The 288,358-nt window shown below is 43.4% G+C and overlaps 1 protein-coding gene across 1 annotated transcript; it reads right to left on the bottom strand.

Moving 5' to 3' along the window:
• Nucleotides 1-49,864: 49,864 nt before the first annotated feature.
• LOC143960661 (pyroglutamylated RF-amide peptide receptor-like) lies at nucleotides 49,865-268,439 on the bottom strand. The gene is made up of 6 exons (XM_077469454.1): nucleotides 267,415-268,439; nucleotides 83,687-83,845; nucleotides 77,201-77,262; nucleotides 65,670-65,905; nucleotides 51,793-51,890; nucleotides 49,865-50,742 (listed from the first exon to the last, which is right to left on the bottom strand). The coding sequence occupies exons 1-6, from the start codon at nucleotides 267,755-267,757 to the stop codon at nucleotides 50,354-50,356; spliced, it is 1,287 nt and encodes a 428-aa protein (XP_077325580.1). The 5' UTR covers nucleotides 267,758-268,439; the 3' UTR covers nucleotides 49,865-50,353.
• Nucleotides 268,440-288,358: the final 19,919 nt, after the last annotated feature.

Below are 288,358 nucleotides of genomic sequence, written 5' to 3'. Positions count from 1 at the left end.
GTGCCTCATCAGTCTAGTCTCTTATCTGTTTCCCCCAACATGAATGCCAGTAAAATGCATTTTCTATTAAAATGAAAAATGCACAACAATAGTTACAACAAACAAGGAATGCAACACAGAGATCATGATACTACAATGGTTCTTGTTATTTTTATGCACTGATATCATCATACAAAAAAATATTGGATTAAAAAAATTCCCAGATGTATTGTATATCAGGGTACAAGCTGTTTACAGCACAAGTTTGATGCACTCTATAGAAAAAGCAAGATGCAGTCTAGTTATAGAGTAAGTTGAATGCAATCTATTTATAGAACCAGCTGGGTCCAATCTATTTACAGAACAAGCTGGGTGCTATCTATTTATAGAACAAGCTGGGCACAATCTATTTATGGAACAGGCAGATGCAATATATTTAATGAACAAGCTGGGTGCAATCTATTTAAAGAACATACAGGGGCAAACTAGTGTAACAACCCTGCTCTAAGCAGGAGTGTCTAATTTGAGTAATGCTAAATTGCAGTCAGTTTAGCTGGATTTATGCTTTAGCTTCTCTGGGGTTCTCCTGGGCCCTGGTTACTGTGTGTGTGTTCTTCTGTTGTCAATGCCACTGCTGCCCCTGGTAATAGCATGAAAGGTGCATTAATCAGAGTTATGAATATTTATTTATTCCTGCCACCGATGCACTCATTTTGAATTAGAAAAATACATTTAAATTGTATTGGAATGCGATAAAGTGCTATTTAGATACAATAGCATACACTTCCAGGTGAATTTGCATGGCTTTCTTTTAGAGAAAACTGCAGACTTTGAAACCCAGATTATAGCCAGGTACACACGATCAGATTATTGGACGAATTTTCATCAGTTTTTTTGTTGCATGCTAGTCTCATATCGAAGGAGAAGAGGTTACTGAACATACGGAAATTCTTGTACGACCAAATTCAACTTCAGAACTGATGCAATGTGTTAAATTGTTTTGTATGTGCTCTTTCATTACTGAGCATACGTAGTCTTGCTCTTACGATTTTTTTCAGATGAAAACTGTACTATTTACAGAAAAATCAGATGTTGTGTTCATATACGACAACAATTTTATAGCTGGCACATTTAGTTTTTGTCATTTGAAAATTCAGAATCAGCTGTCGAAAGCACTGTATTAACGATCTGAAAATCTGCAGATCGCTCATCGAACGAAATTTTACTTCTGATTTTCTGATCGGGTGTATGGGCCTTATCTTATCTTATGAATGTGCTGGCTTCAGCCAACAGTCTACAATGCCTCACTTTTTCTTGTTCAACAGCTTTTATTGAAGTTTTAACTAGTGCATAAAGAGTAATGCAGATAAGTACATACACCCACACACCACAGTACATTTTCAATTGAAGGTCCACAGGATAATTATAAAAAGATACAAATAACAAAAGGCTCTTGACAATATACCATATAATTGAAGAGATTACAGTGGGTCATAGAATCTAGCCCCTTCCTAACCATGAGAGCTATAGCATAATCTAGTACAAAGCAAGATAGTTTTGTATGTGTTTATTAATATATAGTAAGTAATGAACTGTAGAGGGCCAAAGCTAATTTTAAAGCACAGGCTATGAAAGCAGGAGAAGACAAAGGAAGAAAGAGCAAAATAGGAGAGGGAGACAAGGTATGAGGGCAGAAACGTACACTCCTCACATTTTTGTAAATATTTTATTATATCTTTTGATGTGACAACACTGAAGAAATTACACTTTGCTACAATGTAAAGTAGTGAGTGTACAGCTTGTATGACCAATGTCCAATTAGCAATTTTCCCTCCCCAGTGTCATGTTACTCATTAGTGTTATGCCGCGTACGCACAACCGGACTTTCCAGCGAACTAGGTCTGACGGTCTTCCCGACTGACTTTTCAGCGGAGTTTTGACAGACTTACGAATGAACGGACTTGGCCACACAAGTCTGTTTTGAACGTTCGTTTTGAATGTGATGACGTAAGACGGGACTAAAAAAGAAAGTTCAATAGCCAGTAGCCAATAGCTTCCCTTGTGTCGTATTTGGTCCGTCGGACCAGCATACAGACGAAAGGTTTTCCCGATAGGAATTGAGTCCATTGGACAGATTTGAAACATGTTTTATTTCTAGATCCATCTGATTTTTATACCGAAAAACATTCGGATTAGCCCACACATGATTGGATTGTCCGGCGGACTGATCCCGTCGAACCTAGTCTGCCGGAAAGTCTGGTCGTGTGTACGCGGCATTACAAGGTCTCAGGCGTGAATGGGAAGCAGGTGTGTTAAATTGGGTGTTATCGCTCTCACTCTCCCATACTGGTCACTGGAAGTTTAACATGGCACCTCATGGCAAAGAACTCTGAGGGTCTGAAAAAAAAATTGTTGCTCTACATAAAGATGGCCTAGGCTATAAGAAGATTGCCAAGATCCTGAAACTGAGCTGAAGCATGGTGGCCAAGACCATACAGCAGTTTAACAGGACGGGTTCCACTCAGAACAGGCCTTGCCATGGTCGACCAAAGAAGTTGTGTGGACATGCTCAGCGTCATATACAGTGGTGTGAAAAAGTGTTTGCCCCCTTCCTCATTTCCTGTTCCTTTGCATGTTTGTCACACTTAAGTGTTTCGGAACATCAAACCAATTTAAACAATAGTCAAGGACAACACAAGTAAACACAAAATACAATTAGTAAATGAAGGTGTTTATTATTAAAGGTGAAAAAAAATCCAAACCATCATGGCCCTGTGTGAAAAAGTGATTGCCCCCTAAACCTAATAACTGGTTGGGCCACCCTTAGCAGCAACAACTGCAACCAAGCGTTTGCGATAACGTGCAATGAGGCTTTTACAGCGTCCTGGAGGAATTTTGGCCCACTCATCTTTGCAGAATTGTCCTAATTCAGTTACATTAGAGGGTTTTCGAGCATGAACGGCCTTTTTAAGGTCATACCACAACATCTCAATAGGATTCAGGTCAGGACTTTGGCTAGGCCACTCCAAAGTCTTCATTTTGTTTTTCTTCAGCCATTCGGTGGTGGACTTGCTGGTGTGTTTAGGATCATTGTCCTGCTGCAGAACCCAAGTTCGTTTCAGCTTGCGTACACGAACAGATGATCGGACATTCTCCTTCAGGATCTCTTGGTAGACAGCAGAATTCATAGTTCCTTTTATCACGGCAAGTCTTCCAGGTCCTGAAGCAGCAAAACAGCCCCAGACCATCACACTACCACCACCATATTTTACTGTTGGTATAATGTTCTTTTTATGAAATGCAGTGTTCCTTCTACGCCAGATATACTTGGACACACACCTTCCAAAGAGTTCCACTTTTGTCTCATCGGTCCACAGAATGTTGTCCCAAAAGTCTTGGTGATCATCAAGATGTGTTGTGGAGAAATTGAGACGAGCTTTGATGTTCTTTTTGCTCAGCAGTGGTTTTCTCCTTGGAACTCTGCCATGCAGGCCATTTTTGCCCAGTCTTTTCCTGATGGTGGAGGCATGAACGCTGACCTTAACTGAGGCAAGGGAGGCCTGCAGTTCCTTGGACGTTGTTGTGGGGTCTTTTGTGACCTCTTGGATGAGTCGTCGCTGCGCTCTTGGGGTAATTTTGGGCGGCCGGCCACTCCTGGGAAGGTTCCCCACTGTTCCATGTCTTCGCCATTTGTGGATAATGGCTCTCACTGTGGTTTCGCTGGATTCCCAAAGCTTTGGAAATGGCTTTATAACCCTTTCCAGACTGACAGATCTCAATTACTTTCTTTCTCAATTGTTCCTGAATTTCTTTGGGTCTCAGCATGATGTGTAGCTTTTAAGGATCTTCTGGTGGACCTTACTGTGTCAAGCAGCTCCTATTTAAGTGATGCCTTGATTGTGAACAGGTGTGGCAATAATCAGGCCTGGGTGTGGCTAGAGAAATTGAACTCAGGTGTGGACAACCACAGTTATAGTATGTTTTAACAAGGGGGGCAATCACTTTTTCACACAGGGCCATGATGGTTTGGATTTTTTTTCACCTTTAATAATAAACACCTTCATTTACAAATTGCATTTTGTGTTTACTTGTGTTGCCCTTGACTATTGTTTAAATTGGTTTGATGTTCCCGAAACACTTAAGTGTGACAAACATGCAAAGGAACAGGAAATGAGGAAGGGGCAAACACTTTTTCACACCACTGTACAAATGTTGTCTTTGGGAAATAGATGTATGACTGCTGCCAGCATTGCTGCAGAGGTTGAAGGAGTAGCGGGTCCGCCTGTCAGTTCTCAGACCATACACTGTACAATGCATCAAATTGGTCTGCATGGCTGTCATCCCAGAAGATGATGCACAAGAAAGTCCACAAACGGTTTTCTGAAGACAAGCAGACTAAGGACATGGATTATTTTAACCATGTCCTGTGGTCTGATGAGACCAAGATATACTTATTTGGTTCAGATTATGTCAAGTGTGTGGCGGCAACCAGGTGAGGTTTACAAAGACAAGTTTGTCTTGTCTACAGTCAAGCATGGTGATGGGAGTGCCATGGTCTGGGGCTGCATGAGTGCTGCTGGCACTGGGGAGCTACAGTTCATTGAGGGAACCATGAATGCCAACATGTACTATGACATACTGAAGCATGTCCCCCTCAGTTCGAAGATTGGGCTGCAGGGCAGTATTCCAACATGATAATGGACTCAAACACACCTCCAAGACGACCACTGCCTTACTAAAGAAGCTGAGGGTAAAGGTAATGGCCAAGCATTTCTCCAGACCTAAATGCTATTGAGCATCTGCGGGGCATCCTCAAATGGAAGGTGGAGGAGCGCAAGGTCTCTAACATCCACCAACTCCGTGATGTCGTCATGGAGGAGTGGACGAGGATTTTAGTGGCAACCTGTGAAGCTCTGATGAACGCCAGGCCCAAGAGGGTTAAAGCAAAAGCAAACCTATTCATTTAACAGTTTCAAAAAACAGTTACATTTCCGGCACGTGCCGAACGAAACCCTCCCATTGGTTATGCTCTCAACCAGACTGTGAAACCATCCAATGGCTAGTGTCATAACTGATCGCACGTGCAGCATCATGGCAGTAGTAGATTAAACAGAGGCCAAAATGACCGCTTTCCTGGCTAAAAACAATTGGAGGGATTACTTCAACTTTAAGGCAGTGCTGGAAAATAATGGTGGCCACACAAAATATTGATACTTTGGGCCCAATTTGGTCATTTTCACTTAGAGGTATACGATTTAGACATTAATGTGTGTTGAGTTATTTTGAGGGAACAACAAATTTACATTGTTCTACAAGCTGTACACTCACTACTTTACATTGTAGCAAAGTGTAATTTCTTCAGTGTTGTCACATGAAAAGACATAATAAAATATTTACAAAAATATGAAGGGTGTACTCACTTTTGTGAGATACTGTACATCCCGGTAAGATAGTGGGTATACCAGGATTAGGGCTGCTTCTTCAGCCAACCAATTTTGCCACAGCATGTGGAACATTTGATTTGGTCAATTCAATAAAGTTATTTGTGATCTTTTTAATGCCTTACTATTTCACTGGCCAATAGTGAGAAGTAGATGATGGAAAGTACAAGCCAAAGATCTGCCACCAATCTCCTTGATATTGGTTTCAGCAGCTAAAAGAAACTTGTCATGAAAGGAACATAGAGGGTGCTATTTCCTACCCCCTTAGTTGCTAATCCTCTGGCTTCAACATTCTGAGCAAGTGACTTTGAAGAGAATAAAAAAAGAAGGTCATCGTAACAGCCATACAGGTAAAGTTTTCAGAAAGATGTTGGCAATCGCAGTCCAGATGTTTCTCTTGTGATAGGTTTCCTTTAAAAGCAGAATGTAGACGAGACAATCTTACTGAGATCTAATCAGACCATATACCCGACTAATCAGGAGCCTATAAATAAAGAACTTAGGGCTGCAAATTAACCCTTACATGCCAACCTAATACAAATATGTGGCCCCACTGAACTGGTCTTTTTTCCATGGGGCTGCATATTTATGTATCTCCCTTCGTGCTGGAAGCACCGCACGGCACTCTCCCAGCACTGAGACTGGTGTCTAATTAAGAGCCCTTGCCCACATAATAAGGCACAGGCCCCGGCTGACCTGACCGCTGTGATAGCCTCTGTTTGGCTATCACAGTAATCAGTCACTGTGAAGCCCGCCCCTATATTTTTTCTCTGTGAATGAAGGAGAGATACATCATATCTCTTTGCAGAGTAAAAAAAAAAGCGCATGTAAAAAAAGAAAAAAAAACCAAGGTTTGATCCAGGTCAGTGCCAGGAGTGTTTGGGTCAAGGTCAGGGTCAGTATTTTTTTTTTTTAAATCTTTATCGATGTCAGTGTGTTTTAGACAGGATTATGGTGGTAGCAAGAAATATACAGCTAAATTACAATTTTTTTTTTACTATTTTGGGACAATTTTTTTGATAATAATAATAACAGGAGATATCTATTACCATTTACAACCACATGGAAGCCCAATTTGTCCTGAAAAAATGCAGTATAATCCACCTGGATACACAAAGTAGTTGTGATTATATGTACAGTTTTACTAACACACGTCAGAAGTTGCAAAATTGTGCTTAGGCATTAAGATTTGTTTTACCCTTAGGCGCAAAGGGGTTAACTAATGTAGGAAGTCTTGTGACAGCTCTCAGTAGCCCCCTGAATTCTTCCACAATTCACATGCTGCTAAATTTACATACAAAGACCTATAGATGACAAACCAAACATGGCAAACATAGATGGAAAATATAAGAACAAATTGCATGTTTTGTGCAGTAGTGTTGCCCCTCTCAGCCTTTTGCCGTAGGCAGCAAAGTGCAAAAGTGACCCTAGTCACCTGTCTACTTATTTGGTAATGTTGACATTTCCATTTAATTTATTCCAAGTCTAAGGGGTAACATGAATCTATGTGTACTTACACAAGGGGATAATTTTGTGCATCACTTGTAGGATGAATGTTCTTCTGTTCTGGTCAATGTATTTCTAAAGTAGTTTAATATACATTTGCTAGCAAGCCAACCAGAAACTCATTAATATTAATCAGTATTATTAATGCTAATTTAATCTCCACATCATTTCAGATCTTGTTCTGGAATGTAATAATAAAATGGGAAACAATGTTCTAGCATTGCCTGTGTTCTGCTTGTTTTAACTCTTACAGATGCACTATTAGGTTTAATTCTAGTCACTATAGTCTTTAGACTTTAAAGTGATTTTAAAGTCTTGTTTTAAAAAAAAACAAAAAACAAAACAAACATGTTATATTTACCTGGGCAGCCTGGATCCTCCTCTTCTTGGGTCCCTCTTTGCTGCTCCTGACACCTTCCTCCTATCGAGTGCCCCCACAGCAAGCAGCTTGCTGGGGGGGGGGGGGGACCCGAGCCAAGCTGCAGCTCCGTGTGTTTATTCAGACACAGAGCTGCCATTTGGCCCCGTCCCCCCTCTCTCCTGATTGGTAGACTTTGATTGAAAGCCACGGGAGCCAATGGTGCTGCTGCTGTGTCTCAAGCACAAGGGATGGCTTAGGGAGCTGTGCACATCACTGGATAGAGATGGGGCTCAGGTAAGTATTTGGGGGGGGGGGGGGCTGGGGGGGCTGCTACACACAGAAGGATTTTTATCTTAATGGATTAAGATAAAAAAAACTTCTGCCTTTACAACTCATTTTAAGTCCCCAGCCAGCAGCTGTGTTGGCTCCAGGATGTCAAGTCTGCTTCTGAAAAGTGATATTATATATAGATAGAATGAAGTGGTAGCTGTAATAGTTATATTTTGGTAAGAACTTTATACTCTGATAGCCCCCTTTTAGAGGGGGTGGGGGTGTTATGAAAAATGGCCCTCCTCCCAGGATATTGCACTAAACCTGTAGGTAAATAGGAGAACCAGAACCAGAAGTGGAAGAGTGGGTTTGATAATAAAATTGGCAGTGACAGGCTGGGAAATTAATTAGTAATCTAATCAAAGTAATTGGAAACAGAAGTACTACTGCCACCTACATATAACATTAATTCAGGGGCGGATTCAGGGGGGGGCAGCGGGGCAATTTCCCCCTCCGAGAATTGTGGATGTCAATACGGCGTGTCCGGTTCTGCGGGTGACAGCGTGGCCGGTTCCACGGCCAGTTCCGCGGGTGACAGCACAGCCGGTTCCGCGGGTGACAGTGCACTGAGTGCGGGCAGCTCGGTTGGTGAGTGGACGGGTGAGAGGGGGAGCAGCTTTGCGGCTCAGTGTCTGAGGGCTGCTGGCCAATCAAGAAGCCAGCGGGCAGGGGAGCAGGGAGATTACATCATCTCTCACTGCCCTGCATCCCTGCAGGTCCGCCTTCACTGTGCGGTAAGCTGTGTGCAGCAGAGAGTTTACATCATCTCTCTGCTGTCTAACTTCACTCTGGGAAACAGCAAAAGACCACCTTAGCAAAAAAGTGACACAGTAGGTGACAATATGCAATGTGTGGCAGGCGACGTGGCAAGAAACAATCCGCAATGTGTGGCAGGTGACGTGGCAAGTGACATTTTGTAATGTGTGGCAGGCGACGTGGCAAGTGACAATCCGCAATGTGTGGCAGGTGATTTGGCAAGTGACAATCCGCAATGTGTGAAGGTAATGTGGCAAGTGACAATCCATAATATGTGGCAGGCGACGTGGCAAGTGACAATCCACAATGTGTGACAGGTGACGTGGCAAGTGGCAATCCACAATGTGTGGCAGGTGACGTGGCAAGTGACAATCCACAATGTGTGGCAGGCGACGTGGCAAGTGACAATCCCCAATGTGTGGCAGGTGACGTGGCAAGTGACAATCCCCAATGTGTGGCAGGTGACGTGGCAAGTGACAATCTGCAATGTGTGGCAGGTGACATGGCAAGTGACAATCCACAATGTGTGACAGGTGATGTGGCAAGTGACAATCCGTAATATGTGGCAGGTGACGTGGCAAGTGACAATCCACAATGTGGGGCAGGTGACGTGGCAAGTGACAATCCACAATGTGTGACAGGTGACGTGGCAAGTGACAATCCGTAATATGTGGCAGGTGACGTGGCAAGTGACAATCCACAATGTGGGGCAGGTGACGTGGCAAGTGACAATCCACAATGTGTGACAGGTGACGTGGCAAGTGATAATCCGCATTTGGTGACAAGTGACACGGCAAGTGACAATCCGCATTTGGTGGCAGGTGACATGGCAAGTGACACCCTCAGGGCTCCCATTGATTCTGCATTATGGTGAGTTGAACCATTTAATTTGATATTACAATGTAATAATAGAAATGATGCGCTTCAACCATCCTGACACCATAACAATCATTGTGCCGTAATGATTGAAGCGCCAATACCAGCCATTTCCCATATAAATTGCCCCCAAAAAAACATATTTTATAGCAGTGCCCATCCCGAGACTAAACTCTGGATCCGCCCCTGCATTAATTATGAGCATATAAATATCACAAGTTTAAAATATTACAAACATAAAATATTACAAGCTTTATATATGTAGCAGTACCCCCGTGAGGGCTGCTAATAGACTCTGTACCTCACTGATTACCTCGGCTCTGCAAATCCTCCATTACCTCTGACACCCTGGGTTCAGTCCTCTTTCAAACTGTCGTAGGGAAACAGAGACTCACACAGTATTAAAGAAACAGTTAAAGTGATTGTAAGGCTTTGTTTTTTGTTTTTGTTTTTTTAATATCAAACTTGTCATACTTACCTCCAGTGCGCAGTTCTTTTTGCACAGGGTAGCCCCATCCTCGATTTCTGGGGTCCCCCGGCGGCGACTCAGGTGAGTAAAATGGGAGGGCCGGGGGGGTCAGTCAGTGACAGAAGTTGGTCAGTGACAGAAGTTTTTTCACCTTAATGCACAAGTGCCAATATATTTTAGCAGACAGTCAAATGCGATGATTTTTGTAATATTCATGATAATCCGGGAATCTCCTATCTCTACAGCATCCATTGCTCATCTTTGGTGCGTGGAAGTCCTATGTACGTCTGCCCCCCTTATTTAACTTAAGGCCCTGGGGCATTATTTCTCCCAATGGGCAGTATTCTTCTCAATGATACCAATGATGGGGCACTCTTCCTGACGTTCTACATTGGAACGACAGTGCAAACTCTGTAACCACCTATTTGCTATATTTTCAGTAAAAGTATTCCTGTTTAAGGCCCTTTTCACACTACCGTTCCGTTCAGGTTGGGGACGAGTGGGCGCCCCCCCTGAGCCATACCAGGCCGTGTGCCCTCAACATGGGGGGTGCTTTTGGGAAAGGGGGGCCGCGTGGTCCCCCCACTCCAAAGCACCTTGTCCCCATGTTGTAGAGGATAAGGGCCTCTTCCCGACAACCCTGGCCGTTGGTTGTCGGGGTCTGCGGGCGGGGGGCTTATCGGAATCTGGGAGCCCCCTTTAATAAGGGGGCCCCCAGATACCGGCCCCCCACCCTATGTGAATAAGTATGGGGTACAATGTACCACTACCCATTGACCTGTGAACATTTTTTAAATAAAACACAACACACAAGGGTTAAAAATAATTTATTGCACAGCTCCGGGGGTCTTCTTCCGTCTTTGGGGGTCTTCTCGCCAGACTCCTCCGCTATCTTCTGCTAGCTCTTTTACTAGCGGAGGAGCCCAGCTTTCCTCTTCGTCGCTGCCCGGGGGTCTTTTTCTGACTTCGGGGTTCTTGTCCCCCTCTTCGGGGTCTTGTCCCCCTCTTCGGTTCTTCTTACCGGGCCTCCGCTTTCTTCCATTAGTTCTTTTACTAGTGGTGGCCTGGTCTTCTGTCGCCGCCGCTGCCTCTTCTACCGACTTCGGGGGTCTTGTCCCCCTCTTTGGTTTTTCTTGCCGGGCCTCCGCGCCTTCTTCCAGCTCTTTTACAAGCGGTGGCCCAGTCTTCTATCGCCGCCACCTTCTCTTCTTCTTCTTCTTCTTCTTCTTGTTCTTGTTCTTCTTCTTCTTCCTTGAGATGTTGACTCATCGCTCTCTCTGGCTGCAATGACAGGGACGCGGTGTGCCGCGACTTATATAGGGACATCGCCGGGTGATGTCCCCGCCCATTATGATGTCACAGTCCCAGCAAAAGTTCACACTATTGGGTGGGGTCAGGGTGCACTCTCTGCACCCCAAGCCCACCCTTTTTCATAGCCCATTAGAGCCCCTGGTATTCTTTCATTTCTGAGCATGCGTAGTCTTGCTCTTACGTTTTTTTTCTTACAAAATGAACTAATGAAACGAAAATCGGATAATTGAGTTCATATCTGACAAAAATTTTATAGTCTGCACATTCAGCTTTTGTCTGACGAAAAAGTGAAATTGGCTGTCAAAAGCACCGTACTAATGATTTTTCCATCAGATTTTCATTTTGTGTGTATGGGCCTTAAGGCAGGACATGGCAATTATGCAAATGTTTTTCCTTCCACCTTGATTCCCACATGAAAACAGTCAGTGTCGATGGAGGAATTCCTCTTGCAGTGCTATGGTGCTAGAAGGGAGCATGGGGAGCCTTCCCTGTCAGCAAAACACAATGATTAGTGTTTCTGGCTATAGCTGGTGGCACTAAGCATTCTGGGAAAAATCTGACCAGGCTGGTTGTAAACAAGATGATCGATAGATCGACATCTGTACAACCAGGGTGCCCATATATTGATTAAACCAGCCAAGCTTCAATTCATGTATTGCCTTCTTAAGTCACTCGTAATTTAAAAAAGGGCGCTGGCTTTGGTGGGAAGCTGTGCCAGTTGAAGTCTGATGCGTGGGTAGTGGATTTTTACCTTTCCAACTAGCAATGGTATCTGCTTACTCACCTCAGTGGGCTGTGTTCAGATGATAACTGTCCTCAACTGATAATTAGGATAGGCCTTAAACTTGAAGCCTTGAAGTTGAGTGTTTTTGTCATATCAATTGAGTTTATATATGCTGAAAACTTTTTTTTTTAAAAGCTGTGGCCTTGCTCTTCCCTCTAAGTGCCGGTTCACACTACCGCGACTTGTCAGGCGACTTAGCCGCCTGACAAGTCGCGCTCCGTTCTGTACTACGGAACCGTTCTAATAGGAGCGACTCAAGTCGCTCCGACTTAGAAAAAGGTTCCTGTAGTATTTTCGGGGCGACTTCAGGCGACTTGCATTGACTTCTATACAGAAGTCATTTTGCAAGTCGCCGCTGAAATCGTGTGCAGGTCGCGTCTGTGAGACGCGCTGCAAGTCACGTCGCCCCTGTGTGAACGGGGGCTAATAGTTGTAGTGTTTTTTTTTATTAAACCATGGAGGGGAATGCTTTTTAACGTATGTATTTTGTATGGGTGTCAAGATCTGGTACCCTAACCAGTGTACCTGACTACCTGTATTCCTGGACCTTTGTACCTTTGTTTTGTATCAATTTTTTTTGCTGAACTATAGCCATCTAGAAAATGGCATGTAATGCAATTGGAAAATTCCTAATTTAATTAAGTCAGTTTCTGCTTAAAAAATGTCTTCTACCATGTTGGCTAGCTGTAGAATTTTAATACCCTAGTGTTAGGGAGGGATTCACGAAAACATATTGCGCCTGCTTAGTAATGCCTACTACATGGTCTTTGGATTAGTGATGGGGGCATGTGGGTGTCTGGGGTGGTTACAGATTAGCTTTATAAATATATTACTTTAATGAATATATTTTCCTTGGAGTAATAAACTGTGCTTTGACATATGATGTAAGCATTAGAGAAACAAAATTGGCTCCAGTTTCAGTGCTCTGAGTGTGCTGTAGGTAGAACGAATTGCACTTCCATTATTAATATATAATAGCTGACATTTGCCTGGCTTAAAAATAATTACTTTATAGCAAAAAGAATCTTGATGTCAGAACTTAGTGTTTCAAATAAGAAAATGTGTGGTAGTGGAGAAGAAGCTGTATGAGACCTTGAGAGGCAAAGTGTAGCCATAAACATTTATGCTTGTCCTCCAAATGAGTCTCAATGCCTGAATTATCCCCGTAAAGTCATGCAATAATGTTGATCGATATTTCATTAGCATCTCAGGTTTGAGTCTAAGCTTCACAGTAGCAATAAATATGCAACATCTTCCTGAAACATAACAGGAACAAGAAACTCTCTGTACTATAATGAGACATAGCCTTTGTATTTTAAGGTTAGTCTTAAAAGTGTTGATGATACAATTTATTTCCACTGATTTGCAAACAAAAAATGGCCATCGTTATTTTTTCTTTCAGGTTAAGGATTGTGCTGCTCCATCTCATGGGCTTTTAGATATAGCCAGGTTGTTTACTCATTCATCTGTATATAATTCCTAAGGGAAGGGGAAACGTATAGTCAAAAGAAATATAAATATTTTTAAAGTCTATGTATAGCCAACATTTTTATTTATAGGTTTCAATAGTACATTGATCTAGCTTTGTATAAGTGTACTATAGACTGGCATTCAGAGTGTTATAGGAAGGGGCAGCCCTGTTAGCTGATCAAGCTTTTATGCCCCGTACACACGAGCGGACTTTTCGACATCCAAACTCCGACGGACTGAGTCCGGCGGACTATCCGATCGTGTGTGGGCTGCAACGGACTTTAGCGAAGCTAAAGTCTGACGGACTTTAGAAATGAAGCATGCTTTAAATTTTCCCGACGGAACTCCGCCGGACCCGGTCCCCTTTGAAAAATCCGCTCGTGTGTGTGCTACTCCGACGGACTAAAACCGACGCTAGGGCAGCTATTGGCTACTGTCTATGAACTTCCTACGTCGAATCCAGTCGTACGTCATCACGTTCGACTCCGTCTGAGTTTGGTGTGATGGTGTGTGGTCAAGTCCGTTCGGTCGAAAAGTCCGCCAGAACTCCGTCGGAACTCCGTCGGAACTCCTTTGGAGGTCTGTCAGACTTAATCCCTCTCGTGTGTACGGGGCATAAGGCTCCATTCACACTTGTATGACCCCAAAATTGCACAGAATTTGGAGTGTAACTTTGCTGCAACTTTGGATAGATGCAACTTGGATACAACTTTGGCTTTAACCAGGGATAATGGACAACTGTTGCATTGTATTACATTCAGGTATGACTTCATGCAACTTCTGAGGGTTAACATTGAAGCCTATGGCCCTCAAGTGGCATGAAATTGGACCAAAGTAGTGCATGAACTACTTTGAAGTTACTGAAACTTTAAAGTGGATGTAAACCCTCTCCTATACCTAGTGACATGAACAGCCTCTGATGATACACAGATTAATCAAATTTCCCTACATAAGTTTTACATCTATATCTCTTCCCCTTTCTATATTGTTTAGAATTTTTACCTTGTGTTAGAGATTTTCTCTTCCCGTTCAGCACTGGGAGTGGAATCTTGGCATACAGCCAAGACAGCTGGTTGGAGGAAAGGCCCATACCCCCCACTCCACATAGGCAGAGACTCTCAGAGCTCTGCTGTGAGATGAGCAGCAGGCTGATAACAGAGCTACGGAACAGAAGACACACGCGGGACTCAGTGCTTTGGAGAGAGATAATAAAACACTACAGCTCAAATTTCATGAATCAGGGAAGGACTTGTCATGCAACTTTGATGTCCAAAGTGTGTATGGTGCCTAATTTAATGTAAAAAAGTGATGATTGCAGTACAGATTAGAGAAGCCTTTCTCAACCTTTTTACCATGGTGGAAGCCCTGAAATGGTTTTCAGGTCTTGGGGGAACCCCCACTAAATATTTTAGACTCACAGCTCATGATACATTAGCATGATTGGCAGGTTGTAGAGACTTTTAAATAAAAGAGCAAAGGATGGAATTCACTTGATACACATGCAATTAAAAAAAAATAATAATAATTAGAAAAGATACATAGGCATTGAGAATTGTAGTCACACCTTACATTAATGGTCAGAATAGAAGTGGCTTGTGTAGAAGTGACCCCTTACATTCATGGCCAGTGTAGAAGTCACCCCTTACATTGATAGTCAGTGTAGAAGTGAACCATTACATTGGTGGTCAGGATAGAAATGACCCCTTATACTGATGGTCAGTGTACAAGATACCCCTTACATTGGCGGTCAGTGTAGAAGAGATTGCTTACATTAATGGTCAGTATAGAAGTGACCCCTTACATTGGTGATCTGTGTAGAAATGACCCCTTGCATTGGTGATCAGTGTAGAAGTGACCCTTTACATTGATGGTCAGTGTACAAGTAACCCCTTACTTTGGAAGTCAGTGTAGAGAAGATCCCTTTCATTAATGGTTAGTGTAGTAGTGACCCCTTACATAGGTGATCAGCGTAGAAGTGACCTCTTACATTGGTGGTCAGTGTAGAAATGATCCCTTAGATTGGTGATCAGTGTAGAAGTGACCCCTTACATTGGTGGTTAGTGTAGAATTGACCCCTTACATTGGTAGTCAGTGTACAAGTGACCCCTTATTCTGTTGGTCAGTTTAGAAGTGAACTCTTACATTGGTGGTTAGAGTAGAAGCGAGCCCTTACATTATGTTTATGGACATTGTACTGAGGCTGCCAGCAAACCACCCACAGACTTTAAGTCAGACATGCACCAAGTTGCTTTGGGAAGCCACAACTCTGCAGTGTACCAAGGCACATAGCGTGTTATTGCAATACTTTGGTGTTAATGGGCCTTCACAGGCCAACACTGTCTAGAAAGAGGGAGAGTGGGCATAATCACCATTGCCTGGGAAGGGTGGAGGGAATCTTCCTGGCATTGTTGTATTTGCTGGGAGAGGAGATCCTTCTCACTAACATTGACTATGCAGAGTTCTTTCACCCGCTGTCTAGTTATGTTTTTCTTTCACTGACCATCAAGACCTTTGAGTATTATCCACCCACTGCATACCAATGACATTTTGCCTCCAAATGACCAATAGGCTGGACTGTGCTACACATTCCTGATCCTTGTACCCTGTATGTTGGTCTTTGCTTTCCACTCCTTAACTCTGCATTCTCTAAATTATGGTATGTTGTACATTACATATTCATTTTCTTTCCTGCATTTTCCAAAAATGGCAAAAAACAAACAAAAAATACATTTTCTAAAGCCTCACTACGTCTTTCAGAAAATAACTTGGAATGTTTACTTTCAGGAAATTAGACAATCTATTCTCCCTGAAAGCCCCAAGGTGCTCCTTGGATTTTGGTCCCCTCTGTACACCTAGGCTCTGAAAAAAATCTCATACATATCGGGGGTTATTTACGAAAAGGTAAATCCACTTTGCACTGAAAGTGCACTTGGAAGTGCAGTCACTGTAAATCTAAGGGGTAGGTCTGAAATGAGTGAAAGTTCTGCTGATTTTATCATCCAATCACGTGCAAGCTAAAATGCTGTTTTTTATTTTCCTTGCATGTCCCTCTCAGATCTACAGCGACTTTACTTCCAAGTGCACTTTTTAGTGCACTTTCAAGTGCATTTGCAGTGTAACGTGGATTTTCCTTTAGTAAATAACCCCCAAAGTATCCCCTTACTCGGGAGACATGTTTTAGGGTGGAATAGTAAATATGCCTATGTTGGGTGTGAGACATCAGTTGTTAAAATGATAACTTTGTGTGGAAAAAAAACGTTAAAAAACTCACCATGCCTCTTGCCTCTTGCTAAATACCTTCATCTTCGTCTACATCCAAAAAGGAGTCACTTGGGGGGGTACTTGTACTGTCTTGGCATTTTAAGACTTCAGAAAATGAAATAGGCACTCAATTTTCAAATATATATTTCATAATTTGTGGACTCTGTTTCACACCAACTAAACAATATACACTGCTTTGGATTATTTTTTTACCAAAGAAATGTAGCAAGAAAGGGTTATTTTTTTATTATAGAAATGTAGCATTCGGACTTACATTTATGAAGAAAGATTATTTATTTGCAAAATTTTAGAACAAAAACTATGTTTTTTTTTACTTTTCCTTTATATAGCAAAAAAAAAAACATTGGTGGTTAACCACTTCAATACAAGGCCCCCTTCCTTCCCAGCCCAATTTTCAGCTTTCATCGCTCTAGCGCTTTCAGTGATAATTGTGCGGTCATGCTACACTGTACCCAAATGAAATTGTTATCATTTTGTTCGCATAAATAGAGCTTTATTTTGGTGGTATTTATTCACGACTCCGTTTTTTATTTTTTGCGATATAAGCGCAAAAAAAGCGGAAATTTGGAAAAAAAACAATATTTTGTCATAAATTTAAGCCAAAATGTATTCTGCTACATGTTTTTGGTAAAAAAAAATCCGTTAAGTGTATAATAATTGGTTTGTGTGATCACGGACATATGTACGCAAATGATCATGTACATATGTGTGCAAGTGATCACGGACATATGTGTGCAGATAATCATTGGGACATGTGATTTTAGTGGGACATATGTGGGGGACATGTTTTTATTATTAGGGACATGTGTTTTTATTATTTGGGGACATGTATGTTTTGGGGACATGTGTGTTTTGGGGACATGTGTGGGGACATTGTGTTTACACTGTGTGGTGTGTTGTGTATTACACTAGACTGGTGATCAGTGAGTAAAAAGCTGTAAAAAACAGCTCATACTCACTGATCATCAGCCGGCTGCAGCAATCTGCTCTCCTCTCCTCAGCGATGACTTCTGTGTGAGGAGAGGAGAGCCGATTGCCTAGCAACCGGCTTGTTTGTTTACATCACATGACATGTCATGTGATCAGGAGGGCCAATCACAGAGCCCTCCTGCCGATCTGAGATGTGCCGTGTCCGGGTGACACGAGCACATCGGGATCGCGCCGCTGCACGGGCACGCGCGCGCGCGATCCCGCTACTTCTGCAGGACGTTCCCGAACGTCCTGTCAGAAGTAGACGGCTCCCACCCGGCCGTATATATGCATTGGCCGGGTGGGAAGTGGTTAAATACCACCAAAGAAAGCTCTATGTGTCTCAAAAAGCTGATGTAAAATTCAGAGTTGCATGACTGAGAAATTGTCATTCAACGCATGACAGTGCTGAAAACAGAAAGATGGCTTGGGATTGAAGGGAGTAAAACAGTCTGGTGTTGAAGTAGTTAAGGTAAAAACAACTCCTGTACCTGTACACCCCCCCCCCCCCCCCCCCCGCACAGTCCCTCTTACCACACAGCTTGATTAGGAGGGCACCTGGAGGAAGGAGCATACAGTGCTGGCAGGGGGCTCTAGACGAGGAGGCAAGAGACCGCTCTATGCAATATGATTGCACAGAGCAGGTAAGTATAAGACCTTTTTTATTTTAACCGCTTTAAGATTGGCCAGCGTCACACGGCGGCACAATGGCTCTCCTGCGTGAATCGCTGTAGGTGTACGGTGGCTCGCGCAGGCTCAGTTGCAAGCAGGCAATCGCGGGTCGGGACCCCCAGTGGCCCATGATTGCCTTGTACACAGCCAGAACGGAGCAATGCCTATGTAAACAAGGCATTTCCTTGTTCTGACAGGTTACATGGCAGGGATCTACTGTTCCCAGTGGTTGGGAACCCTGTTCTCTGTCATGTCCCAGTAAGCCCCCCCCCCACAGTTAGAAACACTCATAGGGTACACAGTTAACCCTTTGATTGCCCCCTTGTGTTAACCCCTTCCCTGCCAGTGACATTTACACAGTAAACAGTGGCTATTTTTAACTCTGATCGCTGTGTAAATGTCAATGGTCCTTAAAAAGTGTCCGATCTGTCCGCCACAATGTCGCAGTCTCGATTTGCAGATCATCAAGTAAAAAAAAAAAAAATGCCATAAATCTATTCCCTATTCTGTAGACGCTATAATTTTTGCGCAAAAACGAATCAACATATGCTTATTGCGATTTTTTTTTTTTTTTTCCCAAAAATATGTAGAAGAAAAAACATCGGCCTAAACTGGTGAAGAAATTTGTTTTAAAAAAATTCATGTGGGATAATTATTATAGCAAAAAGTAAAAGATTTTTTTTTCAAAATTATAGCGCAAAAAACTACAGAGTTGAACAAATACCACCAAAAGAAAGCTCTATTTGTGGGGAAAAAAAGGACGTCAATTTTGTTTGGGTACAGCGTCGCAATTGTCAGTTAAAGCGACTCAGTGCTGAATCTCAAATAATGCTCTGATCATTAAGGGGGGTAAAACCTTCCGAGGCTGAAGTGGTTAAAGCAAAAACAAAAAAAAAACCTTATGTATCACTTTGAGATAGGATTAATCTTTGCTACAATGTAAAGTAGTGAGTGTACAGCTTCTATAACATTGTAAATTTGCTGTTACCTCAAAATAACTCAACACACAGCCATTAATGTCTAAACCGCTGGAAACAAAAGTGAGTACACTCCTAAGTTAAAATGTCCAAATTGGGCCCAATTAGCCATTTTTCCTTCCCGGTGTCATGTGACTCATTAGTGTTACAAGGTCTCAGGTGTGATTGGGGAGTGGGTGTGTTAAATTTGGTGTTATCGCTCTCGCTCTCTCATACTGGTCACTGGAAGTTCAACATGGCACCTCATGGCAAAGAACTCTCTGAGGAGCTGAAAAAAATAATTGTTGCTCTACATAAAGATGGCCTAGACTATAAGAAGATTGCCAAGACCCTGAAACTGAGCTGCAGCACGGTGGTCAAGACCATACAGTGGCTTAACAGGTCAGGTTCCACTCAGAGGAGGCCTCGCCATGGTCGACCAAAGAAGTTGAATGCACGTTTTTAGAGTCATATCCAGAGGTTGTCTTTGGGGAATAGACATTTGAGTGCTGCCAGCATTGCTTCAGGGGTTGAAGGGGTGGGGGATCGGCCTGTCGTTGCTCAGACAATACACCGCACACTGCATCAAATTGGTCTGCATGGCTGTCGTCCCAGAAGGAAGCCTCTTCTAAAGATGATGCAAAAAAAGCCCGCAAACAGTTTGCTAAATAGACATGCAGACTAAGGACATGACATGGATTACTGGAACCATGTCCTGTGGTCTGATGAGACCAAGATAAACTTATTTGGTTCAGATGGTGTCAAGCATGTATGGCAGCAACCAAATAAGGAGTACAAAGGCATGTGTGTCTTGCCTGCAGTCAAGCGTGGGGGGAGTGTCATGGTCTGGGGCTTCATGAGTGCTGCCCACACTGGGGAGCTACAGTTCATTGAGGGAAGCATTAATGCCAACATGTACTGTGACATACTGAAGCAGAGCTTGATCCCCTCCCTTCGGAGACTGGGCAGTATTCCAACATGATAACGACCCCAAACACACCTCCAAGATGACCACTGCCTTGCTAAAGAAGCTGAGGGCAAAGGTGATGGACTGGCCAAGCATGTCTCCAGACCTAAACATGGAGGAGTGGAGGTCTCCAGTGGCAACCTGTGAAGCTCTGGTGAACTCCTTTCCCAGGAGGGTTAAGGCAATGCTGGAAAATAATGGTGGCCACACAAAATATTGACAATTTTGGCCTAATTTGGACACTTTCACTTAGGGGTGTACTCACTTGTGTTGCCAGCGGTTTAGACATTAATGGCTGCGTGTCGAGTTATTTTGAGAGGACAGCAAATTTACACTGTTATACAAGCTGTACACTCTCTACTTTACATTGTAGCAAAGTGCCATTTCTTCAGTGTTGCCACATGAAAAGGTATATTAAAATATTTACAACAATGTGAGGGGTGTACTCACTTTTGTGAGATACTGTATGTCTGTAAAGCTCTCTTTTGTGCCACTGTATATGTTGTACATGAGTAGGTTTAGGCTATATGAAGCCGCACTTAATATTCAGAGTCATTTCAACTACACCCACTTTTAACCACAGTTTGTGCTGTAGATCCTTACCTCTCTGAGGTGTCCCTCTTTTTCAAGTTCCAAAATTAGGGGGTAATTGGATTGGTAAACTGGCTAAATCAAAAATACATATTTTGTCAGAAAATACCGTTCACACATTTTTTGCACAGCTGCATAGAATTATAGCTAGACTAAATAAATAATAATGCATGTCAGAATACTACAGCAATACATGCCATCTGTCCCTATATTTGCCTCCCCGTACAGTCCTCCATAGTTCCCACAGTGGATCATCTTCTTGTTATCATATATGACCTTTTCTCCAGGACAAGAGATAATCACCACAGGCACTAAAAAGCCAGGCAATTCTGAACCCATGATACTAGGATTTTAAGATTATCTATGAAATCTGTTGACTAATATAGAGGGTTACCTGAGAGCCAGACGGATAGAAATAAAACATGATTCTCCCAAGTTATTCTGCCTTTCCTAATAATCCTTCTTGAAGAAGATGGAAGGAAGAAAGTGTCTAAATCCTGAAAAGATAATAATTCATCTTATAATAATATCGAACTTATGTTTGATATACGTTGTCTTTAAACATGTAAATTAAGGTTTTCTTTTATCATTTTCCATTCATATAATTTTTGCCCTACACACTGTAGATGACACTCAAGTTTGGTTCTTGGCTTATCAACGGATCAAGGGCCATACAAACTGTAAGAAAAGATATAATGTATTTAAATACTAACTATCAACTTCTTACCACGGTTCCTCTTTACTCTGTTTAACCACTTGCTTACTGGGCACTTAAACCCCCCTCCTGTCCAGACCAATTTTCAGCTTTCATCGCTGTTGCACTTTGAATGACAATTGCACGGTCATACAACATTGTACCCAAATGACATTTTCTAATTTTTCCCCACAAATAGAGCTTTCTTTTGGTGGTATTTGATCACCTCTGCAGTTTTTATTTTTTGTTAAAAAAAATTAAAAAGACCGAATTTAAAAAATATATATAATTTTTTTTATATTTTGTTATAAAATTTTGCAAACAGGTAATTTTTCTCCTTCATTGATGTACGCTGATGAGGTGGCACTAATGGGCACCGATAGGCTGTACTGATGAGCACTGATGGGCTGCACTGATGGAAACCGATAAGGTGGCACCGATAGGCGGCACTGGTGGGCACTGATAGGCTGTCAGCGCGAGGAGAAAAAAAAGTAATAGGTGGTGACAGATACTCTTTATGGGGGGGGGGGATTCCTCCTTTGCACCTAAAGTATTCAGATTGCCAAAAATGACGATTCTGAATACTGTAGTTTTTTTTAAATCAGTGCCATTGGCAGCAGAGTAAACCGGAAGTGACATTGTGATGTCTCTTCCGTGTTTTTACATAGGAGACTGTAACAAAGCCATTTTTTTGATTTTATCCAAAAAATCGATATTATATTATCGGCTTATCCTTATGCTCTCTGCCCCACTACATGTCACACCCCAACTGGCTGCCCCCCCCCCTCCCACACACACTGCAATCACCTGCCACCCTAGCTCTACTCTCACTTCTCGTCTCCTACCCCAGCATGTCTTCACCTCCCAGACAAAGCTCCCCAACTTCTATTAAACCAACCTTAGGCTTGCACCCCTTTATTACTTCATTTACTCCCAATCACATGCCTGGCAGAAAACCAAAACCAAGTCAGGGCGTCAGCTCGTAGGCAGGTCAGGTCATCACAATGCAACCCCAGAGAGGATAGATGATCTAATAACAATCCGCACCAATCTGGAAGACAATGATTGTATGGTAAGTGGTGTGTGAAATTGATCAATAGTGAAAAAGTGGAAAAAAGGTAAAACAAAATGAAAAAAATATGCATATGTATACATTTAAAAAAGGTTATTGTAAGGATGTGTGCTGTGCAAGTGAAATAAAAAAAAAAAAAAAAAAAAAAAAAAAAAAAAAATATATATATATATATATATATATATATATATATATATATATATATAATAAGATTATATATGTAAAAACCCTAAACAGGAAATGAGAAAAAAGTGGAGTCACCTTGCATGTGTAAAGAACAATGTGAAACCAGTGATGTGGTGTCTCTCTCATGGTGAAGGATTGAAGAGTGATTTCCTGGCCAAACCCCAGCTGATATACCCGAGATCCAGGGCGGGTCCCCATCTGCATCATACTACACTCTGTGAGCTGGATTGGGCAAAGATACGGATCACACGTCCAGCAGGATTGCCGGACACCGACCTGCACCCGCCCGCCCTAAAGCGTAAGGTGGATACAAAGCGTCCATTCCTCCCAGCACCACTAGGACATGGCTGGTGCTGATGCGCAGAAGGACTACCCCCGCCACCACCCAAAAGGGGCAGGGAGGGGAGGCACTGCTGCACATTGCAGCTTCGGACCAGACAAACAAAAAGGAACACCTGTCCCACCGCCCCCCCAAAACACACACATTCGGGTCAGGCTCTAGACTGGATTAAACCTGATGATGTAGGTTATTTGTGTGTGTATATGTAGACTAATGCAATATATTAAAAATAGGATATGGACAGACAGCTTAGACTCTGGATGTATAACCTCTTATGGTAATACTGACATGGCAGGTCACACAGGAAAAGTGGATGTCTTCCACCCTATATATAGTACAAGAAAAAAAAAAAAAAAAGTGTGACCTGACCTGTCCACAGTAAAAAGCCTCCATCCCGGGGGCGTGGCCTGCAGCGGAACCGAATGGACATCTGATTCCAGAGCTCCTGCTTCACCGTAGATACAACGGCGACAAGCGGCTAACAGGACCCATTTTATCCTCCATATACCTGGCGTTTTGAGAGGGGCACACCCGGAGAGCATGATGGGCAAGCGAAAAGGCTCGTCGAGGCCACAACGGCTAATAGATTTCTTCCTACAACCGCGCCATAACGGTAGGCAAGATGGCGCTGACCATCCATCCTCATTGACTGCCAAACACAAGCTGAAACTGCCCACTAATACCTCATCCCCTAAAAATCTGGACTCTTATAGCGACCAGGCCTCCCCATCAGCATCCTCTCCCTCGGGGAGCCCAGCTAAAGCAAAGTTAAAGCTGGATGGCTCTGAAAGCAGCCCCGCGCTGAGCCCGGCGGCAGACTCTGAGGATGACACCAGGGAGCTCCATGACTCTATTTCCAACTATCCTACTACCAATCAGCCAGTGCTGGATACAGTACTGAAGGACATGCTAGTCTCACTGAGAAGCACGCTCCAGGCTGACATGATGGGCTGCATGAACAGGCTTAGTGGAGCTGTGAGGAAAGTGGAAGACAGAGTAGATCACCTGGAAGGCAAGATGGGGGAATTTGCCTCCACCATAAATGACTTGGTGGATGCTCACGAAATGCCGGAAGGGGAATCAACCTGGGTAAGAGACAAGCTGCCCGACATAGAAGACAGGTCTAGGAGGAACAACCTCAAAATTAGAGGTATTCCTGAATCCATCCAAACCTCAGAATTACGCTCCTATGCTGCTGACCTGTTTGCCTCTCTTCTACCCAATCTTTCCGCCATTGAATTGTCTATTGATAGGATACACCGGCTGCCAAAACCGGCCTACCTCCCAGACAAAATCCCCAGGGATGTGATCCTTCGTATGCAATTTTACTACTCAAAAGAACAACTGATGCAATACGTTCGCAAACAGGAGCAGCTTCCACCTCAATACCAACACCTGCAGTTCTATGCTGACCTGTCCCAGCATACATTGCAAAAGCGAAGAAACCTGAACACGATCACAAAAGTGCTGCGGAACCACCAAATCCCCTATCGTTGGGGTTATCCCACCAAAATCACGATTACTTACCAGGAACGTTCGTTTGTCATAGACTCTTTGGATAAAGGTCTTGCCTTGCTAAGGGACTGGAAGATCCTTCCTGACGCTAAATATAATAATGCGGATGCCTCCACTCGCCGGCTGCCCAGCCCAGACTGGAAGACAGTGACACCACAAAATGCCAGCTCACATGCTTGACTATATGTTAACGGGGTCATCTCTCCTATCGACGGGGAGGCAGGACGACCGTTAGGCCTGAACTTTTACCCCGATTCACCTGAGCAACATTTGGTTGCATACGACCCACCCCTTCCCTCTTGAAGGGTGTCTTGGACCTATGTTTGAACTTACCATGCATAATGGTTTTCGTTTTCTCAGTTATGTTTGTAAAAGTTGGTTTTTCTTTGTTTTTTTTCTTTCACTTAATCTGCCTTTATTTTTTCTACTTCCGGAGTTTTGCCAGCACTTGATGTACTGGCAGCTCACCTCAAGAATGCTTGTTCATCGCACGGATAGCAGCTTCCACGAACAGCTTCAAACACAGCCCACAGAAAGATCTCGACCTCGGCTTAACTGTGAGTACACATTCCACGGAACGGCCACCTCACCCCTGCTGACACTTCTAGGGGGAAATTTCTGCCTTCTCTTTATGTATACAGAGCCTACACTGATCTCAACCTCCGTCCATCCCCATGGCCATTAACTTTTTATCTATCAATACCAAGGGACTCAACCACCCTATGAAAAGGAAGTCCATGTGGAGGGAAGCATTATCCAATGGGTCAGATATCCTCTGCGCCCAAGAAACGCACTTTTGTCAACATGCGGCACCGGTCTGCAAGCATAAAAACTTCCCACACACCTTTTTTGCGAATGCCACCTCTAAAACGAAAGGAGTCATGATAGCAATCAGGGACTCTGTTACTTTCAATCTACATACGGTAATTGCAGATCCACAGGGTCGCTATTTGATTTTGGTATGCGATATTAATCAAACGACTTACACCATTGTAAATGTCTACGCTCCTAACACCCGGCAAATCAATTTCTTTCACAAAATTATGAAGAAGGCACGAAAATGCAGCAGAGGCTCGATGGTGCTATGTGGTGACTTTAATGTCGTACCCGATACATCCATTGACACGACATCCAACTCTAAACGCTTACCCACATCTCTGGGCAGTACATTGCACAGTGAGGATGTTTATGACGTATGGAGATGCCTACACGCGACTGAACGAGACTTTACTTTTTTTTCTGCCCCTCATCATACGTACTCACGAATAGACTTGTTCTTGGTCGACCAACACACATTGTCCAAAGTGATATCGGCATCTATCAACACCATCACGTGGTCAGACCACGCGTCTATCACGCTATCGTTGAAAAACTCTTCTACATTTGAATCCATTCCTCTTTGGAGGGCGAACTCTTACCTTATGCAATTGCCTGAGTATAGGTCACAAATCGAGGACCATTTGGGGGAATTTTTCTCCCTCAACGGGCCCTCGATGCCTAACAAGTTTGTGCTCTGGAATGCCCATAAGGCATATATTTGGGGAATTTTCATAAAATTGGGAGCTGGGGAGAGGAGGCGGCGGCAGCAGAGGATACGTGAAGTTACTGACAGGATCCACGACTTAGAATCTCAAAATAAACGAGATACATCCCAATCTCTGACTGAACAGCTCAATAGATTGAGACATGACCTGAGACTCCTTCTACTGGACTCTTTTGAAAAACAGACAAAAAGGCTAAAGATGACGTACTACACACAGGGCAATAGGGCAGGGAAATTACTTGCACACCAACTTAAAGGTCATAGATTAAAATCAAAAATCCCTTACATCATTCATCCCACTAACAAACAAAAGCTGTTGCATCCACAAGACATTGCCAACGCATTTAGTAACTATTATGGTTCCCTTTATAACTTAAAGGACGATACTGCCACTGTCCAGCCCACGCCCTCCCTGATCAATGACTTTCTACAACAGCTATCCTTGCCTACTATCTCCTCACATCATCTGGACCGACTCAATACGCCTTTTACGTTAGAAGAAATTCTCAAAACAATTGACTCACTCCCCAGCTCAAAATCTCCTGGTCCTGACGGATTCTCCGGAGAATACTATAAGGTGTTTAAATCATTTCTACTACCTTGTCTGACAGAAGTGTTTAATGCTGCCGCCGCTTCCTCTTCCTTCCCACATGAAATGTTGAGCGCTATCGTAGTGACTTTGCCGAAGCCAGGAAAAACTCCAGACACACCGGCCAATTTCCGTCCCATATCCTTACTAAACACGGACGTGAAAGTCTATGCTAAACTTATAGCAAACCGGCTGATAACTATTCTTCCCTGTTTAATACACCCCGACCAAACTGGGTTTACAAAGGGGCGTCAGACCTCAGATGCCACGAGGAGGTTGACAAATATCATCCATCTGGCTGGCGCTGGACGGGGGCCTTCTCTACTCCTTGCATTGGACGCGGAGAAGGCCTTCGACAGGGTCCACTGGGGGTATATGAATGCAGTCCTAACCAAATTTGGATTCTCCGGTATGATCCTATCGGCTATAATGGCTTTATACTCAAACCCTTCAGCTAAGGTATATACTTCGGGTGTACTCTCTACTCCCTTCCCAATATCGAATGGGACGCGCCAGGGGTGTCCACTCTCCCCACTAATTTTTAATCTAATATTAGAACCCCTGGCGGAATATATACAATCCCACCCCGATATTGCTGGGTTTAAGACTCAGACATCGGAACACACGATCAGCCTGTTCGCAGATGACATTATTCTGATGCTTACAGATCCTGAAAATTCCTTGGCTTCGGTTCATGACACTCTGAGACTATTTGGTACGCTGTCTTATTATAAAATTAATGAGAACAAATCTTATATCTTGGGATTGGGTGTGGACGGGGACATGCAGTCGAGAATTAGTGCACGGTTTCCCTATACATGGAGTGAGAAGGGCATAGAATACCTGGGAATCACCTTGACCCCCACCACTGGTGACTTATACACCAACAACTACATTCCCTTTCTTAAATCCCTACCTTCCAAGCTGCAAGCCCTTGACAAAACAGAACTTATCTGGTCCGGTAGGTTAGCAGCGATAAAGATGATAATTTTACCCCAACTACTCTACTTATTCAGGTCCCTTCCTATCCCCATCCCCACTAAATACTTTACTGAGGTACAAGCTGCGATAAACAAATTTTTGTGGAAAGGGAAAAAAGCTAGGTGGGCCTTTAAAAGCTCGCTGACAGCGAGAACGGCCGGGGGAGTGGGAAATGTACTGATCTATGACTATTACATTGCCTCCATACTAGCGCAGCTGAGGACGTGGTTCCCAGATTCGCCCCAAACGAGATGGCAGGAACTTGAAGAATGCCAAATCCCCAACACTAGCTTATACAATTATTTACTGACACACGTAGCCAATGCATCCCGCGTCACAGCCTTGGCCCCCTCTATCGTAGCATCTCTACGAGCTTGGAGGATACTCCTTACACAAACTTTTACCACCCCTACTTCCACTTTAAAAATTCCTCTCAGCAGTCTCAGTGGACTCATCCCCAATCTGCAAATATCTCCTTGGCAAGAAAAGGGTATCACATTTATTGAGGATCTTATGATAGGACCAGCAATGAAAACATTTCGCACATTACAAATTGAATATGGACTGACAGATTCTGATACCTATAGATACATCCAAATTAGGCATCTTCTCCAATCACACAATCTCTCCGACATACAACTCCCCTGGAAGATTGTTTTATATCTCACCAAACCCTCTACTAACTTGAAGGGAATATCTCTATTCTATAATGCCCTCAATGACAAACTGACATTCCGCAAGACATCTAATATTAGTGCTTGGGAGAAGGATTTAGGGGAGACATTCACAGAAGCCCAATGGCAAACAGCGCTGCGAACAGCTTACGCATCCACTAAATGTATCAACCTTTGGGAATTGACGCAAAAAATACTGCGACGCTGGTACATTACTCCATATAGGATTTCCAAATTTGATCCCAATGCCTCTCCACTTTGTTGGAGGAAATGTAACCACCCCGGCACCCTGTACCATATCCTCTGGGAATGTCCTAAAATACAAACACTTTGGAACAAAGTATTCCACTTATGCTCACAAATAGCGCAGATTCACATCCCCACTGACCCGGCACTGGCCATCTTATTTCTAAACATAGATCAAATACCCAAACCCGCCAGAATGATTGTTTCCCATATTATGTTGAGTACTAAACTGGCTCTAACGCGCCACTGGAAAGATCATAACGCACCAACGTTAGGAGAAATCATCAGGATTACTGACACGCATGCCATGTATGAAACCCTGTTTGCGTCAACCCAGGGCAGGCTTGTTGCGGCCAGGGACAGTTGGAAAAGGTGGACTGACTGGTTTACTAATACTAAACTGATATGATTATTGCTTTATAATAACCTAGACCTGTGAAAGGACATATAGCAAAATGTGTTGAAACTCCGAACCTCTAGCTTTTCTTTTTCTTTATTTTTATTTTACCACTTTATTATTTCCTTTGTTCTATTTATCCTTTATCAATTCTATCTTTGTTTTATTCTTTACTCTCTAAAACTCTCTTATGTTAATCATACATCATTCTCTCTCAATTGCCTACATGACGTAATATTCATATGCTTAGGCAGCGCAACTGGCTTCACCAGATTTGATTACCGAACCAGGGGAAGGTGGAGGTTTTCCCTCTCTAGGCACAGTGAGTACCCACTAGGGGTGCCAAAGGGAGGGTCTCCTCTTCATAATGGGGAACCTACTGGACACACAGGTAATCCATGTTACCCCCTGACTACTGTACTGGTGACCCAGGTGTGATGCGGTTTTGTTCTTTTTGTATCTTTCTTTACGTTCTATATCCCACGTTAGTCATCATATGCTTCTACTCTATACTGTAAACCGGAATGTTGCCATACTATGTATGTAGGTATATCTTTGTTAACTCACAAAAATTTTAATAAAAACTTATTGCAATGAAAAAAGCCTCCATCCCTGGCTATATGAAATCGAAACAAAGCAGAAGAATGGAACTTTAAATGAGGCTTATTGTTGCAAAAATTAGTGTATGGGGTAAATATATGATAAAACCTTTATTGTATCAAAAGCAATTCCATGGTCTAGAAATGCATGATAATGTTTTCAAAACATACACAACCATATACAAAGGCTGAAATTTTGGTAAAAATATACCACTGTATACAATGATGAAACGTAATTATACATATTCATAGCTGAGTACATGCTGTATTAAAGTCAAGCTGTCATCACATGAATAGAAAAACTCTATGTGTTTCTTAAAATAAGGTTCAAGTCTGAGAAGCCTCATTTCACACTTTTATACATTCTACTTAACTATAAATCTATTGTATGACTCTTTTTATTGCATTATATTCAATAAAATATTTGAAAAGAAGAAAAATAAGGTTCAAGTTGAATCACGTTTACCCATCCGGAGTATGGATGCAAAAATTCATTCATTGTAAGTACAGAAAAATCTGATGTATAAATATAATAAACCCTTCATAAAATGAGGGAGGGAAAACTATCTGAACGATACAAAAAAGTTCCCTTAGGGGAAAATCTGTACAGGCCTTTCGGGATTGATTTACCAAGACTTGAGTTGGTTACTGGACTCCAGAAAGTGAGGACATGACCAAGACTCAACTATCACTTAATCCCATATCTTGGATTGTTTGTAGACCACTCAATCTTTACTGCAGTGAACAGAGGATTCAATCCTTAAAATCCTTATCCCATGGTTGAACACATGGTTTGAGTGATTGGTCCCAACCACTCCATTTTTGTATCTTGATCCTTCCTTCTGCTTCATACCTAATTTTGCTTTCTGACCAAGAACAATGGATAATATAATCCTCAACATCTTCTTTGAACAGATGTCTCACTGTAGAAGCAAGCTTTGGTAACATTTGCTTAAAGCTTGATTGCTTATAAGGAACCATGGTGGGAATGAAATAATTTGGAGGAGAGGAAAGAAAATTCCAATTACATTCTTATTGCCTCGGATCCATGGATCCTGAAGCTACCATGCCCCCATTTGCAAAAGTTCTGCAATCCAACACCTACCGGGCAAGTTTGAGTGAAGAGGAACTTTGCTGTTCCTAGGGAGGAGCAAACTTGGAATTAGAAAAACAAAGAAAATTATGGATTATTTCATTCTCTACTATAGCTCTTCTCAGGTTTACGCTGTCACCAACTCTTCACCCTGGTCATTGGTAAGGGATTAATCCCCTTTCTAGATATCACTGAATCCAACTTTCACCATAGTCAATTTGACTTTGAAAGGTATATGCAGTCTGTGGGTTAAGCGATAGGGCTTGACTGACCACAACAGAATCCTAGAGGAACAGCATATTGTATTTACAGTGGCTGTACTTCATCATTGACCATTTTAGTTTTACTTAGGAATCAAACCAGAGACTTCATGAATGGTCAAGTTTTGCTTTCAACTCATCTGAAATAGCCTTGGCTACTGAAGTGAGCTCCAACGCAGGCCACAAATTAATAAAACGTTCTTCATTTACAAATCTATATTGCGGTTCACAGGCCTCTGCTTCCATCGCTGGCAGAAAGACACATCTGGCTAGTGTGATGAAGATTCCTTAGTCAACTGCCTCTGAAGTAAAGATGGCTTTACAGAGAGGATATTGCACCCCCTGTTAGCAGAAAGACACATTTGGCCAGACTGATAAAGAGTCCTTGGCCAGCTGCTTCTGTGGCATAAACATAGCCATTAGATTAGCCTAGTGCCTGAGTGACTTGAGAGTCATCCAGTCAATTTCAGTTAAAGCATCTGCTTTTCTTGCCTCCTTGTCCACTGCTGCCTCTGCAAACCTGGTATAGCAACTTCCCGGGAAAGCCAGCTACCAATAGCTGAGGATGACACATCTGGCCAGTCTGATAAAGACACTTTGACCAATTGCTTCTGAAGCAGAGTTGGCCTTTAAACAAACAGTTGTTTGATTTGGCTTAGTGTTTGACATATAGTGACTGTAGATCTTTGCAGTCAATCTAATCAAAGTCAAAACATCTCTCTTCTTTGCCTCCTTATTTACTGCTGCCTTTGATACGTAACTTGACATAGCATCTTGGCAGGTAAGTCAGCTAACCACAAGCCCAATACCGCCCAGGATGATCATGTAGTGAGATTTCCTTAAGGCTACTTTCACACTGAGCTGCCTGTCCGTTCTCGCTAAAGCGCTGCTTGTTTTAGCGCTGTTTAAGCGCCGCTTTTGCACAACTTTTCGGCCGCTAACGGTGTCCTTTTAAATACAGCGCTCCCAAACTGCCACAAAGATGCTGCTTGCAGGACTTTTCAGAACCTCCTGCAAGCGCATTGCCTCATTGTGAAAAGACACACTGAAATGAACGGGAGATGGTGCTTTGCAGAGGCTATTTCTAGCGCAAAATTGCCTGAAAAACGCCCCAGTGTAAAAGGGTTCTAAGCCTGCCTCTCCTGGTAGAGCCTTGAAATTCATAGCGATTCTTTAGGGCTAAAGAGGATCTGTCACTGTTAAAGTAAACAAGTTTCCTTGAAGAAGTGGTGCTGGTGTTGAGGGCTGGAGAGATTTGCAATCCATTATGCCCATGCACTCTTTTTAAGGCTACAATCTTCTTACCTGACCCTCACCTTAATAATTATGACTGGTCTCTAGGTAAGCTCATGGATCATAGCTGAGATGAAGGACTGTAGTCACAAGAAATACCTGGAAGCACTGACCAGGATATTAGCATTATTACCACATCAGTGACAACCCACACAACCAACCGCAGGATATTGAAGGGTAAAAGCCCTACTCACAACTATGAAGGGAGCTGTCTGTAGCCAGTCACAGCGTCCCAAGAGTCTCGGCCGACTAGCTATCTGCCACCAGTCACAGCGGCGAAAGCCACCAATGCAAACAGACCCCCGCGCAAGCGCTGGCAACATCTGAGGCACATTAGACATAAGCAATCACAGATTGGTTAAGCAGAGCACTGAAATTTACTCAGGCAGTAGAATTAACGTTAATGCATAGCAGTCATTAAACACCTAGCAGCAATTAGTACTGAAGAGTTAATATATAACAGGCAAAGCAATAAGGGGTTAAGAGACAACTAGCACTGGCCGGATAACCTACACTAGGCAAATGTACTGCAAAAGGTTGTTACAATAACCAAGCATTTAAAACATTAATACCTGCTAAGTCAAGCCTGCGGAGCTAGGCATTGCTGAGTTAATAGAGAAGACTCAACTGTGCAACAGCAAACACCTGAAATCAGCCCATGCATTAGCAGTCCTGCAGACACACATTACAACCTGTGAGATATTAACAAAACAGAACTATGGACAAGCCAGCAAAGATTCTTGTTCAAGTATTTTATTATTTCATTATATGAAAATGGCACCAAAAACATTCAGGTAAACTGGAAATTATGTCATGTCATTGAGAGCCACGGGAGGGCTAGTTAGCCGCTCAATTACTATTACAACAGAGCTGACCATCAGCTCTAAATAAAATGTGCATGGGGGATTAGGGTGATCCTAGGCACATCTAGCACACCCTGTGCGCACACCTATGGTAGGGAAGTGCATTGGAGTGGGTCGTGTACTTGTTTTTATGGACACTTTCCAATAGATTATTTTCTATACTGTTTTTGGAAGAAAGAATTTATTAGTAAGGAACATAGGGATGTGTGAGAATCATTTGCTTCTTTATAAAAGTACAATTATCATTTAACCAGGTTTATGCAGTTTTATACATTCTTCAACCCATTCTGTGCTAAATGGATGAGTGAATATTTAATCTTTAAGTTCTTTCAGCCAACTATGAGTTAATTTTATTTCCTTTGCACATTGTGCTCCTGCATATTAAGATACCTCATTTCTATTTTTTGTATTTGGTGTACTTCAATCTGTATGCATGTCATATCAATATGTTCAGATCTCTCTTTTAAGTAATCTCCTCTCACAGATTCTGTCCATATCTGATTCTTTGTTATCAGGAGATGGAGATTTCCCTCTCCCCCTCCCTCCAGACAGTGGATTATCATTGCAGGTACTAAAATATAATTCCTGGCAGATGACCTTTGGATTTTGAAACATGTAATAGCAGAATTTTTGGGCTCCACCACCCGTATATTTTCCTTATGTAATCATATTAACCCCACAAAAAAAGAAAAAGCTGATACCAATGTAGAAAAGCCCAGGGACATATACTAATCAATCAGAATTGACTTTTTAACTACTTCAGGACCACCTACCCACAATGTAGTGCAGAAGGTTGGCCCGTACAGACACAGCAATGTATTGGAACGTTGCTGCCTGTTTTCTAGGCTTAAGGCGTGCGTATGTGCACCCACCCCACCAACTCCCACTGTGATGGCACACAGCAGGAGTCAGTCAGCAGGTCCCTGCCAATGATTCATGGTGATCGGTCCCAGTCAGACCAGAGAATGATCTCTGGTTTCTTATCCCTGCAAAGCAGTAAAAAGCAGCACACATTACACAAATAAACACTTGTTTGGCACACATTTAACCCTTTGATTGCCCTAGATGTTAACCCCCTTACCAGCCAGTGCCATTAGTACAGTGACACTGGGGGTTATTTACAAAAGACAAATCCACTTTGCACTATGAGTGCAAACTACAAATGCAAAGTATAAAAAAAATATATATATAAACCGCGCTCGAGTGAAAACAAAACACAAAAAATAATCTAAAAGGCCGCAGCTCTAAGTGGGATACACACACTCAAATACACTAGAAAAATTTCAAAAGCTGCGCCAAAGACTCATATATACTGCCTGCACATACAATAAAAGTAGTATAATAAATAAATGTAAATGGATTATTATAGATCACATTACATTCAAAATAAATAAGTGAAATAACATAGTTCATCAATTTAAGATTAAGGAGCAAACAAAGTTTATAAAAAAGTCCTCTGTCGCAATCCTTTCCAGGACACCACGGTGAATCCACTCAAAAAGACAGCAAACAAGTGCCCATCACCGAGAAGTGAGTATGTTTATCAGATGGAAGCTTAATCAAAGCCTTGTATACAAATCATCTGTGTCCTTCTCCTTATATTTACACCAATCACGGTGAATTCATTTATTTAATTTTTATTAATTTAATTATTAAATAATAATATTAATTATACACTAGGTACTGTGGGTTGACATTTAGTATTTGTTCTGGGATATTAGATTAAAAAACACATTCACTTTACTAAGCACAGATATTCGATTAGGTGCATAATATAATAATATTAGTAAGGATATGAGCTATGCATATGTTCAGCGTTAGATATTTATCAATTTAAAATATTAATTTAATTTAAATATTTATTTATTTTATTTATATATATAGAGATTTTTTTTTTAATCTATACATATATTCCTTGTTTTTTTCATTAAAAGGGAGGTAGTCATTATAGATTAGAATTAATGAAATCTTCTTTGACCCTCTGACCCCCGTTACCTGTAGGGATATACCGTTATCTACATTTGCATATGAAACACGATGGTTTCCTCCTGACTGGTTTCTTATCCAATCGGGTAATGGTAGGGGTTTTTGCCATTAATCAAAATGGCGGTGTTCGGCCGTATCTCGCATCTCAAAACGAGGTTTGGCTATAAATGGTGGTGCGTCGCTGCGCTGCCCGTTCCCCATCGACAACGTCATTTGTGACGAAACGCGCCTGGACGCCACCACGTTGCACGAGGGGAGGATGGGCTTCCGAATGCTGGCCGGCTTTCTATATTTTTTTTATGCTGTATTCGAATGGATGTCAATGTAAGTGTAATATTCTCGTTTTAAAATAAATTTTCCAAACGGTGTTATACTATGTGGGTTTCCTCTTCTCTTTGGAGCCACTGTTAGCATTATTTGGGACCGCTGAACGTGGGATATGTTTATGTGAACGCTGCCATTCATTAGGGTTAGCTGACCTATGAGCGCAAGCTATAAGGAGAAGGACACAGATGATTTGTACACAAGGCTTTGATTAAGCTTCCATCTGGTAAGCATACTCACTTCTCGGTGACGGGCACTTGTTTGCTGTCTTTTTGAGTGGATTCACCATGGTGTCCTGGAAAGGATTGTGACAGAGGACTTTTTTATGAACTTTGTTTGCCCCTTCCTCTTAAGTTGATGAACTATATTATTTCACTTATTTATTTTGTATGTAATGTGATCTATAATAATCCATTTACATTTTTTTATTATACTACTTTTATTGTATGTGCAGGCAGTATATATGAGTCTTTGGCGCAGCTTTTGAATTTTTACAAATGCACTTGAAATTGAACTGAAAGTGCAGTCACTGTAAATCTGGGGGGGTAGATCTGAAATGAGGGAAGCTCTGCTGATTTTATTATCCAATCATGTGCAAACTAAAATTATGTTTTTTATTCTCCTTGCATGTCCCCCTCGGATCTACAGCAAATGCATTTCCAACGTGGATTTGCCTTTCGTAAATAACCCCCACTGTATTAGTATCACTGGTGATGTCAGTGGCAGTTAGTCAGTTGTCAGTGTCAGATTGACCGCCGCACTATTGCAATCCTATTATTTTTGGCCAAAATGTATAAGGAAATTAAATTAAAGAAAAAAACTACATGTATGTATATATATATATATATATATATATATATATATATATATATATATATATATATATTATATGTTTTATTTTCAAAAATAGTTTACTATGAGGGGAAAGCCATAGCCTGGTAAGGTCCCGTGCCTCCATCCCTGTAAATATGAAAGAAGGAGCAAGGAGGTGGAACTTTAAATGAAGCACGTGGTTACAAATAAGTAAATTTGTGAATATTAAAGATGTTTATTCTTTCATATACAGTGGATATAAAAACTCTACACACCCCTGTTAAAATGTCAGGTTTCTGTGAAGTTAAAAAATTAGACAAAGATAAATCATTTCAAAACTTTTTCCACCTTTAATGTGACCTATAAACTGTACAACTCAGTTGAACAACAAACTGAAATCTTTTAGGTATAGAGAAGTAAAAATAAAAAAATAAAATAATATGGTTACATAAGTGTGTCAACTAATACTTTGTTGAAGCACCTTTTGATTTTATTACAGCACTCAGTGTTTTTGTGTATGAGTCTATCAGCATAGCACATCTTGACTTGGCAATATTTGTCCACTCTTTGCAAAAACACTCCCAAATCCATCAGATTGTGAGGCCATCTCCTGTGCACAGCCTTCTTCAGATCACCCCACAGATTTTCAAACAGATTCAGGTCTGGGCTATGGCTGAGTCATTCCAAAAATGTAATCTTCTTCTGGTGAAGCCATTCTTTTGTTGATTGGGATGTATGATTTGGGTCATTGTCATGCGGAAAGATGAGGTTCCTCTTCATGTATTCAGTTCAGCTTTCTAGCAGAAGTGGAAGGTTTTGTGCCAATATTGACTGGTATTTGGAACTGTTCATAATTCCCTCTACCTTGACGAAGGGCCCCTGTTCCAGCTGAAGAAAAACAGCCCCAAAGCATGATGCTGCCACCACCATGCTTCACTGTGGGTATGGTGTTCTTTTGGTGATGTGCAGTGTTGTTTTTGCGCCAAACAGATCTTTTTGAATTATGGCCAAAAAGTTCAACTTTGGTTTGCTCAGACCATAACACATTTTCCCACAGGCTTTTGGGAGACTTCAAGTGTGTTCTTGCAATGTTTAGCTTTTCTTTGTTTTTGTTTGTAAGAAAATGCTCCCATCTTGTCACTCTACCCCATAGCCCAGACATATGAATAATATGGGAGATTGTTGTCACATGTACCACACAGTCAGTACCTGCCAGATATTCCTGCAGCTTCTTTGATGTTGCTGTAGGCCCCTTGACAGCCTCCCTGACCAGTTTTAATCTTGTCTTTTGCAACAATTTTGAAGGAACGTCCAGTTCTTGGTAATGTCACTATTGTGCCATATTTTCTCCACCTGATGATGGCTGTCTTCACTATGTTACATGGTATATCTAATGGAAAATGAATAGTAAATTATTTTGTACCCTTCTCCCGACTGACACCTTTTAACAATGAGATCCCTCTGATGCTTTGGAAGCTCTCTGCGGACCATGACATTTGCTGTAGGATGCGACTAAGAAAATGTCACAAATGACCTACTAGAACAGCCGAACTTTGTTTGGGGTTAATCAAAGGCACTTTAAATGATGGCAGGTGTGTACTGACTCCTATTTTACATGAGTTTGAATTTGATTGCTTTATTCTGAACACAGCTACATCCCCAGTTATAAGGCGGTGTGCACACTTATGCAACTAAATTTTTTTATTTTTTTTTATTTTTACTTCCCCTAAAAGATTTCAGTTTATTTTTCAATTGAGTTAAAGGTGGGAAATTAAATGATTTACCTCATGATATGTCTAATTTTTTTACATCACAGAAACCTGACCTTTTAACAGGGGTGTGTAGACCTTTTATATCCACTGTTCATATATATATATATATATATATATATATATATATATATATATATATATATATACACACACACACACACACACTTAATCTTGTCAAATACTGAAACATGATAATAACATAACATAATAACATAACATGATAACATTTCACAATGCATCGATATATATATATATATATATATATATATATATATATATATATATATATATATATTGTGGTGAATCTCCAATCCTGGGACCGGGTTTTGGGAACAGCCAGCAGTCTGGCTGGATGATTGCACAGGTGGGTCTTGGGCTTAAAACAAAGCCAACACCATGGTTCTGGGCTCCACCCTCCCGAGGAGTCCAGGCGTGTAAGGGAGAAGAAGTGTGCATGTCTGCACAGGTCGGTCTGTCAGAGCAGACAGAGGGTCCAAGCTTGTGGGCTGAAAGAGAAGCTGTTAAAGAGTGCTGAGGTACTGGGTGTACAGGAACTCTGTTAAAGAGCCAAGAGGGCTGCAGCAGAAGTCTGAGCAGCAGTGCTGCTAAAGAGAGCCAGGTGGCTTGGTATTTTTGGTTCTACATACATTACTGCTGTGGAAAGCTGAAACCCCTGTGTGGGCAACTATTTTGTTATCTGACTTTTCTTTCTTTAATAAAAGTGGGCCTACGAGCCCTTAAACGACATCTGGTGTGGATCCAGCTCACTGGTAAGCTCTACCTTGAAGCTAAAATAACCCCCAAATATTACAATATATACATATATATATATATATATATACATACATGTTACAGAGTAAAACCTGCATAGCCTATGGCCTCACTGAAACACGGCATCTGATATCCCTACACATTTCCTGGCTTTGAGACACTCTTCATGAGATAGCATGTGATGTATCTGTAATTGGAAAATTAATTATCTAAATGATCTAACATGTATCAACATAGAAGAAGGTGGGGTGAAAACACCCCCCTAAATGTGACTTACAAAACCTTCTGGAGCTGAGGTGGTTAAACAAATGAGATCTGATTGTTTGCCTTAGATTACAATATTTTGCACATCTTGCCCCCTATACTGTCGAAGAGCAGATCTAGCATCAGATCATTTGTTATAGAAAGCAGACCCGGACCTGGGGGGGGGGGGGGGGGGGGGGGTGTAGAGCCAAGATCATCGTCCAACATAAAATATAAGTAAACACTACTAAAAAAAACTTTGAGCCTGCCTAGAATGGTCAAGGCGCTGAACCACTAGTAAGTGGGTGGAAAAGGGTATTAGAAGGAGAACCTAGCTTTCCTAGCTTGTAGGCTTAAAGAAAAGTAGAAGGGGGGGGGGGGGGCAAAAACTAGGGTAGTAGAATTCTAATGCAGGAGTTTGCCAGTTAAGGCTTTGTAAAAGTAATAGTAAATAATGTAGCATATCTTGCTTGCTGAATAGTTAGGAGTTAATTTATCAGACGGAGATGATGACCCATTATTCAAACGAGAGATAGTTCCAACTTCATCGTAGGCATAGGGAGATCGTAAGGTCGATTTTTCGAGTCGACAGGGTGACGTCTAAGAAAGCCTGCAAATGGTGAGCACATCGTTTCTCTGGACCAGAATTGTGGATAGGAAGGTCCAGTTGTTCCATATAAAGCAGGAGTTTATGTTCCCTTTTTATTTCCAAATAGTTGGAGCATGCATTAAGATCCAATGCTTAAGAATAAATCTCTGAGCCACTAATAAGCAAATGTAAATCCACTGTGGAAAGTGCTGTGGTCGAGTGAATAATGGACCCTCTGGACCAGAGATACGATTGGCACAGCTGAATAGAAGATTACGGTAAGTGGGTCCTTAGGTGTCCTGCCTTGAGTCACTCTTTGTATATAGGATAGAATATGGTCCCTAGATATAGATATAATAGGTCAGGACCACAGACAGTGAAAAAGTGTTGGTCGAGCTTCTTTACATGGTGGACAAGATTTCAATCTTTCAATGTTTGTTGGATGGTGAGCATGTCTGCAAAGGGGCTAGCAGTAAAGATTAGATGTCATCAGCCAAACGTGCCACCTGGAGATCCTCTTCGCCTAATTGAAGACCATGTAAAGGTGCCACAGAGCTAAGGTAGCAGGAGAGTGGTTCATGGGCCAAATTTAAAAGTAACGGTGAGAGGGGGCAATCCTGACGTGTTCATTTATGAAGTTCTGTAGGGTCTGAGATATGTTCTGCTGCAACAATTCTAGCTTCTGGGGAGAAGTACAGACTATGAACAAAGTGTAAGGCTTCATGCACGGTTTATTGTAAAGGCTGTTTCTCCTGATGAACAAAACAGTGTTAAAAACTCACCTAAGCTGCATTTTTTCAAACCACTAAAGGTGAATTTAGCAGCATTTGGTGTTTTTTTTGTGTCATTGGCCAGAATTTTAATTTATTGTGGCCATTGAAATGAATAAATGCTGAAATGCTAAACGCGCCTAGTTTTTAGGTAGGTTTAGGAACGTTTAGATGCAGTAAACATTTGTCCTGAACGTTTTTTTAGTGCTTTCAGAGATATACCAGTGAACTCAGCTGCTTTCTGGAGGAGAGTTCAGGGGCTTCAGAAAAAAATCCAACAGCTCCTAACAGTCACTTTAGCAGCTGCAGTGTACATGAGGCCTAAGAAGGGACCCAGAAAACCAAAACTTGCAAGGACAAGAGACAACCAATGGAAACTCACATTATCGAAGTCCTTTTCAGCATCTAGGGTAATTATGTCCTCAGTCGGGTGGGCTTTTGCATGTCCTAACACTGTGAGAACCTTTCTAATGTTCGGCAAAGCTGAGCGCACTTTGATGCAGTCAGCTTGAGCCAGGTGTATCAGGGATGGTAAGATGTTTGCTAGGTGGGAAGCTATAATTTTGGACAATTTCTTTAACCACTTCAGCCCCGGAGGATTTTAACCCCCTTCCCGACCAGAGCACTTTTTGCGATTCTGCATTGCGTCGCTATAACTGACAATTGCACGGTCGTGTGACGTGGCTCCCAAACAAAATTGACGTCCTTTTTTCCCACAAAATAGAGCTTTCTTTTGGTGGTATTTAATCGCCTCTGCGATTTTTATTTTTTGCACTATAAACAAAAAAAGAGCGCCAATTTTGCAAAAAAATCAATATTTTTTACTTTTTGCTATAATAAATATCCCCAAAAATATATAAAAAAATTTTTTTTCCACAGTTTAGGCCGATATGTATTCTTCTACATATTTTTGGTAAACAAAAATCGCAATAAACGTATATTGATTGGTTTGTGCAAAATTTATAGCATCTACAAAATAGGGGATAGTTTTGTGGCATTTTTATTTTACAATTTTTTTTATGAGTAATGGCGGCGATCTGCGATTTTTTCAGGACTGCGACATTATGGCGGACACATTGGACATTTTTTACACTATTTTGGGACCATTGTCATTTATACAGCGATCAATGCTATAAAAATGCATTGATTACTGTGTAAATGACACTGGCAGTGAAGGGGTTAACCACTAGGGGGCAATGAAGGGGTTAAGTGTGTTCTAGGGAATGATTCTAACTGTTAGGGGGCTGGACTTCAACACACAGGACAGTGATCACTGCTCTCGATGAGAGAGAGCTGTGATCCCTATCCTGTCACTAGGCAGAACGGAGAAATGCTTTGTTTACAAAAGCATCTCCCCGTTCTTCCTCTTTGTGACACGATTGCGGGCACCCAGTGTTCATTGAGTCAGCGGGACTCACGGTCATGGAGACCGCGGCAGGCCACTCGACAACGCTTCTTAAAGGGGATGTACCTGTACGCCCTTTTGCCTACCAGTGCCATTTTGCCGACGTACATCGGCGTGCGCTGGTCGGCAAGCGGTTAAATGCACATTTACAAGGAGATGAGGCGATAGGAGCCCAGCTCCGTCAGGGTCTTTTCCTTTTTTAGCAATCAGTTTTATGTAGGCTTGGTGGCCCAACTGGAGCTACGCACCCCCTCCCAAATCACATTTTATACCTTTAGGAGGGTTTATGTTTTTTTTTAACATATTAGCTCAGGGATGAACTTGTGTTTTGCTGCATCTAATGAACAACTGTCTAATAAAAACCTGAATATTGTTTTAAACTATATGATTACCAATATATGCAACTAGTCTTTTCTTTCATTCAAAAGCCTGATATACTAAAAATGTGACTATGACCACCTCATGATGTTGAGTAAGTAGAGAAAAATAAGGAAATCTGCTACCGTATACTGATTGTCCTACATTTCCTTTGGGCCAGATCTGTCAGCTAAGATATGCTGCAAATTGGCTCATATTTGTGCAGGGGAACCCCAAACTGATGGGTTTTGGTGACATTTTGATTGCTGAAGTTGAATTGAAAAGTATAAATGAAACAAACATGCAGGGGTAGCAGCATACAGGGAGAGCAACACCATACAATTGGATTCAAAAGGTGACTAGCTGGGCAATCTAATATAATTTATAGTATATGTCCTAAGATGGGTGGAATCTGGCTATCTAATGCCACATACACGCGATCAAACAATCCGGTGGAAAAGTACGATACGCCCGTGTGTAGGCTCCGGCGGACCTTTTTTACCCAAAAGTCCGGCGGACTAATGCCGCGTACACACGATCAAATTGTCCGGACCGCATTTCACCGGACAATCCGATCGTGTGTGGGTTTCAGCGGACTTTTTCAGCGTAAAGTAGTTTTGCAGCCCAATCTTTCCGTCGGACTTGGGTTTCAGCGGACAATACGTTCGTGAGTATGCTAGTCCTCTGGGACTGTGACATCATAGGTGCCAGTGGCCAATGCTGAAAAACACTGGGGGTTTGGGATTACAGATCACTGCAATGACCACTAATATGTTGGGAAGTGGAGTCATGTGTATTAGAAAACAATGCCACTAACCACTAATGGGGAATAGGGGGTAAATAGCATAAGGGGGGGGGGGGGGTAATACCACTGCCACCAGTACTGTGAGTTATTATTGTGGTCACTGACGCCAATGGCTCCAACTTTCTCTTTAATGTGTATTGTGGTATATTGCCAAGATGCAGCAGATTCACTTTGAATGGGCTGATCAACTTGATGCAAGATACCTCAATGCACCACTATTGTGCAGCCCTTGGGAAGTGTCAGGGGCTGCAGTTGAAACCCCTATTATTTTCATGTAGGCCATTACTCTTCTTATTGCTATCTGTGATGGCTACATCTCTCAACTCCCTATATAACCTTTTATATAGCTGCCAAGGGTGGAGTGGAGATGTATACTATAGAGCAGGGTTTCTCAACTTAGGTTCTGCCTCTTTTTAAGCTTATTTATATCTGCCCAATAGTGACTTAAATTTTACCCCATGGCAACTACAACTTGATGTCAAAAGAGCAGGACTTATAAGCATAGGCTTATAGTTCTGGCTCCCTCATGATGTAACACTTAACTTAGATCACCCTGACAACGACACGCTACCTAGAGTCCCTGCACTTTTCCCAGCAACCTATATGGTCCCGGGCACATGTGGAGAGGGAACCCCTCTCTTGGAACTGGTCAAAGAGGAAAATAATGCAGCAAGTGAGAAAGTACAGGCAAAGCAAAGCCAGGTAGTTCAGGGCTGGTGGATACATTTCCTATGACACCAGAGGGGTCCTGGGTAAATAATGCTGGGAGAATGGAGGATGGCAGAAGCCAATAGGCAGCCTGCAGGTAGCCTGCCTTTGACCTGTGGTGTTAAACTGCAGGTCATTTTTAAACAAAAAAAACTTTTTATGTTGGTTTAGCGCCGACTCCTGGCGAGCACGGGCTATATGTTTTTGAAAACTAATATTCCTAAAACCACAGTTGGGTTTTAGGGCTAATTTTGCCAAATTGTGGTTTCAGTACCAGTCTAGCTGGATTGCACTGAGTTCTCCTTGGCTGCAGGTGTCGCTGTCACCGCCAGTAAGTGGTAGAATGCAGCCTAGTTGGGTGTATTGAGTACCATCATTGTTTTGGAACCAGCCTAGTGAGAGTATTTTCCTTCTGTGCATTCTGGGAGGTGGTATTTAAGGTACTGTGCTCACGTGCTTCTGGGTTCCGGTCCAGAAGAGATTTTCTGTCTGTTCGGTCCTGGTCTTCCTGACCAGCCACCATGGCCCTCCTGGCATGGGGTGCGGATCCATGCAATTCCAAGCCTCGGGGCTGGATAGCCCGGGCCGAAGCAACTGCAGGGACAGGCCTGAATGGGTATGAGGCCATAATGATTCAAAGGTGGTCCGGTGCCGTCTCATCTAGGGAGAGGCCCAGCTACTGGAGGAGCATCCAGGGGAGGACTCTTCGGGAGAAGGCCATGCGTAAGGCTGGTTTCTCAGAAGGAACCTGGAGGCTCAGTTGAAGGACACTTGGTGGATCGAACAGTATCTTACGGTATCGCCGGACCGGCTGAGAGATACTGGTACAGTATCAGAGTTCTCTAAATTTATCTACGTCCCTTGGTTACATCCAAGTCTGTGGCAGAGACTTTTATTTCTCAAGTGTTCTACATCCAAGTCTGTGGCAGAGACTTTGCTTTACTTAACACCCTGCTGGCTGCTAGGCCTAGTGAGAGGAGGTCTATCCGGAGGTTGTGAGAATCCAGCTGTGAAATGTTTATTCTCTGGATTTTGCAGTTCCAAAAGTACTTGAACTTTCTTTCTAACTCTCTACCTTTATTAAGAAACTGTGTTATCTTCTAAAATAAACCCTAGACGGAGGCGAGGTCAAGAAGGTAATGATAAGCGCAACAAAACCAGCAGCTCCTTCGGGGGTCAGTGCTACATTGGTATTCAGAGAAAAATGTTTTTTGGTAGGAGAGATCCTATCTTTGCTTCATCACCAATAGGGATTAGTGCAGTGATTTCAGCTAAACTGATTTTCATGTTGGTGACATTTCCCTAAAACCCTAACTTTTGTTCATTCAACTGCTTAGTTGCTGGTTGCTAAGCAGTCCCTGACTGTTATCTAATAAAGTTCTTCTGTAAGGTTTCACACTATGTAGAGCATATGATTCTCTTGTTTTGGGTACTTACCTGTACGCACTGACCTTTTGTGGCTGATGGTACTAAGGAATCATCTGGCTAAGAGAGGCTTTCCAGGGAGTGGCTTTCCAGGGATTTGTTTTCCAGGGTATTGATGAGATGATCAGTATGCAAATTATTCCTTGATGCAGGTAAGACTCTTGAGAGTCTTTAACATCTGGTAAGCAGATTTGGATCTCTCTAGTGGATCACGGTGGGGGAAGCCCTTTTTTTGGAAGCTTATTGGATTTATTTCACAAGAGACTTTGTGTTATTTATCATTTATTGCGTTGTGCAGCGACTTATATAGGGATAAGTGGCGGGGTCACCGGTGATGTCATATGGTGACCCCACCCCTTATGATGTCACAGACCCAGAGGATGCTGGGACTGTGACGGGACTGTGGCCGCAGGGCCCCCCTTCCCCAAAGCACCCCCCCATGTTGAGGGCACGCAGCCTGGTACGGCTCAGGAGGGGGGGGGGGGCGCTTGCTCATCCCCACCCCCTTTTCTGACTGGCCGGGATAAGGGTCTGCTATGGACATTGGGGGGACCCTCACGCCGTTTTTTCGGCGTAGGGGTTCCCCTTTAATTCCATAACAGGTGACGGGGCTAGTGAGGTGTCAATCTCGGTGATGGAGGCGGCGACATTCACTTCCTTCGCTAGTCCCGGCTACCTGGAGCCACGTTCAAAATGAACAGTCTTTACTCCGTGTGTGGGCAAGTCCGTTCATTTCAAAAGTCCGACAGACTAGCACACAGATGGGCGGATTGTCTGCCGGACTGCTGAGTCCGGCGGACAATTTTGAGTCAAGACTTCTTTCTAAGTCCGCCGGACTTTTGGGAAGAAAAAGTCCGGCAGAGCTCTGGCGGACTTTGGATAATCCAATCATGTGTACGCAGCATTAGAAGATCTTTGTATTATCCAGCATGTTCATAATACGTTAATGGTACAATTCCTTATACAGAATCTGTCCATAAAACATTGAAAAAGAAACCATAGGGGTATATGGGTAGCTTTGGATTACGAGAACTGTAGCTTGGTCAGATACAATTATATAAAATGTGGAAATAGATCTGCTTGCCAGAGTCCCTGACAACAGTCATTATCAACAACAATGCAAAAGTCTGTATCAAGTGGAGATGCAATGTAATTCCTGCTTTAATTAACGCCAATGATGGGGCTTTACCAACTCAATGACTTTGAATGATAACAGGGACAATATGCTCAACACATATTCATGAATCTATATTCTATATTTCGCACCACCTTTGTAAGGTAGCCTAATGCACATTCATGAAGTGGTCTTTCAAGTGGTGTTTCACTTGAATTAAGAATTATCTTTATGTTTTATTGTTGCCATGTCTGTCCTCTATAAATTATAGGAGAGTGAATGTGGAGCCAAGTACACTTGTGCAATGCAGATCAGGTTCAAGTCATGCAAAAAAAATGATCAAAGCCGCTACTTGACATGGGGTATTTGCATTTTATATATTCAAGGTCAACTTATGAAGCCACCAAAGCAAACTCGGTTAGTGTATTGATGCAAGTATGTTTGAAAGCCAGATAAAAAATTGATGCAAGCTGAAAAAACTATATACTACTCCCTGGTGTATATAGAGCACACTTTGGCCTAAAGGGAAATGGAATGTGTTGGATCTCAACAAAGCAGGTCTGTCAGCAGTATTTTACGTGAAGTTCATTTGCTGCACTTCACTAATTATTTCAGTGAAGCAGTGTAAAAATGTGGTCATTCATGAACTGGAATCAATCGCAAACCCATCAACACTGAGCAGTAATAAAAAATAAAAAAAGTCTTTAATCACTTCATCCCCGGAAGGTTTTACCTCTTTAATAACTAGGCCATTTTTTGCGATATGGCACTGTGTTACTTTAACTGACAATTGCGTGGTCGTGCGAGGCTATTCCCAAATAAAAATGGTTTACATTTGTTCCACACAAATAGAGATTTCTATTATTGGTATTTTATCACCTCACAATATGTATATATTGATTGGTTTGTGCAAAAGTTATATCGTCTACAGCCGATGGGATATTTTTATGGAATTATTATTTATTTATTTCTTTTACTTGTAATGGCAGTAATCAGCGACTTATAGCGGGACTGTGACATTGTCGCAGACAAATCGGACACCTAACTGACCCTTTTTTGGGGACCAGTGACACCAATACAGTGACCATTGTTAAAAAATATGCACTATTACTGTACTAATTACAATGGCAGGTAAGGGGTTAACATTAGGGGCAAGCAAAGGGTTAAATGTGTTCCTTGGAAGGGCTTTCTAACTGTGAGGGGTTGCTCTGACTGGGGGAAGACAGAGATCCATGTTCCTGCTTAGCAGAAAAACAAAATCTCCATCTTCTCCCCTGTCAGACCGGCGATCTGCTTTGTTTACATAGGAAGACAGCTGTTTTGCCTCTCTCGGAAATGATCGCAGGTGGCCTGGCGGACCCGTTGATTGGCTCCCCTCTGTCCAATCAGCACATAATCTGGTCCCCGGCAGCACGCGCGCACCCCCCTAGAGTCACTTTTATCTCTCTGATACTTATCTCTAGCCATAATATTATATTTGACCATATAAAATACAATTTCACGTTTGTTAAAAAAAAACATTGTTCCCCACTCCTCCTACATGTACTGTACATCAACTACAATGACCATGGATGCAGTGAATGTTATGAACCAATCCTATGAGTATAATTATTATGTTTCTTAATAAAGTATGTTTATTATGTTTCTTAAACAACTCTTCATTTGTAGAATATTACACCTGTGAAAACTGACTCTATGTTCCTATGATGTAAAAAAAAAGTCAGTATACATCTTATGTATTGAGCAGCACAAATAATGCATTTCATTTGGCAAGGTCACAGACCGCGACTGTCGGCCCCAGTCCTTTACCATCATAGGCTACAAGGCAGCTTTGCAGTACCACATTCAAAACACTACTATAATGTGGCTCAGATCGCTCCCATGGTTTCTCTTCATACTTCTTCTGAAAGACCAATCTGGGTTAATTTTCCAGTAGCAGAATACTCCCTTTTTCCGGTCTATAATCTTCTCTGGACCCCTCCCACCTATAGACCCAGGATTCATGGCCCAAGTCCACTGCATTCCTTACATGTATGGGACTGTGAAATATTCCTGCAGACTAATCTCCTCTCATCTACCTCTTTCAGGTGTCCTAAACACTCCGTAGTTCCACCCTGCATATGAAAACCAGTTGACCTTCAGATAGTGGCATAGGAAAGGACTCAGATATGTCTACTAACTTCTTGCTCTTGATGGGGTTAAATCTCTCCAATACTTAGAAGAACACTGGCAACTGCCAGCAAACGGTATTATATCCAACTTAATTCCCATGTCCATAGCCTGCTTTGTTGCTATGAGGGACCTCCCAACCAATTAACTCCCTTTTCGAAAATCATTATGGAAAGAATCCCCACTTGAAAGGCATTGTTTCCAATCTCTACACTGCTTTGATCAACTCAATAAGCACTGGCCTTTCCTCTTATACGCTGAAGTGGGCAGCTGATCTAGCCAAGACCCCTGACCATCCTACATGGACAAAGATTTGGCTAGCCTCTTTGAAATCCTCCTAGAATATCTTTGCTCAGGAAAATGCCTAAAAGCTGCTTTCTCGATGGTACATTACCCTGGACCACATGTCTAAATATACCCATCAGTATCCCATATGTGCTTCGGCTGCTATAGAGATGAGGCACTTTATTTCATATTTAGTAGTCCTGCCCCAAGGCAATTAGGTTTTGAACATGGGTATATAACATGATCAGATCTGTCCACTTCACTTTAACCCGAAAACTCCTGTGAGGCACTTTTGCATGAACCAAACCCATCATTGACTAGGAACCAGAGGAAGCTGGTGGGGTTCGTTTTCCTAGCTGCCCAGCAAACCCTGACTAGAAAAAACGTTTCTAATTTTTGATGAAGTGCGACAGAGGCTTAAGAGCACGATAGTACATGATAAGCTCAGCTCCACCTTCTAGAGGACACCCACACCAATTGCCTATAATACCCAGGTGATCTTGCTCTAAATTTGAACCTGTATAGCAACTCAATGGTGCAATGTTCTGGCTGAACCCAGTGATAGAGACCCATCCAACCCACCCCTCCTCATTTTCCCCTCTTTCTTGCTTTCTCCCAGGCAAGTCTACCCTGTAACGTTTCTTACTCTCACCCCTTATTTCTCCCCCCCTTATACTTTTTTCTTTTTTCTTTGTTCTTTTTCCTGCCTTCTTTGCACATTGTATTTTGGGCAATTGCCAGCAGAGAGCAACCCTTATCACCTGAGGTATTGTACTGACTTTCTCATCTAAGATTCTCATGTATACTGTTGGGTACCGTTTTACCTCTAACCTCGCTGATATGGGCCATTGTGCTCTTACAACCATTGATACAGTGTGCCTTTCTTGTCCCATTTTTTGTGCTATTTTCCTGCACTGTTGGTTACATTTAATGCCTTTTTCTATTGTAAAACTTGGAAACCTAATACATTTTTATACAACAAAAAAGTCAGTTTACATCTGTTGTACTTAGTGTACTCTTTTCTAGTATAGAAAATAGTGTATAAAGATGATATTGGTACTGTATGTTCTGAGAGTTTCTTTCATTCTCTCAGCATACATTGATGGCAGTAGGCATCAACACAAGAAAAGGTTTTTTTAAGCAATTTAGTTCCTGATTGTGTTTGTGTGGATTGGAATAGTAGTTATACTTTTCTATACTTATGACACATTTGGTAACCACTAGAGTACCATACAAATAACATTTTCTCATAGGATAATAAAATAATGTTTTTTTTTTTTAAATCAATTTTATTAAGTCTTTAAAGAACAAGAAAGGCAATAAATTGGTTGAAACTAGATACAAAAAAACACACATATAACTCCTGACTGGACTGTACACAATATATACAGCTAATGTGTCAAACTGTTCTTCTTCTCTTTTTCCCTGAGAGCTTGATCTGCAGAACTTCAGAATGCATGCTCTGGAGCCATATGACTACCAAAAGGATAAGAGGACTAAGTAGTGCATGAGGGGTTGTCTCCTGTTTCCAGACTTGTATAGCTATTTAACTTATTTGACTTGCAGCCTTTAATTAGCAGAAATATTGCCTGAAATCGCATGTTCTGGTTGGGGCAATTAGGAAAGAAATATGCCCTTTAAGTATAAAGTGAACAAAAGTTTTGTAAATGTCACGGTTCTTATTTCCTATTATTTTTTTGTCATGGTAAAAAGCTTCCTTTGACTGAAAGCCCATCCCTGGTTTAGCAGTGATTATGCAGACTGTCCATTGGGTAGGAGGTCTTTGTGAGAGTTCACAAGAGGGTAGGTGACAGACTCCAGTTTGGCAGCTGAAAATTGCTCGCATAGACGTAGCTCCAAGTTCTCTGCACTGAGTTGACTGTGAGGGCTCCTTCCCTCTCTCCTATGGGGAAAGTTGGATGTACCAACCTTGGGCTTCTCCAGATTATTAGAGTCCCGTTTGTCAGCTTGTTCTTGAACTCTAAAGTGACAGAACAGCACAGCCACCAGGCTTTTCTTAAAGTTTTCATTCATGAAAGTGTAAACCACTGGGTTGTTGAATGAGTTGAAAAACCCAACAGCTTGTACAATGGCCACAATCATTTTTACTGTGACATCATCGTATTCTTCTTCCAAGTCATCTGTGGACAGTAAGTAAGGTGAAAAATAGGACGGAGGTCATTATTTATTTATTAAAACATTCTCTAATTCTAATACGGTTGTACTAGAAGTGAAATTATTCACAACACATTAACACTGCGCATTGAAGCCATAATTGCAAGAGGTGGAAAATGTCATATATTTTATTCTGTTCTATTCTAAATAGAGATAAGCTGAAACCTGGCACAGCCAGTTAGGTGTCACATGTAGTTCCTAATTAAGCAAGTCATCTTCCTGGTTGAGCAATTCAGCTTCCTTTGTCACCTGTCTGCTTCCAGCCTCCTAATTAAACTATGAATATGCATCATCACTTCAGTCCAGTGAACAGGAAGTGACAAAAATAGACGAAGATCAACCAGAAAGTTTTGACCAACAGAGGTGTGTGTATCACAGAAATTGGAGGCCATGATTATAAGTCCTGGGGCAGGTGTTTTGTCAGATTAGACGACCCGTCAGATTTTGTAACGGAAGTGACGTTCCGTTGCCGCCATCTTGCTACACCCCGGACTCACCCACAGTAAGGAAACAGTGGGAAGGCAGCAAGCGGACATCTTGTTACACATTGCATTTCACACTTATTTTTAAGAGTAAACGCTTATATAAAGAAATTCAGTATTTTGAAATCCGTCAAATGATTTTTATGTTTTATCAAATATGTTCTGTCATATTAACCTTATAGGAAGTCTGTAACGTATGATATGTTTGTATCCACCAGCAATGATTTTAGTATATTTTTTGTGAAAATACTGTTCTGAAAGGTTTGAGGGGGGGGGGGGGGGTGACCTGTCAGGTAGGCTGTATGGGGCCCTGGGATTCCTAATAGCAGCCCTGCTTCTATCTGTGACTAGATCCATATTTTTTTTCTAGTCTAGTCAAGGGGCAGGTGATTCACCAAAATGCCTTTTGGATTTATTATTTACATACTGTAATGTAACATTATTCTATTTCATGGAATGACCAAATTCACACATACTGCTTAACTCTATACCCTTCTTCCTACGCTTAATGTGCGGTCCATGCACACAACTTACTGTATTCAAATAATATGTGAACCACGTGGAAGGGTGCCCAGCAGGCTGTGAAGAAAAGGACTACAATGACCATCATCATTACAGCTCGTTTTTTCTTCCTGATAAAGAAGCAAACAACACGTTTCATAAATCAGTAAATTGCATGATGACATTCGAATATTGTCAAAAGTTACTTTTTTATAAACATCATATATCATCATTTTACAAAAAGGACCAACTGTGTTGGTCCTTTTTAAATTCTGTAACGTCTATCAAAAAAATAAATTAATAAAAAGGAAGAATAGAATTGTACATTTAATACATCTTTCTATATTTAGGTTATACAAATGTATTTGCACCAAAACCATAAGATTGTACATATATATTTTCTATATGTCAGTTATATACAATTTGTGATATTGTAAGACCCTTTTTCATTATTTTTTAAATTTCTCTTTGTACCACAATTTTACTCAAACAAAAAAAAGAAATAAATGGCACGAAATTGTTAATATATAGGTAGGTAATTTTCTCTATAAGGGGAACAACTTACCTTATTGGCTCTTTACTAAGAAAAATGAAAACAAGGTACATTGATGAACCTCCAATGTATGGCTACAGTTTCAGGAAGATGGCAGATTTATTTAAGAAACCACACAGTTGTCTGCCATCATTATAGTGACAGCTAAATTTTGAGGGTGATAATTGCTTTGCTGCTGCTGCCCCTGCTCCACTTATTTTTTGGTCCGATAGCTCGAGCTAGAGCATTCAACGATAAATGTCCTTTTACCTAGCAATGTACAATTGTACTTGTCACTGAAGCCTTTTAAAAATGTGATCTTACATTTACTGTAGATTATTTATGTTTGTAGCAACATAATAACGTGGGCATGTTTGTGCATTCATTTGCTGTGCTTTAGCTGTTTCTGGCCACTACTAAAATGCACTACTCAAACACAAATTACCTTTTGTGCATTGGGTTGAATGACCTGCCAGTAGCCAATGTTTCAAAGCACAACATTATCTAGGAGGCCATATTGCTGGCAATAGGGAATATCTTAAAAAAAGCTATTTTTCAGCAATTTACTGGGAACAGTGAATTTGCTTGTGTATGTTTTTGGAATTTGTAGACACAGTGGGGGTTAATTACGAAAGGCAAAATCATTTTGCACTACAAGTGTAAACTACAAGTGCAAAGTGCACTTGGAAATGCAGTCGCTGTGGATCCGAGGGGGACATGCAAGGAAAATAAAAAAACAACAGCATTTTAGCTTGCACATGGTTGGATGATAAAATCAGCAGAGCTTCCCCTCATTTCAGATCTACCCCTCAGATTTATAGCGACTGCACTTCCATGTGCACTTGCAGTACAATTTCAAGTGCACTTTGCACTTGTAGTTTGCACTTGTAGTGCAAAGTTGATTTGCCTTTCGTAAATAACCCCCATAGTGTTGTAGGAACAGTTCATCTAAAAATAATGAAAAATGTATTTTCACGATCAAGTGGAAATGAGTAAAAAATTCACTCACTTATTTATATGCAGGTAAAATCCATTTGTAAATCAAATTCTCCCCTAATTAACAGCAGTAAAATACAGCATAAAACAAATAGCATTGGCTTTTTCTAAACAGGGTTGAAATTTAAAAAAATGTGATGTAACTTCTTTTTTTTATCGCCCAAGAAACACTGCAAATTCTGTTACTGTAAGCTTGAGGCTGAGTTCACACTATTGCGAATTGGATGCGGTTTCCCCCCACATCATATTTGCATGTCAGGAGATTGTGACGGGCTCTGTATGGAGTCAGTTCATACATCTCCGGGATGGCTGCAGATTGAATTGCACAGGAGTCCTGTACGTCTTCTGGTCCATTTCAGGTCTGAATTCAGCAAAATATTCGCACCACCCCTGCTGTGAGCCGCTCCGTACTGCAGTGTGAACCCAGCCTAAAAGTTGTGTGGCCAGCACTCTGCCAGAAAAGGGTTTGTGGAAAAGGATTTCCCTGAAAAGGTAACCTGGAAGGATTAAGTGACCATAACATTTTTCTCACTTTTATCATTCTTAAACTGAATCCTTGCGTTTTTATGTATCACTTACCCACTTGCTTACTGGGCACTTATACCCCCTTCCTGCCCAGGCCAATTTTCAGCTTTCAGCGCTGTCACACTTTAACCAGTTCCCGACCAGCGCACACCGATGTACGTCGGCAGAATGGCACGGGCAGGCATATTGGCGTACAGGTACGTCCAATCTTCAATGCCGCCCTGCCATCGCGAGTGCGCCGCAGGCGGCGTGCTCAGGTGCCGGTCGGGACCCCCGTGAGTCCGGTCGCGGGTCCCGCGGACTCGATTGCCGCGGGCATACCCGCGATCGTCTCATGGGACGGCTGAATGGAGGAAATGCCGTGTAAACAGCATTTCTTCATCCGGCCTAGCAACTAGTGACGCTGATCTCTGATCCATGTGATTGGAGAAGAGATCAGTGTTCACTAAACAAAAGCCCAGCCCCCCCACAGTTAGTAACACACCCCTAGGAACACTTAACCCCTACACTGCCACCCACTGGTTAACCCCTTCACTGCCAGTGTAATTTACACAGGAATCACTGCATTTATATAGCAGTGATTATTGTATAAATGACAATGGTCCCAAAAATGTGTCAAAAATGTCCGATGTGTCCGCCACAATGTCGCAGTCACAATAAAAATCGCTGATCGCCGCCATTACTAGTAAAAAAAATAATAAAAAGTGATTAATAAAAATGCCATAAAACTATCCCTATTTTGTAAATGCTATAACTTTTGCGCAAACCAATCAATAATCGCTTATTGGGTTTTTTTTTTCCCAAAAATATGTAGAAGAATACGTATTGGCCTAAACTGAGGGAAAAAATGTTTTTTATATATTTTTGGGGGATATTTATTATAACAAAAAGTAAAAAATAATGCGTTTTTTTCAAAATTGTCGCTCTATTTTTGTTTATAGCACAAAAAATAAAAACCCCAGAGGTGATCAAATACCACCAAAAGAAAGCTCTATTTGTGGGAAAAAAAGGACATCAATTTTGTTTGGGAGCCACGTCGCACGACAGCGCAATTGTCAGTTAAAGCGACGCAGTGCCGAATCGCAAAAAGTGGTCTGGTCTTTGACCAGCAAAATGGCCCGGTCTGTAAGTGGTTAAATTACATTTACATGGTCATGCTACACTGTACCCATATGACATTTTTATCATTTGCTTCACACAAAGCTTTCTTTTGGTGGTATGTAATTACTACAGGCAGTCCCCGGTTTACAAACAAGATAAGGTCTGTCCCAGCCCAAAAAACTATTTCCAAGCTCTTTAGATAGCATAGGGAAGGGTTATCACCCCTGTAATGTTTGTTTTGCTGTCTCCACCCCTGTTCAGAAGATGTCACCTCCCTTTCTGTCCCAATGACAATTGGATTTTGAAAATTTTGGGTTGTTGTGGAAACATGGACTGGTTGGACTTGTTTTAAAGCATGAGTGGAGACACATTTTTCCCATAATAACTCTTACAGGAGTGAATTTCCCTTCCTAGGGGTAGATTTCCTGTAACTTCCTGTTGCCTCCCTCCGTTTGTAAGTAGGAGTTGTTTGTAAGTTGGATGTTTGTAACTAGGGGGTCGCCTGTACTGGGTTTTTTATTATTAGGTAAACAAACAAAAAAAGACCGAAAACTTAGAAAAAAAAACAAAAACGTTTTCATAGTTTGTTATAACATTTTGCAAACAGGTAATTTTTCTCCTTCATTGATGTGTGCTGATGTAGCTGCACTGATGGGCACTGGTAGGCTGCACTGATAGGTACTGATAGGCTGCACTATTAGGCACTGATAGGTGGCACTGGTGGCCACTGATGAGGCTGCACTGATAGGTGACACTGATGGGCACTGATAGGTGGCACTGATAGTTGGCACTAATGGGCACTGATGGGCACTGGTAGGTGGCACTAATAGACAGCACTGATAGGTGGCACTGATGGAAACTGATTGGCAGAACTGATGGGCACTGACAGGTGGCACTGGTGGACATTGGTAGGTGGCACTAGTAGGCACTATTTAGCAGTACTGATGGGCACTGGTAGGTGGCACTGGTGGGCACTGGCAGGTGGCACTGGAGAGCACTGCTTAGCAGCAATGTCCCTTTTACATGAGCCGGTAATCGCTTGTTTTTTCTCCTCACACTAATAAAAAAAAATCTGATTACCTGCTTCTGTTTACATCACGTGATCAGCTGTCATTGGCTAACAGATGATCACGTGGTACCAAGGTCCCAAGGACTCAATGATCACAGGGCAGGCTGCTCAGCGGGAGCACGGGAGGACGTCTATGTACGCCCTCCCAGCAATTTATGCCCGCGATGTAGCCGTCTTTCGCAAAGTTAAAAAGTGAAGTGGCCTGAATAAAATTGTATAAAAGAAAGGATTGTACTTAAAAAAATGAAAATAACAAACATGGCAAGTATAAAATGTTGCAATGGTTTTGCATAGGGAACCCCAATTTTCCACCTCTCAGGTCCCCAGCGTTCCTGCTGAGTTCCCTCATAGCAATCCATAGGTGTATACAGCCTATTGTATTAGGGTGCGAACCCCAGGGCTCAAATACACGTGCATGTGTATTTACAGTATATATATATATATATATATATATATATATATATATATATATATATATATATAGAAACACTCTTATAAATAAATGTGAACAAACATTTTTAAATGTGTTAAAAAATGGATGGTGTTATTAGGGCAGTGAATGGTGTCAGTAGGGCATTGGTTGGTGTTAGGCCAGTGGATGGTGTTAGTAGAGTAGTGGATATGTCAGTAGGGCAGTGGTTGGTGTCAGTCAGTACAGCAGTGGGCTTTGTCAGTAGGGCAGAGGTCAGTGTCAGTAGTTTATTTTATTATTTAATTTTTTTTTAAATGATTTTTTACACGTTTTCATTATTATTTTTATGGTAATATATATATATATATATATATATATATATATATATATATATATATATATATGTGTTTGTGTGTATAAATTTTTTTAGGAGTTGAGGGGCTTTGGTAAAATATCAGGGGTCACGTTTGAGACAGAGAAGGGGACTGAGGAAAGACTTCCCAGTCCCTTTCTTTGCAGCCTCATGCAGTTTACTATGCTTCAGTTATGAATGAACACAGGAGCCATTGGTACCAATCACTCACTGTATTCATTCAGAAGAGGAAGGGGTTGGTAAAATGACATATCTACCGACCCCTTCCCCAGTCTCCATCCAGAAACATCCCCTCAAAGCAGCAGCCAGTGGGAGAGGAGTGAAGGGAAGCCAGCAGCCCTGTGAGTTGGGGGGGGGGGGGTTGTGGGGGCAGCTTGGGGAATCATCACTGCCCCGTGTGCAAACCTATAATGGGGTACTCATGCAGGCTCACTGCCTCGCTGTGTTCTGTGTCCAATGACACACACAGGCCCCACCCCTGCTTCTTCCTCACTAGCTGTGATTGACAGCAGCCAATGGCTCCTGCTGCTGTGTCTGAGCTCTCATGCATTGTGCTGGATCACGATTAGGCTCAGGTATATATAAGGGGGGTTGGGGGGAGCTGCACACAGAAGGTTTTTTACCTTAATGCAGAGAATGCATTAAGGTAAAAAAAAAAAAACCTTCTGCCTTTAGAGCCACTTTAAGTGAACTGATCATCATTAAAATTCACACTTCAGGGAGTTCTATCAGGTATGTGACAGTATTATTTCATCCAATTAAAATTTTCTGTTATTGAAAATCTGTACCATGAATAATAAAATTACTCTTGTTAACCTTGCTTTTGTCACCGAAACCAACGCAGCTAGTAGTTATAATAGGGTGTATAGAAAAAGGCCCGTAGTAAATATTCTTTGATGCTACAGGATACGGCTTATGATTTAGTAAATCAGGCTCAGTGGATTGTATTCTTTAAGTGGAACTATGAGCAAAATCATTGCCGTATATCACCTTATTTCTGTGAACAGTCAAATTCTACAATATAGACAAACTTTAACTAGCCATGTATAGCTACTCAATTATCGGGAACTTTTTTTTTCTGACCTGCAAAAGTAAAGGCATAATGTGCTACTGTGTATCGCATACTATCACATTCTGTTATTCTTACCTGCAAACGCAGCCCGCGTTGTCCCCACTGAATGCCGCATCTATCTTCGACTGTCTTCCTTCCGGGTCCGAGGACTTCGGTTGTGTGACTGAATGGAACTGCGTGGCATCACTCCCGCCGCCAGTCAGGGCACAGGATTCTGAAGAAACGGCACGGGTGTCTGTTCCTTCGGAGAATATGCACCAATGGCGTAATCAGCTGCATATACAGTAAATATCTCTTAAATGGTGCACGTTTAAGGGATATTTAGGGTACCTATAGGTAAGCCTTATTATAATCTTACCTATAGGTACAATTAATACATGAAAGTTTACTTCCTCTTTAAGCTAACATGGCATTTAGATGTGTTGGGACAAAGTATTATCTGAAGCTGGGTCATAAAACAAAAGGCTGTGTACTCATCAGAATTATTTTTTGTTCAGCCCAACAGGCTGAACGAAAAAAAAATACCTGACAGATTGCCATACTAACACAAGCGATGTCTATTTGCTTTAAGTAAATCAGCCCCGTATCATTCCTTATTGACTGATGGCCAGTGGCGATTTTGTGCGAATGTTCTTGTGTACTCAGTCAACTTTTTTCCCTACCATAAGTCGTGAAAGTATCCAATGTGGGTACATGCAACAGCAGCAAGGTATGAAGTTAAAATCATTCACCTTGCTATGATTATGGTAATTAAATCCCATCTGCCCAATAGCCCATACACATAATCCGAATATCGTATGAAAAATTCCGCTTTCAAATTGATTGCGCGATAATCTGATAGTTGGTACACAGTTTTTGAGAGCCAATCATGACAGTTCATTCGATATTATCCGATGGGACAAGCACAAAAATGTTCTCGTACCATACCAAGTTGCACCATTTTCATTTAATCAGTATAGTTGTCATTCGAAAATACAATACAAATACACTACAACACATTACATCACTTCCAAATTTTTATTCTCTTGTACAAGAATTTTTTTCACATTAAAAACTCTTAATTTTCAATATGAGACTAGCAACCAAAAAAAATAAAAAAATTGAAGCTCTGTCGTGCGATTTTCACAGGACACGATGGGGTAAAAAAACAGAATGTGAAAGTTTAAAAAAAAAATATTTGAGATTCAGCACATCATTTTCATTCTCACCACAATATTGTGACTTCTGATGGAGTCAATAGTATATATATTGGCCTTTTGGGACCCATGGAGCCTATAGAAACAAGCACATCCAGCTCCTTATTCATGTTATAGCAGGCTTTTCAACCTTTTAACCTTAGAGAACCCCAAAAATATTCATGTCTCGAGGAACCCTTACTAAAACCAAATCATCAGGGCTCAATAGGAACAATGCTCCTTATATTAGTGGTCATATAGTGGTATATTAGAATGTCCCCCTTAAAGTGGTGTTTATAATATCACCCTTAAAGGCAGCTAAAAAGATATTTGGTGTCATGTTGCTGGCTTTGCTAAGTGGTCCTGAACCTTGAACTCTGTAGGCATCATCAAATAGGTGGTTCATCAGCCACAGCTCAAGGAACTCCTAGCAACCTCTGGAGGAACCCCAGGGTTCCATGGAACCCTGGTTGAGAATGGCTGTGTTATAGCATATTAAAATTGGCAGACCAAATAACACCAATAATGTCCATGCATGTTTTATGTAATTTAAAATTGCCACCGTTTTATTTTTTCTGGTTATGAAATCTGCCAGCAGTTTATCTCCAGGAAGTTACTGATTAGCATTTAGATTTACTATATACCAGCTGAGGACCATGTATTTCCCGTGGGACTATAACATCTCTGATAGCACATTTTCTTTAAAATAAGGAATTACTGTATCAGTGGACATGTCAAAAACCTATGATTTAAAATTGATTTCTTTTGATTATGGATGCTCAAAGGCCTAAGTGAAAGCACAATGATGGATCATATGGTTAACTTGTGTGCCTGTTACATTGAATTTAAAAAAATGAAGAACATGAGACAATATGAGTGCCTGTACTGTATGCAATAATTTGGTTTCAACTATCTCTCATGAAGATTACGGATAGCTATTGATCTATAGTGTACTGTGTCTAGAAAAAAAAGTTCACACTTCAGTTTCTGTACCTAGTAATATGTTATTTTAAACTTATTATGTAAATGTAGGCAGATAAAAAAATCTATTTAATCTAGATTTTTCTTCATGTCCAGTTAGAAAAAGGTAAAATTCACTGGCCAGAACATATAAAAAATAAAAACGCATGGGCTTTATTTTCATTTATTTTTGGAGGTGCTATACAGGATATAACAAGAACAAACATACTTTGGAGAAATTAATTAAAAATCAAGGAGGTCTGGTCAGTAAAATTTTCTTCCAGCAGAGGTCCAAATATAATGTTTTTGCAATGACTCAGATCCTAGTATATATGTAATCATCTATGCCTAGCAAAAAAAAAAGGCAACATACAATTTCCATAGTGAATCAAAGCTATTTATTGTCAATTTTCAGTGTGCCCCCTTACATCATGGATACGCATCAGACTGCCCCTTTACATCTGGCGTCTCTATCACAGTGCTCTTTTACATGCCCCTTTACATCAGGTGCCTCCATCCCAGTGCCTCCTTACATCAGGTGTTCCCATCACATTGCACCCTTATATCACAGTGTCCCTCAGGGGCGGACTGACAACTCATGGGGCCCCCGGGCAATAGGAGATTATGGAGCCCCCAGGCAATCAGAGATTATGGGGCCACACAGTGTACACAAACACACACACAGTATACAATCACACAGTATACACATACATGTACACACAGTATACACAGACATGTTTCTATTGGCTGAGAAGGTACTGAAGAGGTGGGGCAGCTATAATCTCTGGATTTTTAGACCAAAGGGATGTCAGTAAGAGACAGAGACAGATGTAAAAAAAAGACAGATTTTTACATACTGTTCCTGGTTTTACTGAGGCTGGCAACCCTGATGTGGCCCCCTAGTGGCCCGGGGCCCTCGAGCGGTACCCGAGTGGCCGAATGGTCAGTCCGCCCCTGGTGCCCCTATACCTTTAGCATCAAAAAGCCAGAGGAAAAGAGCTTGAATATTTCCATGATCCTGTGGGCTGAACACGAATGTGACATCATTAGTTGTTAGGATACCGGTGTTCCTAACAACCAATCATTGCCGCTTTAGAAAGACATAAAAATTGCAGCTATCCCTGGAATTGCTAGAAACATTTAGAGACCCAAATGTTATAAGCTATTACACAATATCTAAAATAAATGTTGTTTATAAAGGGCTTATAGTTTTAGATGAACTTTAAGACAAATTATGAATTAAAGCCTAACTCCAGGTTTAATTTCACTTTAAATAGACCGTTTGGGCTAAGCTGCCCCAATAATATTTCCTTTCCTAACACATGCGGCCACTGTCAGCGCTGTAATAACATTATGTAGCATTGTGTTCTGGCAGTGGTAATCATACCAAGAAAAAATGAAACTGTGGCAATGTAAGATTACATACAGCATAAATGGACTTTACAGTATGATGTGCTGCTTGCCCTGACAATTTTAATATACGATAATATGAATAAGGAGCTGGGTGTGCTTGTTTCTATAAGCTCCATGAGGCTCAGAATTTCAATATACATACTGGACACTGACTTAGATGTCAGAATGTTGTGGTGGGAATGAAAGGGAATTGCATGTGGCATGCACAGAGTAGGGGTGTTGTTTTTTTTCTGTGGCAGAGGGGGTAGGGGAACTCAAATGCAATGCATCTTTAGGTGCTTCCAGAGTAAAATGGCTTAATATCCATAAGAAGGTTTTTGACTGTTTTTCCTGGCATTTCCACTAACATATATGAAGGTTGCAGTTTGCATATTCCAGGTGCATTTTACATTTTCAATACACATTTTTGATCCACCAAAGTCTATGCAAACAAAAACCAGAAAAAAGTCCCTGGCCCTTTCCATGAAATGCACAGATGTGAACACGACTAATAGGAAACCATGTTAAATGGACTGTACTGTGTTTCTGCAAAATTGAAAATGTACTAAAAATTTAATAGTTGTGAACCACACCTAAGACCCCTTTCACACCACACCGCACCTTGCGTCGGCGGTAAAACGCCGCTATTTTTAGCGGCGTTTTACCGCCGGATTTGCGGCGGATTTGTGGCGCATTTCGGCCGCTAGCGGGGAGCTTTTACCCCCCGCTAGCGGCCGCGAAAGGGTTAAAACCGCCGGCAATATGCCGCAATAGCGGCGTTTTGCCGGCGGCATTACAGCGCTGCCCCATTGATTTCAATGGGCAGCAGCGGTGGTGGAGCGGTAAACACACCGCTCCTTCACCGCTCCAAAGAAGCTGCTGGCAGGACTTTTTTCTGACGTCCTGCCAGCACACCGCTGTAGTGTGAAAGCCCTCGGGGCTTTCACACTACAAACAATGGTGCAGCTTCTTTAGGGCGTTTTGCAGGCGCTATTTCTAATGCTATAGCGCCTGCAAAACGCCCTGGTGTGAAAGGGGTCTAAGTGTTGGTAAACTCTAATAATGAATCTTTCCTGTTTGCTCCCTTTCGATTTGTTAAATATATAATTGAAAGTGTTTTATTCTATCTGCTTAACAAGGGCACAAATCTGGCAATTTAGAGCTTTCCTGTGTCTTCTGTACACTTGTGTTATCTCAAAGAGCCCTCCTAGCAGAGGCGGTCCATCCATTAAGGGCGCCGCCCCCCCATCCATTACTACCTCCCCCTATCCATGCGTCTGGCTCTTTGCAGGATGCCGGATGCATGACTTACAATGGCGGGGGTGTTTTTTTTTACCACTACAATACAGGGCACTTTCACCCCCTTCCTTCCCAGCCCAATTTTCAGCTTTCATCGCTCTAGCGCTTTCAGTGACAATTGCGCGGTCATGCTACACTGTACCCAAATGAAATTGTTATCATTTTGTTTTCACAAATAGAGCTTTATTTTGGGGTTATTTATTCACGACTCTGTTTTTTATTTTTTGCGATATAAGCGCAAAAAAAGCGGAAATTTGGAAAAAAAACAATATTTTATTTTTTCTATTTGAAAAGAAATCCAATAAAATCAAATTTTGTCATAAATTTAAGCCAAAATGTATTCTGCTACATGTTTTTGGTAAAAAAAAATTCGTTAAGTGTATAATAATTGATTTGTGTGATCAGGGACATATGTACGCAAATGATCATGTACATATGTGTGCAGGTGATCACGTACATATGTGTGCAGATAATCATTGGGAAATGTGATTTTAGTGGGACATATGTGGGGGACATGTTTTTATTATTAGGGACATGTGTTTTTATTATTTGGGGACATGTATGTTTTGGGGACATGTGTGTTTTGGGGACATATGTGGGGACTGTGTTTGTACTGTGTGGTGTGTTGACACTAGACTGATGATCAGTGAGTAAAAAGCTGTAAAAAACAGATCATACTCACTGATCATCAGCCAGCTGCAGCGTTCTGCTCTCCTCTCCTCAGCGATGACTTCCGTGTGAGGAGAGGAGAGCCAATTGCCTAGCAACCGGCTGTTTGTTTACATCACATGACGGCCATGATTGGACACGGCCGTCATGTGATCAGGAGGGCCGATCACAGAGCCCTCCTGCCGATCTGAGATGTGCCGTGTCCGGGTGACACGAGCACATCGGGATCGCGCCGCTGCGCGGGCACGCACGATCCCGCTTCTTCTGAAGGACGTTCCTGAACGTCCTATCAGGAGTAGACGGCTCCCACCCGGCCGTATATATGCAGTGGCCGGGTGGGAAGTGGTTAAGCATCTGATTAGAGCCAGAGGGTGGGCTCGGGGCACAGAGAATGCAAACGGAGCCCACCCAGGTGTGTCACAATAGCAAATATTAATTCACTGTTGTAACACTGATCCTCCTACCGGCCAATTAGAAAGCAGGTTTTGAGACCCGTCACCCGATTGGGTGAAAAGACAGGTGATCCTATTGGACGCCTAGGAGGAAGGGAGGAGCCACACACTGTAAGCTGCCAATGGACGAAAGGAAACAGAGCTGCTGTCTGCCATCCACTACCTGCCTATACAGGCTCAGTGCTGGACTGGTGGGCAGACAGCGGGGGGGGAGGTGCCACTGACCACTGGGAGGGGGAGTAGTTGTTTGCCGCCCCCCCCCCCCCAAAGAAAAAGCATTTTTATTGAGAGAGTGAAATTCCCCTTTAAGATCTGAAAAATATGTTTGTGTCTGGAAAAAAAATATTTAATGTTTGGGGGTTCTAAATAATTTTCAAGTAAAAAAATATGATTTTAACTTAACAAGTCTCAAAAAAGGCTGGGTCCTTAAGTGGTTAAAATGATTTATTTATTTACCTTTTGTTGCTAACACAAGGGGTTAACAAACCCCCATGTGACAGAATGGGCAGGTGATACTTTGCAGAGTCATTGGTGGTCTAATAGATCCCAATGTCTCCCCTGTCCTCCAAAGATTCTAACCGAGCAGAAATCTGATTGGTTAGAGAGTTCCCAGGTCGTAACTGAGAAAGAATATTCCTCAAATACTGAAGCATCTTCAAAAATGCTTTACAACAGTGTGCAGGAAACCAGCAAGGCCCGTTTACATAAGCTCTTTACTTGGTTGTGGAATGTGGTGACATTACATAGAGGTGGTGCTAGGGCACTGCTATTTAGAGTTTGGAGGACACTCCATTATTGTACCATTCTATGTTTGTGAATGTACAACTATTCAAAGGGGAACTGCACCTCTTTGGCCTCTGTACACCTAAAATATTATTTTTTTTCAACATTTGAATCTACAAGTTTTAAAATTTGGTTGCTGGGATTTTAGCACTACAATAAAAGATACACGCATTTTTAACACCTATAATTTATTGTAAATAATTTTACTGTTCATTGTATCGGACACTAACATTTTTATGCTTTTCTAAAAGTGACATATCTCAGATTTAGTTATAATCTACCTCAGTTGCCAGACTGAAGAGTAAGTTTGGGTTATTATAATGTTAAGGAAAACCTGTGTCTTATTTTCTTATTATGACTAAATTACACTGTTTAACAAAAATCCTTCCCAACTGTAAACTGTAGATTAGCATCCTTAGGCATAATCCCCTGTTTTGAGAGAATGCAATCTCCTAATTTATGAGTCTGTACTGTCACTGACTACTGCTTGTGCCATACTAATGACAAGAAACCAATCAGCAGGGTTCCCAATTATGTGATCAACATAAAAGCCAATTATGATAATCACAGGAGATCCTTTCACTGATCCCTGCACAATAGCAGATGTGGTGGTCACAGTACATTACAGTGTGTACAATGAATAAAATATCTAAAGTGGTTTCAAAGGCTCTCATTCTATACATGAAGGTAAAAAACCTTCTGTGTACAGCCCCCCCCCCCTTTGTGGCCCCCTAATACTCACTTGAGCTCCCTTTCGATCCAGCCCCATGCGTGGACATGCAAGCACAATCCGTATCAGCCCAGGGTAGCAGGTATCAGAGGACCTTGTCCCAGAATTGCCTGCACCTTTAAAAACAAGTCAGCAGTGGCAGTTTCCACATCTATGTATTCAGAGGTTCCCTTCAAAAACTAAATTGCACTATACTCAAGAAATGAATATTGAGTTTTTTTTTATAGCAATGTTAATTCTTAAAGTTCCCTTTAATATGATGGTTTTCAAATAACTAAATTTTTAACAGAAGCAGTTAGAAAACCAGTATATATGCTAAATCTTTTGAAATACTTGAAAGAAAAATGTGAAGATTAATACGTTGATATACCTGGTGATCTTTGCCATCTCATTACGGCTCAAAGTATTCAGCACTGAACAGTCCCCAATACGCTTTTTAATCCACAGCTCATACCCGATACGGGTATACAGGAGCAGCATCGCAGCAAGTGGTACCAGGAACAGAGCCACCAGGATAAAGATGGCATAGGCTCTGCGCAGTGCAGCATTGCTCCAAGACTCCAGGCAGCACACGTGGTACAAGTTATACAGCAAGTCATATTTCACCTAGAAGACAATATCAAATATTATAACTGCCAACTCCAATTACATCAAACATATTAAAACAAAACTCCACTTGCAAATGTTAATAGTAATATCCAGTATATATAGTATATTTTCAGTTAATACACATTTTATTTATTTTTCCAGTAACATTTACCTATAAGGAAAGCAAAGAAATCAACCAGCTATGAGTGTCCTAGAACAATGTTTCTCAACTCCAGTCCTCAAGTAACCCCACCAGGTCATGTTTTCAGGCTTTCCATTATTTAGCACAGGTGATTTGATCAGTTTCACTGCCTTAGTAATTACCACAGCTGTTTCATCCAAGGGAAATCCTGAAAACATGACCTGTTGGGGGGTACTTGAGGACTGGAGTTGAGAAACATTGCCCTAGAACAGTGATGGTGAACCTTGGCACCCCAGATGTTTTGGAACTACATTTCCCATGATGCTCTGGTACTCTGCATTGTAGTGGAGCATCATGGGAAATATAGTTCTAAAACATCTGGGGTACCAAGGTTCGCCATCACTGCCCTAGAAAGTATACCATATACACCACAATTAAAATGTCATCAGTTTATTCAAGGTCTTCTAAAACACAGATTATTATATACATAGGATTCAGGCTATAGCAGCTAATTTAAGATTTTTTGTTTCAGAGTACACGGTTGACCTTCCCACCTTTCAGTAAAATGATTTTATCAATTGTTATTTTCAAGCCAGATGGTTTCCAAAATTTTTAATGCTGATACAGGGAGGATTTCAACAATCAATGCACAACATGTTTTGTAGGTCTCGAACATCGAACATCCCACTTTCTAAGGCTTTACATTTCATCAGATACTTGTATACCAACAATTTATGTATATATTGTGATAGGAAGCCAGGAAATCTATGGGTTGTGTCCACAATGGTAGATATATTTGTCCCAGGTTCATGCTGTACACTGATTGCTTTTGTGTTTGTACTGTGCAAATCAGGGTTAACGAGCTCAAGTGTAACAGATAAAGCACTCAGGGCTCTATAAAACTCCCAGGTTGCTTCAACAGGGGGCTTCACCCTGGAACCAGATCTCTGTGCACAGCAGACTGGGGAGCAGCAATACCTCTGAATGGTGAGATTAAGTCTGTGGGATTAAAAGCCTATGTTTATTTCTATCTGACCGCCAAGTGTCTGGGTAGCAGAATGCTGTGGCAGAACAAGTAGCTAGGTTCCTGTGTTTTTGTAGTTAGATACCCAAAATGGCAAGGCTTTATTTTCTGTTGTGTTTTATTTTATCTGTTTTGATGCGTGCACTTTATAACCACAGACGTGTAAATAAACCACAGTTTTTGCTTTCACAAAGATCCTGCTGTCTGTCCGTGCCTACTTCACTGTGCTGTGACCCCCCCCCCACTACTGAGATAATCCCTTACATATGTATTATATATGGTGGAGGTTTAGCGGGGAAGGTGAAGTAAGGCCAGCATGGAGGAGCTACTGAGACAGCTTGCTCTGGCAAATGCAAACCAACAGCAGACAAATGCAACGTTGCAAAAGAGCCTTGCATTTCAGCAGAAAGTGCTGGAACAGCAGGAACAGAAACACCAACAACAAATAGAGGCCATCATAAAACAGTTTCAGCAAAGGCAGCAGACCGAGGCTGGAAGGGATTCTGGTAACATTCTGTCTTTTTAGGTAAGCCCCTGTTGCCAAAGATAACTGCAGATGATGACCCTGAGATGTTTCTGACCACCTTTGAAAGAAAGCAGAGAAAGAAAGTTGGCCTAAAGAACAATGGGCTGGACTAGTGACCCTCCTACTATCTGGAGAATCCCAAAAGGCTTATTTTGACTTGGAGCCTGTGGATGCAAAAAAATATGATCATTTGAAACCGGAAATATTGGCACAACTGGATGTAACCCTGGCAGCCCTTGCTTAGCGTGTCCACAATTGGAGTTATTGGCTGAGAAATGTATGACCTTATCCACTTGACCAGTAAATGGCTGCAGTCAGAATCACTGTCTGCACCAAAAATTCTGGAGTGGGTGGTCATGGACAAATTTCTGAGATCTCTCTCTACCACCTTGCAGAAATGGGTGAGCCATGGAGATCCGGAAACAGCAGACAACCTGTAGACCTTGTGGAAAGGTACCTAACGGCTGAGAATCTGACGTCTTCCCTCAAAGATTAACAGACTTTCCCCCCCAAGACCACACCATGCCCAGCTACGGGTAAGACCACACCAAGGGATGGGGGTGGAGAGAGGGAAAAATGGGAAACATAAGGTATTTTTGGGACTGCTTCTAATGTCTGGTTAGAGTGGCCTGGAAGACTAATACCGCAGGAGGTGACTAGAAAGTTAATTTGTTACCACTGCCGAGAAGAGGGACATAGTGGTAGTGGTAGTTTGCCCAGCTATTGATGAACCAATGCACTGTGACTTTCTTACAGAGAGATGACAGTCCCTATTTGCAACTACATGCACTGCAGTAAAGGGAAATGAGAAACCTTTTATGCAAAATGTGTGTAGATGATAAAAATGTTGTTGTATTGTTGTATTCAGGTAGCCTTGTTACCTTGGTAAAAACTGAACTGGTGGTGGGAAAAACCTTGCACCCTAGGGAAATGGCGATCATTTGTGTACATGGGGACACTCGAGAGCATCCGTTGACTAGGGTATCCTTTGAAACCTCCCTTGATAACCTGTGTCACCAGATGAGTTTGTTTCCCCGACTACCACATGACGTCATTGTGGGAAGGGATTTCCCAAAATTCTGAGAGCTCTTCAGAGTATTAGCAGGGGAAACAACAGGGCCTAGGGAAGAGTCTGCAACCTCAGAAGAGGAACAGTGACCTCTAGTGTTTGATGATCTAGTGGTACACAGAGAAAGTTTTGCCACTGAACATTTGAAAGACCGCACATTACTAAGGGCCTGGGAGAATGTAGTGAAAATAGATGGTGAATTAGTTAACCCTGATGAGAGGATTGCCCTCCCATACTTCATCATGGAAAGGGATCTGTTATACTGGGTGTCACAGAGTGTAGAGGAAACCATTGAGCAACTGGTGGTGCCTAAACCTTACCGCAAGTTGGTCTTAGAACTGGCCTATGAGCACATTCTTGGGGGAAATTTAGGAGCTGAAAAGACCTGGGGTTGAATCACACAGAGGTTCTATTGTCCTAGGATCACTAAGGTAGTGGAAATGTACTGTTTGCCCTTTCCAGTGTGTCAGATTTCTGCACACATGCCACATTTCCATAGTCCTTTGGTACCCCATCATTGAGGCCCCTTTTGAGAAGATCGCCATGGATTTGGTTGGCCCCTTGCTGAAGTCCGCTAGAGGTCACCAGCATATATTGGTAGTAATGGACTATGCCATCCAGTGCCGATCCTTACCTCCCTGGGGCCCTAAGCAAAATTCTGCTAACGGGCCCTCTACCTGACCCATGATGCCGTGAGCTATTTAAACCATTTGCCGTTGCTACACAGTCACACCTGACACTTCAGTGCTCCCAGTACAATCCTCCCTCCTTTAACCTCCTCGCGCCCGCCCTATAGCCGAATGACGGCCGTAGAGCAGGCGCGTTCGTTCGGGCGGTCGTCCCTGGACGGCCTGATGTTTACTTCCGCAATGCGCGCCGCCGCGGGCGCGCATCGTGGAAGTTCTGTGTTCGCCGTGTCCCCCGGGGACAGGCAAACACAGATCGCTGTAAACGGCCAATCACAGCGGCCGTTTACAGCGTGATCGGCGTGTCCAATGGGAGATGATCTCATATGTAAACATATGAGATCATCTCGCAGCGCCGCTCTCCTTCCTCGCACAGACAGTGCGAGAGGGGAGAGATGAACGGCTGCAGCGGCAGCCGTTCTGATTGTGGGAAAAAAATAAATTAAAAAAATGAAATAAAAAGTGCCATCCGCCCCCAGCAGTGCCATCCGCCCCCAGCAGTGCCATCCACCCCAGTGCTACCTGCCCCCAGTGCCATCCACCCCAGTGCTACCTGCCCCCAGTGCCATCCACCCCAGTGCTACCTGCCCCTAGTGCCATCCACCCCAGTGCTACCTGCCCCTAGTGCCATCCACCCCAGTGCTACCTGCCCCCAGTGCCATCCACCCCAGTGCTACCTGCCCCCAGTGCCATCCACCCCAGTGCTACCTGCCCCCAGTGCCATCCACCCCAGTGCCATCCGCCGTCAGTGCCACCTGCCCCCAGTGCCACCTGCCCCCAGTGCCACCTGCCGTCAGTGCCACCTGCCGTCAGTGCCACGTGTCATCAGTGCCACATAGTGCCATCTGTCATCAGTGCCACGTATCAGTGCCATTTGTCATCAGTGCCACCTGTCAGTGTCACGTGCCATCTGTTGTCAGTGTCACGTGTCATCAATGCCACTTATCAGTGCCATCTGTCATCAGTGTCACGCGTCATCGGTGCCATGTATTAGTGCCATCTGTCATCGGTGGCACATATTAGTGCCACGTATTAGTGCCATCTGTCATCGGTGCCACGTTTCAGTGCCACGTGTCATCAGTGCCACGTATAAGTGCCACGCGTCATCAGTGCCACATATTAGTGCCATCTGTCATCAGTGCCACATATTAGTGCCATCTGTCATCAGTGCCACCTGTCATCATTGCCACGTATCAGTGCCATCTGTCATCAGTGTCACTTGTCATTGTCCTGGTGCTTCAAAAGTGTAATAAATAGTCAACAAGTTAGATGTGTAACTTATGTTCCTAGAACACATGATGGCGCTACCTGCATGTTGGGCCTCTCTATGTGGCCAGGCTGTGAAAAAGTCCCACACATGTGGTATTGTAATACTCAGGAGGAGTAGCAGAATTTTTTGGGGGGTGTCATTTGTGGTATACACATGCCACGTGAGAGAAATAACCTATTACAATGACAATTTTGTGGAGAAAAAAAAAATATGAAAAATCTTAATTTTGCAAAGAATTGTGGGAAAAAAATGACAACATCAAAAAGCTCACTATACCTCTTACTAAATACCTTGGAATGTCTACTTTCCAAAAAGGGGTCATTTGGGGGGTATTTGTACTTTCCTGGCTTGTTCGGGTCACAAGAAGCGAGATAGGCCACCAGTACATCAGATGTGATCAATTTTGTGCGATTCGCACCACAGCTTGTAGACTCTCTAACTTTCACAAAGACCAAATAATATCCACTAATTTGGGTTATTTTTACCAAAGACATGTAGCAGTATAAATTGTGACCAAAATTTATGAAGAAAAATTAATAATTTGCATAATTCTGTCACAGAAACAAAGAAATATGCGTTTTTTTTCAAAATTTTCGGTCTTTTTTCATTTATAGCGCAAAAAATAAAAACCCCAGAGGTGATCAAATACCACCAAAAGAAAGCTCTATTTGTGGGAAAAAAAGGACAAAAAATTCATTTGGGTACAGTGTTGCATGACTGAGTAATTGTCATTCAAATTGTGAGAGCACCGAAAGCTGAAAATTGGTCTGGGCAGGAAGGTGTTTAAGTGCCCTGTAAGCAAGTGGTTAAACAAAACAGTCATTGAATAACTACAATGATATAGCACAGAATGAGGTTCAAACAAACAATATTTATTGAATAGAGTACATCAAGGTCCCCAGAAAGCCCCTCCTTACATCAGGGTCCCCAGAAAGCCCCTCCTTACATCAGGGTCCCCAGAAAGCCCCTCCTTACATCAGGGTCCCCAGAGAGCCCCCCTTACATCAGTGTCTTCAGAGAGCCCCCCTTACATCAGTGTCTTCAGAGAGCCTCCCCTTACATCAGGGTCCCCAGAGAGCCTCCCCTTACATCAGGATCCCCAGAGAGCCTCCCCTTACATCAGGATCCCCAGAGAGCCTCCCCTTACATCAGGATCCCCAGAGAGCCTCCCCTTACATCAGGATCCCCAGAGAGCCTCCCCTTACATCAGGATCCCCAGAGAGCCTCCCCTTACATCAGGATCCCCAGAGAGCCTCTCCTTACATCAGGATCCCCAAAGAGCCTCCCCTTACATCAGGGTCCTCAGAGAATCTCCCCCTACATCAGGGTCCCCAGAGAGCCCCCCTTACATCAGGGTCCCCAGAGAGCCTCCCCTTACATCTGGGTCCCCAGAAAGCCCTTCTTTTTATCAAAGTCCACACAGAGGTCCCCCTTACATCAGAGTCTATACAGAGGTCCCCCTTACATCAGAGTCTATACAGAGGTCCCCCTTACATCAGAGTCCACACATAGGATCCCCCTTACATCAGAGTCTGCACAGAGGCCCCCCTTACATCAGAGTCTGCACAGAGCCCCCCCCCCCCCTTACATCAGAGTCTGCACAGAATTTCCACTTACACTGTAAGGAGGAGCTCTGTGGACTCTAATTTAAAGGGTAATTCTGATTTAAGGGGGGGTCTGATGTAAGGGGTGTTCTGGAAACCTTGATTTAAGGGGGAATGCTGTAACTGTTCCTTTGAATCTTACAATATTCGTGTACTATGTGCTTCTATACATACACACATTAATGTAAGCACAGTCTTAAGGGCTAGTGTGTCGGTTGCTTGGCGATCCAGTCTATCCGCTAGCTGTCAGACCCCCAGCACCTCCTAGCATTCTCAGTGATTCCCTGTCTTCCTCTGTCTTGCCAATGCCATTACCTTCATTCTTCACCCTGCTCCTGTGATCTCCACGGTTCTGCTCTCAGCCAGGGCTGGACTGGGAATAAAAACCAGCCCTGGAAAAAATTTCATACCAGCCCTACAGCATTATTATACCAGCCCAACAGCATAACGTCATTATTTTCTTGTTCATGAAACAGAAAACCATACATTTTAAAGCACATTTGATGAAGAATGTATTATATATAGATATGAAATCACATAGGGATATATATATATATATATATATATGCAAATTCCAGTTAAAAGTGGTCAATTATCAAGGGGGACCCCAGGAACTCAGAACGTGGGGGGGGGGACCACCTTCCGCAGAAAGAATACACTAAGGTAAGGGGGGGTGAGTTACTAATATAAGGGGGAAACCCTTTATATCAGTGCCCCTTACATTATTGTATTCACTCCCCCTTACATCAGTGACCCCCCCCCCCCGACTTGCCTGGTGGTGCTGTCACTGACCTCCTCTCAGGTACACTGTGCAGGGCTCAGTCAGTCGGCTCCAGCTCAGTGGCTCTGGTTTTATCCTATAGTCTCCTCTCCACAGTCCACACAAGTCTGAGTTTTCCCATGACCCCCATACCACTCCCACTTTTGACTCCTCTCCAGACTCCCTCAGAGACTGCAGACATGATGCAGGAGATGGTCAGAGACTGCAGACTTGATGCAAGAGCTCAATGCAGCCTTACCAGTGCCCATCAAGTGCAGCCTCACTGTCCCCATCAATGCAGCCTCACTGTGCCCATCAATGCAGCCTCACTATGCCCATCAATGCAGCCTCACTGTGCCCACCAAATGCAGCTTTACTCTGCCCGTGAATTCAGTCTCACTGTGCCCACCATTGCAGCCTCACTGTGCCCATCATTGCAGTCTCCCTGTGCCCATGAATGCAGCCTCCCTGTGCCCATCAAATGCAGCTTTACTGTGCCGTGAATGCAGTCTCAACGTGCCCATGAATGCAGCCTCACTGTGCTCATCATTGCAGTCCCTCCTGTGCCCCATGTCCCAGTCTGCAGTCCCTGTCTGTGGGAAGGTGTGTTGTTGATGCTCGGTACGGTACTTTGCATGCCAGCAGGATATCCATGATGGCCAGCAGCAGGCAGGGTCTGTTCTCGTTTTGGATGGGGATGGTGCTCCTTCCAGAAGATCTGTTTGCTGTGAGATAGAGTGGTCCCTGGCCACCTGCACCTTCAGCCAACCTCATTTTCCGGCCCCAGTCAGCCTGTCCTCTGGTCCTGGGGAAGTGGAGAGCACTGGGTGGGAGCTGGAGAGAAGGGGGTGCAGAGAGTACTGGTGGGGTTGGAGAACACTTGGGTGGGGGCAAAGAACAGGGGGGAGTGGAGATCACAGGGGTGGGGAGTGGAGAGCACTGGGGGGGCCAAAAAGAACAGGGGTGGAGAGCACGGTAAGCTGAGAGCACTGGGGGGCTAAGAGTGTGGGGTGGTGAAGACCACTGGGGGGCGCAGAAAAACAGGAGTGGAGAGCATGGGGGCTGGAGAGTCCTGGGGGGTACAAAGAGCAGAGGGAGAGCTTGAGAGCACCAGTGGGGGCCAGAAAGAACAGGGGTGGAAAGCACGGGGGACTGGAGAGCACTATGGGGGGTGGAGAGCACTGGCAGGGTTGGAGAGCACATGGGTGGGCGCTAAATGCAGGGGGAGTGGAGAGTACAGAGGTGGGGAGTGGAGAGTGCTGGGGGGTGCCAAATAGAACAGGAGTGGAGAGCATGAGGGGGGTAGAGAGCACTGGGGGCTGGAGAGCGATGGGTGGAGCTTGAGAGCACCAGGGGGCCAGAAAGAACAGGGGTGGGGAGAATGTGGGGCTGGAGAGAACTGAGGTGGGGGCTGGAGAGTGATGGGGAGAGCTGGAGAGCACTGGGAGGTGAGAAAGAACCTGGGGGGGGAGAGCACTGGGGGGAGATTCAGCGGCTGCATGGAGGAATATAGAAGGCTCATTTCCTCTATATGCCCCCCATCTATCCTCTTATCCAGGCACTGTGGCACACAGGGCGGGCTGTACGGGCGGCATCTCATCCTATGGATCGCAGAGCTGGCTGGCTCTGTGTTCAGCGGCCGTGCTGTAACACAGTCCCGCCCCTCCAGACTGGCTCGTGTGATAGGCGGAACGTTGATTCTATCTACTATCACACGAGCCAGTCTGGGGGAGCGGGACTGTGTTACAGCACGGCTGCCGAACACAGAGCCAGCCAGCTATGTGATCCACAGAAGGAGAGGAGAGAGCAGAGCAATGTAGCTGCTATTAAAAGCGGCCTCAGGGCAGGCGGCCTACCGGGAAATCTCTCGGTATCCCAGTAGGCCAGTCCAGCCCTGCTCTCAGCTATCCCTAGTGTGTGTTCCTGCCTGCAACCCAAATCCTGGCACCTGTATTATCCTCTGAGCACTCCAGCATACCTGTATTATCTGTGATTCCCTGTGCGTTCCGACCAGAAACTTGTTACCACTCCAAGCCAGCCCTCCTCCATCGGGGCCCGCCCGGGGAAGGGGAGGAGGAGGGTGGAGAGGCCATCTGGAAATAGGTGCTGCTGGGGGATTGTCTGAGCAGATTGGAGCTCCGGGAGCAGAGCCCAGGCCCGGACTGGGACAAAAAAATAGGCCCGGGCAATTTAGACTGAGCATCCAACTTTTCTAGGGACCGGGGGGAGTTCTCAGCTGACATTCGCGGGGGTGGCTGGTGTCATTCCTCCACACTGTAATGTGCAGGGACACTGTGATATAAAGGGGACGGCACTTTAAAGGGGCACTGCAATGATTACAGTGCCCCTTTACAGTGCAGTCCCCTTTATATTACAGTGTCACAGTCCTATTGTGACCATATAATGCTAGTACTGTCTGTCTCTTATTTTGCCCACACTTCCCAGTGACACTGTACTGCTCTCTTTCTGGTGCTGCGGTACAGCGTGGCTCTCTCTTTGGTGGTGCGGGTACAGTGTTGCTCTCTTTGGTGGTGCGGGTACAGTGTGGCTCTCTTTGATGGTGCGGGTACAGCGTGGCTCTCTCTTTGGTGATGCAGGTACAGCGTCGCTCTCTTTGGTGGTACGGGTACAGTGTGGCTCTCTTTGATGGTGCTGGTACAGCGTGGCTCTCTCTTTGGTGATGCAGGTACAGCGTCGCTCTCTTTGGTGGTACGGGTACAGTGTGGCTCTCTTTGATGGTGCTGGTACAGCATGGCTCTCTCTCTGGTGGTGCGGGTACAGCGTGGCTCTCTCCTTGTGGTGCGGGTACAGTGTGGCTCTCTCTTTGGTGGTGCAGGTACAGCATGGATCTCTCTCTGGTGGTGTTGGTACAGCTTGGCTCTGTCTGGTGGTGTGGTGCAGCGTGGCTCTCTCTGGTAGTGTGGTACAGCATGACTCTATCTGGTGGTGCTGAGGCTATTAGTTCCCCAGCACAGTCCTCTCTTTTGCTTTCCATGGGTTCTGTAGTAGCTGCTAAAAGCACTCCTCAGCTTGTTTCCAGGTTTTCTCTTTCACCCCAGCAGAGTGCATGCTGGGGACTGTAATCTGCTCCCTGCTGAGAACAAGTGGGCCAGCTATCTCTGGGACTACATTTCCCATGATTCCCCTCTAGTTGCATCTGATTGGCCCTTCACTGTAGCCAATGGAGAGGGAAGAACAACAGACGGCACACGAAGGCCATCATGAGAAGGGGAGGGGGGCAAGCGGGGGAAGCATTGTGTCAGCAGCCTGCAGCTCTCCCCACCGTGCGGACGCCCACGGCTGGAGGAGGAGAGCAGAATTGTTAGCACAGCTCTGAGGCTGAGTTGTGTGTGAGTGAGACACACAGCTCAGCCCATGCAGCCGCCAGAAATGACAAAGGCACAGCCACTTGGTGGCCGCCGCTTACCTCCCACTGGGCAGCCTGATCATTAACAGGCCACGAAGAGAGCCGATTCGCCCTTGGGCCCCCCCCCAGAGCGGCGGGGCCCTACGCAGCTTGTGTAGTGAGCGTATAGAGCGGAATGGCTCTGATGCCATCCGCTACCCAGAAGTGATTCCTCCCCAAAACACCTCTACCAAAACTATTGCCAAAGAACTATTTCAGGTTTTCACCTGTATAGGCATTCTTAAAGAAAGTATTAACTGACCAGGGCACCTCGTTTATGTTTAGAGTAATCAAAGAGCTTTGCAAACTTCTTAAAGTGAACCAATTATGTATCACCCTCAAACAGAATAATTTTTAAACCATTTGTCACCATGTAAACTCTGCAGACTTTTGTAAGTGAAAACCAGGAAATAGTTACAGAAAAATTCAAACAAGCCCTTCTGGCACCAACAATCATGCAATGGTTAAATCACTGAGACCACATTTCTTTATTTGCTCTGTCCAAAGCATGATCTCTCCCTGGTCTATGTTCTTCTTGTAGGCCATATTCACACATATGCAGGTTGCAGTTTGCATATTCCAGGTGCATTTTGAGTTTTTCAATACACATTTTTGATCCTTTCCATAAAAATGCACATATGTGAACTACACCCATAGGAAACCATGTTAAATGGACTGTAGTGTGTTTCTGCAAAACTGAAAACGCACTAAAAAATGCATAGATGTGAACGGCCTTAGTCTTAATCTTCCCAAGTGTTTTGCCTTGATGTGAATCCACATACTTTAGGTCTCTGACCACCTGCCTTATGTCTAGCCATTAACTTACCTCTAATGTCTGCACATGCAGCATTGGAGAGCCTACTACAATAGCGATTGTCCACACAAGCCCTGCAAGAAATAGAGAGATTTAGTTTTCAGTAAAGTATTGAAATCCCTGTCAAGTTTTTATTGCTACCTGGGAGCCTGTGGAGAAGAGACTGAAAATCCAACATTTTATAGTTGCCACTGGATTTAGGAGATTAGGTGAATCTTCAAATTAGTTCACCTGTCCAAGTGACTAAGTTTTTATTTCCCTTAACTTTGAAGAGATTTTCCTTCACTTTCTGTTGCGATTCTAGTTCAGTAAATGAAAAAAAAAAGTTTGGGCAGCACAGTGGCTAAGTGGTCAACTTCCACCTAGTAGCATTACAGTTGCCAGTTTGAATCCCAACCATGGTACTACCTGCACTAGGTTTGCATGTTCTCCCTGTGCCTGCATTGGTTTCACTGGGGTATTCTGGTTTCCAACAACACTCCAAGCCATGCTGGTAGGTTACTTGGTTCCTGTCTAAAATAAGCCTAGTATATGAATGTGAGTTAAGGACCATAGATTGTAAGCTCCTTGAGCGCAGGGACTGATGTTAATGTACGATGTATATGTGTAAATTGACGGTGGTATATTGGTAAGAAATTTGCTCAGCATACTGATTGACTTGAGTTCTTAACATATTTTCAAACTTTTTATGTTTATTTATTTATTTGATACAATGTGAAAAAGTTAGAAACTCTGGTAACTGTAACTGTGAGAGGAAGAGAAGTCGGGTTGACATCGGACCTGAAACTGTGAATGAGGACACACCGGACCCCTGCTGTGAGCCCATGCGGCGATAGTGTGAACCCAGCCTCAGAGTTTCATCCTCTTGTATGATGTGTTGTAAATCATGGATTATCTTTCTTATCTCTTCTAGTGCTTAATTTTGTGAATCAGTACTGCTCAAACCTTGCAGAAGGGGGCATACCCCGAAAGCTTGTCCTAAAAAATTGTATGTTAGTGCAAATAAAAAAAGTATCACGGACAGTACTCAATTGTTTCTGTTGCAAGTGCATTAATATTGCTACAATCATCTCAAAAGAAAAAAAACTGGAAGTGGAAGCTGTACCAGATATTGCACTCTCCAGTTTTAGTAAATAAACCCCACTGTGTCAATAAAACATAATAAATATACAATAAAAAAGATATGAATGCAGTACAAAGGACTTACTAAATCTATTATTTACGTACATTCTGGGGTGCTTCAGAGCTTCCAAATTCTCTGCTGCCTTATAGCAAATCAGTCACTAAATTAAAACAAAATCCAACCCCATTCCCTCACAGTGGACTAAGCATCCTCCAGAGCCATTACTTATTCTTAGTGCCACTGGCTATTGCCCTGATCCATAGCACAGCCCTGTTTAAAATGCCAATACTTGCGAGAATAGAGGTATAAGTACTGAGTATGTTTAGACTCCTAGAGGGCACATAGAGGGCACATAGTCCTTAGTGGGAGGTTGGGCTTTATTTTACTTATAGCTTTAATCAAGATCAGGAACCATCTCTGTATCTTACTGCAGAAAGTAATCAAGAGACACTTTCTATCACCCAGCGGTAGATAAATGATTTATCAGTGACTTCATTACTACTCTGCATAGTGAAGAAAGAGAGAGAATTGGTGTAAATTGCTTCTCATTTACAGTTTACAAAACGTATTTTGTCCTCAGATAGGAGTCTATTAGGATTAATCATGTGTATATATAGATCTACTGGCCGACATCCTGCCAGCCGAGCCTCCCACTTGATCTACTTCTGAACAATCTAAGAAGCCTATGGAAGGTGGTGTTTGTAATATTCCAGAACAGAAATAGTTATGAATATACAATAAAATGCCTTGCAGCATATGCAGAGATTTTTTCATTCTTTTGAAATAGCAAAAGTAGACTCCCCGCTAACATTTACCGGCACATATTTCTCAGAGCATCACGGAATTAAAAAAGATCATGGTAAACTACCTGACCACTGTGTTTTATCTATAACTTGCTCAATACTCTCTTTTTATCATAGTGGAGGACTTATATTATGAAGGGTACACTGTATTTGTAATCAAATGCGGTAAGGGGAAGTTCTTCTTAACAAACAATTTATTTAAAGTGGACCTTTATTAAATTTTACTACTGTCATGTATCTTATTCCTCCCTTCCCCTTGCAGCAAATTGCAACACAAATAAAAAAAAAACATTAAAGGGGGTTTCTTTTTCTGTGGAGTGCAAAGAGTGCTTCTGCCTTTCTTGTCTAGGTGAGAATGACACCCCCCTGCCCCAAACCTGGGATACCCATGCCATTCATCCCAGGAGGCTTCAGGGTTATGTAGAACATACTTCGCATGCAGTGTGAATTGTCATCAGGGGGCTAACTGACAAGGCCAACAAGAGTCAGGTGGCCTCATAGGGACATCTCCAAATAAAATTGCAGCCCAAGACTCACTGAATTAGCTGTGAGCGTGAGTATTTCAACCTAAACTAGCAGACAAGATAAGAGGGCATTAGAAATCAAAATTAACCCGGGGGGGGGGGCAGTTTCCTTTTTTTTTAAATATCAGGAACTAATGTCCTCTGCAATATACATTTTGTATATTCATCAATATGTGATATGTGAACTTGGATTTAAGGATCATTAAAGTGTTACTAAACCCACAACAGTAAAAATCAGTCAGTACATGCAGTAAAGCATGCTTGTTATACTCACTGTGGAACCTCCCCTGTGGAACCATCCTCTATATTGTGTAAAAATGCTGTTTGATCCTGTCGTCTCTGAATACCGCCCCCCCCCCCCTTTTTTTCACTGTCCCCAAACCATCTACTAATAGAACAGAGCCTCTGGGGTATTCTGCACATTCTCAGATTGGTGTATATTGCTAGAGAGTTTTTTTTTCTTGGGAGAGTGCATGTGATCAACACCGGGCCAATCAGGACTGTACAGACATAGAGTCAGGGGACTTGCAGCCTCATAGGACAGTCAGAGTAAATTAAAATTCCTCCTATAAGCTTTAACCAGTGCTCGACTGGACATTGATAAAAGTCAGATTACTACATACTGCTGATGATAAAAGGTATTTGGCCATTCATATTTACTAAAACTATGGAATTTCCATGTTCTGTGTACTGTGGGAGACCAGATATAGTGAATGCAGGGTTCTGGTCTCCTCCCTGTAGCTCCAGCTTCCTGCTGGAGCTACAGGGAGCTAACACACTTTAATTGTGTTAGCTCCCTGTAGCTCCATCAGGAAGCCCATCCTAATGGATGTTTGCAAGGAGCAGCAATCTTTCACCGGAATGCTGCATACTGAGATGTGGATTTTCTGGTATGACTCCTCTCTGGTAACAGCACAGTGTTTCCACCAAAGAAAAGACAGTTTATGTTAACCTAAGTAAAGCATTGAATTGTCAAGCAGGAGAACAGTCTATATCTGTGGTTAAGACGGCCTTGTGGCAAAGCCGTATCACATGCAAAATAGGATGGAAAGCAGGCAACAAACAGCAGAATCCAGAAAACAGGCTGGGTCATATCTAAAGTATCAGCAGCAACGAAAAGGGGTACTAACATGCTACAGAAGGAGGAACTTTTATGCTCATGTTTTTGCACAAGCTAATTTTGAATTGATGCCTGGAGACATCACCTCCTTGTGCTGTAATGTCTACTAGGTAGTATGGGCATGTGCCTAAGACCAGTATAAAAAAAAAAAAGGCACTGGAAATTAAGAGATGGTTTACTTCCTGCGTGATATAAGGAGGAGCTGACAGTTCCTGACACAGGCTACCATATAATATGATTGTGCTGAACATACTACATATATGCTGGCTGCATTTTGCACAGTTTCATCAGCCTTTTATATAAACAGATGCTGATATGACACTATTGACATTGCTGCACTGTTTATCAGAACACTCAAATTGATAGCTGTGATTAAAATGTTAATGTGATATCATGACCACATGTGCGTTTTCCTCTGATGAAGTAATAACATTACAGCAGCAGAATGGATGTCAGTGGAACTTTGCATACTGGATTTCAGACTGGTATATTTATGGTAGCTGAAAATACATATTGTGAGATGTTGTATTTATGTTAATATTTATTTTATGGTGTATGCTTTTCAAATAATTATGTTATGTATGCTACTATTATATACACGATCTCCACTGTGTTTAATGTGCTCTTGCTTGAGCCCAGCAACACAGGCTGTAGACCCCCTGATGTTTTATGGCTCTGGCTCTCTGTACAGAGATGGGTAAAAGATTCTGGGTCTTCCGATATCCTTTGTTGTCAAGGACCATGTCTTGCCTTTTCTTCAGTCAACAAGTAGACTGGCTGATGATCAAAAGGCATTGCATGATAGAATTTTGCTTTAACTTTTAAAAGAAATGAACCACAGGACATACTAATAAAAACTACAAAAATTGAGGCTATTTAGACTGTGTGTTTAAAGTTTGGGGTCACAATTTTAGACCATGGTCTCCCTGGCACAACAGACAATACAAGGATAGCAATACTATACTACGTGGAAAAATGACCTGTCCTAACACAAGGGACTTTTCTTTAACTTAACATCAGTATTGTTTTATATTTGTTTCATGTTGGAAATATTTACCCAATGACAATAAAATATCAGTTGAAAGCCTCTGTGGCAGAGTTGGAGCTATCTATCCCCATTAACTGTGTCAGTGGCCAACGAAAAACAGTCTGCTATAAAATCCAAAAGGCGTTCTGACTCTAAGGCCGCGTACACACGGGCGGACTATCCGTCCAACTAAGTCCGTCAGACAATCCGACAGACAGTCCGTCCTACTTTTGAATGAACGGACTTGACCACACACAACGAACAGACAGTCCGCTGAAAGCTTGCGCGATGACGTGTACAGCACGTACGACGGGACTAGAAATACGACGTCCAATACACTGCAATGCAACCTTCGGCCGTGTAAATCCTTTCTGAGCATGCGCCATACTTAGTCCGTCCAACTTCCCTAATCACGAGCGGACTGTCCGCTGAAACCAAGTTTGGACGGACAATATTACGGAAATTCCGAAAGACTTAGTCCGCCAGACTCTCCGCTGAAAAAGTCCGCTGAAGCCCACACACGAGCGGATTGTCCGCTGAAACACGTTTCAGCGGACCAAGTCCGTCAGACAGTCCGCCCGTGTGTACGCGGCCTAAGCTGTTCCAATAAAATTCTAATAAAATAATAAAATTAGCTTTCATTGTTATTTCTGTCCCTATTGGGAGATTCTGCTCATCCCTGTCCCAGTGACCAATTAGGAAGAACAAAAAAAACCTCCCAAATCAAAACAGAGCAAAACATTTATAATAATGCTATGCTTTAAGGTGGCACTTCAGTTAAAAACAGAAGTTCTGCTGTTCCTATTCCTCCCCCCTCCCCTTTGCCACAAATGCAAATCATTTTTTTTGGGGGGTACCTAGTTTTGACTTTGCCTAGGCAATCCAAGCAGAAGATTGACCCCCCCCCCCCCCACCCTCTCAGCCTCCTGGGACACTTCTCAAGTCCCAGAAGCATGTGAGACCATCCACAGGGTTCAGCATGGCTCACACATGCGCATTGGGGAGATGGCTGTGAAGCCACAAGGAGTCACACTTGGCTTCTAAATGTCAACATGGCAGTGCCAGATATCCGAAGGCCGATGGATTACCAGCCCGGGTGAGGACAGCACTTGATCACAGGACAGAAAATGACCTTTTATTAAAAGTGAGCAGCTGACTTTTCCTTATTTTTTATTTTATTTTTTTTAAATGAAAGATCTTCTTTAAGGGGGTGTATGGTCTTTACAATGTTCTGCTTTTAGAGTAACACATAAGAGAGCAGAAAATAATCTAATCAGGACATATATTATTTGAAAACCTTGTTTATATATACATTACTTGTAATAATAAATGAAAATAGGGATGGCCATATTTGCAGACCCTATTTCCTGCTTTGCAATGCCATATAGTTGTGCTTTGTTGCCTTTTCTCATTTTAAACTCAGTAAATCTGAACCTTTTACAAGTGTAGTTGGCCTGCTGGGAAGTCAACAAAAAACCTCCTGCTAGTCTCGTGGCATAGCATATAATTGCACAATTAGGATGAAGAGGAAGAGTAGAGGGTTCTCCTTTATTCATTGATTTGAAAATCTGTTCTTTGATGTCATATCAATGTTGGAATAAACTCTGTGGAGGCTCCTAGGCAATCAAAAGCCGCTAGTTGGAGATGACCATCACCACTGTACATTACACATGAGTAGATTGCACCATTTTTTTTCAAACTGACACTTGAAAGTGCTAAGTTGTTATTGGGTACATAACAATAATCTAGTATTTTCTCTATAGAGTCTTTATTGTAAAGCTTTAAATTCCTTTGGGTTAATAATTTTTTTCTATGTATGTCTTTCTTCTTATTTCAGTTCTGAAGTTTACAACCACTTTAAGGAATGTATTTAGTAAAGAAGAATATTACCATATGCTTACCAAGCATTTTGTAGGCCCTCCTGTTTGTGTACTGCCTCTTCATTTTCAGTGGATGGACTATTCCTTGGTATCTTTCCACTGCAATGCAGGTCATTGTTAATGTGCTGGCCACAACGGCTGTTGTCTGAATAAAGGGAACCATTTTACAGACAAAAGGCCCTAAAAGGAAACAAATATATAAGTAAATCATTTAGTACTAAAACTATATTTATGTTATGATATTTTCCTAAGTATGCATTCTAAAATAAAAAAGTAAATAGCAACCCTGGCATCCAAATACCAGTGCTACCAGTTCTAATAGCAACCTGAAAATATGGAGTCTATTGCAAAGTAAGTAAGAGTTACAAAGCAAGTAACGGAAGTGTGGAATACTTTTTCTAACACTGGTACACTTGCCTGCAAATCAGGCCCCATACACTTAAAATGTTTCACTACAGATCTGCTGTAAAAGTAATACTATTGTGTTCAGGTTATTTCATCTTAACACATGCTCAGACAATTGAAGGACCTCAATAATCAAAGATATTGTGTTCTTATAACAGCGTGTGATTGATGCATGTTATTGGAGTAGCCAATTTTTGTCAGATGCCTTTGTTTATATTGTTGTCACATTTACATACAGACCAAGCTTTCCACAAAAACTGACAGTGGTTGGAACAAACTGTATGGCTATCAACCAATTAGGAATTCTTTCAAGGGTTGGAAGAAAATGGCTTGGGCCATCTAAAGAAGAGCAATGTGAAACCAGTCCCTTCCGAAACAGAGAACTTGAGCTAATCACTGGGAATGTTTTTGCCCAGATATTCTTGTGCAGGAAAGGGTAGGTACATTTTGAAATAACTGGACAATTTGAAAAAACATTCTTTGAAATATAGTTCCATGTTAGTTTTTTCCCCAAAGCATATTTGTTACAAACTAGGGAAATTTAAATGCTGCACAGGATGAAAAAAGACAGGCTGATCCATAGAAAGATATAAACTTCTCCTTTAATCGGCAAAGCACAATTTTCCTGTAAAAGTAGAGCTTGCGTACTCACCTCTCCGACCTCTACTGACTTAATATAATGGGTGGCCTCATTGAAAAATAAGGAGAACGGAATATATTTGCAGGGTGTTTGACCAGTACCTGTGCACAACATTTGAACATGGGAAGAAAAATACACCAATGTAGTGGTAACATTGATACCTTTCAGACTTACCTGAACACGCTTTTACAACAACAAATCTAACCATGTAAATATGAAACATGACAATTCCAATATGATTGGCAATCCAATAATGTGTAGGCTCATAGGCATAATTGGGAATATGAAAACATTCAAACATTAACAAGCCAAGTTCAGCTTCTCAATTCTTACCAGCTTTAGTTGTAGAATGGGGTACTTTATAGTGGGACTGTTTTTCACCTGGCAGTCTTTATTTATCATTTGTTTACAATAATAGATAGAAAGAAATGTAAAGTATAAACATAAACCCACTCTCTGTTAATGCTGAAGTACAATGTTTTATTTTTTTAATGAAGTATTATTTATTTAAATGTAATCATAGACATATATTAAAGATCCTAATTGACCTTGATGCTAAAAAGGGGTCCATCCAGAAAAACAAAAGAGGAAAAGGTTTTGATAAACCAGAGCTAGAGAAAGGGATTGAAGAACAAGGTCCTGGTTGAGATTAAAGTCAGAAACAACCTTAGGCCTCCACATCGCCTTGTCACGTTCAGACACTCCTTTTGCAGAAGTGATGGTCACAAGAAAGACAACCTCATAGGTGAGAGTAGACAAACAAATTTTGTCATAAAAGGGTTCAAACTGCATTTTTAGAGCACAGAACCAGATTAAGATCTCATGGAGTCACTAGGGAATGGACAAGGTGGGAGCTACATGGAAGACCCCCTGTGCAAAGGTCTTATTCAAAGAGTGAGAGGCCAAAAACTCTGAGTTAGAATGGAAAGGGCAGACATCTGAACTTTGATGGCTGCAGGAATGTGAAAATTCACCCTAGGGAGAAGCTCCTCAAAGTGAGGAATGCCTTTGTGTATAATGATAAACCTTACAGGTCCCGCATAGACTTCATAGTCTTAGGTATCATAGGAATCATTGACATAAAGATGTCCTTGTCCCTTACAATTTGAGACTGAAAGGCCTTGCTGTTAAACTTAGTGACCAAGAAGCAGGATGGCAAATTAGCCTAGAGAGAGACGATCTAGATGATCTGGCAGTGTCAACCAAGCCTCTACCAAAGGTCTTACCAGGTCAACACATCACATTAACCCAGACCAGTTTGGAGCAATGAGGATCGCCAGAAAGCCTTCCATCTCAATCTTGCAGAACCAATGAGGTAGAAGTGCTGGGAAAGGAAATACATAGATCTGGGTATACTAATCCCATGGAGCCACCAGAGTATCCACTACTTCTTACAGGGATCACTGTACCTGTATACAAACCTGTCTAGTTTGTTGTTGAACCTAGTGGGCCACCTGTGGCACATTTCCTGATAAACTGACTGGAACAAAAGTTCTGCCCAAGCTAGAATCCGCTCTACCTCTCTAGTCGCAGAAAGACTCAGGGGTAAGCGTATCATCCAGGATTTTGAATTAGACAAACTAAGAATCAGACAAAAACAATGTCTCTGCAGCTGATGGCTCAAAAGCCACTGAGTCTGTGGGTAAATCAGAAACAGAATCTGCTAGAAAGTACACAGGAGGGTGCTTGTGATTAGCAGAGTCAGCAAATAACTCAGATGAAAGGGCAGAGGATCCAGACACAATCTACAATGCCAAGGAAGACTTAAAGCATGGAAGAAACTCTAAAAGCAAAGGACAGCAAGACTCCAGACTTCAGATATTGACACCATTAATAGGCACACTGCAAGCAGCCCCGTAACATTAGAAAAAAGTTAGCTGGGGCACCCAGTACAGCAGAACTTTCCTCCCATGTTTAGAATCAGACATGGGTCTTTGTGTTTTTTTTGTTAACCTGGCAATGAATATCATTTGCCAACAACTGTTTAATTCCTTTTTTCTTTAAAAAAAAAAAGCGAGGTACCCCAGGAAATAGATAACAGATCCTAATCTGAGCATGCAACCTTGCTTGCCAGGAAAGGGGGAGGGCAATTATTCCTGTTGTAATACCAGGCCACATGCCCTCAACATGCGGGGGTGCCTTGTCCCCATGTTGATGATTAGGACAAGCACTTCTTCCCTACAACCCTTGTCCGGTGGTTGTGGAAGTCTATGGGCAGGGGGGTTTATTGGAATGTGGAACCCCTTTAATAAATAGGGGGCCCCAGAAACCACCCCCACCCATGTTGATGAGTATGGGGTACATAGTACTCCTACTCATTTATAAAAAAAAATTGTAACCTAGAAGTAAAGACAAACATTTAACAGAACAATGAAACTTCCAAAAAAGTCCCTCAGTGTAAATCTATCATCAATAACGATGCCCACCACTGCCTTGCTGGACAAAAAAAAAATCCCTATGACCTGGTGCATGCAACCCATCCCAACCACAACACTGGCTGAATGACAGCTCCCCAAGCTTTCATGGGCTATATAAGGTGGGGAGGGGTAAGTGGTGACATCATTGACCAAAAATGCCATGGCCATATTTGGTTAATGTCGCTGTCCAAATATTGCCAGTGACCACATGTGGGCAGAGATGTTCTGTGATGTCACTGGTTTCTAAGGAAGCCTTGGGTATAAGAATCACAGCTTCTTTAGGAACCAGTGACAGCAGGAAGCTGTCATATATATATATATATATATATGGAAGCAGTAGAAATATATATGATGCACAGCTGAATGGGCTAAAGTTCAGGCATTCACATGAAAACAAGCTAACAGCCAAAGTTCAGTCTGAACCTAGGTTCGGACCGAACCACCCGCTGATTCATACTGGACAGCTAGCAGCAGGTGAAGGTCAGATGGCCTGAGGTAACCAAAGTCACTCTATGCTGGCAGCAGGAAAATTAGTTAGCAACTGTTACATGGCCCAAGTCTACTCACTGAGGGAATCTACAGAGATAGGGAAAGCACCAAGGTAACACCTGTAAAACTGGACTGGGAGTGCATCTCAAATAGCTTTTACCAGAACAAAAAAACAGTAAACCCCTTATACAGTACCTCACAAAAGTGAGTAATCCCCTCACATTTTTGTAAATATTTTATTATATCTTTTCATGTGACAACACTGAAAAAATTACAGTTTGCTATGTAAAGTAGTGTGCAGCTTGTGTAACAAGCAGTGTAAATTTGCTGTCCCCTCAAAATAACTCAACCCACAGCCGTTAATGTCTAACAGCTGGCAACAAAAGTGAGTACACCCCTAAGGGAAAATGGCCAAATTGGGCCCAATTATCCATATTCCCCCCGTGTCAAGTGACTTGTTAGTGTTACAAGGTCTCAGGTGTGAATGGGGAGCATGTGTTAAATTTGGTGTTATTGCTCTCACTCTCTCATACTGGTCACTGGAAGTTCAACATGGCAACTCATGGCAAAGAACTCTCTGAGGATCTGAAAAAAAAGAATTGTTGCTCTACATAAAGATGGCCTAGGCTATAAGAATATTGCCAAGACCCTGAAACTGAGATGCAGCATGGTGGCCAAGACCATAGAGCAGTTTAACAGGACAGGTTCCACTCAGAACAGGCCTCGCCATGGTCGACCAAAGAAGTGGAGTGCACATACTCTTATATCCAGAAGTTTTCTTTGGGAAATAGATGTATGAGTGCTGCCAGTATTGCTGCAGAGGATGAAGGGGTGGGGGATCAGCCTGTCAGTGCTCAGCACATACACCGCACACTACATCAAAATGATCTGCATGTCTGTCGTTCCAGAAGGAAGCCTCTTCTAAAGAAGCCAAGACAAGCAGAAGCTGAAGACAAGAAGACTAAGGACATGAACTACTGGAACCATGAGACCAAGATAAATTTATTTGGTTCAGATGGTGTCAAGCATGTGTGGTGGCAACCAGGTGAGGAGTACAAGGGCAAGTGTGTCTTGCCTACAGTCAAGCATGTGGTGGGAGTGTCATGGTCTGGGGCTGCATGAGTGCTGCCAACACTGGGGAGCTACAGTTCATTGAGGATACCATGAATGCCAACATGTACTGTGACATACTGAAACAGAGCATGATCCCGTCCTTTTGGAGAGTGGGCCACAAGGCAGTATTCCAACATGATAAAGACCCAAATTGGACCCAATTTGGACATTTTCACTTAGGGGTGTACTTACTTTTGTTGCCAGCGCTTTAGACATTAATGGCTGTGCGTTGAGTTATTTTGAGGGTACAGCAATATTTACATAAATGTGAGGGGTGTACTCACTTTTGTGAGATATTGTATGCATATATACAAATATATATAGTATATAGTAAAATATACTTTGGTTAAGTATCTTGTTGTGTGGAGTATTGGTTTTTCTCAGCAGGTGGAAGCAGTTGGTCCTGAGAGGACAATACAGGTATATTGTGATATATTATATTGTACTGTATTGTATTGCACCACAGCTGTGTCAAGGGGACTGAGGCAGGTTAGTGGGGTTTTGTTACTAGCCTGTAGGCCCAAATCAAATCAGCCGCTCCTTCGGGGGTCAGTGGTACACATAGGGGCATCATCCAGGATCCTGTCACTCTGAAAACAAGCCCACCCCAGCAGTGCCAATATGGACCCCCTCACAGTGGTACAGTGGTGAGAAGCGGAAGGCACGCGCTCAGAAGCGAGTGTGGCCATTGAACTCCAAGGAGAGGACTGGGAAGAAAAACAAGTTAAAGAGATTGTACAGGCATTGTCCCCAGACAGGAAGGCCTATGTGGTCGCAGTAAGACCAGACCATGGGACCAATCCCACTTACGCACTACTAGAGTGGAGGAAAGGTGTCCCTAAGAATTTCCAAGGTACCAGCGTGAAACTGTCTGACAGAACCATATTGTGCCTGACACACCTAGAGAGGCAAGGTGAAGGTCCTGTCAGCTCCAACCAGGAGAAGTCAATCAAAGCAAAAGTTCCCTCCCGGTCACACCCTACCACGATTGAGCCATACCAGAAACTCTGTGTTTTATAAGGAAGGCAACTCATACCCCCAGAGGAAAGTAACTTTGAGGAATGGTTGGAGCAGACCACACAAGCCCTGGATGAGTGGGACATCCCTGACACACACAAAAAACAAAGGATTGCAGAGAGCCTAAGAGGGCCTGCTTCAGAAGCTAACTGAAATCTCAAGCTCAGCAAGCAGAACTGCGTGGCTCAGGACTACTTAGATATCCTACAGGATGTGTTCGGATGGACAGAGAAGGTCTCCGACCTAATTTACCAATTGGAGCAGACCTATCAACAAGCGGGAGAAAAGCTGTCAGATTACATAGGACGGTTAGACAAAGTCCTGCATCAGATCTTGTTAAGAAAGCACTAGTTCCCAGGGAAGTGGATGAAACAAGGGCAAAGCAAGTCCTGAAGGGTGCCCAACCATTAGATCCCATCATGCTCCAATTAAGGGCCCGTAAAGATGATGGCATCCTAAAGTACCCGGATCTGATCCGGACTGTGCGGGAAGAGGAGGCCATTCTTGAGCGGAAAGATGAAAAAAATCAAAGGGCCAAACCTTTTTACTCGCAGCTCCCTGATCTCCCCACTTAGACCTCTAACACATGTCTTTCATAATGAGGATTTCCCCCCAGGGAGAAATATAGAAGCCTTTAATTGGTGGACAGACAAGGGTCTATACAGAATTGGACACTTCTTTTCCCTCGCTGGCCATCTCTCTTTGACACACTGCAGAGAGAAACTAGATATGCCCGACTCAGAACTTTATAGATTCACACAAATCTCTCATTAGTTACATTCTATCTGGACCACTAAACCACTTCCCCCTACTATAACGCAATATGAACAGTGGTGTATGAATGCAGCGGACCAGAGGAGGGGCATTTCCCTGATCTATACAGCTCTCATGACGAAGGACACCAAGCCCTCATATGCCCGAGCCTGGGAGGCTGACTTGGACTGCACTTGGGACTCTACACAATGGTTTCGAGCTTCGTTAAGAGCTCATAAAGGTATTCTTAATGTCTCTCTAATCGAGGCCGGTCTCAAGGTACTCTTTAGGTGGTACTATGTTCCTTCCAGGCTGGCTAGGATATTTCCAGGATCCTCGCCAATATGTTTCAGGGGATGTGGATTAGAAGGCACCATGATTCATATCTGGTGGTCCTGTCCGCGCACCCGCTCTTTTTGGCGGAAAGTCTTTCACACGGCTAGCTCCTTGACGGGGGTCACTATTTCGCCACACCCCAGTGAGGCTCTATTCAACCATATAATACCGGAACTACCCAAAGTCTCTCAGACGTTGGCGGTTTTTCTCTTTCTAGGGGCCAAAATCACAATAGCCAAGGCCTGGAAGAAACATGTTGTATCCTTTAAGATGTTTAGAACAAAGGTCACATGGATTATGGTGCAAGAACAAGTGGTGGCTAAACTAAACGACAAAACTGAGAGGTTTCGGGTGGTCTGTGAACCATGGGCCACGTTATGTAATATTTCCCTTATACTTGGGGTACAACCTGGTAGTCTGGCCTCTCGGGGCCATTAGCCCTGGACCAGCACATTTTGCTCCCTCTCTTACCCCCTCACACTTTTTCTTTCTTTCCTCTTTTGACACCTCCCTTGGTGCAGTGTGTTGCTACCCTCTTGGGTTGATATGCAAGAGAGCAGGCACATTGCAGGCAAGTTAATTGCTCTAGTTGTTCACCGGCATCTCGGTCTATGTAATCTTAGTGGGGCAGGGTATGATTTACCTGGTGAGAGTAGGCAGCACCAGCCCCTGGTCTGCAGCAGGATCCCAATTGGGGCGCCTGGGGGTCTGAGGCCCGGGTACTTCGGCCGGGTGTGTTCTCATTTTAGGAATAAATTAAATAACACGGGTATATGACTTTAAGATCGGTTTACCGAACTAGTTAAAGGTAAATGTGAATATAATGTACCGGGATGTCAACGGCTCTGTCTTTACTTGCCTCTACTGACTACATGTATGGAAATGTGGATGATTCTTTTTGTTTTATTGTATTTTCACCTTCTCTGTTATGAAGAAAAGCTTTTAATAAAAATTATTCAAACATAAAATCCAAGGGCCAAAATCAGTGGTTATAATCAGGGCGGCTGGTGCCACCAGTGGCGACCCTCAAATAGAACTTCTCCAGACACAGGTGGCACAGTTGATGGAAATGATGGCTCTGTTGCATGCCCAGCACACCACCTCCCCCGATAGGGGAGTTCAAGCACCCAAAGAACTGACAAGTCTCCCAGCGGTGGTAGAGGAACCCATGACCTGTTACAACTGTGGAGGAGTCGGACATCTCAGGCGAGTGTGTCCAAGCCCAAGAAAGGGGACAAAATCCCAAAAGTAGGCTTTAAACTTCAAAGGGCCCCAGTGAAGGAGTCAACTGGACGCCCAGTTATCAAAAGAAACAGGACTGAAGAGGTAGAGGCTGCAAAAGCCAGCTGTAAAGGTACAAGCCACTAAGCAGACCAAAAGTGCCACTTCCTGTGGACTTCCTCCCAAGTTAGTGTGGCCTTCTCCAATTGTCCCCATCCAGATAGAGGGAATATACACTAAAGCCCTGCTGAACACTGGAGCACAGGTAACATTGCTCTACAGGGACTTCTATGACCAGCATCTCAAGCACCTGTCGTTATGGAAGCTGGAGGAGCAGGAGATATGGGGTTAGGGACCCAGAACTTCCCATATGACGGTTACCTGCCGCTCAAGCTCACTTTTGACCTGAGTATAGCAGGGAAGGCAGAAACCTTTGACGCCTTGGCCATGGTGTGCCCTCGCCCTCCAGGAGCTGACAAAAGTTCTCTCATCATTGGAACAAACACTTGCTGAGAAGACTACTTACACCACTTGTACAGCAGGAAATGATTCTCCCCACAAAAATACACCCAATGCTAGCCCAGGTATACCGAGACCTTAAACATAAAGAGAAGGCCCCATATGAGGGAGTGGAAAAATCTGGCTTCTAGACAGGAAAGAGAGACTGGTTAAGCCAGGTGAAGTAGTCTGCCTGAGAGCTTTCTTCAAGTTAAACTGGAAAAGACCAGGCCCTTTCATTGTTCTTGAGACTTCAAACCAGGAAGAACACAGGGGTTAGAACTTATCCCTGAAGTATTGCCAACCAAGGCATTGAAGAGGAATCACTGCAAAATTTCAGTCAGTGTCCGCAACACAGCAGCTGTGTCAGTGAGAGTGCCAGCCAGAAGATTGTTGGGACAGGCTAGCCCAGGAACTCCAGTCTCGCCATGTGACTCCATGGGAGAACAGGCTGGAGAGACTCCCCAAGAAGAATTCTCCCTGAAGAACGCACCTCTTACCCCTGCCTGGATTGAGAGAGCTAAAGCCCAACTCCTGAGATGGAAGTCAACTTTCTCTACAAGTGAGTTTGATGTGGGGCTGGCGAAGAGTGCGACCCACCGGATTCGTCTGGAAGAAGACAAGCCCTTTCGGGAGAGAGTCAGACAAATCCCACTGGGGGATCTCGAAGACTTGAGGGTACAGCTGGCTGAACTCAAAAGGACGGGCATTATTAGAGAGTTCCGGAGTCCTTACGCCTCTCCAATAGTGGTGGTAAGGAAGAAGAACGGGTCCCTACGGCTGTACATTGATTATAGGACCCTGAACCGGGGACCATTCCTGATCAGTACACCACACCTTGGATAGAAGATGCCCTGCCGAGCCTGTCAGGGGCGAAGTGGTTCAGTGTGCTGGACCTAAAAAGTGGGTACTATCAGATCCCCATGTGTCCTGAAGATAGGGAGAAGACCGCTTTTATCACTCCAGTGGGTTTCTTTGAATTCAATAGGATGCCACAAGGCCTGTCTGGAGCTCCAGCAGCAACCTTCCAGAGACTAATGGAGAAGACAGTGGGCGACATGAACGTGATTGAAGTGCTGGTTTACCTGGAAGATATCATAGTGTTTGGGAGAACGTTAGAAGAACGCGAAAAACGCCTGGAGAAAGTCCTGAAGAGGCTTCATGACGAAGGCTTTTAGCTCTCCATGGAAAAATGACAATTTTACCAACCTTCAGTGAACTACCTAGGACACATTGTGTCTGAAGAGGAAGTAGCAACAGATCCTGAGAAATTGGAAGCCGTTACTTCTTGGCCCAGGCCTACAAATGTGACCAAACTCAGGTCATTCCTAGGGTTCTGCTCATACTACAGGAGGTTCGTGAAAGGGTTTGCCAAAATAGCCCACCCACTCACTTAGCTTCTGAAGAACCAGGAAGAAGCTGGTGCAGACTCAGATCAGTCTGGGAAGCCAAAGGAAGGGCTCAGGAAGAAGAAAGAATCCATACAGGATCAGTGGACTCCAGAATGTGAGGAAGCCTTCAGGCAGTTGAAGTGGAGCCTTATCACTGCTCCGGTCCTAGCCTATGCAGACCTGGCCAAACCATATGAGCTACATGTGGATGCCAGCCGGGACAGGCTAGGAGGAGTGCTCTATCAGGAATATGGCGGACGTCTGCGGTCCATTGCCTATGTGAGCCGAAGTCTTCTTCCTGTGGAAAGAAACTATCCTACTCACAAACTTGAATTTCTGGCTCTGAAGTGGGCAGTGGTAGACAAGTTGAAGGATTACCTTTACGGGGCAGAGTTTGTAGTCAAGACAGACAACAACCCCCTCACATACTCGCTCACCACCGCGAAGCTGGATGCCACTGGCCACAGGTGGCTGGCTGCTCTCTCGGTGTTTACCTTCAGCTTGAAGTACAGACCAGGAGTTGGTAACCGAGATGCAGACGCACTGTCAAGAAGGCTCCATGACTCCCAAAGCCCCTCAGAAGACTGGACTCAACTTACCCCTGAAGGAGTAAGAGCTCTCTGTGAAGGGACAAGCCAGCAACGGAAAGGTGGGGCCAGAGCTGAAGAAGTGGGCGTGACCTCAGTGGGGGTACCCAGGTGTTATTGCAGGGGTAGGGAACCTTGGCTCTCCAGCTGTTTTGAAACTACAAATCCCATCATGCCTCTGCCTCTAGGAGTCATGCCTGTGATTGTTAGGTTCTTGCAATGCCTCATGGGACTTGTAGTTTTAAAACAGCTGGAGAGCCGAGGTTCCCTACCTCTGTGTTATTGTAACGTCTCCCAGATTATGCAAAAGGGTCTTCCCAAGCTATCAAAAAAGGATCTCAGGAGAGATCAGGAGGAAGATTCACTCTGTGGGTTATTGCTGAAGGTAATGGAGAACAAACAGCCTGATCTGCTGCAGAAGACCCCCCAGAAAGAAGCCTGGCTACTACTGAAAGAGTGGGATCGGTTGCAATTACAACAAGGGGTGGTCTACCGAAGGGGCCCCTCTGAAGATCCCGAAGAGAAGTGGCAATTGCTTCTACCGGAAAAGCACAGAGAGAGGGTGCTGATCGCTCTGCATGACCACCATGGTCATTTAGAAGCAGAGAGGACTCTTCAACTCATAAGGGACAGATTTTACTGGACTCACATGAGGACCGAAGTGGAGAGCTATTGTCATTCCTGCCTCAGGTGCATACAATGGAAGACTTTGCCTCAGAGGGCTGCCCCAATGGGCCACTTAGAGAGCCAAAGGCTGCATAGATTTTCTGTGCCTGGAACCCGACCTGAGTGGGCAAGGGGACATCTTAGTGGTTACAGATCATTTCACTCGCTATGCCCAGACGTTCCCTACTAGAGACCAGCAAGCAGCCACAGTAGCAAAGACTCTCGTGGAAAAGTTCTTCGTCCACTATAGTCTACCTACATTCGGACCAAGGAAGAGACTTTGAGAGCAGGCTGATAAGAAGACTGTTGGATCTATTAGGCCGCGTACACACGGGCGGACTGTATGGCCTACTTAGTCCGTCATACAATCCGACGGACAGTCCGTCATACTTTCGAATGAACGGACTTGACCACACACGGATGCACAAACAGTCCGTCGAAAGCTTGCGCGATGACGTGTACAGCACTTACGACGGGACTAGAAATAGGAAGTCCAATACACAGCAATGCACCCTTCCACCGTGTAAATCCTTTCTGAGCATGCGCCATTCTTAGTTCGTCGAACTAGCCTACTCACGAGCGGATTGTCCGCTGAAACCAAAGTATGACGGACAGAATTTTGAAAAATCCGAATTACTTAGTACGCCAGACTGCACGCTGAAAAAGTCCGCTGAAGCCCACACACGAGCGGACTGTCCACTGAAATGTGTTGACGGACTAAGTAGGCCATACAGTCCGCCCGTGTGTACGCGGCATTAGGCATACAAAAGTCTAGGACTACTCCCTACCGCCCACAAGGGGACCCTCAACCGGAAAGGTTCAACAGAACCCTCCTGAACATATTGGGGACTTTGACTGCAGAGCAGAAACCCCATTGGAGTAGGCACATCACTTCATTGGTGCATGCCTATAACAGTACCAGGAATGATGCTACTGGATACTCACCTTATAGACTAATGTTCGGGCGTGAAGCCAGGCTGCCAGTGGACTTAACTTTTGGAACCTTCTTGGACCACACATCAGAGACCTCTCATCGAGGGTATGTAGACAGACTGAGGAGGAACCTGAAAATAGCTTATGAGCAAGCTCAAGCCACTTCAAATATCAGAGAAAATAGGAATAAGAGGAACTTTGATCTAAAAGTAAGAGTTCATCAATCTCCAATCAGGTGACCACGTCCTACTAAGGAATCTGGGCATCCCAGGCAAACATAAGTTGGCTGATCGCTGTCAGGGTTCCCAGTGCATGAAATCAAGCCAGAAGGAAACACTTGGCCAGTGAAAACCTGGCATTGAAATCATCTCTTACCCCTCACGGAAGCAGTCAGGATAAGTCCAGAAGAGGATCTCCCCTCCACGTCCACTGCTGTGCACAGACCAGTAACTAGATCTCAGCCTGCCCCCTCTGGAGATGAGGATGAAGGAATGGAGATGAGTTGGTTGTGGCCACCTGAGATAACAGAGACTGAAGTTGATGTTTTCCCGAAGACAGGAAAATACTTTAATGGGACTCTTAGGGCAGATGCCCCAGAATTTTGCCAATGACACAGCAAGTGGAAGATCAAAATACTCCTGCTTACCTACCACCACCAGCACCTGAAGTGAGGAATGAGGAAAATTGTTCAGGAATGGTGGATACACCAAAAAGGCAAAGAGAAAAGAGAGACATTAGCCCACCAAAGAGACTGACTAATGATACACTGGGTGAATGCTCTGAAGAAACTCAACATACTAGCAAAAGAAACTCTGAAATGCCTGGTCCCGCTACTTCTGATTCGATGAGGGACAACCCCAACTCACCCTTTTGATACATCTGTACCAGACACTATGGTGTCAGCTGTGAGTGCACAGGACAGCTCCCCATCACAAGTGAACTGGTGGGAAGCTCCTCTGTCTGTACTGTGTAACCGTATAGAGACAAGAATACAGGATAGAGTTAAGTGTTTGAACTTCTTTGGGGACCAAAGAGACAAAGTAGGGGAAATGTGTAGCGCTGATATCCTTGTCTTCTGATGTGTATAAGCATTATAATAAAAGCCTATGGACAGTTCTATAGCTTAGTGTTTGGCGCCATCTAGCGGCCAAATACTGAAAGTGAACTTAAAGGGGTTGTAAAGCTTAGTTTTTTATTTTCTAAATAGGTTCCTTTAAGCTAGTGCATTGTTGGTTCACTTACCTTTTCCTTCGATTCCCCTTCTAAATGTTTTTTTTCTTTGTCTGAATTTCTCACTTCCTGTTTCTCCTCAGTAAACTTCACACCTTCAACCGAGAGGTGTTTAGTCAGCCAGAACAGCTTACTGAACAGCTTACTGAGAAGGAACAGGAAGTGAGAAATTCAGACAAAGAAAACAAAGGAAAAACATCTAGAAGGGAAATCAAAGGAAAAAAGGTAAGTGAACCAATGCACTAGGAACCTATTTAGAAAATAAAAAACAAACCCTTACAACCCCTTTAAATGATATTTGGCTTTCAAGCATTGAACTATTTACAGGAACTGACTGTTATTTACATTTGAGAGTTGACCCCTTTACCCAGGATGCTGAGTAACCTACCCATGGACACCCTCTGGAGGAAGTGACCTATTGCCTGTGCGGAGCGAAACCCTGCTGGGTTGTGTGAGTGACCTAAAGTGCCAGCGACTCAGAGATTTGATTGAGAGGATCCAGAGAAACTTGTTTGAGCATCAGAAGGCCAGGTCTACCTGTCGGAACTGGATGGAGTGACAGAGCCGGTCTGACGCAGAAGCAAGCAGCAACTACCGAACCAAGGTTACCATACCAAGGTTCCGATCCAGTTGGTGAGTGGGTTGCTACCCACCGTTTCTAAACCATTGCACCTAGTCAGACTTATATACAGGCCTCGCTGGGATACCTAATCCCACGGAGAAAGAGTATAGCAACTGACGCTAGGCAGGCTTAAGGTCTACTTACTATCACATTTCAAGAACTTTATTATATTTGTGAAGGCAATTCTAGGATCATCCTTAATTCAATTTTAACTGCTTTAACCTTGGATTACAAATTTATATGGAGTTACCCTTGCTAGCGAAAATCCGAAGATAAAGACTGAGTACTTTAAGTGAGATCTCACGCATAGCTACAAAAAAGGGGGAGCTCCCATATATATATATATATATATATATATATATATATACACACACATATTGTCCTGTCAATCTATGTTGGATGACAGTACAATTTTTGTAATCACCCATTTGAATGATAACACAAAAACATTTCTTTCACTCATGGTTAGTGTTTGTGTCAGGGAAATAGCCGCAGTCTCATAAGATACGTCCGTGTTAACGCGCGTCGGCGCCTACGCAAGCGCAAAGTAGTTGCTAGACGTACGACCGACGCGACGCCTAACCGGGCGGGCTTACGCGGCGATGCCACGAATACGCAACGTACTAGGCGTAGACGTACGATCGCTCCGACGCGCCCGCGACGTGACCCGGTCAGGCTGCCTATTTAAACGTTCGCCTGACACTCCTGCATTGCTGGATTATCGTCAGCTCTCCTGTGAACCTGTACCTGTGCTTCCTGTTATCCGATCTTCTGTGTACCGACCCGGCCTGTTTGACCCGTTCCTGTTGTTCTCCTGGCTCCGACTCCTGGCTTGTACCTGACGCTCCAGATCTGCTTCCTGCACCCGACCTCGGCTTGTTTGACCATTCTCTGGATTTCCGCTGCCTACTCTCGGATCTCCTAAGCACAGTTGTCCATCCAGGCTTGTCCATCTGTTACCTGGTCTCTACTATTGCTACCTGGCAACCTGTGCTACTGTGGGCACTACATCCCTGTGTCAACTTCAGGGTTGTACTGCGCTCGGCCGCAAGGGGAGCCCTCTCAGCATTTCGGCCTCATCCTAGATCGTGACAGTATAATCCAGCCATGACAGAGGTCGACAGAGGTGACTCCCCATTAGAGGCCGTCCTACGAGAACTCACGGCCCTTGCTCCAGCTATTCAAGAGCTCCGAGAGAAACATCACCGGCTGGAGGAGCGCCTGCAACACCCGCCTGAACCACCCACCTGCTCTGGTCAAGTTCCGGCGTCTACAATTTCAGCGGTCCTAGAACCACGAGTCCCGGCTCCAGAACACTTCTTCGGGGACCGAAGAAAATTCAGATCCTTCAGAAACTCATGTTTCCTCTACTTCTCCCTGCAACCTCAGACCTTTGCTTCAGAGGCAACCAAGGTGGGATTCACCATTTCATTACTGAGGGACGATCCCCAGACATGGGCCCACGGCCTGCTGGAACAATGCAGCCCTTATGTGAATACTCTGGACCTATTCTTTGAAGCCATGGCCCGCCTGTATGATGACCCTTTCCGGACGGCTACAGCCGAGTCAGCGTTGCATGCTCTTCGCCAGGGTGGGCGACCTGTAGAGGACTATTCAGTGGAGTTCCGTACCTGGAGCTCTGACTCCGGCTGGAATGAGGCGGCCCTCAAATTTCAATATCGTATGGGGTTGTCCGAAGCTCTTAAGGATGAGTTGGCCAGACTAAAGATTCCCACTACGCTCGAAGAACTCATCCTACTCGCCATCCAGCTTGACAGGCGTCTACGGGAACGTCAGCTAGAACGCTCCCGAACCACTTGCTCCATCCAGGCCCCCCCTCCAGTTCACCCAGCAGTATCCCCCGTTCTGAGGGGCATTCCCCGTCCCGCTTTAACCTCTGAAGAGAGACTTCTCCGCCGTCAGGCACACCTCTGCTTCTACTGTGGGAAATCAGGACATTTTATTAGCAACTGCCCTACAAGGCCGAGTAAACCAGCCTCAAACACTCCTTCTCACCTTCAGGTAGCAATGACAGCTTCTGCCCACATCACCCTTCCAGTCACGTTGATGGTGGCGGGCAGCAGGATCCCTCTACAAGCAATCATTGATTCCGGAGCCTGTAGTTGCTTCCTGGACTTAACCTTGGCCAGGAGTCTGGCTCTCCCACTGAACCGCAAGGAACAGAGCCTGACCGTCCGTTTGGCCGATGGCTCCTTACCTAGTTCAGGTCATGTCACCCAGGAAACTAGTCCCATCCTGACAATCACCGATTCGGGTCACCAAGAATTCCTTAAATTCGACATTCTGAGCTCCCCGATGTTCCCTGTTATCCTAGGGATCCCTTGGCTACAGGCTCACAACCCCCAGATCGATTGGCTCACAAGGGCGGTTTCCTTCACATCTGCCTACTGTCAGCAGCACTGTCTGGACTTCATCCCTCACGAATTGCCCGGCTGTCTGACCATACAACCCGCATCTAGTCCGGCTTCTCGCATACCAACAATCTACCAGGATTTCAGAGACGTTTTTGATAGGAGGAAAGCCGATACTCTACCTCCTCACCGCCCCACCTAGTACAATTTTGTCCTCCCAGAATTTCTTGTTAATACAACCAGACCTGAAATCTTCTATTGAACTGGCTACTAGACAGTGCACGGAGACCGAAGCTTCTGCCCTGAGGAGTCAAGGAGGGCTTCTATGGCACCAGGACAAGGTTTTTGTTCCCCAGCAGGCCAGGTTACTAGTATTGAAGACCTTCCACGATCACCCACTTGCAGGCCACTTTGGAGTGCGGAAGACGACGGACCTTGTACGGCGGTCCCTATGGTGGCCTACCTTAAAAACGGACTGTAAGGCATACGTAGATTCCTGCACCACCTGCCAGCGCAACAAAGGACCTAACATCAGACCCTGGGGTCTACTAAGACCACTGCCAGTCCCGGAGAAACCATGGAGAGAAATTTCCATGGATTTTATTGTGGAACTACCTCCCTCTGAAGGGTTTACGGCCATCTTGGTGGTCGTGGACCGCCTGTCCAAGATGGCACATTTCTTGCCGCTTAAGGGGACTCCCTCTGCCCTAGATACAGCAAAAACTTTTATTAAAGAGATTGTCCGGCTACACGGGGTACCTGATAGTATTGTATCAGACAGAGGGGTACAATTCACCTCTAAATTTTGGAAGGAACTGTGTAAATTGCTCTCAATTAAGATTTGTTTATCATCTGCCTATCACCCACAGAGTAATGGACAAACCGAAAGAACCAATCAAACACTAGAGCAATACCTGCGATGCTTCTGCTCCTTCTCCCAGGACGATTGGGTTTCCTTGCTACCTTGTGCGGAATTCGCCTATAATAACTCTGTGCACGCCTCCACCAACCAGTCACCCTTCTGGGCAAACTACGGATTCCACCCTTCATTTCTGCCTAACACCATCCCTGAGTCATCCGTCCCGGCAGTTCAAGACCGAGTAAATTTCATTCACTCGAACTATCTAATACTTCAAGACACCATGAGAAGGGCCCAGGAGGAATACAAGAAGCAGTATGATAAAAGGAAGAGAATCAACCCCATCTTTAAGACAGGGGATAAGGTGTTGCTTTCAGCAACAAATCTTAGACTGCCTCTTCCTTCCCGGAAACTGGGACCTAAATTTCTGGGTCCTTTTGAAATCAAACGGGAGATTAACCCCGTAGCCTTTGAACTTGTTTTGCCTGATTCGTTTAAGATCCATCCTATATTTCATGTTTCCCTCCTTAAACCTGTTACCTTTAGTCCATTTTCAGGAAGAGAAGAAATGCCTCCGCCTCCAGTTCAGGTTGGTGAAGAAACCGAATACGAGGTTGAGTCCATCCTCGACTGTCGTCGGAGAGGTAGGACCATCCAGTTTTTAATTAAATGGAAGGGGTATCCTGTTGAAGAGAACTCATGGGAGCCTGCCGATCATGTACATGCTCCTGAACTTTTACGTAGGTTCCGCACCCGGTATCCTGAAAAGTGGGCTCGGTTGGGCATCCGGAGGCTGCCCCTTGGGGGGGGGCACTGTCAGGGAAATAGCCGCAGTCTCATAAGATACGTCCGTGTTAACGCGCGTCGGCGCCTACGCAAGCGCAAAGTAGTTGCTAGACGTACGACCGACGCGACGCCTAACCGGGCGGGCTTACGCGGCGATGCCACGAATACGCAACGTACTAGGCGTAGACGTACGATCGCTCCGACGCGCCCGCGACGTGACCCGGTCAGGCTGCCTATTTAAACGTTCGCCTGACACTCCTGCATTGCTGGATTATCGTCAGCTCTCCTGTGAACCTGTACCTGTGCTTCCTGTTATCCGATCTTCTGTGTACCGACCCGGCCTGTTTGACCCGTTCCTGTTGTTCTCCTGGCTCCGACTCCTGGCTTGTACCTGACGCTCCAGATCTGCTTCCTGCACCCGACCTCGGCTTGTTTGACCATTCTCTGGATTTCCGCTGCCTACTCTCGGATCTCCTAAGCACAGTTGTCCATCCAGGCTTGTCCATCTGTTACCTGGTCTCTACTATTGCTACCTGGCAACCTGTGCTACTGTGGGCACTACATCCCTGTGTCAACTTCAGGGTTGTACTGCGCTCGGCCGCAAGGGGAGCCCTCTCAGCATTTCGGCCTCATCCTAGATCGTGACAGTTTGGCTGAAGCCAATCAACTGTGCTTACTCTTTTTAAATTATAATGGCAACAGAAACTACCCAAATTACCCTGATCAAAAGTTTACATACCCTGGTGATTTTGGCCTGAAAACATGCACACAAGTTGACACAAATTTTGAATGGCTATTAAAACTAATCAACCTCATCTGTGATCTGTTTGCTTGTAATTAGTGTGAGTGTTTATAAAAGGTCAATGCATTTCTGGACTCCTGACAGACCCTTGCATCTTTCATCCAGTGCTGCACTGACGTTCTGGATTCTGAGTCATGGGGAAAGCAAAAGAATTGCCAAAGGATCTGTGGAAAAAGGTAGTTGAACTGTAATAAACAGGAAAGGGATTTAAAAAGATATCCAAGGAAATGAGAATGCCAATCCGCAGTGTTCAAACTCTAATCAAGAAGTGGAAAATGAGGGGTTCTGTTAAAACCAAACCACTGTCAGGTAGACCAACTGCTAGGAAAATTGTTGAGGATGCAAAGAAAAACCCTCAAATAACTTCAGGTGAAATACAGGACTCTCTGAAAACATGTGGTGTGGCTGTTTCAAGATGCACAATAAGGAGGCACTTGAAAAAGATGGGCTGCATGGTGAAGTCGCCAGAAGAAAGCCATTACTGGGCAAATGCCACAAAGTATCTCCCTTAGGCCGCGTACACACGGGCGGACTGTTCGCCCAACCTTGTCCGCTGAACAGTGTTTGGGCGGACAGTCCGCTCGTGTGTGGGCTTTCAGCGGACAGTTTCAGCGGACAGTTGGACGGACAAAGTCTTTCGGAAATTCCGAAAAACTGTCCGCTGAAACTGTGTTTGAGCGAACAGTCCGCCCGTGTGTGGGCCTGTCCGCTGTACTTTCGAAATGAGCGGACTGTTCCCTCTCGGAAAGTCCGCCCATTTCGAGCGCGTGTACAGGTAGGCGGGGCCCGCGAAGGAGACGTCGCGGGCTCCGCCGCCTGGAATGGGCTTAAAGGGGAACCCCAACGCCGAAAAAAATCGGCGTGGGGGTTCCCCCAAAGTCCACACCAAACCCTTGTCCGAGCACGCTACCCGGCCGGCCAGGAAAGGGGGGCGAGCGAGCGCGCCCCCCCTCCTGAGCCGTACCAGGCCGCGTGCCCTCAACATGGGGGGTGCCTTGGGGAAGGGGGGGCCGCGCGGCCCCCCCACCCCAAAGCACCTTGTCCCCATGTTGATGAGGACAAGGGCCTCTTCCCGACAACCCTGGCCGTTGGTTGTCGGGGTCTGCGGGCGGGGGGCTTATCGGAATCCGGGAGCCCCCTTTAAGAAGGGGGCCCCCGGATACCTGCCCCCCACCCTATGTGAATGAGTATGGGGTACAATGTACCCCTACCCATTCACCTGTGAAATAAAGTACAAAAAAAAACACAACACAGGGGAAAAAATATTTTATTGCACAGCTCCGGGGGTCTTCTCGCCGGACTCCTCCGCTATGTGTGTGTAGCTCTTTTACTAGCGGAGGAGTCCGGCTTTCTTCCTCCCCGCCGCCGGCCTCTTCTCCCGACTTCGGGGGTCTTGTCCCCCTCTTCGGTTCTTCTGCCGGGCCACCGCGCCTTCTTCTAGCTCTTTTACAGGCGGTGGCCCGGTCTTCTGTCGCCGCTGCCTTCCGTTCTTCTGTCGCCGCCTTCGGTTCTTCTGCCGGGCCACCGCGCCTTCTTGTAGCTCTTTTACAGGCGGTGGCCCGGTCTTCTGTCGCCGCTGTCGCTGTCGCCGCCTTCCGTTCTTGTTCTTCTTCTTCTTCTCCAGGCGATGTTGACACGTCGCTCCCTCCGGCCGGAATGCCAGAGCCGCGCTGTGCGGTCACTTATATAGTGACAATGGGGCGGGGTCACATGGTATATGTCACATGGGTTGGTCACATGGGTTGATGTCACATGGGGACTATGACATCGTAAGGGGGCGGGGTCACCATGTGACCAACCCATGTGACATATACCATGTGACACCGCCCCATTGTCACTATATAAGTGGCAGCGGAGCGTGTCCCTGGCATTCCGGCCGGAGGGAGCGACGTGTCAACATCGCCTGGAGAAGAAGAAGAAGAACAAGAACGGAAGGCGGCGACAGCGACAGCGGCGACAGAAGACCGGGCCACCGCCTGTAAAAGAGCTACAAGAAGGCGCGGTGGCCCGGCAGAAGAACCGAAGGCGGCGACAGAAGAACGGAAGGCAGCGGCGACAGAAGACCGGGCCACCGCCTGTAAAAGAGCTAGAAGAAGGCGCGGTGGCCCGGCAGAAGAACCGAAGAGGGGGACAAGACCCCCGAAGTCGGGAGAAGAGGCCGGCGGCGGGGAGGAAGAAAGCCGGACTCCTCCGCTAGTAAAAGAGCTACACACACATAGCGGAGGAGTCCGGCGAGAAGACCCCCGAAGACGGAAGACCCCCGGAGCTGTGCAATAAAATATTTTTTCTCCTGTGTTGTGTTTTTTTTTGTACTTTATTTCACAGGTGAATGGGTAGGGGTACATTGTACCCCATACTCATTCACATAGGGTGGGGGGCAGGTATCTGGGGGCCCCCTTCTTAAAGGGGGCTCCCGGATTCCGATAAGCCCCCCGCCCGCAGACCCCGACAACCAACGGCCAGGGTTGTCGGGAAGAGGCCCTTGTCCTCATCAACATGGGGACAAGGTGCTTTGGGGTGGGGGGGCCGCGCGGCCCCCCCTTCCCCAAGGCACCCCCCATGTTGAGTGCACGCGGCCTGGTACGGCTCAGGAGGGGGGGGCGCGCTCGCTCGCCCCCCTTTCCTGGCCGGCCGGGTAGCGTGCTCGGACAAGGGTCTGGTGTGGACTTTGGGGGAACCCCCACGCCGATTTTTTTCGGCGTTGGGGTTCCCCTTTAAGCCCATTCCAGGCGGCGGAGCCCGCGACGTCTCCTTCGCGGGCCCCGCCTACCTGTACACGCGCTCGAAATGGGCGGATTTGCCTCCTCCTTACGTGGGCGAGTCCGTTCATTTCAAAAGTTGAGCGAACTGTTTGCCCAACCTTGTTCGTCAAACAGTCCGCTCGTGTGTGGGCAAGTCCGCTCATGCAAATTTTGAGCGGACTGTTTGCCGAAACTGTTTGACGAACAAGGTTGGGCAAACAGTCCGCGCGTGTGTACGCGGCCTTACAATATGCCAAACAGCACAGAGGCAAGCCTCAAACCTTCTGGCACAAAGTCATTTGGAGTGATTTGAGCTACAAAGGCATAGGAAATTTGGTCAAAATTGTTGGTAAGGTGAATGCAGTATGTTATCAAAAAATACTGGAGGAACATTCACATTCATTAGCCAGGAAGCTGCTCGTGGGACGTACTTTGACATTCCAACATGACAATGATCCAAAACACAAGGCTAAGTCGACCAGTCACTGGCTACAGTAGAATAAAGTGAAGGTTCTGGAGTGGCCATCTCAGTCTCCTGACCTCAATATCATTGAGCTACTCTGGGGAGATCTCAAACGTGCAGTTCATGCAAGACAGCCCAAGAATTTACAGGAACTGGAGGCTTTTTGCCAAGAGGAATGGGCAGCTTTACCATCTAAGAAGATAAAGAGTCTCATCCACAAATACCACAAAAGACTTCAAGCTGACATTGATGTTAAAGGGGGCAATACACGGTATTAAGAACTTGGGGTATGTAAACTTTAGATCAGGGTCATCAGGGTAGTTTCTGTTGCCATTATGGTTTAAAAAGAGTAAACACAGTTGATTGATAGTAAATGGCTTCAGCCAACACTAGCCATGAGTGAAATAAAAGTTTTTGTGTTATCATTCATCTTCTCTGAAAAATGGCCAAGAAATCATAAATTCTGCCAGATTATGTAAACTTATGAGCACAACTATATATATATATATATATATATATATATATATATATATATATATATATATATATATATATATATAAAACACACTATAGACATACTGTGTAGAACAGACTTATATCAGCCTATGAAAATATCAGAAGAGTTGAGAATAGATTTTTGAGAATGTTTCCAGTTGAGCTGTTAAAGGTTAATGCAGCCATAATTCAAGTAGCTGTTAAGTTCTGAATATCAATGTGGAGCAATGTATTAAATCTTATTCTCATTCTTATAAATCCATCATTTTTCTTCTATGTGCATTTCTACACAGCCATAAAAACTAGACATTAAAGACTTTTCTGTAATACTGTTACACAATTTATTTATGATGTTTTAGGCTGTTTTAGGTTTACATGTGAATGTAACCATCTAAAAGTAAAAAAATAAAATCTCTCAGTAGGTAGTATATTTGATGGAACTTGTTTCTAAGTATAATCTGGAAATATATACTGTACCCCATTTACAGTATATATCTCCAAATTATACTTCGAAACAAGTTCCAACAAATATACTACCTACTGAGAGATTTTATTTTTTAGCCATGTTTTCTTAGAATGTAGGAAGGTGACAGAACCTTCTTACACTCCAGTGTTCTTGTTACACAGGATGAGAGAGACATGAGCAGCAGATAAGTTATGGCCATGGGTGGAGAGACATCTTTACTCAAAGAAGAGCTGTGTGGGGTCTCTAATCAGTGCCATTGCACCTGCAAGCAATCGGTGATTGGCTGCAACTTCTGAGAATTACTTCCTCTGCTCTGCCCTGTTCAGTACTGTTGTGATCCAAATAAGGACTACACAGTAATTCCTTAGTTAGAATAGCCATCTTCATAAGAACTGTGGCTAAATGGCTGCCCCCTCACCAAGACCATTACAGTATCCATGAGTGCTTGGTGATTCCTCAAGGATAATCGAGGATACTGTTTGTATGGGCTTTTGTGAATAACTTATAATTCTGCTGCAGATTAACTGAATTCTGGAAGCTGTATCCAAATAAAGCAATCAAAGGGCAACGGGTTAGCTACCATTATTGGCTATGATTACTGTATAGGAAGGGGTTAACCAATCCCACAGCTATTGGCCCTCCTCTACAGGATGTGACTCATTGTTCCTGGTGTTCTGGCAGAGCCCCAAATATAGGGTGTGTAAAGCTTAGTGGGATTGAGAGAATTGTGTACTTTGCTGAAGCGAGAGTCAAATGGAACTCTGTTTAGTTCCACCACTTGGACTTCCCTTGCTATGGGCCTCAGACACTCCAAAACGAACCTACAGGCAACAAGGACTAAAGTTTTACAAAATAATACAAGTTTCATGGATTGAAATGAGAAGTGATTTTGGCAATGTTTGGAAGTTGTATACCTTTATTGCCAAGTAAAAGAAGGTGTTCAGATAGGCTGTTGGAGCCCTAATACATGGGAGAGGCTGTAGGAGCTTTTAAACTAGGATCACAGTAGATCAAGGGTCTAAAGGGGAACTAGCAAGGGTCTACAATGAATGAAAAAGTGGGAGAAGTGTCACCAAAGTCCTATGCCAAAAGATTAGTGGAATCAAGTTATAGCTCAAAATTAGTAAATAAATAGTGATCTAAAAGTGAATTTGAGAGATATAACAAATGAGAACTGTGATGGTGCATACTCTTTATGGAGTTCCATAAAAGTGTAATAGTAAATTACTTTGGGGTGCATGTTACAAGCCCCCTAATATAAAGGATTGGAAAGAGTCTCAGTTCATTTTACAGACTGAAATGGCTGGGAAGCAAGGCTGCTATTACAATGGACAGTTCAGGGGGCGTGGCCTGGCTGAGCTGGATGATGGCCGCTTGAACTGAGAGCTCCCGTCCCCTCAGGAAAACTCTGCTCAAAAATGGAGGTACACTCGCCCCAAATTTAAGCCTATACTATGGAGACTGCTTCTAGACAATCCTTGGCATCTCAATTCCGCTCCCTCTGTGAACAAAATGGGGGATTAAGCCAGAATAACCCCGAGATGTTCAGAACGGACAGGGGAAATATGGCGTCTTCCCACCACAGATAGTCACAGGGCCGCTCTCAGGTGCACTCCTTCCCTCACACAGAGATACTCCTTTCGGAAACACCGTCCACCTCAGCCCCACCAGGCAATACAAATAATGGAGGTATAGATACCTCCTCAGCCACAGCTAAGTATGCAGGATCAGCGCACTATTGCCACAGACATTAAAGACACTCTCTCAGCGCCCATTTCGGAGCTTCGCTTGGATATACATTCCTTAGCAGATAGAGTGCAGACTGTGGAGAAGGCGACGGACAGACATGAGACGCTCATCCGCTGTGCCACCAGGAGGATAGATTCACATACCCTGCAGCTCAGGGATATGCAGCGCAACATGGAAGACCTGGATAACAGGGGCAGACGCCATAAACTAAGGGTGAGAGGCATGCCTGAATCTTTTGAAGGAGAACAAATCACCCATGCGGTTACTAGCCTCTTCAATGGCCTTCTAAACAGACCTCTGCGCACTGCAATTGATATGGATAGAATATATCGTGCCCTACGACCCAGAGGCAGAGACACTGATACCCCTAGGGATATAGTTTGCTGTCTAGTGGACTACAGGCTAAAAGAGGAAATCCTAAAACAAGCACGGGGTAGACAGCAAATAACATATGAAATGGCTCCAATCCAAATCTTCCAGGATTTCTCTGGGATTACACTGCAACATTGCAGAGATCTAACACCCTTTCTGGCTACCCTATGCTGTAAGGCTATCATATATAGGTGCAAATTTCCCTTCTGCCCATCTGCCTCAATTCACAGTGCCACCTTAGGCATCCCCCAAGCGGATGTTCTCGATTGGTACGCCACTTTCCATCACACAGTTGGCAGTAGTGATGGCCGAACGGTTCGCCCGGCGGTCGTTTCGCGTCCTGTCCCTTTCTCTAAACTGACAAAAGACACTCAGGCTGCTGCAACAATCAGTAGCACAGCAAACCTATATACACCTAACACCTATTATGGGATTGGTTAACCCCTTCCTATACAGTAACCATAGCCAATAATGGTAGCTAACCCGTTGCCCTTTGATTGCTTTATTTGGATACAGCTTCCAGAATTCAGTTAATCTGCAGCAGAATTATAAGTTATTCACAAAAGCCCATACAAACAGTATCCTCGATTAGGCAGGCTTCCGTGGGCCTAATGTTCGAGCGTAAAAAAATTATGACGCTGGATAACCCAATTGCCCAACGGTTGATGGCTGGCTTGTCAGAACTCATAGCCTGCCAACTACTGCCATATAAACTGGTGGACTCGGAGGCCTTTCGCAAATTTGTGGCCATTGGAACACCACAATGGAAGGTCCCAGGAAGGAAGTATTTCTCAGAGAAGGGCATCCCAGAGCTATATGGCCATGTTCAGCGGCAAGTGAATGTATCTCTGGCACACAGTGTCAGTGCCAAGATACATCTGACCACAGACACGTGGTGTAGCAAACACGGGCAGGGAAGGTATATCACTTTTACTGCCCACTGGGTTAACCTTCTGACGGCCGTCAAGCATGTAACCCGTGGCACCCGTGTAGATTTGGTTTTACCGCCACGGATTGCATGCAGGCCTGACTCTTCTTCTCCTCCTCCTCCTACTCCATCCTCCTCCCTCTCCTCCTCGGCTGACTCCTCCTTTTCCGCTGCTAGCTCCCCAGAACCTATTCGACATGCCAGGTGAGACGTTGCCATGCCGTGCTGCGTCTGTTATGCCTGGAAGCCAAGAGCCACACTGGCCCGGCACTCCTTTCAGCTTTGCGTTCACAGGCAGATCAGTGGCTAACACCGCTCAATTTGACAGTTGGTAAAGTTGTGTGTGACAACGGTGCCAATCTGCTTAGCGCATTGAAACAGGGCAAAATCACGCACGTGCCATGCATGGCAAACGTCTTAAACTTGGTCGTGCAGCGATTCGTTGTCAAATACCCTGGGGTCCAGGACATCTTGCGGCAGGCAAGGAAAATCTCGGCCTATTTCATAAGATCTTACACGGCCATGGCTCGCCTTGCTGACATTCAGCGGCGACACAATCTGACGGTCAGACGTCTTATTTGCGATTGCCCGACGCGATGGAACTCAACCTTCTATATGCTTGATAGGCTGCTCCAGCAGAAACGTGCAGTTAACGTCTACCTGTATGAACTCTGCGGAAGAACAGGTTCTGGGGAGCTGGGGTTTTATTCACCGCGCCAGTGGCTACTCATGCGCGACGCATGCAGACTTCTGCACCCATTTGAGGAGATCACCAAACTGGTCAGTCGCAGCCATGGCGCCATCAGTGACATGGTACCTTATGCCTTCTTTATGGAGTGTGCATTGCGTCGTGTCATTGATCAAGCTGTGGAGGAGCAGGAGCGGAAAGATGAGGAAGTCGCAATGTTGGAGGAATTCCCAGGGGGGGGCTACTCTATCTGAGACAAGTCAACAACAGGAGTCTGAAGAGGAGTCAGAGGAGGATGGTGCCGGGGCGGATGAGGAGGAGCAAGAAGAGCATGCTTTAAACCTTTCTGGGATCCCTGTTGTGCGTGGATGGGGAGAGGAGAATGAAGAGGACGACATTATCCTGGATGATGAGCAGGAGCCAGGCCACCACACCGCTTCCACTTTAGTGCAAATGGGGGCCTTCATGCTCCAGTGTTTTAATAGGGACCCCCGTATAAAAAGCATAAGGGTCAAGGACCAGTACTGGGTGGCAACGTACTTAGACCCCCGGTACAAACACAAAATGGTGGAAATGTTCCCGCCGTCACAGAGGGCTGGCAGAATGGAGCACTTCCAGGCCTTGCTTCGAGAAATGCTGCATTCTGTCTTTGCGTGCGCTGGCAGAGGAGCAACGGTTTGAAGATGTGTTGGTGACTTCGGATATGAGGTCATTCTTTCAGCCGACCCATCGACAGGTGTCATCTGGATCCAGCATCCGGGAACACCTAGACCAGGGGTGTCCAAACTTTTTTCAAAGAGGGCCAGATTTGATGAAGTGAACATGCGTGAGGGCCGGACATTTTGCCTGGCATTCTTTGAACCATTGAAAATTCGGTCTAAGTTTGTCCATCCGAGCGCCAATACACGGCCCAACAAGAATTCTCTTGCCTTTGTCGCTCTCGTTCCCAACACACAGACGAATGCTCTGCACTTTAGGGGGTACCGTTAATTCTTAATGGTACCCCACACATTGGAAAATGTAGGGTGCTTTTGGTGCAGTGCAATTAAAAAAAAAAAAAAAAAGCTTGGGGGCTTCTTTCCCTGCATTTTTGTGAGTAGGGAAGTCCCTTGAAATTAATGGGCTGCCCTGCACACAGTACGCAGCCACACAGATGTGAACCAAGGGCTTGTTCACATGTCAGGTTGGAGGGGCAGTAAAACCACATGGTTAAGCTGTTTTTACCACCCCCAACTTCTCCCCTTTAGCTGCAGAAGGAGCAGCTGGGGGTGTACACATGCTGTGGCTGCAGCTGGAGGTATACCCAGGGTGAATGGGCCTGCACTTCAAGTACACACAGTTGTGGTATAGTGATGCTGAATTTACGGGCTTAAAACAGGTGGTGAGGAGGCAACATAATGCCTCTTTACCACCATTCAAATGCCTCTGAAAAGAGATCTGTGTATGGATTGCTTTTCAGAGGAGCAGCAGTACTGGCTAATATCACACACAAGCCCTACAAAAGCATTTTTGATGGTACAAGAATGGGGGGGGGGGGGGGGGTCCGGATTAAAAGTAACATACACACAGACACATGTACACACATGCAGATAAATGCACGCCGCACACACATACATACAGACATACATGCACACACATACAGACACATGTGCACACACACAAACATACAGACACATGCATACACATACATACAGACACATGCACGCGCGCACACACACACACATACATACAGACACATGCATACAGACATACATACAGACATATGTGCACACACAGATACAGACATACATGCGCACACATACAGACACATGTGCACACACACACATACAGACACATGTGCACACACACACATACAGACACATGTGCACACACACACACACATACAGACACATGTGCACACACACACACACATACAGACACATGTACACACACACACACATACAGACACATGTGTACACACACATACAGACACATGTGTACACACACATACAGACACATGTGTACACACACAGACACATGTGTACACACACACACACACACATACATACACATGTGCACACACACACACATACAGACACATGTGCACACACACACACACACATGCAGACACATGTGTACACACACACATGCAGACATGTGTACACACACACACACACGTGCACACACACACACACACACACACGTGTACACACACACAAACAGACACATGTGCACACACACACACACACATACAGACACAAGTGTACACACACACATACAGACACAAGTGTACACACACACATACAGACACAAGTGTACACACACACCTACAGACACAAGTGTACACACACACACATACAGACACATGTGCACACACACATACAGACACAAGTGTACAGACACAAGTGTACACACACACATACAGACACAAGTGTACACACACACATACAGACACAAGTGTACACACACACATACAGACACATGTGCACACACACACACACACACAGACACATGTGCACACACACACACACACAGACACATGTGCACACACACAGACACACATACAGACACATGTGCACACATACAGACATACATTCATACACACACACACATGAATAAAGCCCTTTTAACACCAATTTAGCTTTTAGCATAGTACAGTACCTTTGTAGCTTCCTAATTCAGCCGGGTACTGCACTGTAGGGGGAAGCAGAGAGCACAGCACACTCCTCTGCACTTTACTTTCACTTTTGAAGCTCACAGAGCTTCTCCCAGTGCTGGGGATCGGGCTCATCTGACAGCCCTGATCCCACGGCACACTAAATTGAGAAAGACGAGGCGGGCCGTTCAAAACCGGACCGCGGGCCGCAATTGGCCCGCGGGCCGGACTTTGGACATGCCTGGCCTAGACCGTCAGGTGTCCGACTACATCGGGTTAACGGCCGATGTGGACGCTCTGAGGAGTGATGAACCCCTGGACTACTGGGTGGGCAGTCTTGACCTCTGGCCAGAGCTTGCCCAATTTGCAATCGAACTGTTGGCTTGCCCCTCATCCAGTGTCCTGTCCGAAAGGACGTTCAGCGCAGCAGGGGGGATCGTGACCGATAAGTGTACTCGCCTAGCTCACGACAGTGTTAACTACCTCACATTTCTAAAAGTGAATGAGGCATGGATCTCGGAGGAATTCAACACATGTGACCAGTAGACCATGTATATGTCTATAAACAATTTTTTTAATCGAGCACAGAGACCTTCTTTCTTCATTTGGCTCACTTCCTTGTCCAAAAAAAGCCCACCGTACTATATGCCCGTACCCTCCTCTTTGAAGAGGTTGAGCGGTGTCATATTTCTACTGGGGCTGCTTATTATGAGGGGCTCCCACCATCCCTGTGCTATGCTGACATCCTCCTGGGGCTGCTTATTATGAGGGGCTCCCACCATCCCTGTGCTATGCTGACATCCTCCTGGGGCTGCTTATTATGAGGGGCTCCCACCATCCCTGTGCTATGCTCATTATAAGGGGTTCCCACCATCCCTGTGCTATGCTCATTATGAGGGGCTACCACCATCCCTGTGCTATGCTGACTTCCTCCTGGGGCTGCTTACGGTGCAGGTGTCAGTGCTGTATATCACGGTGCTGATGTCAGTACTCTCTATCACGGTGCTGCTGTCAGTGCTGTATATCACGGTGCTGGTGTTAGTGCTTTATGTCACGCTGCTGATGTCAGTGCTCTCTATCACGGTGCTGTTGTCAGATGACTCTATCACAGTGCAGGTGTCACTGCTGTATGTCACGCTGCTGATGTCAGTGCTCTCTATCACGGTGCTGCTGTCAGTGCTGTATTTCACGGTGCTGGTGTTAGTGCTTTATGTCACGCTGCTGATGTCAGTGCTCTCTATCACGGTGCTGCTGTCAGTGCTGTATATCACGGTGCTGGTGTTAGTGCTTTATGTCACGCTGCTGATGTCAGTGCTCTCTATCACGGTGCTGCTGTCAGTGCTGTATATCACGGTGCTGGTGTTAGTGCTTTATGTCACGCTGCTGATGTCAGTGCTCTCTATCACGGTGCTGCTGTCAGTGCTGTATATCACGGTGCTGGTGTTAGTGCTTTATGTCACGCTGCTGATGTCAGTGCTCTCTATCACGGTGCTGTTCTCAGATGACTCTATCACGATGCAGGTGTCATTGCTGTATGTCACGCTGCTGGTGATCATCTCCTGCACCCTCTTCTTTGCCTACCCTGACCTTCCCTCTCCTCCATTGCCTTCATGCGCTCCACAGTCCTGAATTGTCACAACAATTTCCCATATAAAAAAAGAATGCTTGTAGTTGTCGATCCCAGATTCACCTCATACATGTGTTATGTCATTGGCCATGTGGTGGGACTATGTTTGCACAGCTATTAATTATTTTGTGGCTGCAAATTTGACCTGTAGGTTTGCGAAGTTCGCCTCCCATTGAAGTCAATGGGGCCCACCGCGAACGTTCCGGTTCACGAACTATCGGGCGCGTTCGCTGCCCGCGTTCGCGAAACGTCCTGTCGGAAGTTCGTCCATCACTAGTTGGCAGAACGGAAAACAACAAGAAGAACCTATGGAGGCTCAAGACACCAAGTACCACAGGAGGCAATCCCTTTTCGGGACCTAGACACCAGAATGTGTCCCACACTCCTCACCGGGATCCCAGCCAATCCGCTTCACCAAGATCCAGAAGAGCCTGTAGAGATTGTTAAATTCGTTCTTCAGCATTGATACCTCTGATATAGTTTTGATTTTGGAAACATAGTTTTTTACCCCGTTTAATATCCACAAAGTTTTATGGTTCTTGGCGGTTTATTACCTACCAGAGAAGTGTTAAGCATTTGTGCAAACTGTATCTCCTTTACCCCCATACAGCTCTGTACCCTGATAGGCACTATCCTGCTTGCCAAATTGATAACAACTTTCTCGATGGCCTATCAGTGGAAACTACAACACCTATAACACCCATGCTGCCTTGCAGTTTGCAAAGGCAGAACTGACGTCCTTAAGCATCTTGTGGCGCTTCTGGAAAAGACTCAAAGGACACATCAACAACCGGCGCCATGTGATGACGCCATCGCACGAGAAGGACGCCGCTCCTCGCAGGCACCCCTCAAATACAGGATGGAGCAGAAGATCTCGTCCATAAGTGATGTTAACGCAAGATCAAAAGCGCCAGGCCCTTTCCAGATCAAGTGAGATGATCTTCTCTTCTCACCTCGTACCGGTTTCTACAACGGACAGCTGTTCCGCACGTACTTCTGACTGTTACCTGTATACAAGGTGAGGCAACTGCATCATACGACTGCCAATCTTCTAGCTTACTGAACTCAACCTTAACATCCGTACATCACAACACTTGCCGAGTTCCCTCCTACTTGTGGATTGTTCATGTTCATACTGAATGACCTGCTATATTGCCAGTTCTTCATACAGCCAGATACCTGGAATTTTTGTTATGCCAGGTTACTTGATTTAACTTAAGCACTATCAACACTCACTAATTGGATGACTTGCAGGACAGACGGTCATGTCCAGGAACACAAGATACCTCTATTAAGAGACAACCTCTTCTCAAGTCACTCCAATCTTCCTGAGCATTTTAAGTTGCAACACTTGTCACCACAGCTACAAGAGGGGAACGTGTATAGCAGTGTAATAGAAACATATCCGTAACACGCAGAGAGACTCTCTTAAGTGTCCCATCACATAGGGGTAATTGTAATGCACAAAAAAAGGATGTGTTAGTAGTCCCCCTATAGGATCGGAGTCCTCCTTCACACCCAATAGTCCAACATTGCTGTACTCCAATCGTGGACAAACTCTGAACCACAGGCAGATTTATTAGCTGTGAGATAACGCTGACATAACATGTTAAAATCTATGGTAAGGTTCTTGAATGTTTCCTACTGCTATATTCAATTGCTCAAGATTTATTGTTTCCTATTTGCTAATAATGTTCCTGTCTTAAGGTTGTACTATTCATGTTTAAAATACTGCTACCTGTCCCTATGCTGGTGGACTCGGGGCAATTTAGTGCTGGATACTCCAGCATGGGATTGAGATCCATATTTTTGTTTGATTTTACTTTGGTCCGACCTTTCATATGTACCTCACACCCAACCAACTCAGACTTCTATATAACATACTTCTCCCTCCCCCTATAGGGTCTATACTACCTGTACACTACTTCACCCCTGTCTCCTTTTTATATTTATAAGGGAGTGTACCTCCTTACCATTCCAATAACAACACCCTGGGGTGACGAGTTACCTCAGACTTATTTGGATACTATTCAAAGCTTCGTATTGGTCAACCCCCATACGGTAGCGTATTGTGGTGCCAACACTTCGGTAAGTGTGCAATCACCCTCTACGCTCTGTACCTTTCCGATTTAAACCCCTCATCTGAGGAGGTTGGAAGAGTTCCCACCCCTCGTCGGTATAGCGTATACAATTACAATACTCTACCAAATACTGTTTTAATTAAAGTTGCCCCCCCTTGCTTCCCCAATGGAACCCTCTCCAGTTTACCCCACTCCCCTTACTATGCGGACAATGCCAACATTTCTACCACTAGCCAACAGCACCCACAACTTCTGATACAAGTTAAACTATATTCATTAAACATTTGTGGATTTAACACGCCTGAAAAAAGATCACAGTTGCTATACACTCTCCAAAAAAACCAAGGCACACATTGCTCTCATAGAAGAAACCCACTTTCGAACAGACAACCCCCAAGCTCCATATCCACCACTACCCGATGGTATACCACGCAGCTAATGAGACCATATCCACCACTACCCGATGGTATACCACGCAGCTAATGAGACAGCCAAATCTAAAGGCATCTCTACTTTGATCTTGAAACACTGCCCTATTCTAATCTCGGATATTCCAAAGGGACGTTCAGGGTAGATATCTCTTCCTTAAGGAGATTCTCCATAATAAACCCATCACCATAGCAAACATATATGCCCCGAACACGCAACAGATTTCTTTCTTCCGAAAACACCTTTCATCAACTCACCGCTTTTCAATCAGGCACTCTTATTGTAGGCGGAGACTTCAATGTTCCACTGACACCTGCCCTAGACACCTCTAATAGATCCTCTTGTCTTACGTATAGAGCGATTTACGCAATCAAATCCCAATTTCAAATATTGACTCTTCATGATACCTGGCACATGCTATACCCAAACGTAAAATATTTTATCTTCTTCTCCCCTCCACACAGTAAGTACTCCAGAATTGATTCTTTTTTTCGTCACACAAGATGACCTCACATCACTTATAGGAGCCACAATAGAATCTATGCTCCTATCATCACCCCATAACAATGACCTTAGCGCTTAATCAGATGCGCAATAGATCTATGATCTGGCGCCTGGATGACTCCCTATTGTTGGATCTGGAAAATCTGCAAAAAATGTATCTAAATGTCTCTCTCAATATTTCATAGAAAATTACACTGGGGACACCTCCCCTACTGTCACATGGGCTACTCACAAATGTGTCATCAGGGGGGTACTCATCTCCTTATAGGCCAAAAGAAACAGGCTTAGGAAGGCCTATGTTAAGGAATTATCTGCACGTATAAAATCTCTTGAAAAGGCACACAAGCTTTCCCTAGCCACTCATTGTCTCAATGACCTTATTAAAGCAAGGGAAGAACTGTTAGAGGAACTTCAAAAGACTTTGAAAAGTAAATATGCTTTATCTCACAAACTCTTCTATGAATTTGGCAATAAAGCTGGGAAATTGCTGGCGAGGGCCCTACAAAAACGAAAACGGCTCACAACATACATATTATCAAGATGCTTTCGGGGGATACTATAAACGACACCAACACCATAGCTAACCATTTTGCAACTTACTTTTCCAAACTTTACAACTTACCCCTCCCCTGACAGATCTAAACAGCTAATGGAGTTCTTGTCCAAATACTGTCCTTCTCCACTTAATTCAGACGAACTGACTGAACTAGACTCACTTATCTTGATAGAAGAAGCCACCAAGGCTTTGAAACAACTGAAAGCAGGCAAGAGCCCAAGCCCCGACGGTCTATCGACTGGCTATTATAAATCTTTCTCTGACATACTAATTCCCCAATTTGTCAAAACTTTCAATGACCTCCACTCTTTCCCCCTGCATAACAAAGACATCTTGGAGGCTCACATCACACTAATTCCCAAACCTGGAAAAGACACAATGTTAGTCTCCATCTACCGCCCCAGTTCTCTACTTAATGTAGATTTGAAACTGTATGCCAAAATATTGGCAAACCGTCTGCTCCCTCTGCTTCCCAGAATGATCTCCACTGACCAGGTTGGCTTTGTCCCTGGCAGAGAGGGCAGGGATAATACCACAAAGGCCATGAATATACACCACTGGCAGAATTATAGGGGTCGCCAAGATCGCCATGGCGACCGGGCCCCTTGATGCAGTGGGCCCTTGAGGGCCCCCTGTACTCTTCCGTAGGAGGGGGAGGCTGAGAGGAGCTCCTCACATTAGGGTAAAGTGTGTGCTCTTTGTCTCCCCCTACAGTGCAGCACCCGGCAGGAAGAGCAAAGGTAAATGTCTGCCATTTTTTTTTATAAGACTATCTACTGTATTTGTGTTTATATGTGTGTGTGTGTGAGCATGCTTGTATGTGCGTGTGTGTGTGAGCATGCTTGTATGTGCGTGTGTGTGTGAGCATGCATGTATGTGCGTGTGTGTGAGCATGCTTGTATGTGTGTGTGTGAGCATGCTTGTATGTGTGTGTGTGAGCATGCTTGTATGTGTGTGTGTGAGCATGCTTGTATGTGTGTGTGTGTTCATATATGTATGTGTATGTATGCATGTGTGTGCATGTATGTGAGTGTGCATGTATGCATATGTATGTATGTGAATGTGCATGTGAACTGCGAGCGCCATGCTTGATGCTCACAGTCTACCCAGGTGTGTTAGAAAAGTGAATTAATATTCACTTTCCTAACACTGAACCGCCTCTCCACCAATCAGGTGTGTGGGTCTGTTACCCATAACCTGATTGGCTGAAACAATAGGCACAGCTATTGGACGCCTATCAGGAGGAGAGGGCGGGAGATGAGGATGGCAGGAGATGCATGGAGGACCCCGCTCATGGCCGTTACCCACTGCCCCACCAAGACAGGGTAAGTGGCGGGCAGACAGCGAGCGGGTGGTGGGGATTCACAGTGGCAGCATTTGATGGGCACACCAACAGCATTTGATGTGCACAGTGGTGGCATTTGATGGGCACAGTGGCAGCATTTGATGGGTACACTGGCAGCATTTGATGGGCAAAGCGACAGAGTTTGATGGGCACAGCGGCAGAGTTTGATGGGCACAGTGGTAACATTTGATGGTAAAGTGGTGGCGTTTGATGGTACAGTGGTGGCGTTTGATGGGCACAGTGGCTGTAATTGATGTTTTTTAAATCAGTTCCTTTATATGCGGCCACCCACTTGGGACTGGGCCCTGGTGTTCCACCATCGGGGTCGGAGAAAAGAGCCCTGTCTGGAGGTCGGGGGGGGGGCCCTCCAAGGTTTCCTGCATTGGGGCCCTGAAGGTTCTAGTTACGCCACTGACCACTGGTTCACATCACACACAACTATAGTTTTTTTTCTGTCTCTTGACGCTGAGAAGGAGTTCAACAGGATCGCCTGGGACTACATGTCAGCAACATTACAGGCACTTGGTATCCCCACACACCTTCTACAAATGATCTTGGCCCTGTAATCGACCCCTACAGCCAGGGTAAGGGTTAATGGCTGCCTGTTGAATGCCTTCTCCATTGCCAATGGCACACGTCAGGGTTGTCCCCTTTCACCCCTCATTTTCATTCTTACCATGGAACCCTTCCTACGTAGACTGAGGGAAAATCCAAATATCAGAGGGATTGACATAAAAAATAAACAATACAAAATTGCAGCATATGCTGACAAGGTGGGGACAAGGTGCTTTGGGGGGCTACCTCAAAGCACCATCCCAATGTTGAGGGCATGTGGGCTGGTATGGTACAGGAGGGGGGGCGCTCTCTCATCCTCCCCTCTTTTCATGCAGCCTGCCAGGTTGTGTGCTCAGATAATGATCTGGTATGGATTTTTTGGGGGAACCCCACGCCATTTTAAAAAAAAAGTTGGCGTGGGGTTCCCCTTAAAAACCATAGCAGACCCAAAGGGTACGAAATTTAAAGGAATATTACCCTTTTATTGTTTCACTTCAAGCATTATTAAAATCACTACTTCCAAAATAAAATGTTAAAACTTTTTTTGCATTGATACATGTCCCCTGGGGCAGGACCCAGGGCCCCAAACACTTTTTATGACACTAACTTGCATATTAGCCTTTAAAATTAGCACTTTTGATTTTTCATGTTCGAGTCCCATAGACTTTAACGGTGTTCGCGTGTTCAAACTAATTTTTTTCCTGTTCGCATGTTCCTGATGCGAACCGAACAGGGGGTTGTTTGGCTCATCCCTAGTAAGACGCTGCAATTAGTGTTGGTGGGAAAATTTTAAGGCTGATTATAGTCCTGGTCCATGGAAAACTTATGACACAATTTGCAATGGCGGTGGAACCCTCCTAAACATAAATACTACATTTAGATATAATTTAGGGAAGGACCTGAGTCAGGAGCTATGTTTAATAGGGAGAACCAGGGAGAACAGCCAAAATATCTACATGAAGTGGCATGTTTGTAATTTGAACCAAGAACCTCAGTGCTGCTAGACAGATGTGCTAACCTGTTAGCCACTGTCATGCCACATGTGGAACCCTCCTATACATAAATACACATAAATACTTCATTTCTTTGGACATATAGGTGGTGGAATTACATTAGTTAGGAGTTATTCTTCTTGATTTATTCTGTGATGTTTGGTGGCTCTTGGTGTGTGAGTGTAGAATAGTGATGTTACCCTCTGAATTTTGGGAATGGCATTTTTTTCTGATGTTGGTACACAAATCACATTTTTTGGGCTCAAATTATAATTATTTGGAAAAATTAACAACACACAAAATTGTGACTCATTTTAAATTTGCATCAGCAATGGTATTGTTTGTGGGTTGTAAAGACACCTGTGTGAGTTTGGGTAAAGATTTTTGTGAGATGGACAGCAAAAAGTGAGAGATACAAAGAAAAATATATTTTATGAAAACATACTTTCTGAGGAAGTCAACGCCCTAACTACACGCATCTAGGGGGCTGAGCTTGAGGACTGACACCTTGTGATTTCAATGCTTTGCAGCTTGCACAAGCTTATTGTGCTATTCTTGTGAGAGTATCCATTACTTTTTACCATTAAATTTGTTTTATCAAGGGCGTGGCCTGGACATGGCCGAGTGAAGAGGTGTTTTCTCTGAGCTCCCGGCCACCTTGCACCCACCTTGGCATTATCAAACGAATTCACCTAGAATGCTATCTTCCAAGAAGCGGGCAAGCCAGCGGAACAGACACAGAACTAACCTGGCCAACAACAATCAGGCTACTGGGGATCAACAGAGACTTTTTAGCCGCTCGGTCCCAACACGGGGGGACATCCCGGCGGCCCCAGAGGGATCCCAAAGCCCAATTTTATACCCGAACTCGCCAGCAGCACCATCGACGGATCCGGGTGGATCTCCTCACCTGCCGCTACTTTACAGCACAGATCCGGAGTTGAAGGCCATTCTGCAAGCCCTCCCGACAAAAGCGGACATTGAGGCCATCGTAGGGAGAGTGGAGGCCGCCCACAGGAAGGAGATCACTGCTGTTTGCCAAGAGGTTCACTCCCTGGGCACACGCCTCACAAGTCTCCGCGCTTGAGTCCCAGCATGGTGCTCACTCCCTGGCGGAGGTTGAACTCCAGCTTCGTATGGAGGAAATGGAGGACCGGAGCCGCCGGAACAACTTGCGGCTCTGCGGCCTCCCGGAAGCTACCTGCCCTGCGGATCTCCTGGCCACGGTCACTGCAATTTTTCGGCAAGTGGCGGGTGAACAGTTGCCGGAGCAGATTGAGATAGACAGGGTGCACAGGTCCTTGGGCCCAAGATCACCCGATCCGACCTGGCCGAGAGATGTCCTTTGTCGCCTGCACCACTACACCCACAAACAGATCATTGCCCGTAGGTCGTGGGAAACGGGTGACGTGGATTTCAACGGGGCCGGTGTGAAGATCCTCCCTGATGTTTCAAGACAGAACCTGCACCGCCGAGCCCTTCTCAAGCCACTCCTGGACCTGGCCAGGCGCTGTAATGCTACCTATCGCTGGGGCTTCCCTCTCTCTGCCACCATCACCAGAAATCAGAAGATCCTTTCTGCTGAGATCCCCGGAGGCTCTTCCAGCGTTGTTCGCTTTCCTGGATGCGGATCCAAACGATGTTCCCAATTGGCTGGCCTATCTACCGCAGGCACAGGGCCGCCCGGTTACCCTGGGGATGAGCACGCCGCAGCCGCAGAGAAGGCAGAGGGAGGGCCGCCGATCGCAAACCCTCTCCCAAGAAGAAGATTGAGAAGTGTAGGTAATGTTACCTACCTGACATCCCTATGGCACCACCTTAAATTTTTTTTTTCTCTCACTAGACACTGCTCACTTGATCTTCCCCTTCCCCCCCTTTTTTTTTTGTTGTGTCCTCCCCTCCATCCCGAGGCGCCCAGCACTCGGGCTCCAAGCCTTGCCGCCTCCGGACCGCCATCAGCTGACATCTGCAGAGAGGGCCTCTCGGTATAACGGAGGAGCAGCTCCCCCATTGTAGCTCTTGATTGTTCTAGCCTTTCTCTGTGCTGAAGACGGCGGTGCAGAATGCTTATCTGGTCCCTCCTTCCCGGCTCCCCGGCTCCAGACCTTCACTACGCAGACGCGCCTTGAACCCCTCCTTCTACTCGGAGTCCTACAACACCTGGACATCATCAGTGACATCCGGGACCCCTTCAGGTCTGCCCGTTGGCACTACTACTCGTCTTCTCACTGATGCCGCTGTCTTTCTACACGAACAGGTACTTTTCTCTTGACTTTGTGGATTTACCCCCTTTCCCCGGAAGTGCTCTGTTACCTAGCGGGGAGAAGACTTTGCCATTCCTCTATGGAGCTCCTGACTATTAGGGGTCCTTGAGCAGTCCTGCCGGGGATGGGTCTCGCCGGGATGTTTTTCAGAGATTTTGGGGTTCCATGCGGGGCATCCCTACTACCTCCCCCACAGGGTTTGCAGGTGAGGGCATTGGTGGGCGGGCATGGGGGGGAGGGTCTTTGCGGAGAGAGAACTTCTGAGAGAGACATGGACTGCAAGGAATCAGCTGTTATCTTCCTTCCCTGCTCTTAGTGTTTGCCCTGTTGTCGGAGGTGTCCTGCTACATGTCATAAGGGGGGAGGGGCCGGCTCAATGGCCGATGCATTTATTCTCTCTTGCCTCCATGCCCAGCACTGAGGTATATTGTCAAGTGGGATCCTCCCTCGCCCGCTCTTGCCAATCTAACACCCCACCATGCCGTTTGCCACCCCTCTGGGGTTGTGCTCGGATGGGGATGGGGCTGTATTTTGGGCGAGGCGGGGAGGACCCCATGGCTCATCTGTGACTTTTCCCTTTTGGACGGGGGACTGCAGCTTAGAAGGATCCATTGGACCAGATGGGCAAGGCCTTCTCAGACTCAACATTGAGGTGGGGGGTTGTGTGTGTGTGTGTGTGTTTTTTTTGGGGGGGGTTTCAAGTGATTTGATTACTGCGGTGAGTGCCAGGTTTCTGCTCGATGTTCTATGCACAGTTGTGCTGCAGTTGGGTTTCTGTGCCCAGGTTTTTAGTAGATGTTCTAACAATACTACCTGTTGAATATGTTGCTATGCCTGCTTCTTTCTTGTTATATTTTATGTTCCTGATTAGCATTTGTTAATTTTTTATTTTTTTTGCACTTGCCGAGGTGGGTGGAGGGCTCGGGACCTCGTCGCTGGTCCCTTGCATACCTTCGCCCCAAATAGGCCATTGTGTACTCCCGGTGATCCGGGTTTGTGCACTCCTGAAGACTAAGCCCTTGTACACGCGGTCAGAGATTCCGACAACCAAATCCGTCGGAGTAATTCCGATGGATTAATTCCGGAAGCGGTCCGGAAGTGATGTTGCATACACACGGTCGGACTAAGTTGTCGGAAAATCCGGATGTACATAACGTGATAACGTTATTTCGTTATGACGGGACTACGTTCAGGCTAGTAGCCAATAGCTTTGGTCTAGGAATTTGATCTAAGCACGCGTGGCACCTTGTCCGTCGGAGTAGGCTACACATGATCGGAGTATGTCAGATCGGAGCATTTTGTCTGAAAATATTTCCGGCAAGTTGGAAAAGTCGGTCCGACGGATATTCCGACGGAAACAGTCCGATGCAGACCACACACAGTCGGAATATCCGACAAAACGCTCTGATAGGAAACATTCCGACGGAATCTCCGACTGTATGTACAAGGGCTAAGTCTTCACACTAACTGACTCTTACCCTCTCCCTGTGGTGTCGGGGAGGTGGGAGACTTCTGCCCCCCTGACGCCGCCCCCTCCCCTCCTCCCTCTCTTCTTCTCTTTCTTCTCCTCTACGGCTCTCTTCCTGCCTACCTCCTTTCGATACCCCTACTGCTCTCACTCACCCCCCTTCTAAGACATGGCGGTGGCCTCCATCACAGTGGTTTCATTGAATGCTAGGGGATTGAACACCCCCGAAAAGAGACGTATGCTTCTCCACGACCTTAAGAAATTGCATGCGGATATAGCCTTTATCCAAGAGACACACTTTAGAAATGACAAACTCTCCCTGCTCCAGAATAGGCACTACTCCAAGGTATATCACTCAACTAACCCCCTCTCTAAATCCAAGGGAGTGTCCATCCTGATCTCTAGCAAACTACCCTGGCAGTGCCAAGCGGTCACGACTGACCCGGCAGGGAGATTCCTATTCCTGGTGGGACTGATTGGGGAGGTGCAGTTTACTCTAGCCTCACTTTATGCCCCCAATGATCACCAGGACAGTTTCATCAGACACACTTTAGACAAATTGATGGATGTTAAGACGGGCCAGTTGATCCTAGGTGGCGACTTTAACGTTCCTTTGTCCCCCACGTCAGATAACTCTTCAGGACACTCCTCTACATCGCCAGCCTGCAGGAAACGCATAGCACAAACCTTACATGACTCCCAACTGATGGACATATGGCAGTTCCAGCACCCCGATGAGAGGCATTACACCTTCTATTCTGCCCCTCATAAGGTCTATTCCAGGATAGACCTCTTCCTAATTCCGCACGACCAACTACACTTGGTCTCCTCTACCTCTTTGGGTCAGATCACTTGGTCTCTTTGGCGGTTAAATGAAAGTCTCTTGCAAACCCCTGAGGTTCTCGCGGATGTTACCAGGGAACTTAGCCTGTATTTTCGGGACAATGATACACAGGACTGTGACCCCGGGATACTTTGGGAAGCCCACAAAACGGTTATCCGAGGGACTCTTAGGCTGCTTTCACACTGCAGCGGGAGCGGCGTCGGCGGTAAAGTGCCGCTAAAAGCGGCGCTTTACCGTTGTTTTAGCGGCGGTATGCGGGCGCTAGCGGGGTGGTTTTAACCCCCGCTAGCGGCCGAAAAGGTGTTAAACCCTCCCGCAACATTGATTTCAATGGGTAGGAGCGGTTTAGGAGCGGTGAATACACCGCTCCTTCACCGCTGCAAAGATGCGGCTAGCAGGACTTTTTTCACCGTCCTGCCAGCACATCGCTCCAGTGTGAAAGCCCTTCGGCTTTCACACTGGAGTTAAAGGGGCCGGTTTTTTTCAGGCGTTACACAGGCGCTATTTTTAGCGCTGTAACGCCTGAATACCGCCCCAGTGTGAAAGCAGCCTAATCAAACACGGAGCCGCCATCAAAAAGAAGAGAAATGCACACATTGCTCTCTTACTCACCAAGCTAGCCTCTGTAGAATCCAAACATAAACATGCCCCCATACAGCCCTTGGAGGTTGAACTGTTAACTCTTCGCACACAAATAACCAAAGCTCTTCAATACAAGGAAAAAGCGGCGGTACAATTTTCCCGTTGGCTGTCATATGAAACGGGAGATAAATGCGGAAAGACGTTGGCCAAGTCGGTCAAGGCTATTAAATTGGCATGCTATATCCCCCACGTGGTCAACACACAGGGTCAGCGGGTCTCCACCCCACAACAAATCGCCACAGCCTTCTGTGATTTTTACTCCGGCCTATACAACCTGCCGAGCTCCTCCTGCAGTCAATCGCAGATAGATAAGTATATCGCCGACTCCCAGCTCCCTTCGCTCCCATCAGAAACTCAGATTTTACTGGAGGAACCGATAACTTTAGAGGAACTACAAGTAGCAGTGACTGCTATGAAGGCAGATAGGGCCCCAGGTCCAGACGGCTTCACCGCCCAATACTATAAGGCCTCATTCCCAATCTTGGGTCCACGCCTGGTGTCTTTCTTTAATGCACTGGGAGCTGGAACCGACTTTCCGAGGGACACTTTGAGAGCCCATATTTCACTGATTCCTAAGGAAGGGAAAGACCCAAGCCAATGTGGCAGCTATAGACTGATCTCCCTGTTGAATCTAGATTTGAAACTGTTCTCTAAAATAATTGCCTCCAGACTAGAGCACCATTTTCAGGCCCTTGTACATTTCGATCAGGTGGGGTTCATACCCCATAGAGAAGCAAGAGACAACACTATAAAGGTCTTGAATTTACTCCACGTAGCAAATGCCCGCAAAATCCCATGTCTCTTAGTCAATACTGATGCCGAGAAGGCATTTGACAGGGTCAATTGGAACTACATGTTTTCTGTCCTCCGACACATCGGTTTAGGTGAAAAGATGATGAGATGGATCACCAGCATCTATTCGGCCCCCTCTGCTCAAGTCAAGGCAAATGGAGTCCTCTCGAGTCCTTTTTCTATTGGGAATGGGACGAGACAGGGCTGCCCTTTGTCCCCTTTGCTCTTCGCTCTGTCCCTCGAACCGTTCCTTTGCACTGTTTGGCAACTCACACTGTAAAATCTCTGCGTATGTGGACAACCTCCTATTCTCCTTGACGAATCCCAAAATCTCCTTACCAAATCTTCTTAAAGAGTTTAAGCACTATGGGGCGATCTCTCACCTGAAAATAAGTTTCACTAAATCAGAGGCCATGGGAATAGCAGTCCCCTCCCGAACTTTATCTGACTTGCAGGCCAGTTTTAGCTTCAAATGGACCGACACAGCCCTAACATATATAGGCAAAAAATTCCCAGCTGAGGTTTCCCGGACGTTTGAACTTAACTTCCCACCCCTACTGACCGAAACCCGATTGCTCCTTGAGAAATGGCATGGTGGTCTCCATTCTTGGTTCGGGAGGTGCAGCCTCCTTAAAATGAGCATCCTGCCCAAATGTATCTATCTCATCAAAGCCTTGCCCATACATATACCTCCACTCTTCTTTAAACAAGTACAATCTCTCTTTACCAGATTTGTCTGGGCGAATAAGAAACCTAGACTGCGCCATTCGCAACTGACGCTTCCCAAACAGTGGGGGGGGTCTCGCACTTCCTGACATGTGTTGCTTTTACCTAGCTTCCCATCTTGGACGGATACTTGACTGGAGGCGAAATAAGGCCTCCAAACTCTGGGTCCACATAGAACAGTCCCAAGTCAATATACCCTTGTGCGTCGCACTGTGGTGCTACAAGGACCTCCCGACAGCTCTGAAGACGCACCCCCTGATAGGGACGACATTGAAACATAGCCACCGCGCCGCCACTCAAAAGGCCCTTCTGTCCAATATATCCCTCTTACTTCCAATCCTGGGTCACCCGAAGTTCGAACCGGGTCTACATCATTTTGAGTACGCACCCCTTAGAGATTCTGGTCACGATCATGCGGCCAAATTTATGACTGATGGACGCTGGCCTTCAGTCTCCGAACTCTCTGAATCGTCAGGTGTGTATCAACTCCCTTTCTGGAAGGCCTTACAATTGCATAATTTCCTTCACTCTTTGCCATGACACGGGACTTTATGCAACAATTAACCCCATTTGAGACCCTATGCTCAGGCACAGACCCGTTGGCACACGTCCTCTCTCAGACTTACGCATTATTATCCACACCACGGGACCCGCCACGCTTACCCTGTTTGTCCAAATGGGAGGGTGACCTTAACTGTACGTTCTCTGTAACACAATCTCAGCGCATTATCACCCTAGCCCTTAAGTCCTCTCCCTGTACCAAAATTCAGGAAACCAACTTTAAGGTCCTTACCCGCTGGTATCTGACCCCTTCCCGGTTGAGCAGGTGCTTCCCTTCATCCTCGGACCAGTGTTGGTGCTGTGATGAGGAGGAGGATACCCTGCTCCATGTTTTCTGGTCCTGCCCGAGACTGGGGGGGTTCTGGGGCGAGGTCTGCTGCATTACCCAGAAATTTATGGAATATGATGTCCCAGAGGAGGCGGCCTTTTTTCAACTTCATCATTCTACAACCCCCGTCAAGAAATATAGGAGATCACTGGTCTGCCACCTCCTCAATGCAGCTAAAGCATGCATTCCTCTCCACTGGAAACAGCATCCTCCCCCAACCGTGGCACATTGGCTGCAGAAAGTGGAAGAAGTACGGAAGCTGGAAGATTTAATCCTCACGGCACAACATAAACAGGAGGTCTTTAAGAAGACCTGGGATATCTGGTGCATGTTCATATTTTCAGATGAAGGTCAACGCCTATTGGCGACCTGACCCTTCCACATCATCTCTGCAGGGATGGTAGCCCGGGCCGCCGCCATGTCCATGTCCACCCACCTGGCTTTCCTTAGTCCCTCTTCTCTACTCTTTCACCCCCCCTTCCTCTCTCCCGACCCCCCTTTTCTCTTCATCCCTCTTTCCTTTTGTCCTCCGTCTCCCCTTCACCCCACCTTTTTGACAGCCCTGGATGTCCCCTCTCGCACTGAGAGAGGGGGGCACAGGGGTCGACCCCCATTTCAGTATCATCTGACTGAGCTTTGATGTTGGCTGCTGTTAATCTTTACATGAGCAGTGACCGATTATATGTTCGGTTATTATCCCATGACTTGTACACTGTTCTGTTATTTTTGGTGTCATACTGATATCTGTAGTCATAGCTCTGTATGTTTTACTGCATGTATTATGGGGCTTCGCCCTCTCCGGAGTTAAATAAAGATTATATTTGAAAAAAAAAAATTGTTTTATTAAATGGAGAGCACTATACCGTATGTTGCCTTTTTTCTTGCATATAAATATATACCTGGTGAGTAAGATGATTCAGGTGTTTGGAACCCATTAAGGAGTCTTTCTGCCTGAGGAGATCTTTGTATCCAGTGTGCCGGGTGTCTTGATTATCCCCAGAGGGGACCACTGCTGATTTTACTTGTCTATGAGGTGAGTGGCTTGTGATTCTGGTGGTGGAGAGCACTTACCATTATCTGTACTTGGGGTGGAATACGGCTGGATTTTCTTCAATCAGTCACTTTATGCATGAACTTTTAAGACATATATTTATAATTTTTTTGGATAATACACATTTATTTTGAATATACACAATATTTGTTGATTATATTGTTCTGAGGATTAGTAGCGCAGCTAATTAGCGCAATTTCGCTATTTTGATCGTTTTTATTCGTGTAAACGCATATTAGCTCTATTAGCCCTATAGTAAATGACCCCCAGTATGACTTATTGCAGACTAGAAGGGTTCAGCTAAATGTTGAGCTACACACAGGGACAGAACAAGCACTAAGTTTAATTTCTGTCTGCTGCTTCATTCCTCTTCTTTCAGCATGAACCATTCTGGCACGTTTTCCTGACACCAAGAGAAAAATGGTGACAGGAGAGTGAACAACCCCACCCAACCCGTGTGTCCCCTCCCTCAAATCAGCTCTCAGAGCTCTCCTTACTAACCTCTGCAGTGTGTGACTTCAGCTCTCCATCCCCATTTTTGACAATTTAGACAAGCTTTATAAATTCTGGAATTTGAAGGGTTGTAGAGAAGACAGCAAATAAACAGGAAAAACTTATAAAGGAGGACTTGTGTAATCTCTATATATCCAGGGTCGGTGCTACCACTAGGCGGATTAGGCAACCGCCTAGGGTGCACTGTCGCCTAGGGTGCCCGGCCATTGGCTATTTTACTCCCATCCTCCACAGAGCCCTGTCAAGCAGTGCCAACGACCCCCCCCCCCCCCCCCCCCCCGCTCTCTGCTCTAATGTGTACAGTGTTTTCAGACAGTAATCCCCCCTCTCTACTAGTACATGGATGGAGGATGCATGATACCTCATGGGAATGGGATATGGCATGGCGGTGGCTCTCTGGGCTTGGGGACAGATGGAGCCTGGCCTGGCTGGAACTGGAAGAGGCATCAGGCACCACACCGACACAGAACAGAAGCAGCAGGCAGGTACACAGGCAGTACAGCAGAGTTGGTGCAACTGCAAGCGAGGAACAGGTGTTACTGATGTGCTAAGTAAAAACTGTTGAGTTTATCAGATTGTATATGTGATGACAATGAAATGACAATGAAATATAGTTTTAAAATGTGTGTGTATATGTATTATATTGACTGATGTGCTCTGGCAAATGTCCCCCCCGAGGCAGTATTTGATGGTCGCTGGTGAAGCGGCATTGATGGTCATTGGCGAGGTTGCATTTGATGGTCATTGGCGGGGCTGTATTTAATGGTCACTGGTGAGGCTGTATTTAATGGTCACTGCTGAGGCTGTATTCAATGGTCACTGGTGAGGCTGTATTTGATGGTCATTGGCGAGGCTGTATTTAATGGTCACTGGTGAGGTTGTATTTAATGGTTACTGTTGATGCTGTATTTAATGGTCACTGGTGAGGCTGTATTTAATTAGTGCTGACGAGGCTGTATTTAATGGTCGCTGGCGAGGCTGTATTTAATGGTCGCTGGTGAGGCTGTATTTGATGGTCGTTGGCGAGGCTGTATTTAATGGTTGCTGGCGAGGCTGTATTTGATGGTCGTTGGCGAGGCTGTATTTGATGGTCGTTGGCGAGGCTGTATTTGATGGTCGTTGGCGAGGCTGTATTTGATGGTCGTTGGCGAGGCTGTATTTAATGGTCACCGGTGAGGCTGTATTTGATGGGCGCTGGTGAGGCTGTATTTAATGGTCATTGGTGAGGCTGTATTTAATGGTCACTGGTGAGGCTGTATTTAATGGTCGCTGGTGAGTCTGTATTTGATGGGCGCTGGTGAGGCTGTATTTAATGGTCGCTGGTGAGTCTGTATTTGATGGGCGCTGGTGAGGCTGTATTTAAAGGTCGCTGTTGAGTCTACATTTGATGGGTGCTGGTGAGGGTGTGAGGGGGGGCTGCAAAATGAGGTTTTGCCTAGGGTTTCAAAAATCCTTGCACCAGCCCTGTATATATCATATGAGGCCAATCACTTTACTGGGTACAGTATATGTAAGCCCTTGTACACACGGTCGGAGATTCCGACAGAATGTGTCCGATCGGACCGTTTTGTCGGATATTCCGACTGTATGTGGTCTACATCGGACTATTTCCGTTGGAATATCCGACGGACCAACTTTTCCAACTTGTTGGTAAAATTTTCCAACAAAATGCTCCGATCGGACATACTCCGATCATGTGTAGAAAATTCCTACACCAAAGCTATTGGCTACTAGCGTGAACGTAGTCCCATCGTAACGAAATAACGTAGTCACGTCTGATTTTCCTACAACTTTGTCCGACCGTGTGTATGCAACAGTTTCGGACAAAATCCGTCGGACAAAATCTGACGGATTTGGTTGTCGGAATCTCCGACCGTGTGTACAAGGGCTTAGAGTTTACAGCCACTTTAAGGGAAATAACCTTTTGCCTTTATAACCACGTTAATCAGTTTACCTATATATTTTGCTACTTTCGTTTTTGATATATCTTTATTTTATTGCTATCAAAAGCTATAAACAATGGTATACACCTGTCGATCTCCAGTGCCAAAACACCACTTCTGGAGCTTCTGACTCCAGCCTCCCTCAGCCATGCTCAGCCTTCCACCACTATACTTTCAATGAATACACTCTGGAAACTAAAACTGATTGCTGCATTGATTGGGACATGATGTAATTGAAACAAGGTTGATAATATGGACGTTTTTCCTCTTTTCAGAGAAAGTAATTTTTTTATTTTGATCGGATTTCTATAGCTATCTTTAAATTTTCTTATCAAATAAACCACTTTACTTTCTAACATTAGTGACATATTTAAGATAACTTTAGTACAGCGTACTATTTAGTACATCAGTAAAGTGATAATATAACATACATACAAACACAATATAAGTGTACCAAAAAGAAAAAAGTCTATTAATAGCCAAGTATATCAATACAATTCACTTCTTCCCGGAAACGTGAAACAAACAGAAAAAAAAAACATTCAAAACTGGAAAAAATAAATAAATAAATAAATCCTTAAGCCTCATACACATGATCAGATTGTTGGCCAACAAAGTGTCAGACTTTTGTCCGAAGGGCGTGTGTGGGGAACTTGTCTTGCATACAAACAGTACACAATTGTCGGCCAACAAACACAAACGTAGTGATGTACTACGTGAAATTTCAGCTCTTGAGCACCACCCTTTGGTCACCTTCTGCTAATGTCATGTTTGGTGAGCATTGATTCAGTGCATGTGTGTTTGTACTTTGGACTTTTGTGTGACGGACTTGTGTACACATGATACGAAAATGTGACAACAGACCGTTGTCTGCTGAAAATTTTCTAGCTTGCCATCCAACATTTCTTGGCGGAAAGTTGGACAATTGTCTGAAGGAGCGTACTAATGGTTGGATTTTAGGCAAACAGCCTGTCATCACACAATTCCCTGACGAAAATCCGATCATGTGTACGAGGCTTTAGATTGAATATTCTTGCCACCTCTGTGTTCAACGATCACAATAAATCAAAAGCAGGTGATCATGCAATCCATCCTCAGTGCTTTCCAGCAGCTCACCTCCAGCTTTGACTCCTGTTTTACCAGAGAGTCAAAGCTTCCAGTTCCCCTTGAAGGATATATGATGATCTGTGCGGAGTCATGGATATCCTTATAGCTTTCACAGCCCAGCTCTCTCCATGGAATGTTCACATGTAAAACCGGCCACAGAAAACATACCATCTATTGCTCTCTTTAAAAAAACGATTTTATTGCCATAAAATCTTATAGTGGTTTACTCATATAAAAGGCAATGAAAGAGGTGCCACTGGAAAATGCACAATGTAAAATCCACCGGTTCAATGTCATCTGGTTAGGAATGGTCACGGGATAGTGTCAGCTGCTAACACCTTACTCCATAGTCTACAGCACCTGGTAATCCCAGGTGGTCTCCCACCCAGGTACTCACCAGGCCGACCCTGCTTAGCCTCCGAGGTCAGACAAGATTGGATCCGTGTGATGAGGCCATTTTCTCTCTTTTCAGCAAAAGTAATTTTTATTTTGAAATTGGATTTCTATAGCTAGCTTTAAATTCTCTTATCTAATAAATCCACCCAGCAACCACTTTACTTTCTAACATTAGTGACATATAACCTTTTCTGACATACAGTGCCACCAAAGTTCATGCAGCACAACAATTTATTATACCCTACCTTGGCTATTTTAACAGACTGTTGATTGGCCTTTAAGTCGGGGGTTCACACTAGTGCGAATTGGATGCAGATTTCTCCGCATCCAATTTGCATGACAGGAGATTGTGTTCTCTATAGAGCCAGTTCATACATCTACGTGGTGGCTGAGGAGTGGCTTGCAGAGGAGTCCTGTGCGTCTGTTGGATCCATTTCAGGCAAGAATTCGACCCTGATTCATCCCTGAAACAGGGATGCACCGGACCCCTGATCAAAGTCGCATCCATCTGCAGTGTGAACCCAGTCTTAATGACCAAACTATCCACACTTCAATTGATTATTAATTGAGATCATTCGGGTTCAGATGTGAAAAAAATGCCCCCCAGCCAATGATTCTTCCAGAAAAGAGAAAACAAACCTTAGCTAAATAAAGACATTCCTCTAAAGTGTTTACTAATTATAACTACAGAGACCAGTTCTTCTATGGAATGTAGACAATTGTATAATTTTCTATAATTATAGAAGGAATTCCACAAGAATTATACACTAATTAAATATCACCTTGACTCAGGGCCGTCTTTAATATTGATTGGACCCTGGGCAAACATTTTCTTGCCCACCCTCCATGCAATTTCACTCTCCACATGCTCTGAGACATAAAATAAATAGCAGCTAGACTTAAAATCAGTTTACTGTATCAGATCAGGCAGCAATTGTGATTGGTTGCCAGCGGTTACAGCATATCATTACTGCTTACTGACTGGTTGCTAGAGGTTACAGCACACATTACGGCTCGCTGATTAGTTGCTAGAGGATACAGCAAATTATTTCTGCTTGTTGGTTGCTAGAGATTACTGTACAGTAATACTGCTCACTGATTGGGCACTAGAGATTACAGCACATACTCTCCTCACTGCCGGGGGGGCATGATATACATATGAATGCTGCCTTTATTTTTATATCAAAGCAGCTGGCCGCAGCTATTTACTTATAAATGCCGCCGCTATTTACATATGAATGACGGTTATTTACATGTACACACGGGGTCTGCAGTCATCTGAACACAACAATAGGGCAAAGCTGGGCAGCATTAGTACCAGCACTTTACACTGAGATATCGGGACATGGCACAGGACTAAAACGTCAAGGGACAAGGGAATTTAAACTGGGATAGTTGGCAAGTATGAGGCAGCTGCTTTGGGGCCCACAACAATGACAGGACCCAGGGCAGCTGCCCCTTTTGCCCTGCCTTAAAGACGGCCCTACCTTGACTATTGTCAATGTCTGTTATTTGGCCTGTCTCCTATTCACAGAAAGGTTAGAGAAGGACAGGATACATCAAGTTCAACTTTCCTCTATTTCCAAAATAGAGCAAAGAAAAGACTTAGCATTGATCTTTTTTGTTGCCCCAGTAAAACAAATAATCTTTACTCCAAAGAGAGCAGTTAAAGTGGTTATTAAGCCACTTTCACATCTTCATACCATCCCCTCTGTGTTCTAATCCTGTATGCTCCTGTGTGAGTGATTTATATAAAAAAAAGCTTGCTATACCTAATTTCACAGCTCTTCTCAGCGATCACATGATCGGCTCGCTTTCTCCTTTCCCTGTCTGACAGATCCAGATCTCAACCACTGACATCACTTGGGAGAGGAGGAGGAGAGGAGAGAGAGAGAGCTGGCTGATCATGTGATCAGAGGGGATGGTATGAAGATGTGAATTTTGAGCAGCAGGGGAGGCACAGTTCCCTGAGGCACAGTTGATTTCACGTTTCTATTTGTTTCCATGGGCCTATGCTCTGTTATGCTGTTATGATGTTACATTCCTGTTGTGGTAAGTGACTGACCCTATATTTGTCTTGGGATAAGCCTCTCTACGGCTGCTCTCCTGAAATGTTCCAGGCCTTTATGCAACAGACATTTAAGCTTTTTTGCCCCAGGTTAGCCCAGGTGAACTGCACTCATGTTCCACATTTGACTGGTTTTATGTTTTTTAATTTTCCTCCTACTAGAACTCTAGCATCTCCCACTGGGAATGTTACTGCGTGCTCCCTTTCAATCGGGGTAGCTGCCCCCCTCTGTGAGTCTACCGAGGAGGGGTGACTGACTGTCCTCTCCTGATTGGCACAAGCCTCCCAGATTTAGTTACCTTGAAGAGACTGGGTTGGAGGAACTATGCATGATTCCAGTTTGGGGGATCTGCGGGGTGGGGGGGGGGGGGCGGTATGCCATTACTGATCTTTTTTTGTTTGCTTTTATTTTTATTTTACACAGTTCTTCATTACACTATTTTCAAATGCTCATAAGTATGGCTGTCAACTTATATGCACAGATATCTTTCACCGTTATGGCTCTGCCTACATTGTAATGTGGTCTTCCACCGGGATAGATGCTAAGCCCCCTGTGCTCAGGAGCTGCTGTACTGCACTCCTGGGCTCATGCTGTATGCTCACCCTCTATGGCTAGTTTTTCAGTATTCTCCTGGAAGATACAAGGACTGAACTCAGCAGTTAAGTGCTCCCTTTTATTCACATACCTTAAAAAATATACCTCACAAATCTGTGTCTTCCAGGAGACTCATCTTGTGGGCTCCCGAATCCTTGGTTTTAAAAAGGCCTGGGTGAGCAGTCACTATCATGCTACCTACTTTAGCTATTCTAGGGGTGAGCATACTGGTCCACAGATCCCTTCCTTTCCAAATCCACCATGTTAGGACAGATACATAATTATGCATGCCAACATAGCCACCACAGAATATGATTTGGTGGGACTGTACTTACCAACACCTGCTGATATTTCCCTCCTGTATGACGTCATGCAACACACCATACAATATGGCACGCAGAATGCCCTATTGCTGGGGGACTTCAATTTGGCTCCATGTTCGGCCCTAGACAAGCTCCACCCAACGGTTAGAAGGTCACCAGATCTCTCACAGTGGCCTACCACCTTTGAGTTAATAGATGCCTGGCATCACTATAATCCCTCAGGTAGAGTGTACACCTGCCTCTCTCCTGCATAGACCTAGTGTTCATCACCAGGGCGTTGCTATATTTGCATGACGCGGATTCCTTATTGCGGGCTTTAAATGAATTTGGACACTTCTTGGGGGTCCAAATTAACTGGACCAAATCGGTACTATTTCCCCTGGATCCCTTGGCACAAGCTGCCGTGGCCCATACTCCTTTACAATGGGTCGATAGCTTTAAATATTTAGGTGTCCAAATACAGAGTGACCCGAATAAATTTTATGACCTCAATATTCATCCCGTGCTGGTACAACTGAGGGCTAGGTGCACTTTCTAGGGGACTTTACCGCTGAACCTGTTGGGGCGAATCAACCTTATTATTATTATTATACAGGTTTTATATAGCGCCAACAGTTTACAACATGAGGGCAGACATTACCGTTACATTACAATTTGGTACAAGAGGAATCAGAGGGCCCTGCTCGTTAGAGCTTACAATCTAAAAAATAAAAATGGTATTCCTCCCTAAGTTCAATTACCTATTTAGAAACTCCCCGGTATGGCTACCGGCTTCTTTCTTTTGGGACCTAGACAGATGTATTGGGGACTTTATCTGGAGGGGTTCTATTCCATGCTTGGCAAGATCCACCTTGTGTCTCCCTGTGCGGTGTGGGGATTGGCGTTGCCTAGTTTACAGGTATATTATTGGGCGGCCATATTGGTCTTGGTCCGCTGGTGGTTTATCCGCTCAGGGGCCAATGCTGCTGTGTGCCTGGAGGCAGCCGTACTGAGCTCTCTCAATGATTCAGGGGAACTGGGTGTCCTGGGGCCTACGCCGACCTACCACATCCGACAAGGACAACTCTCAGAATATGGTTGGTCGCTAGGAAGAGGTTTCAAAGACAGAATTCCTGGTCACCCCTTTTCCACCATTATGGGGTAATCCTAATTTTTAAATCCCCACTCTTGGACCATTCCGATCCCACAAGTTTGGATGAAACATGGTGTTAAGGCCCTTAGAGACATTATGCCAGCCGGGTCTTTCCTTTGATACAAGGACCTCTCGGCCAAGTTTAACTTACCTAGGTGGATGTACTTCTGTTATTTGCAGCTGCATCATGCTGCTAGGGCCCAATTTCTGTGGCCTATCGCCATGACCATGAATCCCATAGAATAAATCTTGGCCCAGGAGTCCTTGACCAAGCCCCTCTCTTCCCTCTATATGTTGCTACTTAGCTTGGATTCCCCCAAGCTGGAGAGGTCTAGATTTCCTCTAGGGATAAATTGATACAAACTAAGTTCCTACATAGGGTTTATTACACTCCACAGAGATTGCACAGACTGTGCCCCAGAGGGATCGGTTCTGTAGTAGATGCCAGCTGGAAATTGGCACGTATTACCACATGTTCTTGAGCTGTCCAAGGGTGGCACAGTTCTGGGTGGCAGTTTTTTTAGAAACTTTTAATGAGCACCTCCAGTTGTCCTTGGCACTGTCTCCAGAGCTGGCTCTACTTGGTATACAGGAGGATGATCAGAGGCCCCACTACACCAAACTCCTGATTTCTTATCGTATGTATTATGCTAAGAAAGCCATTCTACTTAAGTGCAACTCTGCCTCTCCTCCAACAGTGACTTTTTGGGAGAACTCCATCAGTAGTGCCTTACCGCTATATAAAATGACTTAATTAAACAGGAAATGTCCCAAAAAGTTTGATGGCATCTGGTTACCGCAGACAGCGTGAGTGGCCTGTTATTCACAAATATATGAATATGGCTTGTCCACCCTCCCCCCCTTCCTCTTCCCCTCCTTTCCCTTCCCCTCATCCCTGTCCCCATATCCCTCCCTCCACCCCCTTCATCAATCGCCCTTCCCAGGGGGTTGAATATCACTGACGTTGAATGAATAACTGTTGGCTCCGTCTATCAAAACTTTTGTTGCCTTCATAACAAATAAGGCTCAGGAACTATGATCATACTCTTTGCTTAACTGTACATACCCTGTATACACAGACCAATATTGATCTGTAACAACTACCATCAGCTTGACTATTGTACCTATTTGTCTTTTCAACAGTAAACTGCGTCTTTTCGGCAATAAACTGAGTCTGTCAATCACAGGCTGTGTGTTAAAGCTAATATAGAAGAGAAGGTGACCGCACTCCAGATTGCAGTGAATGAAAAAACGTTATTCCATAAAATCCATAGAGTATCAAAACATGCATGATACAATTGCGATACAGGCAGACAGCAGCATGGTTTCACAAAAAACTTTGCTTAGTCATAACCTATATTGCACCTGTTAGGTTAACTTCTAAATAGCATGAATACAACTGAAAATGCTCGGTGCCTGATTAAGCTGCTATGGACAAACACTGAATTAATAATATACACAAAAAAAAGATTTGAAAAAAATCTGAAAAACACATATAAATCCATAGAAATTGTCTAAAATATCGGGTGATATGTGGATGCAACAAAAAATGAAGGCAAAACATACAAAAAGTGCATATATGTCACACATCGTATGTGCTTCCACATAGACACCACGAGATAAGAATGACCAATCGCACTAAAATCTATGTGCATGGTCCAAACAATAACAAATGCCAAAAATCACACTTGAATAATCAAACAAATTGAATTAAATACATATATATATATATATATATATATATATATATATATATATATATATATATATATATATATATATATATATATTTATATATATATATTAGCCATTGTGTGGTGCATATATATATATTTATGTTCTAACCAAAAACATAAATGTATTTTATTGGGGTTTTATATGATAGACCAACTCAAAGTAGCACATACCGTATTTATCGGCGTATAACACTCACTTTTTCCCCTAAAAAGCAGGGGAAAATCATGGGTGCGTGTTATACGCCGATCCCCCGACATTCTTCGGCTCTTCAAGGCGACTTTCGGCCACCTTCGGCCGTTCTTGGAAGCTTTCGGCCGCCTTCGGCCGTTCTCGGAAGCTTTCGGCCGCCTTCGGCTCTTCTCGGCGGCCCAAAGCTTCCGAGAACGGCCGAAGGCGGCCGAAAGCTGCCGAGAAGAGCCGAAGGCGGGCGGAGAACTACCGCACGCCGCCGAGATACACATCCGGCTCTGTATCTCGGCGGCGGCATTTTAAAAAAATAAAATAGACACGGCTGCAATGGGGGACAAGACTACAATGGGGGACAAGACTGCATAAGGCTGCAATGGGGGACAAGACTGCATAAGGCTGCAATGGGGGACAAGACTGCACTGGTGGACAAGGCTGCATAAGGCTGCAATGGTGGACAAGAGGCTGCATAAGGCTGCAATGGTGGACAAGGCTGCAATGGTGGACAAGGCTGCATAAGACTGCAATGGTGGACAAGGCTGCAATGGTGGACAAGGCTGCAGATGACACTGATGGGCATATAAACGTAAGTTTTTTTTTCCCTTAAACTTCCCTCCTAAAAGTTTTTTTCCTTAAAATTCCCTCCTAAACTTGGGGTGCGTGTTATACGCCGGCACGTGTTATACGCCGATAAATACGGTAATTGTTAAGTGAAAGGAAAATGATAAATGGTTTTCAATTTTTTTTTACTAATAAATATCTGAAAGGTGTGGCATGCAATTGTATGCAGACCCTTTGCTCTGATATCCCTAACTACAATCTAGTGGAAGTCACCTAATTAGTAAATTGCATCCACCTGTGTGTAATTTAATCTCAGTATAAATACAGCTTTTTTGTGCAGCCCTCAAAGGTTTGCTGGAGAACCTTTGTGAACAAACAACATCATGAAGGCCAAGGAACACACCAGACAGGTCAGGGATAAAGTTGTAGAGAAGTGTAAACAAGGGTTATGTTATAAAAAAATATCCCAAGCTTTGAACATCTCACCCAGCACTGTTCAATCCATTACCTGAAAATGGAAAGAGTATGGCACAACGGCAAACCTATCAAGACATGGCCATCCATCTAAACTGACAGGCCGGGCAAGGAGAGAAATTAATCAGAGAAGCAACCAAGAGGCCCATGGTAACTCCACAGCTCAGCTGGGAGAATCTGTCTACAGGACAACTAGTAGTCATGCACTCCACAAATCTGCCCTTTACGGAAGAGTGGCAAGAAGAAAGCCATTGTTGAAAGAAAGCCATAAGAAGTCCCATTTTGAAGTTTGTGAGAAGCCATGTGGGGGACACAGCAAACGTGGAAGAAGGTGCTCTGGTCAGATGAGACCAAAATTTAACTTTTTGGCCTAAAAGCAAAATGCTATGTGTGATGAAAAACTAACACTGCGCATGAATGAATGAATGAATGAAATACTTGCGAGTTTTTTCCTAAAAGCCAGGTGATTTTCTTCCAGGCGGATGTTGATTGGTAGAGCATTCCATGGCCGAGGCCCTTGGACAGCGAATCTCCGATCCCCCTTGGATTCATACCGGGCTTTGGGCACGAGGAGGAGGTTTTTGTTGGCTGATCGAAGACTGCGGTTTGGTGTGTAATGATTTATTTTCTCCATTAGGTATTACGGAGCTTCTCTATGCACGCATTTGTGGGTGCGGCAAAGGGTCTTGAACGTGATCCGATTTTTTACAGTTAGCCAATGTAAGCTCCTCAGCGAAGGGGAGATGGATTCCCAGTTTTTTTTTCCTGTTATCAGCCTTGCCGCCGTGTTTTGGATCAGTTGCAATCGCGCAAGTTGATATTGTGGTAATCCTATGTAAAGCGAGTTTGCGTAGTCCAGCCTTGAATTAATGATTGTTCCAACTACCACTGCTTTGTCATTGTTTGGGATAAAAGGGATGAGTCTGCGAAGCATGCGTAACAGATGGTGAGATCCACTGACTACTGCTCCTATTTGAGCATCCATTGACATTTGAGCGTCTAAAATAAAACCAGAGACTCTTGGCTTTGGTCTTTGGGGAGATAGTCTGCCCAAATACGGTTGGTGGAGACCAGGAGGTTTTGGTTGCGGGCTTGAGATTTGGGTGTAAGATAAGAAGCTCTGCCTTTGATTCGTTCAGCTGGAGGGAGTTATTGGTCATCCAGTTCTCTATTGATTTGAGGTTTTCAAGTTGTTGTTGGTGATCTTTTTTTCCATTGATCCGGAAATAAAGTTGCGTGTCGTCAGCGTAAGAGTGGAAGCAGAGATCTGAGCATCTGATGATTTGAAGGAGTGGGCGAATGTAAATGTTGAAGAGAACAGGTGACAAAGGAGAGCCTTGAGGGACTCCGCAAGTGACAGCCTGAGTTTCGGAGAGGAATTTTCCTAGTTTCACTGTCTGTGACCAATTTCCTAGGAAGGACGCGAACCATTGGAGATCTATGTCTTGGACTCCGGCTACTTCTGTGAGGCGGACAAGTAGAGTATTGTGATCTACTGTATCAAACGCTGCACTTAGGTCTAGCAGTACGAGGAGACACGGCTCTCTGTCACCTGCTGTTTCGAGGGCATCGCCCTAAATCTTAAGGAGTGCTGTTTCTGTTCCATTACCCGGGTGGAAGCCTGATTGCAGCGGGTCCAGGAGTTTGTGAGTATCCAGGTGGAGTTGTAGCTGATGTACTACAGCTTTTTCCTTGATCTTAGAAATGGTGTTGAGGCTTGTAATTGGCCTACGGTTGTTTGGATCCTGAGGGTCCAGGTTTGGTTTCTTGGGTAGAGGTTTGACGATGCCTTGTTTGAGGATGCTGGGAACAATCCCTTCGTGGAATGATCGGTTTATGAGGTGGGTTATGCTTGGAGCCACGATGTCGGAGCATTCTTTCAGAAGTTTTGTGGGGATGATGTCAATAGATGAGGTACTGTCACGCAGTTTATTAATGATGTTTTTTGCGGTGTCTACGGTAATTGGGGATAGTGAAAATTTCGGCGGTTGCGGTATGTTGGTGCAGACATCCTCTTTATGTATTTGCTGGCCGAGGTTGGATGTTTTCTTCTGACAAATTGTTTCCCTAATGGTTTTGACTTTATTGATGAAAAAATCTGACAGTTTGTCACAGTAATCCTGGGATTCACTTTCTGGGGGTTCTAGGCACACTGGATTGATTGATTGATTGACTAGTTTAAACAGTTCCCGTGGTTGGTTTGCAGCCGTTGAGAATGTATATGAGAAGTGGTCCTTTTTGGCTTTGAAGATTGCTTTCCGATAATTCTCTGTGAGACCTTTGTAGGTAAAGTGGTTGTCCTCGGTGGGATTTCTTCTTCATGTTCTTTCCGCTCTTCTCCGTTCTTGCTTTAGTACGGCGAGGGAGCTATTAAACCATCCAGAGTTTTTTTCCCTGATGAAAGCCCTGCGTTTTGGTGCTACCGAGTCTGCTGATTGCAGCAATGCCCTGTTCAGGGAGTTGAGTGTTTCCTCCGTAGAGTGTAGTTATCTTGTTGGAAAGAGTGGATTTGAAGGATTCGGAGTACAGTTTTTCATGCGATCTGGTCCAGTGCGTTGTTGTTACAGGATTCCGTTTTTCGTTGGTGATGTTGGTAGCAATTTTGAATTTGATGGCGTGGTGATCCGTCCAAGGCAGTGTTATGTTGTCGAGTATGTTGACGTCAATGTTCTGTTTGAAAATGAGGTCCAGGGTGTGTCCTGACCCATGCGTGGGAGTCTTTATCAGTTGCTGGAGACCCTGTTCTTCTAGTTCATTGATGCAGGCAGTCGCGATGGGGTCTTTGGGCTCGTTTGCCCAAAGGTTGAAATCTCTGAGTGCCAGGAAATTATCCTAAACATACCATCCCCACCGTGAAACGTGTGGTGGGAGCATCCTGTTGTGGAGATGCTTTTCTTCAGCAGAGACAGGGAAGCTGGTCAGAGTTAATGGGAAGATGGATGGAGCCAAATAAAGGGCAATCTTAGAAGAAAACTGGCTAGTCTGCAAAAGACTTGCGACTGGGGCAGGGGTTTTTCCTTCCAGCAGGACAACGACGCTAAGCATACAGCCATAGCTACAATGGAATTGTTTGGATCAAAGCATATTCATGTCACCCCCCCTGTCACAGGTTGTAACATGAAAAATGTGGAAAACCTCAAGGGGTATGAATACTTTTTCAAGGCACTGTAGGCACAAAACAAACCCAGCATTATACACAAAAAAATAGAGAAGTAGCATTCGGTACAGTATAATAAAGGTAATCGATGACTAATAATGTATACGAAGGAACCAAAATAAACATCTATATACGTATATCCTATAGTTCCAAACAATAAAAAAGCCCAAAAGAAATAACATTCAGTCCTATACATTAAGAAAAGTAGACCCCCTACATATAGGTAAAAGGGAAAGTTGAGAGATGATTGAAAGAGAAGGGCACACCCCCTTCACACAGGAATAGAGTTAAGGCTGTCAATCACAGCCTGTGTCCTGAAGCTCCCTCCCCTGGCAACTTTTACCTCTTGGTGTCATGAAAACTTGTCAGAATTTATGCAGATAGCAGAGAAAATCAAGCCTAGTGCTGTGGATCAAAAATGTACACACTATAGAGGGATATGCTTTGCTCATATGTCATTGCAAAGAAAGGGGAGTTTGGGACTTTAACCACTTGCCGACCAGCCGCAGCAGTTGTACTGTGGCAGAATGACAGGGCTGGGAAACGACGTCACGTAACGTTGCTTCGCCCTGTGGCCACTAGGGGCGTGCCCCCTGCTTGCCCACGGAGCGTGATCGCTTGGGGCACACTGAGAACCGGGATCTGTGTGTGTAAACACACAGTATCTAGTTCTCTGAGGGGAGAAGAGACAGACCGTCTGTTCATACAGAGTATGAACAGCGATCTGTCATCTCCCCTACACAGTCCCCTCCCCCCTTCAGTTAGAACACACACTAGGTAACACAATTAACCCCTTGATTGCTCCCTAGTGTTAACCCCTTCCCTGCCAGTGACATTTTTACAGTAATCAATGCATTTTTATAGCACTGATCGCTATATAAATGCCAATGGTCCCAAAAATGTGTCAAAATTGTCCGACGTGTCCACCATAATGTCGCAGTCCTGATAAAAATTGCAGATTGCCGCCATTACTAGTAACAAAAAAATATATATAATAAAAATGCCAGAAAACTATCCTCTATTTTGTAGACGCTATAATATTTGCGCAAACCAATCAATATACGATTATTGCAATTATTTTTTTTTTTTTTACCAAAAATATGTAGAAGAATGCATATCGGCCTAAACTAAGGAAAAAAACATTTTTTTGATATTTTTGGCGGATATTTTTTATAGTAAAAAGTAAAAAAATATAAAAATTTTTTTTCAAAATTGTCGCTCTTTTTTTGTTTATATAGCGCAAAAGATGCTCTGGTCAGGAAGGGGGTAAAATCTTCCGGGGCTTAAGCGAGGCAATGAGTGGGTAGGTTCCCCTGCCTCCACCCCTATTATATATATAAAATTAAATAAGGGAATTGGTTGGGACTTTATATGAAGCATAGCTAAGAAAGTAAAAATATACAACCACATGCTAGTGGATTCCAAAGAGATATACATTGAATAAAGGAGACAACATGATAAAAATATGTAGCAATTTAGCGATTTATTATACATAATAACGACATAATTCACAGACGATCTATTGGTAATAGATACATTAGTATATAGTAGTATAATTGTTCCAATTCATGATAAGCCTAATTATGTTAATAATGGTAATAATTAATAAAAATTCATATTATTGAGACTCAGAATCACATGATTGTGTTGATGTAGCATAAGGCTGGGGTTCTACGCATTTCGTGGAGATGTCCACTCGTCAGGAGCAATTACATAAGAATAAATCTATAATAGGAAGAAGAATTGCATAAAGAACAGATGCTTGACACAAGCATCTGTCCCCCCCCCCCCCCAGACATTGAAGTTCACAGTGGAAGGATTCACAGAAGCAGTCTTGTGAATGAGCAGTGACTATAGTGATAGCCAGACACCCTGCAATATCTTCTCATCCCACTGTATTGTAGGAAAACACAGTCTACATGAGAGTGGCAACTCTGCTCTGAATTCAGGAGCAGAGCAGTATCATTACCACCTCATGGAAGATGCATTAGATGAACTTCCCTTACAGTTTTGTGCATTTCATTACAGTTCTGCACACAACTTTTCAATGAGCTACTGTTAAGTAATTGAAATTGAATCCACTTTTCTGATCATGTTTTATGTTATAATCATAGTTAGCGTGTAACAAGAAACGTGACCACAGTCTGTTCCACCCGCACAGCAGTGTTATTCCTTCACAGAATACGTTTTCCACTGCAGCAGAGGTACTTGTAATTCTTAATGAAGCACAAGCATGGTAACCACACCACACTTCTAGTCTATTGATACTTAGGTTAGCCATACATGGTGCAAATTTTTTTTCTGTAACCGCGGGTCCCATTTCAGCAGGAACCAGCCGAGATTTGAACTGTGTATGGATGGCCTTACTCGAGTCCTGTAACTGGGTACAAACCTGTGCTGCAGGAATAGTCCGCCTCAGCCAGAGCATTGTAGTGACAATTTATCGATCTTGGTTGCAATGCTTTGCAGGTGCCAATGCAAACAAAATTGTGGGTGCTTTTTTTTAATACATTTTTTGCAAAAGGTAGAATTATTATTTGTAATTTTATACACGATTTATATAGTACCAACAGTTTGCACACCAGTTTACAAAATGGAGTTAGCCTTGGAATGTATTTTTTTTCAAATCAGTATAAATACATTTAAAAAAAATATTTAACATTTAAAATGGCTCAAGGTCTATGAAGCAGTGCTTTTTGATGCATATTTGTTTTCATGTAGCAGGAAGGTTTCACATGAAAGTGATAAAACAGCCACACTTGCAAGGAACATCCCCCCAAGCAAATAATAATTACCAATGTCAATGTATAAGCCAGCCTCATTTGTCAGAAAATTGTACACAGAGAAATGTGTTGTTTGTACTTACAAGAATACTGCTCTACCACTTTTTCAATACTTTCTAAATAAGGTGGTAATGCTTCACTGCTCTCACAGCTGGCACACAAAGTACAAATTAAACATTTATTTGTGCAAGCAATAATGTCTACCCACAAGCATATGGCACATGATACTCTCTACAACATTCTTCCTCAACCAAGGCTCCTTCTGAGGAATCTAGGGGTTCCTTGAGCAATGAGCAGTCCCAAATTGCTCTCCTATTTACACTGACCACCAATGCAAGAATGCACTTCTACACTGACCAGTGGTGGCTGGTGCTCAATATTTGGGGGGCACCCCCGCAGGAGACAGACAGCGGCAATCATTGGCCCACCCCCCCCTCGTGGGAGATGGACATCGGAAATTAGTGACCCCATGGGAGATGGACAGCGGCGATCAGTCCCCCCCTCCCGGGGGAGACGATTGACGCCAATGAGTGGCCTTACATCGCGGCTAAACAGGTGTTGCTTCTCCTCCCGGCCAAACAGGTGTCATGGTTATGCAGTGATCTTCCTCTGGTTGCTTACCTCCCCTCATGTGTTCTGACTAAGAGGCCATCCACTTCCACCTGGTGGTTTTTATAACCTCTCCTCTAAGCATGGCTTCACCCCAGGTCCTATCAGGGAACCCTATATTAACCTGGGCACTGCAAACCAACAGGGCTGATCAACCATTGTGTATTCATTGTGTGTTTGGCTTCCTGTTTCCTGCTTGCCGTGTGCTTTTCGTTTGTCTCTGTTACCGACCTTGGCGTGTTCTCAACGATTCCTGTCTGCTTGTGACCTTGACCTTTTGGCATGTCCCTGGCCATCCCTGCCTGCCTGTGACCCTGAACCTTTGGCGTGTACTCTGTTGTTCCTGTCTGCTAGTTGCCCTGACCTCTGCCTTATCCCCTTACTATTCTTGTTGTTCCAGCCTGCTGCTTCCTTCACCTGTAGTCTACTGTGAGTGTGAGCTGTGAGACCCTAGGGGCCGCGACCTGGAGCCAGACTGCAGCCAAGTCCATCCTCACCACTGGAGGCTCTGGTGAACACCTGCTGGCTCTTAGACTCCGCGCCCTGGGGAATCTATGCTCTAGCTCCTACTGAGATCTGTGTTAGTGATCCAGTAGACCTGTGTCCTGAATCTCCCTGGGTACAATCTGCAGCAGTCAGTCCTAAGGTCCACTACCTAGTGGTGCACTTCCGACTCATATGGAGTGCATCTGTCACCTGGTCTCAGGTGACCTGACAACAGGAAGTGGGGTCCTGAGACCCAATTAGCCGGGAGTCTTAAGACTCCTTGGCCAATGCCAATTGGGTCTCGGGACCTGCTTCCTGATTGGACTGGGAGGGGAAGCAGGAAGATATTAGTGAATATTAATTTGCTAATGTCACACAACTGGGTGGGCTCAGGGCGCAAGAAATGCTCTGCCCCCCTCAGCCCACCCTTTTTTTAAGCTAATTAGAGCCTTAAGCCCCGTACACACAATTGGAAATCCCGCCAGCAAAAGTTAGATGAGAGCTTTTGGTCGGATATTACGTGTGTATGCTCCATCGGACTTTTGCTGGTGGAATTTCTGCCAGCAGAAGATTGAGAGCAATGTTGTTATATAGAGCTAAAGGTTGTAAAAATGATTTTTCCAAGGTATCAAATATGCTAGGCATGACATATTATTTATTCTGATATTTAAAACATCATGCTAATGTGCTATCATTTATTTTAGCAAGGGTTCCCCAAGACCTAAAAAAATGTTTTAAGGGTTGCAGCAAATATACCATGTTCTGTATTGTATAGAACTGCATTTGGGTATTATTGTTCTGTAATTTGCTAACATCTAGTGGTAGTTTACGGCCATTGCCGCTTGTTTACTAATCTCCCTCTGTCCTCCCCTCCTTTTTAGTGTTAGTTAGTTTAGACCTAGCTAAACCTAATCTATGTTCCCTCAGTCAGTGTGTAGGTAGGTGCAGTCTGTATTCTCCTCTGCAGGTGGCGCTCAGCCACAGTGTCAAAGCAGTTGAGGGAGGAAGTCAGTGGGAACATTTCTCTATGGTTTCCTTGGTCTCAAGGGGCCATTATTCGATTGGATGTGAGCGCCCCATGTAACTCTGTCAGCCATCTTGTCTATTTAAGACTATGGCTCTGGCTTGGAGCACTTTATGCAAGTGGTCAGCATAATGAAAGTAATGAAAAGTTCCCCATCTGGCAGACACAGTGCTTAGAGATAGGGAAAGGTTCCTGAGGAGTAGGGATGAGCACAAACACCCCCATCCCCCATGGGGGTGTTTGTGCTCATCCCTACTCCTCAGGAACCTTTCCCTATCTCTAAGCACTGTGTCTGCCAGATGGGGAACTTTTCATTACTTTCATTATGCTGGTAGTTTACGGCCCCGCTTGTTTACTAATCTCCCTCTGTCCTCCCCTCCTTTTTAGTGTTAGTTAGTTTAGACCTAGCTAAACCTAATCTATGTTCCCTCAGTCAGTGTGTAGGTAGGTGCAGTCTGTATTCTCCACTGCAGGTGGCGCTCAGCCACAGTGTCAAAGCAGTTGAGGGAGGAAGTCAGTGGGAACATTTCTCTATGGTTTCCTTGGTCTCAAGGGGCCGTTATTCGATTGGATGTGAGCGCCCCATGTAACTCTGTCAGCCATCTTGTCTATTTAAGACTATGGCTCTGGCTTGGAGCACTTTATGCAAGTGGTCAGCATAATGAAAGTAATGAAAAGTTCCCCATCTGGCAGACACAGTGCTTAGAGATAGGGAAAGGTTCCTGAGGAGTAGGGATGAGCACAAACACCCCCACGGTTCGGTTCGCACCAGAACTTTTGAACAGACCGAAAATTTGTGCGAACTTTAGAACCCCATTGAAGTCTATGGGACTCGAACGTTCGAAATAAAAAGTACTAATTTTAATAGTTAATATGAAAGATACTGTCCTAAAAAGGGTTTGGGGACCTGGCTCCTGCCCCAGGGGACATGGGTCAATGCCTAAAATGTTTTTAAAAATGGCAGTTTTTGCGGGAGCACTAATTTTAATGATGATTAAAGTGAAAAAAAAAGTGAAATATTCCTTTAAATATCGTGCCTGGGGGGTGTCTATAGTATGCCTGTGAAGTGCCACATGTTTCCCGTGTTTAGAACAGTCCCTGCACAAAATGACATTTAACGGAAAAAAGTAATTTAAAACTGCTTGCGGTTTTAATGTAATATCTGGTTCCGGCAATATGGATGAAAATCATTGAGAAAAATGGCATGGGTAGCCCCCCCTGCCCATTACCAGCCCCTTTGGGTCTTGTACAGATATTAAGGGGAACCCCGTACCCATATTAAAAAAAGGAAAGACGTGGGGCCCCCAGGCCCTATATACTCAGAACAGCAGTATACAGGCGGTGAAAACAAGACAGGGACTGTGTAGGTTTGTTGTGTTAAGTAGAATCTGTTTGTAATTTTGAACTGGTACATTTTTAAAGTGTAGCTCCAGTCAAAAAATATATTTTTAAGCTTTTTGGAAAACATAGGGAAGGGTTATCACCCCTGTATAATTTGTTTTGCCGTCCGTCTTTTTTCATCTCACTTCCTGTTGTCTCCTTCCGTTTGCAAGTAGCAGATGTTTGTAAGTTGGATGTTTGAAAGTAGGGGCCTGGTCTATATGCTCTGCAGAAATGGCGGAACAAGGTGTTGGTGTTGCCATAACATTGTAAGCCTTCAAAGTGACTCTTGGTGGGCGCTGGAGTGCCCTGCTGTGAACGATTATATCAAGAATTGTAATTACATGCCATTGTTGAACAGTGGTAGAAAAATTGGGCATTTGGTGGTTGTGGTGCTGGTGCTGGTGCCACAACACTAGAAGTCCTCACAGTCACTCTCGGTGGGCACAGGAACGGGCCCTGCTGTGAAATATTATATCAAGAATTGTAATTACATGCCCCTGTTAAACAGGGGCTGAATAATTGTGCCTTAGCCACTGGTGCTGGTGCCACGACACTGCAACCTCTCCCATATACTTTAGTTGTGGTGCAGGAATGAGCCCTGCTGCAAAGCATTGCATCAAAAATTGAAATTAAATGCCCCTGTTAAACAGGGGCTGAAAAATTGGGCCTTAGCCACTGGTGCTGGTGCCACGACACTGCAACCTCTCCCATATACTCTAGTTGTGGTGCAGGAATGAGCCCTACTGCAAAGCATTGCATCAAAAATTGTAATTAAAAGCCCCTGTTAAACAGGGGCTGAAAAATTGGGCCTTAGGCACTGGTGCTGGTGCCACGACACTGCAACCTCTCCCATATACTCTAGTTGTAGTGCAGGAATGAGCCCTGCTGCAAAGCATTGCATCAAAAATTGTAATTAAACGCCCCTGTTAAACAGGGGCTGAAAAATTGGGCCTCAGGCACTGGTGCTGGTGCCACAACACTGCAACCTCTCCCATATACTCTAGTTGTAGTGCAGGAATGAGCCCTGCTGCAAAGCATTGCATCAAAAATTGTAATTAAACGCCCCTGTTAAACAGGGGCTGAAAAATTGGGCCTCAGGCACTGGTGCTGGTGCCACAACACTGCAACCTCTCCCATATACTCTAGTTGTAGTGCAGGAATGAGCCCTGCTGCAAAGCATTGCATCAAAAATTGTAATTAAATGCCCCTGTGCTGGAGGCACACAACACTCACTAACTCCTGCAGATGCCTTTATTATAGAACAGTAATTAAAGGGTAGATACCAGTGTATACTGTGCTGTGCTGGAGGCACACAACACCAACTAACTCCTGCAGTTAGCAGATGGCTCAATTAGAGAAGAGCTATATAGGTGGATAATGGTGTATACTGCGGTCAGGGCATGCAGACAACACCCACAATCTCCTACAGCTGACTGAAAGCTCAATTACAGAAGAGGAATATAGCTCGCTATATAGGTGGATAATGGTGTATACTGCGGTCAGGGCACGCAGACAACACCCACAATCTCCTACAGCTGACTGAAAGCTTTATCACAGAAGAGCAATATAGCTAGCTATATAGGTGGATAATGGTGTATACTGCGGTCAGGGCACACAGACAACACCCACAATCTCCTACAGCTGACTGAAAGCTCTATCACAGAAGAGCAATATAGCTAGCTATATAGTTGGATAATGGTGTATACTGCGGTCAGGGCACGCAGACAACACCCACAATCTCCTTCAGCTGACTGAAAGCTCTATTACAGAAGAGCAATATAGCTAGCTATATAGGTGGATAATGGTGTATACTGCGGTCAGGGCACGCAGACAACACCCACAATCTCCTACAGCTGACTGAAAGCTCTATTACAGAAGAGCAATATAGCTAGCTATATAGGTGGATATAATGGTGTATACTGCAGTGAGGGCACACAGACAACACCCACAATCTCCTACAGCTGATTGAAAGCTCTATTACAGAAGAGCAAAATAGCTAGCTATATAGGTGGATATAATGGTGTATACTGCGGTCAGGGCACACAGACAACACCCACAAACTCCTGCAGATTGCTAAAAGCTCAATTACAGAAGAACAAGAACGCTAAATCGGCCGCTAATGAACGGTGTATACTGTGTTGAAGGTACACAGAGAACACCCACTAACTCCTACAGACGCCAACACACTACACAAGGCCGCCGCACTGGCAGCCTTGTATAGGGGTCACAGTGCATGCTTGGCCAATCATGAGCCAGCAATGCACTGCGATGGCGCAGTGCATTGTGGGCCGTGAGTGCCACACGAATTTGGCACGAACGGCCCATAACGTTCGGTATTCGCCAAACGTGTGAACAGCCGATGTTCGAGTCGAACTTATGTTCGACTCTAACACCAAGCTCATCCCTACTGTCTACCTCTTCCAGGAAGCCTTCCCTCCTGGGTGTGGACTGGCCAGGTCGCATTCCTCTCCTCATGGCAGACACTTTCGGCATCTTCTAGTCTTCAAAACTGCTGTCACAGTTGTAAGTGGCATAGACGAGTGTGCTCCCCGCTTGGCCTGTGTGTTTTGCTGAACTTTTCTACAATATATTGCTATTGCCAAACTTGGACTTTATGTGTTCTCTGCCTACCGCACAATGCTGCGCCTAGCCCACAAGTATCAGCACCTTGCAAAGACAAGGCTTAGTAAAGTCATTCTCTTCTTACACTACAAAAGACTGAAAAACATTACCTATACTGAAGTTACCTGAAAGTGGTTGTAAAGTAAAAAATGTTATACATACACAAATAATGTTATACTGTACTTGAATAGATCAGCCTTGAACGTCTTCTTCTGGGGTCCCCCACCAGTGCGCTAGGCTCCTCCTCTTTTGCATGTGCCTTCACTGCCTCCACCACTTCCTATGGTGGCCCATGTACGGGATTCGTTCATGAACGTGTCTGTGTGTGTCCATTGACACAGACAGCACCGCTTAGCCCCTGCTCTCTCCTTACTGGATTTGACAGACAGTGAAAGAAGCCAACGGCTCTTGCTGCTCTCAGTCCCACTTATAAGAGAGTGGAGGGAGGAGCAGGGCAGAGTGCAGGTGTCTATAGTCTGAAATGCAGACTGCTGAGGTCAGCAGCAAGTAACACAGAGAGTAGAGGTAAGGAGTAAGCAAACCAGAGTGCAGTAGTAAGTAATGCAAAAGGCAGAGGGCAGTATTTGGTAATTCGCAGGGTAGAGCAGTAGTAAGTAAGAGAGTGCATAGGTCAGGAATAAGTAATGTAAAAGGCAGAACTCTGGAGTAAGTAATGCAAATGCCAGGAGTCACTGACCCACACACAGTGACAGACAGCCTTCAGGCTCAGCTTCTTATTCATTCTGTGAAAATGCCCCTTCTCAGTCCAAATCCTGCTTATTTACAGGCACACAAATAAGCAAGGCAGTAACTTCTCATCTAACCCCTCAGCTCCCAATCACCTCATCTGCACAAGCAGGGATATCTATGCATGCAGACCAATTACTTGCTTGACGCTCTAAAAGACAACAGCCAATGAACTACTTTCCTCCAGGCAGCCAATGTAAAGCACGTTTTGCTTTTTAAACAGTAACCAAATTAGGGACACTGCCCAGAAACCAAGGCATTTTGGACTATAATAAATTTTGCAACCATGAACCATTATATATTCTTTATTTTCATTACATAAAAACAGACAAACAACAGATGTGGAAGCATTATTGGTATTCTTATTTATAGCTAGGAGGTAATTTTTATATATATTTATATATATATATATATATATATATATATATATATATATATATATATATATAGTGGTAGAGCATTGCCCTGCCAGGGTCTAGAAATAGGATGTGACCCAGAATTCTCAACCAGACGGGTTGAGGGGCTCCAGGGAGCATGTATCATGAAGAGGAAACTGGCCTTTCAGTTTCCTCAGTGTTTTTCAAAGTCCACTTTGGGACCTCGAGCTCAGGGATTTCTGAGAGATCTGGGTGGGATGAAATCCCTAGTCCTGGGTCCTGATTTTGAGAACAGCCAGCATACAGGCTGTTAGCTGTGTGCAACAAGGTGGTTGGTGAAACAGTCTGTATGAGATAGACAAGGGCCTGGAGGGTAAGGCCAGAGCTGCAGTGCTGCAAGTGAGAGCCAACTAGGCTGAATGTAGTTTTGTTGATGAAAAGGAATGCTGAAACCCCTGCAAGGAAAACCTATCTTTGTTTGTTGAACTTTCTTTTAATAAAAATAGGCAAACAAAGCCCTTAAAAATAACTAGTGAGTGGTGGTGTTCTTCAAGCTCTAGAATGCGGATGTTCAAATACCTGTAATCCTGTTTGATTCATCAAACTCTGCTTCAACTTGTCCATAAATTGTCCATAATTATCGAAATCTTGGTTCCTCGTATTCCCAGGAGTATAACCACTACATCATTCTTAGGTTGGAGTAGAAATGCTTGGAAGGTAGCCATAGATGGATTATAAATTGGCAGGGACCGGATTATTTTTGTTCCATGTGTGATTGATCCCATGCAACAGAATTGAATCTAATGATGAACTTCTGGCGAATGGCTCTGTTGGAATTTTTTTCTCAGCTGCAGCTCCTGCTCAGTATTCTCAGAGTCAGAATACAATGTCTCAGTGGGAAGGATTCTTCTATACGAAAAAAAAAAAAGATCCATCTATGGATCTAAGACTATCTAGCTTTTTCTTTGATAGACTCACTGCACTGATCTAGTGTCTGTAACTGCAGAACAGATGTGACATGCAACACAGTAATGATACCCAGATAGTGCCTGTGTCAAAAAGCTATGAGGCAAGTATCTACTCTAGTACAGAGGCAGTATAGGAGGACTATAAATCTTAGGCCTTTGGTGGCAAATACATCCAACTAGCTCCTCTATTGCAAGGATAGATTTATATGGTTTACATAAAGTGTACAACGTAAAATTTTGCCATAGTATCACACTGAGTGCAGGGCATCATGAAAGGTGGGTGTTTTCCAAAGAACATGACTTATTGTGACACATATCCAACTAAAATCTTAAATCATGGTGTTTCTTACTGTATTGTCATTTGGCTATTAAAGCTTACCATTAAGGGCTCCTTCACACGGACGTGTCCGTTTACGGAGCCCGCTCTGCTCAGTGGTGGATCGCTTTGTCGATCCCCCGCTGAGAAGGAAGATGACAGGTCCGTCTCTGCACACTGTGCAGGGATGCACCTGTGAGAGTGCCGCTCTCCCGTATGGGGGATCTGATGAGGACGGACCGCAGAGTCTGTCGTCACCCTAAAGGGTAAGACCAAAACTCAGATATTTAAGTGTCACTTAATCCATCAAGACTCTGCTCTTATTTGTCCATATTGATAAATAACACCCGCTTATATTAAGTGGCATATTTATAAAGCAGTGAATTTGACATTATTATTATTATTATTGTTATTATAATACAGAATTTATATAGCGCCAATAGTTTGCACAATGCTTTACAACATTAGGGCAGACAGTATTGTTACAAAACAATTCAATAAAGGAGGAATCAGAGGCCCTGCTCGTTAGAGTATATACTCTGAAAGGGAAGGTTAAGTGATACAAAGGGTAATAACTGTGGGGGGGGGGGTGATAAAAAATAAATAAAAGTACAGTTGTTTGTTGGTGACAGGATAGGCTTCTCTGAAGAGAAAAGTTTTTAGAGATCATCTAAATGTGGATAGAGTTGGAGATAGTCTGACAAAATGGGGTAGGGCATTCCGAAGGATGGGAGAGGCTCAGGAAAATTTAGTAATGTGGCTGGGGGCCAAGTTGTGGATGGCTTTGTAAATTGTTTTAGTATTTTGAATTTAATTCATTGGGTGAGTAACAGCCAATGGAGAGATTGGCAGAAGGGGGTAGCAGACATCCACCTATCCAGGCATTTTGATATTTAAATAACTCCTTCCAAGTGCCAACCCACTACTTGCATCATGGCTAAGGCCTTATTAAAAGGAGTAATGCTGTTTCCAGGAGGCTATGTACAGCACCTTGTCTGTCCCTTCCACCAGCCAGAATCTACTTACATTACACAAAGAAGCACAGAAGCCCAGTGATGAATTAACGTATACGGTTTACTTTTTTCAAAACATTTTGCCTACCATAGCATACAGCTTCTACATTTATATCTTTTTGTAATGTATCATAAAAAGCCTGAAGCTGCAATAAATTAGAAATACAGACAGGAAAAATATGCATTTTGATAGATTTTGGTGCTGAGATGTGAAAAATGCATCTAAAAAAAATGGAAAGGTTTACATTTCTATACAGCATTTCTCTAAGATATATACTGTATGGGTAGTGTGACAGGTTTACAGCCATATAAAGCACACTGGATCAAACTTAAAATTCATAGATAGCCTTTAGAAGATGTTTTGATAAAAAAAAAGACTCTTAGCTTGCCTAGTCAAGCACTCATGTATGGTACTTCATTGAAGTGTTATGAACTCCTGGACAAACAGGAATGACAGAAAGTGCTTGTGATCAGAAATAGAAATTCAGTAGAAGCACAGGGCCTTCAATGGCCACCATGAGGGCTATTGTACATCGATCTTAATCCCCAGAGGAGGCGAATGCATCGTTCCAAATGCCTGCAAACAAAAGGTACCCCAGATGTGTTTAAGATAAAATTGATCTGTACTTATGATACATTTGAAAAAATTAGGAATCTAAAGATCTGTGTCGACTGGCTTTGGGCTGTGCTAATGGCATCAGTTTGACATCCGTTTGAGACCAGTTCTTAGATTATTTAGAATTCATTGATATGTGCATTTGACCTACTTGAAGCTGTTTTTTCTCTTTAATAGACTGTATAGAGAAACAGTTCTGGCATGAACAAAAGTCCATTGACATACACCCTAAAGCTAATTGATTGCCCCAACATCCTTCCACTTATACCTTATAAGATGGAAACAATATGGGCCTTTATGGCTGCTGAATATGGCATTCCACTTTCAGTTTTTAAATCTCAATGGACTGAGCTGAAAATAACTCTCACTTTTATTATATTCTGACACAAATTATTGTAATAGCGAGTTATCCCTGCCTTGGAACTCTATGCCTGAACTAAATGGACGATTACTACAGACAATCTGCATCAGAGAGCTGAACTCTAAGGCCGCGTACACACGCGCGGACTGTTCGCCCAACCTTGTTCGTCAAACAGTTTCGGCAAACAGTCCGCTCAAAATTAGCATGGACGGACATGGCCACACACGACGAACGAACAGTTTGCTGAAACCGTGCGCGATGACGTGAACGGCACGTACGACGGGACGAAAAATACGACGTCCTATACACTGCATTATAACTTTCGGCGTGTAAATCCTTTCTGAGCATGCGCGGAACTTAGTTTGACGAACAAGCCTACACACGGGCGGACTGTTCGCTGAAACAAGGTTTCAGCGGACAGTTTTTCGGAAATTCCGTAAAAAACCTTGTTCGTCAAACTGTCCGCTGAAACTGTCCGCTGAAAGCCCACACACGAGCGGACTGTCTGCCCAAACACTGTTCAGCGGACAAAGTTGGGCGAACAGTCCGCCCGTGTGTACGCGGCCTAATACTTGCATCCATAAATATATTTATTGCATGCATATGGTTCAGGCAAACTATAAAATACAGTAGATGTTGGCGTTTAAAGTGTTCAAAAGGATTATTTCCTTCCTCGACTCAGAAAGAAAGGACAGAAGAAACTTACAATGAGGAAAAGGGGGGACATTGTATCATAAAAGGGGCTGTTTTGTAGAAAAATAACAATCATAGGGCTGCAGTATAACAATAACTCAATGAAAGATACAGAAAATAAACACTAATTAAATTATGTTCTTCATATAACTGCTGAAAGCAGCACACTCCTCATCTAGTACTGCCAGATAAAATATTTTAGTAATAACATAAAAACAGTTATAACCAGAGCCAGCTATCAGTCCGGTTAAAAACAAATAAACGACAGTGCAATTCACTATAGATGTCTGTAAAAACCGAAGAAAAAAAACAAAACAAAAAAAAAACTAGCAATTATAATCAATGACTTTAAGATGTCATTGAAAGTAAGGAAGTGGCAGTACAGATAAAGCAAAATTAAATTCCCAAAGGGTAAGATCAATACAAGTTCAGTGATGAGTCTGATGAAAGTTTTTGCAGTACTTTGGCTTGCAAACTTCACCTTCTTATCATGACTATGAATGCTTTCAATAATGAGTCCAATAATCCCGTCAATTCTTTCAACTTGTTGGACTTTCAACAGGACAAAGTCTCCAACTTTTAGATTTTAGTTGATTTCAGGACAAATCTCTGGATCATTATCAGGATCGAGGAGACTGAAGATGCCAGCAATACTTTCTTCTGTATATTCAAGCAAGAATTCAGCACCTTTCAATTAGGAAAAATTTGTAAAAACACCTGAAGATACTGACCTGGTGGCGTGATCTGCAAGATTATTTTCAGATGGAGCATTATGCCATTGGGCAAGCTTTCCTAATCCATTCTACTCAATTGCGGACATAGATATAAAGGTGTTTTGTTCACCTCATTGTAACTGGACAAACTTACAAAATCTGCAGGGGATCAAATAATTATTTTCCACACTGTATCAAGGCAGATTAAGTTTGTACAGCCTGCTGACATTAAAAAAAGATTAGCTGAATACCTAAGATCATTAAAGCGGAGGTCCACCCTAAAGTGAACCTTCTGCTCATTGGAATCCTCCCCCCCTCCGGCGCCACAATTGGCACCTTTCAGGGGGGAGGGGGGTGCAGGTACCTGTATAGTACAGGTATCTGCACCCACTTCCGGGATAGCTCTCTGCGGAAAGGGGCGTAGATTACGCCCCTTTCCGAAAGTCCCCCGCTGCCTGCTGGGAAACACACAGATCCCAGAGGCAGCGGGTCCATCCTTATTGCGCAGCGCGACTCGCGCATGCGCAGTAGGGAACCAGGAAATGAAGCCGAAAGGCTCCACTTCCTGATTCCCATACCCAAGATGGCGGCGGCAGCACCCGAGAGACGATCGAGAGATCGGCTTCGGGTGCCGACATCGCGGGCGCGCTGGACAGGTAAGTGTCACTATTTTAAAAGTCAGCAGCTGCAGTATTTGTAGCTGCTGGCTTTAAAAAAAAAAAAAAAAACGCGGACTCCCGGTGGACTCCCTCTTTAACACATTGAATAGCAATAGAAAAGTTACTGCCCAACCTGGCCAGAATGACAGCATGCTTCCTGTAGTGGAGGGGTCATGAACATGTGAACATCTGCTTAAGAACTCAACTCTGAGCCTGGGACAGGAATAAACTTTTGGGACCTTTGGTTGAACATGTCTTCAATGCAATTACCAACATCCAACTGATGGTATGTCCCAAGTCTGGACAAAAAGGGCTCTGGCATGAGATACAGGGAGAATGAGTATGTGTTGGATGGGAAAGAAGTCCCCTTTTTCTCCTGTTCTCTATCTCTCTATTCCTTTTTCCCATTTCCCTATTTGTAAATAAATCTATCCCTTGTTTCAAGATATAGTGATCTTATGCACAGTGTACCAGGGTTCTGCTGGTTTCTGCCAAGTCTGACATGAAAGTGCCACTAGACATCTTTCAATAATGAAGGGAAATTAGCATAATGTGCTTTTTATCTGCTGCAATAATTTTCCTCACCTGACCACTGCATTTGTAGTCCTCAACATTGGCTGTTTCTTTGTTCTTTTGCAGAAGAGAAGAGCTTGGACAGCACATTTAGAACCATCTTTCTTGACATTTCTACCTGTGAGAGACCATGTTGAATCAATAATAAGACCACCTTGCGTTTTTGCTCAGTCTTACCATTGTGTAAGATTTTTGAACACTGAACATATAATCTAGCACATTTTTCTCACATGCAGCATTTCAATTTAATAATGCTCACTAAATATTGGATTAGCGATTCCTCCTTGAGTGAAAAGGCATGCCACTGAATCTTTAAGCCTCGTACACACATGATCAGTCTCTCCGCCAACAAAACCATGGAATTTTGTCCAAAGGGCGTTGGCTCAAACTTGTCTTGAATACACACGGCCACACAAATGTTGACCAACAATTACGAACGCAGTGACCTACTACAAGCCGATAAAAAGGAAGTTAAATAGTCATGCGCCACCCTTTGGCCTCCTTCTGCTAATCTCGTGTTAGTAGAAGTGTGGTCAGTGTCAATTTGCGCTTTTCAGGTTGTGCTTGTCGGTTCGTTTCTGTTTTTCAGTGCATGCTTGTCAGGTTATTTCTGATTTTCAGGTCGTGCTTGTCAGGTCCTTTCTGATTTTCAGTGCGTTCTGGCAGTTTGTTCTGAACGGCTACTAGCCATGTGGCGTTCTCATCGGAGAGATCGTGCTGGGCTTGGAGTTATTGCTTTGAACCAAGTCCAGTCCAGGAACAGGGGGAGGAGGAGTTCTTGGACCAAGAATTGGTTGCTAAATTGTGACCAATTCTGTCATATGCCTTTGTTGCGAGATTTCAGGAATTATCTCCGGATGACGAGCCCCTGCTCTCACCGTCTATTGGCTTTGCTGACCCCCTATATTAAGAAACAGGACACATGCAGGCGGCAAGCCATCACTCCTGGACAAAGGCTTTTCGCCACCTTGCGGTACTTGGCATCGGAGAGAAGTCTCCAGGATCTGAAGTTCACGACTGGGATATCCCCCCGGGCTCTGGGAATCATTATTCCAGAGACCTGTTCTGCCATCATCCAAGTCCTGCAGAAGGACTATATTGGGTAAGTGTTATCCTTTAACATCACATTCTATGTATGTAATGTTTGTTAATGTATTGTATTAATTTCTTCATTACATAATTATCATTATTGTAATATGCTGTGAGTGCCATCTTTGTCCTCATGCAAGCTGTAAGCTTGTAATGCTCCTTTTTTGTCCTTCATGCATATTTGCCTTCACTAACCTCCCCAGCATGCTATCCTGGACCCATACACACCTAGCCTAATAACTTAATGTATTTGGTCAGCTACATTTTAGTGCTTACCCTTTACACCCCCTAAGATGTGTAAAAATGTTACTGTTGTCCTCAAATTCAGGCTACATTGCTAGGAGTGCAATAGGCTATTTTTTGGGGGCCAAACTCATTTTGAACCCTCCTGCTACCCCAACCGCTAAGTCAGCCGATACCAATACTTTATTTGCTGACTTTGCCAAACCCATACACACTATACTTCTTTTTTGGTAATATTTATGGATACATTTGCAAAAGCATATAGTGCAAGGACCTGCCTAAATACTTTAAAATGGTACTGTTGAAAGTTTTGTTCTCCTATTATCTTGATAGGTAATTTCATAATGTAAAAATGTGCTTTAATTTGGACAGTGTGTATCCCTATTTTTGAATCATGACACTTACCTGTCCAGTGGGCTGCCAATAGTGTAAGTAAGGAGGGGCTGGCCACAGTAACAGACATTATTTATGCATTCAGCTCTCATAGAAGTGGAGAGGGTTACCTGTCCAAAATATCTACCCATTCCCCCCACCATGACATTCCAATGGGCCACCAGAGGGGGTGAGGAATCTGATAAGTTGACCTTATACTTTTGTCTTTAAATATTAATTTCAATAAATGTTATACTTATGTTGGCTAAGAATGTTTGTGTCTAATCTGCTTTCAATGTTATGTGCAAATGTACTATTTTTTTTTCTTGTTTGACTCCACAGTTTCCTTTAAACCCACAGGAATGACAGACTGTGGCTTCTCAATTTCACCACCAGTGGGATTATCACCAATTGTGGTGGTGCTATTGATGGGAAGCATGTGAGGATTGTCCCACCACCCAGCTCAGTTTCTTATTACTATAACAAAACAATGAAGACAGCGCCCTCTAAGTGTAGCAATTGATTAAAACTGATTTATTCATTGTAGATTAAAAACACTCACAATAGAGTAGTGGGGTACAGACACGTATAAAATAATGGATCCATCCATATATCCCGGGTGACACAGGTCTCTGGAGCTTTTAGGCTATTAGGCAGGCTCTCCAGCATCTTTAATCTGTCAAGTAGCCAGCAGTGTTGCGGGTTTCCCAGGGCTTCCGGGCAGTTGGAAGACAGGCAATGGACACTTGTTGCTGTTCTACTGTGTCGTGGTGGCTCCCACTTCCGGGGGACAGGCTTAGGTGAGCGGCGCTTCGGAGCATGCGTGCTCCTTCATCAGGCTATGTGCGTAGCCATTTTGCTTGTGAGAAGAAATAGGGAAGAAGAGGGGAGGAGTAGGGAAGGCAGGCCAAAAGAAAGGGCTGGGCTAGGAGGATGATGACGTGTAGAGTCACCATGGAGACAGAGTATCAACAGTAATACCGTAGTGCCGGACAGCCTTTGAGAAATCAGTGATACGGCATGTGTCCATGTATGTGGGTGTATACACCCTACACACATATATATATGTGTGTGTGTGCGAGGAAATATATATATTAAGATGGTAAAATCGGGACTTAAAGTGACTAATTTAAGAATAATTGATAATAATTGATTTTAAAAAAATGGTATGACTAATTTGAAAGTATAATACTCATAATAATAATTAGAATTGAGATAAAATTTAAATTAAGAAAATAAAAATAAAAGTAGATATAGATATAAATAAAGATAAATAAATATAAAAATAAATGTAAATAAATATATATATATTTTTTTAAAGGACTATAAAGGGAACTATTTTATACAATAGGACTAGAAAATAAATTAGATTAACTAAATTATGCCCTGAGATTAAGAACGAGATACTTACTATATTTGAGTGGAAGAAAAAACCAATGGGTCAGAAAATCTAGATAAAAGAATGAATGAAATTATCAACAATAGAAGATATACAGTTATTAATACATGCTGTGGCATACAGGCTCAGGTGAATAACATGCAGATCAGGGGAAAATTAAGCTAAAAAATTTGACTAAATGTCTAGGGGTGGGGAAGGGACGGGGAGGGAAAAGAAGTTGGGGAAAGGGGGGGTGGGGAAAGGAAGGGAAGAGAGGGAAGAAAGGAGAGGGGAAAAGGAGGAAAAAAGGAAGAAAAGGTATAGTAGGAAATAAGGATGGAAGGAAGGGGAGAGGGAAAAGGCAGTTATTACTATAACTACAAGGGCTTTTGGAGTATTGTCATGCGGTGGTGTCGGCCAGTTACGGATTCTTATACGTGGACATTGACAAGAATGGCCAAAACTCTGAGGGAGGAGTTATAGCTCAGAGTTTTACCAGCAGCTACAAAAAGGCACCTTGCAATTGCCACCTCCTGAGGAGAATGTGAAGGGCCTCAACTTTGTTTTTGTAGCTCTAATGAGGCCTTTGCTCTGGGGGAACATCTCATGTGGCCATTCCCCATGAGGAACCTGACCACAGAGCAGAGAATTTTCAATTACTGGCTGTCTCGTGCCAGAAGAGTGGTGGAGAATGCCTTTGGCATCATGGCAATTCATTTCCAGATTTTCATGACAGCGATGAACCTCACAGAGTATAAACTCAGCCATGTTGTGCTGCTGCATTCTACACAACTATTTAAGGAAGAAGGCTGACTTTGCAGCAGAAACAGCAGTGATAACGGCTCTAGAAAGTGGCTGTGCTGGCTTACCCGCTCAAAGTGCTTGCAAAGTCAGACAAAAATATGTGGATTACTTTATGGGTAGAGGGGCAATTGCGTTACAGTAAAATGTGGTGGATGTCCAATAATTTTTTTTTGAAAACTAAACTCATATTTCATTTGAATTACTGTTTGTATTTCTTATCTGTCTCCTAGGTTCTCAAATGGCCTTTTAATTTTGGCCATTTTCTTCAATAGTGAAAACGTAACGCATCTCCGTGTTTACATGTGATTGGACACAGCCAATCACATGGTTAAAGAGCCGCGGCTCTTTACACAGATCTGGGTCATGCCATGTGCTAGCAACATGGACACTGCATACTGGCATTGGTGGGCATTTATTGTTACACTTTATTGTAATTAATCGGGTGCATGAGAGCGGCCGTTCTGGGCCGCCGTCATATGACAGCATCCCAGAACAAGAGCTGCACCACCCCGCCCTACCGTCATTTGACAGTGGGCAGACAGCAAGCAGTTAAAAACATAAAATACACATCCTCAACTCAGGAACTTACAAAGTTCGACTAAAGTGAAGGCAATATGAGACATTAGTATATCAAAACTGTGTTGATCTTGCCTTCATCAGATGGGGTGATCTCACCACTCTAAAAGCCAAATTTTGAAGATGCACACAAATTGGGACTCAACATTTGGATTTCTCTCATGATCCCATGCCTAAAATGTGTGTCTTTTACCTACATCTATTTTGCTAAAGACCCAAAACACACAGCGTGTCAACATGTGCTATCTCCCATCATGGGATGTCAATGTGCACGTTTTGTGGGTAGATTGAGATGAAGGGATTGCACCCCCGATGGGAGCTAGCACATGTTGACACACTGGGCCTTATTTCATAAGGCCAATCCACTTTGCCCTACAAGTGCACTTGCATTGCACTTGTAGGGCAAAGTGGTTTTGCCCTTTTCAAGTATTCAGAGTATCTGTACATAGGACGACAATAAGCCATATGCTCCATAGATTTGGGCTTTATGACAGAGCGGCCAGAAGAAAGCCATTACTTTCAACAAAAACAAAATGGAACATTTTGAGTTTGAGAAAAGGCATGTGGGAGACTCCCAAAATGTATGGAGGAAGGTGCTCTTGTCTGATGAGACTAAAATTTTACTTTTTGGCCATCAAAGAAAATACTATGTCTGGTGCAAACCCAACACATCACATAACCCAAAGAACACCATCCTCAAAGTGAAACATGGTGGTGGCAGCATCATGCTATGGGGATGTTTTTCAGCAGTCGGGACTGGGAAACTGATCAGAGTTGAGGGAAAGATGGATGTTGCTAAATACAGGGATATTCTTGAGCAAAACCTGTACCACTCTGTGTGATTTGAGACTAGGACGGAGGTTCACCTTCCAGCAGGACAATGACCTCAAACACCCTACTAAAGCAACACCTGAGTGGTTTAAGGGGAAACATGTAAATGTGTTGGAATAACCTAGTCAAAGCCCAGACCTCAATCCAATAGAAAATCTGTGGTCAGACTTAAAGATTGCTGTTCACAAGCGCAAACCATCCAACTTGAAGGAGCTGGAGCAGTTTTTCAAGAAGGAATGGGAAAAGTGGTGACATGTGGCAAGCTCATAGAGACTTATCCAAAACTATTTGGAGCTGTGATAACCGCAAAAGGTGTCTCTAGAAAGTATTGACTTTAGGGGTAGATGAATAGTTATGCACATTGACTTTTTCTGTTATTTTGTCCTATTTGTTGATTGCTTCACAACAACAACAAAAAAAATCTTCAAAGTTGTGGGCATGTTTTGTTAATTAAATGATGCAAATCCTCAAACAATCCATGTTAATTCCAGGTTGTGAGGCAACAAAACACAAAAAATGCCAAGGAGGGTGAATACTTTTGCAAGGCACTGTACAATGTCAAATTAACAAGAGACACCAACATATTTGTGTCTTTGAGCTTTAAAAATATGAGATAATAATGGTGTTGTGGTAACCTTTCTGGAGATCACTAGAAAAAAAATACATATACATTATATATATATATATATATATATATATATATATATATATATATATATATACACACACACATATTATTCTGGTGATTACTAGAAAAAATAAATAAATGAAATACGAAATACGACGGACTTGTGGCGGAAAGTCTGGCAACAATTGTCCGATGTAGCATACACAAGGTCGGATTTTCCACCAACAGCCTGACATCGAACATTTCCCGTCGGAAAATCGGATGGTGTGTATGTGGCATTATACTAAAATACAAATGAATTTTTATGTTGGTGCTTGCCACTTTTGTCTAGGGCTATGAACTTGTTCTAAAAAAAAAAAAAAAGAAGATCAATCAATTCAATTAAATTTTTTATTTTTTTATTTATGATGATTATTATTATTTTATTAATTGTTTAATTAAATGAAGAACATTTTTTTTTCAAATACCTTTTAGTAAATCTAAAAGCAAGACATCTGTATAACATACAGCATTGCACAAGGAATTACTATATATGTTTTAGCTTTAATGACACAAAGTAAAAGGTGACCAGATCAACATACTGGTGGGGAAAAAGCAACTGTTTTTTGTACCATGAAAATATAAAGGGTAATTGGGCCAAAAATCATATTGTAATTGAATGATATTAAAAATTACCTTTCCATTTTAAATCTGCAGCTCTGTATTTTTCTGAAACTGCTATATGGCTACCTGGAGGTGTTCTGTACACAGAATGTGTACAGAAAAAAAAAATCGAACATTTATTCTTGGCATGCAGTCTATATATTGTACCACACATAGAACAAATAACGCAGAACCATTAGGTTACTTTCACACTGAGGTGCTTTACAGGTGCTACAGCACTAAAGATAGTGCCTGCAGGGCACCTATAAATAGCCTCACCTGTCTCTCCAGTGTGAAATCGGTTTGCTAGCGGGTCGGTCCAGCGATGGGTGATCTCTCTGGCTGGACCATCGGGAGAGATCACCCATCGCTTGACCCCGGAGAAGAGATCACCCATCGCTGGAAACCAAGAGTGGATTATCACCGCTGGAATCTTTTTTTTTTTTTTTTTTTTTTTTAATAAAGGACTTAACCTGAACGGTGTCTGTGTGTTTAACAATTTTTTACACTTTCTTTGTGAAATGGTACGGGAACAATGTACGTGTTACCATTTCAAACAGGGGAGGGCCGGGATCTGGAGGTCCCCTTGTTAAGATTCTGATAAGCCCCCTGCCCGCAGACCCCCACAACCACCGGCCAGGGTTGTGGGGATGAGGCCCTTGTCCCCATCAACATGGGTACATGGTGCTTTGAGGGGTCACAGACCCCCAAAGCATCCTCCCAATATTGAGGGCATGTGGCCTGGTACGGTTCAGGAGGGGGAGCGCTCTCCCCCCCCCTTTTCCTGTGGCCTGCCAGGTTGCATGCTCGGATAAAGGGTCTGGTATGAATTTTTGAGGGGAACTCCACACCATTTTTTTTTTATTTGACACAGGGTTCCCCTTAATATGCATACCACACCTGAAGGGCCTAGTAATTGAATTTGGGGAAAACCCCATGCATTTTTTTTTTTTTTTTTATCAATGACTTTCAATTACTGTTCTCTGTATTACAGGGAGCCGACAATTCATTATAGCGTGAGTGCTTTTAAATTACTTTTTTTCCTGCAGAAATGACACTTTGTGGAGGGACAGTTCTAAGCACGGCAAACATGCACCCCTTTACAGGCTTACTATACACACCCCCCAGGTACAAAATTTAAAGGAATATTACACTTTTATTGTTTCACTTTAAGCATTATTAAAATCACTGCTCCTGAAAAAATTGCAGTTTTTAAAAGTTTTTTTTGCATTGATACATGTCCCCTGGGGCAGGACCTAGGTCCCCAAACACTTTTTAGAACATATAATAATAATAACAACTAGCATATTAGCCTTTAACCACTACAATACAGGGCACTTTCGGCCCCTTCCTTCCCAGCCCAATTTTCAAATTTCAGCGTTCTCGCAATTTCAATGACAATTGCGCGATCATGCTACTCTGTACCCAAATATCTTTGGTAAAAAAAATCAGTTAAGTGTATAATAATTGGTTTGTGTGATCACGGACATATGCACGCAAATGATCATGTGCATATGTTTGCAGGTGATCACGGACATATGTGTGCAGATAATCCCGTTAAAAAGTTTTTATTATATGTTAAAATAAATTACATGTACAGAATATAAGACAAATTATTTGATACCAGAAAAAAAAAGTAGACATATTGAAGTACGGATGATGCAAAGCACAGAAGAATTTCAAGATATTCTCGTGGGAATGACAACAAATGGCTTTATATATTTTAGAATTTGAAAGCATTATTTTAGTTGAGTTTTAAACATTTTAATCCCAAGAAAATATAGATATGTCTAAAAGAAAATATATGATTTTAAAGTTATGACCATAACTTCTAAAGTATGTTTATAGTAAGTATTATATAGTAAGGGAAGAACATAAAAGGTATATAGGAGGGGAAGGGGAGGGAATAATTCTCCGGAGGAGGTTTTATAGATTAGCTAATGTTATAATTCTATAGAAAATCTTAATCACCATAACAATAAAATTCAGTTATCAATATTATCTGATGTGTAATATTTAATCCAGGGTTTCCATATGATATCAAACTTTGTCATCTGGTTTTTATCTATAGTGTTTTAGCATGGATGAAAGATTGATTCATTCTACGTTTGGTTTCTGCAATTTTCACCACATCTGTTTTCCACGCATTGGCTATAGTCTGCTTTGCGGCTATCATGACTGTAAGAACTAATTTTAATTGTTTCTGATTCAGAAAGGCTGGTTTTAAATTAAGGAGAGCTATAATTGGATCTGGAAAAATTGGACGATCAAAAAATTTTGTAATTATCAGAAAGACCTTTTTCCAAAATGATTGTACAATTGGGCAATATATATATATATATATATATATATATATATATATATATATATATATATATATATATATGTATATATATATATATATATGTATATGTACCTTTTTCTGGACAGCCACGAAAGCAGAGGCCAGTATTGTCTGTTGAGAATTTGGCGATTCTCACAGGAACCAAATACCAACGTGTGAGAACTTTATATGATGATTCAGACGCCAATATATTTATAGAGGAAGATTTTGTGAAAGACCATATGTTGGACAAAGACCTAGAATCAATCGTACAATCCATATCTTTTTCCCACTTAGCCACATATTGTCTTTATCTGTAGACGAGTGATATTTTGTTAATTGAGATAATTGAGCTGCCTTATAATATGTGTTAAAGTCTGGAAATCCCAAACCACCCAAAGCTTTGGGGAGAACAAGTGTTTTTTGTGAAGTCTGGGTTTTATTTTCCCCCAAGTATATTTTGTTACTTTTTGATGAATCAGCCTATAAAAATATGCAGGAATATGAATCGGGAGAGTTCTGAATAAATATAAAAATTTCGGAAGAACAGACATTTTTATGATATTCATTTTCCCAAACCATGATATCGGCATTGATGACCAATTAGATAACGACCTTGTAATATTTTTTAATAGAGCAGGGTAATTAGCTGCAAATAAATTGGAGGGGTTAGGAGTAAACTTCACACCCAGATATGGGAGGCTATGATCTACCCACTTAAAGGGTAGTGAATTTTGTAAAGATTGTTTATCTTTCTCGACAAGTGAAATGTTTAATGCTGAAGATTTTTGAATATTGACCTTAAGTCCCGAAATAGATGAGAATTCTTGTAGTACAACCATAAGATTTGGGGCCGAAACATGTGGAGAAGATAGAAAAAGGAGAACATCGTCTGTGAATAAACAGAGCTTATGATGAAAGCCACCCATTTCAATACCAGTTATAGTGGGTTCCATCCTAATTCTTTGTGCTAAAGGTTCAATGAGTAAAGCAAATAATAATGGCGAAAGTGGACATCCTTGACGAGTCCCCCTCAGTATATTAAACTCGTCCAATTTGTACCCTGCATATCTGATATAAGCTTTGGGATCTTGATACAAATTAGAGATCCATCAAAATGAGGGCCGAATCCCCCGAATTGGAAAGGGTATAGTTCATATATGACCATGATACCGTGTCAAAAGCTTTCATAATGTCTAAAAAAAGAAAACAAGTGGGAATACGCCTTTTTTTAGCGGCATGTGACAGGAGTGTTGCACATCTAATATTGTCTCCTGCTTGACGTAATGGAATAAAGCGTACTTGATCACGATGTATAAGATTGCCTATAATAGTATTTAATCTGTTAGCTAGAATTTTGGCTACAATTTTTATGTCCAAATTTAGTAACGAAATAGGGCGATAATTAGACCATATTGAATCGTCTGTGTGAGGTTTAGGGAGCATACAGATAATTGCAGTCAGGGTTTCTCTTCTAAAAGAATGACCTTCCAAAAGGGAATTAAAAGTGTTTGTCAAGACTGGAGATAGGGTGTCTACAAACGTTGTGTGATACAGCGCAGAAAAACCATCAGGACCTGGCCTCTTATTTTGTTTCAGATTTTTGATAACTTCAGATACCTCTATAATTGGCACTGGTTCCTTCATCATTTCCATTTGTGTTTTAGATAGTGTCGGTAGAGATATATGACGAAAAAAAATCATTCGCTCTAGAAGGCTCCAACTCATTATTAGAAGAGTATAAATTTTTTAATTGTGTTTTGAATTTTTGTAATATTTTTAAAGGATTATTTGTGTATACCCCCCTAGAGATTTTCAGGCGTATCGGTTTCGTTGGGTTCTAGCAGGATTTTAATGCCCTGGCTAATAGTGTGTGAGGTTTATTCGCATTGATATAGAAATTATCTGTTCTCTTGATGGTTTTATCCGCTGCTTCAGTAAGGAATAGATCAAATTCCAATTTAGCTTTGTCAAGATTTATTTTAGATAAAGAAGAAGGGTTATTTTGAAATGCTGTGTGACATTTATTGAAATTTGTTTCTAAAGTCTGACAAAGGACTTTTCGCTCTCTGTTGAATATGTTTGCTTGCTGTAGACATATGCCACGAAGAACAGGTTTGTGTGCTTCCCATAATGTAGTCGGAGAGACGTCAGGTGTGGAGTTATATTTTATATAATCTTTGAGCGCAAATTTAATATTATTTTTATGAGCTGGATTTTTGAGTAGGAAATCTCTTAATATTCGTGTTGCATCTTTTTTTTTTGGAATTATAGAGGCAACAGTAATGTGAAGTGCACTATGGTCAGACCATGGGATGGGAATAATTTTTGTAGATATTATTTCTGGAATTAGCCCTATGGACATAAATATATGGTCTATCCAAGAGAATGAGCGATGAGGGAACGAGTAATGTGTGTATTGTCTCTTGGTTGGATTCAATTCTCTCCAAGTATCTACTAGGTTATGCTTTATAATTAGTTTTGATAAGGGTTGTTTGTCTGCTGTATGTGACTGAGGGATTGGTGATTTATCCAAAAATGGAAATATGGTCTGATTAGAATCTCTGCATAGAATTGTAGTACCTATTTTGCGGTGTTCTATAGTTTGAAATAAATGAGAAAGAAAAGAAATAGGATTTTTGTTAGGAGTGTAGTATGATGTAATGTTGATAGTGGTATCAAGTAGGTGTCCTTTAAGAATCAAGTAACGACCTTCTGGATCCTTGATTTCCTTCATTAGTGAAAATGGTGTATTGCGATGGAAAGCTATAAGCACGCCTCGTTTTTTAGAGGAGGCCAAGGCTGTGTATACTTGGGGGTAGTCTTTTCTGAAGAATTTGGGAGTGGATTGTGATGCAAAATGAGTCTCTTGGAGGCAAACTATATGTGCTTTTTTGGATGAAAATGTGCGGAAGGCTTTAGTGAGTTTGTGTGGAATGTTTAGTCCCTGAGTATTTAATTATATGATGTTTAATGGGGCCATGGAGTTGGGAAAAGTGAATATATGTTGATGTTTATGTTAAAACGTGTGTCATATAAGAAATTATTTGTCTCCAGAGCATAGGGGTGGAAGGAGGAGGGAGGGGAAAGGAGATAATGACTGAAAAAGAAAATACAATTAATATACAATATTGAATATATCTTAACATATCTATGTTCTTAACGTGTCCGTTGGGAGGAGAAAAACTCTCCCTCCAAGGGTACATGAGCCACTGTCAACTGCCCGGTGTACACCGAGCTGCTGAGGGTAGCAAGAGAGGGTGCAAGGAACTTCCCTGCAGAACACCAAGAGCCAATCATATAATTTCATTTTTCAAGCTAAAAATAAAAATGGAAGATTAAGGCAACCTCAGAAACAAAAAAGAGAAGAGAGAGAAAAAAAACCTGTTATAATAAGGTGCCTAAATTATTAGGAACATTTCTTAAATAAGATTATGATAAAAATATTGATTGGAAGTCAGAGAAAAAACTCTGCAGTAGCCATTCTGTTGAAAAGGCAAGATAGTAGACTCAGTACAGGTGTTCATCAGTCTATAGTGTCAGCCAGATCTGGATCCGGAGGTGGAGATTGTATGCGACTTCTTTTCTGTGGGTTGTAGTCTTTATCTCTTCTGGATGCTGAGGAGGGATTGTCAGCATATGAGGATGATTTTTGTCGTGTTTTTGAGTGTCTGCAGCATCTCTTGATGTGTTTAACATCCCTAGTTTCTGTAAAGTAGTTTGTAGGTCCTTAGATGTTCGGCACATATATTTGCGACTTTGAAAAGTAAAACGCACTGAGAAAGGAAAGCCCATTGGTATATTATGTCATTTCGCTGTAATATTTGCAGTAGTGGTTTCAGGGTTCTTCTTTTGTTGATTGATAGTAATTTGTGAGAGGTCTGTGAATAATTGATATTTATGACCCTGGAAAATTAGGGGATCTTTATTTCTAGCTGTATTTAGCAGTAGTTCCTTAGTGCGGTAGAAATGCAATTTTGCGATAATGTCACGGGGAGGACCATCTGTTTTCTTTGGTGCTAAGGCTCTATGAACCCGGTCCATTTCAAGATGCTCTAGTGGGATAGCTGGTTGTAATTCTTGAAAAAGTGCAGTAATAGCACCGTTTAAATCAGTCACAGATTCGGGTATTCCTCTAATACGTATACTGGAGTGTCTTGCACGATTTTCGAAATCCTCCAATTTGGATTGTAATATGTAATTTTCCTCTTTAAGAAAATCAATTTCTGCCTCATGAGTCTCCTTTGGCCCCCCCGAATGTCACCTATGTAAGGTAGGTTTATTTATTTACCGTTTGGTATGATATATGTGCGGAGGGTCAAGTTTCCTCCACCGCTATATGGCTCAGTTGTCCCGCTGAGAACGGAGCTCTAAGCCGGCATTACCGCTCGGCTCGGCTCCGCTCCTGCTCCCCCTGTGTGCAGATAATCATTAGACATGTTCATTCATTTTCGTCCGAATGCATTTTGGTCCGAATTTCAGCTATTTTCGTTTTCGTTTTGACAAACGATAACGAAAGCACAGAACCTGAAAAACTAAAGATCCAACATAAATGCTTTATTTTCGTTTTAGTTGTTACAACAGTTCGATATAGAATAGGAGATTCGACGTGACTCTGACAATAACAATCTGTGTCTATAGAACCTGTGGTCGAATGTGCCTAATCTTACCTCTATTAGTCCAAGATTATATAGAGAAAATATTTGACAGAGAAAAAAAGATTTGACAGAGAGAAAAGATTCTGCAAGTTACTGTCCTAAAAAGTGTTTGGGGACTCAGGTCCTGCCCCAGGGGACATGGATCAATGCAAAAAAAAGTTTTAAAAGCGGCCGTTTTTTCGGGAGCAGTGATTTTAATAATGATTAAAGTGAAACAATAAAAGTGTAATATTCCTTTAAATTTCGTAGGGAGGGGGGGGGTGTCTATAGTATGCCTGTGAAAGGGTGCATGTTTATGGTGCTTAGAACTGTCCCTGCCCAAAGTGTCATTTATGCAGGAAAAAAAATCCTTAAAAATCACTCGCAGCTATTATGAATTGTCGGCTCCGTAATACAGAGAACACTCATTGAAAGTCATTGATAAAAAAAAAAAAAAATAATAAATTAAAAAAAAAAAAAAAAAAAAGCGTGGGAGTCCCCCAAATTCAATTACCAGGCCCTTCAGGTCTGGTATGGATATTAAGGGGAACCCTGCGTCAAATTTAAAAAAAAATTGACGTGGGGTCCCCCTAAAAATCCATACCAGACCCTTTATCTGAGCACGCAACCTGGCAGGCCGCAGGAAAAGAGGGGGGGACGAGAGAGCGCCCCCCCCCCTCCTGAACCGTACCAGGCCACATACTCTCAACATTGGGAGGATGCTTTGGGGGTCTGTGACCCCTCAAAGCACCTTGTCCCCATGTTGATGAGGACAAGGGCCTCATCCCCACAACCGTGGCCGGTGGTTGTGGGGGTCTGCGGGCGGGGGGCTTATTAGAATCTGGAAGCCCCCTTTAACAAGGGGACCCCCAGATCCCAGCCCCCCCTGTTTGAAATGGTAAGGGGGTACAAAAGTACCCCTACCATTTCATAAAGAAACTGTAAAAAATTGTTAAATAAGACAAACACACTTTTGAAAAATTCCTTTATTAGAAATAAAATATAAATAAAAAAAGATTCCAGAGGTGGTAAAGGCGGATAAAGGGTCTGGTATGGATTTTTAGGGGGACCCCCCACATCAATTTTTTTTTTATTTGACGAGGGGTTCCCCTTAATATCCATACCAGACCTGAAGGGCCTGGTAACTGAATTTGGGGGACCCCCACGCTTTTATTTATTTATTTTTTATCAATGACTTTCAATGAGTGTTCTCTGTATTACGGAGCCGACAATTCATAATAGCTGCGAGTGATTTTAAAGGACTTTTTTTCCTGCATAAATGACACTTTGTACAGAGACAGTTCTAAGCACCAGAAACATGCGCCCCTTCACAGGCATACTATAGACACCCCCCCCCCTACGAAATTTAAAGGAATATTACACTTTTTTTTTATATACTCTTTATTTTCATTATAAACAGGAGATACAAATTCCACATATCCATTATACAAATGATTACTGACCGTACTTATATATCTAAACCTTTACCCCCTCCTCCCCCCAGACAACAACAACAACAACAACAAAAAAAGGGGCAAAAGAGAATTTTTTTTTTTTCTCTCTCTTTTCTCTCTCTCCCTCTTTCTTCTCTCTTGGACACCCACAGCACCTCTCTCTTAGACCTACTCGTTCCTCCTCATTCCTCTCCATCTCCATCCCCTTCCACCCTTGCATGATACTCCTTTTTCAGGAATGCGCCCCATTGTTGCCATTTACTTAGATACTTTTGATTTGTATCCTCCATTCTCTGTATAGACTCCTCAATTACCCTTATATATTCTACTTTCCGGACCCATTCTGTTACTGTTGGGACTTGCACAGTCTTCCAGGGACATGGGATCAAAGATTTAGCTGCATTCAACAGAACTGGAGTCATCGTACCTTTATATTGTGCGATCCCTTTCTTTGTGTCATGGAACAGACATTCCCATGGAGAATTTCCCACCCTTTCCCCAGTCACTAAGAATATCATTCCTATTATTTTCTCCCAGAAAGGGATTATTTTAGGGCAATCCCACCATATGTGCTTAAAAGTCCCTAGTCCATTACATTCCCTCCAGCAGGAAGTCTGATTTTCTTCTCTAAACCTCTGTATTCTTTGGGGCGTCAGGTACCACCTTGCTATTAATTTAAAGGACATTTCAATCGTTTGGACGTCTCTTGCCAGAGAGTGGGTCATTTTGATTATTTTACCCCTGTGCTCCTCATTTCTCAATGGGCCAATCTCTTCCTCCCATTTCCCCAAGTAAGCTGGAAGCTCGGAGTCTACCTCTTGCTTTAATATCTTATATATTTTGGAGACCCTTTTCTCTAGGCATTGTGGTTCTTTAAATAATTTCTCTAGTGGTCTAAGTTGTGTCTTTCCTCTTAATGGCTGTGGTAATCCTTTAATAAAGTGCGCAATTTGCGTGTATCTCTATCTATCTAGTGGCTTCCGTCCCCATTCTTGTGAAATTTCCCTAAAAGTACTTATCCTATTTCCTTTCATCACTTCTACCAGTGTTAATTCCTCTCTCATTGCCCACCTACTAAAGTATATACGCTCCTCTTTCCCTGGTGGGAAATAATTTGTGTCTAAAAGTGACATTAAAGTAGAGTTGTGGTGCCAATTGTGCCTCTTGTTTATTTTATCCCAAATTTTTAACGTGTGCCTAGTTAAAGTGCAAGTGCTAATCCCTAGATCCCTATAGTGAGGAGGTATCCATATCATTTTTGCTAGCTCCGTGTTGCTTAATGTGGCTTCCAACTCTACCCAACTCTTTTCTTGCTTATTATGACACCAGTCCGCTACCCTTGAGATTACTATCGCTTCGTAGTATTTTCCGAAGTCTGGCAATGCTAGACCTCCTCTATCTTTCTCCTTCACTAAGATATTATAGGCTATTCGCGGGTTTTTACGCGCCCATATGAACGACAATACCATCGATTTTAACTTTCTAAGGAAACTTTGGGGGAAAGGGACTGGGACCATTTGGAACGTATAAATAACCAATGGCAGTATAAATATTTTAGTTGCGTTTATCCTCCCCATCCATGTGAGGGCCTTGCATCTCATTTTATTGATGTTGTCCTTGATTTTATTCAACAGAGGTAGGTAGTTAGCACCATATAGATTGGAATATTACACTTTTATTGTTTCACTTTAATCATTATTAAAATCACTGCTCCCGAAAAAACGTCTGTTTTTAAAACTTTTTTTTGCATTGATCCATGTCCCCTGGGGTAGGACCCGGGTCCCCAAACACTTTTTAGGACAGTAACTTGCATATTAGCCTTTAAAATGAGTACTTGAGATTTTGAACGTTGGAGTCCCATAGACTTTAATAGAGTTCTAAAGTTCATACGAAGTATGCTATATACTAGCTCCGTCGAATCTTCTTTATACATTCGACAGACACCATATGCCTTCAAAGACAGTTTCGACCGTAATTCATGTGGAATTTAGGATGAATGCAATTTTTTAATGAAAAACGAAATAAATAAAAACGAATTTCGGGAGTAACTAAATAAATTAATTTTTCGGACAAAAACGAAATTCCGAAACGAAATATTTTACTCTGCACATGTCTAATAATCATTGGGACATGTGATTTTAGTGGGACATATGTGGGGGACATGTGTTTTTATTATTGGGGACATGTGTTTTTATTATTTGGGGACATGTGTGTTTTGGGGACATGTGTGGGGACATTGTGTTTACACTATGTGGTGACATGTGTGTTTTCACTAGACTGGTGATCAGTGAGTAAAAAGCTGTAAAAAAGCCGGCTGCAGCGATCTGCTCTCCTATTCTCAGTGACGACTTCCGTGTGAGGAGAGGAGAGCCGATTGCCTAGCAACCGGCTGTTTGTTTACATCACATGACGGCCGTGATTGGACACGGCCGTCATGTGATCAATCGCAGAGCACTCCTGCCGATCCGAGATGCGCCCCTACTTCTGATGGATGTTCAGGAGCGTCCACTCAGAAGTAGAGAGCTCCCACCTGGCCATATATGTACATTGGCCGGGTGGGAAGTAGTTAAAATTAGCACTTTTGATTTTGAACGTTCGAGTCCCACATACTTTAATAGGGTTCTAAATTTCACACAAATTTTAGGTCTGTTCGCAGGTTCTGGTGCGAACTGAACCAGGGGGTGTTCGACTCATCCTTAGTGGACACAAATCATCTCTCCTTCCCTTCTTGTTGGTGACCTGGAAAGCGATGTCACTTCCAGGTCACCTTTCATTTTCCTCAGCTAGCATAGCTGGGAAGAGATGCATTGCAATACATTTAGTGGAGCCCAGAGGAGGCATGCAGGGTCTTTCAGATCCTACATATCTCATTGAAGAGAACCTGTCACCTAAAAATCATCACTTTTTGTTCCCTATATGATGAAAACAAAACTTTTTGTGTGCAAATAAATAAAGTTACACCCAAGCACATAAAAATCCTCTTCCCAAAAAAATTTGGAGGCCCTCCCACCCCCACATATATGCACGTACGAACGTAAACGCATGCTTCAGGGTGCCTACGCGATACACAGGTTACAAATCATTGTGCACGCCAAAGTGAGCAATAATTCTAGCACAAGACCTCCTCCGCAACAATAAACTGATGACCTATAGGGGGCTTTTGAAGAGTCACCCATAGAAAATATAGGGTGCTGAAGTTTGTAGCCATTTCACAGGCACACACAAATTTAATAAAGTAAAAGAAGCAGCGCTGATAAAGTCCCAAATGATGCTAGTGGATCCTTGATTGCATATCATGATAATATGTGTCCATTATCAGAATGATAGGTTAGATCTTATTCACAATGCCACCACAGTGATTCACATCAAAAAGTGTGCCGCCAACTTAAGAAATTCCTGCTTACCAGATAGCAAGCAAACAATTCAAACTATAGCCCAGCCAATGCCTTTGCTTTCACAGAAGATCCTATGGACAATTAACAGGGTGGATGGCTGCAATGTCTCTTACACACTGACAACGCTGTAGAGTCCGTGACCATCTCATTCCAAAAAGACCCAAAAAGAAAGACTGGCCATAGCATAATATTGTCTAACTCGTTTTATTTTAAAAAACGTTATTGCACTTACATTGGTAGTTTAAAATGCACATGGATTAAAACATGGTTTTTGATGTGAATCACAGTGGTGGCATTGTGAATAAGATCTAACCTATCATTCCAAATATGGAGACATTTTATCATGATATGCAATCAAGGATCCACTAGCACCCTTTTGGGACTTTATCAGCGTGACTTCTCTTTTAATATATATGTTTGTGTTTATCTCACATTAAGCTGCTGCTTTTTTATTTATTCACACATTAGCGTGGTTTTAGCCTAGTAGCACACAAATTTAAGGTTTGACATATTGGGTATTTATTTACTCAGTACAACCTTGTCTTTTATATTTTACCACAAATGTGGGTAGTTTGCCCTAAAGTCCACTTTTGTTATTTTTACTGAAATTTTGCATTTCCTAAACCTTTGTGGTAATTTATCAAGAAAAAAAAGTTGGCCTTACTGTCTTTTTTGGGGGGTATATACTTCAGAATTCTCTGCCTATAGGCTCCTGAGATGTAAATCTGGCCATACTTGTTAGCATATGCAGAGCACCTGATTGGCTCTTTGTGCTGTTCCTCTTTTTCCAGGGCTTCACAGGGCATTGAAAGAGACTAAAATCAAATCAATTTCAGATATTTAGAATAGTTCATAGCATCCAAAAATACTACATATTTCATTATTTCAATGTGCACTAGGGTTGCCGCTTTTTCTTCAAGCCAACCCCGAACACTTCAGAAATGCATAGTAATTTCTCTATCTTTTTTGTTTTTAATATACACTATAGGATTGTAACAGACCTGGGACACCTTTGGGCACTCCAAAGAGAATAGTAATGTGCCTCCTGACAGGCCCTGTTCCGAGCCACATTCCTGTCTGAATAATGTGTCTGCATTTTAGGTGGACTTAAACCCGGACGCATGATTCAATACCTAGACAGGTGGTAACCCTAATGTACACACAACTACATAAATGTGTGTATTTATCCTGTCTGGAGCTCAGCTTTAAAGCGGCTACATTACGAGGTGCAATAAAAGAATTGTACAGTGACAACTACAAACATGGGCCTAGTGTGCCTTTAGACATTTTAGCAGTTCTATTTGCATTTTGCACAGTGTAAAATATGTAATGCATATGTGCAATATTATTTGGTTCAATGCTGTAGGAAAGGGGCAAAGACTGATTTATAGGGAAATTTTAATTGGATGCCAGATGTTCAGATCATTGTACCACATCCCTTCTGTACAATAGGAAATTCAAAGAACCGAAAATAGAACTTTGAAGGTTCGTTCACAGCAGAAAAAATGCCAGAACTGCTGGCAGAAAAAAGCAGCATATTTTAAACGTGTTAAGGCACATTTCTGCGTTTATAAGATTTCCCCCCCAAAACATTAGAAAAATACTGTATATACTTAAAAAACACTTGACACACCTAAAGCCACTAATAGGCACTTCAAGATTTTTTTGTGCCCAAAAGTTCCCCTCAAGAATGCACTTGTGAAAGTTAAAGTATATTATATTTTCTTGTTTTAACCTTCTTTTTTTTATTTTTTCAGTTACTTCCTGGTTTCTGGCCTAGGCCAAAATTATGTAATTCATCCCAGAATTTTTCATAGGCATTTTTTTTTTCTTTCATCTGGAGGAGAGGAGGAGGTGTTCTCCTAACTAAGCACACCCTTCTGCCTGCATGCCTGCCAGGTAAGATGGATTCCAAGAAGTAAATGCTAAATTAATCATCTGTCCTTACTCAAGATGGCCGATGCTAGAATTTGTTTTTTAAAATGATTTCACAACAAAATAAAATATGGAGACATGGATGGATGGGTGAGTTTGCTTTGAATATTAAAAATTAATTAGAGTGTTACTAAACCCACAACAGTAAAATCAGTCTATATATGCAGTAAAGCATGCTTGTTTTACTCACAGTGGAACCTAGGGAGTTAATCCTGTGCATTGTGTAAAAAGGCTGTTTGAGCCTGTCTTCTCTAATCCTTCCCTTCCTTTACCATCTCCAATCCATCTACTAATAGTACAGAGCCTTGGAGGCACATGCTCAGTTTGTTGTGTATTGCCAAAGAGTTTTATTTTTGGGGCGGGTGCATGTGATCAGCACAGGGCCAATCAGCACTGTCCAGACAGAAAGTCAGAGTTCATGCAGCCTCCAAGGACAGAGAGAGGAGAATGAAAACTCTTCCAACAAGCTTTAACCAGTGCTCGGACGGACATTGATAGAAGCCACAAGACTACTATATACTTTTGATGAGAAAAGGTATTTAGCAGTTTATATTTACTAAAATAATTGTGTTTCCATGTTCTGTGTACTGTGGGAGAACAGATATAGTGAATACAGGGTCCTGGGTTTAGTAACACTTTAAATAGCATTTCAGATTGTAATGCTCATATACAGTTTAGTTCTGCTTTATTATCCAATCAAATATTATTTTATTTAGTAGTAAAAAAAATGGTACAGTATTCATCCACACCTCCAACTTTCGCCCATCATTTACTTTGTTTTACTATCTATGTAAGACAATAAAGCTATGTGTATTCATCACAGTCAACTTATGATGGGAAAGCTGTATATATTCTCAGCCATCAAACAGTTTTCTTGTAGTCTGCTTAATCAGCAAAGCATTGCAACAAAGGACAATAATCGTTGGGCAAAGTGCAACACTCACAAGCACAGATCAGAGTTCTACCTACTGTAAAATGAAAGCTAATTGGCTGCTTAGGGCTCTGTAGGCAGGCTATTTACAACCCGAAAATCATAACCAATGCTTGAATATTGACCAACTCTGAAGCCAGTGCTTTCACATGTTGACTGGCTGCCATTATCTACCACTATACTCTTTTCCTGAGCTGATGTGCCGCTTTGATCTTTCCCAGTGTTACAGATTAAAAACTCTCTCTGTGTTATAATGAGCACCTTAGACTGCCAGAGCCATTTTTTTGTGTTCGTCTTAAAATACAGTAACAGCTTAAAATTAGGAACATTGCTTTTAACTATCCATCTATTGATTAAGGGTCTTCCCCTTTCTCTAGGTGTTGTAACACTGATTTCTCATCATTAGTAGGTTTTTCAGCTCGTCGGACTGAAACTTAAAGTGGTTGTTAACCCACTATACTATGATCATGCCATCCCCTCTGTTATACAATGCCATGTGTCCCTGTGCCTGTGTTATATAAAAAAAAATGCCAGTTATACCGTATATCAGAGCGTTTGCCGGTGCTCACATTACTCCTTGGCTCTCTCCTCTTCCCAACTGACAGCTATAGTGAGCAGGGCCGAGTACTGCCACTAACGTCAGCCATCAGGGGAGGAGAAAGAGCCGAGGAGATACATGAGCACTGGGAGATGCTCTGATATATGGTATAATCTGAATTTATTTTTTTATATAACACAGGCACATGGACACATAGCACTACATAACAAAAGGGATGGCATGATCATAGTATAGATATGATTGCACCAGGAGGGGAGGATCATGGGGGGGACGGAGCTGACAGGCAAGGAGGAAGGAGGAGACACAGGAGAGGACAGAGCAGGGCTGCGGATGACAGAGGCACGTAAACTGACCAGGGCTCAGCAGCCATGACAAACCGTGGTCAGTTTACAGTGGGAAGGGTAGAACCAAGCAGGAATTTAGGTGATACAGGGGGCCAAATGACACAGCACAAGCTCTGCGCTGCATAACATGCTTTAAGGGAACAGGATCCTAACCCTTTAAACATTGTTGTTTTCATCTGGGGACAGCAGCTGTAAAATAATCAGAACATGTTTGTAAAAAACAGGAAACAAATGATTATTTCCCTTTTTTATATTCTCAAAACAGCAACCCGATTGTTCATAATGCTACTTTTGTTCCAAACTCCCCCTTTTTATAATGCTCCTATAAACATTTTAAAATATGAGAACAATTTTTGCCAATATGTTGGTTGAAAGACAAAAGGATTATTCTGCTAGGCAAATATTATACATGCCTTTTACTCTCTTAAACCAAAGCAGTTTATCCTGGCACTGGGATTTCTACTAGTACCTATACTGGTACGGTAGGACAAGATGAGTCCTTGACGTCAGGGGCTCACAGGGAAGGGGTTGAATGACATTGGCAGAAGAGTAGCAGCATTGGAGAACAGAGAGATGACTCTGCAGGGTACAGTGCCAAAGATAGCATGAGTTTTAGTCTACGTTTCCACTATTGCGACCCCAAAGTCGCACGATTTAGAGTGCAACTTTGGGTGCAGCTTTAATCCAGCTTTACGTTTTCTGGATCAAAGTTGCATCAAAACTCGCATCAAAGTAGTGCAGAAACCTTTTCAATGTTGTTAATTAGTTGCATAGATGGGAACGGGTGCCATTGAAATCAATGGGCTGACCTGACATGCGACTTTATGTGTCCAAAGTCTCATTACAAATTGAACTAGTGGAAACTGAGCTGTTTTGGGGAATTGGGCTTTCAAGTGTTAAGGGCTCACTTTAGTGTTTAGGTCATGTGTTACATTTGAGGATGGAAAGTGTTAATTAACCAGTTGCCAACCAGCTGCCGCAGTTATACTGCAGCAAGTTGGCACGGCTGTGTGAAACAACGTATTGGTACGTCGGTTTGTGCACTGGCTTTTGCCCATGGGTCTGGCGGACTTGATGTCTGCTGCCCACCTGCGATGGAGGCAAAGAGAGCCAGAACGGGGATCTATCAATGTGAACAACCAGATCCCCTGTTTTGACAGGGGAGGAGAGAGAGATCTGCTGTTCCTAATGATCAGGAACAGCAATCTCTCTCTTCTCCCAGGCAGCCTACCCCCCTACTGTTAGAAACACCTCCCAGGAAACACAGTAAACCCCATGATCGGCCCCTAGTGTTAACCCCTTCCCTGCCAGTGTCATTTATACAGTAATCAGTGCATTTTTATAGTACTGATCGCTGTATTGGTGTCACCGGTCACCAAAAAGTGTCACTTAGGTCATATGTATCTGCCGCAATGTCGCAGTCCCGCTAAAAAATTTCACAGATCACCGCCATTACCAGAAAAAACAATACAAAAAAAACAAAGAGTCCCTAAATCTTTCCCCTATTTTGTAGACGCTATAACTTTTGCGCAAACCAATCAATATATGCTTATTGTGATTTTTTTACCAAAAATATGTAGAAGAATACATATTGGCCTAAACTGATGAATACATTTGTTTTTTTGAAAAATAACAAAAGGTAGGTATGGCGCTGTTCTAGGGTGTAATATCTGCGTAAATTAATATAGCTTAGTGCAACAGTCTGTGTGACCCTATATAATATATACCCTATATAATATCTCAAGTGTAAATATAACTCCCAAATCAATTGATTGCAGACAAAAGATTGCATCAAAAAATATAAGTGTGCATAAAGTGCCAAGTGCCAAGTGATTTACTGGTGTAATCTAGTGCTAGTAATGCCCCTATAAAAATGTATATTGTGCGTATGTACAATCCATGTAAAAATTAAATGAATAATCTGTGATCATATATTATCCATTAATCAATCAAAATGGTCAAATAGAAGGTGACAAGCGCTCTTTAAATCCTTATGGTACCCCTATAGGTATCGCACTCACCCAAACCACTCACCCTGCCCAGGGTTATCTAACTTTCACAGTATCTGCCAATGTGCAGCAATCTCCAAGTCCGTGCTTGCAGTGTCAGCTATACAGCTCCGTGCTTACGGTGTCAGCTATGCCTTTCTCCTTTAATTCCCACTCCGCTTCACCCACCTGGATTTCAGAGAGGATCTATTGAAGATCTGCATACATCCTGCTGGATATTCTCAGCACCCCATGGAGGAATGATCAGCACTCATTGAGAAGAGATCAGCCACATGTTGCCTGATAAAAGTCGAATGGTGTAAGACCAAACGAAACATTGTCAGTCCCAGCCTGTGTTCCTGCTATCCTCCACACTGCTTATATTTACTAAAATAATTGCATTTCCATGTTCTGTGTACTGTGGGAGACCAGATATAGTGAATTCATGGTCCTGGGTTTAGTAACACTTTAAGGAGAAGGACAAAGGGCAGCTGCAATGTTTCATAGAAGACTTTAATAGCAATCTACCCATTCAGACAAAATATAAAAGGACTGCCTTCATCTGTGGATTAATAAGTCCACTTCTGCCCATTTTTAGATGTATGCTAAAAGGTAAAAGGATGGGTTTTATGTATTTTCTCTGAAACCATAAATGTCCATTGTGAGAGTCATAGGGTTGGGCTATTTGATGGCTCCCTTTGCTGAGGGTGCCCAGTACTGGTGCCAACTATCTTAACGTCATTATATACATTTGCATATTGGAACACATAGCAGGTTATTGGAGGGATAGAGTTCAAATGCAATCCTAATTTCAAGGTGCTCACCTCAGCAATGTGGACACCTCAGTCTCCCCACAGCAAAAAAAGTATCTCTGTATTCAGCCTGAGAAAATACAACTCTTTCCTCATATACCTGGCTAGCACTGGAAATTGTATTCCAATGGTCCATAGACTAAGATAGTAAAGTTTATTTCCCAAACTTCATCTCCCATGATTCAATGCTGCCAACCAGGGATGGACTGGCCTACCGGGATACCGGGAGATTTCCTAGTAGGCTGCCTGCCCTGGGGCCGCTTTTAGTTGCGGCTGCATTAGTGCTTTCTTCTGTGGATCACAGTACTGGCTGGCTCTGTGTTCGGCGGCCACTCTGTAACATGGCCCCGCCCCCCCAGACCAGCTTGTGTGATAGTAGAAAGAATCAGCGCGGCTGCCGAACACAGAGCCAGCCAGCACTGTGATCCAGAGGATGAGATGCCACCTGTACAGCCCACCCTGTGTGCCTGGGTAGGAGGATCAGCAGGGGGGCTGCATATAGAGGAAGTGAGCCTTCTATATTCCTCCATGCTTGCAGGAGTGAGAGGAAGAGAATTGAGCATTCAGCGGCTGCATGGAGGAATATAGAAAGATAATTTCCTCTATATGCAGCCCCCTGCCGATCCTCCTATCCAACCTATTTTACTGTCCCAACCAGTTCAGCTTGTGCTTCCTGCCCCCCCTCCTCCCCAGTGCTCTCCTCCCCCACCACACTCTGCTGCCCCCCTCACAGTTCTCTCCACCCTGTTCTTTTTGCCGTCCCTACCTGCTCTCCAGTTCTCCCCATCCTCCTCTAGCCACGATCCCAGTGCTCTCCACTCCCCCCAGTGCTCTCCCCCCCTGCCCCCCCAGTGCTCTCCACTCCCCCCAGTGCTCTCCCCCCTGTTCTTACCCCCAAGTGCTCTCCACTCCCCCCAGTGCTCTTCACTCACCCCAGTGCTCTCCCCCGTTCCCCCCAGTGCTCTCCCCCCTGTTCTTACCCCCCCCAGTGCTCTCCACTTCCCCCAGTGCTCTCCCCCACCAGTGCTCCTCCCTCCCCCCAGTGCTCTCCCCCCGTTCTTCCCCCTAGTGCTCTCCCCCCTGTTTCCCCCCCCGTGCTCTCCACTCCCCCCAGTGCTCTCCCCCTTGTTCTCCCCCCTCGTTCCCCCCCAGTGCTCTCCCCCCTGTCCCCCCAGTGCTCTCCCCTCCCCCCAGTGTTCACCCCCCAGTGCTCTCCCCCCTGTTCCCCATAACTCTCCAGCCCCCACCTCAGTGCTCTCCAGCTCTCCCCATCACTCTCCAGCTCTCCAGCCCCCCATTCTCCCCACCCCTGTTCTTTTTGGCCCCCTGGTGCTCTCAAGCTCATCACTCTCCAGCCCCCCCAGTGCTCCCTACTCCCAGCACTCTCCACTCCCCACCCCTGTACTCTCCACTCACTCTGCATTTTGCCCCCACCCATGTGCTCTCCAACCCTGCCAGTGCTCTCCACCTCCCATAATGCTCTTCAGTCCCCTGTGCTTTTCCCCCTGTTCTTTCTGGCCCCCACTGGTGCTCTCAAGCTCCCCCCATTGCTCTCCACCCCCCTACTCTTTGTATCCCCCAGTACTCTCCAGCCCCGTGCTCTCCAACCCTGTATTTTTGCCCCCCCCCCAGTGCTCTTCGCCACCCCACACTCTTAGCCCCCTCAGTGCTCTCAGCCTACCATGCTCGCCACCCCTGTTCTTTTTGCCCCCCTAGCACTTTCTGCTTCCCACCCCTGTGATCTCCACTCCCCCAGCTCTTTGCCCCCACCCATGTGTTCTCCAACCCCGCCAGTACTCTCTGCTCCCCCTTCTCTCCAGCTCCCACCCAGTGCTCTCCACTTCTCCAGGACCAGAGGACAGGCTGACTGGGGTCAGAAAATGAGGACGGCTGAAGGTGCAGGTGGCCAGGGACCACTTCATCTCACAGCAAACAGATCCTCTGGAAGGAGCACCGTCCCCATCCAAAATGAGAACAGACCCTGCCTGCTGCTGGCCGTCATGGATATCCTGCTGGCATGCAAGGTACTGTACCGAGCATCAACAACACACCTTCCCACAGACAGGGACTGCAGATTGGGACATGGGGCACAGGAGGGGCTGCAATGATGGGCACAGTGAGGCTGCATTCATGGGCACAGTGAGACTGCATTCACGGCACAGTAAAGCTGCATTTGATGGGCACTGTGAGGCTGCAATAATGGGCACAGTGAGGCTGCAATGGTGGGCACGGTGAGGCCGCAATGGTGGGCACAGTGAGACTGCATTCACGGGCACCTACCCCCCTTACCTTAGTGTATTCTTTCTGTGGAAGGTGGTCCCCCCCACGTTCTGAGTTCCTGGGGTCCCCCTTGATGATTGTCCACTTACCACTTTTAACTGACTGGAATTTGCATATATATTAATATATATATATATATATATATATATATATATATATCTATATATATATATATATATATATATATATGTGTGATTTCATATCTATATATAATACACTCTTCATCAAATGTGCTTTAAAATTTATGGTTTTCCCTTTCATGAACAAGAAAATAATGACGTTATGCTGTTGGGCTGGTATAATAATGCTGTGGGGCTGGTATGAATTTTTTTCCAGGGCTGCTTTTTATTCCCAGTCCGGCCCTGCTGCCAACCATCATGTCTTTTGAGCTCTTTCTGTTTGTCAGTTTCTCATGGTGGAATGAGGCGAAGAAAATTGGTAGCACAGAGAGCACTGGGGCACAATGTCCTAAATCACTCTCTGTCTCTAGCCTGTCTCTTGCTGGTTGCAAGAAAATAACACTGATTTTACTGTATAAAGAGGTTGACATTAAAATAGAATGAATTCCTTGATAAAATTATTACTTGAGTGCATAGCCTAATGCCCAGGTAAAGAAAGTAGTTCAATCATGTTAGAAAATCTAAGTTCTCCTCAGGCTTCATAGTTTTAAGTCAGTTCTGGATAGACAACATCAGCAATTATTACAGGACTTTGAATATATTAAAGTTGACATTTCTCCAATTTTAAAACACTTTTTTCTCATCTACAGTCCAATTATATTATGTAACACATTTTTTTTTTTATTTAACACTGCTGTTTAACTCAGCTTGGTGCCAGGAAATAAATTTAGTGTTGTAAGGAAATGTATATTCCCAAGGTAAAAGAACTCTAAATGAAATGCGCTAAGACTTATCTCGTATGCCATCCAGAAATCCAAGTTATTATCTTTTTTTTGCAAAGAATTGAGAAGATTGACATTTGTTATCGCATTAGCAGACACAGTTCTTTGTGTCCCATATCAGTTTACAAAATTATAGTTACTCAGAATGTTTGGCTTCTGGGTCAGGCATTTAAAGTTATGATGAGTGCTTATTGGCCTCCACAATCTGTTATGTGATTAAACGTTTTGTAATTACAAGTTACCACCTGGCTCTCTGCTTTTTGGCTGATGGCACACACCCCCTCAAGCCATGTATGCAGAGTTGGCTTGGCATACTAGCAAGTTCAGAAACTGGACTGATAACATGAAATGCAGCTACACATTACCAATGATGTGACTGCTGGATGATACCATAAACTTCCTGGGGCAGAACAATGTGACTGTACTTTAAAGTAGTATTAATCACTTCATCTCCAGAAGGTTTACCCCCCTTCATGACCAAACCATTTTTTTACGATACGGCACTGCATTACTTTAAATGACAGTTGCATGGCTGTGTGACAACAATACCCAAATAACATTTATGTCCTTTTTTCCCACAAACAAATATTTGGTGATATTTGATCACCTCTGTGATTTAAATTTTTTGGGCTATAAACAAAAAAAGACCAACAATTTTGAAAAAAAAAAACAAAAACAATATTTTTTACTTTCTGCTATAAAACATATCCAAAGAAAAAAAAATCTAATTTCTACTAATATGTATTCTTCTACATATTTTTGTTAAAAAAAAGCAAAAAAAAAACATAATAAGCATATACTGATTGTAGATGCTATAACTTTTGCGCAAACCAAACTATGGGATAGATTTGTCGAATTTTGATTTTGTTTATTTTTACTAGTAATGGTGGCGATCAGTGACTTATCACAGGACTATGACATTGCGGCGAACAAATTGAACACTAAGTGACACTTTTTTTAGGAACCAGTGACACCAATACAGTGATCAGTGCTAAAAATATGCACTTTCACTGTATTATTGACACTGGTAGGAAAGGGGTTAACGTCAGGGGTGACCAAAGGGCTAACTGTGTGCCTAACCTTTGCTTGTGTACACTGTGTGAGGTGCTTGTACCATGGGAAGATAGAGTTCCGTGTTCCTGCTCTGCAGGAACATAGGATCACAGCCTTCCTCTCACAGAACAGCGATCTGACTTGAATACAGACACTTAATGCCATTCTGCCTATGTCCCCAACGGTAGCCCCTTTGGTAGCTTAGTTACAGTTTAGCTATGTTCCACAAATTTCATAAGTAGCTTTTTGAAACTTTTTGAATCAGCGACTGGGGTTGAGTAACTATGAAAGTTCAAAGTTCTTAAGAAAACTCTATGAACTTTAATAATGTGTTAATAGAGAGACTCTTTTCAAGGCCAATTTGCTTTTTATGCTCTTTTTTTTTTTTTTTTTACTTTGCAAATTAAGCAAAAAATAAAAGAAGCACAGCTCATTAGACATGAGCACACGAGTCTATAGGGTATTTATTAGAAAGATTGCCAGCTATCCATGACATTAGACTGATAATTAAGATCTGTAAGTGTTGATACTGTCACGCTCAGTTGGAGTCATGTACCCATCACACAGAATTTATAATACCTACTCATAATTCACTGCAGGGGTTCTGCTTTCTACAAGGGGGTACAGGGGAAAAAGCTATGAGAAAAAAACTTGAAAGGGTTATGGCACTCATGAACAAAATGAATGGGTGTGGGTTTGTTCCCTGTGATTCAACCAAGTTGCTGAAACTGCTATACCATGGTTTCCAGAGAATTTATAAAGTTAGTAAAGTAGGTAAAAATTTCTGTTTTTCATAGGCAAATTAAAAGCAAAACAATCTGAGAAAGTTAGTGAAGAGTGAAAAAGACGCAGGGTAATACAATTAAAGCTGGCCATGCATGTTTTGTTCCAAAAAATTATATTTTGGAGCATTTGATCAATTTTCTAGTTGTTAAGTCAATTCGATGATTGTTTTCAACTATAATGAAAATAAATAAATTAGCAGAATGGATTATGTTACCCAATTTAATTAAATTCTAACAGTAAACTTGTTTTCTAGATGTTCTTACACTTAGATATTCCCACAGCTGCTGCCAACTACTTACGTTGTAATGCATAAAAATGAATACTCCTATTTTCTCCTTTTTGTGGATGGTTTAGATTGACAGTAAAGTGAGGTGAGAATTTGTAGATTAAGCAAATCAGAAATTATCACACTCCTACTGCAAAGTAATACAATATATTTTCAGTTAGAACATCTGGCTTTGACCTATTTTACAAAATACCTATCCTAAAGAAATAATTTTTACAATCTCTTCCAGTGCCAGTCACAACTCTGCATTAGTTTATGTGGCCATCACAGGAGGGAGATTATCATCTTCTTCAGGATAGGTAATTGTTTTTCTGTGTGCCTCTGTTATCTATATACTTGGTGTGGCAGGAAGGGCAATTACATGTTTTAATTGATTATTTGTACCCATTAAAAGAAACCTGTCATAGTAGAAACACAATGGCTGACATTAATCGCATCTTTTTTCATGATCTGCATAGTATTTCCAAGTCAGTGAACCAGAATGCGTTGAAGAATAAAAGCTGGGCAAGGGGCCTTTAAAAAAGGAGGTCAGCCAAGGCAGCTGTACAGTTCTCTCATGAGAGATGAGATCTTCAACCCAAATCTGGTATTCAGTAACCTGGCGGCCTATCCAGAATATAGAGAACTACAGGTTAGGAGGGGTTGATATGGGTACCTTCAAATTTAGTACTCTGGTGACCAACGCTGTATCCTGGCCTAGGCCGACAAGGCCCAGGCCTAGGGCACAAGCCGGCGGGGAAAGAGTCCCATCCGGCTCGCGCTGTTAGTGTAGTGCCACTTATGGGGCGGACTGGGCTGAGAGGAAAATAAGTCTAGCGCCCACATAAAGCAGCCAAACTGCTTCTGATATGCGGGCGGATGGCATTCCGCAACTTCTAATTTTGACCTTCCCATCATTCTGGACCACAAACCTTCCTCACTGTGCTATATTTTTTCTGTTGCATCATTGACATGGTTATATCTGCTTAGTCCTCTCCATAAAATTGTCTGAAATTTGTGCTTAACCACTTTGCGACCGCGCTATAGACAAAAGACGTCTACAGTGCGGATGCCAATTGCTGGGAGGGCGTCCCTGGGCGTCCTCCTGTTTACTTCCCCTCTGTGTGCCGCCATGGGCACACATCAGGGAAGTTCTGTGTTGGCCCTGTCCCTTGGACACAGCCAATCACAGATCGTGCTAAATGACCAATCACAGCAGCCATTTAGCACTCGATTGGCGTGTCCAACCTATTACCAATTTTGTGGGAAAAAAATCTTAATTTTGCAAAGAATTATGGGAAAAAATGACATCAAAAACCTCACCATGCCTCTTACTAAATACCTTGGAATGTCTACTTTCCAAAAAGGGGTCATTTGGGGGGTATTTGTACTTTCCTGGCTTGTTAGGGTCGCAAGAAATGAGATAGGCCACCAGTACTTCAGGTGTGATCAATTTTTTATGATTTGCAACACAGCTTGTAGACTCTCTAACTTTCCCAAAGACCAAATAATATCCACTAATTTGGGGTGTTTTTACCAAAGATATGTAGCAGTATAAATTGTGGGCAAAATTCATTAAGAAAATTTTAATAATTTGCTAAATTTTATCACAGAAACAAAGAAAAATGCGTTTTTTTTTAAATGTTTGGTATTTTTTCATTTATAGCGCAAAAAATAAAAAAGCCAGAGGTGATCAAATACCACCAAAAGAAAGCTCTATTTGTATGAAAAAAAGGACAAAAATTCATTTGGGTACAGTGTTACAAGACTGAGTAATTGTCATTCAAAGTGTAAGAGTACCGAAAGCTGAAAATTGGTCTGGGCAGGAAGGGGGGTTTAAGTGCCCAGTAGGCAAGTGGTTAAAGTAGAACTATAGACATTTTTTTTCATTTTGTAAAGAGTGAGGGAGGGTTATAACCCCTGTTAGTAAATTTTTTGCCATCCCTGTCCCATTTTTTCTATCCCCCTGTTCACCCCGTGACGACGTCCTGTTAGTGACAAAACGCATAGGGGGGAGCGACGCACTGACGTCACCGCTACACGTAGTTGTCCCGGAAGTATTGGGTGTTCATCGAGGCCGGCCGGCTCGATTGATACAAGCTTTTATATACTGGTTTGATGTAAGTACGCAATCTGTTTTTATTTAATATTAAACGCTATGGTTTTACACTATTGCGAGTTCTATTTCTTATATATATGCTGAAGCTCTGGATCTCTGCTGGGTCTGAACTGGGGGTGGCTGATCACATTATTCCATCCATTCAATAACCTAGGCTGGGGAAAATAGCCATCTGTGCTTTGCGGTTCTCCATAATAAAGAACCATTAGCATCTGGTAAGCGGCAGCGTGTACTGTGGTGGAGGCATTCACAATTGACACATTTTTGGATTTATCTCACTGTTTCTTCACCGTGGGAGCTATTACCATTATTTCTCTTTGGGACTTTTTCATGGACTTTTTAGTACAGTCATTATGGATTGATTATGATTTAAGTTGATTTATTTATTTATTTTTATTATCACCTGTATCCTATCATCAACACGTTTTTAGCTATATCTGTTTAGATAAGTTATTTAGCATAATATATGTATGAATTGTTTTTTGCACATTTTTCCTTTGCAATATTGGGGCGATTATTATATATATATATATATATATATATATATATATATATATATATATATATATATATATATATATATATATATATATATATAAATATATACAGTGGTGTGAAAAAGTGTTTGCCCCCTTCCTCATTTCCTGTACCTTTGCATGTTTGTCACACTTAAGTGTTTCGGAACATCAAACCAATTTAAACAATAGTCAAGGACAACACAAGTAAACACAAAATGCAATTTGTAAATGAAGGTGTTTATTATTAAAGGTGAAAAAAAATCCAAACCATCATGGCCCTGTGTGAAAAAGTGATTGCCCCCTAAACCTAATAACTGGTTGGGCCACCCTTAGCAGCAACAACTGCAACCAAGCGTTTGCGATAACGTGCAATGAGGCTTTTACAGCGTCCTGGAGGAATTTTGGCCCACTCATCTTTGCAGAATTGTCCTAATTCAGTTACATTAGAGGGTTTTTGAGCATGAACGGCCTTTTTAAAGTCATACCACAACATCTCAATAGGATTCAGGTCAGGACTTTGGCTAGGCCACTCCAAAGTCTTCATTTTGTTTTTCTTCAGCCATTGGGTGGTGGACTTGCTGGTGTGTTTAGGATCATTGTCCAGCTGCACAACCCAAGTTCGTTTCAGCTTGAGTACACGAACAGATGGTCGGACATTCTCCTTCAGGATCTCTTGGTAGACAGCAGAATTCATAGTTCCTTTTATCAGGGCAAGTCTTCCAGGTCCTGAAGCAGCAAAACAGCCCCAGACCATCACACTACCACCACCATATTTTACTGTTGGTATAATGTTCTTTTTATGAAATGCAGTGTTCCTTCTACGCCAGATATACTTGGACACACACCTTCCAAAGAGTTCCACTTTTGTCTCATCGGTCCACAGAATGTTGTCCCAAAAGTCTTGGGGATCATCAAGATGTGTTGTGGAGAAATTGAGACGAGCTTTGATGTTCTTTTTGCTCAGCAGTGGTTTTCTCCTTGGAACTCTGCCATGCAGGCCATTTTTGCCCAGTCTTTTCCTGATGGTGGAGGCATGAACGCTGACCTTAACTGAGGCAAGTGAGGCCTGCAGTTCCTTGGACGTTGTTGTGGGGTCTTTTGTGACCTCTTGGATGAGTCGTCGCTGCGCTCTTGGGGTAATTTTGGGCGGCCGGCCACTCCTGGGAAGGTTCACCACTGTTCCATGTCTTCGCCATTTGTGGATAATGGCTCTCACTGTGGTTCGCTGGATTCCCAAAGCTTTGGAAATGGCTTTATAACCCTTTCCAGACTGATAGATCTCAATTACTTTCTTTCTCAATTGTTCCTGAATTTCTTTGGGTCTCGGCATGATGTGTAGCTTTTAAGGATCTTCTGGTGGACCTTACTGTGTCAAGCAGCTCCTATTTAAGTGATGCCTTGATTGTGAACAGGTGTGGCAATAATCAGGCCTGGGTGTGGCTAGAGAAATTGAACTCAGGTGTGGACAACCACAGTTATAGTATGTTTTAACAAGGGGGCAATCACTTTTTCACACAGGGCCATGATGGTTTGGATTTTTTTTCACCTTTAATAATAAACACCTTCATTTACAAATTGCATTTTGTGTTTACTTGTGTTGTCCTTGACTATTGTTTAAATTGGTTTGATGTTCCGAAACACTTAAGTGTGACAAACATGTAAAGGAACAGGAAATGAGGAAGGGGGCAAACACTTTTTCACACCACTGTAAATTGTTTTTTGCACATTTTCCTTTATATTATTGGGGAGATTATCAATTAATTTTTTAATTTTTTTAATGTTTAATGTTGATTGAATACCTCACTATTTCTTTTAGCACAGTTCCACTTTCTTTTTCCTTTTTTTTTTCATCCCTGTCCCATTGCAGAGTTTTCCCTTCACTTACTGCCCCATAGCCAAACAAGAAATGAGAGGAAATCTATGCAAATGAAGGGAATCTATTGCCCCCAGGCCTTGAGAACAAGTGCCCCCATTCGAAAATTTCAGGGCGGGTCTTAAACAGCAAGGAGTGGGTCATATTTAAATTAAGGGGAACACGAGTTTAGTCAGGCCTAGGTCAGCGTAAAACCTAAACACACTATTGCTGGTGACACTTGTACATACCTCACCAAACAGTTTCAGTTTACATGGAGCTGTCCTGAGCATTTTAACGAAATCCTGACGTAAATGTACTGTGGATGCTTGTTAAGTGGTTATTGTACACACATAATTGGATTTACAGGATAAACAGAAAACAAGGGGCTTATTATGAGCCTAGCAGAAGACAGGGCCCAGCAGCCCCATGGTCAGCTTTGGAGCTGTGTCTGCAACACATTAACTGCTTGCCGACTAGCGCACAAGGATGTACATCTGCACAATGGCACGGCTGCACAAATGGGCGTACCTGTACATCCTCTTTAAATCGCGGGCTAGTGGGCATGCGCAAGCATGCTCGTGAGTCCCGTGGACTCGATGTCCGCCGGTGGCCCGCGATCGTGACATGGAGAGGCAGAACGGGGAGATGGCTATGTAAATAAGGCATTTCCCTGTTCTGCCTAACAACATGACAGGGATCTACTGCTCCCAGTGATTGGAAGCAGTGATCTCTGTCATGTTCTAGTGAGCCCATCCCACCTACAGTTACAACACAGTAAGGGAACGCAGTTAACCCCTTGATCGCCCCCTAGTGTTTAACTCCTTCCCTGCTAGTGCCATTTACACAGTAATCAGTGCATTTTTATAGCACTGATCACTGTATAAATGTCAATGGTCCCAAAATAGTGTCAAAAGTGATGTGTTTGCCACAATGTCGTAGTCACGATAAAAATTGCAGCTCGCCACAATTACTAATAAAAAAAATGATTAAATAATAAAAATGCCATAAATTTATCCCCTATTTTGTAGACGCTATACATTTTGCGCAAATCAATCAATATGTGCTTATTGTGATTTTTTTACCAAAAATATGTAGAATACATATCGGCCTAAACTGGGGAGGAAATTCATTTTTTTATATTTTTTGGGGATATTTATTATAGCAAAAAGTAAAAAATGTTGCTTTTTTTTCAAAATTGTCGCTCTTTTTTTGTTTATAGCACAAAAAAAAAAAATGCAGAGGTAATCAAATACCACCAAAATAAAGCTCTATTTGTGGGGAAAAAAGGACGTTAATTTTGTTTGCGTGCAACGTCGCATGACTTCTCAATTGTCAGTTAAAGTGACACAGTGCCATATCACAAAAAGTGCTCTGGTTGTAGTGATGATGCATTTAAGGGGTTAAAACAGGCGGTCAGGAGGCAACATATTGCCTCTTTACCAGCTGTCAAATGCCTCTGAAAAGCAATCGGAGCATGGATCGTTTTTTAGAGGAATCACTTTTTTTGCTGGTACTTTTAACAAGCAGGAACAAAAAAAATATCAGTTCTGGTTGTACACATATAGGGGGCCAGGATTAAACGTGCATATATAAAACAGTTCGGCTGAGGATCAGGGAGCTCGATCTCAGCCGCCCTTGCCGCTCCTTCTATCGAGGTATATCAAGGGCCTCCTGCAGTATGGGGCCCGGACGCCATGGTGAACTCAGTGACCCCTATACTTCCGCCAATGTGTGTTTTGCACTCTCCAATGGCAGACTTTGAAGATCTCCCTGAGTTTTTTTCCTGGCAGATACACTCTTATGTGCATGTTACTGCAACAACTCCAGTTGTTGTTTGGCTGTTATAACCCTCATATTGTTTTTTTTGTTTGTTTTTTTTGCAGACGAGGGCTTTTTTCATGTTTCTTTTCTTTTTCCTTCTTTAAAAAAATGTTAAATAAATACACAGAAAAGCTGGCAGGTGTGGGTTCTGTTAAAAATGGCTTATTTATTGGTTTTCAATAAAACACTATGTAGCACTGACCGCCAAAGGAGCTGCTAATTTGAGTTGGGCCTGCACTCTTCTGAGAAACCCCCTTTCTGTGTAACTCTGTCCCCTTGGCACAGCTGTGGTGCAATAATAATACAGTACAATATAAACAGTATAAGGTACCTGTATCGATCCCTCAGGATCCTCTGGCTTCACCTGGTGGGGAAAGACAGTAGACCACACACTTGTAGGCTCCATGCACACTGAAGCTCAAAAAAGCTATTTCTGGACGCCAGATTGCTGGCACAAAACGCTGGTTTAAAAACCTGCTTTTAACAGCGTTTTATACTAGCGTTTATGAGCGTTTATGAGCGTTTTACAGCGTTAGCGTTAATGGGCGTTTTTTATAAAAATACACAGAGGACACTCCAAAAATCCCACAATGCATTGAAAAATAGAATGCCGAACACTAATGAACGAGCGTTTATGAGCGTTTACAAGGGTTTATGAGCGTTTATCGGCGTTTGTCGTTTTTTGGCGCTGAAAAACTGCACTTTGAACGCGAATTTCTGGCGTTCAGAAAAAAGCCCATAAACTCCACTGCTCATTAAAGCTGAAAAACGTCCATGTGTGCATGGACACATAGGCTAACATAGAGTGGAGTTTATGGGCTTTTACAAAAAACGCCCAAACTCCAATAAACTGCAGTTTATCAGCTTCAGTGTGCATGGAGCCGTACTCTTAACCAGAAATACATTTACTGAAAGTATAATGAATAAGTGATTACAGGAATTGCACTGTCATCCCAACATAGAACATCAGTACAGTATAAATCAACAGTCAGATACAATAAACAATATGCAAGTATGTTATTATCTAGACCTGGGAGCTCCCCTTACTTAAAGTCTACATGAGGCCTCATTTAAAGTATTTCCTCCTTTATCTTCTTTCTTCGCTAGCTTTAATCAATGTAAAGAGGTGTTTGGTGCACTTTAGAGTACACAAGACTCACTCCACGTATACACTATAAAAAATGCAATAAAATGCGCCAAGCGTACAGTGACGCACAGAACTATATGGCATTAAACTGGCAATAACGCACACAGAACTATATGATGTTAAACTGGCAGTAACACACAGAGAAAGATATGGCGTTAAACTGGCAGTAACGCACACAGAACTATATGGCGTTAAAATGGCAGTAACACACAGAATATATGGCATTAAACTGGCAGTAACACACACAAAACGATATGGCATTAAACTGGCAGTAATGCACACAGAACTATATGGCGTTAAACTGGCAGTAACGCACACAGAACTATATGGCGTTAAACTGGCAGTAACGCACACAGAAGCGAATGGCGCTAAACTGGCAGTAACGCACAAAACTATATGGCGTTAAACTGGCAGTAACACACACAAAACGATATGGCATTAAACTGGCAGTAACGCACACAGAACTATATGGCGTTAAACTGGCAGTAACGCACACAGAACTACATGGTGTTAAACTGGCAGTAACGCACACAGAACTATATGTTTTTAAACTGGTAGTAATGCACACAGAATTATATGACGTTAAACTGGCAGTAATGCACACAGAACTATATGGCATTAAACTGGCAGTAACACACACACAAGTAAATGGTGTTAAACTGGCAGTAACACACAAAACTATATGGCGTTAAACTGGCAGTAACGCACACAGAACTATATGATGTTAAACTGGCAGTAACACATAGAGAAAGATATGGCGTTAAACTGGCAGTAACACACACAGAACTATATGTTTTTAAACTGGTAGTAATGCACACAGAATTATATGATGTTAAACAGGCTGTAATGCACACAGAACTATATGGTGTTAAACTGGCAGTAATGCACACAGAACTATATGGCATTAAACTGCCAGTAATACACACACAAGTAAATGGTGTTAAACTGGCAGTAACACACAAAACTATATGGCGTTAAACTGGCAGTAACGCACACAGAACTATATGGTGTTAAACTGGCAGTAACACACATAGAAAGATATGGCGTTAAACTGGCAGTAACGCACACAGTAGTAAATGTCGCTAAACTGGCAGTAAAACACAAGACTATATGGCGTTAAACTGGCAGTAAGGCACACAGAAGTAAATGGCGTTAAACTGGCAGTATCGCACACAGAACTATATGGCATTAAACTGACAGTAATGTATACAAAAGTAAATGGCATTAAACTGCCAGTAACGCAATCAAATAGATGGTATTCAACCATCATTACACTGACGCTATCTGAACTGTCCCTTCTCTAGCTATACACTAATGTAAAGATTACTAACATGGTCTCACTACACTACAACTATCTGAGCTATCTCTACTCTACACTATTGTAAGTATGTATGAATGACACTGTCTCACTACACTTACAGTGAAACTATCTGAACTGTCCCTACTCTAGCTGCACACTATGCAAAGCTGAATGATGGTCCTCCTCACTACACTCACACTATCCCTAGACTGACACTAAACTAATATTCTACACTGACAATTGAAGGAAAATAGCACAGTATAGCACAGTAACTAATAGAGCCCTGTTCTATCTCTCTGCACGTGGAAATCACACTGAAAATGGCTGCCTTTGAAAGAATACTTTTATACTGTGGGGCGGTAATGAGCCATGATTGGATAAAGTCATGATGACAGTGTCCAATCATGACTCTGACAAGGCCGACACTTCCACTGCTTCAGCCAATCAGGGTTTGCAATGCACTGTTTAGCACCGCAATGCATTGTGGTTGGTTCGGGGGGGCGAACAAACGATCAATTGACCTGTTTGTTTGGCTGTTCATCGAACATCCAAACCGCAAAAGTTCGGCCCGAACTTGTGCTCGGTCAGAACCCTTTGCTCATCCCTAATCCAGAGCTTGGACCAGTGCATGTAGCTAGCACAAGATGCTGTAATCTTTTTTTAACAATAAATTCTGCCTGGTTCTGCCTAGAAAAGCTAGTTAGATACCATGTAATGTAAAGTCGATTTCTTGATTTTAAAATGGCAGATGAGGGTTCTGTTCAAAATGGAGCCTAGTACAAATAACCAAATTTCAATAGAAGAAGCTGGCACTCCAAATCCTTAGTGAATGGTTTATTGGGTACACATAAAAGGGTTCAAGGGGCTAATAACCCAATAATGGGCACGTGGGCAAAATATTTTGTGGGATTTTTCTGTTTATATTTTACACTGTATTGTTAAATGCTTCCTGAGGAAATAGTTATTTGGGCTCCTGTTCAAAATGGGACCTAGTACAGGTTAGCACTGCAAATTATGCAATTGTTTGATTAACTTCTTGAGATCGGCGCTGTAGCCGAATGACGGCTACAGCGCGGACCTGCTTTGCTGGGACTACGTCTATTGACACGTGCACGGGACTCGCCTGATCACGGATCGGAGCAAGGAGTCGATCCCGACCCCTTACCACGTGATCAGCTGTCAGCCAATGACAGCTGATCATGTGATCACAACACAGCCGGTAATTGGCTATTTTTCCTCCTTACGCTGACAGCGCGAGGAGAAAAAAAAGCTGATCACCGGCGGCCATGATGGGGACATCAGTCCCGATCACGGTGAGCTGGGGACAGCTCATCAGTGCCCACCTGCCCCCTGCCAGTGCCACCAAAAATATGCCAAAAAGTGCCACCCATCAGTGCCCATAGTGCCACCCATCAGTGCCCATAGTGCCACCCATCAGTGCCCACAGTGCCACCCATCAGTGCCCACAATCTGCCTTGCCACATATCTGTGCCCATCAGTGTCATGTACCAGTGCCCATCAGTGCCCATCAGTGACGCCCATCAGTGCCCAGCAGTGCCACCTATCAGTGCCACCTATCAGTGCCCATCAGTCCCATCTATCAGTGGTACATATCAGTGCCCATCCGTGCCACCCATCTGTACCACCCATCAGTGCCATCTTTGCCCATCAGTTCCGCCTTATCTGTGCCCATCAGTACTGCCTTATTTGTGCCTATCGGTGCCACCTTATCTGTGCCTATTAGTGCCCACCAGTGCTGCCTATCAGTGCCCACCAGCGCCGCCTCATCAGCACATTTCAATGAAGGAGAAAAATTACCTGTTTGCAAAATTTTATAACAAACTATTAAACATGATTTTTTTTTATTTTATTTTGCATTTGCATTTTGTTTGTTTAGCAAAAAATAAAACTCCGAGCTGTAATTAAATACCACCAAAAGAAAGCTCTATTTGTGGGGAAAAAATGATAAAAATTTCATTTGGGTACAGTATTGTATGGCCGCGCAATTGTCATTCAAAGTGCATCAGCGCTGAAAGCTGAAAATTGGTCTGGGCAGAAGGGGGGGGGGGTTTAAGTGCCCAGTAAGCAAGTGGTTAAAATACAGCTGATGTCTCCTAGTAAAAGTACCTAAACACTGTGCATAGAGTCACTACAATATTTATGTTTTTTTCTGTGAAGTAATGCACAATAATTTTGATGTATTGCTTACAATCTTTCTGTTCCCTTTCCCCAACCCTTGAACTATTAAAGGAGCATATATTGTCTGTCATAGATGCTGTAGAATATATTTGTTTTGTTTTTTTGTTAAAAAAATGTAAATAGGATTTTTTTAATTATAAATTTGCCTTTTGTCTTCCTACAAAAGCAAGTCACATATTGGGCATGTAATGAACATATATTCTTTATTTTTTTTGTGAAATAATACCCTCTAATTTAGATTTGTTGAAATTTGTTAAAAGTGTGTCTGGTTTCTCCCTCCCCTTAATTGCAGTCTAAGAAAGCTGCTTACATGGTGTTCTCTTTTAATCTGTCTGTAATACATCTGAATTTTCTTCACTGAAATAACACGCTTTCATTTTGATTTTCGAAAAAATAAAAACCTACCCAGTTTCTTTGTTATAGTGCATAAATGTTGAAAGAGTATGTATAATATTTATGGATGTTAAGTCCAAAATCATACACTTTATTTGTATTTTCAAAATGTAATTTTTTTATGTTATTTTTATAATTTAATGTATAATTATTTTACATTTAAAATAAAATGTTTAGCATTGTGTTCATTATTTTGCATCAGTCACTTATTGTTCCTAGTCTATTCCAGAGCTGCCTGTATTGTCCCAGCTCCCCACTGCAATCCCAAATGGTCCTTTTTCATTTTTTTTTTTTTTTTTGGATTAGTACATGTTAGTATACCCCCAGGGCTCTGCACATCTCCCTATATCTTTGTTCAACAATCCATTGCCTATTAGCCTAGAATATGCCATAATTCGTTTTCAAAATGCACCCCTATTGACTTCAATATGGTTTAAATCAGGGATAAGCAATTAGCGGACCTCCAGCTGTTGCAAAACTACAAGTCTCATCATGCCTCTGCCTCCGGTTGTCATGCTTGTGGCTGTCAGAATCTTGCTATGCCTCATGGGACTTGTAGTTCTGCAACAGCTGGAGGTCCGCTAATTGCATATCCCTGGTTTAAATGATAGCGGTTGCAAATCTCAGACATGAAATATGAACAAAGCACATCCTTCTATACTATGTATTTGTCTCTAACCAAAACACTGAGTGTCTTTTCTCTCTGATGCTTCATTCCTTCACTTCTGACATGGCACATTTTTACCTCCCACTGGTATCAGGACATTTTTGGATCCCACTGTCACTGCAGCATTTTCCAAAGAAGCAAAGACTTATCTTTTTAAGCCAAACCCAATATGGAGCACCATGTTATGCCTCCAGGCAATAAGCTCATATAGAACTGACAAGATAGAAGATGACCAGCTGTAGCATATGTAACATAGTACCTCTCTTGTTTCTAGGAATCTAATATTTAACTGACAGGCAACAGAGATCCTTGTAATTAATAATGTGATGGAAGACACGAAGACTATGGAAGCCTCTTGTTGTCTTAAAGTAGGGCAATTAACTACTGCCACTATTCCCGCTTGCTTTCTTTTGTCTGCTCACAAGATATTAGTTGTATGACAATAGCTGACATTCAGCTGAGCTTCTATTCTCCCTTCTGGCAGCAGGATAAAGGAATTCACTTTGATCTGCATGCCTCTGTTTCAATATCTCCACACAACAAACAGGTAATTGGCCCAGCTGGTATGCTCACCTTAAAAAGGTTCTGTTGCTAGGTATGTTACATAGAATGTCTGAGAATCCTAAGCTACAAAGTAAAATCTCTGTACAAGATCCTGGATAGTACTAATTACAAAATTAATTAGGGGGTGTAATATACAAATTCCAAAGATACCAAAAAAAAACTGGCAGTACCAGAAAGAGATCAAGGAGCTTCACTGGTGGAATGGCAGCATGGTTACGGGTACACATTAAAAAGTAACTCCACTTTTGATGAGAAAAAAAAACATTCCCCTCTGGGTGATCAATGTACATTGCAGGGATTTTAATAAACCCTGATGCAGATCCCTACATTTTGTTATTCTGAAGAAATGGCTGTTTTCTATGTACATGTGCAGAATGAATCTGTATGGGGTTGATTTTATAATTATCAATCTGCTGCTGCACCTGAGTGGCTCTAATGAGGAAAGTGGTAGCACTCCTTTAGACAGTATTTCCATTTGGGAGTATCTAACCAAAAATGAAATTTTTGTTTCAGGAGGTGCTCAAAAATAGACTTGAATCTTAGTGCAGACTTCTGGGAAAATCAATAAGCCAAGCACACACGCAGGAAATTACATTTATGGGGGGAGGGCGTACTGTACACTATTTGTGTACAGGACACCTTGAGGTCACCATTCTCCATTGCATTTTACAGAAAATGACAGAAATACAGGTTGAAAAGGAAAGGTCATTTTTAATAACATTCAGACCCCTTTCACACTGCCACTCCCATAACGTTGGCGGTAAAATGCTGCTATTTTTAGCGGCGTTTTACCGTCAGATTTGCAACGCATTTCGGCCGCTAACAGGGTGCTTTTACCCCCCGCTAGCAGCTGAGAAAGGGTTAAAACTGCCCGCAATACACCGCAATAGCGGCGTTTTGCCGGCGGTAATGCAGCACTGCCCCATTGATTTCAATGGGGAGCAGCAGTGGAGGAGCGGTAAACACTCCGCTCCAAAGAAGCTGTTGGCAGCACTTTTCCTGATGTTCTGCCAGCGCAACGCTCCAGTGTGAAAGCCCTCGGGCTTTCACTGTGGAATGAATGGAGCAGCAGTTTGAGGCTGGATTTCTAATGCTAAAGCACCTGAAAAACACTCTCGGTGTGAAAGGGGTCTTAGTTACAATATGACTTGTGTCACAATGGTATTTGAAATATATTTTTATTATTTTCAATTTTTGCAGATTTATCCTTTAGCTTTAGTTCACACTGTTGTGAATTTAGATGCAACTTGGATCACATTGAATCGCATGACAAGGAAAATAACATTTGTTCCAATAGAGCCTGTTCACATATACAGTATGCAGCATGACTGCGATCTGACTTTGGGAAAGGGTCCTGTGGTATGCAGTATTTTGTGGTACTTTGTGGTCCATAGATTTCAATTGGAACATTTTCTTAATATAGGTCTATCCTATTGTCATATAATTCCAGCACATTTTCTTCCTCACTCTTGCCTCCTCCTCTTCCTCCTTTCTCCCCCTGTGCATGTATTTTACATTACCAAAAGTATTGGGACACCTACCTTTACACGCACATGTACTTTAATGGCATCCCAGTATTAGGCCGTAGGGTTCTATATTGAGTTAGCCCACCCTTTGCAGCTATAACAGCTTCAACTCTTCATGCCAAATGTTTTCTGTTGGGTAGAGGTCAGGACTCTGTGCAGGCCAGTCAAGTTTTGTAGACATGACCCAGCTAAAAAGCTTATCCTTTGTCGCAATAATGAATATGTATAATTTGTGGTTTTTACGCGCTGTCTTTCATCTAATTTTTGATTTGATAGTAAGATATCCGGCTCATTGTATATCAGCCGGAGTTCAGGAAATAAAAAAGAGAAGTATCTGAATACTGAACTCTGTCTGCGTCAGTGTTTGACTTCAAGTGTGCACACTTTCATATTGAGGATTAATTTGGCCAGGGGGACAGAAACAAAGGTACCGAGCGGTTCTAGTTCGGATCCAAAACACCTCCACTCCAAACTCGCTCATCCATGTCTTTATGGACCTTGTTTGTGTACCGGTGAGCAGTCATGTTGGAACAGGAAGGAGCCATCCTCAAACTGTTCACACAAAGTTGGGAGCATATAATTGTCCAAAATGTCTTGGTATGCTGACCGCCTTAAGAGTTCCCTTTAGTGGAACTAAGGGGTCATGCCCAACCCCTGAAAAACAACCCCACGCCATAATCCCCCCCCCCCCCCCCCACCAAATGATTAGACCAGTGCACAAAGCAAGGTCTGTAAAGACATGGATGAGCACGTTTGGGGTGGAGGAACTTGTCTATCCTGACCTCAACCCGATAGAACACCTTTGAGATGAATTATAGCAGAGACTGCGAGCCAGGACTTCTCGTCCACATCAGTGCCTGACCTCACAAATGTGCTTCTGCAAAAATGGTCAAACATTACCATAGACACACTCTTAAAAGTTGTGGACAGCCTTCCCAGGAGAGTTTAAGTTGTTATAGCTGCAAAGGGTGGGCCAACTATATGTTGAACCCTGCAGACTGATACTAGCATGCCATTAAAGTTCATATGTGTGTTCACCTTCGTCCTGCCAGACATTTAGTTTATACAGTATATACTTATTTGTAAACTTGTATCTACCTATTTAGAGACATATTTATTACACTGGTTATTTATTGTTATTATGATTATACAGGATTTATATAGCACTGACAGTTTGACAGTGCTTTTTCAAAATTAACAGGTAGACAGTCCAGTTATAATACAATTTAATGGAAGAGGGATCAGTGGGCCCTGCTTGTTAGAGCTTACGTTTACAGCCTATTAATGGTCAACTATTTAGCTCAACTCCAGTTTATTTTTTTCCCTTAACATGGGCAGAATGGGGAAGAGTTAGAAAATCTTTCAGGTTATAGAGGTTTTCTGTTGACATTTCCTCCCATTTCTAGTTCTGCCTGACAACGATTACCTAGACCAGGGGTCTCAAATTGGCGGCCCTCCAGCTGTTGCAAGTCCCATGAGGCATTGCAAGGCTGACAGTTACAAGCACGACTCCCACAGGCAGAGGCATGATGGGACTTGTAGTTTTGCAACAGCTGGAGGGCCGCTAGTTTGAGATCCCTGACCTAGACAGTAATTAAAAGTGCATTTCTCTAATAGCAATAAAAAACAGAAGTTTCCTTCTTTGCTTAAAGTGGTTGGAAATGTAGAAGGTTTTCCTGCATTAAGGTGAAAAACCTCCTGTGCCTCCAGTCCCCCCTCATATTTACCTGAGGCCAATCTCAATCCAGCAATGTGCCTGAAAGCAGCAGCTCTCTCCACTCTCTCTCTCCTTACTGGACTTGGAGGCAGCAGCAGGAGTCATTGGCTCCTGCTGCTGTCAATCACAGAGAGAGAGAGAGGGCGGGGCCAAGCCACAATCTGTGTGTCCATGGGCCATGTCCAAGTGGCTTTCTATGGAAGCACTTGGCGGAGGGGAGTGGGGGTGGCAGCCAGGTGCACTGCCAGGGAACCCTAGAAGAGATCAGATCTGCACTGTGCAAATTCTTTGCAGTTCCCCAGCTCCAGGTCCTCAATGGACTCATCATTTTTTTTTCTCTCAGCCCTCGAGTACGAGCCCTTAAAAAGCCTAGACCCTTCCATAGGGTTGTGTAAATATTTAACAGTTTGTCTAACCTGACCCACTGGGGGACCCACAGACGACAACTGTTAAATATACCCATGTTACACTTTTAACAAGGCAAATAGGGTATTTCAACAGATGCTGACAGAAAATATAACAGGGAAAACGCAGAGCACAGCTCAACTGAAAGATATTTTGCAGCTTACAAATACAGTTTAAAGCAAGCCAGAGAGAACACATCCCATTTTTTGCTCGCTCTCCTCTAAAGAAAGAGCACAACAGAAGATGTTCTGTATCAGACACACTGGGGATGATTTATTAAAACTGGAGAGTGCATAGAAACCAATCAGCTTCCCTTCCAGTTTTTTTTTAGTAAAACGTTTTTGAACAACCTGAAGTTAGAAGCTGATTGGCTACCATGCACAGATGCAACAGATTTTACACTCTCCAATTTTTAGTAAATCAACTCCTATGTCTCTGATTGAATTTTCCTATGACATTGTGTCAAGGGAGGAGGAGAGATGACAAATTTTTCAGTTATGTTTAAACTGCAGGTTTAGCTATTGAGCCCTGTAAGCAACAGGCTTTTTAGGAAACCTGACAGCTAAAAGTTCAATTCTGGATATACAAGTACTAAATATTTATATTCAGAATTTCATATTCACCTAAATTGTTTTTATTTGTTAGTCATGACCACAAAAAAAAGCAATAAAATATATATAAAACCACAATGTGTTCCCTTTAAGAAATGTTTTTAATTGTCTGAAACACAGCTATTTGCCACTTGTTTCATGCTATTTATACATCTTGTTTCTTTCTTTATGTGAGATTTGTATCCATCAGAAGTATCTGTGAACTCCCTAACTCTATTAGCCTATGTCACCTCAGCAAGGAAGCCATTCCTTGGTTGTGTGACCCCCTCAAATAGATGAAACTTTGTACCAATTGACCTAAATTCATTGTGTATCATCCTCTGAGCTTTTCATTCTATAACAGTGATTGCTTTCTGTACTTTGTAACAATGGCCCAACAATGTGATTGTTTCCTTTTTTTCTTCATGATTACTTGTAGAAAACAAACATTTGCTGCTATTATCTCTCCTGATTTATTAAAAATGTAAATGTAAAGTGTGTTACTAGTGTATCGTGAACTACAATGAATTCAAGTGGAACTTCACTCTCCCAATCAACATTGATTATTTTTAACCTTCATGCTGCTAGCATTATTAAATAGATAGGAAAGTATAAAATATACGTTATTAACAACACAATGGTTGACAACATTAGCAGCGCTCAGTCTCCAGTCAGTGCAGAGCCTTTGAAGTCATGCTGCACATGCTCAGTTTGGTGTGTATTGCCAGAGAGTTTTTTTTTTCCTTGCAAGGGTGTATGTGATTAGCACTTTCCAGACAGAGGGTCAGGGGTCCTGCAGCCTCATAGAACAATCAGGGGAGAATGAAAACTCACCCTACAAGCTTTAACAAGACACTGATAGACTGGTTACAAGACCAGTCACAAGACTGCTATATACTGCTGATAGGAAAACGCATTTAGCAGTTTATATTGACTAAAATAAATCAATTTCCATGTACTGTGTACAGTGGGAGACCAAATATAGTGAATGCAGGGTCCTGAGTTTAGTAACACTTTAATATACAGCCCTTTAGACCCCTTTCACACTGGGGCCGCCCATGTGTTAGCGGTAAAGCACTGCTCATTTTACCGGTGCTTTACGGCAGTTTAAGCGGTGCTTTTCACCCGCTAGCGAGGTGCTTTTCACCCCAAAGAAGGGGTTTCAAATCGCTTCCCAGGCGCTTTGGAAGCTGCCCATGCATTTCAATGGGCAGGGCATTTTGAGAGTGCTGTATACAGCCTAATAGCCTTATTATATCCAAGCAATTGCTGAACCTGTTTGCTTTTGGAAGATATTTCAGGCAGGCAGCAGCTGCCTCTAGTTACATGCACCAATATTTAGGAAAGTCACATTTGGCTCCCAAAAACAGTGGTGCTCAGAACCCAGAAACACAATGTCAGAATAGATGATAAAGATACCAGTTATATAATAAAAAGTACTAATGCGCACAACCCAAAAAATTCCTACCTAAAAATTTCACTATAAGACAGATTTATTGGGAAGCTGCCAACATAAAAAAGTGATCTCTGCACAGTTTAAGGACATATAAAATAAATGAATTCAAACCAATCAAGTGCAATCAATGATAAATATGCAAACCTACTATCCTGACAATGTGCAAAATTAGCTAGAATTAATCTATATCCACAGAAAAAAGTAGAACACATATATCACAATAATGTGCAAAACAGCAATAAATAGTGCAAATAATTTTTTAAAAGTGCATCCGTGCATGCATATATTACGTTGCTAATGTATTAAAGTGATCAAAATAAACTTCTCAATAAGTCCTACAATGATGAATAATCTTCTAAAAAATTCAAATTCAAATTGATCACGCAACAAATAGGTGCAGTTCACTTCAGTGTCAGTCCACGATGTAGTGTTCAGATGTGCTCCAGAGTGTGCCCCTTGTTTCCCCCAGCCTCTCACCTCAAACAATGGCCACTACAGGCCGTATGTCACTATATGTATAATGGCTATAGATTTTTCCTTGACTCCTCGCAAGGTCAGCCCGTCATAAGTATAAATAAGACATCGATCTTATACTCATATACAATGATGGGGAGAGAGAGAAAGGGGCTCCAATGTGTAGTAATAAACTTTATTACGAAAATATCCACACTTACAGCTCAGCAGAATATCTAACGCTTGTAAACACGGGTTACTTACGGTCTTGGTCGCAACTAGAAGTGACGTCAATGACACCTGGCTCCTCCCTGACGCATTGCGCCACCGTTCACGTGACTTTTTCAAAGTCCCCTTTGAAAGGGGACTTTGAAAGACCCTTTGAAAAAGTCACGTGAACTTTGTATATAACTTATACAAACAGAAGAAGATGCAATCTATAATATTTCTGTACCACAAATCAGATTTATTGGCAGACAGGATATGCTGAAGATAAATCTTTTGAAGTCTGGTAGAAATTTAATTTTTTTGATCAAATACATTGTTTGTATGTATCATCTCAGAAACCTTTTCTTGTCTTAAAAGGGAAAGCTATCCATGCATGTTTGAAGCTGGCTGGTAATGAACAAAGCAATAACTGATGACTTTTGTGTTTTGACAGATATGTAAAGTCTTTGTACACTTGTATGTTATTGTCACGAACACCTATAAGCTCATTAGAACATCCAATATCAAAGTTATGTTGTCTTTACTACAGTATCTGTATAAATACAGCCAGTACATGTTTTTTTTATATCAAAGTCCATCAGCCAGAAGAATTTGAAGAAGACTAATGGCTAGGGTACGAGAAAATTTGCCCAACAGTATCTGTTGCACAGTAGGATTCAATTCCAGATCCAGTTGCATTGCACTTCTGTCAAACATGCTTCACATATTGACATCAAAAGTATTCTTTTATCTCTATTACTAAGGCTAGGAATACATGGACAATTAAAGAAAACCTATGCTGAAATTAACATGGAGGCTGCCAGTGACCAATATCTAAAAAAAGCTAGTTAATTGGCTGTGTTTGGCTTTACTACTTTCTGATATAGATTCCAACCAAGCATACAGATGAGAAAAGTCAAAGGGAGGTTTAAAGTCCTTAAAAGAGAACTATGGGGTAAAAAAAACAAAAAAACATTTATACTCACCTAGGTGGATGCAGACAGCTGATCGCTTACTTCTTCCCTCTGAGCAGAGAGTGGTGACTGTCAATCTCTGGCTCTCTGCTTTGTCCCTCCAACGCTCCATGGATGGTTGAGCTGTGCAGAGGGTGGGAGCAGCTGGCTCAGGCTCGCTAAGAGGCTGAGCCAGCTGCTGGTTCAGGCATCTGGGTGGATCCTGACTGTAAATTTGGGACCTTTCCAGAGCCTGGACCAGCTAAATAATGTCAGCAGCTGAAAATGGGTCACAGCAGTGCAGAGCGAAGTCCACCCAAAGGAGAAGGGCCAAAATAGCTTTGGCCATACTCCTTTAATTTGCAAACTTGTCCCATTTCTGATATAGTAATAAAATGATTGTGAAGCATGACAGCCAGGTTACTAGCATTTTCAGGAAGAGAGGTCAACAATGGCAGCAGCCATCCCATTATCAGTATAGAGTATCTCACAAAAGTGAGTACATCCCTCACATTTTTGTAAAAATTTTATTTATCTTTTCATGTGACAACACTGAAGAAATTACACTTTGCTACAATGTAAAGTAGAGAGTATACAGCTTGTATAACAGTGTAAATTTGCTGTCCCCTCAAAATACCTCAACAAACAACCATTAATGTCTAAACTGCTGACAACAAAAGTGAGTACACCCCTAAGTGAAAGTGACCTCGCCATGGTCGACCAAAGAAGTGGAGTGCACATGCTCAGCGTCATACTCAGCGTCATATTCAGAGGTTGTCTTTGTGAAATAGACGTATGAATGCTGCCAGCATTGCTGCAGAGGTTGAAGGGGTGGGGGGTCAGCCTGTCAGTACTCAGACCATATGCCGCACACTGCATCAAATTGGTCTGCATGACTGTCGTCCCAGAGGAAGCCTCTTTTTAAGATGATGCACAAGAAAGGCCGCAAACAGTTTGCTGAAGACAAGCAGACTAAGGACATGGATTACTGGAACCATATCTTGTGGTCTGATGAGACCAAGATAAACTTATTTGGTTCAGGTGTCAAGAGTGTGTGGTGGCAACCAGGTGAGGAGTACAAAGACAAGTGTGTCTTGCTTACAGTCAAGCATGGTGGTGGGAGTGTCATGGTCTAGGGCTGCATGAGTGCTGTAGGCACTGGGAAGCTACAGTTCATTGAGGGAACCATGAATGCAAACATGTACTGTGACTAGCATGATGCCAACAATGGGTGAACAGCAAACATTATGCAGTGTTTGTGGCAAATTCCCGTTAAAGTCTATGGGACACTAACATGAAAAACCAAAAGTGCAAATTTTAAAGGTTTATATGCAAGTTATTGCCATAAAAAGTGTATGGGGGCCTGGGTCCTGCCCCAGTGGACATGTATCAATGCAAAAAAGTTTTTAAAACGGCAATTTTTTCAGGAACAGTGATTTTTATAATGCTTAAAGTGAAACAATAAAAATGAAATATTCCTTTAAATATCATGCCTGGTGGTTGTCCTTGGTATGCCTGTAAAGAAGCAAATTTTTCCCGTGTTTAGTACAGTACCACAGCAAAATGACATTTCTAAAGGAAAAAAAATCATTTAAAACTGATCGCAGCTATAATGTATTGTTGGATCCAGGCAATAAAGATAAAAATCATTGAAAAAAACAGCATGGGGACCTGGGTCCTGCCCAGGGGACATGTATCAATGCAAAAAAAAGTTTTAAAAATGATGGCCGTTCTTTTGGGAGCAGTGATTTTAATAATGCTTAAAGTGAAATAATAAAAATGAAATATTCCTTTAAATATAGTACGGGGGGGTGTGCTTAGTATGCCTGTAAAGTAGCGCATTTTTCCCATGTTTAGAACAGTACCACAGCAAAATGACATTTCTAAAGGAAAAAATGTCATTTAAAACTCATTGCGGCTGTGATGTATTGTCGGATCCCGGCAATATAGAAAAAATTCATTGAAAAAATGGCAAGGGGGTCCCCCCAGTCCATTACCAGGCCCTTTGGGTCTGGTTTGAATATTAAGTGGAACCTCGCACCAAAATAAAATAAAAAAATGCATGGGGTCCCCCCATAATCCATACCATACCATGGGAGGCTCCTGCCGACTGATACTTCTTTTTCCAATGGCAGCTGTTATATAGCTAAGGGGGGTGCCAGCCACTGACATAACCGGATGACCCCGCCTTCCTCTGACGTCACGTGTCAGCTCACCGAGCCACCTTGGTGTCCCCAGCTGCCTCTAGTGTAGGAGGGTACTAAATAACCTTTAAATTGTTAGTGCAACTTTGATTAAAATATTTTTTGGTCTTCGTTCATGTTATAGTGGAAAGTGAAAGACAATCAGCACAGTCACTATAAATGCAACATACCATAAACTATCTGTGACATTTAAACCTAATGTACATTATTTACAAGCAAATTAACATGCTCACAAGTCTGTGAATTCTTAGTTGCTGCCCAGCACCATTAGGCGTTTTCACTCCTCCGCTCTAACATATTATACAAAAAATGATAAAGCACAACTAAAACAGTGTCTCTTAAATAAATAAGATGTAACAAAAAAAGTCCCTAAATATTTATATGTGGCCAATAGAGCTGCTCATCTTCACTGGTCTCACGATTCGATTACTATTATCATGTCAATGATTCAATTTGATTCTGCAATGCATAACGATTACTGCCCAATGCCCATGATTTTCATAAAAAAACTATCAGTGCAGCCTCATCAGTGTTCATCAAATGGAGCCTCACTGTGCCCTTCAAACACAACCTCACTGTGATGGGCACAGTGAGGCTGCATTTGATGGGCACAGTGAGGCTGCATTTGATGGGCAAACGCAGCCTTACTGTGCCCATCAAATACAGCCTCACTGTACCTATCAAATGTAGCCTCACTGTACCTGACAATTGCAGTCTCACTGTGCCATCAATGCAGCCTGACTGTGCTTATCAAATGCAGCCTGACTGTGCCCAGCAATTGCAGTCTCACTATGCCCATCAAATGCAGCCTGACTGTGCCCACCAATTCTAGTCTCACTGTGCCCATCAAATGCAGCCTAACTGTGTCCATCAAATGCAGCTTTACTGTGCCCATCAAATGCAGCCTCACTAGGCCCATCAAATGCAGCTTCACTGTGACCGTCAATTGCAGCCTCGCTGTGCCCATCAAATGTGGCCTCACAGTGCCCATCAATGCAGCCTTACTGTGCCCATCAATGTAGCCTCACTGTGCCTGACAATTGCAGTCTCACTATGCCCATCAAATGCAGCCTGACTGTGCCCACCAATTCTAGTCTCACTGTGCCCATCAAATGCAGCCTTACTGTGCCCATCAAATGCAGCCTAACTGTGTCCATCAAATGCAGCTTTACTGTGCCCATCAAATGCAGCCTCACTAGGCCCATCAAATGCAGCTTCACTGTGACCGTCAATTGCAGCCTCGCTGTGCCCATCAAATGTGGCCTCACAGTGCCCATCAATGCAGCCTTACTGTGCCCATCAATGTAGCCTCACTGTGCCTGACAATTGCAGTCTCACTGTGCCATCAGTGCAGCCTGACTGTGCTTATCAAATGCAGCCTGACTGTGCCCAGCAATTGCAGTCTCACTATGCCCATCAAATGCAGCCTGACTGTGCCCACCAATTCTAGTCTCACTGTGCCCATCAAATGCAGCCTTACTGTGCCCATCAAATGCAGCCTCACTGTGTCCATCAAATGCAGCCTTACTGTGCCCATCAAATGCAGCCTCACTAGGCCCATCAAATGCAGCTTCACTGTAACCGTCAATTGCAGCCTCGCTGTGCCCATCAAATGTGGCCTCACAGTGCCCATCAATGCAGCCTTACTGTGCCCATCAATGTAGCCTCACCTGTGCCCATCAATTGCAGCCTCACTGACTGTGCCCATCAATGCAGCCTCACTGTGCCCATCAATGCAGCCTCACTGTGCCCGTCAATTGCAGCCTCACTGACTGTGCCCATCAATGCAGACTCACTGTGCCCATCAATGCATCCATACTGTGCCTGTCAATTGCAGCCTCACTGACTGTGCCTATTAATTGCAGACTCATCATTGCCTGGATCACACACACAGCGGGCATCTCCTGCTGTGTCACAGAGCTTTGATATGGATATCCCGGGGCGTCCTTCCTCCTCCTCCAGTGGAAACTGCAACAAAGTCCCGCCACCTAGACTGTGATAGGCGGCACACTGCTCCAGTGCCAGAAAATTGAATCAGTGTGCCGCCTATCACAATCTAGGAGATGGGACATTGTTAGAGCAGCCGCTGGTGTAGGAGGAGGAAGAGGAGGAAGGGCACGCCGGGATATCCATATAAAGCATCTCATGCTCCATTCGTTTACCCTGAAGGACGGGTTGTCTGTTTGTGCATCGGCATCAGGATTCGATCCTTATTACAATTTTTTATTTGCTGCTATGATATGCACAGGATTCTATCACATGATTTGAATGATAGGAGGTTTATATAAGTCATTTTTGATTTCATCGTTTTAGGATTATATGCGTAGCGCGATTCTTATCTTTTCCAATTTTTGTTTCTGTATTTATGTTATACGTGAGAATCGCAGCTTCCAATTGAATGGTTGGGAATACGTTTTCCAGCCATTTATTTATTTATTTTTCCTTAGCGCAGTGTTTTTACCCTCTTCTATATTCATATAAAACTCCATGGCACAGCGGGAGATGCATGCTGTGTGTGATCCAGGCAATAGTGAGCAGCCGTCCTGGGCATTTTAGATGCAAGCTCTGTGACAGGCGGGAGAGGAGGAGGGAGGACTCTGACAGATGATGCCATGGATACAATCGCGATTCAGCCATTCTCTGCATCGATGCTGAATTGTTGAAGGCTGAATCGATTATATGATTATTTTCAACACCCCCAGTGGCCAACCACCAATGAATTCCAGATATCACAGCCTTCTCTTCAACAAATTGCCCACGTGTCACGTGCATAACACCCAATGAACCATATGCGCTCACCTCCTGTGCTGCACCTTAACCACTTTCAGACCGGACCATTTTGCTGGCTTAAGACCAGATCACTTTTTGCGATTTGGCACTGCGTCGCTTTTACTGACAATTAAGCACTCCCAAACAAAATTGACGTCCTTTTTTTTCCCACAAATAGAGCTATCTTTTGGTGGTATTTGATCACACCTGCATTTTTTGTTTTTTTTTGCGCTATAAACAAAAATTGACCGGCAATTTTGAAAAGAAAAAATAATAATTTACTACTTTTTGTTATAATAAATATCCCCCAATAATATTTAAAAAAAACAGTGCCCTCAGTTTAGGCCGATACGTATTCTTCTACATATTTTTGGTAAGAAAAAAATCGCAACAAGCGATTATTGATTGGTTTGCACAAAGGTTATAGCGTTTACAAAATAGGGCATAGTTTTATGGCATTTTTTTTATAATTTTTTTTTTTACTAGTAATGGCAGCGATCAGCGATTTTTATTGTGACTGCGACATTGTGGCGGACACATCAGACATTTTTGATAAATTTTTGAGACCATTGTCATTTATACAGCAATTAATGCTATACAAATGCATTGATTCCTGTGTAAATGATACTGGCAGTGAAGGGGTTAACCAGGAAGTGGCAGTGTAGGGGTTAAGTGTTCCTAGGGGCGTGTTACTAACTGTGGGGGGCTGGGCTTTGTGTTAGTGAACACTGATCTCTGCTCCAATCACATGGCGATTGAGTCCGCGGGACCCGCGACCGGACTCACTGGGGTCCCGACCAGCATGTGAGCCCCCCAGCGGCGGCGCGCATGCGATGGCAGGGCAGCATTAAAAAATGGACATACCTGTATACCAATATGCCTGCCCATGCCATTCTGCTGACGTACATCGGCGTGCGCCGGTCGGGAACTGGCAAGCAATAGTCAAGGTCAACACACACTTTTACCCCTCTAGGGCTATACTCCAACTGGCTCCTGGCTCCCAGTAACAATCACAGGCACCAACACATGGACTGGAGCTTCTCTTAGACCTCCTTCTCCTCTCCGTGTGACATGTACTCATGCAAAAGGAATAACAACAATAGTGCTCTCCATATGTTTTAAAACAATTTAATATAATTTAAAACAGGACACGCACAAACAGATGTGCAGACTGCGCATAGTATACAAGTAAATCATCTTCTCACCATAGTGTCTTCACACTGCCCAGTGGTGGCCCGGTGGTGGCATCAAATATGCTGACTTGACCCTGTTCCTATACGCATTACACCTCCAAAGTCTTTCTCAGTAGGACCTTATGTCCTTAGGAACAGAGTAGTGTCAGCACATTTGATACCACCACTGGGCAGTGTGGAGACCCTGCGGTGAGGAGGTGGTTTACTTTTATACTATGCACAGAACAAGGCACTTATGCATTTGTTTGTGAGTGTCCCATTTAAGATTTTATTAATTTGTTTTAAAACATATGAAGAGCACTATTGTTTTTATTCCTTTTGCATGAGTACATATTACACAGAGAGGAGGAGGTGGAACAGAAGCTCCAGTGGTGTCAGTGTCTGTGATTGTTACTGGGAGCCAGTTGGAGTATAGCTCTAGTGGGCAAAAGTGCATTTGACCCTGACTATTGATTAAGGTCCAACCCAGGAGGTGATTACATATGGTTAACTGGGTGTTATGCATGTGACACGTAAGTGATCCATTGAAGAGAAGGCTGTAATATTTGTAATTTACTGGTGGTTGGCCACACATACAGTACATATTTAAGGACTTTTTTGTTTCATTATTTGGTACTCATTTTTTTAAGAGACACAGTTTTAGTTGTGCTGCATCATTAATTGTATCACTTCCTGTTATAGAGCACAAACTGTCTTTCATATTTGCGCTTGCATTTTCTCCCTGTCACATTTCAACCTGACACCCCCAGTTGAAAAAACTACATGCAACTGTGCCAACACATAACACATGCATAATTCACATTTGTCACTATCAGGAATCTCTGGTCCGAAGCAATGATGTTCAGCAGACCTTTAGTGAGTGCATGTAGAAAGGAAGTGGCTTAAAGAAAATTATGTAGTAATACAGGGACAGCTGAAGAAACCACAGACTGCAGCGGGTGGCACAAGCATTTGACACTTCTAAACGTTTTCGTTGCAGAAGATTTTTTCCGCAACGCAGTGAAGTTTGGTGGTACGGACTCTGGTACATGTAAGAATTAATTGTTTGCTTTACAGGAAATAATTAGCTTTTTAAAATAGCTACAGTGTCAATTTAAGAACTTGTTTTAGGATCAGGTTCCAGTTGGTTACATTTTGGGGTTAGGGATCACTTGGAAAGTAGAAATATTTTTCCACACTCTTACTTCACTCACTTATTTTCTGCAACAAGCACATTTAATGCTATGAACTAATAAAAGACAAAAGGAAGACCAGTGTACCATGCAAAAATACTTTTCATGTCTCTGCTTGAGACTGCAAACTTTTAGAAATAAGATATCATCATAGCTAAGAAAATGGAATTACTCCCTTTTTACACTTCCTAACTGAAGTCTAGTTTATTTTTTATTCATTATTTTTGTTCTCTTTTATTCACCATTATTTTGCTCTACAGCTTTATAATGCAGCTGTATTATAACAATGATATGCACGCTGCATGCAGTACACTTCCATCTACATTTAAGGATGTGGCTCCCTCCAAAGGTTAAAGTGAATACAACAACAATCTGTTGATAGAAACTCTTTACAGTATACCAACTGTACAATTTCTGAATACATTTTTTTTTAAATCTGTTTAATCAAAACAAATTTTAGTTCAGCTAACTAATTTAAAGGTGAAGTTTTTTTTTCTTCTGGAATACAGCACTTCCTGGAGTACTCGGAGATACTCGGGAACTATTGACACTTCCGGGTGCTCCGAACACGTGTTACCCCCCCCCCCCCCGTTTCTTCAGGGAAATTCAATATGCATCTAAATTTTTAATCAGATTTAAAAAGACATCATTACAATCACAAAAATCTACCAATAGTTTCGTAATTTTACAATAGCAAATAGCAAATACCAATGGAAACATCAGATGAATATTGTGCTCACCAAGTTCATCAAATTCTAGCTGTATATAATCTCCAGCATGAAGAAGTGGCCGTGCCACCATCCAACCATTTAATCTATAGTGTCAGAACTTGAGACCTAGTCTGGCAGACATTGGATCACACTTTAGGTGGATGCAGGCGGACATCATTCACGTGTCTGAAATATAAAAATGTGGGAGATCCTTCTCCAACAGATCCATAATGTCTTTGATAGCATTCACAAAAGTATGTCCAGCTAATTTAGCTTGATTTGCTTAACAGCCAGTAATGGACAGTTCACCTTAACCCAAAATAGGACATACAACCTGCCAACCTACCAGCATCATCACGGGAAGAGGGGGCAGTCTATCTAACCCACCCACCTACAGTACTTTCACTCCACATCTATCAAAGGCAACACAAACTCCCCCCCCCCTCCCCCAGGAGACTGCAACCCTACAAATACACAACACACATCAATTGCACACATCATATCTAGATGTCACCACTCCCTCACCCTCCACACACAACTCCCATCCATAGCCACACCAACCCAAATCCCCAGTCAGTCATCAACCAAACATACATAAATAGGAACATACATCCAGGCTATTCACCACCACAAGGGACTGCACTCCCACCCCCAAATCACATGGATACACACATTCCCTATCTCACCCCCCCACACCATAATCACAGCATTGCACCATGACAGACATACATCCCCACTATCTTTATGTCCCAAAGATTGGGGCCACCAATATGGGGAATGATAATCATCCCATGGTCTAAAGGTGAAAGCCATCTAACCACATCTCAATCCATTATCATCAGACACCGCCTGAACGATCGACCGGTCAGTGCCTGGCTGCCACCACTCTTTATGTGCGATCTCACCGGAAATGACTGAGCCACGCATGGCTCGCTGATGTCACGTCCGGCACGGGCGCCTCTGTTAAAGTGCATGCGTGATAAATGCCCTCCCCCACTCACGCAGCCAGATAGGCATCCGAGAAGGTGGTGGGGCATGCACAGCGCCCTCTCCCCACCAAAGGATGTACATCGTACAATGGGGTAATGGCAAGAAGGTCAAAATGTATATCTCTGTCCCTCAGGGGCACACAAATGTCTGTCAATAGGACCTATGTTTTTGTTTTTGTAATATTCTTTATTATAAAAATAAAATAGGGCAACATAAAACTAATGCGATATTTGACTATGTTTTTTGATAAACGAACGCATCAATATTTGGTTCAATGTATGTAGTATTCTTAATAGCAATTTATCTTTGAAAATAATTGCTTACAAATATAGGTGCTGAGGAAAACTGATGACATGAATTAGGCGTGATTGGGAAGAGTGGGAGATTTTTCTTTGGGAAGATAAAACTTAGAAAAGATAAGATAAGATAAGATATAAGATAAATGAATCTCCGCTGCAGCTGAATGGCGTACCTGAAAACAAAAAAATGGTTAACAATAAAACACAGTAAACAGAATTTGGACCGTCGTATCTGCATGAAGGGAGGTAAGAACGAAAACATTCTTATTATCCCTCCACTTCACAGCGAACAAGTTATTACACTTGAAGCAGGCTCTCTCCCCCAGCCTAAGACGGGAATCTACAAGCCACTGGGGAAAGCTCCGGAGATTAGGTCGCAAGGTTCCACATGCTCCAATCTGATGATCAAACAAGTGATTAAAAAGTGGCACGCTCATGTAATAATTGTCCACGTACAAGTGGTAACCCTTTCTGAATTTGGGTGGCACACAATCTTGCCAGCACTCCCTATGTAATCTGGGCAGTTTGGCGGCTCTATGTGGCTATCTTTTCCCTCGTAAACCATAAAACTACACATATAGCCTGTGGCCTGTCACAGAGCTTATACATCTTGACTCTGTATCTGGCAAGCTTACTGGGAAGATACTGTTTGAATGACAAGCAGCCAGAAAACGTAATCAGGGACTCATCAACGCAGACAACTTGATCGGGAGTAAACAAGTCTGCAAAACGTTGATTTAAGTGGTTTACGAGGGGCTGAATTTTGTAGAGCTGATCATATCCAGGGTCTCCATGAGGATGACAGAGTTCATGTTGAAATGCATGAACCGCAAGATCTGCTCGTATCGTGTCCTGGTCATGGAGGCAGAAAAAACGGGGATATGGTAAAATGGGTCAGTGGACCAACATACTAATTTTAACTATGCCCATGTCGAGGGAAAGGCCCAGAAAGATCTTAAATTCGGAAACCGTAATTGGTCTACAATCTCTGGCAAGGGAGGACTGGGGAATAGTGGCGATGTATTGACCAGCATACAAATTTCTTTGGTCCACAATAGATCTATAGGGATCTTTGGTGAAAAACAGCGAATAAAAATCAAGTGACGTAAAATCAACTATTTCCACCTGAATGCTGGGTTGGCCAGTGAATGGGGGAAGTACGGGTGCTGCAAAAGTGGCGGGTTCGCAATTAGGATTGGCGAATGTAGCAGGAAGGGAACTATGGGTTCGGCGGGCCTATCTTTGACTTCTTGGCACCTCACCAGCTTGAACTGCACTTATGGGACTCCCCACTCACCAAGTGTTACTACTGCAGTGCTGGATGTGCAACCAGGGTGTACTAGGCTGCTGGAGCTTGCCAGTCCACCAGAAGGAATAGCGGTGCTAGTACTTCTCTGCTCCATATGAGGGACTGGTGGTTCTTGCAACAACAGCAGAAGAAGATTGGGGTCTGGTACGCCTGACCTTGGCAGGGACCACAACTCCGTTGTCAGAGATATCTGTCATGGAGCCGCTGTCTACAGGATCATATTCTGAGCCTGAATCTGACAGATGAGTGACTTCCTCTTCACTATCTGTCATGCTCAGAAACGTGTAGGCCTCTTCACTAGTGTACCTTCGATTTGCCATTTTGGGCTCTAAATTTACTGCTACACTAGTGAGACTCACAGGTAAAAAAGCTCCTGACTGTTAGTGACTGATTCAGACACTACCAAAAAACTGTTAGTAATTGCAGGGATCAATCCTGACTCTGCGAACGCTACAGTTATGTGTGTTTAGTGTTTTGTAAGTGACAGTGACCGATCGATACTGCAAAACGCAAAATGAAGGTACTAGCAGGTATCTAGGCTGATCCCGGAACCCTAAACTGCTGAGGATGCTAGTATAGATCTGATCAGATCAGATATCAATCCGTTCACACACTATACGACTAAGGGAGGTGTATGCTGCTTGCGTGGGTGTTAGCGGTACTGGCACTAACCTGATGCTGCCTGGGGCAACACAGACCCTATCTGACCTTAAAATCTAACTTATATCACCCGCGGGGCAATCAGGGGGTTAAAACTTTATTAGATAATAAACAGCGGGTGCCCTGACACTATAAAAACCAAACGAACTAACCAGCATCACCTGTAACAGTTATACGGTGATCACTGGTGAAAGGGTTAACTAGGGGGCAATAAGGTGAAGTAAAATGCAACAAGCAGTGACATGAAACGATATTTAGACACTACAAATGAATGAATGATATTTAGATACTAAAAACGAATGAACATATGTAATAACAAATGTAAAAAAAAAAGACGAATAACTCTTGAAGGAAGGGTCATAAAAGATTGACATCAGAAAATATAAAGTAGATTGTCAGTCTTCACAATGTTTGGGAAAGTGCTGGTCAACCCCCCCAATCGATAACCTCTCCACCTAGTCACTGACATATGCACAGAGCAGCAACCTACAAATGTAACAGGAATGGCTAGGAAATGTGTTCTATGCTATGTGAGACAAGATGGCAGCACTTACCAGACAAAATACTTAAAAGCTGACATCGCTTTCCAAATTTAAATATGTCAGATGCAATATGTGAAAGAACACACAAGTTAAATTAGATTTTATTGATGGTTTAATAATATAGTAATTAATGTCATATTCATTACACCAAACATAAATCACCTCTATACCTGAAGGGCAGAGGATTGACTATGAAAAATTAAACTCTCCTTAAGAGTATAATGCATCCAATATACCTGTAGCTGCTGCCTCAGATAGGACACTTTCAGACAGAATGGTAATGCTTACTGTCCTCTGAAAAATGATTTGTGACAGATTGCATTTCAGAAAGTGGTATAGCAGCATCTTGTAGACATTTAGGAGGCACTGCTGCCGCTTCCTGACACCCGTTTTGTTTTGTTTTCTTGCCAAATGGCAAATCATTGTGGTACTGCACCCCAACTGCAAGCCAAGCATTTGGCTGGCTGTTGTGGTGCCGCCCCATCGATCTCAATGGCGGAGTTTGACAGGCGCCGCCACATTAAAATTGCTGCAGCATGTGTACAGCCCTGTTAGGTTGTAATGTTAGAATTCCAGTGGGCAGCCAAGAGTGGTAAAACTGCTGCTCAGCCACCTGTTTATACCACTTTCTGACTGCCGTTTTGAAGGAGCCCTTACTGTGCTGGCTCTGAGAATCTGTATCCTGACTAGTTGTATTGCAATCAATTCTGCAATCAAACCAGGTTCACCTTCAGGAGCTGGAGAAGATAAAGAATTTCTATAGTTTTTTTTCTCCATGAAAGCCCCTGTTTTTCTTTGCGGAACTTTGTGGGCGAAGTTTACTACTCCCATGTGGGATCCCGGAGGAAGCATTCACTGGTGCCTCCAAAAACAGGCTGAGGCTGCAGCTGCCATTTAGGCTGCATTCACACCTCAGCATAGCGTTTTCAAGCGATTTGATGCGTTTTTAAGCGCGATTTGCCGCGATTTTGTGCAGGGCAAAAGGTCACCAATGTTAAAAGAAGAAAAACGCCCAAATCTGCTCAATTCGAGCGACAAAAAAGGGTCCGGAACTTGTTTGAGCTTCAGGCGTTCGGCTTCAGGTGACATGGAGTGGAGATGTGAACCATCTCCATTGAGAATAATAGATTTTTTCCCCTCTAGCGTTTTGTAGCTTCAGGCTTCAAGCTACAAAACGCTCAGGTGTGAATGGGGTCTTAAAGCAAGGCTGGCATTATGGCAGCACGCTAACTTAAAAGCAATGCTTTTCCACAAGACTACCTTTAGATCTTTGTAATCAGTAGCCCAACTTCTGTAACAGTTCACATTATTCACTACCAGCATCGATTTCCCATTACACTCTGCACACCACAGATAACAGCTCCTTGATACACTTCATAGCTCTCCTTTCTATGTTGTGCTGCATTTCTGAGATGGTAGTGCTGATCTTGTACTGGACTCCACCAGTCAAGTAACCTGTAACTTAATTCCCAGTGACATTGATTTGTATATTACACTTGAATACTAGGAAGCTCACTTTGTGCATAACCCGTGTTCATTCTTTCCCGAGGTCTTACTCGATCTTCCGTGATCTCCAGGCTGGGTCCCTAGGACACCCCATGCCATGATGTCGGACCCAGTATTGGGGTTTTAATCAATAGGGAAGGAGCCTAAGTACACAAGCTCCTTCACTACCAGGGTCTTCCATCACCTTGGACAAGTCACCGCTTCCCAACTGGCTAGTTGCTTATGCATTCAACACTAGTACTGTAGTCATTAGCGATGGCAATATAGCTTTCCTGAATAGCTTCACGGCACATTAGACATTTGTTCTACAGCTTCTCTAACTTCACTTGTCCCCTTATTAACCCCTGCTCTTGTGATACGCCATATATGCATGTACCCCTTTAAGGTTGTCCTCAGGTAACTTTGGACCAGACCAAGATGTACAATATATAACAATAAACATTCTTTACTGAGTTATTTAAATAAAACAGACAAAAAGTTCAGCAAACTGTCTTCAATACGCATTTCTGTACATCCTCTTCTAAGTGCCTCTAAGTTAGATGACCCTTAATTTCCCTTTGATATAGTTATATCTTAAACAGGTGAAAAAGTCCTTAGAGACCTTAATCCTTGGAGCAGATGCATAAGTCCATATCTGTCGAACCCAGACTGGGCTCCCATAGGGGGTGGTATCAATCAAGGTAACAATCACATCCTGGCACAACTCCAATACCTTGCCATGTATGAAGAAGAACCAAACCCTTTTAGAGGTTGTTCCCCTACCTTTTAAACTGTTTTCCCCTGCAGAGGGCAGTATTTCCCAAAATGCCTGGGAAAACCTGGCCAGCGATGTTAACTCTAGCTTCTCCCTGGACTTATCAACTCTGCAGGGCAAAATAACTGAATAGTTCAATTAACTCTCATTGTCATATACATACAAAGAAATACAAACAAGGTAGTCAGAACCACAAAAGTCAAAAACATATAAAAGAACACACAATACAGTAAACCACTTGGAAGCACCTGCTTACAACCTTAACATCAATCTCTATTTTGCCCTGATTTCCATACTGGTGGCAGGCAGTCTAGGTCGTAGAACCAGACACATGCTTATTTTCTGTTCTGGGCATTCACATGTTTCTTTCACCGAGTTCCACAAATCCAGGAACACCCCCACCTCCCTCCAATCTTTGCTCTGCTGCCCATGATTTTGACATTATACTGCATCATCCAGGTTATTCTTAGCTATCATATAAGGTGAATAGGTTATCTCAGACAAGCAATCGCAAATGTTTCACATTTCTGAATAGAAAAGAACAACATGTACAGTATATCTCCTGCTGCGCTGCATCATAGCTGCCATTGTAGACTTTCTCTTACTAGATGCCACTCGCAAGGTCTTTAAATAAAGAAAAGTATTTGCCTACACATTTGTGTAAAAAGCAGACTGGCAGTTTCAGTGGGTTACAGCATAAAACATTTGTACAACATGTAGCACTATAAGCGTTCTTACGCTTTACATTTGTATTAAATTCTTCACATTAAGTGGTTATATTCATTAACCAACCACTGCTTTTCAAAAGATTGGCAGCTAGAATAACTGTATAAGGCAGGAATAGATTTACAGCTTTGATGGGATATGGAACAGTGGCTAGTATTACCTAAGGATTTGGATGAAAGCATATATCTTTTAATTAAATTTTTTAGGATGTTTAGATTATTTCCTTGAATGTTTCCTTGAGGCATATTTGAGCTGTTGTTACTGTTGTGCACATATATTGATTTTGTGTTTCAGTTTTATGTAATCAATTAATGTGAAACAAACCTTGCCACAACACTATTATATCATCCTATCTTGGGCTGTGTTGGGATATTATACAGTAAATTCTACATTTCTATCTTAATGTAATGCTGTGGCTGAATACTGTATATAGCATAAAAACATGACAATTATGTAAAAAGCAGCTATTTTTTTGGCTGTTGCATCTCAAATCTTCTGCTGGGGTCCAAGGCAGCAAATATTTTCCCACTTTGCCTACAGTATCTCATGAAAGTGAGTACACCCCTCCCATTTTTGTAAATATTTTATTATATCTTTTCATGTGACAACACTGAAGAAATTGCACTTTGCTACAATGTAAACACAGCCATTAATGTCTAAACCGCTGGCAAAAAAAGGGAGTACACCCCTAAGTGAAAATGTCCAAATTGGGCCCAAATTGTATTATTTAGTGTGGCCACCATTATTTTCCAGCACTGCCTTAACCTTCTTGGGCATGGAGTTCACCAGAGCTTCACAGGTTGCCACTGGAGTCCTCTTTCACTCCTCTATGACAACATCAATGAGCTGGTGGATGTTAGAGACCTTGCCCTCCTCCACCTTCCACTTGAGGATGCCCACAGATGCTCAATATGGTTTAGCTCTGGAGACATGCTTTGCCAGTCCGTCAGCTTTAACCTCAGCTTCTTTAGCAAGGCAGCGAGTGATCGTCTTGGAGGTGTGTTTGTGTTTGAAAGGAGGGGATCATGCTCTGCTTCAGTATATCACAGTGCATGTTGGCATTCATGGTTCCCTCAATGAACGGTAGCTTATCAGCGTCGGCAGCACTCATGCAGCCCCAGACCATGACACTCCCACTGGTTATCTGGTTGCTGACACACGTGTAGCCATGGTGTTGCAGCTAATAACAAAGCCCCAGATCTTTTGCAGACCTAGCAACGCCCCTGGTTACAGTGATGATACACAAAAACAACAAAGCGGATAAACACATTGCTCTGTCGGTGGAACACACATAAACAGAGTAGTACCCAACGTGTTTCAAGATATAACGTTGTTCCTCTTCTTCAGGGGTGTGGTTATGGCTATACAGTAATATCTATAGTAACAAAAAGGAAGTGCTGTTATGCTACTTTAAATATATTTATAACGTTTCTAATTACATGCACATATATTCACCGACCATATGGATCTAGAGTCATATCCTGGACATACGAATTATTTAAAAACAAGGATTTTTTTCCACCATAGGTTAAGAAAGAGTCCAGAGGGTAAGGGGCAGAGATATCCAACTCAAACTACCCACAAGGGGCAGTGAACCCAACCCCAAATGTAACACCACACTGTGAGCCAAAGGTATAGTTTATAGAATAAAACGATCAGTATTCAAAATTGAATTAAAGTATGGTATATTATATTGTAAAAAACCTGTCATACTACCCACCTAGGCCTTTAGGGTATAGAATGCTAGTTGGGAAGCTCCAAAATACCTAAAGAAATACCCCAAAACAATAGGATACAGGCACAGTAGTTTCTTGCATAATTCTAAAAGAACATAAGGTTATGTATAGTTGAGCTGAAAAAGGAGACAGACACACATCAACATGGTGTACCATCCAAGAGGAAAGAAGAGAAAGGAAAAAAAAAACCCTGGATGGGATTTTAAAGGCAGCAACACCACTAACGTAGAATAAAAGAAATGTATTAATACATATAAAGTTAGATCATTTCTCACATCAGTTAAAATCATAACATAACAAAAAACAAACAGAAACAACATAGCTTTAATATATAACAAGTACGCAAATGTAATTGAATCGTGGTACTCTCCAAGCTCCGATAGGATTCCGGTACCCAACACGTTTCTGGTTACAAACCCTTTATAAGGGATATTGGAGAGGAGACTATGTGATCATATGTTTATCAAAAAGTAAGCAAGGAGTTGGTACAATGTATACTGTGCTATGCAAGCAGGAATAACAGCAGAACACTGTAGAGGATGGTGCCAAATGGAGGCCTCCTGACACTACCCCCAAGGTCAAAAGGCGCAATATCTTACAAGAGCCCTCCCTGCACTAATTGGTCATATATTGGGATGATATGCAGATTACAGCGGGTGGTTAGCTGAGCATTGATGGATGTCAAAGGTGTCATAGCCTTCATGTGGCCCTATCCTATCCCCCCCCCCCCATCAAATTCTCTACATGCAGACACATTATATAATTTTGCTAGCTAGGAAACAGAAACATATTCAATTTGCTGATTTGTGGTTAATTTGAACTTGACTACTGAAAATAGCTGCTAATGCAATACGAGCAAGAGATGAAACAACTTAACTTGCCAACTGGGTATGACAAGTTAATGTGGCACTGGAAGTGGTGTGATCTGAGGGAGGTCCACTTTCCAGGGTCCATCTTGGAGAGCTGCAAAAAAACAGCAGGAGAGTGAACCCTGCAATCTGTGCAAAATAAAGGAGTGTGTTTTGGATAGATTTTGACTTTACTGCTTTGGTAATTATGCTTGGAATAAGGCTGTCTATTGTGTTTTGTAAAGTTGGGCCTAACAACCCTTGGTTTGGTTTGCACCAGAACTCTTGAACATCACAAAAGTTTGGACCTGCACCGCAAACTCAATTAACCAGTTGCCGACCAGCCGCCATTGTTATACGGCGGCAGGTTGGCTCTCCTGCGCGAATCGCCGTAACTGCGAGGCAGGCACTTTAAGGGGTATAGGGGGCACGCGCACTGCGTGATGTAGGAGCTGAGGCACATGACCGATGGCCACGATGTCCACCCGCGATCGCTCCTGAGAGAGACAGAACGTAGGTCGTTCAATGTAAACAGACAGATCTCCATTCTGTCAGGTGAGAGGAGACAGAGCTGCTGTTTATACTGTTATGAACAGCGATTGGTCTCCTCCTCCAGGCAGTCACATCCTCCCACAGTTACAAATACCCCCTAGGAAACATATTTAACCCCTTGATCTCCCCCTAGGGTGAAACCCTTCTATGCCAATGACATTTATTCAGTAATCGGTGGCTATTTTTTAGCTCTGATCCCTGTGTAAATGTCAATGGTCCCAAAAAAAGTGTCCAATCTGTCCGCCACAATGTCACAGTCCCACTAAAAATCGCAGATTGCAGCCATTGCTAGTAAAAAAAAAAAAAATTATACAAATGCCATGAATCTATTCCCTATTTTGTAGACGCTTTAACTTGACTAAAATATGTAGAAGAATACACATTGGCCTAAACTGATGAAGATTTTTTTGGGGGGATATTTATTATAGCAAAAAGTAAAACATTGTTTTTTTTTCAAAATTGGCGCTCTTTTTCTGTTAATAGCGCAAAAAATAAAAACCACAGAGCTGATCAAATACCACCAAAAGAAAGCTCTATTTGTGAGGAAAAAAAGGACATTGATTGTTTGGATACAGCGTCACAAGAATGTGTAATTGTCAGTTAAATCAACACAGTGCAGTATCGCAAAAAATGGCCTGGTCATTAAGGGGGAAAATCCTTCTGGGGCTGAAGTTGAGTCCCATAGACTCAAGTTCGAGTCTATGGGACCCGAACTTGAAAAATCAAAAGTACCCATTTTGAAGGCCCTTATTGTATATAAAAAGAGTATGAGGGCCTGGGTACCTACCTGGAAGACATGTATCAATTAAATTTTATTTTTTTTTTAAAGATAGTTTTTACAGGATCAGTGATTTTAATGATGCTTAATGTGAAATAAAAATAATAATAAAAATGAAAAATTCCTTTAAATACAGTACCTGGGGGGGGGGGGTCCCCTTATTCTGTCTGTAAAGTAGGACATCTATAGAACATTCTGCAGCAAAACTGACATATATAAAGGTAAAAAAATTACATTTAAATTGCTCGCAATACAATACCAGTGCATTTTGTACTATATCACAAGGACAAATCTATGCCAATGATCATCTAATGTATTACAAGGACAAAGCTATGCCAATGATCATCTAATGTATTACAAGGACAAATATATGCCAATGATCATCTGATGTATTATAAGGATATGTGTCTTCCAATAATCATCTCCTCCTGTTTTAGCAGGACATATTTCTGCCAATGATCACATATTGTTTTAGCAGGATAAAATCTGTCAATGAACATCTACTCAGGCTTCAATAACTAGAAGAAATTACTGAAACTAATCAATCTTAAGCAAGTAGAAGGCATGTATGCATTTGCTGGCATCCTGCAATCTAAATAATTGAACGTTATATACATCAGTGCATTGTTACAGTATAGAAAACATAGAAAAAACTCTTTATTCTATACTCAGATCTGATGATGATGATGATGATGTTTGAGGTGTTATAGTTCCAGTGAAACATCCAATTTAAATTCCCTACTACAAATACATAGGCACTCACAGTCGGAAACAATTTAGCCTACCTGTGACTCTGAATGAAAAGAGGAAATAAGAATCCCCAGAAGTATGAAATTTGTGGATCTCCAGCATTTATTCAATTATTATTCAATTATGAGATATGAGATACCTACATCTCACATAGAGGTGGTTCTGCCTTATGCCAAACATGCTACAAATTAAATTTTGGACACTTTGCATAATCATGCAATTCAAATTCTGTATAAGGCTGGGTTCACACTAGAACGTGCAGCTGCTCACAGCAGGAGTCCAATGCGTCTCCATTCACCACTGCAGGTCCAATTTTAGCCCGAGCTGAATTAGGACCTGAAATGGACCAAACGACGCACAGGACTCCTGTGCAATTCGCACCGGAGCCACTGTGGAGATGTGTGAGCTGGCTCCATTGAGAGCTGGTCACAATCTCCTGTTATGCAAATTGGATGTGGGGAAACCCATATCTCATTTGCATAAGTGTGAAACCAGCCTGAAGAATGGCTGGTTGTTAAGGATCGAGTCAAGAAGCCAGCCATTGTGTCCTTAACAATCGATGACTCGTCAGCTGGCTTCCTGACAAGAGTTGAAATGTAAACAAAACACTGCCGCTAATAGAAAATTCTGAAAAAAGGCGCCAAAACTATCCCCCAAAATCCATACCAGACCTTTATCTGAGCATGCAGCTCAGCAGGCCAGGAGAGAAGGGGGATGAGCGAGAGCCCCCCCCCCACTATGTACCCCTTACTTATTCACATGGGGGCGGATTGCGGGCATCAACATGGGGACAAGGTGAAGACCTCCATGTTGAGGGCATGTGGCCTGGTACGGTTTAGGAGGGGGGGGCACTTGCTCGTCCCCCTCTTTGGATGGATAAGAGCTTGGTTAAGGGTCTGGTATAGATTTTGGGAGGGCCCCATGCTTTTTTTCTGAATTTTCTATTGCTGCCATTCTTTTGTTACATTTCAGCTGTCAGTGGAGAAGCCTGCTAACAGCTGATGAATCATCGGTTGTTAAGGACGCGGCGGCGGCTTTCCGACCCGCTTCCTAACAACCAGACATTCTTCATACAGAATTTGAATCAGAATTCCAATCGTTGCAAAAATTTGGAACTTGTTAGACAATTAATAAACAAAAATAAATGGATTCCGAAACTAATCAATGAAACAAAATTAGTAACATAATGAATCCATCTGAATCTAAACATTTTTTCTGTTTTGCACATGTCTAACTTATAGTAGCAGAGCAATAAAAGGATAGGCTCTATAGAAGGTCTTTTCTGCTGTTCTTGAGACCTTCATCAAGATTTACTTGAATTTCTTGTCCCAGTGACTGATGTCACCTGAGCTGAGACAGGAAGTGAGAGAAATTCTTCCTAATAGGGATGCAGATCGCCCACTCTGAATCTAGAAAATTACTGTATGATTAGGCTGGAATTTTTCTTTAATGCTTTCAGTGTTAAACATAGAAATAACTATAGCCATAGTAGTCCATGTGACCCAGTTTGCTAAGAAAACACTATTTGAATATGTTCTGCATAATCTAGGTAATGATGGCATTATGATAATGAATTGTATAGTTCTCCATGTGGTATAGGAACACTTATGAAAAGCATTTTCGAGAGTTTGAAAAACTAACAATTTTCTTTTTTCATGTTTCTCATTTATTATTGTTATACCCAGAGCTGAAATAATATGGGTCAGAGGGGAACAACTAGAAAAGGGTACTCAATATGACTGCTTCCAGATAGTGAAATTGTGTTTCTAAAGGTATTTGGTGACCTCGCTTCTGCACAAAGTGTAGTGATTGCTGGAAGGTCAGCAAAAGCCCTTGCATTCACAGGAAAGATGTGTGTATGCTTCTTATGGAGGCAACATCATCATAATCATCAAGTATAACTTCTGATGATGAAAAAGGGGGACCTTGCGCCAAACAATAATTTGTGAAATAATCCTAATATATATAGCTGCTCCCCAAAACAATGAAAAAACACTGTGCAATTTGAAAAAAGGGGTGGTAAGGGGTGCTGTGTGATAATAATATGTGCCTTATCTCAAAGACTATATGATATTGAATAAAGTGACATGTGCAAATAAAGTGCAAATAAGGTAATTAATACCTATCTGTAAAAAATACTGTAAACCGTATATGAATAAATCAATTCAAATATAAAGTGCAACATTGGATATACAAATAAAAATAATATTTTGTTATAAAAGTAAAATTGTGCATAGTGAAAATTAATGGTGACTAGAATCTTGATGGCAGAGAAGAAATCCTTCACCGTATAACATAATACAACACCAAAAGTGCTCAGATATGAAAGCTGCTCACCAGATGGCTATGACCTCTTTACTTAAAAAGATGGTCTAATGCGCTGTAGGGATATCCTATTAGGAACCCTTAGTTAATGGATGAATCCTCTGTGTCCTCCTCTCCTCCAAATGATCTCATAAGGAAACAGAAAGACAATCCATAGTGCAATCCTGTTTTATTTAAAAATATATAATAATACAAATCGGGATTGCCTGTTTACATTGGTAGGTGCCTAAGCCTGGCAATGAGGATAGTCTGCATAAATTACGGTAGATGAGCTGTTCACCGATGGGCTCACATCTGACCACATAATTATGCGGTACAAACTAGGATGCCCAATATCATGAAGGTACTAGGAACCTCAAAAGACTATTTGTTCATCACGGGGTGCTATTTTATTTGTTTGTCGGAAACAATTTAAATCCAACTCTATGTTTATACCAGCATGGTGCCCAGTCGATATAACAACTGAGTTTCATTTTTGGAGACCGTCTGTTTGAGATGTGTGCCTCTCCAATGTTTGGATATTCTGTCTATCCCATAGAAGGTCAAAAACCGAGGATCTTTATAATGTGTTTTGATACAATATGTTTGACGAACCCTTTGGCAATGTTGGTGAGGTGTTCATTAATCCTAGTACGCAACTTACGTGTTGTCCTCCCCACTTATTGCATTGGGCAGGGGCACTCCAATATGTGAGTTACGTACTCTGAGTCACATGTAATAAGTGAGTTATTTTGTGTTCTTGTTTGCTAGTTACTGATTGGAACCTGTCTATTTTTCTACTTTTCCTTTTTGTGGTATTACAGGCCCTGCATCTAGTGCAGTAATGAAAGTCCTCTCTATCCAGAAAGGTGCTCAGTTCTTTTGGGGGATCTAAGACATTGGGTGCTATCTTGTTTCTTAGTCCTGGGGCCCTTCTGTATATACATTTTGGTTTCGTTGGGAAGAGAGGTTTTAGATCTTTATCCTTAAGGAGGATTGGCCAGTGTTTCTTGAAAATATCCTTGACTTCTCTATACTGCCTATGGAATCCTGTAATAAATGTCAATTCCCCTTTAAACTTCCTAGGTTTATTATTGGTTAGAAGTATGTTTCTGTCCATGTTTAAAACTTTGTTCCTACACTTCTCTAATTCCTTGGTGGTATAACCTTTCTCAATGAACCTAGTAATAAGGATATCTGATTCAATTTTAAAATCCTGCAAGTTGTCACAATTTGTTCTCACTCACATAAATTGGCTTTTGAGTATCCCCCTGAGCCATTGCGGGTGGTGGCGACTTTGTAAAGGCAAATAAACTTTTCTGTTGGTTTCTTTGAATAATGTTTTGGTAGTTATTTTATTTTGTGTTTTGGTAGGTACCAGATCTAGATAATTGACCGTCTCTATGTGATATTCTGCTGTGAATTTCAAACCGTACATATTTGTATTTAGCATCCTAATAAATTAATCCAGACCCTCTGTGAGGCCCTCCCATAATAACACAATATCTATATCATCAATATATCGCTTTTGCCATTTTTTGGCATATATATTTTCTTCTTCCCATTTGTTAAGTCTATATTCATCACACTGGGGGCATAGCAAGCCCCCATTTCTACCCCTTTGATCTGTTTGTAATACTGGTTACTAAACCAGAAATAGTTGTTATCCATCGCTATTTTTAGCCCTTCAATAAAAAAAGGAATTTGCGCCTTCTTGAATGAGGATTGGTGTTTTAGAGACCATTATACTGCTTTCAGGCCATTATTTTGGTTGATATTGGTAAACAACGATTCAATATCGACTGTAACCAATATGGTGTTTGGGGTAACTTCAATTTAAATTAGAGGCTGAGGCTTTAAATATACCATATTTTGTAGTTTACTATAAAAGACATCATGGCAACATGGTGACTAAATTATATAATTAGAACAGAGTGGTTTCACAAATTTCAACACTTCCCATCATGTTCTTGGACAATTAACATCATGGTGATTCCATGGCGATTTGGTTAAAGCAGTATTAAACCCAAAGACAACAATGTAATATTTTGCAGCTTACCAATCCTAAATGTTATGGTTGCTTTAGTGTCTTTTTTTAAGGATTTTTCTCTTTTACTAATACCAGACGATCTGGCCATTAACAGACTTCCTATCTTAAGTCTTGCACCTATGGGCCGAATATCGAGTATATATATATACGGGCCAAGTACCAGCCGGTTCAACAAAAAATGTCTTACATTCGGCCCATGTGTACATCTGTGGAACAGGCATGCTGGAAAACCACCATCCGATCGGCATCTGATCAGCGCTGACAGCCAATTGCTGTGAGCGCTCTCTACCGGTGTGTTCTGGCTGAGAGACAGCCCCCCTGTCAGAACACAATAGGTCAGCAGGGAGATCCAGTGATGGCTGGTGCTCTATTTTATGGGCAGGGCGGCAAACAACCACCCCTCCGCTCGCTCGCCAACCCGCACTTAACCTATCCAGGTAACGGCGGCTTCCCTGGCTTCTCCTCCCGGCCAATCCAGTTGCTTCTCCTCCCAGGCCAATCTGGTCTCAGACCTGCTTCCTGTCCTAATTGGCCGGGAAGAGAAGTAGGAAGACAATAGCAAATTTTGATTCCCTAATGTCTCAAGTGGGTGGGCTCGGGGCACAGCACTGTGCTCTGAGCCCACCCTTTGTGAAGCCAATTTTAAAGTCTCAGCCTCTAAACATATGCTTAAAAAAAAACTGTAGAAATCCATTTGTTTGGATTTAGGTCAGCAGGGAGATCCAGTGATGGCTGGTGCGCTATTTTATGGGCAGGGCGGCAAACAACCACCCCTCCGCTCGCTCGCCAACCCGCACTTAACCTATCCAGGTAACCGCGGCTTCCCTGGCTTCTCCTCCTGGCCATTCCAGTTGCTTCTCCTCCCGGCCAATCTGATCTCAGGGCCTGCTTCCTGTCCTAGTTGGCTGGGAAGAGAAGTAGGAAGACAATAGCGAATGTTGTTTCACTAATGTCACAAGTGGGTGGGCTCGGGGCACAGCACTGTGCTCTGAGCCCACCCTTTGTGAAGCCAATTTTAAAGTCTCAGCCTCTAAACATATGCTTAAAAAAAAACAAAAAAACAGTAGAAATCCATTCGTCTGGTGCCCCGCACTGAGATTAAGGGCCCCTGCGCCCCTTATGGACCACCCGCTGCTGGGGAGATTGCTGTACTAACATCAGCTAGTTAGTACAGGAACCCCCTTAGGTTTTTTTTTTCAGTCTACTGGGCATTAGAGACCTTCCTCTATCTCCAGAGGAGCAATGGAGCTACCCTTAGACAGCAGCACAGGGTAGTGTCAGAAGCACTAGTAAATTGAAATGGACAATGGATGTAACTAACAAATTAAAGAAGGTGCGGATGCCCGGCAAGAAGAACCGAAGAGGGGGACAAGACCCCCGAAGAGAAAAGAAGACCCCCGGAGCTGTGCAATAAACTATTTTCAACCCTTGTGTGTTGTGTTTTTTTTTTACATTTTCACAGGTGAATGGGTAGGGGTACATTGTACCCCATACTCATTCACATAGGGTGGGATCCGGGGTCCCCTTATTAAAGGGGGCTCACGGATTCCGATAAGCCCCTCAGCCCGCAGACCCCGACAACCAACGGCCAGGGTTGTCGGGAAGAGGCCCTTGTCCTCATCAACATGGGGACAAGGTGCTTTGGGGTGGGGGGCCGCACAGCCCCCTTCCCTAAAGCACCCCCCCATGTTGAGGGCACGCGGCCTGGTACGGCTCAGGAGGGGGGGCGCTCACTTGTCCCCACGCCCTTTCCTGACCGGCCGGGTTTCTTCGGCGTAGGGCTTCCCCTTTATGTCCATACCAGGTGACGGGGGCCAGCGGCGCTTCATTCGCTGGTTCCGGCTACCTGGAGCCGCGCTCAAAATGAACGGACTTTTCTCAGTGCAGGAAAAGTCCGTTCATTTCAAAAGTACGGCGGACTAGCACACACACGGTCGTATTGTCCGCCGGACTGCGAGTCCGGCGGACATATTTTGGTGCAAAACTACTTTCTTAGTCTGCCGGACCTTTGGGTAAAAAAAGTCCGCTGGAGTCCACACACGGGAGGATTGTCCGGCGGACTTTTCCACCGGATTGTTTGATCGTGTGTACACGGCATAAGAGAAACTATAAGACAAACTGATGTTTTATACCTTTGGAGAGCTTACAGTTTAATCAGTTATGTACATTAGGCAACACATACCCAAAAAAATGTCATCAAAGTACGCAGGGTGTATGTAGAAAACCTTGTCTTTCTGCCCCACTGCCGCTCCTCCATTCAGCTATATCTGTCAAATACAGCAGCTGTAGAAGCTGCTACTGTCAAAAAACAAACTTTCTTACACAGTCTTAACCATTTGCTGCCAAATCACATACCTGTACGCCATTGGTTTCAAGTGGTTGTACTGGGGTGATGCCTGCAGCTACAGGCATCACCCCAGTTCCATTTTTAGAGCCAGCTTTCTTGTAATAACAAACAATGCGGTTAAGCAGCCACTTGCTGTTATTACAAGCAGTGGACGGGGACGTCCCCAACCCTCACCTTTTTTGGCTCGCCCAGACTCTCCCGTCCCACCTGGAGACCCGAGCCACCAGCCGGTACATCTTGGATGTAGTAACCTGGAAGTGACGTTGTAACGCCAGCCATCAACGCCATATTTTAAAAGTCCAAAGTATTCAAAAACTAGTTTTGAATACTTGCAAGTGCGGAGGAGGGGTTTGGCAATAAAAGTGATCAGATTTTTTTTTTTTAAGTGACAGTGTAAAAAAAATATGTATTAATTAGGAAAAAAAAAATGTAAAGCGTCTTATCCCTTCGTACGTAAGTCGCGGCTGCAAATGTAAAGTGTTAAACCACACATGTGTGGTATTGCCGCAATTGTTAGAGCAAGAGCAATATTTCTAGTGTAAGACCTCCTCTGTAACTCTAAACAGGTAACCATTACATTTTTTTAAAGCGTCACCTATTGATATTTTTAATTACTGTCGTTTGTCGCCACTCCACGAGTGAGAGCAATTTTAAAGCATGACCTGTTAGGTATCTATTTACTCAGCATAACATCATATTTCCGTTTATACAAAAAAAATGGGCTAACTTTACTGTTTATTTATTTTTTAATTCGTTTAATTTTTTTTTTTCCCCAAAAATTGCATTTGAAAGACTGCTGCGCAAATACAGTGCGACATAAAATATTGCAATGACTGCTATTTTATTCTCTATGGTCTCTGCTAAAAAATATATAGATAATGTTTGGGAGTTCTAGATAATTTTCTAGATAATTTTCTAGCAAAAAATATTTATTTTAACTTGTAAACAACAAATGTCAGAAATAGGCCCGAACTAAACTTTTCTGAACACCATGAACTGAACACACTATTTCATTAATTTGTAATATTCAAAGCAAATGGTATTTTGTTGAGAATCCCCTTTGAAAAACACCCCCTACCATTTCTAGCGACAATCATTTCAAGTAAGGGCAGATGATTCATGTAGAATTTACTTCCTGGAATCCATCTGCCCTTACCACAGACATGCAGACAGGCATGTTAGTGGAGAAAGCCCCTCCTCCTCCTTCAGGCAAAAGAACAAAAAAATGCCCATGAAGACCCCTGGGATGTATGACATCACTTTGGCCAAGACCAGGAAACAGGATATGTAAAATTTTTTTTTTTAAAACAAGTAAATGAGTAAATATTAATAATAGTTAATAAACATTGTTTTGATGAGTTTTAACCTGCATATGATATCAATTAAAAGAGAAGTCCAGCCTGAGCTCGTTTGGCTGTACTTCTCCTATGGGTCACAGGAGTGCACTTCGTTTTGTGCTCCTGTGACCCGTGCTGATGTCACGGATGCCAGTCCAGGTACCTTGTCATCCCAACCACGGAGTCTGGATCCACCAGGTACCTGGACTGACACATGGCTTGGCCTCTTAGGGAGCGGCTGAATGCCTGAGCTCATCGCCCCCGCCCCTCCACAGTCCAGCACTCCAGTGAGCGAAGAGGAGGAAGAGCAGTGAGCCGCGGACTGACAGATTTGCTCTCAGAGCTCTGAAAATGAGTGATCCGCGATGTTCGATCGCTTGGTTCTCGGTGCAGGGGTGCCAGGGGACAGATGCAGCATTGGGCACCACCACCCCCTCCCTTTACCTTGTACCACCACCCCCTCCCTTTAGAATGTAAGCTCTACGAGCAGGGCCCTCCTGTACCTTTTGTATTGTACTGTAATTGTGTTGTCCCCCCTATACATTGTAAAGCGCTGCGTAAACTGTTGGCGCTATATAAATTGTGTATAATAATAATAATAATAATCCACCTAGGTAAGTATGATTCTGGAAAAAAATGTATCCTTTACTTCTCTTTTAAAGCAATTGAGCATGTTTTAAAATAAAATGTGATCCCATTTAACCCCTAATTAACCATTAGCTTACTCTAAGCAGCCTAATGAACCCTTTCTTCCCCCTTCTCCCCTATTATTTTTTTGGCATTTTTTTTGTTCTAGTTTTCCAGCCATTAATATTTAATTAATTAATTATTAAAAAGCCTTGTTGTGCCAATATACTGGAACATATATATATATATATATATATATATATATATATATATATATATATATATATATATATATATATATTATACACACATATATAAATATAAATATATAAATAAATATATATATATATATATATATATAAAATCCCTTGATCATTCAATTTCACAAATTCTAGAATTCTAGCGATGAACACATAGCACCTTTGAGGACACATTGCACGATGTACACGCTTTTTTCTTTCACTGCTTACACTGCCTGTAACAAAATCTGTGAGTGGAGGAGAGTCTGATTAGTGACAAGATTCCTTCCTCCATTCATAGATTCTGTTACAGGCAGTATACTCTGTGAAATAACTTTTCTGAATGGAGGAGAGGGCAAGAAGGGGTATGTCTCTCTCCGATCATCTTTTGTCCTGCTTAACCCAGAGAGACTCAAAGCTGTTAACCCCCACAGTACCGGAAGAGGACAGTGGTGAGGGACTTACCTCTGCTACAATCACATAATGGGTTCCAGTGTTATAATAAGCACCGTACACCCACCATCTCTTAACAAGGATAACTGTCCCCCCTTCTCCAGTAAAATATATCTGTTCCCCTGTACAATAAATCTAAACTCATTGCCAACATTTCCACATGACAGAGATTGACGCTCTGTGAAAACTGCTGTGAAAGGCAGCAGTAACCTACAGGAGATTCAGGACAAGGCTTCTCCACATTGTCTACAAGCAGAATATTATTAGCATGGTTGCATGAAAAAAATGTTTACATTTTAATTGGTTAAATAAATCATAGGTGGCTGCCAGGCCCTTCCTCCATTTTTTTTTCCACCTCAGCTGGCTTGCTATTTTTCACTTTTTTGTAATTTAGCATTATGTTTTATTTACAGTTTTGAAAGTACAGGGCCTGTAGAATAAAACAAATGGTGTTACTGATGTTTTACGTCCCTTAATTGAGCCCCTATTGCTCAAATTTTAATCAAAACTATAATTTTCACTAACAAAAAAATAAAATCATAATTAGCGCACACAAATACAACATAACTTCTACAATTCTTAAAGATAAAACTGTATTGCTGTTACTAAACAATAAATACGGAGGAGGATCGCATCCTTTCTTAAAGTTCTCTTTGCTCCCCCACCTCGCTGTTACAGCTGCTTGCTGTGTACAGCTGCATTATTATTAATTCCTGACAAGCAGCTGCCGCAGCATTGGGGAGCCATGTAAGTGTTAGGAATGATGGTGATAGGTGGCTTGTTAGCAGCCATCACATTAAGTTGTCACTACAGGGAGTCTTGATCATCAGGTGGCTTTGAGTTGTCAGCTGCTAAAGCAAGGTTTCTCAACCAGGGTTCCTCCCAGTGGTGATGCGTCCATAAGGGCGCACAGGCGCCACCCCCTCTCTCCAGCCCCCTCTATGACCAATGGATAGATTCATGCGTAGCATGAATCTATCCATAGCCACCGCTGCCACCCCCTTTCAGGCACCGGGCCCCTTTTTGGGCACCGGACATCTGAATTACAGCGACGGGGGTGTTTTTGAAGCACCTGATTAGAGCCATAGTGGTTTACTTACTAAAGGAAAATCCACTTTGCACTAAAAGTGCACTACAGCTGTACTTGGGAGTGCAGTCGCTGTAGATCTGAGGGGGACATGCAAAATAAAAACCAGCATTTTTGCTTGTACATGATTGGATGATAAAATCAGCAGAGCTTCCCTCATTTCAGATCTTCCCCTCAGATTTATAGCAACTGCACTTCCAAGTGTACTTACAGTGCACTTTTAGTGCAGAGTGGATTTGCCTTTAGTAAACCAACCCTATAGGCTCTAACAGGCGTCAAAAATGTGATCTGTGAGCGACATGCTTGGCGCTTGCAATTCACCCAGGTGTGTTAGAACAGTGAATTAATATTCACTTTCCTAACACTGAACCACCTCTCTGCCAATCTGGTTCTCGGGTCTGTTACCCGTCACCTAATAGGCTGAAACGACAGACGGTGTGATTGGATGCTAGATGGAGAGGATAGGAGGAGAGAATGGGAGGGAACGCATGAAGGACACCGCAGGGGGAGGCACATTAGTGGCATTCAATGTCACAATGGCAGCATTTGATGGGCACAGTGGCAGCTTTTGATGGGCACAGTGGCTACATTTGATGGCAGAGTTGGCAGCATTTGATAAGCACAGTGGCTGCATTTGATGGGCACAGTGGCAGCATTTGATGGGCACAGTGGCTGCAATTGATGAGCACAGTGGCTGCAATTGATGGGCACAGTGTCTGCAATTGATGGGCACAGTGGCTGCATTTGATGGTACAGTGGCTGCAATTGATGGGCACAGTGGCTGCATTTGATGGGCACAGTGAGGCTGCAATTTGTTTGCACCCCCCCCCCCCCAAAAAAAATTTGAGCACCAGCCGCCAGAAGTTGCTAGGCGCTCCTTGAGCAATGAACAATTTCTTCCTCTCAGATAAGCCCTCAATGCTCTTTTTAGCTATCTGTAAGTGGGTATTTCTTCCCAATGACCACAAATGTAAGGAGCATTCTTCCCACTGATTATCATACTAATGTACTTTATCATAAGTTGTAGATATAGTCATTTTAGCAGGTGTTCCCTGAGACCAGAAAATTATTTCAAGGGTTCTTCTGTGATAAAAAGGTTGAGAAAGACTGTGCTAAAGCAACCATAAACATACAGCTTCTGAAATGGCCATGGACATAAGGGTTACCAAGCTGGCCAGCTAGAAGCAGTTTTATTCTGATGTAACCCTTACTTCCATGGCAATGAAAGGTTTAAAACTGAGAACAAGATTTTAACAACATTAACTACTTGCCATGCTAATTGAGGCAAAGAGCCAATCAGCGGCTCTTTACCACGTGATCAGCTGTGTCCAATCACAGCTGATCATGGATGTAAACAGAAGCCAGTTATCGGTACTCCTTTCCTCGCGCTGACAGCGTGAGGAGAGGAGAAGAGAGCTGATAACCGGCTTGTATAAAGCAGAAGTCTCCAAGCTATGGCCCTTCAGTTGTTCAGGAACTACAATTCCCATCATGCCTAGTAATGTCTGTGAATGTCAGAGCTTCACAATGCCTCATGGGACATGCAGTTATGCAACAGCTAGAGGTGGGTTTGGAGATCCCTGTGTAAAAGGGACATGTACACTTATAATCCGGACACTGATTATCAGTGTCCAGATTATCTGTGAAGTCCCAACAGTGCCCGCCAGTGCTGCCAATGAGTATCCACCAGTGCTGCCAATCAGTACCCACCAGTAATGCCAATCAGTGCCCATCAGTGCTGCCAATCAGTAACCATCAGTGCCTCCTCATCGGTGTCACCTATCAGTGCCACCGATTAGTGCCACCTATCAGTGCCGTCTGTTAGTGCCCATCAATTCTGCCTAATAGTGCGCATCAGTGCCACCTATCAGTGCCCATCAGTGCTGCCTATCAGTGCCCATTACTGCTGCCTATCAGTGCCCATCAGTGTCATCTAGGTGTGCCGCCTATCAGTGCCACCTATCAGTGCTGTCTATCAGTACATTAGTGCGGCCTTTCAATGCCCTCAGTTCCGCCTACCAGTGCCCATCAGTGCTGCCTATCAGTGCTACCTCACCAGTGCCTCCTCATTAGTGCCCACCTGTGCCACCTCATCAGTGCCTATCAATGCAATCAGTGCAGCCTAACAGTGCCCATCAGTGCCACCTCATCAGTGCATATCAGTGAAGGAGAAAAATGTATTGTTTTCAAAATTTTATAACAAACTATGAAAAAGTTTTTTTTGTTTTTTTTCTGAATTTTTGGTCTTAATTTGTTTATTTAGCAAAAAGTAGAAAACAAAACAAAAAAACAGTGATGATTAAATACCCCTAAAATAAATCTCTATTTGTGTGAAATAAATTATATTTTTTTTCTTTGAGTACAATGTTGCATGACTGTGCAATTGTCATTCAAAGTGTAGCAACAGTGAAAGCTGAAAATTGGCCTGGGCAGGAAGGGGGTAAAAATTACCAGTAGGCAAGTGGTTAAAGCTAAACCCCAGGTACAAAAACCTTTTAATTCACTTAAATACATTCCTTAAAGTGGTTGTACAACCACTTTTACCTACAGGTAAGCCTATATTAAGGCTTACCTGTAGGTGCTGGAAATATCTCCTAAACCTCCATGGTTTAGGAGATATTTACAATAAAGCCGCACACCGATGTCTACAGCGCTTTAGAAAGGACAGACCGTGCCGTTTCTAAAGGGGTTATGCCGTGACTGGGCTCCCGCGTGCATGCGCAGGGGTGACGTCACGTGACTCCGGTCAGTCACAGAGCCGGAGTTCGTAGTCCCGGAAGGAAGAGGGGTGAAGATGGATGCTCGCTGCTAGTGGGGACGGCGGCAACATCGCAGGCTTCGGTTTCAGGTAAGTGACACATAATAGGCTATTATGCGATGCACAGTAGCCCATTATGTTTTACCTTTGCAGGGAAATAAAGAGGAAGTAAAACCCATCAGGGTTTACTTCCTCTTTAAAAGATACAACATACACAGATCCATTTTGTGTGCCTTTGCAAACCCTGTTATTACCCTTTTTCATCTCTGTGCCACACATGGCCTTTGCAGGGAGCAGAGCTCTGGGAGGGACTCTGCATGTTCCAGGCTGCCTACAGGTAACTAGAGAAGGGACGGAGACAGGACCAGTCACCCTGTACAAGGAGAGAGAGCAGCAGTGGCCAGGTCTTTATTAGAGGAAGCTCCTGCAAAATTTGTACAGCCCTGGAAGAGATACACACAGCACACCAGATTCAAGGAAGAATACACAGGCCTCTTGTATTTAGACAACATTTGCTTATCCCAAAGTTCAGATTTAATTTACAAAATGGATTGTGAAACAATTTTATACAGTATGCCCTGCCAATTTTTTAAACTGAAGCTAGAGGTGTACTTAAAGTGGAATTTTTTTTTTGGACCAAGGTTAGTGGCAAGGATAACAAGCTTTCATTCAGTTTGCAGTCTCTGTCAGAACTGAAAGTAGACCTCCTGACAGACAAATATAGATATCTATCTCTGAGGCCAATAAGGGAAATCTACAGTAAATAGCAAGAACGTTATGAAATAAAAGGGAAGTGTCTAAAATTCTCTCCAAAGGAAGGCAATTTACCAAGTCTTTTCATCTGTTTTTTAGATAAACATCTGATTGTAAAGTTTGTAATTACAGTGCCTTGCAAAAGTATTCACCCCCTTGGCATTTTCTGTGTTTTGTTGCCTCACAACCTGGAATTAACATGGATTGTTTGAGGATTTGCATCATTTAATTTACAGAACATGCCCACAACTTTGAAGATTTTTTTTCTTTATTGTGAAGCAAACAACAAATAGGACAAAATAACAGAAAAAGTCAATGTGCAGAACTAGTCACCCCCCTAAAGTCAATACTTTGTAGAGCCATTTTTTGCGGCTATCACAGCTCCAAGTCGCTTTGGATAAGTCTTTATGCTGGCGCTTTATGCTTGCCACATCTTACCACTGGGGTTTTTGCCCATTCCTCCTTGCAAAATCAAGTTGGATGGTTTGCGCAAAAGGATCTGGCAGGATTTTCTGTGCATCCAGGAGGTGTACTTTTCCAGATAAATAAAACAAATGCCACCACAGCTAAACCTGACTATACTTTGGTCGAATTTTGGCAGGTTCTAAATGAACTGGCCAAACTTTACTTCATGGTGACCCTGTCAGCCCCCTCCTGCTCAACATCCTTCAATTGAAAAATGAAATGAGTTGAGTGGACCAGGTTTACATTTAATCTCTTATTTATCAATTAAAGATGCTTTCTGTAAGTAACAATGCATAGTGTTCTGTGGCTGGTTAAAGGGAAACCCTTGCCTCATTTTACCTAAAGCACAGAGAGCATGTCTTCAGATCAGGACTGAGAACACAAAGCACTGGGGACCCCTGCAGATTGTATTCTGCATTCCAGAATTGGCTTTAGGGAATTACAGCATCTCACAAAAGTGAGTACACCCCTCACATTTTTGTAAATATTTTATTATACCTATCTTTTCATGTGACAACACTGAAGAAATGACACTTTGCTACAATGTAAAGTAGTGAGTGTACAGCTTGTATAACAGTGTAAATCTGCTGTTCCCTCAAAATAACTCAACACACAGCCATTAATGTCTAAACCACTGGCAACAAAAGTGAGTACACCCCTAAGGGAAAATTTCCAAATTCAGCCCAAAGTGTCAATATTATGTGTGGCCACCATTATTTTCCAGCACTGCCTTAACCCTCTTGGGCATGAAGTTCACCAGAGCTTCACAGGTTGCCACTGGAGTCCTCCTCTACTCCTCCATGACAACATAATGGAGCTGCTGGATGTTAGAGACCTCCACCTTCCATTTGAAGATGCCCCACAGATGCTCAATAGGGTTTAGGTCTGATATGCTTGGCCAGTCCATCACCTTTAACCTCAGCTTGTTTAGCAAGGCAGTGGTCGTCTTGGAGGTGTGTGTTTGGAGTCGTTATCATGTTGGAATACTGCCCTGCGGCTCAGTCTCTGAAGGGAGGGGATCAAGCTCTGCTTCAGTATGCCACAGTACATGTTGGACTTCATTAACTGGCAGGCTGACCCCCCACCCCTTCAACTTCTGCAGCAATGCTGGCAGCACTCATATGTCAATTTCCCAAAGACAACCTCTGGATATGATGCTGAGAATGTGCACTCAACTTCTTTGGTCGACCATGGCGAGGCCTGTTCTGAGTGGAACCTGTCCTGTTAAACCGCTGTATAGTCTTGGCCACCATGCTGAAGCTCAGTTTCAGGGTCTTGGCAATCTTCTTATAGCCTAGGCCATCTTTATGTAGAGCAACAGTTCTTTTTTTTCAGATCCTCAGGGAGTTCTTTGCCATGATGTGCCATGTTGAACTTCCAGTGACCAGTATGAGAGAGTGAGAGCGATAACACTAAATTTAGCACACCTGCTCCGCATTCACACCTGAGACCTTGTAGCACTAATGAATCACATCGGGGAGGGAAAATGGCTAATTGGGCCCAATTTGAACATTTTCACTTAGGGGTATATTCACTTTTGTTGCCAGTAGTTTAGACATTAATGGCCGTGTGTTGAGTTGTTTTGAGGGGACAGCAAATTTACACTGTTATACAAGCTGTACACTCAATACTTTACATTGTAGCAAAGTGTCATTTCTTCAGTGTTGTCACCATGGGCGTCCGCAAATACGGGCAAGGTGGGGCAGTTGCCCCCCCCCCCCCCCCTGGAATCATTAGGTGTTGTTGGCTACTTGGCTGTGTCACCTGGCTGTGTGCTGTGTTTAATGTCCGCAGCGACCGCTCTGCAATCGCTGCCGCCACAGACTTTTTTCCTACATCTGTCACCATTTCTCTGCTGGCTGCTCCCTGCTGTTTTCACTGTCCAGTGTACACCGCTCCGCAGGGCAGCCTTTCCACTCCTCCTCTTCATTGATTGGCTGCCTGTGTAGTGTAGGTGTGTCACTCACACTCACATCGTGTTGTTGTGGATCCGCCCACTCAAGCTGCCAACAAACCGAGTGATATGCTGGCCTGACACTGGCATTCTGTGAGCTGCCCAGTTACTGTATATTCTGCTACCTGCTGTGCTGTGCCTGTGCATGCCTAGGCAACAAGAACAGCAAGAAACCACAGGTAACATCAGTTAGCATGATCCCAGTGCTCTCCACTCCCCCCGTTCACCCCCCAGTGCTTTCCCCCTGTTCTCCCCCCCACAGTGATCTCCACTCCCCCCAGTGCTCTCCCCCTTGTCCCCCCCCCCAGTGCTCTCCTCCACCACACTCTCCTGCAACCCACCCCACAGTTTTCTCCTCCTCTGTTCTTGCTGCCCCCCCCTGCTCTCCAGCTCTCCCCATCCTTCTCTAGCCACCATCCCAGTGCTCTCCCCCCCTGTTCCCCCCCAGTGCTCTCCCCCCCTGTTCCCCCTCAGTGCTCTCCCCCCCTGTTCCCCCCCAGTGCTCTCCCCCCCTGCTCCCCCCCAGTGCTCTCCACTCCGCCCAGTGCTCCCCCCTTGTTCTCCCCACCACAGTGATCTCCACTCCCCCCCAGTCCTCTCCCCTCCGTGCTCTCCCCCGTACTCCTCCCTGTTCCCCCCCCAGTGCTCTCCCCCAGTGCTCTCCCCCACTGTTCTTTCTCCCCCCAGTGCTCTCACCCCCCCAGTGCTCTCCTCTCCCCCCAGTGCTCCCTCCCTGTTCTTTCTCCCCCCAGTGCTCTCCAATTCCCCAGTGCTCTCCCCCCTGTTCTTTCTCCCCCCAGTGCTCTTCAGCTCTCCCCATCACTCTCCAGCCCCCACCCCATTGCTCCCCAGCCCCCCATTCTCCCCACCCCTGTTCTTTCTTCCCCCTGGTGCACTCCAGCCCCCCCAGTGCTCTCTACCCTCCGTGCTCTCCACTCCTGTTCTTTTTGGCTCCCCCAGCACTCTCCACTCCCCACCCCTGTACTCTCCACTCCCCCTGCATTTTGCCCCCACCCATGTGCTCTCCACCCCCCATAGTGCTCTCCAGTCCCCCGTGCTTTCCACCCCTGTTCTTTCTGGCCCCCACTGGTGCTCTTAAGCTCCCCCCATTGCTCTCCACTCCCCCCTGCTCTTTGTACCCCCCAGTACTCTCCAGCCCCCATGCTCTCCACCCCTGTTTTTCTGCCCCCTCAGTGCTCTTCACCACCCCACACTCTTAGCCACCCCAGTGCTCTCAGCCTACCGTACTCTCTACCCCTGTTCTTATTGCCCCCCCCCCAGTGCTCTCAAGTCCCCCCCCCCAGCGCTCTCCGCTCCCCACCCCTGTGATCTCCACTCTCCCTCGCTCTTTGCCCTCACCCATGTGTTCTCCAACCCTGCCAGTACTCTTTGCTCCCCCTTCTCTCCAACTCCCACCCAGTGCTCTCCACTTCCCCAGGACCAGAGGACAGGCTGACTGGGGCCAGAAAATGAGGACGGCTGAAGGTGCAGGTGGCCAGGGACCACTTCATCTCACAGCAGACAGATCCTCTGGAAGGAGCACCGTCCCCATCCAAAACGAGAACAGACCCAGCCTGCTGCTGTCCGTCATGGATATCCTGCTGACATGCAAGGTACCGTACCGAGCATCAACAACACACCTTCCCACAGACAGGGACTGCAGATTGGGACATGGGGCACAGGAGGGGCTGCAATGATGGGCACAGTGAGACTGCATTCACAGCACAGTAAAGCTGCATTTGATGGACACAGTGAGGCTGAATTTGATGGCCACAGTGAGGCTGCATTTGATGGACACAATGAGGCTGCATTGGTGGGCATAGTGAGGCTGCATTGGTGGGCACAGTGAGGCTGCATTGGTGGGCACAGTGAGGCTGCATTTGATGGGCACTGGTGAGGCTGCATTAAACTCTTGCATCAAGTCTGCAGTCTCTGACCATCTCCTGTAGCATGTCTGCAGTCTCTGAGGGAGTCTGGAGAGGAGTCAAGAGTGGGAGCACCGCCGGGATGGGGGTCATGGGAGAAGTCAGACTTGTGTGGACTGTGGACAGGAGACTATAGGATAAAACGAGAGCCACCAAGCTGGAGCCGACTGACTGAGCCCTGCACAGTGCACCTGAGAGGAGGTCAGTGAAAGCACCGCCAGGCCAGTCGGGGGCGGGGAGTGACTGATGTAAGGGGGGAGTGAATACGATAATGTAAGAGGCACTGATATAAAGGGTTTCCTCCTTATATTATTAGAGTATTCTTTCTGCAGAAGGGTGTCCCCCCCCCCCACGTTCTGAGTTTCTGGGGTGCCCCTTGATGATTGATCACTTACCACTATTAACTGGAATTTGAATATATATATATATATATATATGTGTATATATATAAAGCCCTATGTGATTTAATATCTATATCTAATACTCTCTTCATCAAATGTGCTTTAAAATGTATGGTTTTCCCTTTCATGAACAAGAAAATAATGACGTTATGCTGCTGGGCTGGTAAAATAATGCTGTGAGGCTGGTATGAAATTTTTTCCAGGGCTGGTTTTTGAAAGCATAGGTGTCCGCAGGGTTACTCAGGTGGCTGCGTACCATGCCCATCTAGCCTAGACAATGTACATCTTTTTACATTGCAATACATCTGTTGTTTCCATATTTTTATCTTGATGAAAACAGCCTATACAGTGACAGTATGAGATCAAAATATGGCCACAACAGATGTATTGCAATGTAAAAAGATGTACATTCTCTATGCTATATGGGCATGGAACACAGCCGCCAGAGTAACTTCCAATACAAAGTGAAGATGAATTATCTCTTATATAACACATATGTATTACCAGTGGAAAGATTTTTATGAGATTGTCGAAAAGGGGCGGAGCATGAGCGGCCTTAAAAGGGTCCCCCCCTTGGAAAAAGTTCTGCGGATGCCCATGGTTGTCACATAAAAAGATATAATAAAATATTTACAAAAATGTGAGGGGTGTACTCACTTTTGTGAGATACTGTATATGGCTTGGGCAGGGTTCATGGAGGGATGGACAGTGTTCACTTAAACTTATGCAGAGGCATTGTGCAATTTGTGATATCTAGGGATTAAATAAGTGCAATGCATTATTGCAACTCCTTGCAGGTGTTGGATAAAGACTGTAAGTCAGAATAGTTGGATGCCTATGTTGTTCTCACTACTTGTTTAACTCCTTATCAGCTGCACATTTTGAAAATTTAGCATCCAATCAGATGCTCCTGCTTTTGGGGTATTTAAACAGGTGCAGGTGTTGGCTGTCAGAATACAATAGTCCAACGGGGGGGATTTGTCCATCTGCACACAGGTTCACCAGCTAGTCTGGCAGAAGCCAGCTGAACGGCCAGCTTCTGTCTAATGGGCATGCTGGAATCAGCATCCGATCAGCATTGGCAGCCAATAGCTGCAAGCACTGACTGGTGTGTTCTGACGGGGGGGGGGGGGGGGGGAGCTTAAATTGATTGTAAACGATGACCTTGTAAATAACCTATTTAGTTTGAAATAGAATTGAATGACAAAACATTTGTACATAGATATAAAAAAAATTATAAATATATTTTTTCTCTTTTTTATAAGTGATCACATTCCCTCTGTTCTCAGCTGCAAATGGGGGGTGGGGGGAGAAGAAGCATCACACTGAGCTTCCAAGTAAATGGCTGTACGGGGGGGAGGGGGGTCTGATCACTGGAGGAAAGCTGGCTGAGCTCCCAACATAGCTAGAGAACTGACCATAGTGTGTTTTTCTGCTTAGTGTGGTCAGTTTTTAATAGGAAAGCAGAGGGACTGGCAGGAATACCAGGGACTTCACACAAAGGAAGCAATACAAAGAGAACAGGATACTTTTTCATACAAGTACATGGTATGGCAGGCACATATCAGGAATATGAAGTGTTGGGGTAACAAACACTTTAAGTACAGGTAAGCTACAATATATTCAGTTTTTATTGTTGGATTTAGATAAACTTTAAATGCCCACAAAGCTTCTAGTAACCAGAGATGATGGGATCCAGACTGGTTTTGGGTCACGTACATTAAATTACAGTAGGACCAGTCTTTTTTTGATCAAGGGTGAACAAGGCATGCCTTTTTGCTCAAAATAAGATAGTTTCGACTCTCTACTGTTGTTGTTTCTATTACAAAATCCCAACATAAATAGTAAATGAGAAAAAAACATAGTTTGTTAATCCTTGCTGACATCCAATCTATTCAAATTACTTTTAACCACTTCTGACTCTTGTACCTTTGTACAGACCCAAGGAATTTTTTACATTTACACAATGGGCCTGTTAATTCTGAAATAACTTTGTCATTACTTGAGATAACAAAGGTGTCCGTTTATGAAGCAATGATCAGTGGAGATCCAGAGGATCGCCGCTGATCACAGCCCATAAACAGTATATAAACCAGAGATAATCGGGGGAGAAGTGTTTGAACTTGTTCTCCCGCCGATTATCTCCGCACATGGAGAATCCACATAGACTGACACAGTAACGGTCACTTTATGAAGCTGCGATCTCAGCGCTTCACTTGTGATCTGTGTCAGAATTCACACGCCCCGATTCACCAACTCAGAGGTGGAGAACCGGGGTAGTGAAGAGGGAATCGGGGGGATCTGAGGAGGAAAGAGGAAGATAATTAACTTCCTTATGCCTCGTTCAGACCCCCCAACACTGTAACCATGTCCCCCGTCAAATGTATGTGTATACATATATATACATATATATATATATAATGTGTATATGTATATATATATAATGTGTGTGTATATACATGTATATATAATGTCTGTGTGTGTATACATGTATATATTATGTAGGGGGACGCTTTATTTCACTAACATTAATCACACCGCGTGTCAGTGTATTGAGCTGTGATAATTTATCACTGCTTAATATATTGACATCTCTGTGTATCTGTGAATTTCTAGTACTGTAATCTCGTAAAGTCTCACGAGATTCCAGTATTAGCAGGGCCAGATTAACAGCATCATGGGCCTGGTGCTGAGGATTTTGGTGGGCCTTTTTACGGAAACAAAATGAAAATGCAAAAATGTTTTGCTAAAACAAATTAAATATACTCTCAACAGTAATATCAGCCGTGCAGCCTTTGAGCAGCAGCAACACCCCCAATACCACCTGCTATGCGGTCTCTCAACAGCAGCAACATAGGAGACCACATTTCCAAACTGCCATTCAGGGAGATCCCCCCCTTCCCCAAAAAAAAGAGGGGGGATGTAGTCTCGGGTTGATGGGGAAATAGGTGGCGGGGGGTGATTTTTCAGGCAAATGGCACTTGGCACTTAAAATCATCCTGACGCTATGCTTGATATGGCGTCGGGATGATCAAATTCCATTATTTCTATTACTACATTGTAATATATAGTGAAATAGTTCAACTCACCATGATGCATTATCAGTGGGAACCTGAGCTTGTCACTTCCCACCAGATGCAGTGTGTCGCTTGCCACCATTGCCTGCTGCCAGATGCCACCCGCAGCCTGCCACCAGATACAGTGTGCCACTTGCCATCAGCATGCCACCAGATACAGTGTGCCACTTGCCACCAGCAGCCTGTCACCAGATACAGTGTGCCACTGGCAGCCTGCCACCAGATACAGTGTGCCACTTGCCACCAGATACAGTGTGCCACCAGATACAGTGCCACTAGCAGCCTGCCACCAGATACAGTGTGCCACTTGCCACCAGCAACCTGACACCAGATACGGTGTGCCACTTGTCACAAGCAGCATGCCAGATAGTGTGCCACTTGCTACCAGCAGCATGCCACCAGATTAAAGCGGGATTCCACCCTAAAGTGGAACCTCCGCTGATCGGAACCCCCCCCCCTCCGGTGTCACAATTGACACCTTTCAGGGGGGAGGGGGGTGGAGATACCTGTCAAAGACAGGTATTTTCACCCACTTCCGGGCATAGACTCCCACGGGAGTCTATGCCATTTCCTGCCCTGCCGCGCTGTCTGCTGGGACACACACGGGTCCCAGTGACAGCGCGGAGATTTCCTATTGCGCGGCGCAGCTCGCGCATGCGCAGTAGGGAACCGGGAAGTGAAGCCGATTCGCTTTACTTCCTGATTCCCTCACCTCGAATGGCGGCGGCAGCAGCCGAGGCACGAGCGGTCGATCGGCCTCGGCATCGCTGGAACCCGGGACAGGTGAGTGTCCATTTATTAAAAGTCAGCAGCTGTAGTATTTATAGCTGCTGGCTTTTAATATTTTTTTTGGGGCGGAATCCCTCTTTAAGTGTGCCACTTGCCACCAGCAGTCTGCCACCAGATACAGTGTACCACTTGTCACAAGCAGCCTGCCACCAGATAGTGTGCCACTTGCCACCAGCAGCCTGCCACCAGCAGCATGCCACTTGCCACCAGCAACCTGCCACCAGATACGGTGTGCCACTTGTCACAAGCAGCATGCCAGATAGTGTGCCACTTGCTACCAGCAGCATGCCACCAGATACAGTGTGCCACTTGCCAACAGCAGCCTGCCACCAGTTACAGTGTGCCACTTGCCACAAGCAGCCTGCCACCAGTTACAGTGTGCCACTTGCCACAAGCAGCCTGCCACCAGTTACAGTGTGCCACTTGTCACAAGCAGCATGCCAGATATAGTGTGCCACTTGCCACAAGCAGCATGCCAGATACAGGGTGACACTTGCCACCAGCAGCATGTCACCAGATACAGTGTGCCACTTGCCACAAGCAGCCTTCCACCAGATACAGTGTGCCACTTGCCACAAGCCGCCTTCCACCAGATACAGTGTGCCACTTGCCACAAGCCGCCTTCCACCAGATACAGTGTGCCACTTGCCACAAGCAGCCTGCCACCAGATACAGTGTGCTACTTGCCATCAGCAGCCTGCCACCAGCAGCAGTGTACCACCAGATACAGTGTGCCACTTGCCACAAGCAGCATGCCAGATACAGTGTACCACTTGACACAAGCAACATGCCACCAGATACAGTGTGCCATTTGCCACAAGCAGCCTGCCATCAGATACAGTGTGCCACTTCCCACAAGCAGCATGCCAGATACAATGTGCCACTTGCCACCAGCAGAATGTCACCAGATACAGTGTGCCACTTACCACCAGCAGCCTGTCACCAGATACAGTGTGCCACTTGCCACCAGCAGTGTGCCACCAGATACAGTGTGCCACTTGCCACCAGCAGTGTGCCATCAGCAGCCTTCCACCAGCAGCAGTGTGCCACCAGCAGCCTTCCACAAGATAGTGTGCTACTTGCCATCAGCAGCCTGCCACCAGATACAGTGTGCCACTTGCCACCAGCATGCAACCAGATACAGTGTGCCACTCGCCACCCACAGCCTGTCACCAGATACAGTGTGCCACTTACCACCAGCAGCCTGCCACTGCCTCCAAGACTCTGCCCAGATGGATAGAAGAGACAGGGCCTGCATAGTCAATCAAATCCCTGGAGCCCCCACCCCTCCTGAGCTGGGATGGTATGGCTGTATGTATGTATGCCAGGAGTTTTGTTTAGACCAAGTTGTACAGGGTTGTGTGTGCAAGCTTTTGGGCTCACACTGGTGTGCTGCAGTTGGCTGCACTGCTCATGTATCTGCAGTTTTAGCTGCAGTCCTATTGATTTATATCAGGTTGCAGGTTTTTGCTGCATTTTCTGACAGTGCGCCAAAGATGCAGCATGCAGGAATTTTGGTGCGCTTTCAGAAAATGCAGAAAAAACAAACAACCTAATAGAAATCTATAGGACTGGGGGTAAAACGCAGGAAAACTGTGGATACACCAGCAATGGGCCAAAACACAGCAAATCAGTGTGAACCACCTAAAAGCACAAGGGACCACCAAGCACTGCCACAGGCTGATGACACAATTCTAAACACTTTGGCTGCAGTTATAACAGCTACTGCTGGTGAAAAAAGTTAAAAACGAGGGAAAGGGATATAAGAAACCAGTCACTGAGCTCACATGTGGACGGTCCTTGGAGGCTGATCACTCAGAGATATCCTGTTCACCTTCTATCTGCCGGTGTTTCCCACCCACACGGCTCCTTCACTGCACAGACTTCACAGAGGGGGAGGGGAAAGGCAGAGCCGACTCAGCCTCTCCCATTTGTGTAGGGGGGAACTGTGCACTGTGACATTGTAATAACCACAGTGAGCAAACACAGATGCAGCCAGACACCCCTACATTTACACACACTTCTCCTGTCCCATAGAAGTTTATGGACAGGAAAAAAAAATAAAAAATCGGGCTTATGCTGCTGGCTGGGTGGGCCTATTTTAAGGCAGGGGCCTGGAGCTGCAGCTCCATCAGCCCCTATGTTAATCCGGCCCTGAGTATTAGGGGCCGTTCTCCAGTGTTAGAAGCGTTTGTAGATCGCTTCACTCCTCCAAGGGTGAAGCGATCTACTCCGCTTCATATAGTGGCACACAGAGGAGAAAGATCTCCTATGTGAATGCCGGAGAATGAAGCAGTGAATAGATTTCACTGCTTCATAAAAGGACACCATAGTGACTTATACATTGTTTTTGTGGTGATAAATTGTTTACTTTTATTTTTTTTTGCAATATTGTCTTGAAAAAAATATTTTATTTTATAGTAACGTTTAGGCAAAACACATAACAAAATGAAAAAATAATATTTTGTTTTCTATTTTGAAAAGTGTTAGTTTTAAAAAAAAAAGTATTATTTTTTTTAATATTAGGTGAACCAATAGATGTCTTGAATAGTATCTGTGGTCCCACAGAGTACAATACAAATTCTGCATGTATAAAATGCTATGCGGTGTGGAGGGGTTGAGACAGCTACTATAGAACTTACCACATAAAGAACAATTTAAGAATGAAATTGAAAAAAAGGTCAAATATAATTAAAAGGTTTAAGGTTAATAAATAAAGTAAAAGTTTTTAAAATGAAAATCTGTACAAAAATACTAGTGCTATCTTCAAGCGGGGTAATCAATTTATAATTAGTTATGATTATAATATTTATACAGTATGCAAAGCACTGCACAAATCGATGACATTATATAAATACCTGTAATAAATAATAAATTAATAAATGTCCTATTTAAGAGGATCAAGAAGACGGCAGAAATTTGTGGTGTTAAAGAGGAAGTAAACCCTGATGAGTTTACTTCCTGCATAGTAGTCCATTATGTGTCACTTACCTGACACAGGAGCCAGCGAAGTCACCGCTGTCCCCTGTAGTCCGGAGCATCCATCTTCTCGGTGGATCTCGCTGCTCCGCCGCTGTCATTCGACAAAGCCGCGATGACGTCACTCCCGCACATGCGCACGGGAGCCGCCACTTGCGGCATATCTCCGTTGACCGCGGCGCGCTCAGTGCACCTGTGCGCCGCTGTCTACGGCACATGCGCTGTAGACAGCGGAGCCTGTCTTTCGGCAAATATCTCCTAAACCGTGTAGGTTTAGGAGATATTTCTTGGATCTACAGGTAAGCCTTAATCTAGGCTTACCTGTAGATCAAAGTTGGTTGTAAGGGTTTACAACCACTTTAATGCTGCTAGGTAGAAGTGATGCTTCAACTGGGAGATAATTGACCTTATTTATCAAATATTCTGAATGGAAAAACTGTCTTAAATTAGCTACTATAGGGAAATGCAGACTATCAGATATAAAGTTTCATCCTTAAATCAGATTTGAATCAGGCTCATAAAAGAAAGCACACTGCCAGAAATAGATATTCCCCTTTAGACAACTTGATAAGGAAAACCAGCTTTCTTATGAATTGGAGATGACCGCATTACATCCTAGCAGCTCCTCCTGACTTGTTCATTAAGCTGCCACCTTTCCTGCAGCACTGATCAGAGGAGGTAAGTAATACAGTGACACGAGTCCCCTGATCAGCATAGTGAGATCACAGCTGCTGGGGGCACACATGGCATAGGAAAGAGGGATATACATATACATCCACATGATGTATATTTGTCAGCGACTATGGATTTATGTCATGTATAGGACAGAGTGCATGTACACAAATTAAAAGACTTTCCTCCTTCTGTCATCAATAAGCAAGGATGGTGGGTATAATGAGAAATGATAGAAGGGGTAGTGTTAGCCTGTCTTGGATGCCAATAAAAGCAAGAATATAGGCAGTTTGCCAGAAAAATACTTTTATCATTGAGAAGTGTAAAAGAAAATAGAATGTTAGTTATTCCTGACAATGGGTATTGTGAATAATCTGAGAAGCGCACATACAGGCAGTGCAAAGATCAAGGGTATGATATGAAAAAATGCAGCATCCCATAGGAATCAACCAGGTTTCATCTTTTAACTCTTTAGATGAATTATTAAAAGATGTTAGCTGTAATATTGCATAGTGCTCTGTAGTTGGTTTTAGGGAATCCTCTGCCTGAGTTTAGCTGAGTTTAGAGAGCATTCAAACCCGGATTGAGAACAACAAAGGCTTCAGGGATCCCTGTAGTATTCTGCCTTCCATAATTGGCTTTCTGCCTTTCTGTGGAGAAAATTGAGTACTGTCCGTGATACTTTTTTCATTTGCACTAACATACAATGTTTCAGGACAAGCTTTCGGGGTATGTCCCCTTCTTCAAGGTCCAAGCAGTACTGATTCACAAATTGATAAGCAGAATGTTAAAAAAGAAAGAAAAAAAAAAACACATCTCTGAGGGAAAGGAGAGAGAGAGAAAAAAAAAAGAGAAAAACAAACACATACAAATCAATGGTAATAAAGATAGCATAAATAAATATGCATTTCTATGAGATGAAGAGGGTGGACAGGGTCACCTAAATCTATGCAGGGGCTTCCTGCTGCTAGCATTTAGGGACTACATAGGTACAATGCAATATTGCAAGCTCTTGGGTAAATACAGTGGAGTTGATATACTAAAGGCAAGTAAACTGTTCACTTTGCAAGGGAATTATCCCTAGAACTGATAGATACTGAGATGAAGCTTTGCTGACTTCCATCATTCAATCACGTGCAAGCAAAGAGTTTTTCTTTTTCTTGAATGTAATTGTGTATTCTTTACAAAGGGAAACCTTGTCATACTCACTAATTCCCGTGCAAAGTGTAACTTCCCCTGCAAAGTGAACAGCCTGTTTACCTTGTGAGTCAACTCCAGTGACTGGTATACATGGCATGGATACATACATAGTTACCACTTCTTTTCTGCAGCTACAGATACATGTGAGCACATATCACACCATAACTCATATAATTATATGTAGCACGTTTCAGAGTATACTATGATATATATATTTTTTTGTGAATATAATTTCTGGAGGAACAAGTTGGAAGAACACGGAGTGGAAGGAAGAAATCACAGACACTTGGGGTTACATAGTTAGTTAGTAAGGTTGAATAAAGACACCCCTCCATCCAGTTCAATCTGAGTGAGTGTGGGTGCATGTCCACGACCCATATACACTGTGTCTCATCAAGATGTCCATCTATTATTATTATTTATTTAAGGTACTCATATAGCACTGTAAATTTTTACACAGTGCTCCACACACACATTGGTCCCCACCCCCAAGGAGCCCACAATCCAAGGTCCCCAACCCACACCCATACACTAGGTACAATTTATTTTGGATAGAAGTCAATTAACCAATTAACCTACCAGCATGTCTTTGAAGTGTGGAAGGAAACCGGAGTACCCGAAGGAAACCCACACCGGCACAGGGAGAACATGCAAACTCCAGGCAGGTAGCATCATGGTTGGGATTTGAACCAGTGACCCCTTTTACTGCTAGGTGAGAGTGCTACCCACTACAACACCGTGCCGCCCAAAGTCTGTTATCAAGTTTTGTTTGACCCTCTGTCAGGGCTGGGCTTTTAGCCCTCTCTTCTCAGCACTCAAGTTGCTCAGCTGTTGGTTAATTGCTAGCATTCATCGTTCCACTGTGGCTCACCTGGTGATCATATCCTGCTTGTCACTCCAGCAGGGATGTGCGGTGAGGCCAGTGGCTGTTGAGGCACTGGCTAGCATCAGAGCCAGATACACACAGGTTACATACGCCGCGATCGTTAGAGCGAGAGCAATAATTCTAGCCAAGGCTTTAAGAGTCACCTCTTTTCTCCACCCCTACCCAGCTCTGAATAGCATTCCTTGGTTTCACCCCCCTACCTACCTCCCAGACCAGTACTGCCTTTTTTTTTTGGAGAATACAGAACCAAGAATAATTTTCTGGTGGTTCCATGTGTAATTTGTATGGAATTTGGTAATGCTCACAAGAAAAGTAGTAAAATAGATCCCCTGCAACCAGTAACAATAGAGCCCCCCGCCAGCATCAAAAGCTCCCACCCCAACAACAATGGACCACACGCAACAAAATTCGCCCCCAGCATCAACAGACTCCCTGGCAGCCAGCAACAATGGACCGCTCCCTCAACAGTAGATCTCTCCCAGCAACAGTTGACCCCCTGCAATATAAGACCCACCCCCAGCAAAAATAGGTCCCCCACCAGCAACAACAGACCTCCTCAGCAACAATAGATACCTAGTGCTGGAGGTGCATGAACTGTGTTCCCCCCACGTTCCTGCTGAAAAAAAGCCCTGATTCTAGCACTAGACGTCCTGTGTAACTCTAAACATGTAACCTGTAAAAAAATTTAAAGCGTCACCTATGGAGATTTTTAAATACTGAAGTTTGGCACCATTCCAGAAGTGTGCACATTTTTAAAGTGTGACATGCTAGGTGTCTATTTACTCAGCGTAACATAATTTTTCACATTATATACAAAAATTTCATTCATGAAACAGTTTTTTCCTCCCCCAAAAAAGTGTTTAAAAAATTGCTGTGCAAATACTGTGTGACATAAAAAGTTGCAACGGCCACCATTTTATTCCCTAGCGTGTCTGCTAAAACAATATAAATAATGTTTGGGGGTTCAGACTAATTTTCTAGCAAAAAAAATATGATTTTGACATGTAGGAGAGAAGTGTCAGCATTGGCCTGTGTGGCAAAGGGTTAAATACCATAAGTTAGTAATATACAAATAATTATTATATATTGTTTTTAAGGTTATTTACTATATTTTCAAAATCTGTACTCAAGCAAGTGGCTTAACGAACAAATTACTGAAGTTTGAACATATAACTTCCAACCAGTAATTTCACAGTAAATAGATAAATAATAAATTATTATGTTATAACATATAGCATATAAATATATGATTTAGCTTCAATATAACAGTACCTTTTCAAAGAATCATTTTCACAGAATCAGTGTGAGAAAAACATGGGATTGCGGGTAAATCTTATACTCATAAACACATGTTTTTTTTCTTGTAGGCTGGGCTGAAAGGGAGCATTTGGCTTTTAGACAAATCTATGACACTCCACTGCAGCATTTTTATTGGACTGCTAGGCTCCAAGCTGTTCATTGAGCTCAGTGCTTCTGACAAGAAGTGAGAGGCACTCTGAGCTCAACCTCCCAGTCTGCTGCAAACAGAGTTTGTCAGCTTGTATTTAAAGTGGCAGCTGTGAATTTAGCTTCTGACAGGCTGTGCAAGGAGCCCCATATCTCTGGAACCATAGGTCGTAGGAGCCCCAAACTTTTTACCAGTGGTAGGGTAGGACTTAGTCTCTGTGTCCCTAGGTCACCGAGCTACGATCCCTGAAGCTCAATTTTTTTTTCATGTTTATGGCAGGTGAGGCCCTGCCTCACCTGCCTCCCCTGACTGCACGCCCCTGCCCTCCAGCCTACGGCCAGTCCCTTCTGGCTATTTAAACTGCCTGGTTCATTTCTCCTATGCCTTCACCTTGGTCAAACATATCTGAAAACTCTCTGCTGTGTTCTTGTTGAAGACTTGCCTTGCTAACGTCCCTTCTGGTTCCTGATCCTGTCTGCTGCCTACTACGCTGATCTCTGGCTTCCTGATTTACTGGCTTGTTCTGACTACCCGCTTTGGCTACAGTACCCTACAATACCCGGCTATGACTTGACTATGTTTCCTTCTCGTATCATCTTGTACCATTTTTACCAGAAGAGTGGGGAACTGAGACCTTGTATCGATTATAGGGGTCTCAATTGCATCACGATTAAGAACGCCTATCCAATTATGTTGATTACGGAAATATTTGACTGCCTCAAGGGAGCAATGGTTTTCCTGAAGCTCGATCTGAGAGGGGCATACAGTCTCGTGAGGATCAAGGAGGGCGATGAATGGAAAACTGTGTTTAATACCAGGAAAGGAGCTGTTTGGTCTCTGCAACACTCCTGCGGTTTTTGAGGAATTCATCAACAAAATCCTCTGAGATATGTTGCAGCAATGTGTGGTGGTTTATCTCGACGATATTCTCATATATTCCAAATCCCTAGACAGCCACCACACAGATTTCTTCCATGTGCTACAGAAGCTGAGACTATAACCTGTATTGTAAGTTGAAGAAGTGTGAGTTCCATCGTGAACAGGTTAAATTTCTGGGTTATGTCATTTTTACTGCTGGTTTTTCGACTGACCCAAAGAAACTATCTGCAGTTCTACAGTGGCCTCGACCCATAGGTCTACGTCCCACAGAATTGGTCTCTGGATTCCATTAAAGCCTTTTGAGTATTTCAAGGCTGTCTTTGTTTCAGCTCCTGTGCTAGCACATCCTACGTTACCCTTCATTCTTAGGGTTGATGCATTGGAGACTGGAGTAGGAGCTCTTCTGTCTCAATGTCCTACCTCTGAGAGCGCTCTGCATCCTTGTGGCTATTTTTCTAAGAAATTGTCTCCTGCAGAGTGCAATTACGAGATTGGGGACAGAGAACTCTTAGCTATCATCTTAGCTCTTAAAGAATGGATCTCCTTGAAGGTACCACTGTGCCGGTCCTCATTTTGACTGACCATAAGAATCTCACATTCTTGTCTTCGGCTACACACTTATCTCCCAGGAGGAGAAAGAAGAATTACGTAGTCTCTTTCTTACCCGGTACTCAGAATGTAAGGGCTGACGCACTGTCGCAACAGTTTTCCTCCGCTTCCAAGATGGAGTCGGTTTCTGCTCCTGTGATACCTCTCGATCGTATTCTGGCCACTGTTCATACTAGTCTCACTTCACCTTTGGGTGACAGAATTCTTGCCACTCAGATCCATTCAACTGAGAAATCTGGTGACCGCTGCTTTGTCCCTGAGAATATCTGCACTACTTTGCTCCAGACTTACCATTTTCCCAAGGTAGCTGGCCACCCAGGGAAGAATCAACAAATTTGGGCTATTTCTCAGTAATTCTGGTACCCTAGTCTCTGTGCTTTTCATAGACGGTTTCATCTCAAACCTGGTGGCCCTCCGAATGGGAGGGGACGTTGAGAAGGGGGTATTGTCAGGGCTGGGCTCTTAGCCCTGCCTTCTCAGCACTCAGGTTCTTCAGCTGTCAGTTAACTGCCAGCACTCATTGTTCACCTGGTGATAATTTCCTGCTCGTCACTCCAGCCGACAGCCAGCCCCATCTGGCTATTTAAACTGCCTGGTTCATTTCTCCAGTGCCTTTGCCTTGGTCATACATATCTTGAATACTGCTTGGAGTATTGAATCCCCAGCAAAATGGTCTGTTAGCAGGCAGGTACCTCACAAATACTGCCAGCAGGGGCATTCGGTGGAAGATGGAGTGCTGCAGAGGTTGTCAGTGGCCTTTGAGGGCTCCTCCTAGTCTGTAGGGGGAATTACCTCCAGCTTGGGGCTTGGGTGCTGGATTGACCCTCTACAACACATGGAGGAATCCTTTCCTGGATGCACTGGAGAAAGTGTGAGGAGAGAGTCAGCATGTCCGGGAGATCTCCTGAGGATTCAGCCGAGTGGGCTAGTGAGTGGGAGAAATGGCGAGGAGTGTGGAAAAGTAGCCAGGTGGCCTAGAGAAAGGGGCAGCTGCAGCCAGGCAGTTTGGCAGTGTCTGAAGAGGTGGTGGTGGGATCAGTAGCCATGGGACACTGAATTTTTTTCTACACATCTAAAGGGGCCTCAGGTTCCTGCCTGCAAAGGGCCATTACTAAAAGTCTGACTGAGGGCTTTGTGTCAGATTAACCATCTGTGTGCCAGCTGACGTTCTGCAAGAAAGTTAGTGCTGGAGTAAGAGAAGGAGTGTAAAAAGACTGTACAAAGGAGAAGTTGTCCCTGAAGTTGTTTGAAGTCAAGTGGGCATCCCATAAACTCCCCAATCCCTAGCCACGTTTTATCTCCTCAATAAAATACAAAACAAAGCACTGGCTTGTTTTCTGACACAAGTGTGCCTGTGAAGGTTCGGTGTGCCTGGCTGTGCAGGGTGGGGGATACCATTTCACTTGCGGTAAATTTTCAAATTTTCAATTCAAATTTCATGCATGAAAAAAATGCTTCTTTATGCATCTGCATTACCATACTGCTATAATATGAATGTGTCCTTATAAAAAAAGTAATTTTTTAATAATCCTGAAAATAATTAAAGAAAAATCTAATTGTAAGTAGCATAGCTAAGGGCTTTGCCATATTTGGATTTTTTTTTCACAATCCTGCTAGAGCACAGTAAAAATATTCCCATGACTGAATTTGTTCTTAAAAAATAGTGAGTCTGAATTGCTACACAGGTGAATCTGTAATAGTCAGGAACATTTGGTGGATTGTCAGGAACAACTGTGGCGTTGAGCAATCAGTGGTAGTCATCAAGGGTCTCTTCAACTGATTAATTGTGAAAGTTGTAGAAGAGGTGATTTTCAGAAGCACAGTGAATACAGGACCAGCTTTATAACAGAACACTCAAGTGAGTGCAGTGGCAAGGACCCCCTAAGACAAAGAACATCCCTTTACAGACAGGGATAAGATCATGGGCAGAGGAAAAACAAATCAATGAATCAGTGTGTAGGAGATACAGTAAATGTTCCCTCCTTGTTGGTAGGGGGTAAATATAATAATCCGGAAAGGAAGAGAAATGAGGAGATGTAGACAGATAGCGTACATCATTGTTTGCTTTGCATGAGCTCTTGGCGTGACAAGTGAATGTGATTATGCTACTTATATTTTGATCTTGTCATGCTATAATCTGTATGTCTAATTAATTCTGAACGATCCAATTTATTACCAGAAAGGAAATGACAAAAAAAAAAAGAGATGGAGGCATCAGAATTGTAGACAAAAAGGTGTCACATGCTGAACAAAAATCTTTCTGTGACACCAAAGTGACTGACTTCCCTAAACAGGAGTTCTTATCACAATCTATTCACACAGATTAACCTATTTATTGATTGGTTTGCGCAAAAGTTATAGCGTTTACAAAATAGGGGATAGTTTTATGGCATTTTTATTAATAATTTTCTTTTACTAGTAATGGCGGCGATCAGCGATTTTTATAGTGACTGCAACATTATGGCAGACACATCGGACATTTTTGACACATTTTTGGGACCATTGTCATTTATACAGCAATCACTGCCATACAAATGCAGTGATATCTGTGTAAATGACACTATCAGTGAAGGGGTTAAGTGTTCCTAGGGGCGTGTTACTAACTGTTGGGGGCTGGGCTTTCTTTTAGTGAACACTGATCTCTGCTCCAATCACATGGAGCAGAGATCGGCGTCACTTGTTGCTAGGCAGAACTGGGAGATGCTGTTTACAATGGCATCTCCTAGTTCAGCCTCCCGGTGAGACGAACGCGGGTATGCCCGCGGCGATCGAGTCCACGGGACCCGCGACCGGACTCACGGGGGTCCCGACCGGCACACACTCGCGATGGTAGGGCAGCAAATTTAAAGGGATGTACAGGTACACCCATTTGCCTGCCCATGCCATCCTGCCGAAGTACATCGGCGTGCAACGGTCGGAAAGTGGTTAAAAAAACCCTGTCCATATGCAGTAAAATGCAGTAAGGTAATGCGTTGGCAAATCATTTATATATACAGTAGCCTTATATATACAGATTAACCTCTTCCAGCTGGCTGTATGTATATATGCGGCCTCTCGGTGGGTGGGCTTTAACGGCGAGAGGCAGTGTATATGCAGCCCTATGTAAAGATCTTTCTGTGCTGAGAGCATGCACCTTGCATCCTTTCAGCACAGTTACCAGTGGGTACGGGAAAGCTCCTGATGCATACAAGCAATCCAAAGGTTTCCGATAATGTGACAGCTGTGATAGTCAATCACAGCCGTCACATGATCGGAATGCCCACCTCTGCCTCCTGGCATTTAGAACTCCTTAAAGGGTGGGGAGGCAGCGGCGGGAAGGGGTGACCATACATTATAGGGTTCATTTACTACAGCTGGAGGGTGTGAAATCTGACGCAGGTCTGCTTAGAAACCAATCAGATTCCAGTTTTTTTTGTCAAAACTCAATTGAACAAGCCAATGTTAAAAGCTGATTGGCTGCCATGCACAGCTGCACCAGATTTTGCGCTCTCCAGTTTTAGCAAATAAATCTCATCATTCCTCCTCGTTTTTCTACAGACTTTTTTTCACAAAACATGCTGGGAAATGTTTCCAATTACAGCTAGAACATTGCAGATAAGGACAATAGGTTACCTAGTACACACTTTAACAAATTTGTCATACTTAAATGCAATTATCAGATATTGATCAGGGTATCAAATTGAGTCATAGAACACTGTATTGCTGCGTACACACGACCGGACTTTTCAACAGACTAGGTCCGATGGAATGAATCCGTCGGATATTATGATCATGTATGGGCTCCAGCGGAATTTTTTTCTTTCCGACGGACTCGAGTCCAGTCGAAAAATCAGTTCGTCTGTATGCTAGTCTGATGGACGAAAAACCAACGCTAGGGCAGCTATTGGCTATGAACTTCCTTATTTTAGTCCAGTTGAACATCATCACGTTCAAATCCATCGGACTTTGGTGTGCTTGTGTGTGGCCAAATCCGTTCATTCCGAAAGTCCGTCGGGAAGACCGTCGGACCTAGTGCATCGAAAAGTCTGGTCGTGTGTACGCGGCATCAGAATCTACCAGTATTGTTTTAGGGTTCCGCTATAAATTTAAAAATAAACATCCATGCTCTATCTTGATAGAATTAAGCAAGTGAGCAATATTAAGTGGAGTGTGGGGAATAATTATGTCACTGAACTGTGACTTTTACCTGGTTTGTGTATGTGTTATATGAATTGCATTATATGTCAACACAGTGCAAAGAGCAATGATGTCCTTACAAAATGACCATCTTTCAGCTTGTTCAGGACAAGGACCTCAAAGAAACAATGATGTTATTTCAGGTTAGTAGATAGGCCTTGCTCTTTGCCTTTTTACCAAAAGCCCCTTGACATTGGTATCAACATTGTTTGATGGTGATCTTGTCAATATGAATTAAACCAGATTTATAAAAGTCCTGCCTTTGATGCCTGTCAGTATGACACCGTGGAGCCACCTTGTTACAATCTGCTGAATATGCTATTATCCAACATCCTTGGATGAAAGCAGACACGAAAGGTCTATGACCTCAGAGATCATAACATGTCACTGTACCGCTCATAGTAGTTTATCCTATGACATTGCAGAAGTCCATGTAGCAGTTCAAAGCATGGAGAGGTTCTACAGCAATTTATGAATTCACCATTTGGTGACCTATATGCATTAATTCCTTGGCATTTAACATTCTTGCCTTTGTTTAGCAATTAAAAAGACAGGTCACCCCATTTTAGAGGACCTCGGTGGAGCGCAATAGAAATCCATAGTCTGAACACATGCTTATTGCTCTTATGCCTCAATGATAATATGACATTTCTAAATGTAATGCACCAAAATCAGCTACACCTCATTGACACATTACGTTCACATTGATCTGTCTAATAAGCCTCTAAAAAGAAATCTATAAAGATAATAAATCATGTTACTGCTCATTCATTTTCCTTCATAGTCAAAGTTTTTTAATGTAACTAAAGAAGTAACTGAATCCATACTAGAGATAAGACAATAATCTGCAGTAACAGGTTTAATTGAAGCTGCACACCCCACCCCCAGCTTTACATTGTGTCTATGTCTATACTGTGTCTGTGTGTGGGAGGGTATAGATATACAAGGCTGATGATACTGCTCAGACTGCAATGTACACATTTCTGCACACCTAACTATTCTAGCAACAGTTCCTTTAAAATATATTGGAAGCAACAATAGAAAGTAAACAAACAGAAAAAAAGCAACTTAGGAAGTTAGTACAATGTCAGACAACTCAGATTTGTAAGTATATGAATTTAAAAATGTTGCTAAAAAGAAATTGAATTAAAAATGTACACTAAAGTTGAAAGATGGTGGTCTTTGAGTCATTCCTGAATCCCACCCCCAGCTTTACATTGTGTCTATGTCTATTCCGTGTCTGTGTGTGGGAGGGTATAAATATACAAGGCTGATGATACTGCTCAGACTGCAATGTACACATTTCTGCACACCTAACTATTCTAGCAACAGTTCCTTTAAAATATATTGGAAGCAACAATAGAAAGTAAAGAAGCAACAGAAAAAGCAACTTAGGAATTTAGTACAATGTCAGACAGCTTAGAATCTTTAAGTATTGGAATTTAAAAATGTTGCTAAAAAGGAAATTGAATTAAAAATATACACTAAAGTTGAAAGATGGTGGTCTTTGAGTCATTCCTGAATCCCAACTTCTCTGAAGGAGGTGTTCTCACTAAGTGCCTCCCAGACAACCAAATTTGGTAGCAGAAGTGCTATTTCATAGGACACCCTAGACACAACAGGCATGAAAAGAACCATTTTACTGGCAAATTGCAAAGTGGTAACAGTCTGTGAAAAACACTACGCTTTTGTAACTCTTACTGAATGAAACTGGTGGAGTCGTTATTGACACTGAATTAACTCAGTAAATACACCTACTACACAAATTTGTATTTCTTTACATACAACCTAATGAAAATCCAACTAATAGTAAGAGGCTCAAAAGCAGAAAGCCACATTTCAGAGATCATGACACCCTTTTATATCCTGTAAGGGTACTAGTTCATCTGACCTACCTACTTGGTTTTTATTCATTGCACAGATTTTGCCCTTGATCAGTTTTATTTCATCTGCTTTAAACTGATCCCCAGAATATGTTATACATTTATTAAAATCACCTCTAACAATACTTTTCATCTTCCCACTAACCAGTGTTAGATAGGACTTTTAGTCCCACAACATCACTCCTGCAGCTGTAGGACAAAGAATAGTATACAGATACATTGCAAAAGTTTGCGCAGACTATAAAGAAAAATGGTGCATCTTACCGCCCAGCCACTCAGATGAAATATTCTGCAGCAAAGTGAAAGGGATACAAAAGAAAGTTACCAGCAAGTCACTGCAAGCCAGAGAACAGATAAAGATGTTAGTGGCTGTTCTCATTGCCTTCTTCCTGATAATGATGTAGACCACAAGGCTGTTGCCAAACAAAGCTAAGATGAAGATAATGATATATAGAACCAAAAAGATGACCTTGGCATTGAGGGGCAGCTCTGGGATATAAACCAGTGGCTTGAGTCCATAGGCTGCAATGAACTCCAGTCTGCTCATATTGTGCTCTTTCAGCAGTTGGTTGAAGGCTTCTGGAGTGATGTTGAGTCTTCTGTCCATGGTGCTGAAGTTCCTGGCTGAGACTACTCTTAACAATGCCACAAGTCCACCAGCTTACCCAGTCAGTCTCACATGGCTGGTCTGAAACCCATGTGACCACAATCCAGAAGTACAACAGCAAAGACCTTAAAGGTTGAAGTAGCATAGTAACTGAGTATTGTCAGTCACCAATCCATCACTTGTCAGCTGCTTTAAGTGGTCCATGAAGAAGGCACTTTTTTTTATAGAGCTGTTCCACCAGTATGACATAGCTCATAGTTTTTCACAGTGCTATCCAAAGAGTGATGGATTGCATGTCTCTTCTTCCTACAGGGCAATGTTACTCGTGTTTCTCTCCTCCTCTTCAGGACTGGGAATGATAATTTCCCCTCCTTCTTTTTCCTCTTTTTAATGCCTTGCAGCAGCCCATCAAACGGTGTCTGTGTTGCGGTGCATGCCAGAGAAGCATACAGTGGCTCACAGAAGACTGAGCATCTGGTTGCAGCATTGCTGCTTATATGTATAACAGGCTCCTTCTTGCTGTCAGGCTGATTGCAAGCCTATGATTAAAATCTTGCTTTATGTGACCAGAGGTCCTGTGTACTTTCTGCTCAGTAAATATGAGAATGAAATGGATGGGGGAAGAGCAGGTAAATATATGAAAAGGAAATGAAAGGTAGTCTGAATTTATAGTTTATAACATAAAATATAAATATTCCCTGGGTGCTAGCCTCAACGCTGTCCTCCATCAGCTCATAAGAATGTGATTGATTCAAGCAGGCTTGATCTGTGAATGTGACACTAAACCTCTGGCAGCATAGGAGCATTAAAATAACTGGCTTTGGGAAAACCCCAGAACAAGTGGGCAGAGGTTATCTATAGAAATAAAAAAGTACAGCAGGGCTAAAATAAGAACTAAAATAATACTGTATAAGACAAGAACCATTTCTTTCAAAATGCTTTAACTATTTTCATGTAACTTAACAAATACATTTCAATGTTTCTAAGTCTGCAGCTTTCATCAAAATAATACCTGGTGATCCTGCCATGAAAATCTTTCTTTAGGCATTTCCTAATATAGTATGACAATGCTCTTCCCATTTATCTCAGCTGTGCACACAGGATTCCAATGAAGAGCAGCGATTGTTCCAGTACAAATTATGTTGCCCTAGTCCACTATTATCACCATTAGTGATGAGCTTAATGTGTTTGGGTTTGGGATAATGGGCATTCAGCAAAAAAAAAAAAAAAAAAATGTTATTAAAATTGTGAATCCTGAAAAACAATATTGGCAATTTGTAATGCTAATAGGCAAGGGAGTGTCAAACAAATGCCAAAAAAAACAAAAACACAGCAAATTCATGTCAGACCCATCAGGTCTGATATGAGTTTAAGGTAGTACCCTATGCAAAAAACAAAAAAGTAGTACACCCCCCCCCCCCCCCACAAAAAAAGCTGGCATCCTAGAAACCACTATCATGCTGTGAATGACAGCACAGCCTTTAATGGTTGCCAGCATACCAGAAGTTGCCAGGGTCCCGGCAACTACTGAAGCTTTGCTATCATTTGCAGTGAGAAAATCGGCTAAAGAGAATCACTGTGGTACATTTACTTCATGGAACATTATTTTTTGGATATTTTTCTTACATCAAAGGGCATTGCTAATATTATTTTTTGCTTAATAAAGGACTTTATGCATTGTGTTGTGTGTTTATTCAGGGCATCCTAGCAACTCATATCTTGTTGCCTGCTGATAAACTTCGAATTTATAAACAAGCTGGAAGGCATCCCCGGGTGTCCTCAGTGACCAAATATGGCTGAGCCACACAGTGTAATTGGTTACTAGGCTGTAAGCAGTAGCTAGCATCCTAGCAACCAAATACGCTGTGCGGTCTGCCCATATTTGATCAATTATGTCAGCCAATAATTCACAGCCCCATTGTTTACATTAAGCTGCTGAATAGAAAATTACCTGGCCAGCAGTGAATGGGACTAGGGCTGCATGATTGGTTGCTAGCAAAGCAGCAGTTGCCAGCATCCTAGCAACCAAGAACAAGAAACTGGAAGAAAGAGAAAGGTCTCGTGTCACCAGTGATGCACCTCCATCCCTATAATATACAACATAAATGGAAAAAACTTGCCATGGGACTTAACATGAGGTGGGCACCACTAAGCCAATAAAAGCAGCAAATACAGTATATAATTATTTGGTAACAGTAGTACATGAATTGATATCACCAGAAAAAGCCAATTCATACAGAGTACCTATAAATAGGTAAGGTATAAAAAGTGGTACATTTGTGTATAAACAATCATATGACATACAGACATCAGATGTACCCGACATGTTTCGCGAGTCCCAGCTCGCTCTTCCGGGGTAGATGCGTATGAATTGTACCTAAGGTGAAAGGATACAGATAAACATGTGTAGCATGATGGTGGTGTTTTTAGGCAGAGGGTAAGAGAAGCCTAAATGGGTAAAGGTCCCATACTCACCATTACACATAGCCGAACTAGTGGGTGTGCAGCCTCTAAACAGCGGAAGCAGGTCTCTCGCCAGGGAGCTGAGGAGGCGGAGCAAGAAAGAACCCCACACAGGGTCGATTGGAGGGAAAGCATCGCACGGACAGAAAATGTATATCCTTATTGGTCTCACTATGTCCATAGTATGTATTGACTGTAAAAATAAAGGTGTATGTCAGATAATCTGGAGTAGTTAGTCAAATACAAGTATAAAAACAAAATAGATGCAGCGCTAATAACAACACATAATTGAATTACGTGATAAATTAATTTGTGAATAATGAATACAGTTAATTAACCACAAAAGGAAAAAAAAAGAAGAAAAAGAAAAAAATGTGATCAAAAAAAAGAAAAAAGAAAACGAGTCCCATTAGAATCAATGGTGAAAAAATGTATATAAAGTTTCCACGCAATAAGTGAGTAATAATGTTCTCCGTGATCTATCTTCAAACAGCATGCAATGTGCGTCCTCTTCACCACAAATAATGTATAGATTGCCTGCTTACCAGAGGGCGATGACTGCCAAAAGAACAGTCTCGTCTAGCGTTTGGGAAATAGGTCTCCCGCAACCCTTTAGATGTTCATAGAGCCTCCGTATGTAACACTCAATACCGGGAAACAAAAGAGACTCCCATAGTGTGATACCGTAAAATCAATAAGTTTTTAATAAAGATAAAGTTTGCACTCACAAATTAGTAGTCATCAAATCTCGGTCTCGCCAAAACAATCGCTCTACTCCTTGTTCCTGTATCCATCCACCGTCTTGCGGCTACCGTGATGACGTCACCGTCAAGGCCCTTCCCTACGCGTTTCGTCAGCAAACGGACGTCGTCTGGGGATTGGCAAGTGTAATGACATAGAAAGATTGATATTTAAATATAGGACTAGAGACAGGAATGGCGCAGACAAGGAGACTGTAGGGGGATGTGATGAAGAGATACCAGAGACTAGCATACGTGAAAATGAAAGAGTGAAGGGGAAGGGGAAAAGGAAAGAAAAATAAGGAGGAATATAAGTGCAATTATAGGAAAAAGCCTGTGTGATTAAAGACAGACTGCAGGTGAGTGCTTGCAGGGAACCATGTAAGAAAAACAAATGAATATACCTAAGTGAAGTAAGTGTATAAATGCATAAGTAGTAGGTCCCAGCAGAAAACCTACACATCGGTGCCATGTGTATGCGCCAGCCATTCGTTGTCTGCAATTTTCGCAGCGTCATTATGGCTGTACACACTGTGCCATCTGGATGACCTATAGGAATGTCTGCATATCCGCACCTCCGGATGATGGTGGGTGCTTCTTGCGCTCACACGCCAGTCATCCACACATGGCGTTGGGGCGAAGCCTCTTGAACCCTTCCGGGGTATAACCTGGAGGTTGGGCACTACATGGATCCTTTTGTTGCTCCCTCTTCAGTGAATACACATGCTTGTGGAGGCTTCCTGCTGGGACCTACTACTCATGCATTTATACACTTACTTCACTTAAGCATATTCATTTTTTTTTTCTTGGGTAAAGGTAGGAATCAGGTAGGAGCCAACCAGGTAGGAGCGAGAGAGCTGTGCTGTGCTGAGCCTTGCTGTGACAAGCTGTGCAGTGCAAGAGAGAGAGTGGATTGCTGTGCTGAACACTGGAACCAGGAGGCTGACACAAACGGGAACATCCAGAATAGCTTTCTGAATCACCACCGCCTCTGCTACCTTTGCTGTACTGCTGCATAAGGGGCATACAGAGAACTTGCTGCCATCCAAGGACTGCCTAAAGAGGAATCCAGTAAGTATATATATAACATAGGGCCACTAGTACTCCAGAATGCTGACTTGACCCTGCCCCTGTTGCTGAATAGTATTCTAGTCTTTATTCCCCCAACTGTTACCTTCAAGCTTGTCCCACTTTCTGCACTGCTGCAATAAAAGAATCTACTGAGTTCAATTTTACACAAGACTGCTGTTGAATGCCACCCTCTTATTCATCATCTCCATCATTCTGGGTGTCAACAGTTTAAAGAGCCCCAACATAGCCAGCAGAAGTTCAGCATTGTCTGAGTCACTTCATTACTGAGGGCAGAACTGAGTTGCTTCTACTCTTTATGATTCTCTTTGGTCCCTTTGGTCACTTGAGGAGTAACCTCTCATGCGGAGAGCTACTGTTTATGCTCCTAATATTTCAGTGTGTCAGGAACCTTGAATCAGACTGAGACAGAAGTGCAGTAAAAATCACACTTTTTAATAAATATGGTAAAATGGTACAAACAGAACAAACATAGTCAAAACATAGCCAGGGCTTGGTAACCAAAGCGGTTAGTCCGTACAAGCCAGTGAAACAGGAATCCAGAGATCAGCATTGTAGAGGCATTAAACAGGATCAGGAACCAGAAGGGAAGTCGGCCAGGCAAAAGTCTGTATGAGGAAAACACAGCAGAGTGTATCCAGATATGTTGACCAGACGAAGGCACAGGAGATCTGATCCAGGCAGTTTAAATAACCAGCAGGGCTAGATGACGAGCAGGAAATGAAGACCAGTTGAGTCACTGTGGAATGAAGAGTACTGGCAATTAACCAATGGCTGAGCACAGAGCTCTGAGAAGGAAGGGTTGAGCCCAGCCCTGACACAGAGTAAGATGGGTTTACTCTAGCGTGCTTTGTTGAGTGCACTGAACCTGTTACTGTTGTGTTTATATGCTCTGATTTTGATGTACAAATCTGTTTTGTTGTACTTGTGACTTTTATGTGCCAATATAGTCTGTTTATCTTGTTTAACGAGTGATGTGTATAATTCTTGAACATCTGCCATGTTTTCCCAGACAAGGTATTCTGGTGGTGTCAGCAAGTGCGAGGCCTTGCCTAGGGCTAGAGAGAGCAGAGGACCCAAAATTACCAGTGCTCCTGCACAGGTAGCTCTAAATATGTATTAGTTGCATTTCTTTTTTTCTTATTTTTTTAGGCTTTTTCCCCTGTATTTTCACCAGTATGATCTGTATTAGAATGCCTCTACTCTGAATGAAGGAGCAACAGGGACACCTTTGGACAGCAGCGTTGTTAATCTGAGGGTAGGGTAGTGTTAGCTATACAAACAGATTTAAATACACTAACAAATTGAGGTCAAACTGCAGCTAACACTTTATAATCAGTTATAGCAAATGTTTTTTATTTCTTTTGGGATAAAGGTTTTACATAAATAAATAAAAGCTGATCGTTGTAAGCATCCCTGTCAGTGGTAAATGGTTTGTCTCAACCCTCTAACTACACACTACATGATACATCTGCAGTACTGCTTGTTCTGTTGAAACAGCAGACTTATTTGGCTGGATCACCAGGTGAAAATATAGGAAAGAAAACCTGAAAAAAAAAACAAATGCAGCCACCACATCTAAGCATTTGAAAGCTGCAATATAATAAATTTTTGTTTCTGGTCTTAACACCACTTTAATGTAATAGGTACTATTATTACATGTAATAAATTCTTACAGTTATAAGAATATAACTCCATAAGACGCACCTGACCATAAGATGCACCTAGGTTTTAGAGCAGGAAAACAAGAGGAAAAATAATCTGAACCAAATAGTGTAACAAAATATTTACCAGTGCCCATGAAATGCAGCCTGACCTGTGCCAATAAAATGCAGCCTGACCTGTGCCAATAAAATGCAACTCGACCTGTGCCAATAAAATGCAGCCCAACCTGTGCCAATAAAATGCAGCCCGACCTGTGCCATTATTGCAGCCTGACCTGTGCCATTATTGCAGCCTAATCTGTGCCATTATTGCAGCCCCATCTGTGCCATTATTGCAGCCCGACCTGTGCCATTATTGCAGCCTGACCTGTACCATTATTGCAGCCTAATCTGTGCCATTATTGCAGCCCCATTATTGCAGCCTAATCTGTGCCATTATTGCAGCCCCATCTGTGCCATTATTGCAGCCCGACCTGTGCCATTATTGCAGCCTGACCTGTACCATTATTGCAGCCTAATCTGCGCCATTATTGCAGCCCCATCTGTGCAATTATTGCAGCACGACGTGTTCCATTATTGCAGCCCAACCTGTACCATTATAGCAGCCCGACCTGTGCCATTATTGCAGCCTTACCATTGGCATCGACAAGCCGGGAGATTTCCCGGTGCTCGCGGGGGCTTGGGATGTCTTTCCTCCACTCTCCTGCCTCTCTTTGGGTACTAACGTGGCGTCGGCAGGCGTTTTCCGGCGGTGGGGGGGGGGGGGGGGGCGGTGCCTGATGTACATTCGGACCATAAGATGCAGAGACATTTTCCCCCATATTTTTTGGGGGGAAAAGTGTGTCTTATAGTGCAAAAAATACGGTACACACACACCAACAAACATATCATTACTGCTGGTTCTATAATATAACCACAATAATGGTGATGTCATTTTTAGTATTTTCAGAAAAGCGTGCTGCATTATTTATGCATTCACCTGCAAAATCTTATTACATTCTGAAGCTTGTATGCAGAATGTAGGAAAACATATTCCAGAGACTTGGAGTTTGCTGATATGAAGCTGTCACAATGATCATAGTTTGCGCTGCATACTGAACAGTGATGCTACTGGGACAATATACTATTGGTAAATGTATTTAAAAAATATGACGCTTTTACCGTCTTAATTGTCTAGCTATATTTTTGTAAATTCCTGTGCTCCTTTACAACAGCAATATGCTAAATTTTTTGTCAGCTAAATTGCAATTGCTAGCCATGTTCTTGAAACCACAGCTGTTGCCCCTTGGCAAAAGTAAACAGTTAGTAAATGGTAGTCTCTTCTTGCATGAAATAAGTTGTTTGCTATTGAAGGAGAAACATCTCGGACAAAAAATCCCAGACACAATAGTCTCGATAAACCTTATTGTCCAGAGGGTGTCTCACGGTATTCAGCAGGAAGATGCTGACATAAGGGATGCTGCTAACATAGGGGACGCTGTCTACAACAGCCTTTCTTAACCTTTTTAACACAGAGGAACCTTTGAAATAGTTCTCTGGTCTCAAGGGAACCCCTTCTAAAAGTTAGAAATCTACAACTCATGATACATTAGTGTGATGGTCAGTGGGAAGAATGGTCCTTACACTTGGGGTCACTGGCAAGAATTACCTCCTTACGGGTAGCTAAAAAGATCAATGGTGTGAGTGGGAACTTATCTGAGAGGCAAAAATGCCCAATGCTGAAGGAACTCCTAGCAACCTCTGCAGGAACCCTGGTTGAGAATCACTGGTCTAGAATAACACTGAACCTCAAGTAGTGCAGCTTGGGGCTCATAACACTTTGCTTTTGCTAAGGAAGCAAAAACAAAATCAAACATTTCTTTAGAAATCACTCCTAGGGCAGCACAGGTTGACACATACACTCACCAGCCACTTTATTAGGAACACCTGTTCAATTGCTTGGTAACACAAATTGCTAATCAGCCAATCACATGGCAGCAACTCAATGCATTTAGGCATCTAAATGTGGTGAAGATAACTTGCTAAAGTTAAAACCGAGCATCAGAGTGGGGAAGAAAGGGAATTTTAACCACTTGACAACTGGGCACTTAAACCCCCTTCCTAACCAGACAAATTTTCAGCTTTTGGTGCTCTCACACTTTGAATGACAATTACTCAGTCATGCAACACTGTACCCATATGAAATGTTTGTCCTTTTTTCACACAAGAGCATTCTTTTGGTGGCATTTAATCACTGCTGGGATTTTTTATTTTTTGTGCTATAAATGAAAAAAGACCGAAAATGTTGTAGAAAAATAAATAAATTTTCCTTTGTTTCTGTTATAACATTTTGCAAATTAAGAATTTTTCTTCAGAAATTTTGGCCAAATTTTATACTGCTACATATCTTTGGTAAAAATAATCCAAATCAGTGTATATTATTTGTTCTATGTGAAAGTTCTAGAGTCCACAAGCGATAGTGCCAATCACTGAAAATCGATCACACCTGATGTACTGACAGCCTAGCTAATTTCTTGAGACCCTAACAAGCCAGGACAGTACAAATCAGTGATGGTGAACCTTGGCACCCCAGATGTTTTGAAACTACATTTCCCATAATGCTCAAGTACACTGCAGCGTGCATGAGCATCATGGAAAAGGTAGTTCCAAAAAATCTGGGGTGCCAAGGTTTGCCATCACTGGTACAAATTCCCCACAAATGCCCCCTTTTTGGAAAGTAGACCTTCCAAGGTATTTAGAAAGAGGCATGGTGAGTTTTTTGAACTTGTTATTTTTTCCCACAATTCTTTGAAAAATCAAGTTTTTTTTTCACAAAAGTGTCCTATTATTAGGCTATTTCTTACACATAGCATATGCATACCACAAATTACACCCCAAAATACATTCTACTATTCCTCCTGAGTATGGTGATTCCACATGTGTGAGATTTTTACACAGCCTGGCCACATACAAAGGATTAACATGCAGGGAGCACTGTCAGGCGTTCTAGGAGCATAAATTACACATATAATTTCTTGACTATCTCTTGCACTTTTGAAGGCCCAGGAGCACCAGGACAATGGAAATGCCCAAATGATCCCATTTTGGAAAGAAAACAACCCAATGTATAATCTATGAGGCATATCAAGTCTTTTGAACATGTAATTTTTTTTCTACAAGTTTTTGGAAAATGTGGAAAGAAAATTAAAACTCATTTTTGTTTTTTACACAAAGTTGTTCATTTATACAATATTTCTAACACATAGCATGTACATACCAAAATTATACCCCAAAAGAGATTCTACCTACTGAGTACAGTGACACCACATGTGTGAGACTTTTACACAGTCTGGCCACACAGAGAGGTCCAACATGCAGGGAGCACCATCAGGAGTTCTAGGGGAATACATTTCAAATCTGATTTGACTACCTATTACACTTTGAGGCACTGCAGTGGCATGGATGTGAACTGATGTGGCATGGATAAGCCGTGGATGGGAATGGCTAAGCATGGTTGAGCCATGAATGTGGATGGCTGGGTATAGCTGAGTATGGCTGAGTATGGATGGGATGGCTGAATATGGATGGATATGGCTGAGTATGGATGGATGGATGAGTATTGCTTAATATGGCTGAGTATAGGTGGCTGAGCATGGATGGATGGATGAGTATTTCTGAGGATGGATGAGTATTGCTGAGTATGGATGAATATTGCTGAGCATGGATGGATGGATGAGTATTGCTGAGCATTGATGAGTATTGTTGAGTATGGATGGATGAGTATGGCTGAGCATGGCTGAGTATTGCTGAGTATGGATGGATGGATGGGTGAGTCTTGCTGAGTATGGATGGATGGATGTGTATTGCTGAGCATGGATAGATGAGTATTGCTGAGTATGGTTAGATGCATGGATGGATGAGTATTGCTGAGTATGGATGGATGCATGGATGGATGAGTATGGATAGATGCATGGGTGGATGCATATTGCTGAGCATGAATGAGTATTGCTAAGTATGGATGGATGAGTATTGCTGAGCATGGATGGATGAGTATTGCTGAGTATGGATGGATGGATGAGGATTGCTGAATAAGGATTGATGGATGCGTATTGCTGAGCATAGATGAGTATGGATGGGATGGGATGGATGGATGAGTATTTCTGAGCAGGGATGGGTGAGTATTTCTGAGCATGGATGGGCTGGATGGATAAGTATTTCTGAGCATGGATGGGATGGATGGATGAGTATTTCTGAGCATGGATGGGATGAATGGATGAGAATTTCTAAGCATGGATGGGATGGATGAGTATTTCTGAGCATGGATGGGATGGAAGAGTATTTCTGAGAATGGATGGGATGGATGGATGAGTATCTCTGAGCATGAATGGGATGAATGGATGAGTATTTCTGAGCATGGATGGGATGGATGAATGAGTATTTCTGAGCATGGATGGGATGGATGAATAAGTGCTGGAATGGGCACAGATAAGCAAGGTATGGGGAGGGGAGAGAGGAACTGGACATGACATTGGTTTGTTTACATGTTATCGTGCCATCATTTGACGGATTGATCACGTGGTAAATGGTCGCTGTCAGTGGCCATTTACCATGATCCGTGATGCTCCGGGTCCTCTGGACCCATCGGTCATGGTTATTCCCGGGTGCACGCCCCAGGGGGAGCACGGGGGCCAGATTCTGGGAGGACATCCATACATGCCCTTCCAGAATAAACCAACCGTGCTATAGCCATCTTTCGGCTATGACCCGGTCGGTATGTGATTAAGTAACTTTGAACATGGAATGGTTGTTGGTGCCAGATGGGCTTGCCTGAGTATTTAAAAAACTGCTGATCTACTGGGATTTCCATGTACAACCATCACTAGGGTTTACAGAGAATGGTCTGAAAAAGAGAAAATATCCAGTGAGTGGCAGTTGGGTGGAGGAAAATGCATTGTTGATGGCAGAGGAGAATGGGCAGACAACCAAGGTATGCAGAATGCCATCTCTGAATGCACAACACATCGAACCTTGAAGCAGATGGAGTACAGCAGCAGGAGACCACGCCGGGGTGCCGCCCCTGTCAGCTAAGAACACTACCTGAGGCTACAATTCACACAGGCTCACCAAAATTGGACAATAGAAGATTGGAAAAATGTTGCGTGGTCTGATGAGTCTTGATTTCAGCCGCGAGATTCAGATGGTAGGGTCAGAATTTGGCATAAACAACATGAAAGCATGGATCCATCCTGCCTTGTATCAACAGTTCAGGAGGGTGGTGATGTAATGGTGGAGGGATATTTTCTTGGCACACTTTGGGCCCCTTAGTACCAATTGAGAATAATTTAAATGTCACAGCCTACCTGAGTATTGTTGCTGATCATGTCCATTCCTTTATCCTGGCTACTTCCAGTAGGATAATACACCATGTCACCAAACTTAAATCATCTAACCACTGGTTTCTTGAACATGACAAGGGATAAATATTGTCCTCCACAGTCACCAGATCTTAATCCAATAGAGCACCTTTGGAATGTGGTGGAACGGGAGAATTGGGTCATGGATGTGCAGCCGACAAATCTGTAGCAAGTGCATGATGCTATCATGTCAATATGGACCAAAATCTCTATGGAATGTTTCCAACACCTTGTTGAACCTATGCCACAAAGAATTAAGGCAGTTCTGTAGTCAAAAGCGGGCACAGCCCAGTACTAGTAAGGTGTACCTAATAAAGTGGCCGGTGAGTGTAAGTATCATTATACTTCCTCTATTAGTTGTTTTGTACATATTTTAAATATGTCAAACAACTGTAGTTTACTAAATTATAAATTTTTAAGGCCATTTCCAAATTAAATAGTTTTTAACATTCCCAAAATGCACCAACATAATTACTACAAACAAAATAATTGGAAAAAGCATGAACATAGCGGTAAAGTGAGAGATCCCATAGCACAGGTAAAAATGCTAGCCTACATAATTATGATTAATGGAATTAGGAAATCTATAATTTTCATACCTGGCATTAGTGATGGACGAACTTCCGACGGGACGTTTCGCGAACGCGAAACGCGAACGGACACAAACGTTCGCGAAAACGACCGTTCGCCGCGGGCTCCATTGACTTCAATGGGAGGCGAATTTCGCAAACCTTTAGGTCGAATTTGCGGCCACGGGGTAATTATTAGGGGGTAGCACGTAGTCCCACCACCTGGACAATAGCATAATACATGTATGAGGTGAATTTGGGATCGATAACTACAAGCATTTTTTTTTTATTTGGGAAATTGTTCTGACAATTCAGGACTATGGAGCTAATGAAGGCAATGGAGGAGAGGGAAGGTCAGGGACCAGGGTAGGCAAACAAGAGGGTGCAGGAGATACAGAGCACTGACAGCAGCACCGTAATACAGAGCACTGACATCAGCACCGTGACATACAGCGCTGACAGCAGCTCCGTGACATACAGCGCTGACAGCAGCTCCGTGACATACAGCGCTGACAGCAGCTCCGTGACATACAGCGCTGACAGCAGCTCCGTGACATACAGCGCTGACAGCAGCTCCGTGACATACAGCGCTGACAGCAGCACCGTGACATACAGCGCTGACAGCAGCTCCGTGACATACAGCGCTGACAGCAGCTCCGTGACATACAGCGCTGACAGCAGCTCCGTGACATACAGCACTGACAGCAGCTCCGTGACATACAGCGCTGACAGCAGCTCCGTGACATACAGCGCTGACAGCAGCACCGTGACATACAGCGCTGACAGCAGCTCCGTGACATACAGCGCTGACAGCAGCTCCGTGACATACAGCGCTGACAGCAGCTCCGTGACATACAGCGCTGACAGCAGCTCCGTGACATACAGCGCTGACAGCAGCTCCGTGACATACAGCGCTGACAGCAGCTCCGTGACATACAGCGCTGACAGCAGCTCCGTGACATACAGCGCTGACAGCAGCTCCGTGACATACAGCGCTGACAGCAGCTCCGTGACATACAGCGCTGACAGCAGCTCCGTGACATACAGCGCTGACAGCAGCACCGTAAGCAGCCCCAGGAGGAAGTCAGCACAGCACAGGGATGGTGTGATCCCCTCATAATAAGAACCCCCAGGAGGAAGTCAGCACAGCACAGGGATGGTGGGAGCCCCTCATAATAAGAACACCCAGGAGGAAGTCAGCACAGCACAGGGATGGTGGGAACCCCTCATAATAAGCAGCCCCAGTAGAAATATGACACCGCTCAACCTCTTCAAAGAGGAGGGTAGGGGCATATAGTACGGTGTGCTTTTTTGGGTCAGGGAAGTGAGCCAAATGAATTAAGAAGGTCTGTGTGCTTGATTCCAAAAATTGTTTATAGACATATACATGGTCTACTGATCACATGTGTTGAATTCCTCCGAGATCCATGCCTCATTCATTTTTAGAAATGTGAGGTAGTTAACACTGTGGTGAGCTAGGCGAGTACGCTTATCGGTCACAATCCCCCCTGCTGCGCTGAACGTCCTTTCGGACAGGACACTGGATGAGGGGCAAGCCAACAGTTCGATTGCAAATTGGGCAAGCTCTGGCCAGAGGTCAAGCCTGCCCACCCAGTAGTCTAGGGGTTCATCACTCCTCAGAGCGTCCACATCGGCCGTTAACCCAATGTAGTCGGACACCTGACGGTCTAGGCGTTCCCTGATGCTGGATCCGGATGACACCTGTCGATGGGTCGGCTGAAAGAATGACCTCATATCCGAAGTCACCAACACATCTTCAAACCGGCCTCTTCTTGCAGGCGCTGTTGGATTGGTACCCGCAAATCCTTCTCTGGGAGTGGGAATTGCTCCTCTGCCAGCGCACGCAAAAGCAGAATGCAGCATTTCTCGAAGCAAGGCCTGGAAGTGCTGCATTCTGACAGCCCTCTGCGACGGCGGTAACATTTCCGCCATTTTGTGTTTGTACCGGGGGTCTAAGTACGTTGCCACCCAGTACTGGTCCTTGACCCTCATGCTTTTTATACGGGGGTCCCTATTAAAACACTGGAGCATGAAGGCCCCCATTTGCACTAAAGTGGAAGCGGTGTGGTGGCCTGGCTCCTGCTCATCATCCAGGATAATGTCGTCCTCTTCATTCTCCTCTCCCCATCCTCGCACAACAGGGATCCCAGAAAGGTTTAAAGCATGCTCTTCTTGCTCCTGCTCATCCGCCCCGGCACCATCCTCCTCTGACTCCTCATCAGACTCCTGTTGTTGACTTGTCTCAGATAGAGTAGCCCCCCCTGGGAATTCATCCAGCATTGCGACTTCCTCATCTTCCCGCTCCTGCTCCTCCACAGCCTGATCAATGACACGACGCAATGCACGCTCCAGAAAGAAGGCATAAGGTACCATGTCACTGATGGCGCCATGGCTGCGACTGACCAGTTTGGTGATCTCCTCAAATGGCCGCAGAAGTCTGCATGTGTCGCGCATGAGCAGCCACTGGCGCGGTGAAAAAAAACCCAGCTCCCCAGAACCGTTTCTTTCGCAGAGTTCATACAGGTAGACGTTAACTGCACGTTTCTGCTGGAGCAGCCTATCAAGCATATAGAAGGTTGAGTTCCATCGCGTCGGGCAATCGCAAATAAGACGTCTGACCGGCAGATGGTGTCGCCGCTGAATGTCAGCAAGGCGAGCCATGGCCGTGTAAGATCTTCTGAAATGGGCCGAGATTTTCCTTGCCTGCCGCAAGATGTCCTGGACCCCAGGGTATTTGACAAGGAATCGCTGCACGACCAAGTTTAAGACGTGTGCCATGCACGGCACGTGCGTGATTTTGCCCTGTTTCAATGCGCTAAGCAGATTGGCACCGTTGTCACACACCACTTTACCAACTGTCAAATTGAGCGGTGTTAGCCACTCATCTGCCTGTGAACGCAAAGCTGAAAGGAGTGCCGGGCCAGTGTGGCTCTTTGCTTCCAGGCACAACAGACGCAGCACGGCATGGCAACGTCTCACCTGGCATGTGGAATAGGTTCTGGGGAGCTTGGGCGGTGCAGTGGAAGAGACGCTAGCAGCGGAAAAGGAGGAGGCAGCTGAGGAGGAGAGGGAGGAGGATGGAGTAGGAGGAGGAGAAGAAGAGTCAGGCCTGCATGCAATCCGTGGCGGTAAAACCAAATCTACACGGGTGCCACGGGTTACATGCTTGACGGCCGTCAGAAGGTTCACCCAGTGGGCAGTAAAACTGATATACCTTCCCTGCCCGTGTTTGCTAGACCACGTGTCTGTGGTCAGATGTATCTTGGCACCGACACTGTGTGCCAGAGATACATTCACTTGCCGCTGAACATGGCCATATAGCTCTGGGATGCCCTTCTCTGAGAAATACTTCCTTCCTGGGACCTTCCATTGTGGTGTTCCAATGGCCACAAATTTGCGAAAGGCCTCCGAGTCCACCAGTTTATATGGCAGTAGTTGGCGGGCTATGAGTTCTGACAAGCCAGCCGCCAACCGTTGGGCAAGAGGGTTATCCGGCGTCATCATTTTTTTACGCTCAAACATTAGGCCCACGGAAGCCTGCCTTTTTGCAGAAAAATGTGAGCTTGGCGTGATGGAAGGTGGAGTGGAGGACAATTGTGAGGAGAGAGGAGAAGGAGAAGTAGAAGACGAGGCTGGACGGTGAGAGCCTGCAGTGTGGCTTTGTGTGTTCCGTTGCTCCCACTGGGCTCGGTGATGGCTGCTCATGTGCCTTCTTAAGGCGGTCGTCCCTAGGTGAGTATTGGGCTTACCGCGACTAACGCGTTGACTGCAAAGATTGCAGATGGCAACGCTATTGTCAGCAGCGGACACGTTAAAAAAAGCCCACACTGCGGAGCCATGTGCCGGTGTCCTGGGAGCGCCAGATGTGACCGTACATGGTCGATGACTCGCTCCTGATACATTTGCAGTCTGCTTTGTCCCTGCTGTGCAATGTAAGTCATTGCTGCTTCTCCTCCCTATCTGCTGGTCCATATCTCCCTCTGAACTCCCCTCCTCTTCCTCTCTTGTGGGCACCCACGTGACATCACTAGACACGTCATCATCAACGTCACCTTCCCCACCGCTATAAGTAGAGTAGGCAGCAACACCGGGGACCAACCTCCTCCTTGGGCTGATCTGGGTACTGGCGTCAGACTGCTGAGTAGCGCTTGTTGCTACCTCCTCTTCCTGATCCAATACCAAGAGTGGCTGCGCATCAGAAATGTCCTCTTGATATGGATCGGAAAATAATTCCAGTGACTCAAGCGGAAGGTATGTGGTGGTGGTGGTGGTGGTCGTGTTGTTGGTGGTAGTGTCTTTGGGGGTGCACATAGCAGAGAGTGAAGAAGAGGGTGCAGATCGAGAGGATGAGGAGGGTGCAGAAGAGTAAGGCTGAGCGAGCCACTCAACCAAGTCTGGTGCATCCTTTAAAGTAATTGAACGCACCTTCTGCAACTTCCCACTTTGGCTCAAGCCTGTTGCTCCTGCCCTACCCCTACCACCCCTGCGGAAGGGCCTGCCTCTTCCTCTGCATGTCATTTTTTAAATGACCCTGTGACAAAACTCTTAGTCCCTATACCGCTGAAGGACTGCTGCAGTATAGGTGAGCGGTCAGCAGTGGTGCACGTCAACCCTATCTATTGTGGACCGATAGCGGTCCTTACAGAACAGCAGACTGTACCGCACTCAAGCCTATGTACCGTAGCACCCTATACCAAGTTACCAGTCCTTATAAGAACTTTTGTGGACCAAGCAGGTTGTGTATTAGTGTTTAGCAGACTGTACGTCAGTCCCTATACCGCTGAAGGACTGCTGCAGTATAGGGCAGCGGTCAGCAGTGGTGCACGTCAACCCTATCTATTGTGGACCGATAGCGGTCCTTACAGAACAGCAGACTGTACCGCACTCAAGCCTATGTACCGTAGCACCCTATACCAAGTTACCAGTCCTTATAAGAACTTTTGTGGAACAAGCAGGTTGTGTGTTAGTGATTAGCAGACTGTACGTCAGTCCCTATACCGCTGAAGGACTGCTGCAGTATAGGTGAGCGGTCAGCAGTGGTGCACGTCAACCCTATCTATTGTGGACCGATAGCGGTCCTTACAGAACAGCAGACTGTACCGCACTCAAGCCTATGTACCGTAGCACCCTATACCAAGTTACCAGTCCTTATAAGAACTTTTGTGGACCAAGCAGGTTGTGTATTAGTGTTTAGCAGACTGTACGTCAGTCCCTATACCGCTGAAGGACTGCTGCAGTATAGGGCAGCGGTCAGCAGTGGTGCACGTCAACCCTATCTATTGTGGACCGATAGCGGTCCTTACAGAACAGCAGACTGTACCGCACTCAAGCCTATGTACCGTAGCACCCTATACCAAGTTACCAGTCCTTATAAGAACTTTTGTGGACCAAGCAGGTTGTGTATTAGTGTTTAGCAGACTGTACGTCAGTCCCTATACCGCTGAAGGACTGCTGCAGTATAGGGCAGCGGTCAGCAGTGGTGCACGTCAACCCTATCTATTGTGGACCGATAGCGGTCCTTACAGAACAGCAGACTGTACCGCACTCAAGCCTATGTACCGTAGCACCCTATACCAAGTTACCAGTCCTTATAAGAACTTTTGTGGAACAAGCAGGTTGTGTGTTAGTGATTAGCAGACTGTACGTCAGTCCCTATACCGCTGAAGGACTGCTGCAGTATAGGTGAGCGGTCAGCAGTGGTGCACGTCAACCCTATCTATTGTGGACCGATAGCGGTCCTTACAGAACAGCAGACTGTACCGCACTCAAGCCTATGTACCGTAGCACCCTATACCAAGTTACCAGTCCTTATAAGAACTTTTGTGGACCAAGCAGGTTGTGTATTAGTGTTTAGCAGACTGTACGTCAGTCCCTATACCGCTGAAGGACTGCTGCAGTATAGGGCAGCGGTCAGCAGTGGTGCACGTCAACCCTATCTATTGTGGACCGATAGCGGTCCTTACAGAACAGCAGACTGTACCGCACTCAAGCCTATGTACCGTAGCACCCTATACCAAGTTACCAGTCCTTATAAGAACTTTTGTGGACCAAGCAGGTTGTGTGTTAGTGTTTAGCAGACTGTACGTCAGTCCCTATACCGCTGAAGGACTGCTGCAGTATAGGGCAGCGGTCAGCAGTGGTGCACGTCAACCCTATCTATTGTGGACCGATAGCGGTCCTTACAGAACAGCAGACTGTACCGCACTCAAGCCTATGTACCGTAGCACCCTATACCAAGTTACCAGTCCTTATAAGAACTTTTGTGGAACAAGCAGGTTGTGTGTTAGTGATTAGCAGACTGTACGTCAGTCCCTATACCGCTGAAGGACTGCTGCAGTATAGGTGAGCGGTCAGCAGTGGTGCACGTCAACCCTATCTATTGTGGACCGATAGCGGTCCTTACAGAACAGCAGACTGTACCGCACTCAAGCCTATGTACCGTAGCACCCTATACCAAGTTACCAGTCCTTATAAGAACTTTTGTGGACCAAGCAGGTTGTGTATTAGTGTTTAGCAGACTGTACGTCAGTCCCTATACCGCTGAAGGACTGCTGCAGTATAGGGCAGCGGTCAGCAGTGGTGCACGTCAACCCTATCTATTGTGGACCGATAGCGGTCCTTACAGAACAGCAGACTGTACCGCACTCAAGCCTATGTACCGTAGCACCCTATACCAAGTTACCAGTCCTTATAAGAACTTTTGTGGACCAAGCAGGTTGTGTATTAGTGTTTAGCAGACTGTACGTCAGTCCCTATACCGCTGAAGGACTGCTGCAGTATAGGGCAGCGGTCAGCAGTGGTGCACGTCAACCCTATCTATTGTGGACCGATAGCGGTCCTTACAGAACAGCAGACTGTACCGCACTCAAGCCTATGTACCGTAGCACCCTATACCAAGTTACCAGTCCTTATAAGAACTTTTGTGGAACAAGCAGGTTGTGTGTTAGTGATTAGCAGACTGTACGTCAGTCCCTATACCGCTGAAGGACTGCTGCAGTATAGGGCAGCGGTCAGCAGTGGTGCACGTCAACCCTATCTATTGTGGACCGATAGCGGTCCTTACAGAACAGCAGACTGTACCGCACTCAAGCCTATGTACCGTAGCACCCTATACCAAGTTACCAGTCCTTATAAGAACTTTTGTGGAACAAGTGAGTTGTGAATGTTTAGCAGACTGCAGCAGAAGGGCAGCAGTCAAGTATAATATCCTTTCTATATTTGGAAGAAAGAATATTATACATGTACAAGCCTATTACTGTACCACTGATACCAGTCCTGAAAAGAACCTTTGTGGAACTAATAATAACAGCAAGTCTTTAAAATTACCCTCACTGCCTGACAACACTGCTTCCTTCCTGTCCCTATACAAATTGGCAAAAAAAGAGAACGATTAGTGGTTACTGGAACAGCTCTTTTGTGGACCTTGATAGTAACAGCTAATGATGATGATGATGATGATGATGATGAAAGACTAATCTGGCTGTCCCTGTAGCATACACCGTCCTTTCCCTTTCTCTAAACTAACAAAAGACACTCAGGCTGCTGCAAGAATCAGCAGCACAGCAAACCTATCAACACCTAACACCTATACCAGTCCTGAAAAGAACTTTTGTGTACCAAATAGCTAGTGGTTTATCTCTCCCTACTCCACACAGGAACCTGTCCCTATCTTAACAGAAGAAAGAATGTAAAATGGCCACCGGATCGGGTGTATTTATAGGTTAGGGGGAATGTACAAGTGTCCATGTGCTGTCATGTCTCAATTGGCTGTCCTGTATCACATGATAAACGTGTCACCAAAGGTTAAAGTTCTTGTATACATTAAACACGTAAGTCCGCCGCGGCGAACGACGGAAAAAGGCGTTCGAACGTGCGGACCGCGAATGTCGGAAATTCGCCGCGAAACGACCGCCGGGCGAACCGTTCGGCCATCACTACCTGGCATACGCCCATCTGATTGTATTTGCATTTTCAGGTACAATATCTGGAGAGGCCATATCAGATACCTTAAAAGTCTGCCTGGTATGTGGACAAGCAGATTGGGGTTCCCAAAAATATATGCACCCAAAAAACTGTTGTTTTTTTAAAAGGATTGTGTAATGATTTGCACTTTTTCTCTTTCTGTTTGACAATCAAGACAAAAAAATACAAATATATAAATTATTTTTATAAACTTTTTTATAAATAATAATGCATATGAAGATGCTGTATATGCATAATGTTCTCCAGGCTATAGATACCTGTTTTTGTCAAAACAGAAAAACTGTTTACAGAGATCAGTAGCTCAAATTTAAATTTACACACACAAGTAAATGAATCAGAGCAGTGACTCTACATCCTCCATGTCCTTTCCTCCTGCTGTAAAAAGAGGACTTTTTCAGTTTTTGTTAGAGAGAGAAGCGAACAGAAAAACCACCCCCCGGTGCTCTCAATAATGCTCTTGGAATCCTTCGACATGGATGTACCATGTAATATTTATTTTTTCCCACACTGGAGCAAATTGGACCATGTTTTAGTGTTTTTTTTGCTTTTCTCTGTATCAACTATGCATATATGATAGTGTATATGGAGGTTTGTGTGTGTGTGTGTATGTGTGTTTCTTTTTTTTTGGGGGGGGGGTTGGGGGGTTTATTGGTTGAACCAGATGGACTAGTGCCTTTTT

Source organism: Lithobates pipiens, unplaced genomic scaffold (assembly GCF_037356315.1).
Source record: "Lithobates pipiens isolate NorthernLeopardFrog02 unplaced genomic scaffold, aLitPip1_a1.2 Scaffold_8, whole genome shotgun sequence".
In the NCBI taxonomy this organism is placed as follows: Eukaryota; Metazoa; Chordata; class Amphibia; order Anura; family Ranidae; genus Lithobates; species Lithobates pipiens.
Note: the sequence above shows the minus strand (reverse complement) of the source record. Positions and strands in the feature narration are given on the sequence as shown.

Bases quoted from the DNA above. Each gene is read 5' to 3' on its own strand.
- LOC143960661 (XM_077469454.1), bottom strand. From the start codon at position 267,757: ATGGACAGAAGACTCAACATCACTCCAGAAGCCTTCAACCAACTGCTG. The intron at 65,906-77,200 runs GTAAGTTAATGG...ATTGTCTTCTAG, and splicing joins TGCATGTGCAGACATTAGAG to GTGAAATATGACTTGCTGTA. The intron at 51,891-65,669 runs GTATATCAACGT...CTTCTTTATCAG, and splicing joins GAGATGGCAAAGATCACCAG to GAAGAAAAAACGAGCTGTAA.